The 287,590-nt window shown below is 47.9% G+C and overlaps 4 protein-coding genes and 1 long non-coding RNA gene across 11 annotated transcripts; 3 read left to right on the top strand and 2 right to left on the bottom strand.

Moving 5' to 3' along the window:
- Positions 1–35,674: 35,674 nt before the first annotated feature.
- KIF14 (kinesin family member 14) lies at positions 35,675–85,817 on the bottom strand. 2 transcript variants are annotated; one of them, XM_070384664.1, is made up of 30 exons: positions 85,745–85,817; positions 78,485–79,673; positions 73,993–74,247; positions 73,384–73,471; positions 71,620–71,718; positions 67,478–67,530; positions 66,172–66,202; positions 65,643–65,750; positions 64,344–64,460; positions 63,379–63,494; positions 61,690–61,862; positions 60,820–60,967; positions 60,510–60,573; positions 58,985–59,169; positions 56,840–56,942; positions 55,116–55,276; positions 54,718–54,865; positions 53,934–54,086; positions 52,462–52,588; positions 50,693–50,786; positions 50,047–50,179; positions 48,790–48,890; positions 46,864–46,958; positions 43,768–43,992; positions 43,416–43,597; positions 41,482–41,640; positions 40,691–40,813; positions 39,705–39,779; positions 38,828–38,966; positions 35,675–38,482 (listed from the first exon to the last, which is right to left on the bottom strand). In XM_070384664.1, exons 2-30 carry the CDS (start codon positions 79,558–79,560, stop codon positions 38,091–38,093), a joined length of 4,923 nt encoding a protein of 1,640 aa, XP_070240765.1. In that variant the 5' UTR covers positions 79,561–79,673; positions 85,745–85,817; the 3' UTR covers positions 35,675–38,090. The 2 variants fall into 2 exon arrangements, with proteins under 2 accessions (XP_070240765.1, XP_070240766.1); XM_070384665.1 differs by having other exon boundaries at positions 78,485–79,670; positions 85,745–85,800.
- A 15,515-nt stretch (positions 85,818–101,332) lies between these two features.
- Positions 101,333–117,694, bottom strand: DDX59 (DEAD-box helicase 59). Of its 4 annotated transcripts, none has more exons than XM_070384661.1 (8): positions 117,558–117,694; positions 115,648–116,465; positions 114,332–114,499; positions 110,394–110,483; positions 106,969–107,220; positions 105,907–106,059; positions 105,228–105,356; positions 101,333–101,827 (listed from the first exon to the last, which is right to left on the bottom strand). In XM_070384661.1, the coding sequence occupies exons 2-8, from the start codon at positions 116,452–116,454 to the stop codon at positions 101,564–101,566; spliced, it is 1,863 nt and encodes a 620-aa protein (XP_070240762.1). In that variant the 5' UTR covers positions 116,455–116,465; positions 117,558–117,694; the 3' UTR covers positions 101,333–101,563. The 4 variants fall into 4 exon arrangements, with proteins under 4 accessions (XP_070240762.1, XP_005909327.1, XP_070240763.1 ...); XM_005909265.3 differs by lacking the exon at positions 117,558–117,694 and adding an exon at positions 117,177–117,319; XM_070384662.1 differs by having other exon boundaries at positions 101,654–101,827; positions 105,241–105,356.
- Positions 117,695–117,825: 131 nt separating this feature from the next.
- Positions 117,826–132,898, top strand: LOC138991165 (uncharacterized). Of its 3 annotated transcripts, none has more exons than XR_011467126.1 (4): positions 117,826–117,908; positions 128,818–129,049; positions 129,441–129,525; positions 129,627–130,215. It is a non-coding gene; the product is annotated as an uncharacterized lncRNA (long non-coding RNA). The 3 variants fall into 3 exon arrangements; XR_011467128.1 differs by lacking the exon at positions 117,826–117,908 and adding an exon at positions 127,249–127,679; XR_011467127.1 differs by lacking the exons at positions 129,441–129,525; positions 129,627–130,215 and adding an exon at positions 132,130–132,898.
- Positions 132,899–171,715: 38,817 nt separating this feature from the next.
- Positions 171,716–270,143, top strand: CAMSAP2 (calmodulin regulated spectrin associated protein family member 2). Its single transcript, XM_070384660.1, is given in 19 exon segments — positions 171,716–171,864; positions 195,094–195,353; positions 233,375–233,536; positions 236,475–236,558; positions 245,872–246,013; positions 246,343–246,482; positions 252,036–252,129; positions 253,761–253,845; positions 256,620–256,702; positions 256,952–257,021; positions 257,267–258,650; positions 258,652–258,796; positions 258,799–259,394; positions 261,985–262,121; positions 262,744–262,964; positions 265,273–265,345; positions 266,069–266,184; positions 267,355–267,473; positions 268,078–270,143. Coding segments are annotated over 19 exon segments (4,356 nt in total). The 5' UTR covers positions 171,716–171,725; the 3' UTR covers positions 268,384–270,143.
- A 7,781-nt stretch (positions 270,144–277,924) lies between these two features.
- GPR25 (G protein-coupled receptor 25) lies at positions 277,925–280,091 on the top strand. The gene has a single exon (XM_070384434.1). It carries the CDS (start codon positions 277,982–277,984, stop codon positions 279,104–279,106), a length of 1,125 nt encoding a protein of 374 aa, XP_070240535.1. The 5' UTR covers positions 277,925–277,981; the 3' UTR covers positions 279,107–280,091.
- Positions 280,092–287,590: the final 7,499 nt, after the last annotated feature.

The raw sequence follows: 287,590 nt of genomic DNA, 5'->3' as shown, positions 1-287,590 counted from the left end.
CTTGGTGTTGATAGAGGTGTGATCACGGTGCAGGCTGAGACTGCCGCTGGCGTTCAAGCTTGACAAAATCAGATAATTAGATTTGAAGGAGAGTTGGGTTTTCTGAACCACGGCGACGTGTCACGTACATTAGGAAGTGTTCTCCTTTATGTCAACACGATTCTGGTTTCCTCTAATGGGCTTTATAAGAGGAGAGAGACCATCTTACTATGGTGACTCTTCTTTTAAAAAAATCAATACTCTCAAGAGATTTTAAGTAAGTCTAGTGTAGTACAGCAGTACGCTCCTAAGAAGATAAACATATGTACAAGATTTTTTAAAGTGAATTAAGGCATGCCATGCCGAGACCAGATCTTATCCCAAATCCACAGTGCTGCTCTGCGTCTAAAGCAAAGAGCAGCTGCAGAGTGTTTTCTCTGGTATTTCTCTGCAGAGTATTTTCACTTCATTTTGTATTGGTGGGTTTTAATCTGGTACATTTTGGGGGTCACCGAATTCATATTTGCTTTAGAATGCTCAATTATATCATCCCACAAAGGAGAAAAGGGCTTGAGCTGTCATTCTGGGCTGAAATTTATTGAAGATATTTGTGAAGAAGGGTGATCTTGAGGAATGCAAGCTTTTAACATCTAAGAACAGCAGCAAAAGTAAATTAATCAGGAATCCACCCCTAATTTACACAGGAACCACTTAAAACGTGGGGTAAAACGGTTCAGTAAATTATGGATTTACAAATAAACTTGGTTCTGGAGCCTTGGAAAAATACCTTCATTGGAATATAGATCCATTTTTCCTAAAAACAATTTTTTTCTTCAACTTTAGAGAGACAGGACATAAAACCGACCCCCACCCCATATTGAAACCCCACTCCTGTGTGCCATCAGGGGTCTGTGCGGTGGTTCACGAGGCTCACCTGCTGGCCACAGACTCAGGGCTGGGGCTTGGCGAGTGTTTCTCTAAGTCGTTCCCATGAATTCTACGCTTTCAGCACCTAAGGTTGATGATCCCTGTCTTCTCGACGTCATAAACAGTTAGGGCGGTTTAGCAAGAGGTAAATCACCCTCACCCTGGGCCGAGCTATTGTTCTGTTCAAACAAAGGACAAAGCTTATTTCTACATCAATTTTAGACATTGTCTGTTGGAAGAGAATAAACTTCGCTTTTCTTTTGGGCTCAGGCAAAATGAGTCTGCAACCTATTTTCTTCATTTGAAACACCATTTTTTTTAAAGTTTGTGGAGTAATAATGGAGAATTTCTATGCATGATGGGTCACTCTAATCTCAAAACATGCACCGATTTTTAAGGATCGCACAGTAGAAAAAGTCAACTATTCTTTTGATGGTTAGACCCAGCTCCTGGATCTGAAACGTCCTGCCCTGAGTTGAGGAGGATATTTTTTTGCTCCTAAATAAGCACAGTGATTTGGAGAAGGAAATGGCAACCCACTCCAGTGTTCTTGCCTGGAAAATCCCAGGGACGGGGGAGCCCGGTAGGCTGTCATCTCTGGGGTCACACAGGGTCGGACACGACTGCAGCAACCTAGCAGCAGCAGCAGCAGCAGCAGGCACAGTGATAATACGGTAGAGAGGCAGTGAGACCATTACAAGTTCATCCCGCAATACCTACATCCAAACAAAACTGTCTTCTCCTGAAAAATATTTTATTAAAGAAAATAAAATTACTTTTTTGTCCCACCCATCCAAATCTCAGTTTGGTTCTTTCCTGAATATATTCCTTTTGAGATTCAAGAAGCAGGCGCCTCATTTTCGAATACAGGGCCATTGATGCTGAAAGCTAAAGTTGGAGATATTTGATACTCTGCGCCTATACCCATGAGGCACACCTTAAACACAGTGTCAGTGTAACACTGACATATATTGGCTGCTTTGTTAGGTCCTTTGAAAATGGAATAAGGCCAAGAGTCTAGCAACAAAATAACAAAGTGCTTAGAGATGATTTTACAGTTTTAATACAGAATGTCTGGGGCCTAGGAACAATTGCGGGAGTTGGGGGCCAGCCATCAGCCAAGTAATACAAATATGTGGCGATGGGGAATACGTTGCATCCTAAGAAAATTACCAAAAATAGCAAAGGAAAATTACCTGTGATTCAATAAACGGCTCTAACCTTCCCAGACCTCCACTGGGCTCCCCCAGCCGCCCCCCACCCACACGCACACCGACTTTCTGCTGTTCTGTTTAGCATTAGCATGCCTCAAGGGCACAACCAGCTCCATGAACAGGGTGGGGTGCAGCCCCACCGCCCCGCCCCGCCCCACCCCGTCCCGCCCCGGTCCCCAGCCCCCAGCCCCCAGCCCCGACCACATAGACTCAGCCAGGCACACGGCCCAAATCCCGCCTTTTCACACCTTTGATTTAAGCGTCTCTATTCTTGTCAAATTGCCAACATCCGCTGGATCATGGAAAAAGCAAGAGAGTTCCAGAAAAATATCTATTTCTGCTTTATTGACTATGCCAAAGCCTTTGTGTGGGATCACAATAAACTATGGAAAACTCTTCAAGAGATGGGAATACCACACCACCTGATCTGCCTCTTGAGAAATTTGTATGCAGGTCAGGAAGCAACAGTTAGAACTGGACATGGAACAACAGACTGGTTCCAAATAGGAAAAGGAGTTCGTCAAGGCTGTATATTGTCACCCTGTTTATTTAACTTCTATGCAGAGTACATCATGAGAAACGCTGGGCTGGAAGAAGCACAAGCTGGAATCAAGATTGCCGGGAGAAATATCAATAACCTCAGATATGCAGATGACACCACCCTTATGGCAGAAAGTGATGAGGAACTCAAAAGCCTCTTGATGAAAGTGAAAGTGGAGAGTGAAAGAGTTGGCTTAAAGCTCAACATTCAGAAAACAAAGATCATGGCATCCGGTCCCACCACTTCATGGGAAATAGATGGGGAAACAGTGTCAGACTTTATTTTTCTGGGCTCCAAAATCACTACAGATGGTGACTGCAGCCATGAAATTAGAAGAAGCTTACTCCTTGGAAGGAAAGTTATGACCAACCTAGATAGCATATTCAAAAGCAGAGACATTACTTTGCCAACAAAAGTTCGTCTAGTCAAGGCTATGGTTTTTCCTGTGGTCATGTATGGATATAAGAGTTGGACTGTGAAGAAGGCTGAGCGCCGAAGAATTGATGCTTTTGAACTGTGGTGTTGGAGAAGACTCTTGAGAGTCCCTTGGACTGCAAGGAGATCCAACCAGTCCATTCTGAAGGAGATCAGCCCTGGGATTTCTTTGGAAGGAATGATGCTAAAGCTGAAACTCCAGTACTTTGGCCACTTCATGGGAAGAGTTGACTCACTGGAGAAGACTCTGATGCTGGGAGGGATTGGGGGCAGGAGGAGAAGGGGGCGACAGAGGATGAGATGGCTGGATGGCATCACTGACTCGATGGACGTGCGTCTGAGTGAACTCCGGGAGTTGGTGATGGACAGGGAGGCCTGGCGTGCTGCGATTCATGGGGTCGCAAAGAGTCAGACACAACTGAGCGACTGATCTGGTCTGATTCTTGTCAGACAGCGAGGCAGAAGGGCGTTCGCAGCCGAACCCGCCATCTCTCTGGGCGCTGCCCACACCTGTATCCCTGGAGCCATGTGTCGTGGGCGTCACCCTGCAGGGCAGCGAGCCGCGTGCCCAGCCCGCTCACTCGGGGCCGGGACACTGCACGCCCCGCGCCTCCTCCCCAGCCTGCTATCCTCAAGGAGCCGGCGTGGCGGGGAGAGTAGCAGCAGCGCTCTGTCCTGGGGCCGCTTCCAGCCGAAGTGGGCGCGTCTGCCTTGCAAACACGCCCGGAGTGGCCCGAGCCTCCTGGTTCTGCTGTTCCTCTCAGTCTCGGTTTCCTCGAATAAAAAGCAAACGAGAGACTGTTGCATTACACCCTGCAAGGACTCAGTAGCAACACGTGCTCACTCGTGCAGCCGTCATGGATTGACTGCGTCCCCAGTAGCGCTAGGAAGCCCGCCAGGTGCAGGACGAGGGTGCAGGGAGCCGCCAGCCCCGGTCACCGGCTCAGCCAGAGACGCCAATTGACCGCTCATCAGCTGCCACTGGAGTCACCTCACCCCGACTGGGGGTCCCAGCGGCTTCTGGAGGGGGTGCTACCCTAACAGATCCAAGGGGGAGCGGCCGCAGGATATCACAGTTAGTAACAGTGATTGTCTCTCCTGTTCACCACTGCATTTTGTTCTTGTAATTCTCCAGAGAGGTAAGCAAGGCAGGCATTGATTTCTCTTGAAAATAAAACAAAAAGCAGCATGAACAGAACAGGCTGGCCACTGGGGCGGTCGTGAGCCTCTAGAGTGTGCCTCCCACGGGAGCCAAGTCTGGGAGGCCTGGCCCTCCAGTTACCCTGGCCGAGTCTCCCCGGCTAGATGGTGCCCCAGCTGGAGCACGGGAGCTGTGACCTGTGACCAAGACAACCCCGCCAGAGAAGGCCACCTGCTTCTGAGGGGGTCTGGGGCGGACTAGGACGTCCCTAGGACCCGAGGGCCACCTCTGTAGCCTCCACCGCCCACCTTTCCCCGCCCCTCGGCCTTCCCCACCCTGAGTGCGTGTGCAGGCAAGCCCTTCTCCTTCCCCATCTCCTCCACGAGTATGCACACACACACACACGTATGCACACAGGCACACACACGCACACACGCGCACACACGTGCACACACACGCATGCATGCACACAGGCACACACATGCACACACATGCGCACACGTGCACACACGCACATACACGCACACACGCACACGGGCACACACGCACCCACACGCACTGCTGCCGTTCACCCTTCTCCCTGCCTCTGGAGGTGACTCTCAGCCCCTTGCCGTCACCCCCCCAGCCTCCCAGCAGTGGTTCCTGAGAGCTGTAATGTGGCCCAGAATCCCAGCCGCCAGGCCTCCAGGGAACTCCCCTAGAGAGACATTTCTATCTTGTGTTTTTTTCTTTAGAGTTTCTCAACCGCTCTGACGTTTTTGTTTCCATGTATGTCGTGGTGAAATACTCTTCATCAACAAATCTTTCTATATTATGACCTACTTCCTCTCTGCTTCTTTATGGTTCTCTGCCTTTCCCAAAGTTTCTGTGATGAAGATGTCTGGCTTTCATAACCGTAAGCACAAGTTTAAAAATTTCCAAGTATTCCCACTCAGGAAGATTAAAAAACCCTGACTCTTCTCTGAGTAGTAGAACTACGGGTGACTTTTTCTTTAGTCAATCTATTTCCAAATTATCTAGAGTTCGATATAAATCTCTTTGAAAATATACGAAGGTATAATAAAGATATAAAAATGGGAAACAAAGGCTGTAATACGTCAAAACGTGTCTGTCTGCATGACCACCGGTTTACTTCACACCCTGTAGACCTACCACGAGGCATGTTCCAGAGTTGAAAGGGAAGAGACAGACAGACAGACAGAAGTTATGGTCGAATCGTGGCCCCACACCATTAACCGACAGAGATTGGAACTGCTCTCGTGCGATTAGAACTTCCCAGACGCTCCTCACTTTTCATCTTCTTGTAAAAGCCTGGGAATTTACTGCTGAGCCTGTGTCCTGCGGAGAAAATTACTTCTCCGGGAGGACCTGCTTGCACAAGCGTAAAATCCCCAGTGCTCCCTGGACAGTGAGGCGGCCAGCGCAGACTCAGAGGTGCTGATCTGGCCCTTTCGAGTTATCTGCTCCAGACAACTTCGGGCACAAACCTCCCAGCACGCCACTGGCTTGAAATCTGTGTCCCTTACCAGCCTCCAGTGTGTTACCCAGGACCCCATCCACGAAGCAGGCCTCCCTGGGGGCCGCGGGGACGCAATGATGGCCAGCACGGGCTCCCCGGGGGCGTGTCATCTCTTGGGGGGCCGCACAGAGAGGCTCCCACCCGTGGTCTGGGGGAAGGCCCGTCCGGCAGAGGGAACAGCAGGTCCAGAGCTCAGAGGAAGAGGGGAGCCCGGGGCTCGGGGCTGGGGGGTCCAGGTGAGCCATGGAGGGCTGGAGAGGCTGAAATTCAATTCTGAGTCTGATGAGAAGCCGTTTGGAAGCTGTCAGAGAGGGAATGATGGCATCTGATTTTTTTAATCAAAAAAAATTTTTTTCATTTCTTTTTTTTTAGTGATCCCTCTCACTAAGAGGCCTAAGTCAAGGTGGTCCCAGGTAGGTTACGGAGGCTAGGGAGACTGAGGTGCAGAGCTCAGAGCAACAGGCCCTGGTCCTCATGAGACACTGCAAAGGGTGCCTGCCAAGTTGCTTCAGTGTCCAACTCTGTGTGACCCCATGGACTGTAACCCTTCAAGACCCTCTGTCCTTAGGATTCTCCAGGCAAGAATGCTGGAGCGGGTTGCCATTTCCTCCTCCAGGGGATCTTCCCCACCCAGGAATCGAACCCGCATCTTATGTCTCCTGCATTGGCAGGTGGATTCTGTACCACAAGCACCACCTGGGGAGCCCGTATAAAGTCCCTGGGGAGCCTTTAAAGTACGCTTGCACGCAGGCCCCAGCCCAGATGGGGGTATCCTGGCTTGAGGCACCGGCATCGTATTTAAAAGCTTCCCAGTGACTCTTGTGTGAGTCCAGGTGGAGAGGGCGGCCAGAAGTGAGCAGAGTCACGCTGCTCCCCGCCACCCCCCACAAACGTGAGTCATCCTGTGAACAGGAGGCAGCTCAGCACAGGATGTCCAGTCTTCCACACGGAGCCCAGACACACGCCCCTCTTAATCAAGCACTCAGGAGAATTACTCAGAAACCTTACCATACAAACATACTGATCAGTGTCGGGCTTCGGGAGTGGGCAGCTTCCAGAAGGCAGCCCTGGTCTCTCTCCCCCTGCCTGAGCGCCCCGTCTTCTTTCTCTCTTCCTCCTCCCGTACTTGCCTCCTGGCCCTGATCACCACCCTGCGCCCACTGTCCTCCACGGGCCTCCTGGACACTCACCCCAGGCACTGGGACACCTGGGCAGCCAGCCACCCTGGAGGCTTCGGCTGCAGAGATCAGCTCCGGGGGAAGGTCTGGATAAAGAGTAGGACCTGCTGAAAGGCTGCGGCCTGGCACCACGTCTTGCTCGCTGCAAACGTACGCACTTCACTGCCCTGAGAAGCCGTCTAGCCGTTCCGTAAAGGTTCAGCGTGAGGCTACCGTGCTGTGCTTAATCGCTCAACCATGTCCGACTCTTTGCGACCCCACGGACTGTGGCCCGCCAGGCTCCTCTCTCCATGGGGGTTCTCCAGGCAAGAATACGGAAGTGGGTTGCCCTGCCCTCCTCCAGGGGATCTTCCCAACCGAACAATGGAGGCCATGTCTCCCACATCGCAGGCAGGTTCTTTACTGTCTGAGCCACCAGGGACGCCCTGAAGCTATGGTCCAGGGATTCCACTGCTAGATACATACCCAAGAGACAGAAAAACATATATTCACACAGAAACTTGGACACCAATAGCAGCATTATTCATAATCCTGATGTCCATCAACTGATGTGTGGATAAACAGAATGGAGTGTAATAGGCTTCATCCCTAAGAAGAGTGGAATTCTGATCCAGCGACACCTTGGATGAGCCTTGAAGACATCTGCAAAGTGCAGGAAGTCGGTCACAGAAGCCCACGTGCTGTAGGACCCCGTTTACATGAAATGCACAGAACAGGAAAATGCAGACAGAAAGGAGGAGAGAGACTGTCCTGGGGTTGGGGTAGGGAGGGGCAGAGGGTGACTCCCCGCCGGTACAGTTCTTTGGGGGGAAGTGTGTTCTAAAACTGACCGTTCGTTCTAAAATATAACATCAAAACATAAACGTATGTTCTACAATTGACCACGGTGATTGGTCGCCCAGCTCAGCAGATACACTCAAAACTACTGAATCGTATGGTTTAGACCAGTGAACCGCATGGTGTGTGAATTTTATCTCAATAAAGCTGTTAGAAATAAGATGTGTGCTTCAACAACACAAACCTACAAAGACTGAACAGAACATATATTTTAAAGGTCGTGAGGGCCCTAAGAAAGTGTTACCTGGAAGACTGCAGTCAGGGCAGCCCTATGTTACAGAGAGACAGGACCCGCCCCTCCAAGCACGTCTTCCTTGCTTGCAGGGGGGTCGGAACCACAGCATGCCCTTGGATGGGCACCTTATGAATTCCTCCCCTTTCCCCGTTTAGTCTGACGGCGCCTCTTCCTTCTCAGCATGAGAGTGTTTCTATCCTCGGCTGGCTCATTTCCGTGCCCCCACACCCAGGCACTGGCAGGAGTTCTAGTCCTTTCTGTGGAGAAGATCAGGGCTTTGGGTTTTTTTAAGGCCCTCCTCCAGGGTCCAGAGTCAACTCCAGTCCACTGACAGCCCAGCCACCACCTGCCCCACCCAAGAGGCACCCAGAACTGGGTGAGTCCCCTCTGTCCCAGACGAAACCCCGCAGCTTTGCAGGGTCCCTCCCTCTAAATGTCACTCACCCCTCCACCCCTGCAGGCACTTTTCAAGTCCACGCCCACAGGCAAGTTTTCCCAAATTGCTCCAACAGCTTCCTGGTCTCCATCAGTGCCTCCTCTCCAAGCCCTCCTGGAGCCAAGGGTTTCTGGACCTCCCACAGTATCTTCACAGGTTCTTGACCACCAGGCCCCTCCTCAGTTCAGTTCAGTCATGTCTCAGTCATGTCTGACTCTTTGTGACCCCATGGACCGCAGCACGCCAGGCCTCCCCGTCCAAAAGCAACTCCCGGAGTTTACTAAAACTCATGACCATTGAGTCAGTGATGCCATCCAACCATCTCATCCTCTGTTGTCCCCTTCTCCTGCTTCAATCTTTCCCAGCATCAGGGCCTTTTCAAATGAGTCAACTCTTCGCATCAGGTGGCCAAGTATTGGAGTTTCAGCTTCAGCATCAGTCCTTCCAATGAACACTCAGCGCCCCCCTACGGCCCTTCTGAGAGTTTTGAGGGAGCCAGCGCCCCTTCTCAGGACTTCACATCATGCCCCTGAAGAGGGGGCCGCTCAGATGTTCACCCCCTGCCCTCAAGATCATCGCTGGTCTCAGCCCAGGGATGATGGGTTTGGCCTTATACTCCAGGGCCCATCATGACCCCTGGCCAGGCCGGCCGCCTTGCTCTCGTGTATTCGTGGCCCCTCCTTGGTCCCCGACAAGCGACGGTGCCTCAGTGAGGCCCTTTGACAAGCCTGACCTCCTCATGCTCAGTCTGGGGGTCTGGAAATGCTCATTTACTCCGACAGTGTTCACTCCAGGCCCCGGGCTGTGCATGAGGTGTGGTGGGACAGCCCCCACCCGCTGGGTGAGCTGACCCTGGATGCAGCACCCAGGGTCCCACGCGCCCCTGGGAAGCAAGGGGTCCTGGGTTGGGGGTGGCTGGGGCTGCAGCTTCTGGAAGCACAGGAAGGCGCCCTTGAGAAAGACTGGAGGGGCAACATCAGGGCAAGGGCCCAGTGGGTGCAGAGGTGGGGATGGAGCAGGAGCGGTTGGGAGCCGGGCCTGGGGCGCGGGAGTCTGGAGAGGGCAGGCTGAGGAGTGGTGGGTGGGATGGGGGGGGTGGGATGGGAGGGGGGTCCCCGGGGTCTGCACGCAGCCTCTAGGGGGAGGGTCCCCCAGAGGACTTGACCTCCCCTCCCCATTCACACGTGTCCTCTCTCTGTCCCTGACCACCCCCTGGTGGAGGGAACTGGCTCCTCACCCAGCAGATGGCCAGAGTGGGCGCCTGCGCAGACGAGCTCCCCGCTCTTTCCTCCTGGACCGTCTCTGGGCACCTTAGCCATCCCGCTGAGCAGGTGCAGGGCCGCCATCAGCCGCCAGCCTGTTTAGGTCGAGGGTATTGTCATAGCACGTTCTCTACTTTGGCTGCAGGGCTCTGACCCGGGGAGGTCCAATCAAATCCAGAAAGTTACAGCGTAGGGTCGGCTTCCAACACATAGAACAGCAGAGTTCATGTCTCCATCGTGACCACTGGCTGTTAAATGAATGTAAATGTATTTCTTTTATTGCAGAAATTCAGGGAGCAGTGTTCTTAAATTAAAAATGATCCACTCACACGAGGGTGTGAACTAGCGGTTGACACATTTCTCTGGAGCCGTCACGCACTTTATTTCTATTTAAAGTTAGCAAATGCAAACCAGGGTGGAATGACATATTCGGAAAACTGCAGAAACCCATTTCTAGTACAGCGTCTGTATACCTCTCACACACACTCACCTCCAAACACACAGGGGCCCCTAGGAAATAGAAATGCATTTTGCTTGCAAATTCCTGGTTTGTTTAAAGTTCAAAGTTGATTGACACATGCTTTCAGTTAATGAAGGTAATTACAAAGAATAACAATTCCAAACAGACCTGTTCAGTGTTAACAGTCTCGTCCTGCCACGAAGATTACATCGAGGCCCGTCAGACACACAGGTTTTTTTTGCCACCAATCTTGCGGACACATGTGTGCAAGACAAGAAACAGATTAATAAGCGTCAACACTTTCTTCTAAACACTTGCTGAAAAGAATAAAAGCTGCCGGCTCTGATGGAAATGATACCACGGTAGATGTTTCTCCATCTGGCCTCCAAACGCCAGCCCCGCAGGCCTCTCAGGAAGGACAGAAGCGCGCATCAACCTCTGTGCTGCTCGCCATCAACAGGGTGGAGAAGCCACGCAGACCCACTCTCACCAGGACTGTCTTGCCTGAGACTTTGGACTCGTTGCCCTGGTTTTACTACAAGTCTCTACTGGACCGTTTGGAGAAGAAACAGCCCAAACAGAAGGCTTATTTCTGCTCCAAATGGTTAGTACTTGTTGAATATCTATTATCTGGTAAAGACCCATCCGGATAAAACTCAGGGGGCCTTGGGGAGGACTGACCAGGTATTCAGAGATAAAGCATGACTCCAGCCTTTGGGAAATGTGGATACATATGGAAAAGGTCTGTGGTTACAATCACACCGCCAGGCGGCTGTAGCTCTAACTTCAAACACCAGGATTATAAAAGAAGGTTCCACTACATTTAGTTTTATCCTGCAAACACGCCAGGTAAATGAATATTACCCCTAACACACCACAGAGTGGATTTTCCACTGGACTTTTTCACTGCCTCATATAAATAGCAGGTAAAATGAAAAGGGATGGACGAAGTATTGAAACAATCACATTGTATACAGCATGAACTTTGTTACTATATCATAATTGTGGGGCCTTTTACTCTAAAGCTGGTTAGGATTTAGGGTCATGTTTTTTATAGCAAAGGGGGCATCGAATTGTAGCCAGTCAGCGGTCTGATTTCAGCGCGCTCGTGAGTATACCGGGACTGTTTGCTTTTCTGTGACATGGGGTGTTACGAGGCCTGGCTGACACGCCAGATGATGGCAAAATAAACAAACAGCACACGCGTGACACCGAAGGTCCCCAGTCACGTTGCTCTCAGGAGCCTGCATTTTTACGTTTAAAAACAAAGACCAGCCTCTTGGTCTATATTTAGAAGTCAGAAACGGTCTATTTAAAAATGAATTTTTTCCCAAGGAAAACACATTTCTGTGATCCCGTTTTAATGAGGGAGTGGGTTTACAGGTCTCTCAACGTCTCTTAGGAAAAAAGCACCCTCTGGTTCTGTGCGGGAGAGCCTCAGGGCCATGTGGAGGCTTGAGGTGCCTTCAGAAATGTCCTACTTCAATAGCACAAAACTCAGCTCGCAAGAATTTCTTCCAAAGGGTTTTGATTTCTTGGTTTTGCCCATGTTCTGCAACTGCTCTAGAAGGACTGAAGCTCCACATGTCTCTAAATGATCTGAGTACTGTTTCCATCACTCGGAGATTTCTTATTAAGACATATTTAGATGCTATCATGGACCTAACATTCCAGGTTCCTATGCAATATAGTTTTTCCAGTGGTCATGTATGGATGTGAGAGCTGGACCATAAAGAAGGCTGGGACCGAAGAATTGATGCTTTTGAACCGTAGTGTTGGAGAGGACTCTTGAGAGTCCCTCGGACTGCAAGGAGATCCAACCAGTCAATCCTAAAGGAAATCAACCCTGAATGTTCATTGGAAGGACCGATGCTGAAGTTCCAATACTTTGGCCAACTGATGCAGAGCTGACTCATTGGGAAAGATCCTGAGAAAGATTGAAGGCAGGAGGAGAAGGAGGCAAGAGAGGATAAGGTGGTTGGATGGAATCACCGACTCAATGGACATGAGTTTGCGAAAACTCTGGGAGACAGTGAAGGACAGGGAAGCCTGGCATTCTGCAGTCCACAGAGTCCCAGTGAGTCAGACACGATTTAGCAACTGAACAGCAATAAGATGTGATCATAACAAACATGAAATCATCTCATTCATTTCTGACTTCAAAGTTTCAACTCACTTTCTCATAATGAACCTGTCTGCATGACAGGCTGTAACCCTGAACCCACGCTGACCAGGGAGCTGTATTTTGTATTTCAGAAGCATGATGACCTACTTACATTTGGTATATAATGTCATTTCTGCTGGTAGCAGGCGAAAAGCTAAGTGATCACACAAACCTGTGTTGTATCGATCAGTTATAAGAGGAAAGAAAAAACCTGGGAGAAGTCTTGGTGTGTCTCCTCCACATACTAACAGGACAATGGGAACTAACCCTTTTGAGAAAAGGATTGAAAAATCAGCTCAATGATGTCTCAAAAACACTTGTAATGTTTCACCTTCAGGCCAGCCTTTAGTGCACGCTGATGGTCCTGAGCAGAGAGATTACTAGCTAGTAATTTGTCATTAAAACCTTACAAACACTGTATTTCAACACGTCCAAGATGTCGCGGTAAGATGCCTCACAATTCTGTGATCCACTGAGAAAGAACAAAATCTGGTGGTTAAATTGGGTCGTGCTTCCAACTGTCTTAGACATCTGACCCCACAGATGTGAAAATGTTAAGACCTGTGCATCTTAGAACCTATGAAATGTGACACCTCTAAACTCATCATGCAAAACACGGTCAGGCCTCTGTCTCTGTCTGAAGTGAAATTATCGCCCGTGTGCTCACCTGACTGGCCATCCTTGCCTTGTGAACCTGTCTGTCCTCCGACTTCCTCGTCCTTCCATTCAGACCCTCAGGACTTCTCACCTTCTGCTTCACAGCCGTGTCAAAGTGCTTGCTCTTTCGATCAGTGTAGACCACAAGAAAGGGGAATGCCCCGAAGGGGCCCCAGGGCAGGGTGAGCAGCATTGCAAGGAGGGGAGAGGTCAGGAGAGTCTCTGGGGGACTGGGCCTGGGCAGAGGGTGGGAGGGAGCAGGGAGCCGGGCAGACCCTAGAGTGCGGTTGCAGGAAGCAGGTGGTGGGCAGAGTCAATGACGAACCGTCAGTCTCATGGTGGCGCCAGGGGCTGGGACGCTGGTTGGAGCCGGGCTGTGACGTAGAAACCCCACAGAACTTTGGCTTGGATTCCATGGATGAGAGACAGGGAGACCTAATAGAAGAGGAACTGGAAAATCTGGAAGGAGAACATGTAGGGGCACGAGACCTGCTCCCTGGGGGGCTGGCACATGCCCTCTGGGAGTCCTGGCTCTGCTGTCTGACCAGAGGGCCCCTAGGCGGGCAGGCGCCAGTTATCTGAAAGTTACCTGGAGGAAGTGTGGGTTTATGGGTGACTACCCAGGTCCCAGCACTTGATTCTACAAATACTTCCTTATAATCCGTGTTTTATTTCATTGCATTTAACTTAGTTATTTTCATTTTTTTGGCTGAGCCATGATGTATGCGGCATCTTCCCTGACCGGGAATTGAAGCTGTGCCCCTGCATTGGGAGCACAGAGTCTTAATCACTGGATCGCCAGCGGAGTTCATGCCCAGAATCTTAAACTCAGGATCTTGAGAAAGATAAGTGAAAGCCAAAGTCTCAGTCGTGTCTGACTCTTTGCGACCCCATGGACAGTCCATGGGATTCTCCAGGTCAGAATACTGGAGTGGGTAGCCATTCCCTTCTCCAGGGGATCTTCCCAACCCAGGGATTGAACCAGAGTCTCCCACATTGCAGGTGGATTCTTTACCAGCTGAGCCACCAGGGAAGCCCAGTTTTCTAGAAAACAGTAGAAGTGAGGATCGGTTTTCTGGAAAACAGTGTTAGAGCAAATGAGCACTGGCTGTCACAGGGCTGCCTGCTCCCTGTGGCCTCATGGCTGAAATGAGATTCCATGAGGTCTGAACTTGAACCTTATAGTGATTCAAGTCGATTCAAAATTTTCTAGAGCGACATCTTCATTTTTAGCTGTGCTTAGACTGCTGCTGCTACTGCTGCTAAGTCGCTTCAGTCTTGTCCAACTCTTAGCGACCCCAGGGACTGCAGCCCACCAGGCTCCTCCGTCCATGGGATTTTCCAGGCAAGAGTACTGGAGTGGGTGCCATTGCCTTCTCCACGCTTAGACTGACCCGAGGCAAAATGCGGGAAAGAGAAAGCTGTGGCCACGTCCCCGCCTGCAGCACTGCTTGTGGCGGCTGAGGGTCCCCTTCTGTCTGGTGGGCGGCGTCCTCAGGGCTCGGACCTGGTCCACAGCCCTGCACAGGAACAAGAGGGCTCATCTTTGAAACCAGACGAGTCTCACGACATGCAGCAAAGCTCCTCAACTTCTAGAAGCGTCCATGTCCCCATCCGGCAAGGTTAAATGACATAGCCTGACACTGCCTGGGTGCCTTCCAGCTCCCAAGACTCACAATAGTTAAGAAACAAGAGCTAGATAATAAGAGAACTAGATGGGGACTTCCCTGGCGGCCCAGAGGTTAGGAGTCTGCACTTCTATTGCAGCGGGTATGCAGGTTCTATCCCTGCTGGGGCAACCAAGTTTCCACCGTGTGGCCAAAAAATAAAACTAAAAAAAAAAAAAAAAAAAATGAATCCTGGTTAGCTAATGAAGAATACAATGCTTTGTCCACTTTAAAATGCTTATGTTTCTAAAGGGCTTTTACAAATATTGAATTATTTTATTATTTTTAAATTTTATTTTATTTTTAAACTTTACAATATTGTATTGGTTTTGCCAAATATCGAAATGAATCCGCCACAGGTATACATGTGTTCCCCATCCTGAACCCTCCTCCTCCTCCTCCCCATACCATCCCTCGGGGTCGTCCCATTGCACCAGCCCCAAGCATCCAGTACTGTGCATCGAACCTGGAATACTGAATTATTTTAAAGACTTACCTAAGTGGTCTGCGAAAATTGGAAGCATTTCTGCCCATCTTGAAATGTATAAGATGGAAGGTGAAAACCTTCCCTCACCACCCCCACAGTCCCCGACTCTGCAGCGTAGGAAGAAAATCCATTATTATTTATGCATCATTTCTCATCCGATGTCCCACGGTGTGGTCAGCACAATAGACTCCTGCGGTCCAGTGGGCAGGCTTCCAGGCCTCTTCAGCACAGGGCAGGTGGGCTTGTCTCTCCGTATTCACAGGCTCCCAGTGCCCTTCGCACTCTCGGAGAGCCGCCTCTCCCGCTGTGGACACGAGCAATGCCTTATCCTATTCTGCTCATCCACAGGCTCACTTACTCATTCAACAAATGTGCATCAAGTACTGTGATGTGTATCTAGGTTGTCTGTGATGATTTGCTATTATGATGAATCCTTACCTTGATATGTGTAGTCTTGTATACTGGTGTGTGATTATTTCTAGAGACTAGATTCTCCAAAATGGAACTTCCAGCTTTAAATGTGCATGCCTTCTGAACTTTGAGAGGTACTGACAAATTGCCCCCACAAAAAGGAGACATCAGTTCCTACTCCCACCAGCAGTTTCCTTATCTGATAGGTTAAAAAAAAAATTACCTAATCTGTCTTTCTGTGGTCACTAGTGGAAATGAGATTTTTTTCCCTTCATGCTAATGATTCATTTCTATGAATTTTCAAGTCCTTGACCCATTTTCTAGAAGCTTTTTAAAAAATTTACTTCTATTTATTTATTTTAAAATTTAGTTTTAGTTTAAATTTACATTTATCTATTTCTAAATTTTATTTTACTTTTTTAAATTTTGGCCCCGCTGCGTCTTCCTTGCGTCATGAAGGCTTAGCTGCCCCACAGCATGTGGGATCTTAACCCCCCAACTAGGGGTTGAACCCTTGTCCCCTGTATCGAAAGGCAGATTCTTTAAAAAACAAAAAAAACTTTTTATTTTGTATTGGAAAGTAGCCGATTAACAATCTTATGATAGTTTCAGGTGAACAGTGAAGGGATTCATACATACACATGGATCCACTCTCCCCAAATTCCCCTCCCATCCGGGCTGCCACGTGCCACTGAGCAGAGTTCCCTGTCGGAAGGCGAATCGTTAAGCGCTGGACCACCAGGCAGGTCCTTATAGGAGTTTTAAGGGGCTGCCAGTCTTCTCGACGGCAAGCTGGTGCAGAGGCAGCGAGCCTCTCTGTGTCACCGTGAAGGCACTGCCCATGCTTAAGGCGACCCAGGCACAGCACGCAGCTCCGGAAAAGTGGGGAGTCATTGTACCCACCTCGGCTTCTCTCATTCGGACAGAAGTCACCTCGCAGATGTTCTGAAGTCCCAACCTGTGCACGAGGCTGCCGGCAGTCTTGGAGTCGAGGATGGAAACAGACAAAAGGTCTGGGTACGTGGGTCAGTTTCTTCTCTCGGACCTGCCCAGCGGTCACATCAGGTGGTCGTGACTCCTTATCAATGCCGTCATGATAACTAACAGTCACTGGGTCTCTGAGCCCCCATCTGAAGCATCTTCGCCCCTCTTGAGCACCACCCCCGCCTACCCAGTTTTTCTCCATGGCACTTCCCATCTGGGCGTCTGTTCCCGCTTCCTTGCTTGTTTCTGTCTATCTCACGGCCGCATGAGCCCCATCGAAGATGCTTGGATCAGAATAGAACCCCATGACTGTAAAAGAGCTCCTTTGTAAATTATCTCATCTGATCTCTCCAACAACCCTATGATGGACGTGTTACTATCATCTCCAGTTCAAGAAGAGGAAAACTCATCCAGAGTCGATTCAGGAACCCGGTCGTTCGTGTAGCTGGTACAGGGGAGGGCCTGAGAGTCCCACATGCTGCTGCTTCTAAAGAGAAACGAAACTGAAGCTCCCAAACCCCCCCAACACCCACCACAGCCCAAATGCTAATTAGTAGAAATGCAGCCATTTCCAAAGGGGCTATGAGATGGCTCTAAAGCTAGGATTTACTTGTTAAGAACTTTTTGATTTCCACGTATCTACATACCCAACCCTGCGTATTTAACTAGCTCCCAGAAGTGACGATTTAGACACTAGTCTACTGGGGAAAAGGGGGCCACTCAGTCCAGTGTTGAGAGCTTCCCTGGTGGCTCAGACGGTGAAGAGTCTGCCTGCGATGCAGGAGACCTGGGTTCAATCCCTGGGTCAGGAAGATCCCCTGGAGAAAGAAATGACACCTCACTCCAGTATTCTTGCCTGGTGATTCCCGTGGACAGAGGAGCCTGATGGGCTCCAGTCCATGGGGTTGCTAAAGAGTTGGATACGATTGAGTGACTCAAACACACACACACACACACAGAGTCCAGAGTTGATCTTCTTTGCTAACTCACAGGAAGCAGAGAGCTGTTTCATTCCTTTTTTTTTTTTTAATCATATTGTGCTGGACTCTTTTTTTTCTCTTTTTTTGGCCTCATCGTGTGGCATGTGGGATCTTAGCTCCCTGACCAAGGATCAAACCCTCACCCCCTGCATTGGAAGCATGAGACCTTAACCCCTGGGCCACTGGAGAATTCCTCATCCCTTTCTGACATACAACTTTCAGAGCAATCAGCATTTTGTGGGCATTCAACAAATATGTGTGGAAAGGAATGTTGTTCCTGGTCGAACTGCTCATCACAATGAAAACCTTAATTTCAAAGTAGCACAGGGAGAGTCTCCCTTAGAAAACTGAACTTTCACACTAGAGTCACCTGGGCCTCACGCTCACAGATGCTGATTTCATGGGCCTGGGGTGCCACTCGGCCCCTGGGATTTATAAAATCTCCCAGGGATTCAGAGGACAAACAGGGAGGAGAAGCACTGAATGACAGCTCCTCTGACGAAGACTGTACACCCATCGAAAGGTAATATTTGGGCAAAACTATGCACTGAACAGAATTCTTCCAGAATCACCCAATCTGCAGGCCCCTGGGCAGAAAATAGACCAAACCAGCTCAGAAGGGATCATGCAAGCAGCTCTCCTCAACACGAAGGAACCCCCAGACCTAAGGGGCTTGTGAGCTCAGGAACCCTTCTGTTTTACTCTTTTCATTTTTACTTGGAGGATAACCACTTTGCAACATTGGCTCGATGTCTCGCTCCAGGGAGACCAGCTTGCCTGTTTAGAAGCCCGGGGTCTTCTGCTGTTGTGTAGAAACTGCTCTGTAGGAGCTGTTTCATGTTTTGATGAGTTTTTGATGTGTTTGTGGGAAGGCAAGCGATCTCCCCGTCTTATTCCTCCACCATCTTCTTTCGCTCTCTGCGAAGCATCCTTTTGTTTTTCTAGAGCAGGAATCTGCAGACGTTTTAGGGCCCGAGAGGGACTGTTTTCAGCTTCTCAGCAATGACATACCCACCCCAGGACAGCCCCAAATCTGCCCAGACCGTGTGGACAGGAAAGTGCGGCATGTCCCAGTAGAACACTATCCATGGACATTAAAACGTGAATTCCACGCAACTCTCACAACACAGAATACTATCTTGATTTTTTCCAACCATTTAAAAATGCAAACCCATCCTCAGCAAGGAGGTCAGACAAGAACATGCAGGGAGGCGTCACCTGGCCACCTTTCGGAATCCCCTGCTGTAGAAGAACATAGTCAGAAACGAACATGGGAAGTATCGAAGCTGTAGATCAGTGGATCATCCCGCAGAAGACAATGGGGAACAGGCTGCACCCATCCCTGCCTCCATCCCCGCCCTCCTGGACACCCCAGCTACACTCCTTCCCAAACTGTAGGCAGCTGTGAGACACTGGGGTATCTTGGGTGGGCTTGGTTTTAGTCCTGTTCTTACTGGGGAAATTTCAGGCTGCAGGAGAGGCGGGCCCTCAGGACGGGGTGGCTCAAACTGGAGCTTCAATAACTCAGTCCCAGAGCCCACAGCTGCTCTACCTGGAGGCGGGTTTTACTGTCCTTGGGTCATAAAAATACCAGCTCCAGGTCCCCACGGGAACAGTTTATAGTTGATTTACACAAAAACAGGCCTATTAAACACGAGCCCCAAAGATTTGGGGAGCGCCAAGCATGAAAACTGGAGGCAGATGAAGTGAGTCCCACTCTGGGGGGCCCTCCCCCCAGGGGGACGCCTGGAGGGACGCTGGCCACGGAGGCTGGGAGGGGAGGCTGCCGGCAGAAACTGCGTGCTCACCTGGCTTCAGAAGCAAATCGCTCACACTTATTCATCGGTGTGAGGGGCCAGGCTTCATGCATAACACAGAGCCCTGGGCAAGAGAAACAGTGAAGTGCGAAATAATTCCCTTTGGAGAATTTTCAAAAAAAAAATAGGATTGTGGAGAGGAGAGAGGTGGAGAAGAGAGAGGTGTTGATCGTGGACAAAACAGAGAACCACAGCTGCATGGATGGACCCAGAAATTATCCTACCAAGTGAAGTGAGTCAGACAGAGGAAGGCCAACATCGTGAGATAACACTCTTATGTGGAATCTTGGAATCACACAAACGAACTTATTTACAACAGAGACAGAGAGAAACACAGAAAACAAACTTATGCTTACCAAAGGGGAAGGTGTGGGGAAGGGCAAGTTAGGCGCTGGGGTTAATAGATACACACAACTATTCATAATGGAGAAGGAAATGGCAGCCCACGCCAGTGTTCTTGCCTGGACAGTCCCAGGGACGGGGGAGCCTGGTGGGCTGTCGTCTCTGGGGTCGCACAGGGTCGGACACGACTGAAGCGACTTAGCAACAAGTATATATAAAAGAGATGAGCCACAGGGACCTGCTGTGCAGCACAGGGAGCTCTACTCGATATTCTGTAATAACGTAAACGGGGAAAGAACTTGAAAACCAAGAACAGGTGTACGTACATGTGTGACGCCTGAAATCCACACGCCGCTGTTACTCAGTTGCACTGCACTGTGAGAGAAAGCTCTAAGAAATAATGGTAAGAAGCATTTTCCTTAAAAAGGAAAAAGAGGGAGAGAGAATCCACTTGGATATGGATTCTTCCTGTCTTTGGGGAAGAAAAGAAGATCAAGGAGACAGAGGAGGGCGGGGTAAGGAGCCGTGAAGGAGAAAAACCCAGGAGGCGGCCTTTGCACGGAAGGTCCCTCGGGGCCTGCAGGGGCGCCCCTGGGGTACAGCCCAGCGGCTTCTGCTCCCTGCAACCCCAGGCCCCAGCAGGCTCTGCCGCGTGGCCATCGTAAACATGTTTTATGAGCCACGCTGCTGGCTGCAGCCTCGCCTTCCCCAGAACAAAGACCAGTGTCCAAGGGCCGCAACGGCGAGACAACCGGCCGGACCCTCACCTCGCTGATGGGCTTCGCATACGAAAGCTCGCGGATTGGATAGGCAGGGCCTGGAGTCCGTTTCTGTAGCAACACTGATGCTTTTCCCAGGCTCGTGGGAGAGTTTTCCAATTACACACACAAAAATGAAACCCGCAGACCCAACAGCACTGAAGAGAGGCCCCAGAACACTTGGTGGAACACCAAAAGCTGCTTCTCATTAAAGCAGAGCCTTAGTGGGAACGTTTAACTGGAGAACTTAGGGGAGAAGGTAGATGCTGAAAGCTCCGTAGTAATAATTCTACGTGAGAAAAGGCAGAGCTGTCTGCTGAAGCCCCCTTTGCTGACCTGGTCCAAACCCGGCTTCCCCACTGTCCCGATCACAGTGATTCAAATGTCCTCGATGGCGTTGATTTCTCAATAGTCGTCAAAAAGGTGACTGAATATTTTTAGCATTTCATGAAAGAAAGTGAAAGTGTTAGTCACTCAGCCTCAGCTGACTCTTTGGAACCCCATGGACTGTAGCCCACCAGGCTCCTCTGTCCGTGGGGATTCTCCAGGCAAAAATACTGCAGCGGGGGACAGGTTGCCATGCCCTCCTCCGAGGGATCTTCCCAATCCAGGGATCGAACCCAGGTCTCCTAATTGCAGGCAGATTCTTCACCATCTGAGCCACCAGGGTGAGTCTGATCCCAGGTCAGGGTCTCCACTCCTTGTTTCAGGGGAAGATGGCCCCAATTTCATTGCTTTTCTTTCTTCAGTCTGTGAATCAAGTTGTATTAGTAGTAGTAGCAGTATTGTTATTATTATTACTTTGGCCCCACCCTGCAGCTTGTGGGATCTTAGTTCCCCAATCAGGGACCGAACCCAGGCCCTCAGCAGTGAAAGCACCAAGTCCTAACCACTGGACCACCAGGGAATTCTCTGGATCAAAATTTTTCAAACATTAGCCAGATTCTTGGGTGAATACAGACATCAAGTTTTGTTTGGGGGCGGGGGCAGAAGGTTAACAGTGAGTTATGAGGACGGTTGAGGGGAGTGCCGACGTCCACACGAAGCCCGGAGTTTAACTGGGGGGTCGGATGTGAGGCGCAAGAAAAACAAGAGCTCAAGTTGTTTTTAATCAACTTTGAAGACAGACAGATCCACGTTCAAGTCCTGTTTCTACCACTTGGTGGGCAGCCTGGAGCGAGTTACTCACACTTTCTTTGCCTGTCTCCTCACCTATGAATTCACAGTAAGAGTATCTTTTGTGTGTGAGGGTGAAATGAGACCGTGCACTCGAAGCCCCGAGGACAGCGCCTGACTGTTGCCCAGCTGGTGTTGCTCATTTGCTGAGTCATGTCAGACTCTCCGCGACCCCATGGACTGCAGCACGCCCGGCCTTCCTGTCCTTCACTATCTCCCAGCACGTCCATCGAGTCGGTGATGCCATCCACCATCTCACCCTCTGTCGTCCCCTTCTCCTCCCCACCCATCTCATCCTGTCGTCCCCTTCTCCTCCCCACCCATCTCATCCTCTGTCGTCCCCTTCTCCTCTTGCCTTCAATCTTTCCCAGCATCAGGGTCTTTTCAAATGAGTTGGCTCTTCGCATCAGGTGGCCAAAGGATTGGAGCTTCAGCTTCAGCACCAGTCCTTCCAATGAATATTCAGGGTTGATCTCCTTTAGGAGGGACTGGTTGGCTCTCCTTGCCGTCCAAACAAGTGATGTGCAGTGGCAGGGCATGGTGATGTCTCAATAAACCAAGTGATGTGCAGTGGCAGGGCATGGTGATGTCTCAATAAACAAGAGCTCCTGGGACTGCAGCAGCATCCGGGACATTTTCTTCTCGGACTTCATCCCCATCTGCGTCTCTGCATTCCAACTTATTTACTCAGTTCTCTGGAAAACCCATGCAGATGCTAAACAGCAGGAAAACATTCCCTGGCTTCCATTCCAGCTGAACAGACTCAAGGATAAAAACTTCCTGGAATCCCCCACTGGTTTTAACATCTCTGGATGTCTCTTTCCAACTGTCTCCTTCTACTTTATTTCACCAGGAAAAAGATGAGGCTCTATCAGCATCCTCAGTGGAGACCAGCTCCCACGTGTGCACAGCAATCAGACTCAAAGGGCCCTCGGAAAGGGAGCCAGAACCCCCCACGGGGCGCGTGTGCACACACACGACGTCCATGAAATACAGCACCTGAGTCATTTCTGCTGGCCTCGAGGTATAAAGAATGGATATAAAATGCCACAGGAGAACTTTTTGAGAGTGTTTGGAGATATTTCTTTTTACAATATTAAGAACAAAAAGATGTTGACATTTTTTACTGCTCCTTTCATCTTTAGTTATTTTGAAGTCAGAGCTTCAAGTCCAAGACCAAGGAGCCAGGCGGGCAGGTTCACCTAGGCCTGTGAGATGCTGCCATCTAGTGGCCGCTGTGAGCACTACAGAGGGAGGCGACTGCCCTTTTGTCCATCGGTTCGGTTCAGTTCAGTTGCTCAGTCGTGTCCGACTTTTTGCGACCCCATGGATCGCAGCACGACAGGCTTCCCTGTCCATCACCGACTCCAGCTTACTCAAACTCACGTCCATTGAGTCGGTGATGCCATCCACCCATCTCATCCTCTGTCGTCCCCTCCTCCCGCCTTCAGTCTTTCCCAGCACCAGGGTCTTTTCCGAGAGTCAGTTCCTTTCGTCAGGTGGCCAACGTACTGGAGTTTCAGCTTCAGCATCAGTCCTCCCAATTAATATTCCAATAATATTCAGGACTGATTTCCTTTAGTATGGTCTGCTTTGGTCTCCTTGCTGTCCAAGGGACTCTCAAGAGTCTTCTCCGACACCACGGTGCAAAAGCATCAACTCTTCAGCGCTCAGCTTTCTTTACAGTCCAGCTCTCACAGCCATCACGTTCTAGGGTATTTGGCAAAGCTGTGACCTGCGCTTCACCAGTACTGCCACTGGGCCTCGGGCCTCGAGTGCATCTTCAGTTTCCTCGGTAGGGACAGGACAAAGGAGCCATAATAAAACTCTGAGACTGTTTAGGTTGAGGGTGAAGGGTGAAGGGCTTTTCTAGCGTGTTTGTTTTGGGTGCATGTTTGAGCAGAAAGAAAATCCAGCCTTTATTTATCTATTTATTTGCCCCACCTCATAGCATATGGCTTTTTCTTTTTTTCTTCCTTTCTTTCTTTTTCACGGCATATGGCTATCCCAGTGGCAAACAGTGGTAAAGAGACCACTTGCAATGCAGGAGATGCAGGAAATATGGGTTCGATCCCTGGAGTGGGAAGATCCCCTGGAGGAGAGCATGGCAACCCATTCCAGTATTCTTGCCGGGAAAATCTCATGGACAGAGGAGTCTGGTGGGCCACAGTCCACGGGTCACAAGGAGTCGGACACAACTGAGGTGACTGAGCACCCAGTCACGGCACATGGGGTCCATGTTCCCGGACCAGCTATTGAACCAGTGAGCCCTGCATTGAACCGCTGGACCAGCAGGGAAGTCCCAGAAAACCCAGGTTTTACTCGATAAAAACTGAACATAGAAGCACAGATCCGCTCTTCTGAGATCTGAGAGGCAGGCACGCTCTGTGAGTTCTGTGACTTTGCAGGAAGAGCCACGCAAATCCTGAAGATGCATCTATCTGTGTGATCAACAGGGCACAGGTGACTGGCTCCGCGCCTGGACAGCCCGCCGGGAGTGCTTCACCTGGTTCCCACAGCAGGCCCGCCAGCTCTGCTCCGCCCTCCCAGCGGCTCACGTGGCTGCGGTCACACGCCCACAAGGTGAGGACTCAGAACTAGGGGTCCATCCCCCTAGAGGCAGACACCCCTGCATCCCGTGGGCTGCCGGGTCTCAGCTGCAGAGAGTGCCGTCACGTCACAGCTACACAACACACGTCCGGGAACGGCAGAACGAGTGGGTGAGCGAGCCGTCCAGCAGAAGACGCCCGGCTCACCAGTGTCCGTGTGACCTTTCCTCCCGGGTCGCGCATCGAGATGGCATCTTGGTCTCCTTTGCAGTGAATGCGACCAGCAACCGCCCGGCTCACCAGTGTCCGTGTGACCCTTCCTCCCGGGTCGCGCATCGAGATGGCATCTTGGTCTCCTTTGCAGTGAATGCGACCAGCAACCAAATTCTGGCCAGTGGAAGCACTGTGTCCGGGCCTGGCCAACGAAAACCTCCCCTCCTTTTCTCTCCCCTCTGCAGGCTGAAAGGAGGGGGCTCCGAGAACCTAAAGGAGGGTGGGGTGGGACCCCTGAGTGGCTGCGTGAAGCAGAGTCCTGCCCCCCCACTAGACCGCAAGAGGGTGAGAAATCATGGGGCCTGTAGTGTGGGCCACACAACCCGAGGGCTGTCTGTTAGCACTGAGTCCACCCAGACCAATGAGACTCCACGGCAGTCCTTTTGAAGTCATAAACCCTGCCTTTTCTGTACAAGAAAGACATCCTACGTTGCTGTCGTTTTAAGTTAAACCTCCCATGACTGAATAAAGAACTCAAGCTTTATGCTTATAATTAATTCACACCCTCATGGGAGAGTCTTTATTAAATCAGAGAAACTTAAAGGGAGTTGATTCTCTCTTTCTTCTTCTGAGGTTTTCACTGAATGAACCCAAAGGAGAAAGCGTGTTCTCCGAGGTGGCATGAACGGCTGAAGCTTCCATCCACACTTAAGGCCGCCCAAGAGCTCGGTGTGTTGCATGAACTCACCATCCGAGTCCACCTGCAGACCCAGGCCTCCGACTCTGACTCAGCTGCGTGAGCCACGCTTGACTTCTCTGATGACATGTCAACCCACAGGATGGGGGGTGAGGGGCCAAAGCCCAAGGCTGGGTGGCTGTGCTCACACTGACGGAAGCCCATAAACACACCTGCAGTGGGGGCCCTCTAGGTCACCTTGGAAACGCAGGCACCCACGGGACAGGGCGCTGCGCTTACACCAAAGCCACTCCGGAACACGCCCGCACAGCGGGGCGTGCGCTTCCCCACTCACCTCCCTGGAAGGTTTCAAGGCTTCTACTGATACGTCTTCCCCTTTCTAATTGTTCTGATAAGGAAGCAGCTCCTGCTCAATGCGGGTTACCCGCCTCTAATCTCGGGTCATCTGCCTACAGGGGCCCTCGTCTTGGATTAGAGTCAAAATGCAGCTGAGAGGAGAAACCTCGTGGAGAAAGACTATGTCCATTAATGCACGGGCTCCTGAAATTCAAATGCAATTCCGCCGTTTGACCTTTGACAAGACTATCCTAACAGCTATCTGAGAAAACAGCTGAGGATGGTTCGGCAATTTTGTGCGAAAAGAAAAGTGAAGGCGGATCTGCTGGATTAAAACCAACAGGACGCTCCACTTTTGTTTCCGGTTCTTTGCTTCTCTTTTTCGCCACTGAAGACAGAGCACTGATAGACTGTGGACTCCACGTCTGCGATGTCTGATGCTTTTTCCTGGTTCTTTAAAAACAGGACAGGGACTTTGCTGGTGGTCCAGGATTCGGTGCTTTCACTGCTGGGGCCTGGGTTCCATCCCTGGTGGGGAACTAAGAGCCCACAGGCCAGGAGGAACGGCCAAAGAAATAAGAAAGTAAAACAGGTATACACGAAGATGGGCTGTCAAAGGGAATGTGAAAGAGGAGCTGTGGAGATGCAGCACCTCCAGCCGGCTGCTCCTGAATTCAGCCTCCCCACTACCGCGCATGCCAGACCCCTTCCTGGGCAGCTCCCTGTGTTTGCCCGTGGAAGAAGGTCTGAACCTGCTGGCTTCCTGCTCACCTTATCGGGAAACTACATTCGCCTTCCCTCAGCTAATTCCTTTCCATTTCCAGCCCACTTTGCTGTTGAGTCGCCCAGTCGTGTCTGACTGTTTTCAACCCCATGGGCTGCAGCACGCCAGGCCTCCCTGTCCTTCACCATCTCTCAAAGTTTGTCTCAGTTCATGCTCATTGCATCGGTAATGCCATCAAGTCATCTCAACCTCTAACACCCTCTTCTTCTTCTGCCCTCAATCTTTCCCAGCATCAGGGACTTTTCCAGTGAGTCAGCTATTCACGTCAGATCACCAGTCCACTTAGATTCAAAAGCGTACATGATTCTATCAGACGTACAAAATGACTTGTTCCACCATTATCCTGACGCTTCGTTTGTGATAGCAAAAGATGGAAACAACCCAAATGTCAATTTATGAGGAATTTGTTAGCTCAATTTTGGCTCAAACAGAGGACTTCTATGCAGCCATAAAATGGAATCAGAAAGCTCTTTGCGAACTGATTTTGAGATGATTTCCAGGATCCTGTTACATGAACAAAGTTGAGTGTCAACAGAATGCACCAATTGATTTAAAAGAGAGAAAATTAAAACATGCATGGATTTGCTTGTAAATGCATAACACATCTACAGGAGGACCCGTAAGAAACTGAGAATCTGGGTGACTGGGGTACAGGGTGGGAAGAGGGCTTTTTAACCAGATGTTATTTGGTGCCTTTTGGACTTGGAACCTGGTTGAGTGAGTTGCTTCATCAGAAAATAAATTAGATCTAACACCTTCATTGGTGACAGCGTAAGAGGTTTTGTCCAGGGACTGAACACAGCGATTGCACAGACACGGCCCCCACCCACCAGGAGCCTGAGACAGAATCAACTCTTAGTGACAGGAGGGGTCCCAAGAGCCCCCCACCACCAAGAGGAGGCTCAGGGCAGGTCAGGGGGTGCCCCAGGTCACGTGGCCTCCGGGCCCGGAAAGCTGACCTCTGACCTCTGTCCTGTGGTCCCTCTGGACGCGGGGGTGTCCACGTGCCATGAATTAGTCCAGGTCCATTTTCTTCCCGTGACAACCCGACCTGTTCCGCTTCGTCCTCCTAAAGGAAAGCAGCCCACGGGTGTGCGTGCGAGCAGGAAGCGGGTTCGTCTCCGCGGGAGTGAGAGGAGACGCGGCTTCCCGTCCGAGACGCCGGATCTGCGCCGCCAGAGCTGGAGGCCCCGCAGCCGCGAGAGCCTGCGCGCACGAGGGCGTCCCGGGCGCCTCCCGGGGCCTCGGGGAAGACCTAAACTAATCAGGATTTTTATTCCACCCTGCATCATCGCGGGGAGGAGCTCCTCAGAGCGAGAAATGGGCTATTAACTGTTTACAATGCACGCGGCCGCGCGCTGGGGCTCTCCCGACACGTCAGCCTCGGCCCGCGCCCCTCACATCCCCGGAGAAGACGGGCTTTCCGGCGCCGCCAGGGCCTGCAGGGCCCGAGCCGAAAGACCTGCTGTGTGCTCCGAACGAAGACACTTCGGTGGTGTCTTTAAAAAGTACTTAACAGGAAAGGATTCGTGAAATATAAAATAGTAAATGAGAAAAGCAGCATGCTGCCAAAACCTCGTGTGTGTAAAAAGACCCGCGTTATTATTCACCACGTTTCAGAGCAGTTGTTATTTCTGTGCAGTAAGGGCGACAGGTGATATTTATTTTCTTTACTGCCTCGATTTATCTTACATTTTTACAAAAGACCTTCTTATATTTTCAGACCAGAAAAAACTCGATCCTTAGAAAAATGTAGGCGAGATGTGGGGGCCATAAAGTTTAGCAAGAAGTTCAGCAGCTCCAGGAGGCTAAATCCAAAATACTCCACTTGCTAGAGCCCTGCTCCCCTGCGGGTGAGGGTCCCTGCTCTGTCAGCATTCTCACGAGGACTCGGTCCGCGGCAGGGCTCCTGGGCAGCTGTGGTCAGCGGCTCCCCCACACCCTGTCCCCTGGAGGCAGGTCGGTGGCCAGCCTGGCCCTCTGGACTGACCAAGACCCGCCAGGGGGCCTGTCAGAGGACAACCCTGAAGCGCGGTGAACGGCACGTCGACAGAGCCTCTTATCCTGTCTTTGCTGACCACTGTCCCAACCTGCTTTTTTGTCCTCCTCTTCCTCTCTGCAGATCCCAGCACTGGGGTCGAGGGGCCTCTGCTGGTTCCCGGGACTCTCAGCAAAGCTGGGCAGCCCTGAGCCCCAGTGGCTCCGGGACGTCCCACCCGCACCAGTTGGGACCTGGGAGCAACCACCACAGACCCCAGTGTGGGAGGAACTTGCAAGCTGGCAGCTGGGGGGAGGCCCTGTCTAGGCCCTGTGGAGGGTGGAGTGCGAGGAGGCCGCCAAGAAGCAGCAGGAAGTGTGGGGAGGGAAGAGGCAGGTTGGGACAAAAGTTTGAAAAGCTTAGCCTTTTCTCTGGACATTGGCCTCTGCTTATTTACCCTTCATCCTCTGTTGTCCCCTTCTCCTCCTGCCCTCAATCTTTCCCAGCATCAGGGTCTTTTCCAATGAGTCAGTTATTCGCATCAGGTGGCCAAAGGATTGGAGTTTCTGCTTCAGCATCAGTCCTTCCAGTGAATATTCAGGACTGATTTCCTTTAGGATGGACTGGTTGGATGTCCTTGTAGTCCAAGGGACTCTCAGGAGTCTTCTCCAACACCACAGTTCAAAAGCATCAATTCTTTGGCTATAAAGCATCAATTCTTGGACTATAAAGAAAGCGGAAAGCGGGAGAATTTACCCTTTGATTCTGTACAAAACTTGACAATTATAATTATTGTTGTTCTATTGTTGGGTATATGTTCATGAACTTACAAGTAGAAAACAAAATTGTTGAGACTTGAAGGACTAATCCATAGAAAACTGTGTATCATAAAAATTAAAGTTTTTTTTTTTAATTAAAAAAAAAAAACTCAACAATTTAGAAACACCTGGATTCTATCAAATAAGCTGGAACAAAATGAAGCCCGGTGCTGGCTGTCTTTTCACTCTAGTGCTTCGCCCAGTTTCTGATTTTGGGGGTGTGCCCCACTGTGATCACACTGCCTGGGGACACAGAAGCCAGCAGCAGGGACTTCCCTGGTGCCCAGTGGCTAAGACCCCATTCTCCCGAGGCAGTTGGGATTCAATCCCTGGTCACGGAACTGGATCCTGCAGGCCCCAACCAAGACTGGCGATCCCGAGTGCCGAAAGTAAGACTCAAATTAATCAATCAAAGTATTGATTGAGCGGCCAAATTAATCAATATAAAAAAAAAAGAGCAGCGGCAGCCAGCGACAGCTGAGAGGCTGCCATTTCTGACCCTGGGAAGCTGGAGGGGGCACCTCTTGCAGAACAGCGTCAGAGCCGGGAAGGGTCTGGCGGGCACCCCAGGCCCACCAGGACCAGTGCTGGTTCCCCAAAAGCTGCCTCATGACCTGGGGCCCTGCCTTTTCTCTACACAAATCTGTTCTGAAGTCAGCTCTATAGACCAAGAGGCGAAGGCAAACCCCGGAGTTCTCGGGTTCCCTGGTGCACGCTTTCACGGAAGGCCGTCCCTGCAAAGGCCTCTTCCCCACACGCTTCTGTGATGCTGTGCGCTCAGGGCTCAGGGGACAATCCAAGCGCCAAGTCTCTTTGCATAAACCACTGCAGCTCTAAAGGAGACCATTCCTGCTGGAGGATTTAGAAAATACCCCGGGAGTCAAGCATCCATTACGTCACAGCGTGAGCATGTCCCGACGGCTATTACCGGGATTATGCTTGGGGGCCGGCAGATTAAAGGGTGTCAGCCCCAATACTTCACGTTCCGCTCAAGAGGAAGGCAAGGAAACCAGCCGCTGTGACGGCAGGCTCCTACCTGCTGAGCCAACTGCAGGAGCATTACGGTGCTTAGTCTCCAGCCGTCTGTGATGAGACGCAAAGCAAAACAAAACAAAGGGAACGGAAACACTCGCCGTTTCTGTTACAGACACCAGTGAACTTTCTGATAATTGCCTGTGTACTTTGAAGGCAAAGAGACTAACCCAGAAAACGCTAAGCATGTGTACAATAGGCGTGAACCTTCGGAAGGGCTCATGTGTTTCTGGCCGATCACGCGACCCACAAGGTCCGAGCGTATCCAGGTGTCTCCAGACGCATGGTAACTGTGCTCCCTGACAGTGTTTCTTGGAAATGTCACGTGAACTTTAATTAGACTTGACATTTTGTATGTATTTTCCCGCAGTATTTTCTGAGTCTTGGTATATAAGTATGTGACTCCTCGACCACTCTTCATGCCAAAGGAGCAATGTGTTTGCAAGGGCCATGTGACCAAGCTTTTAGACCAGGTGGGAGTAATTGCTAAAACCTGAAAACGCCCTTATGATGATCTAAAGCAAATGTGTGGGATGGCATTGTTCCTAGCGCTGGGTCACAGGACAAGGAAAAAGGGCCGGGGACACGTTCACACCTCAGCAGACAGTGGGGTGGGGGTTCAGGGCGACTCCTGCAACACACAGGGCGATGGAGGCTCCCCCTGGCCACCCAAAGCAGGGAGCTCGGCTTGTCCCCACCAGCTGAGTGCTGGCCACTCAGTCACCTGCCAGGAGCTAGTGGAAGCCATGCTCATGTGCATCAGCCTGGGAGTGCCACTCGGGAGGCCTGCACCCCCACAGCGCTGGGCCCCAGCACCCCTGCTCTGACCTGGAGTTCCTGAAGCCAGGCCTGGGGCGGTCACGGCCCCCGGGTCTGGTCTGGAACTGGATTCAGAACCGTCCACGGCCCCACAGGCTGGGTCTAGAGACTCACAGGGCAGGCCTTCCACAGCCCATGTTTACAGACATAAATCCCACTCCTCCCTCCATGCACCCATGAGACAGGCTGCTCTAGGAGCCACGGAGGTGGGAATCTGGGGGTGAGGCCGGGCAATGCTGATTCCCCACGGCCCACGGCCCTCGGTGGGAACCCACCTGGAAAGTAGCAACGTGGTGGGGGCTGAAGCCTGGCACCTGCAGTGAAATCTGCGTCTGTGTGTGAGTGTGTGTGTGTGCTCGTGTGTGCACATGTGTGTGCGTGTGCGCTCGTGTGTGTGCCTACATGTGTGCATGCGCAGGATGCGGTGGTAAGACACATCTCCCGGTCTGACGGCCTGGGCCCCAGGGCCTCCCTTCATCCCTGCGCCTCCTTGCAAGCAGACCCGAGGGCTTCTGCACCCCCCAGGGCTGCGTGGTGGGGGTCTCTCCCCAACCCCACGCCCCTCCTTCCTCTGCAGATTGCCCTTCCTCTTACTGACCACACTTTCCTCTCCCACCCACCCTGGGCTCACCCCAACCCCGAGTCCCCAGGCCCCTCGCTGCCCCGGGACTTGCTCAGCCTCAGCACCTCCTGGGCTCTCTGCTCACAGCTCCCCCCAAGCAAGGCCTCCCTTACCCACCCGGCATGGAACACAACCCCACCCTCACCACCCCGGCACCTTCCACCCTCGTCAGTCGACTTGATTTCTCCCCAGCACTGTCATTATCTGACACAACACATACAGGTCTGTGACATTAAATGTACAATCCTTTATACAAAACAGCTGCCTGGGACGGAGTTAAGAGCTCACATACATTTTACATGTATTCAATCATATTTTAAAAAGCTTATCAGTTTCAGCTTCTGAAATTACACATATGTATTTTATAATCCCATTCAGTACTTAAATGTTAATAGGGTCAAAAGTAGAGAGAGCAATGGCACCCCACTCCAGTACTCTTGCCTGGAAAATCCCATGGACAGAGGAGCCTGGTGGGCTGCAGTCCATGGGGTCGCTAAGAGTCGGACATGACTGAGCAACTTCACTTTGACTTTTCACTTTCATGCATTGGAGAAGGAAATGGCAACCTACTCCAGTGTTCTTGCCTGGAGAATCCCAGGGACGGGGGAGCCTGGTGGGCTGCCGTCTATGGGGTCACAGAGTCAGACACGTCTGAAGTGACTTAGCAGCAGTAGCAGTAGGGTCAAAAGCTTTGGGCTAAAATCAAGTGTTATTCAGAATGATCTATGATCTATATTAGCACTGAGAATGGAATGGTCAGTTTCAGATGGTTTCTGGTGCTTCAACTACATTAGAAACATTAATACACTCAAAAGGATGTGCACCGCTGGTGTGCTGATTTATACTCTTGTTCTGCGCTAGTGAAATAGAAAACCCACAAAGGAAAGGGTGCTTCCTGATTCTGTGAACGCCGAGTGGACATGTGAAGGAGCTGATCAGGTGCCACCCCGCATTTGGCCTGTGTGTGCTGACCGGGTGCCATCCTGCATTTGGCCTGCGTGTGGATTTGCGCCCTCAGCCAGGGAGAGCCAAGCTGGGGCGGCATCGAGAGTCCCTGGGCGGGGACCAGAGGGAGGTCCTGGCCAACTTGCTGGAAGAGACCCTGATGCTGGGAAAGACTGAAGGCAGGAGAAGGGGACGACAGAGGATGAGACGGTTGGATGGCATCACTGACTTGATGGACATGAGTTTGAGTAAGCTCTGGGAGTTGGTGATGGACAGGGAAGCCTGGTGTGCTGCAGTTCACGGGGTCGCAGAGAGTCGGACATGACTGAGTGACCGAGAAATGACAATGGACATTCCCACTCCGTGCCTCTGGGCATCAGGGCTCAGGAGTTAATAGTTTCTAAAATCTCCCTGGGTGGTGCTGCCATGTTTCAGCCCCCCTCAGTGGTCCAGAGCAGAATGTCTGGATCCACACCACCTGTGTTCATCATTTACCAGCTCTGTGACTTTGGGCAAGTCACTCAACCTTTCCATGCTTCACTTTTCTCAACTTTGAGAGAGAGATGACAATAGCTAACTTGCAAGGCTGTTGTGAGGATTCAGTGAGATAATGGATGAGGAGTAAGCGCTGAGCATCGCTTTTCCATTTATGAAGTCGGGCGCAACTCTCAAGTCAGCAGAACATCGTGTCCACATCTAGTGGGAGCTGCTCGGGGACATCCATGCCAGAGAACAAAGCGTCTTCTCTCCTGAACAACAAAAATACATGCCCCCCCGACTTGGGTCCTGATTTATTCCAGCCACCTCTTGGCTCTGGGTCATTGGACATCCCTGTTCCTCCTCTGCCCAAACACGATGGGTCTCCTTAAGTCCAAAGTCTTGTGGAAGCTGTTAACACTTTATGCATCGTGACTGCCACTCTGTTATCTAAACATGAGGTCACGAGCAAGGCCGTCGGAGGACACAGCTCCAGCCACTGAAACAGAGGGGGCAGAGCCAGCGCTCAGCTCTCTTGATCTCCCTGGTGGCAGCAGAACCAGCCCATTCTGCTCATGTGCAACACGCTGCTTGGAGGCCAGTTTTGTAGAGCCCCCAATGGCATACTGGGAAATGAAATGGAGGTATCAAGAACAGTAATACATCTTCCGAGAGTTATGGACGTCTACCCTGTCCACCTCTCTCAGCCTGAACCCGAGCTGTCGCCCACATGAAATTCCTTTCTAAATCAGAGGTAAACTTTGTATCATCAAATACCACTCACAGCCACATCAGTCCAACCTGAGCCCACCTTCCTCTCTTGACCCAAGCTCCTGGACCCCCCGGCTCACGGGGACCAGCATGACCCTCCCGTGTTCTCACCCCAGTGGCGTCTCACATGAGAGGTGACGGGGCCGCAGCTCACTCTGCAGATCTGTAGGGGCCATGCTTCAGGGAGGCCCTGCTCCCAGGGTGACAGGGAGCTGGGGGCCGCTGGGGGATGCACAGGTGGCAGATGGTCCCCACGAGCACACCCACCGGGAGCACCAGTCCAGGTGGGCTTGGTGCAGCCTGTAGGGGCAGAGAGAAGCCCCACGCGGATCCCCGGGACCCCACTCCCACCAGCCCCTCCCGTCTGCGGGCAAGTGGGCAGCTGCACAAAGTGCTTAACCAGCGACCTCTGCCCTTAGGGCGGGCTGTCTGCGATTAACATGCATCTTCCTGGAGGTTTGGATGAAACCAAAGGCCTAACTTTTACTTTGGAGAATACAGTATATTTTTATAATAAAATTATTAAAGGAAATTGCATTCTCTTTCTTCTATTCAACGTTAAAATGTTGGGCCATTTGGGGAGCTGTAGATATGTGCACCAGCAAACAGGTTCAGGAAAGTCCGTGTCGTCATTATGATAATAACCAAAGCTGGGGATAAGCCGCCTGCCCGGGGCACGGGCTGTGGGGCGCGGTGGGACACGGAGCCAGCTGTGCACAGGCTCTGCAGCAGCGGGCACTTGTTTTAGGTCATGAATTGGTAATATTCCGCCAGGTGGTCTGGACTGGCGGGGTCAGAGCCTCTGTCAAGCCCCTCTCATCCTCCTCCTACAAGCAGCCTGTACGTGCGGGTCCCCGGGCGATGGTGGCGGTACGAGCTAACCAGCCCACCTTCATAGCACTTTCCCAAGGCTGTACATCACTTCTGCCATTGTCCTCTTGGCCAAAGTCAGCCAGACGACCACAGCTGTGGTAGGGAATGCACCCGGCCTCAGGGGGAGGCATTGAAAGGTTACAGGCCCAAGGGTATGGGACCCAGGGTGGGAGTGGTCAATTCACCCACACACGTAGAAGCTGTGATATGGGCACAGGGTGGAGTACTATACAGCAGTGAAAAGAAGTGACCAGCTGCCGGTCACAAACGTAACAGCGAGCAGAAGCCAGACTCTAAAGAGCTCACAGGTGCAGCTCCATCCGCATGAGGTCAAACCATCGCAATGAAGGGCAGTGTCACAAGTCGGGTGGTGCTCGCCTCTTGGGGGCAATGACAGGAGGTCTCTGGTATTCTGTTTATCTAGGTCATGGCTACACTGATGTCTTCACAAGGTGAAAATCCTTGCAGGACACATGACCTGGGCATTTTATGTATTTGTCATGCTTCAATTAAAAAGTCCATTTGAAGAAAACTGAGCTTGCCAGGGAGTATGTCTCACCAAGTACAGATAGAAAATGAGAAGACATTTAAACCCTGAGTGCCTTACAGCTGATGCTCTCCTGACGGTACCCAGAGTGGCCTGAGACCGGGAGACGCTAACTGCCCTCTGTTTCAGCCGTGAGGTGTGGGGAACCTGTCACGGCAGCCAGGACGAGCAAGCCCACCTCCCTTCACTGTCTCCTACTCCAGGAAGCAGTACCCACCCCACCTGCCACCTGGGCCCAACACCTGGACTCCAGTCTTCTCCCTCCGTTCCCTACTCCTCCCTTCACGAGGTCACCACATCCGGTCCATTTGCCCCCCTGACCATTTCTAGGACTCATTCACTGTCCAGCTGGACAGTGAGTGACCCTGGCCCAGGCGTTCTGCCGACCACCCCTCGGCCATCCCACCCCACGCCCTGTCCCCCACATGGAGGGATGCTCCTAGAGCCCACGTTTGAGAGCCTTTCCCGGCTTAACCGCCCAAGGGCCAGGCTGTGGAGCCAGGTCTCTCCTGATGTCCTGATGGCCCGTGAGCCGCCAGCCCCAGGCCCCGCCCCCCGGCCTGCCAGGCCCCGCCCCCCGGCCTGCCTGGCCACGCCCCCAGGCCCCGCCTTCCGCAGTCAAGCTCACGCAGTTCCTGCAGCGGCTTTCGCTCCGCCCAGACCGGGCCAACAGCCCGCCGTGTCCCAGGTCAGACCTCACACGTCTCAACCTGTGGGTGGGCGGCCTGCGGCCCAGCCCGTCCGGGCACCGGCCACTGCACCTCACCGCTGCAATGACCCACCGTCCCCTCCCGAAGGCCCAAGGCCGCTGTCTCCCGGCGTCTCGAGGCCCGGCCTGCCCATCACCAGCGCTCAGGGAACAAGATGGAGAGACTTCCAGATCTGAGGGCCGGGCAGGACCGGACAAGCTGCAGAGGAGGAGGGAGGTTCCTGTCACCAACCCCAGGCCAGGCGCACGGGCCCCGCGCGGCCTGCTCAGACTGAGCTCTGTGAGGCTGACGGCAGGAGTGAGCCACGTGTGACTGGGCGTCATTCTGGAGGCAGTTCTTCAGTGGAGGAGCCAGGAGATAAGCTCAGAGATTAGGAGAGTCTCTTGGAGGCTGGTGCGGGGCAGAGCGGGCAGGAGCCTGGGAGTGATGGGGACCCGGGAGTGACACAGACCCGGGAGTGACGGGGGCCCGGGAGTGACACGGACCTGGGAGTGACGGGGACCCGGGAGTGATGAGGGCCGGGGAGTGATGGGGACTGACGGGGGGCCCCGAGGGAGCGCAGCGGAGGGGCAGGTGGGGTCTCTGTGGAGGACGGGCGGCAGGGCTAGTGTCTGGCTCGTGGGCCAGGATGAGCAGGGCGGTGGAGCGGGGCTGGCTCTGACACTTGACAGTGACTGTCCACACGAGGCGGGGCCTTCCCGAGGGCAACCTGGTGGGCACAGGACGGGGTCTCATGACTGGCAACGGGAAAGCTGGACACCGACATTACGGACAGGAGCAAGACCACAGACCCAGAAGCGACTTTTCACAGGCATCCAATTATTATAACACATCTCATCAGCGTACATGATTCCAACAGAAAATATACTTACCAAAGTTGGTTTAAATATTGTGTAACAATCCAGAGTATAAATATATGTACATACAAAATTTTACGAAGACACTAAAAGGTTTCTGACCAATGAAGTTCTGAGTTTAGAAAACAGAAAGTAAGGATTAAATACTGAACATCAAGATTAAAAACTACCACACTAATACTGTAGGATGTTCCTCCAAGAGGAACAACCTTCAGGAGAGGTCCTTGCCTGTACACCTGCTCTTCCTAAAACCTGACAGCAAAGAGCCACTTGGCAGAGCACTATGACAAACGCATATGGACCCTCAGAGCGAAAACAAGCTCAAATGCCAGAAAGAAAAGAAAAAAGAAAACAAAAGCACACTTTTTACACTGCACCGTTTTAAAGCACCTGAAAACACATGGTTCATTGGCATCATAAATAAGAACCAGTCACTGTGAGTAAGTCTGCCCCTGGCACCAACTCCCACAGCCGTGCAGGGCACACAGCGCATCTGCACACGCAGGGGACAAGGGGGAATCTGGTTACTCAAAATAATTCTTGCCCAAGACCTGCTCGACCTCACTCCCGCCAGGTCACTGGGTACCTCTTCAATTTACACACATTTCTGCAGCCGAAAATGTCAAACGATCTCCTTGAGGGACGAGCCCCAAAGTGCAATATTACCTCTATTTCCTGATTGTAAATAAAGAGTTTAAGTTCAGAGATATAATAAAGGTCTTAAATTTTCATCAAATCATGTACAAACTCCCTATGCCTTCATCAGACAAGAGTTATCAAGGGAAGACCTGGCCTCTGATTCCCCAACCCCATCCAATAGTTGAATTAATATTCAGTGGGTTTGAAGTTACATTCACACAGCCCCTAACACGAAACCCCTGGCAGATAGAAGTGAGCTGGCATGCCAGCAAACCAGGTTATTAATATAAATTATACTATATTAGGAAGCTGCTCATAATTTGCAAAGAAACAGGAAACTGTGTCCTGAACACACCATTCAAAATGGCAACCAGTTAATCTTCCAAGAAAAGGGCTGTCGATTCAACAAGGCAGGTTAAGCTGCCCTGGTTAGACTTGCTATGGCAGCTTCACCATAAAACTCATGGTAGTTATCTATTTGCAAGGGAGTGAAGATACAGGCATGAAGGTGTCCACTTACAGGAAATAACTTCTCTGTCACCACAGTCCCCATAAGAACCATTACACATAGACTATTGAGCCAGCCCGAGGCCGCACACTCCTGTTAAAGATGAACATCGACATTTCCAGGCAACGGACAAGGACCACGCACTTGGTCTTGAATTCCAATTCTATCCGATTGCCACAGAACTCTGACATGGTCAGTACCTGTCTTACATCGTCTGCAGGGAATTGCGGCTGCACACTCAGGCATCTGAAATCAGCGTCCACACCCAACAGGAGGCCGCCCACAGACTGGACGGCTCTGGAGCAGGCTTACTGCTCTCTGGCGGGAGGAGATCCCTCCCCGGCACCCTCCCAGGTGGGCAACACATCCTGCTCTGAGCCCCCCGGGGCCAGGCCCGGGAGCTCGTACACCCGCTTGGGCACTCCTCGGGTCCTCTGGGGGCCGGGCCTGTCCGACCCGGGCTGCTCTTGTCCTGCTGCTCTGGGACCCTGATCGCAAGTTTCCCAGGGCCCCCACAAACCAGGTCCTTCTTCAAATTCAAAACCCAAGAGCAGTGAGGTAGCACAGGACTCCAGCTCCCGGTGGCCGGCTTGGGCTCTGCTGTCCTCAGGGCACCCGCCCCAGTCGCCATGGAGACCCCGGGCAGAGCTGCAGAGACGCTGCACACAGTCCTGGAGGAGGGCCACGTCCCCACGGTGCCCTGTGCAAGGAGAGGGGAGAGATGGTCACCTCGCCATCCCTCTCCAGGGGCTGTGACCCGAGACATCTACGCCAAAGTGACCCCTTGGGACACTCCAGACAACGTAAGGGCATTCAGTGCATCTGTCAGATAAGCAGCTTGTTCTTCAGGATCTAGTAGTTTAGGCAGAGGAACTCACAGATGGTAAGTAGGAATTCAATCATACTAGTTCCTACAGGTCATTAATGCCAACAAGGGGCACTGATGAGGCCTCAGTGAGTGAATCAAACCAGAAATGAGAAGATGCCTGAGATTCCTCAAACTGTCAAGTCCTAATTAACTGCATATTCCATTTGTACTACATACCTCTCAGTGCAGAAATAATAATTTGAATAGTTTGCTCTAAGCCACATTTTAACTTGAAGAATTCTTGGGCAAGATTGATCATCTTCCTCAAATCTTCATATTCAGAATTTTCTTCTTGTACTTGAGTTCTGAAGCTTTTCTGCGTAAAAAAGTTCATAGTTTAAAAAATATATAATAGGTTACATGGAGGAAAGGCTCAGTCAAAATAATTTTAATTGCCAGAATTTTACCTTCAAAATGACAGTGAGTTTAAATTTCGAGACCAAAATATGATATGAACAATTACTATATTCAAAAGAAACAAAAAGTTTTAAATAATTTAAACATAAAGTCCAATTTCCTATTTTATGAAAATGAAATAAAACAACAGTACCTTCCGTTTACTACCCAATATCATAAAAGATAAATTTGTTTAATTTTTAAGAGCTCAACTTTATATCTCCTGCTTATTTTAACAGACATTTTCAAGCTATAGAAATTTTGATTCCATACTTAGTTCATATTTTTCTATTTACCTGTGACATGAGTAAAATAATTTGTCTAATTTGCCTGTATCTTAAAATCTTTGTGCATACTGATTATTAAACATAATTTTTTAGCCTATGGTGATTATTCAAGCAAAAGCTGACAGCAACAGAAAGAAACAGGCACGACACATTAATACGCTCAGCTTCTGCACACGATTTCATCCATCACTAAGCCTAACAAGTTAGACACCAAGAGGCAGATGCCTGAGAGCTCCTGCCCCTGCTTCCAGTAAACAGGCAGAGAGGAGTCACCGGCGAGCAACAGAAACCAAAGCACATCCGCGCCAGAGCCCAGTGAGATGAAAAATACACTCCACAAAACCAAACACCAAGACAAGAGCTTCTCTTACTGTTTTCCATTCAGCGAAGAGGTTTCCGAGGGATTCGATCAGTCCCAGGGCATTAGCTTTCATCTGTTTGGTAACCTACAGAGAATGGTAAAATATTTTATTATACAAATAACTGTTTAGAAGTATAAAAATCCTGGCATTCTATGGGATCTGCCAGGGAGAAGAGTTTTTGTCCAGTAGTCACGAGCTTGGGGCTCAGTTACTGAGACTACAAGTAAGTAGCCAGTGTCCAAGTCACAGAAGTGGATTTTCTTTCTAAATAAGTTGCACACTGGTCCCACATTAAATGTGGATACCTGAGTCTTCCTGGTCCAGTGGTTAAGCGTCCACCTTGCAATGCAGGGGACACCGGTTCGATCCCTGGTCCGGGAGGATCCCACATGCTGCGGAGCAACTAGGCTCGTGTGCTGCAGCTGCTGAGCCCCGGCTCCAGCACCTGGGAGCCGCAGCTGCTGAAGCCCACTCACCCAGACCCTGTGCTCTGCAACCAGAAGCCATGCGTGGCAACGAAGAGTAGCCCCCATTCTTTGCAACTAGAGAAAGCCCACGCAGCAACAAAGACCCAAAAATAAATAAAACTATATAAAAAAAAGAAATTATAAGAACAAAACTAAATAAACAGTAGTTCCCATTCTCAAGTGGAAAAGCAGAGCCCTAATTGAAGGAGGAAAAAGAGAGGCGGCAAGTGGCCACTAGGGGTCACTGACACACTCCGTCCTCTCGGATTCATCTGCAGGCTGAATCTCTCTGGCAACCACCGGCCCGGGCAGGACCCACAATGTTACCCTCGAGAGGGGCTGCCATGACTCAGGTGTAAAATTGAGAAAATCACCAGGAGAGATGATGCCAACAGCCTTTTCAATAAAAAATAACCCAACTAAAATACATAAATTTATAAAGACCTCATTCACTGAGCTAAACTATTTTTAGAAACCAACTTGACCTACCCTCTGGTTCTATCCAGGACGCTCCTCTTTTTGTCTTACCTCAGCCTGGGGACTCTGTCTTAGGAGTTCATGCTCGAGCTCTTTTGCTTTTTCTATCCCAGAATTGAGAAGACTCTTTATTCCCAGGTCCACACCATCACAAACGGCACCCACAAAATCATCCTAGAAAAAGTTTTTAAGCATTAACTGGCAAATTCAATTTCTATATATATTTTAAGTTACCAAATAATTAAGTTAAATATTCTGCTTATTTTAGGACTGTAGACAGGGAGGCCTGGCGTGCTGCAATTCACGGGGTTGCAAAGAGTTGGACATGACTGAGCGACTGAACTGAACACATTCCTAGTTTATTAATTCAACTAAAGCTAGAATAAGACCTAACAGTATGTAAAGAAAAAAAAAACACTTTTGTATTCTACATATACTGCAGAGGGTGTTTGTCATCTTAAATAGGATACCATGTGGCTAGAACAAACATCTTAATATAACACTGTGTTTTCAGTAGCATGAATAATTAAAGCAAACACACATTTTCTAGAATCACACGCCAATGTAGTTATGAATACACTCTCCGTGTTGGCTGGCTGAGCACCCACCCTTCAGAGCAGACGGGTACCATCAAGCCAAAGACCCAGAAGGTACGGGCAGGATCCCAAATCAACGGGTACATTTATCCACTCAGACTGTAACAGCTTTCATCTTCTGCTAAACTAGTAAGGTAAGAGCAGCTCTGAAAAGTAAACATTTCTCCTGCTTCGTGGCCCCTTGACAGGAAACGCTGCTGCTCCCTGAGATGAAGGCTGTCAGCATGAGCGAGCACGGCCCATTACCTGCAGGCCAGCGGCCCCGTGAGCACTGCTCTCCAGGAAGTGCAGCCGGTCCCCGCTAAGAGCCACTGACCGCCCCACGCACGCAACGGCTCGGTGTACGGTTTGGATCACTTGCTTTTGAGCCTCTTTGACCATCGGTGAAATATCTGAAGAGCATCCCTGTAAGACAAAAATGGCCCAAGGTGTCAGGTACCTGAGATGACCAGGGGAGGGAAGAACAAGAAGATGTGGTTCTGCGCCCACTCCTACAGCAGCCGTGCTTCACAAGAGTCCGATCAGAGCCAGACAGCGTGCAGCCCAGCAGCCTCTGACAGTGAGGGCATGAGGAGGACACAGGGACACAGGAGGACACCAACAGACGAGCAGGCCGCAGCGAGGTGTGCGGATTCCAGATCAGTGAAGGAAAGTTACATGGCTCAAAACAGCCTGGAGTTAAAACTCCCCTCCAGGTCCTCCCCACCATTCTATGGAAAACAAAGAACTCTGTCACCCAAAGAAAAAAAAAAATGGACATTAAGGTTGATTACGCCCAGCTCCCAGCTGGTCCAGCCTCTGGCCGATCTCCAAAATTCCTTGCCCCAGCCGTTTAAGAGGTAACTACTCCAAACAACCTTGGAGAGGAACAAGCCTCCTTAAGACGGTAGCTTTCCACATATACGCCTATATGTACCTACTCTCCTTGGGTTAGTGCAACAGCTCACTAATCTGACTGCTGCCCCTTCTCGCTTCATTAAAGGTCATCTGTTCCTGTAAAGTGCGGGTCTCGTTCTTTTTCTGAATCTTGCCGTCTCTAACTCCATACCCTACAGTCAGTGTGGTAGAGTCCCTCGCAGGAGGCACCTGACATGACAAAGTGTCCACTAGATGAGAGGACTGGGGAGACCTGGGAGGCACCAGAGGGTCTGGCCAACATCCAGAAGCTTCACTGTCTCTCGAGGTTTCCGCTTTGGCCCCTGGGATGTGCAGGCCTCTCTCGGCAGAGGTCTGGGCATCGGCAGACTCAGGGCCTCTGCTCCCACTTGCCCTCCTCCATCCTCACTGGGAACATGGCTGCTGGAATAAAAACGCAGGTCCCAGGGACCCCGGCCCTACATGTGATGACGCTCTGGCCAAAGATGTGTGAAAAGAAATGTCACATGACCATTTCCAGAAACCTCCTTGAATGAAGACCCCCAAGGCCCCGACCTTCTTTGTTCCGTCTCCCATCCCATGCACTGACCTCCCCTGGGGCCCTGCCATGGGGTGGACACAGAGCCCGGGGCCCTGCCACAGGGTGGACATGGAGCTCAGGCCAGCCACAGGCTGCACTGAAGGAAGTGGGGCAGCCAAGCCCACCTCCAGATGTTATGAGAGAAAAGAAGCTTCTATCTTACATCTTCCTACAGCCAAACCTCATCTAAGGGAAGAGGCAACAGAAATACTCTTTGCCCTGGATCAGGTCAGCAGGCTTGTGACCAACTCACCACCTTTGACCAGAGGGAGGCCCCACCCCTCCCCCAGCGCCAGAGTGAGGCCCCGCCCCTCCCCAGTCCCAGAGCGAGGCCCCACCCCCTTTCCCAGCCCCGCTGCGGCCTGGGGGTCAGGAGCACTCTGCACTCAAGGCTATGGCCTACCAGTGGTGAACAGTGGACTCATCCTCCCTGGCCTTCCCTTCCTTATAGAGGAGACAAACCAGTGCGCACGTCTGGGGCTGCAGCGAAAACTAGAGGAGTTAATATTCATAAACTACACAGCACTGCCACAGCCTGGCCCACAGAAACCCCTGGAAGTCCTGGTTCATTAAGTCCATTATTAAACACCCAGTCTCGTGATCTCACACAGAAAGCGCTTCTGAAAACCCTAGAGGTCTGGGTCTGGGCGAAGCACAAACAGGAGGAAGTCGACAAACACCTGCTGAGCAGAGGAGTCCTAAGGGGGACCCACGGCCCCGTTACCTGCAGAAACAGCTGCAAGCGGCCCCCCAGCGTCCTCACTTCCCGCCGCAGCTCGGCCAGCAGGGCCGCCCGGCCAGCCTCCAGGAGGACACCGCTCACCCAGGGTGCCGTCAGCACCGTGAGCTGCTGGAACGCGCTTGCCACCTGGACTGTGAGCGACTGGTTTGCTCGGTCAGCGAACACTTGGAAAGAAGAAGAAAAGTGATGAGCAGAAACGACCTCCCAGTAAAAGAGCTCACAGACGCTCGCCACGCAAACACGAGCGTCAGACAATACACGGCAGAGGTGACCATGCCACCGAGGATGCACAGGACACAGCGGTCCCCGCGGGCGGGTCGGTGCGGACGCTTACGGTTACACTGACTGTCCTCGTCCTGCTCTTCGTGGGCTCTGGACACGGCCAGTACCCCGTCGTGGATTCTGAGGAAATTACTCATCAGGCTGTCTGCCACGGTGCCTTCTTCATCATCACTCTGTCCAAGAAGCTCTAACGACGAGCTGATCAACTCTTTGCAAATGCCAGGAAGGAAGGGTTCCGCTGAGTCCAGGTAAACAGGGCTGGATTTCCCCACTAAGCCTGTGTCGACAGAAAACAGCCATCATAAGGCTCGTTTCCAGGGACAACGCTTGCAAACACACACAGCATCAGTGCAGCCACTGCACGCCAGGCACACATTCCAAGCAGGCCACTCCCATTTCAAGACACCCTCCTTCCTCTACGCAAGGGGAAAACAGCCCCGCAGAGAGACTCCACCAGCTTCTCAACAGCATCCACCCACCCACAGCCCAGCAGCTACGGAACCAGATAACAGGGAAACCAGAGATCCCACGTAACCACTGATTGCATCTCCTTCTTAATTTACTTATTGGCAACACCTAAGGAAGTGTGAATTGGTGAAAACAATGGTAGCTGCATAAGGCAAAATAACATGAACACAATAAACATAAGGAATAAACCACACGCTGGAAAAGCAGGCAGTCGTAGAGCAAACAACGGAAGGAGGGTCCCGGTAGCTCCTCCTATAACACCTCCTGCTTCAGCTGTCCTACGACCGGAAGAGGAGAAAGCCCAACAAGTGTCCACAGTCAGTGTGTCACGTTCTAGGGAGCCAGCCTCTCAGAACAACGTTCTAAGCACCGTCCAAGCCAGAGGCAGACAGAAAGTGTGAAAGAGCCCATCGGCACCTCTGGAAATAACTGCACCCAGAACACCGGCCCCTGAGCAGGGCTCTCATTTAACGTACACAGTTGGTCTTCTGGTCCAATCCACAGGCGACTAGAAACAGCAAACTACAAAAGAAAGTACATGCAAGCCCTGGGCGGGGACTACTGAGTGGAGAGGCAAAACAAGAGCTCGATGTGGGCGGAGAAAACAGAAGCACGGCCGTGCCTGAAGCTGTCACTGCGGGTGACGACAATCAACTTCGCAACGACAGTGACCTCCCACCACCTGCTTCATGAGACGCCTGTCTGAATGCATCAAGTCCAGCTGCAGCCTGTCACAAAGATCTGTGCAAGTCTAGTTTCAGAACACAGCCCCTCAGGTGAGAAGTTCAGACACGTGCTGACTCTCTACAGTCAGGAGGTGCCGCCCCCACTAGCCCCCGGCAGGCCTGGTCCTGCTCCCACCGCGCGACCACCCAGGCGGGGTCACACTAAACACACAGGTGGGCTTCTATCTCCCTCTCGGAAAACTGCAAATAGGCAAAGACCTCTTACGTCTGACTTCCCCTTACATCTTAATTTTTTTAAAGGGCACTTCAAAATGACCCTTGAGTGGCTGAAACTAACGCAACACTGTAAATCAACTATTCTTCAATTTAAAAAAAAGATCCAAGAAGAGATATGTTCAGTTATCTGGAAAAGGTACGCTTATAAAACATCTTACTCTTAAGTAGTACTGGATAAATAAGTTGCTACCACAGATACACAGCCTTTTATTTTGCTGGTAAACAAAAAGTCTATGGCCTATTTTGCTTTGACTTACATTAAACAAGCAGTAGGATAATAAATGTCTTCCTAAAAGATAAGTTTATGATTAAAAAAAACCTCTAGTGTCTTTTATAGTCAAGATGAGATAATTTCTTTCATGGCTAATCATATCCCACTGATATCGTTATAGATTATTACATTACGTAGCAATTTTTAAACTCAGTTTACTAGGGTACAGGTAACACTCTGTAGCGTTCGCATCTTGAGTGTACAGCGTTTTTACACACGTGCACACCACGTAACTGCCACTGGGGGGCGCACACCGCCAGCGCATCGCCCCTCTGACTGCCACTGGGGGGCGCACACCGCCAGCCCATCGCTCCCCTGACTGCCACTGGGGGGCGCACACCGCCAGCCCATCGCTCCCCTGACTGCCACTGGGGGGCGCACACCGCCAGCCCATCACTCCTCTGACTGCCACTGGGGGGCGCACACCGCCAGCCCGTCGCCCCTCTGACAGGCGCCCTTGTGACCCACTCCTCTGTCTTGTCACTGCAGCTCAATTTCCCCTATCTTTGAACTTCCCATAAACAGAATCATATGGGATGTACTCTTTATTATATAGTTTCTGATACTTCACATGGAGCATGGCTCAGCTGGTGAAGAATCTGCCTGCAACGCGGGAGACCTGGCTGGGATCCCTGGGTTGGGAAGATTCCCCTGGAGAAGGGAAAGGCTACCCACTCCAGTACTGTGGCCTGCACACGACCGAGCGACTTTCGCGCCCACACCTCACGTGGCGCTTTCGGGCTCACCCGGGTGGGGTTCTTTTCTGTCTCCACGTAGTAGTTTGTTGCTACCAAGTAGTGACTTTAATTATTAGAGGTACTTACACATATAAAGTGTATCCCCCCCTTCTTATGAAAACTAATATTATAGTCAATATTGGCATAAAATAATTATTCAGGAGAAAAAGTTCTATAACTTTTTCTTTTAAACCATTAAAACTGGAAGTAATTTTGTGACAGATGATATGTGTGTGTTACACGAAATCCCGAAGGACACGAGGGAGTGTTGTGCCGAGGACACCCTGGCCCTGTCCTGCGTCACGCCAGACGAGCAGTGCTTTCTGGCCGAGGGCAGCTCTCCCGGAGACCTTGTTCACGAGCAAGCACGTGTGTGCAGCTCTCCTCCTCCTCACACAAGTGACATCCTGTAACACACCATCTTCCACACTTGGCCTCTTTCCAGTTGGAAGAAAACAGTATCCTCATACGTTTGTGAACACACACACGTCTTCCCCATCTGATCCAGTCACTCAGTTAACACTTGGAAATACACCACAGAGCGCAGAGCTTCAGAAGCGGGAGGGCCTCCGGCGCGCCCTCCTGTTTACAGAGGCGGCGGGAGCTCCCAGGAGACGAGAGGATTCGCACAAGGACAGGAAGAGGGACGGTGGCAGAGACAAGCCCTGGAGCTGCTCTTGGTAAACGATAGAACCCAATGGAAAAAGGACCTGCGGAGCCTGAAGAACGCAGGTCCTGGCCCGCGTGGGCCTCGATGTCGTGTAGACAGCCGGAAACCCTCCTGTTGTTCATCAGACTCCTGCTCCTGCAACAACAGACCCCAGCAGGTTAGCAGCTACATTCATACGCCACGCGCAATAACACTAGAACGCTTGCTGTCAAATATCCTAAAGAAAACGGATATCCATGAGTGTGCTTCCCGTGGAGACATCTTCACCAAGGGCTAAGTGAAGTTGGTCCACTGAATAAGAATTTGACTATCTCTAGGTAGCATTCTAACCCCCACTTCACTGAGCAGAATAAACATCTATAGAATGCAGCTGACCCTTGAATAAGACAGAGGTCACACCCCCTGGGCACGGTCGAAAGCCCGCGTGTACCTCACAGTCAGCCCTGGTGTGTGAGGTTCCTCCACATCTGTGGGCCCAACCAACGCCAGGCCTGTAGGGTTTCCTATTGGAAACCCGTGTCCTTCAAGGTCAAACATCCCATTAGTCTCAGGCTCTGGACACTGTGGTTGAAGCACATCGGTGAGCTTCTGGGCTCACTGAGCTTAAGGGCCATAGGAAGAGCGAGAAGTTAGGCAAGTAACTACACTCAGCTGTGAAAGTACTGGAGGGGTGGGGGGGCGGCCTACGGAGACTCTGGGGAAGGACGCAGCCCCAGAGCCCGGAGGCCCCCCACCCCCAGAGCGGGGGTCAGCCACACGGGGAGGCAGGCGGGTTGCAGGGAGAGAGGGAGGCTCGCGAGGAGGCTGGGCCCAGATGGATTCTGAGCTGCGGCTGAAGGCAACGAAGTGAAAAAGAATGTTACCCAGAAGGACACTGCTCTCTGCGACAGAGAGGCTGTGATACAGTCACAGTCGGGGGCTCGGGCGTCGCTCAGACCTGGGCTTGAGGACCAGCCCTTCCCTTAGCAGCTGAGGGGCTTTGGATAAGGTTCTCATCTCTTTAAATCCTCAGTGACTTCATCTGTGAACTGGGGCTAAGGAGGGCCTTTGCTGCTCAGCAGACATTCGACACACGCTCCCCGGTGACCATGCTTCCGGTGGATGAACCGCTGTGACCTCCACATCCTGAAAGCTCCCCATCTCCTCCTTGAAGCCTTAGACCGCAGGAGCCCCCCATCCGGGAACCTCAGCCTCACCGCGTCCACACCAGCCCCACCTCAGGGCACCCTGCTCCCCTGCCCGTCCCCTGGCCGCATCCTCGTCACCCATGCCCAGGCCCGGGGTCCGGCCTCTAAGATGTGTGTGAAGCCTGCCCTCCCTCAGGTCCAGGCTGGGCCCTCGTCACCGGCCCTGCCCCTGCTCTCCTCCCGCCGGCCCTGGAGGACAGGGAGCACTGGGCCTTTCTCTGGCACCCCCAGACCCAGCAGCCGCAGTCCTGGTTCCAACCACGCTGGGGGCTGGGCCCCGGGGCGAAGGCCCCGTCCAGGGCACGTTCGCCTCTGTAGCCCAAGGGTCAGGGAAAGAGGGGCAGCCGTGCGTCTTGTCTGCCTCAGTTAATAAGCGGCACTTGTCACGCACGGAGGTCCTCGGTCACCACGACTGAGTGCAGAGGTGCTCACACTAACCTGACTGCATCTCACGCTCCGCAAACCACGATAAAATATCACAGAGTACGCCAGGCTTCTGAGAAAGGGTGACTTAAAGTAATAAACACTGCTCGCTTTTATAGGAAATTGGATTTATGCTAGTCCAAGTTGCTCTTAAAACTTCTATGGTGAAATACTGAGGACTTTTCCTTCATATACTAACTGAACATAAGCAATCTAATGCCCTAACGGCTGTAATCTGATCACTAACACACGGGCTTTCCTCCACAGATACCGCGGTGACAGCACAGTTCTTGTGGACAGGGAGTGGCGCACGTCTACACCCAGGACAAGAGAGCCAGCAGCGCCCGCACCCTCACCTCCTCCTGGAAAAGGAAGAAACAGGAACATTGGTGATGTCGGGTTCCCACTCATCTTCAGGGTCACAAAAGACATCTTCACCCTGGCTACTCCCATGGCTCTAAGGAAATAAATACAGAATTTTCAGTTACAAAGGGGGAAAAGGTTTAAATACTTCACTGCATTTATCAAAGCAAAAATGCAGAGAAGTGGATGCTTTTTCAGTAAGATCTGCAGATTAATAGGTTCAAATGAGCCAAATTAAAAATGCCTGCACAACAAAATGAAACCCTGGAGATGTCAACATAGCCAGGGGGGAAATGTATATGATAAATATAAAATAAAGGTTATTTTTTTTTAAATCAAGGTTTATTATCAAAATATGTCAAGAAAGCTTACAGATGTTAGCTCAGTACTCACACTTCACTTGCCAAAAAATTCAGAGGACACAAACACACCCTTTACCAATAAGCAAACAAATCCTCAGTCACTAGTTATGAAAATGTAAGTTAAACCAGGGACACTGGTAAATGGCAATATTCCTGGCGGGCAATTTGTCGGTGAGAAAAACAGAATAAAAAGTTTGTATTTTTTGGTACAGTGTCAGAAAATGGAAGACAAGGAAATAAGACATTAGAAACCAACGTGCAGAGCTGTGAGTTTTCCAGCAGCAAACCGCCGAAGCCCCCGAGGGCACAGCAGTCAGCTGGGAACACAGGCGTCACCAGCGCCAAGAGGGCCCAGCGCTGCCCTGCGCCACGTCCGTCACACCCTCCTCCCCTTCGACTCACGCCTAAAATTTAAAGATCACGCTGCTATACCTGAACAGATTTAGTACTAAACTTCTCCACACAGCTATGAAAGTGAAAGTGTTAGTCACTACGTCCTGTCTGATTCTTTTTGAGACCCCATGGACTGCAGCCCACCAGGCTCCTCTGTCCATGGGACTTTTCAGCCAAGAATACTGGAGAGGGTTGCCGTTTCCTTCTCCAGGGGATCTTCCCAACCCAGGGGTCAAACCCAGGTCTCCTGAATTGTAGGCAGGTTCTTCATCGTCTTAGCCACCAGGGAAGCGCGCCTCACACAGCTATAAATATATTAAAACCCCCCAAACCCCTTCTACAGGCAAAAGTAAACATACACATTGTTAATACTGGTTGGTTTGGCTAATGTGGATAGCCTTCTATTAATATTTGTCAAATTTTCCTTAATGAGAACATGTCAGTTTTGTATTTTTCATTTCGAAAGTTTATAGAGATTTTGATGATACTGCAAACCTCATACAGTTCCTTCATTGCCGCAAGCTTAGACTCAAACTTTTCCAGACTCCAGACAGTTGAGACCCCAAGCTGCAGATTACGGACCCGAATACAAGTATCAGAACTGCTTCCTTTATCTGACACCACATGTCTGAAAGAGAAACCAAAGGAAAAAATGCTTCTCCTAAAATACACATAACAAATACACATAACCAAGAGATTCTGAAAACAGAACAACTCCCATAAAACTCAGTCCACCAATTAAGTCTCTCCAGAGTTAAGTACTTCTGTTCTAGTTATAATCAGGTCTAGGATATACTACATACTAAAATAACTTCTTACATAATAACTTTTAAATTAAAAATTCAATATTGCACATTTCTTTTAAAATGTGGAATACTAATAAATTCTCAACTCAAAAGAAAATTAATAAATTCCTAAACCAGCTAAAATTAATCTGTTTATAAAATATTTTTAAAAGCCTTATTCACTCCAGAATGACCTCTGAAAGGGGAGTCTGAAGTGCCCCCTGGGGATCCTGACACCTGCTCACTCCTAGCCAGGCACGTAGAGCACTAAAGAAACTCAGCAGCAACAACAAAATCACACAGAGGGCAACTAGTTCAAAACAAAGAATGAGTTTACTAACAAGATAACTGCTCACCTGCCAAAAACATAATTCCTGTTTAGCCTGCTGCTGATGGCATTGGCTTCCTGAATCATGACGGACAGCTTCATGGAGCTCCAACTGGGCTGCACTGGCAGGAGGCAAGAGAGGAGGTTGAGAACAGGGTATGAGCACCGACACAGCCCCGGGCACAGCTCCTGAAACCCGGCTTCGCACGAACGGCGTCAACTGTGCATCAGAGACGGGCAGGGCGCTAACTCGGGGACTTTTCTACAACCCTCACAGCGAGAAAAAACACTCTTCACCCAAAACGAGATCTCTCACCCGCGGACGCAGGGAAGAAAAGTAGAGTTTACAGACAGGAAATGCCAAAGATGCTGCTTTTCCTCCACCATTTCTACAGATCTTCTCTTTTTCCTAATGACTACGTTAAAGCATTAGATGAAGGATACTACAGCTTTAACTTACATAGAACCACAATCCTTTTATATTTTGCCTGAAATTTTAAAAGTATATAGATAGATATAGACAGAGATAGAAATACATCAGGAAACAAAAACAATTTTAGTCCACAATTCCATGTTCCTAATTCAGATTTACGATTTTATCACAGACACTCTCTATGTTGTTCAGTCAAACTTATAACCAGTATTCCATTAGAAGCATTTTTTTCAAAGAATAAAGTTCATTATTCAGGTGAATTAAAAAAAAAATCAAGTATTCGTGGCAAGGCACTATTTTAGGACCTAAGAGCAACAAAAAGATGAATTAACAAAATGTTCTTATCTCTTGCAAGAAACATAAGGAGCATCCCTGCAGAGTAATTTGACATAAACGCTGTGGGGAGTGCCTGGCACCACTACCAGGTCTGCCTCCTGAAAGACAGAGCCTGGCCGACGCCCTGCGCGAACCCGCTGCGCGGCAGCCTGGGGGCCGCCACAGGCCTGGAAGCAAAGCCCTCCAGGAACACCCCCTGGACGCTCCCGGCCACAAGTCACAAGGGGCGGAGCGAGCGGGCAAGGCGTGGACCACGTTTGTACGCGGATCCAAACGACGCAAACAAATGTATCTTAAAAATTACGAAATAACCCAGGAAAGTTGAATATGGACTAGATCTCTAGTGAGTATAAGAAACTAATACTAATGTTTTAGTCGTGAGAACAACGTCAGAGTTAAGCTTCAGAGAGTGACAGAGAAAAGAGGCCTTCTCTCACTTGGAGACACATGGGAACGTATTTGCAGATCAAGTGATAGGCTGTTTGGGTTTTTGCTTCAGAACGCTCCACGGAGGCAGCAGACTGAGCAGGGGCTGGAACAAAACTGCACTTGCGTGGGGAACTGCTGAGGATGGCGAAAAGTATGTAAGGGTTCACTGAAGCAATTTCTGGGCTTTCACAGTTTATTTGAGATTTTCTGTAATTAAAAAAAATCAACTTACATTGAAAACATGCTGTGTTCTACAGAGGAATGTAGAAATGTACAAAAAAAATACTTCCAAGTAAGAAAGAAAGTGATGTGTGCAATGATTACACACAACTTAGATAATTCTTATAAAATAAGAATTCAGAATTAGATTAAGACATTTTATAAAACATGATACACATGAAAATAATACTTAGAATTCTGTTTACTATTTGATCCTATAAGTAAATATTCTAAAAATAATAGCTCATACAAATTTATCTAGACCCAGAGAAGTCCATTAACACATAGAATAAAACATTTGAATATGCAAGGATAGCTAAAGTCTTAGTAGCTGTATGAAACAGTGCACGTTTAGAGTGCCTGCTAAGGTCTCCACTCACCTGTGAAGGCTTTGCCCCTGTGGCTCTGACTCTGCTGTAGACTCTGCACTTCCTGAGCAATCCTCTGCTTCTCTGTTTCTAGAGCTTCCAGAATTTTTGCGTGGCGAATCCTGTGGTCTTCTAAAGCCTGGGTGACATTCATTCACGTGGAGCCACACACGAGAGCATGCAAAGAGAGGAATTGTGAACCAGATTGGTAACGCCAGCACACGACATAATTCTTGTTCCACAGGACGCACTTTATTAAGCAGGAAAGGCTTTAAAAAACGACTTATACAGTATCTTTAGAAAACAATTTTTTTCCTCCACAAAATCAGGAGGAATTTCTGATGACATAACCTTTTTCTTCCCATTGATAGGAGTATAAAAATCTTCAGAGAAAAACTACTCAAAAAAGCCCACACTCAAGAACAACTGTTGACTAAATTAAACAGTTAAATGAAAACAACACCTAAAAACCTCGTTTGACACCAATAAGCTATCTAATAGTCTACTGGTAATTGTTTTCAAGATGTAAACTGTTCTTAAAACTCTCTGCGGTGGTTCACTGGCCACTCCAGTTCTAGATCTGCTAATACACATGTTCTCACCAAGCTCTGGTAGGGGTATTTTTAGGTTACTGACGGTATCCCTCTCTACCCCCACCTCCACTATAAACTCAGAAAGAAAACAAACAAAGCTGCTGCTTGAGAATCAAACTTGAAGGCACAAGAAGTCGAAGCGGAGATGAGAGCAGGGGCTCTCCCTCCAGGATCAGCGGTGCCTGCTCCGGGGCCGCTCACGAGGGATTCAGGGCCCCCCTCGGAGCCCTGACCCAGCAGTGCTGGAGGCACCGGAATCTCACGTCCCCCAGGCGACGCTGGGCCCCTGGTCCAGCACCTGGAGGGCACCGCCCGGAAGATGCCTCCGCCCTGAGAGAGACAAGGGACGCTGGTGCCCCAGGGCTGCCCGCTGCTCCTCCTGTCCTGGTGCCGGGACGCAACCAGTACAGGAGTGAGCCGCGCCTTCTGCCCTGTGCCGTAGCGTCCCTCAGCATCCGTGTGACGGTGTGATGCTGGGGGAAAAGGGACACTTCAAGGGAGACCCCGCTCACCCTCAGACCTGGAGCTGGCCATAGCCCTCAACAGAGCCTAAGTTCTTTAAAACAAAATCCAGGGACTTCCCTGGCGGTCCACGGGTTAGCAATCCACCAGCCAGTGCAGGGGACACGGGTTCCATCCCTGGTCTGGGAAGACCCTACGTACTGAGGGGCAGCTGGGCCCGACGCCACCACTACTGAGCCCGCACCCCTAGATTCCACGCTCTGCAACGAGAAGCCCCTGCAATGAGAAGCCCACACTCCTCACCCAGAGATTAGCCCCTCTCGCTGCAGTGGAGATGCAGCACAGCCAAAAATAAACAAATGGACAAATAAATACTTTTTTAAAAATCCAGCTTTCCCTCCAGTCACACTAGCTGCATGATGAAGTCACCTGCTTTGTCGCCAGGGCCTCCATTTCCAGCCGCTTTCTGTTGACGTGAATTTCCTGCTCAAAGCGCTGCTTCGCTTTTTCCAGTTCCTCAATTTTGTGATTCGCCTTTTGGTTATTTATTTCCTGGATCTTCTTCCTTTGAGATTCTTCTTTCTTTAAGCAACAACAGTAAAAAGTAAATAGGGCAAAAATACAGAGCAATTCTTCAAAAACAAGATCAGTCAGTAAAGAGTCTGCCTGCAATGCAGGAGACCAGGGTTCAATCCCCAGGTCAGGAAGAGCCCCTGGAGAAGGAAATGGAAACCCACTCCAGTATTCTTGCCTGGAGAATTCCACGGACAGAGAAGCCTGGTGGACTAAAGCCCATGGGGTTGCAAAGAGTCGGACACGACTGAGCGACTAACACACAAATAGGGCAAAAATGTAGAACAATTCTTGAAAAACATCAAAAAAGTACAAAAGTTCCATTTTTAAAATCAATGCACAAGAAATTGACTCAGGGATGGAAAAGGGGCCCTGGAGCGTCTCCACCTCGTCTAGGTTGACTGACCGACTGGAAAGAACCACACCACTCGCCCACCCTCCCGACCGCTGGCCCCTGGACGGTTCAGGGAAGCTGATGTCCAGCAGACAGGAGAGCCGAGGCCCGAGGAGGGGATGGAGCCCCTTGGTACCTCCCCTTCCCCGAAAGCCCGCGTTTCCCCCAGGACGCCCCAGGCCCACCTAGAATCCTAAGTTCACTCGGGACGCCCTGACAGGGAAGGAAGACAGCTCGGCCTCCTACCAGCTCCGCCTCCAGCACTTTGATCTTGCTCTCGTACGCAGCTTTTTGAGACGAGAGCTCTTGCTGGGCCATCTCTTTCACGATCTGGATTCCTTGCATCATTTCTTCCTTGGCTCTCACCTGCGCCTCCTTTATTTCTGCCTCAAGCCTGCAAGGCAGCGAACAGTCACAGCGTGTGCCATCAGCCTTCACACCAGAGGAGCTCTCAACTGATTAACATGTTTTCAGTTAAACCAAAGTTCAAACCTCAGAACTTAAATTTCGGACTTTCTCTCAAAAGCATTCTTAAATGTTTATTAGCTCGAGAACTGTTTACACAAAATATAAAAGAGAAAATATAAAAGGATGAAAATTCGCTTATTTCTAGGCCACTCCGCTCTACACACACGAGTACTCACTGTAACCTCTGGGCCGTCAGCAAGTCGTTTTTGGCCGACTCAAAGTCTTCTGGGCGCTTGCTCACAGGATTCTCTCTGCTGGGTGGCTGCTCCCCTTTCTGGACTTCCATTGGGTGATTAAATCTAAAATAATGATCGCCACCAAGAATCACCCGATCACCCTAAGGCACACAAAAAATTGACCACTGGAGGTGAGTCCAAACCAAAAATCACCATGGGACAAATCGCCGTGCTCAACAATTCAATGCAGTCTAGTATCACTAACGATGAACACAAGAATCACAGCAGCTAACGTTTATGCAATACCTGAGAGAGTCAATTCCTAGGCAGGCTGATAAGAAGCCCAGGGTCCCCGAGGAGGAGAAAGGGGTCTGGGGGTCTCGAAGAGGAGATAGGGGTCTGGAATTCTCAAGGAGGAGGAAAGGACAAACATCTGTTTTTCCTCTACATTCCTTACTCTTAGTCACATAAAATGTTTTTTCTTTAAGCCCAGAACTGGGCTCCCCAGGTGGCACTACTGGTAAAGAAGCCGCCTGCCAGTGCAGGAGACACCAGAGACCTGGGTTCAGTCCCTGGGTTGGGAAGACCCCTGGAGGAGGAAACAGCAACCCACTCCAGTATTCTTGCCTGGAGAATCCTATGGACAGAGGCTACAGTCCAAGAGGCTACAAAGAGTCGGAGGAGACTGAACACACAGGATGATACAGAACTGATGATTACACAACAAACAACTCAGTTTAAACTCTATACTGAGGATTATATAACAACAATGTATCCTGCTGAGGACAGTTTCTCCTTCCTGAAAACCTTCTGGCTAATCCTGTTATCTTAAAATGTAAACTATGGGAGCGGGTCTAGTAAGATGTTTACAACCTTGAGACACTCTTTTAATTTACTGTAATAACCAGTTAAAAAAGTATATAACTCCCTTGCTAACACTGGCAAGGGGCGCTCTCCGCCCCCCTTCTGAGTCTGTGTGAGAAGCTTCCTCTGTCCCTTTTTCACTTTAATAAAACTCTGCTTCACAAAAGCTCTTGAGTGATCAAGCCTGGTCCCTGGTCCTGAAGCTCAATCTTCTTCGGAGATCATGAATCCGACATCATTCACCGTAAGCTACCACACAGTCCATAAGCCAAGAACTGGGGCAGACACGCTGCCTACGTGCCTATTATTAACCCGACTCTAGGAATGAGGACGCTAATAGAGCACAGAGGCCGACAGTCACGGCGCTAAGCACCGGCTGAGCTCAGTCTGCAGACACTGCTCTAAGAACCGCGCACAAGCTAATGCTTCCAGCAGCCCCATCTCCACCCTCCCTGGGAGACAGAAAGACAGACACCATGTGGCCACAGGCCTCGCCTCGCCGGCAACAGCGTTTGTGCCTGTTCCCCTAATGTCGTCGTTAAAGTCCTGGGGAGGGTAACACACAGTCACCTGGGCTGAATAACGTCTCAAAGGTCAAACAGCAGCTGGCAGGGCTGAGGCTTTGACCCAAGCCCAGCTCTGCCGCGGACATGTAACGGTGCTGCCCGGGCAGCTCCCGGGGGCTGGTCTCTGCACAAAGGCAGGCGATTTGTGAAACACCAGGAGAGAGAGTGTGAGAGCCAGAGAGTCCTCCCCCTCGCTCTCTGCTGATCTCACAGAGGAGAGAACCAGGCTCAGCAAAACTGAATCCCATGCTCAAAGCGCAACAGCTTCTTGCGTTTCAGCAGCGGCCAACTTACATGGTGCAACACTGCCGGCTCCGAAATCAGTTTTCCGTTTACGTATGTCTTTGCTTCCCCGGCCGGGACGATACTCACTGTCCCACTGGAATTGGTGATGGTGCTGTGAAGACAGGGAGCCCGTGGTTACGGTGATGGACAGACTGACGAGGAAGGAAAAGCAGGACACGTAATGCTCCCTGGGGTGCTCCTTCAGTGAGAAGGTTCCTGTCAATTTATGACAATAGTAACGTACAAGAATCCCCTTATTTTCCTTCCATTAGATTTTGAACCTTTGCTGAAAAAAGCCCGGCTTCTCTAACAATTCTATCCAGCAGTGATAGGAAAATTTTTCACTGTATGTATTATGATTAAAACTACTTAAAAAAACACTAACCCTTCTCCTCCCAAAATGAAAAAAGAATACACAAACATTAAGGGAAAATACATTAAAATACTTACAAGTACTGACCCATGTACTTTAACCAAGGGCCAGGCGAGTCGGGGACTTCCTGGCCCCCTTCTGGACTCTTCACTCTTTGGGGGCATGTTCTGTATCTTTGCCACAAGTGTAAATAATGCTGGACTTATGTGGTACAGAAAACAGTTAAGAGAAGACCAAGAGGAACTAAAGATCAAGGAGCCAAACCACACCACGTACAAAGACATCGTGGAGCTCAGATGACTAAGACCATGCAGTATTAGTGAAAACACGCACTCTGTATCTTTAGAAACTTTTTTAATGTGAACACCACATTAAAAAAAAAAAATCCACATCTTATTTAAGATATGGTACTGGTAGAATTGGTTATTCACAAGGAAAATAAATGAATTTAGATCCCTACTTCACAGCAAACAAAAAATTCCAGACTACTTAAGGATTTAAATGTGAAAGCAAAATTTCAAAACATTTAAAAGAAAATTTGGGAGATTGTCTCTATAACCTCAATACAGAAAGGGTTTTTTTTAACAAGACACAGAAACTGACAACCATAAAGGAAAAGATTCGCTTGTGTGATATACTAGGAACTTTGATCCATTGAAAGGTACCATAAGAGAGAGAGATGAGCCACACGCTGGAAAAGCTATTTACAACGCATGAAACTCACAAAAACCTGCCAACCAAGACACAGAAAGGTCTGCTACAAATTATGAAGGAAAAAACAATACAATACAATTGAAAAATGGACAAAAAACATGACCAAGTTACAAACAAGTTACAAAAGAGCAAGCAAAATTGGCCAAAATATGTGAGGATTACTAGTCAAAGAAATGCAAACAAATGCCCACCGAGTCGCCAGTTTGCATACACCCAGCAGTGCTAAGTGTTGTCAAGGATCTGAGGGTAACAGGAAGTCTGAGTGCCAACTGTGGCAGAACTGACCATCATTCTGGAAAGCAATCTGAAATCACCTCATAAAGGTGAATACGCACATATCCTGCAGGCTGCTCTCTCCCCTCCTAGACACACGCTTAGGGCTGCTTCCCAAACTTGGGAATTATCGTGACACGGTAACTGCAAAGTCGCCACGCTCATACAGCACGCGGGGCAAACAGAAGGGCCCAGGCGCCAGGCTGCCCCAAGGGCCGTCTCGCATGTTGACACTCCAGGGACGCGCTACCCGTTTGTACCAGGAGACGTGTCCATGCGCTCACAGCAGTGCTGTGGGGGTGGAATGTGAGAAACCACCGAACGTCTACCGACAAAATAGACCGGTAACTGCACACCACGTGACACTCTGCAGCCGGGAAAACGCAGGTGTGTCAACAGAGACGAGTCATGAAAACACACTATGGAGCTAACACAGTTCACACGAACCGTCACCCCAGCAACACACGCAGCATCGCTCCACTCACAGGAGCAGAAGTTTAAATTCATCATCCAACCAAAACTCCGGCCTTAATAATGGATAGAAGTGTTATGCCTGAGACTGTAACTCCAGGAAATGACCCCGTGGCCACATCACACGCACAAAACAGAAACGCAGCAACACCACCCCGATGTCACTCCTCATAGGAGAGCAGCGGACCTGCCGTCCTCACGGAACGCCCCCACCGTCAGCTTTCCTGGCCAGCAGAGGCCCTCTCAGAGTTACACACCAGCGCCTCAGCTTGAATGGAGACGTGTGGGAAGGGAGCTGCAGGGGGCAGATCTGAGGGACGCACCAGTGGTCGTCAGCAATCAGCACGCCCGACAACTGAATGTCGTGGCTGGAGCTTGGTCTGTACTTTCCGACCGTGGTTGTCCCCTCTTTTATCATGTATAACAGGATCTCCGACAGCTGAGGGTCTTCGTTGAGGTTGACCAGGTTTGGCAAATGGTTGTCCATTTGAAAGGTAATTCCTGCTTTCTAGTAGAAGTCAGAAAAATAGTTAACCTTGATCAGGAGCATGAAACTGTTAAACCCACCTAAAATGAAAGGTCTGTGTTAAACGTGAAAGTCACAGGACATGTGACTTGGTAATTAACGGTCTCTTAGACCCTCTCCTCCCGACGGCCCCGTAAGTGTGGCTGGCATACTTCTTAGAAGCCTCGCAGGGTGACGCTGACCCTGTGTCCCTCACCACCCTCAGCCCACTCGGGGCTCAGCCTGGTGTCTCCATGCACCTGTCCTCACCCGCAACCGTCCACAGCGGGTCGGGTCCTGCGACCGCGTCTCTGCGGCCACCACCAGGTCCCCGTACCGTGACAATAACCTCCTGATCGCACGATGCAGGATGCACCTTTCAGGCACCATTCCCCACTTCCCTGTCTACACACACCTCAGGAAAACCCTCTTGAGCCTGTCAGCTTCCCTCCTTTCCAGCCCCTGCACCCAGCACCCCCACCAGCCAGCCCACCCACCACCTGCCCCAAGCTCTCGTCACCTCCTCCCGTAACCCCAGCCATAGCTCCGAGATGGGTCCCTTTCCCGGCCTTCCTCTTCCCTCCCTTGAACCCTCTCTCACACCCTCACCAGGAGAACCTGTCCAGACCCAGGAGGATTGTCCCTGTCCTTCCACCTAAAACCCGCCATGGCCCGCCCACCGGTCCTCACTGCATTGTGGCCCAGCTGTGCCCCCCTCTCCAGTCTGACCCATCCCAGCAGCCACGCATCTGTTCCGAACTCTCAGGGCATCAGGCTGCATCTTTGCTTAGACGTTTAGACTTTGGAAACCAACAAGCTCCTGCTCACTGTACAAGATTTTGCTTAGTTGTCCCTTCTGTTTGAAGTCCTCCCAGTGACCGCCCTCATCATGGGGAATTACTGCTGCTCCTCGGCCACTGCATTAGGGTGACTCATACGGCACAGTGTGAGTGCCCACCAGTGCCCACCACTGTGTACCTAATACATGGCACATGCGTGGTTTCACCCTCCAATCACACGACACTTCAGTAAACCTCCCTCTGGGTCACACGTTCTCTGGGTTCACCTCGGCCTCCCCAGGCCTGGCACAGCAGCAACATGTGACATCTGTTGAACCCACTGAACCAACGTGAAAAGAACGAGATTGTTTGTATTTTAACTTTCCAACCAGCTCACAGGCTCTAAGCCATCACAATCCTGATCTTAAAGCTCCTCACAAGATTCCCTCTAAGATTTTGCTCTGTACAGTTGGTATACAATGAGCATTTGAGAAGTTACATCTGCATATTTACTGGCATATCTCTTCGCAAATCTTCAATCAGTTTAGAGAGCTGAAATGATACCTGTAACTCCTTTGTTACTTGAAGTTTTCTTTTTTCAGCTTGTTCAAGTTTTTCTTTCCACATTCTTTTCAAAGAAAAACAAAAGTTTAAAAGGGTTAAAAAATATCTAGATATATAAATGATTAAGAATCAAGAGATAATCAACAAAACTTAGAAAACCACTCAGAAGTATTCAAACATCATGGTCTGGGGATGAGCTGCTCCACTCGTATGGGAGGGAGGGGTGCCTCCCCGCCGGCCCCCACCCACCCCCACCAGCCCAGGGAGCCCGGGCAGCACAGGGTCTGACTGCCTGGGGCCCAGAGCCCACCTCTGCATGTTTGCCATGTCTCTCTCCTGCTGATGCAGCTTCATTCTCAAGGATGCTATTTCTTGCCGGCAGAGCCTGTACCGTTCAGGGTCAATGTTCTGACTGCTTCTTTGGGCAGCTTTTAACTTTTCAATTTCCGCTTTCAGTTCTAAACATTTGTAAAAAAGGGCCTGATTAATAACATTTGATATACAGTCCACTAGACATGAACATCTGCTTTTCCATTTGAAATCTTAAGAACCACTAAGCGAAATTTTACTTTAATTACTTACAAATCCCTACCTAGCCTTAACCTGAAAAACCGCTCCCCTGTTAATGAATCCCTCCCTCTTAGCAGGATGGCCACGAAATGTATTCTCCAACACAGGGCACCTGAGGGGGACCGGGCACCCATCTGGGACGGCAGGTGCGAACCAGCCCTGCCCCGGCACACCGTACCCATAAGGACTGGGGACAGAGATCAAAGGTTTTCCCAGCTGGAATTCAGAAGACCTACGTTTAATGGAAATGGCCCCACTGGTAGAAGAGAGCAGATGCAAAGGGGGAAAGACTGAGCGGGAGCCAGCCCGCACCCGAGGGCGCCATGCACCATCGAGCCGCGGCGGGAGGGACGCAGGGCTGGGGAAGCGCGGCTGCGGGCGCTGAGGGCGGGGCGGCCGCTGCTCCCAGAGCCCCCCGGCCCGCCCCATCCCGGGCCCCGCCTGCCTGCTCCCTGCGCGCTCGGCGCCGGCCTTCCGGGAAGGTGACGAGGCGCTGCTGCAGCCAGCGTGAGAGGAAAACCCTCGACTCTAAAACCGCTTGTTTTCACGACTGAGGTGAGTGAGTGAGACGAAACTCCCGCCCAGCGCCCTTCAAGTCCGAGCCGCTCACCCCGGATGAGGCCGGCGCTCAGGTCCTCGTTGACCCTGGCGGCGGTGACGATGCTGCGGGCCTGCGCCGCGTACCTCAGCGTGCTCAGCGTCTCCTCCACGCTGCTGCCCGCCGGGCTGACCGTGGCGACCATGGCGGTTTTCGAGTTTCCGCTCAGACTCTCCTTCAGCAGCCTGCGCGGAGAACAGCCCCCGTCAGACTTCGCATCCGCGGTGACCTCGCGACACCGGGCGCGGGGCAGGCGCAGCGCCCACCGCGGGACAGCGGGCCCGGCGCCCCCTCACGCAAAGGCCGCGGGGAAGGCTTCTGGACTCGCAGCTCTGCGTAGGTCTCTGAGCACTTGATTTCCTCCCACGCTTTCTATGTTGTTTTGTGAAACAACAGTCTGTGCAGAGATTTTAAAATGTGGGTAACTATCCTATCCTTAGTGAAATTCCTCTCCCCGCACTAGACTGGGAACTGCTTCAGGGAGGGACCGTGCTGGTGGTCTTTGGGTTTCTGGAGCCACCATGAGGGTTCAAAGCACCTGCTTGGAAGTGCAGAAAATGATGGATGAACATTATAAACACAAATTTTGTTCTCTGTTACTAACATACGCAAAACCCTTATTTGAGACGGGAGAAACAAGCATGAGACTAAAAAGCCTATCTTTACGAATACAGAATGAATCAGTCTCAACTTTCAAAAGTTATTCTTAATTTTCAAGAGGCATTAAAGAAAATCAGACTGTTCTCTGACAGGTTTTGAGGTGGCGATTACAATATAATAAAGTATATAAAGATACGCTGCTGTCAAGGAGAGAGACGTCCTTCTCAACACTGAATATTAAATCTACACAGATGTAATCTAAACGGAACATATCTGAAGTTACATACGCACTCATTCATGAATACTTTTTGAACCAGCCAGTGTGTGCTGAGCTTCACTTTACACACACAGTCGTGTGTCTGGTGACACCACACGTGCTCAAACATCAGGCACGAATAACAGCAAACACAGAACAGAGGCCGACATGACACAGCACACACCGCCCATCAAGAGCTTCTGTGTGTGCAAGCTCAGTTACACAGCCATGCCCGACTCTGCAACCCCATGAAGGGACTGCAGCCCCGGTTCCTCAGTCCATGGGATTTTCCAGCAAGAATACTGGAATGGGGTGCCATTTCCTTATCTAGGGGACCTTCTCAGTCCAGGGATCGAACCTGTGCGTCTCCTGTCTCCTGACGGGCAGGGGGGCTCTTTGCCACTGCACTGCCTGGGCAGCCTCCCAGAGCTTTACACCCACCATCGACCCTCACCATCCCAGGGGCTCAGTGCTGAAGCATCTGCTGGCCAACGCAGGAGACTAGGGTTCAGTCCCCGGGTCAGGGAGATACCCTGGAGGAGGAAATGGCAACCCACTCCAGTGTTCTTGCCTGAGAGTCCCATGGACAGAGGAGCCTGGTGGGCTACAGTCCACCAGCAGACTGCAGTCAGGTATGACTGAGCGACTGAGCACACACACACACAAAAAGACAGGTCTGGATATCCCGTTATTACAGGCAAGGAGACAGGTGGGGGGACTAGCAAGGTCAAGTCCAGGTAGCCTGGCTCTTGAATCCACACGAGAGTTACCTGAGTCGGTCTATGCCCCTTCCCCACACTACTCTCTGTATCTTGTACATTCTTTACTCTTCAAGAGCTACTTGCCATGTGAGGACAGACTCGCGGTAAGGAATGAACACGCTCCGCCCGCCAGCCTGCTCGGACAGTGCAGAGATGACCTTGCCCAGGGTCAGCAGCGACTTGTTAATGCTCACGCCTTCCTGGGGACAAGATCAAACATTTTAATCAAACGTAACTGCTCCAGAATAAATTTGTTTCACAAAATATATTTCTTCCCTAATTGCTCCTTGCAAGAAAAGCTATGACCCACCTAGACATCATATTAAAAAGCAGAGACATTACTTTGCCGACAAAGGTCCATCTAGTCAAAGCTGTGGTTTTTCCAGTAGTCATGTATGCATGTGAGAGAAGGACTATAAAGAAAGCTGAGCACAGAAGAATTGATGCTTTTGAACTGTGGTGTTGGAGAAGACTCTTGAGAGTCTTCTTGGACTGCAAGGAGATCCAACCAATCCATCCTAAAGGAAATCAGTCCTGAATATTCATTGGAAAGACTGATGCTGAAACTGAAGCTCCAGTACTTTGGCCAACCTGATGTGAAGAGCTGACTAATTGGAAAAGACCCTGATGCTGGGAAGGATTGATGGCAGGAGGAGAAGGGGAGGACAGAGGATGAGATAGTTGGATGGCACCACCAACTTGATGGACATGAGTTTCAGTAAGCTCCGGGAGTTGGTGAAAGACAGGGAAGCCTGGAATGCTGCAGTCCATGGGGTCACAAAGAGTCGGACCTGACTGAGCTACTGAACTGAACTGATAATCACTGAGTAAATACTTTCTTTCAGAATCTACCAATTTCCTTTGGATTCAAAGTCTACTGTTTCTGAAAGCAATCATAACCAAGAACTATGGGTTCCTTTTTGAGCCTCAGACTGCAGTCTATGAAGTGCAGGTTCAGAGACGGGTTTTTTTGGTTAAGTATGCTGAGCTTGTAATCTCCTAAAAACAAGGCACAGGACTGAGCTTCCCAACACAAGGCGGCACTTTACCTTCAGCCGCTCCCCGCTGGTCCCGGTCGCTGAGCACCGCTCGCTGCCAGCCAGGTCCACGAGGTTTATGCGGCTGCGAATTCTGTGGTCCAGCTCCTCCCCCTCCACAAATTCTGTCTGGAGCAAGAGGGCATTAAAATAATACATCATAAGTTCTATCATGACTTGCCATCACCATAAGTCTGCAAAACAGAAAGTTACACAAGATTGCAAACACAAGGGATAAAGACACTGCTTCCTTGACTCCATGACAGTTTATCAGAACACACCGAGCAGTGCTTAGACCATGCCAGAATAAGAGAGACGACTTTAAAGGGCTAAACCCGTAACTACTCAGTTACATGAAGGAAATAAGAGAGACGACTTTAAAGGGCTAAACCTGTAACTACTCAGTTACATGAAGCAGAATAAGAGAGACGACTTTAAAGGGCTAAACCCGTAACTACTCAGTTACATGAAGCAGAATAAGAGAGATGACTTTAAAGGGCTAAACCTGTAACTACTCAATTACATGAAGCAGAATAAGAGAGATGACTTTAAAGGGCTAAACCTGTAACTACTCAGTTACATGAAAGAAACAACAATAAATAGAGAAGAAGTGTAATTTATAAAAGTGTTGTTTATCCCAGCACTGAAGTAGCAAAATGTTTAAAAGCAACATAAATGTCCAACATCAGAGAAAAACCTGAGGACTTTTGATAGTCAAAGGAATACTATGTAGCTATGAAAAACAATATTTTGCAAATAATTTTAAAGGCATGAAATTGTTACAGATTTTGTAAATTTGTGATGTGTGACTGTAAAACAATTGAAAGATTATATACCAAACTGTTGAGGGGGTTTATCTGAGTAGTGGAACCTATGGCTAAATTTATTTTGGCCCTGCTGGGTCTTCACCGTGGCTCATGGGCTTCTCAAGTTGCAGCATGCAGGCTCTAGAGTGAGACAGCTCAGTAGTTTTGGTGTGCTGGGTCTTAGCTGCAATATATGGAATCAAACCTGGTCCCCTGCATTGGGAACGCAGAGTCTTATCCATTGGAACACCAAGGGAGTCCCTACATTATCTAAAATCCTTTACTTTCTGAGATGTCTTTTCAAATACAAGTATTATGTACTATTGATAATATATTACCATACACTGATATGACAGGAGTCATTGTGTGTATGCGCTAAAACCCAATTATGTTACATACTTATGTGACTATGCTTTTACCTTTGATTTAAAGGAGGAAATAAGGACAACATACAACTTGAATATAGCAGGCATCTTTCCTAAGAAAGCCCTCAGCGACATGGTACCTTGGCCTGTGTCATCACCAGCGTGAGCACGGAGTGAGAGCGTGAGCTCTTGTCGTTCATGCCGGTGGCCGCGGTGGCCTTCTGCTTGTTCCCCAGCTGCAGCCAGACCTGGCGAGGAAGGTGGGCCAGAGCTCAGATGGTGCCAACCAGGGCCAAGTGTGAAGCAAGCACATATACACACACCAATAATCACTTTGCAAAATAAAATTATCAATACATATTTATTTACTCATTTGTATTACCATTTTCTAGCTGTTCATTTTCTCTGTCTCAGAAACTTAAATCAGAAGTTAATACCGTGAAAAGGTTATTTCTACAACTCTAAACTGACATGATTATCAATTTGTTTTTAGTTTAGAAAAGTAATTCTTTTTATTAAAGTTTACACAAACAAAATCAACTGATTAGAAATTAACAAGATTAACCTTTTATTTATGAGAACAGCAAGTAAGGAGAAATATTCTCATAAGTATTTATGACTCTGATCTTTCTATCTAGTGGAGAGAAAACAAAATACAATCAACCTTACCTGGATATCAGAATAAGAACTGACAACATTCCTATTTTAAAAAAGCAAAAAGACAAAATCCATTTTACTGATGATCAATCACACTCCTGCTCTTATAAAACAACCACCTTTCAATTATATAATTATTCCATGGATATCACAATGGAATAGATATTATATTGACAGTCATTTTTTCCATTCTATAAGGAAATAAAATGTAATGCTTTAATTCTATCAAATTTTTAAAAATATGGTTTTTCTTAATATAATGAAGAACCTTAGCATTTGAACATTGGAATATCCAAGTCATGAGACCAAAACATAAACTTTAACCCCCATGTTGGCACAGGTACCCGTATACACACATAGGGTGTGGTTCGGCAAAGGTGTATGTACCAGTACAGGCACGCATGGGTGTGGGTTTGCGGGTGTCGTGGGTCTCAGCACAATTCCAGATTTACTAAATGGAGTTAAATCTTCTCTCACCACTTTTCTGTTCCCTTAAAAAAGCATTTGGAGTTGAAAGCCAAACACATGACTGTCAGCATAGTTCGAACTCTAAGCACTGAACTCGGCACCTCCTCCCCTCCGCGGCTTCCAGAGACACATAAATCAAGAGGCTTGAGAGGCAGGGTGAACTCAGTGGGTAAGCGGGGGAGAGACAGAGAAGTCAGAGAAGGAGACTTCCACTCGGTGTGATCAGTCCTCTATGAGAGCGCTTCACAGGCGCCCTGAGAGAGAAACACGAGAAGCAGCTAACTCTCCATTTAGAAAGAGGAAGGATGTCTAACTGGAGAGCACTGAGGCCACAAGACAACTTTGAGGCACCGCCTCCCGGCTCGGGGGGACACTCAGGAACACAACAGGCCGTGCCCACCAGCGGCACTCACGTGGACAGGCCCCACCCACCCACCGCCCACCGCCCGTGCTCACGTGGACGCCCCCCCCACCCCACCCGCCACGTTGACTCACGTGGACCGCCCGTGCACACGGCCCAGGCCCGCCACCCACCAGCCCCGCTCACGTGGACAGGCCCCGCCCGCCCACCACCCCCAGGCTCACGTGGACAGGACCCGCCCACCCACCACCTGCACTCACGTGGACAGGCCCCGCCCACCCATCGCCCATGCTCTCATGGACAGGCCCCACCCACCAGCCACCCAGGCTCACGTGGACAGGCCCCACCCACCCACTGCCCAGGGTCACATGGACGGGCCCTGCTCACCCACCAGCCATGCTCACGTGGACAGGCCCCGCCTACCCACCACCTGCGCTCACTTGGACAGGCCCTGCCCACCCACCACACCGGCCCGCATGCCGCACTCACGTGGACAGGCCCTCGACGTAGGGACCCGAGGCCGGGTGCTCCCGCACTCGCAGCTGTGGGCAAACACAAGCTGCGTTAGCACAATACAAATATTCTATATAAAATGGACTTCCAATCATCTTTTTTTCTATATTTTGAGTCTACAGTAAAAAGACTTGTCTCCACTTTGCCCAGAAATGAACAAAAGGTTCTCACAGAAACACAGCTAAGCTGCAAGGCACCAGGAAACTGCCTCAGGATCACAAACCAGTCGCATTCGCCGCGTCTGACAGTAGATTTACTATGACACCAAATACCTTACAGGTTTGTTACTCTCAAGTCCTGCCACGGCTACTGCTCATGTGCTTGTAAATGGCTTTCAACAAAACAATTAATTTCAGTTAACATCTTCTTTAGTTTTACATTATACATTTTACACTTTATGAGCAGAAATTTTAAAACACATAGAAGTCTTAGAAGGAAATGCCAAGTTTTGCTTAAGTCTCTGCTGCTGTTGCTGCTGGTGCTAAGTCGCTTCAGTCGTGTCCGACTCTGTGCAACCCCATGAACTGCAGCCTACCAGCCTCCTCCATCCCTGTGATTTTCTGGGCAACAGTACTGGGATGGGGTGCCATTGCCATCTCCCACTTAAGTCTCTAGATGCTGCCAAAGGCAGACTGAGTGACTTAGAGCAAGCGACCTCCTCAGATTATAGTTTCTCAATCTCCACAGTTCTTTTCACAACTAAAAATTTTTTCATTATAATAGGTTTTTAAAAAGTTTATGCCTTGTGAAACTTTCTATTGCATAGAAAATATTATCTATAAGACATCAGCTTGCTAAATAATCCAGTGAAATACATATTCTTCAAAAAAAAACTTTTCTTAAACTTCTACTTTTTTGGCTTCACAGACTTTTAGGCATTTGATATTTGACATGTGTGATCCAACTAAATCTTGGAATATATGATGTTTAATATTGACACAATACTTAAATAAAATGAGGTTACAGTTAATAACTCATTTAATGTCCACTAAGAATAATGTTCATCAGATTATCACGATGGTGTGATCACTGACCTAGAGCCAGACATCCTGGAATGTGAAGTCAAGTGGGCCTTAGAAAGCATCACTATGAACAAAGCTAGTGGAGGTGATGGAATTCCAGTTGAACTATTCCAAATCCTGAAAGATGATGCTGTGAAAGTGCTGCACTCAATATGCCAGCAAATTTGAAAACTCAGCAGTGGCCACAGGACTGGAAAAGGTCCGTTTTCATTCCAATCCCAAAGAAAGGCAATGCCAAAGAATGCTCAAACTACCACACAATTGCACTCATCTCACACGCTAGTAAGATCAGATCAGATCAGTCCCTCAGTCATGTCCTACTCTTTTCGACCCCATGAATCACAGCATGCCAGGCCTCCCTGTCGATCACCAACTCCCGGAGTTCACTGAGACTCACGTCCATCGAGTCAGTGACGCCATCCAGCCATCTCATCCTCTGTCGTCCCCTTCTCCTCCTGCCCCCAATCCCTCCCAGCATCAGAGTCTTTTCCAATGAGTCAACTCTTCGCATGAGGTGGCCAAAGTACTGGAGTTTCACCTTTAGCATCAGTCCTTCCAAAGAAATCCCAGGGCTGATCTCCTTCAGAATGGACTGGTTGGATCTCCTTGCAGTCCAAGGGACTCTCAAGAGTCCTCTCCAACACCACAGTTCAAAAACATCAGTTCTTCGGCACTCAGCCTTCTTCACAGTCCAACTCTCACATCCATACATGACCACTGGAAAAACTATAGCCTTGACTAGACAAACCTTTGTTGGCAAAGTAATGTCTCTGCTTTAGAATATGCTATCTAGGTTGGTCATAACTTTCCTTCCAAGGAGTAAGCGTCTTTTAATTTCATGGCTGCAGTCACCATCTGTAGTGATTTTGGAGCCCAGAAAAATAAAGTCTGACACTGTTTCCACTGTTTCCCCATCTATTTCCCATGAAGTGATGGGACCGGATGCCATGATCTTAGTTTTCTGAATGTTGAGCTTTAAGCCAACTTTTTCACTCTCCACTTTCACTTTCATCAAGAGGCTCTTGAGTTCCTCTTCACTTTCTGCCATAAGGGTGGTGTCATCTGCATATCTGAGGTTATTGATATTTCTCCCGGCAATCTTGATTCCAGCTTGTGTTTCTTCCAGTCCAGCGTTTCTCATGATGTACTCTGCATAGAAGTTAAATAAACAGGTGACAATATACAGCCTTGACGTACTCCTTTTCCTATTTGGAACTAGTCTGTTGTTCCATGTCCAGTTCTAACAGTTGCTTCCTGACCTGCATACAGATTTCTCAAGGGCAGATCAGGTGGTCTGGTATTCCCATCTCTTTCAGGATTTTCCAGTTTATTGTGATCCACACAGTCAAAGGCTTTGGCATAGTCAATAAAGCAGAAATAGATGTTTTTCTGGAACTCTCTTGCTTTTTCCATGATCCAGCGGATGTTAGCAATTTGGTCTCTGGCTCCTCTGCCTTTTCTAAAACCAGCTTGAACATCAGGAAGTTCACGGTTCACATATTGCTGAAGCCTGGCTTGGAGAATTTTGAGCATTACTTTACTAGAGTGTGAGATGAGTGCAATTGTGCAGTAGTTTGAGCATTCTTTGGCATTGCCTTTCTTTGGGATGGGAATGAAAACTGACCTTTTCCAGTAAAGTAGTAAAGTATTTACACACTTACACACTAGTAAAGTAATGCTCAAAATTCTCCAAGCCAGGCTTCAGCAATATGTGAACTGTGAACTTCCTGATGTTCAAGCTGGTTTTAGAAAAGGCAGAGGAACCAGAGATCAAATTGCCAACATCTGCTGGATCATCAAAAAAACAAGAGAGTTCCAGAAAAACATCTATTTCTGCTTTATTGACTATGCCAAAGCCTTTGACTGTGTGGATCACAATAAACTGTGGAAAATCCTGAAAGAGATGGGAATACCACACCACCTGATCTGCCTCTTGAGAAATCTGTATGCAGGTCAGGAAGCAACAGTTAGAACTGGACATGGAACAACAGACTAGTTCCAAATAGGAAAAGGAGTACGTCAAGGCTGTATATTGTCACCCTGTTTATTTAACTTATATGCAGAGTACATCATGAGAAACGCTGGACTGGAAGAAACACAAGCTGGAATCAAGATTGCTGGGAGAAATATCAATAACCTCAGATATGCAGATGACACCACCCTTATGGCAGAAAGTGAAGAGGAACTAAAAAGCCTCTTGATGAAAGTGAAAGCGGAGAGTGAAAAAGTTGGCTTAAAGCTCAACATTCAGAAAACTAAGATCATGGCATCCGGTCCCATCACTTCATGGGAAATAGATGGGGAAACAGTGGAAACAGTGTCAGACTTTATTTTTCTGGGCTCCAAAATCACTACAGATGGTGACTGCAGCCATGAAATTAAAAGACGTTTACTCCTTGGAAGGAAAGTTATGACCAACCTAGACAGCATATTCAAAAGCAGAGACATTACTTTGCCAACAAAGGTCCGTCTAGTCAAGGCTATGGTTTTTCCAGTGGTCATGTATGGATGTGAGAGTTGGACTGTGAAGAAGGCTGAGTGCTGAAGAACTGATGCTTTTGAACTGTGGTGTTGGAGAAGACTCTTGAGAGTCCCTTGGACTGCAAGGAGATCCAACCAGTCCATTCTGAAGGAGATCAGCCCTGGGATTTCTTTGGAAGGAATGATGCTAAAGCTGAAACTCCAGTACTTTGGCCACCTCATGCATAGAGTTGACTCACTGGAAAAGACTCTGATGCTGGGAGGGATTGGGGGCAGGAGGAGAAGGGGACGACAGAGGATGAGATGGCTGGATGGCATCCCTGACTTGATGGACGTGAGTCTGAGTGAACTCCGGGAGTTGGTGTTAGACAGGGAGGCCCGGCATGCTGAGATTCATGGGGTCGCAAAGAGACGGACACGACTGAGCGACTGATCTGATCTGAACAATAATGTTGGGCTTATTCAGTAAGTGGCAACACAGTTAGACCGCACGTGGAAGCATTTGCTATCATGTAAGAGCACTGCAGTAATTAAGCCATGTACCATCTTGAGAACTAATATCATTCTATGCATCAATAAAAACAAATTAAAAACACTTAAGTTTTTAAATCTTACCGTTTGCTTTCTCTGCCCATTTTCACCTTTACAAACAAGAAGGTCATGAATCCTCTCATTGTAGACTTCAAAGAAGCTCATCTCAAGGTGGTAGCTGACCTAGCAGAGACGGAAACAAAGCAAGCAGTTTACCTGAAAGTCCTTGCGCTTCTTACACCTCAGATCTCTTAAGGCTGTAGGATCCCCATACAAGGCCTTCCCAGGTGGCTCAGGGTAAAGAACCCACCTGCCCAGGCAGGAGACAAGAGACCTGGGTTTGATCCCTGGGTGGGGAAGATCCCCTGGAGGAGGAAACGGCAACCCCACTCCAGTATTCTTGCCTGGAGAATCCCTCGGACAGAGGAACCTGGTAGGCTACAGTCCATGGGGTCGCAAAGAGTCGGACACAACTGAGCGACTTAGCAGGCAGCACACACGCACACCTCTCCATATAAAGAACTCTTACAATTCAAAAACAGAAGACAAACAATCAATTAAAAAACAGGCATGTCTCCAAAGCAGATGCAGAGTCAACAGGCACAAGAAAAGGTGCCCAACACTGCAGGTCAGCAGGGAAAGCAGGTCAGAGCCACGGCAAAAAACCACTCACACCCACGAGGACGGCTGCGATCAAGGAAACGGAAAATAGTGAAGCTGCTCAGAGTTGGAATCGGAACCTCTGGGGCTGCGGGTGGGAATGTAAAATGGTCCAGGTGTCGCAGAAAACAGCTGGCAGTTCGTCAAAAGGTTCAGCATAGACTTACTATATATAACCCAGCAATTTCACATCTACCCAAAATAATTACAAATAAATTCAAATAAAAATTAGTCAAGAAAAATTGTTCACCAATATTCATAGCAGCACTAGATAGTGGGTTGGCCAAGAAGTTCCTTTGGGTTTTCCATCAGATGGTATAAATCAACTTTTTGGCCAACCCAATAACCAAAAGATAAAGACAGCTAAGTGTCCATCAGATAAGTGTCCAACAGCTAAGTGTCCAACAGATGAAGTGTCCATCAACAGATGAATGGATAAAGAGCACGCGGTGTATACATACAATGGAATACTACTGAGCCACAAGGAGGAACGAAGAGTCAGTACCTGCTGTACCCTCATGAACCTCAGGCTGCAGATACTCCATTTACAGGAAATGTCCAGAACTATAGGAAAATTACAAACTCCCAGACTACCCTCCCAACCAACCGAATCAGGATCTCCAGCAGCTTTTCAGCAAGTAAACACACACACATGTGCACACATGCACACGACCGCCTCCTGACACATTCCAGGGGGGCTCTTGTCATCAAGCAAACATGGGAAAGACTGGTCCTGCAGGCTGCCTGCAGACAGCTGACGGCAGGCGGGACTGGGTGAGGGCGTGGGCCCCCGGTGCCTGGACAGGGCGGGCGCGAGCAGCTGGGGCCACAACCCTGGGCTGAGTGTGCAGGCTGCTCCCTAACCTCCTGCTGCTGCTGGCATAACACTGACCCTGCTGTCCTCAGGGAGGGCCGTGGCCCCCGACTGCAGACACGCACGACCGGGCGGGGCTACCCGCACAGGTGGTAGAGCCAAGGAAGCGGAGAAGCCCGAGGGGCCCCTCCGTCTCTGCCCACCGGGAGGAACCGCACCGCGTCTGAACCCGCTCCCCACCCCCGTCCCAGGGCCCAGGGGCCAGAGCGCGCGCCGTCTGCGGAGTCGGCCTCAGTGGCCACGGCTCCGACTTTAACTCGGTCTGCCTGTTCTCTACTCAGATACGAAGGCTTACAGAGACCATCAGAACATACCTCTTGGGTTTGTTGTTTGGCTATTTCAGCAAAAAGATCTTCACAAAATCTTGGAATTATTCCTGGTTCTTCACTAAAGCCCATCATCCTAGAAAATACATTTATGAGTTGGGGGGAGTAAAACGAATTAGGTTTTAAAATTCTTTGAGGGAAAGTAAACCTAAATTTCCTCTTCTATAAAGTGGGGTAAGTAAGAACTATCTAATTCAGAGCCTTCTAGCACAGGGCCTGGAAGAGAGTAGGAACTTGATAAATGTTAGCTACTATTAAAACCCAAGTATTTCCTCCCGGACGGGCAGTACAGCCACACCACTGATGAGACGACCTGCTTGTGATTCTCACAACACGGCTTCCAAAGTAACCTCTCTGAGCTTCAGTTTACACAAGAGACAGAATGTACAGTAAAACGGGGCCGACGATACTGACAAGGTAAACAGCATCTCACGCATAAACAGAAGCCCAGAGACAAAGCCTTGCAGAACTGGAGTGTAAAATGGACGAGACTTGAGCCCAGAGCGGTACAGTTTCAAAAAGATATTCTATCAAACTGTGCTCTTCTCACAAAAGACATAAATGCTTCAGGATGGTCAGATTCACAACACAACTTACGTGTATGACTTTCCAGAGCCAGTCTGACCGTACGCGAACAGACAGGTGTTGAAGCCTTGGAAGGCCTGGCGCAGCAGCGGGGCCGCCAGCGCCTGGTACACGGCCATCTGGCTCGCGAAGCGCGGGTGGCGCTCGTCCACGGACCAAAAGGAAAGATCGTAGGCAAAGCTGTACACCTGTCGCGTGCCGGGGTGCTCCACAGCGATTTCCTCCCCGTCCAGGAAGACCGCCTGATGTGCTCCTTCTCTCTTCTCCCTTTCAAAAGAAGCACAGAGACAAATATCGCCCTTGCAATCATTCTGAGTATTATTTCCACAGAATAATAAGGACTTCAGACTACAGCAGAAGGTTCCTCCAGGGCAAGACGGCTCTTTAGTTTTATGTGGAACGTGCAGAGAGCACATATCATAATAGCGGGCTTCCAAAACCTATTTCGGCAGCTCCAATGCCACTGCTCAAAGGAAAAACGGAATTCCAGGTTTCTTGTCTGGAAAATTCCCCTACTTGTATAGGATTTTCCCTCTTCTTCCTTTTCCTCTTAAGTTCTCCCTTTTCTCATCCTGTGCGCTGAAATCTACCTGTACCTATAGTTCTAACTGGAAATGTATTCGAAAACATCATAAAGAATTTCTGGAGGTACGAATCTATACAAAGCTGCCAAGAAACAAAAGCACAGTTTCCACAGACTCCTTCAGATACAAGTCTGAATGGAAGCACAAGGTACATTTCTGTGACTCCAAAGGTCCTTCCTGCTTTAAATCATCTCCCTTAAAACTCTGACGCTTCGCATCCACCCCGCTTCTATCTCAGACTCAGGAGGAAATTTTTTTGACCTACCGCTGCAGAAAAACACAAGTTCTTGTCTGGCCACACAATTCTTTTTGCCCCCAACTCTGCTTAGATGCGGAGAAGGCAATGGCACCCCACTCCAATACTCTTGCCTGGAAAATCCCACAGACGGAGGAGCCTGGTGGGCTGCAGTCCATGGGGTCGCGAAGAGTCCGGCACAACTGAGCGACTTCACTTTCACTTTTCACTTTCATGCACTGGAGAAGGAAATGGCAACCCACTCCAGTGTTCTTGCCTGGAGAATCCCAGGGACAGGGGAGCCTGGTGGGCTGCCGTCTATGGAGTCGCACAGAGTTGGACACAACTGAAATCAGACTGATTATATTCTTTGCAGCCAGAGATGGAGAAGCTCTATACAGTCAGCAAAAACAAGACCAGGAGCTGACTGTGGCTCAGACCATGAACTCCTTATTGCCAAATTCAGACTGAAATTGAAGAAAGTAGGGAAAACCACTAGACCATTCAGGTATGACCTAAATCAAATCCCTTATGATTATACAGTGGAAGTGAGAAATAGATTTAAGGGACTAGATCTGATAGATAGAGTGCCTGATGAACCATGGACGGAGGTTCGTGACATTGCACAGGAGACAGGGATCAAAACCATCTCCATGGAAAAGAAATGCAAAAAAGCAAAATGGCTGTCTGGGGAGGCCTTACAAATAGCTGTGAAAAGAAGACAAGCGAAAAGCAAAGGAGAAAAGGAAAGATATAAACATCTGAATGCAGAGTTCCAAAGAATAGCAAGAAGAGATAAGAAAGCCTTCTTCAGCGATCAATGCAAAGAAATAGAGGAAAACAACAGAATGGGAAAGACTAGAGATCTCTTCAAGAAAATTAGAGATACCAAGGGAATATTTCATGCAAAGATGGGCTCAATAAAGGACAGAAATGGTATGGACCTAACAGAAGCAGAAGATATTAAGAAGAGATGGCAAGAATACACAGAAGAACTGTACAAAAAAGATCTTCACGACCCAGATAATCATGATGGTGTGTTCACTCATCTAGAGCCAGACATCCTGGAATGTGAAGTCAAGCGGGCCTTAGAAAGCATCACTACGAACAAAGCTAGTGGAGGTGATGGAATTCCAGTTGAACTATTCCAAATCCTGAAAGATGATGCTGAGAAAGTGCTGCACTCAATATGCCAGCAAATTTGGAAAACTCAGCAGTGGCCACAGGACTGGAAAAGGTCAGTTTTCATTCCAATCCCAAAGAAAGGCAATACCAAAGAATGCTCAAACTACCACACAATTGCACTCATCTCACACGCTAGTAAAGTAATGCTAAAAATCCTCCAAGCCAGGCTTCAGCAGTACATGAACCGTGAACTTCCTGATGTTCAAGCTGGTTTTAGAAAAGGCAGAGGAACCAGAGATCAAATTGCCAACATCCGCTGGATCATAGAAATAGCAAGAGAGTTCCAGAAAAACATCTATTTCTGCTTTATTGACTATACCAAAGCCTTTGACAGTGTGGATCACAATAAACTGTGGAAAATTCTGAAAGAGATGGGAATACCAGACCACCTGATCTGCCTCTTGAGAAATCTGTATGCAGGTCAGGAATCAACAGTTAGAACTGGACATGGAACAACAGACTGGTTCCAAATAGGAAAAGGAGTACGTCAATGCTGTATATTGTCACCCTGTTTATTTAACTTATATGCAGAGTACATCATGAGAAACGCTCGGCTGGAAGAAACACAAACTGGAATCAAGATTGCTGGGAGAAATATCAATAACCTCAGATATGCAGATGACACCACCCTTATGGCAGAAAGTGAAGAGGAACTCAAGAGCCTCTTGATGAAAGTGAAAGTGGAGAGTGAAAAAGTTGGCTTAAAGCTCAACATTCAGAAAACAAAGATCATGGCATCCGGTACCACCACTTCATGGGAAATAGATGGGGAAACAGTGGAAACAGTGTCAGACTTTATTTTTCTGGGCTCCAAAATCACTGCAGATGGTGATTGCAGCCATGAAATTAAAAGATGCTTACTCCTTGGAAGGAAAGTTATGACCAACCTAGATACCATATTCTAAAGCAGAGACATTACTTTGCCAACAAAGGTCCATCTAGTCAAGCCTATGGTTTTTCCAGTGGTCATGTATGGATGTGAGAGTTGGACTGTGAAGAAGGCTGAGGGCTGAAGAATTGATGCTTTTGAACTGTGGTGTTGGAGAAGACTCTTGAGAGTCCCTTGGACTGCAAGGAGATCCAACCAGTCCATTCTGAAGGAGATCAGTCCTGGGATTTCTTTGGAAGGACTGATGCTAAAGCTGAAACTCCAGTACTTTGGCCACCTCATGGGAAGAGCTGACTCATTGGAAAAGACTCTGATGCTGGGAGGGATTAGGGGCAGGAGGAGAAGGGGACGACAGAGGATGAGATGGCTGGATGGCGTCACTGACTCAATGGATGTGAGTCTGAGTGAACTCTGAGAGTTGGTGAAGGACAGGGAGGCCTGGCATGCTGTGATTCATGGGGTCGCAAAGAGTCGGACACGACTGAGCGAATGATCTGATCTGATCTGAAGCAACTTAGCAGCAGCAGCAGCAGCTGCTTAGATGAGAATTCACTGTGGAATCCACCCTTCTCGCCCTCCCAGTGGCCCTGCTGCAGGCTGCTCTGGGGTCCACGCTCTGTCCCTCTAGGGCCGCCAGCCGTGCGGGCTGTCCTGCTGCTTCTCTGCCCTGAGCAGTCCTGAGGCTCTCCCTGAGTTCTCGTCCCTTATCACTACCCCACATTCTCACTAAAAGGCTCCCAGCCCTATGGAACCTGCCTTAACCGCTGGCCATTCAGTTGACTGCCCACACTGCAGTCACCACGCATGTGTGAAGCGTCGGCTCAGTCACACTGGACTCTTCGCTGCAGCCCGCCAGGCCCCTCCATCCATGGGATTCTCCAGGCAAGAATACTGGAGTGGGTTGCCTCGCCCCTCTCCAGGGGGCCCTTGCCGATCTAGGGTCGAAACTGCTGCTTCTGTGTGTCCTGCGTTGGCAGGTGGATTCTTTACTGCTGAGCCACCTGGGAAGCCGCAGGGTCAGCACACCCTCCTCCAACACACTTAGGTCCACAACAGAGTTAAAAAAAAACTACCGACTCTGTGAAGTCTTCACAGTTGTCCTCAAAGCATTTAAAGATAATCAGATGCTACAGTCACACCAGGAGAGCCCGTCTTTTTCTCTCCCACAGGCACTCATGGGGAGAGATTTTTTTGCCATCAAAGTCAAACCTCACAGATCAGTGTGTGTACAACCGTGACGTGTCACAGACAATAAGGCAATGGCCACCACCCTGGAAAGGGTTTTGGAAGGACCTGTTTGGGGAATGAGTGACCAGCTGTTGCTCTTTTTAAGGGAAAGGTAGAAGACACCACCACATATGACAGATTTGAAAGCAGACTGCCTTAGAGATAGAAGCTAGTCAGACTTTTAAAACACAGATATATCTGGAGAAACTTACATTTGCAAAATATGGTGGTTCCGATTTTTTTGTTTTATAGCCAATCATCGAAAATAACCACATACTACCACTGAACCGGGAAGTTCCGTCTATAAAAAGGCAGTGCCAGCCGGCATGAAGACGTACCAACAAGCTCAGCAGGTTGGCCTCGGATAAAACTGGGGTCACCTACCGGTTGCTGAAAGGCCTGACCCTGACCGCCACGGTCACTTGGCTGCTCTCCACCTTCAGGGGCTCTGTTTCTGCAGAGGTTTTCTGAAGTGCGGTTTCTTCCTTGAGAAGGAATGTATTTTCACACGACCTTTCCCTTTGACTTGCGAGAAGAGAGCTCTGGGGAGTCTGTTTAACTTGCAGGGTGGGCCTCCTGCTTCTCAGAACGAAGGCAGCGGGGCTCCGAGGCTGCAGGACGCCATGCCTGGGTGTCGACCTGGGCTCTGAAATACACTTGGAGGGTGTCCTTTTCTCTAAGCTTTCAAATCTACGTGGAAGTTTCACGGCTTCCTTCTCAGCACCCCTGGGATGCGAGGCCCTTGCTCCTGACACTTTGATCTCTAACCTGCTCTCAGTGGGCCTAACTGCCACGCACCCTACGCGAACCGCTTCAGTCTGACTCTGGGAACCGGCGGGCGTTCGCTCACGCAGGGACTCAAGGGCAACGTTCTCACCTGCCCCACTGAGGGCAGAACGCGTCGCTGCGCATTTTCCATCAGCCTTCATTTCAAGGTCTTTTGGGTCTGGAGTTAAAGGTACTGAAGGCAAGTTTTTATCACTGTTTACAGTTTGTGCATTTATACCAGTTTCTGGGGAAGGCTGACTATTTTCTGTTCTGCCGCCCACATTCTGCGTTCCTTTCCACTTTTCCACGCAACCTGTCTTAGTCCGACGCTGTAACGCAAGGCATGTTCCTGCCGTTCTCGCACCAGCGTCTCCCGACTCACGACCAAGCAAAGAGGGTTCCTTGCTCCTGGTCGCTCTCCTCTGAAGTGTCAGCCTGCCCACAGGGTTAGGAAGGAGGGGTGTGTCTCCTGTTTTCTTACAGGCAGAAATAACGTAAGTGCTGTTGATGTCTCTGACTTTACTCGTAGATCTCAGTAACGGATCGTCATTTTCACACTCTGACGAGTCCGACCTCGGATGCAGCTTCAGCTTGCTGCCCTGGGGGATGACACTCAGGGATGACGTCTTCGTGGAGGAAGGAACGCCAAGGAGATCGCTGTCATTTCTGCTGTGTGCAGTGGAGGCTGACATGGTGGCAGAAAGTTATTTTTAAAAAGAATGTTGCTGAAGAAATGTTAAGCTCTTCTTTAGACATTCATTTGACTTCTGGCCATTTCTTATGCAACAGTTTCCAAAATTATCTGCTAAAATAAAATAAATAAATAAAATTTAGACTGCACAGATTACAAACAGGCTTTAAAAACACGAGGACCTTCCATGGGAAAGTGACTTCTCAGGGGCATACATTAGGTCATGATCTCCACTGAGATATGGTTCTCAAGCAGCTTCAGACAAATCTCTGACCTCAAAGATCATACAGTCATTGCTCAACAAATACGTGCCAAGATCCCATGAGGTGTCAGGCCCTCTGGTGGATACTATGAATTTCAAAGACAAAACTCTATTTTCATTTCCTTCGTCTAGAAAGAAATGTACAGATAAAGACTGTATCAGGTCAAATGTGCGAGGTGACTTAAAAAGATGTAAAAAGCACATGTCAAAGAAGATATAAGAGTAGTTAATAAGCACATAAGATGATGCTCAACATCATGGGTCATTAGGGAAAAGCAAGTCAAAACTATAATGAGATACCACATCATACCCATTAGGATGGAAACTATCCAAAAAAAAGAAAGCAGACAACAAGTATGCACAAGGACGTGAAGAAATCGGTAGGCTTGTTAACTGTTGCTGGGAATGTAAAATGGTACAACCGCTATGAAAAACAGTATCAGTTCAGTTCAGTCGCTCAGTCGTGTCCGACTCTTTGCGACCCCATGAATCGCAGCACGCCAGGCCTCCCTGTCCATCACCAACTCCCGGAGTTCACTCAGACTCACGTCCATCAAGTCAGTGATGCCATCCAGCCATCTCATCCTCTGTCGTCCCCTTCTCCTCCTGCCCCCAATCCCTCCCAGCATCAGTCTTTTCCAATGAGTCAACTCTTCCCATGAGGTGGCCAAAGTACTGGAGTTTCAGCTTTAGCATCATTCCTTCCAAAGAAATCCCTGGGCTGATCTCCTTCAGAATGGACTGGTTGGATCTCCTTGCAGTCCAAGGGACTCTCAAGAGTCTTCTCCAACACCACAGTTCAAAAGCATCAATTCTTTGGCGCTCAGCTTTCTTCACAGTCCAACTCTCACATCCATACATGACCACAGGAAAAACCATAGCCTTGACTAGACGAACCTTTGTTGGCAAAGTAATGTCTCTGCTTTTGAATATGCTATCTAGGTTGGTCATAACTTCTCTTCCAAGGAGTAAGCGTCTTTTAATTTCATGGCTGCAATCACCATCTGCAGTGATTTTGGAGCCCAGAAAAATAAAGTCTGACACTGTTTCCACTGTTTCCGCATCTATTTCCCATGAAGTGATGGGACCGGATGCCATGATCTTTGTTTTCTGAATGCTGAGTTTTAAGCCAACTTTTCCACTCTCCTCTTTCACCTTCATCAAGAAGCTTTTTAGTTCCTCTTCACTTTCTGCCATAAGGGTGGTGTCATCTGCATATCTGAGGTTATTGATATTTCTCCCAGCAACCTTGATTCCAGCTTGTGCATCTTCCAGCCCAGCATTTCTCATGATGTACTCTGCATAGAAGTTAAATAAACAGGGTGACAATATACAGCCTTGACGTACTCCTTTTCCTATTTGGAACCAGTCTGTTGTTTCATGTCCAGTTCTAACTGTTGCTTCCTGACCTGCATACAGATTTCTCACGAGGCAGATCAGGTGGTCTGGTATTCCCATCTCTTTCAGAATTTTCCACAGTTTATTGTGATCCACACAAAGGCTTTGGTATAGTCAATAAAGCAGAAATAGATGTTTTTCTGGAACTCTCTTGCTATTTCTATGATCCAGCGGATGTTGGCAATTTGATCTCTGGTTCCTCTGCCTTTTCTAAAACCAGCTTGAACATCAGGAAGTTCACGGTTCATGTACTGCTGAAGCCTGGCTTGGAGGATTTTGAGCATTACTTTACTAGCGTGTGAGATGAGTGCAATTGTGCGGTAGTTTGAGCATTCTTTGGTATTGCCTTTCTTTGGGATTGGAATGAAAACTGACCTTTTCCAGTCCTGTGGCCACTGCTGAGTTTTCCAAATTTGCTGGCATATTGAGTGCAGCACTTTCACAGCATCATCTTTCAAGATTTGAAATAGCTCAACTGGAATTCCATCACCTCCACTAGCTTTGTTCGTAGTGATGCTTTCTAAGGCCCGCTTGACTTCACATTCCAGGATGTCTGGCTCTAGGTGGGTGATCACATCATCGTGATTATCTGGGTCGTGAAGATCTTTTTTGTACAGTTCTTCTGTGTATTCTTGCCACGTCTTCTTAATATCTTCTGCTTCTGTTAGGTCCATACCATTTCTGTCCTTTATCGAGCCCATTTTTGCATGAAATATTCCCTTGGTATCTCTAATTTTCTTGAAGAGATCTCTAGTCTTTCCCATTCTGTTGTTTTCCTCTATTTCTTTGCATTGATCGCTGAAGAAGGCTTTCTTATCTCTTCTTGCTATTCTTTGGAACTCTGCATTCAGATGCTTATATCTTTCCTTTTCTCCTTTGCTTTTCGCTTGTCTTCTTTTCACAGCTATTTGTAAGGCCTCCCCAGACAGCCATTTTGCTTTTTTGCATTTCTTTTCCATGGGGATGGTCTTGATCCCTGTCTCCTGTACAATGTCACGAACCTCAGTCCATGGTTCATCAGGCACTCTATCTATCAGATCTAGTCCCTTAAATCTATTTCTCACTTCCACTGTATAATCATAAGGGATTTGATTTAGGTCATACCTGAATGGTCTAGTGGTTTTCCCTACTTTCTTCAATTTCAGTCTGAATTTGGCAATAAGGAGTTCATGGTCTGAGCCACAGTCAGCTCCTGGTCTTGTTTTTGCTGACTGTATAGAGCTTCTCCATCTTTGGCTGCAAAGAATATAATCAGTCTGATTTCGGTGTTGGCCATCTGGTGATGTCCATGTATAGAGTCTTCTCTTGTGTTGTTGGAAGAGGGTGTTTGTTATGACCAGTGCATTTTCTTGGCAAAACTCTACTAGTCTTTGCCCTGCTTCATTCCGTATTCACAGGCCAAATTTGCCTGTTACTCCAGGTGTTTCTTGACTTCCTACTTTTGCATTCCATTCCCCTATAATGAAAAGGACATCTTTTTTGGGTGTTAGTTCTAAAAAGTCTTGGAGGTCTTCATAGAACCATTCAACTTAAGCTTCTTCAGCATTACTGGTTGGGGCATAGACTTGGATTACTGTGAAAAACAGTATGGATGGCCTCAAAAAATTAAAATTAGCATATACTAAGTCACTTCAGTTGTGTCCGACTCTTTGCGACCCCAGGGACTGTAGTCCACCAGACTCCGCTGTCTGTGGAATTGTCCAGGCAAGAATACTAGACTGGGTTGCCACGCCGTCTTCCAGGGGATCTTCCCAACCCAAGGATCGAGCCCACCTGTCTTATGTCTCCTGCACTGGCAGGCAGGTTCTTTACTAGTGCCACCAAATTAGCATATGATCTAGCAATTCCACTTCTGGGTATACACCAAAAAGGACTGAGAGCAGGGCCTCAAATGAAGAGATACTGGCATACCCATGTTCACAGCAGCATTATTCATAATAGAGAAAATGGGGAAGCAACTCGAATATCCACTGACAAATGAATGGCTTACCAAAACGTGGTATATTCATACAATGGAAAATTATTCAGCCTTAAAAAGGAAACAAATTCTGTAATATGCTACAATATTGGTGAACCTTGAGGACATTATATTAAGTGAAATAAGCCAGTCCCAAAAAGACAAATAATATATGATACCACTTATATCAAGTACTTATAGTACTTAAAATCATCAGCAGAAAGTATAATGGTGGTGGCTAGGGAAGGGAGAATGGAGAGTTATTATTTAATAGATGTAGAATTTCAGATAAACCAGATAACAAGAGTTATGGGGTGGATGGCAGTGATGACCATATATTTAAGGATGTACATTTAAAATGGTTAAAATGATAAATGCTAGAAAAGAGAACATGTCAGCAGGGATTTTTTTTAAGTGCCCCCCAGTTTGGGGAGCAGCGAGGGGGACTAAGAGACACCCCAGCACCAAAGTTAAAGACTGGAGTGAAGCGTTTCTGCACGTGCTGAGCGCACATGACGTGCAAGAATGCCTCAGGGCAATGAGTCTGAGAGTGTCACAAGGCAGAGCATACCCAAGTAAGTACCAGAGCCAAGAAACACAAGCACTGTCAAGTAATTGCTTGTGCTGAGAAAACTTGTGCAAGATCAGTTAAGTATTCAGCCTGCCCTCTAGCAGTTAGACAACACAGTTGACAGGTATGTAAGCAAATATATGTCAACAATATCTATCCAGTAGTTAAGGAGAAGGCAATGGCAACCCCACTCCAGTACTCTTGCCTGGAAAATCCCATGGACGGAGAAGCCTGGTGGGCTGCAGTCCATGGGGTCTCTAAGAGTCGGACACAACTGAGCAACTTCACTTTCATTTTTCACTTACATCCATTGGAGAAGGAAATGGCAACCCACTCCAGTGTTCTTGCCTGGAGAATCCCAGGGACAGCGGAGCCTGGTGGGCTGCCGTCTACGGGGTCGCACAAGAGTCGGACACGACTGAAGCGACTTAGCAGCAGCAGCAGCAACAGTCATGTTGAGAAGAATAGAGAACAACAGAGACAGCGAAAAGGTCTGGCTTCCCGTCAACGCTGCAACCAACTGGTTATACTGATGTAAATAAGTCTTTAAATTTGCATGTCTGATTCTAACTTGCAAAATGACATCTGATGAAACTATTCCATTGTGAAGGCAAATAAAGGAACCCTCATTTAAAACAGAGCGAGGGGCAGGGGTGGAGGGTATCTGAACAGGAGCTCTCATGTTTTATCCCTTGCTATATTCACAGACTCTACAGGAAGAAGCTACTTCACATCCCAGGGCAAAGAGGAAGAAAGGTTTCGTCCTCACCTAGCAACGGCCCAGTCAATGAAAAACTAGCAGTTCAGCCACTAGGAGGTCATCACCACCCAGGCTGTCCCTCTCCTCCGACGGACTGTCATTGAATTCTCTCCTCTCCACAGGCAGGACTCATCTGGCTTAGGGGCTTCACTTTGTTGCCCCTTCTGCATTTTTTTTTACAAAGTGGATGTCTGTAGCAACCGTGTGTCAACAAGTCAGTGCCATTTTCCCAAGCGAGCATCTGCTCACTTCAGGTCTGTGTCGCACTCTGGAAATTCTCACAACACTTTAAACGTTTCCATTAGATGCTACTGGTCAAGGTGATCTGTGGCCAGAGGTCTTTGATGTTAGTAGGAGGACTCCCTGAAGGTTCTGATGATGGTTACCATTTTTACCAACCAAGTATTCTAAATGAAGGTATATACATTGTTCTTTAGACATAATACTATTGCACACATAACAGGCTACAATATAGCACAGGTATAACTCTTCAATGAAACAAAACATTCAGGAGACTGGCTGCGTGGTCTCCCTGAGCCCACACAATCTGGGAGGCGGGACCAGCTGCCCCTCTCCTGGGCTGGTCCCCACCTGAAGCTCGCCCGGAGCTGCAGCTCTCTGCTGGTCCCACATAGACTCTTCCTGCTAATACAGCAACTAAGCGTCGTATTTTTAAATTCAACCCCAGAGATCATGACTCTGGAGGTACAAAACAACAGAGGTTCATTTTTAAGTAACCTGTGCAAGTTCTAAATCATTAACAATCATGCCAGGATCGAAGCATCTCCCATCACCTTCTAACTAAAAGCAGGCAATCTTTTAGTTAATGATTTCCTGATGCGGAAGTAAATACAGAAGCAAGAAGAGACTGAGGACTTGACCCGCAGCTGAAAACCGGCTGGTATTTACAAGGAGCAGGACAGCTCTGGGTCTGAGGAGGGGCGGGGGTGTGCCCCGGGACACTGGAGGGAAGGGGTGCCCAGACCCCGGAGTGGGTTCCGAGAGGCCACCCCGCCGCCCGGCGGCCACGCGCCCCGAAGACGCCCTCCGAGGAGTCTGCGGCGGGGAGGGCGCGGCCCGATCCCGCCCCCGGCCCTCCCGGGAGAACCCCGGCCCGCCCCACTTGGGGACCCTCGCACCCGTCCCCGGGGACCCTCGGCCCTCCCGGACTCCCGAGCTGTCCACCCACCCCACCCTCGCCCGCACCGACGCGCCGCCCCCAGACCGCAGCCCCCACCTCGCAGGCTCCCGGCCTCTTCGCGCGGCTCACGCCTTCGCAGCCGCTCCGCGTTTGAATGCGCGCCCCGCCCTCCGATTGGCTGCCGGGCGCCGCGCACGCACGTCTTCCAGGAAACGCGCGCGCATCTCCTAGGCAACGGCCCCGCCCCCCCCGGGCTGCGCGCGCCGCGCGGGGCGCTGCCGTCCTGGAGCAGGGACGCGGGCGGCGGGGGCGCGCTCGAGAGGGAGCGGAGGTGCGCACGGGGGGCTTGGCGGAGGACCCGGACGTTGACGCGCTTGTCCAGCCCCGGAGCAAAATGAGCACCGTCCGTCCGCGTCTCCCCAGGACTTCTCTGTGCAGAAATAACTGCTTGCCCCCACGGTAGCCAGAGCCACTCACGGTTTTCTAGGATTTCCTGTGCAAAGCCTAGTGATGGGAAGTGCGCTGAATGTCTTAGATGGAAGTTTTTCATTTAATCCTGAATCCCTTACCAGGTGAATATTAACATGATCCCCCAGTTTACCAAGGATGGGCTGAGGTTTACAGTTAAACTTGTGAAAAATCAGACAACTAGCTGGCGGTGCAACTAGAATTACAAGCCCACCTCGTGAGATATAACTCAGTTTCTAGAAATATCCTAATAAGGTTTTGAAGCACGAAAAAATAAGTATACTTGCTGAAAACTAACCAGGTGAACGAGACGAACTCTAGTCGAAAAGATATTTTTAAGTAACTTTTTTAAATAACGAAAAGTGCAGATAAAGAAATTAGATTCAGTGGGATAGAAAGAGAAATTAGAATGGACTCTGAATGTATAGAAAAATTGAATGTATAATAAAATGCTCATTCTAAAACTCTCTCTAAAAATCATTCTAAAATTTATTGACATTAAGTTATAGAGCAACCATCAGAAAAAAAGAATGTAGTATTTATCAGGTCAATGGGAAAGTAATCAAGTTTAGAGAGCAAAGGAAGATACAGCAAAGGAGAAGACTGACAAACACATACATAAAAATTCTAAACTCATATATAGTTCAAAACAATGAAAATAAAATGTAGTAAGCTAGAAAAACACACTAAATATGACAAGATATAAAGATACCTTTCAATATTACAAGTAAGAGAAGTTTATAAGTAGAAATAGTTCAGTTCAGTCGCTCAGTCATGTCCGACTCTTTGTGACCCATGAACCACAACATGCCAGGCCTCCCTGTCCATCTCCAACTCCTGGAGCTTTCTCAAACTCATGTCCATTGAGTTGGTGATGCCATCCAACCATCTCATCCTCTGTCATCCCCTTCTCCTCCTGCCCTCAAACTTTCCCAGCATCAGGGTCTTTTCCAGTGAGTCAGCTCTTCACATCAGGTGGCCAAAGTATTGGAGTTTCAGCTTCAGCATCAGTCCTTCCAATGAACACCCAGGACTGATTTCCTTTAGGATGGACTGGTTGGATCTCCTTGCAGTCCAAGGGACTCTCAAGAGTCTTCTCCAACACCACAGTTCAAAAGCATCAATTCTTCGGCACTCAGCTTTCTTCACAGTCCAACTCTCACATCCATACATGACCACTGGAAAAACCATAGCCTTGACTAGATGGACCTTTGTTGACTATGTAATGTCTCTGCTTTTGAATATGCTGTCTAGGTTGGTCACAACTTTCCTTCCAAGGAGTAAGCGTCTTTTAATTTCATGGCTGCAATCGCCAGCTGCAGTGATTTTGGAGCCCCGAAAAATAAAGTCAGCCACTGTTTCCCCATCTATTTGCCATGAAGTGACCAGATCGGATCCCATGATCTTAGTTTTCTGAATGTTGAGCTTTAAGCCAACTTTTTCACTCTCCTCTTTCACTATTTACTCAACGAGTATTTATTAAGCTGCTTTTACAGTCAGACCTTAGACTAAGCAGTACGGGTAGACGTGGGTGGCTGTGGACCCTCCTCTCAAGCAGCTCACCAATTTCTGTTGCTAGAAATGTGCACTTTTAATTCTGATGCAAAAACCACTGGTATTGAAATTTTAAAACTTTTTTTTTACACTTATACCTAAACTTTTTTTTTTACAGTTGCATTTAATGGCTGGGTTTTACAGTTTATTTTTATCTGAATCATCTTTGTGTGTACACCCACTCACTCCTATCCCTACTGCTTAGTGTAAGGTCTGACATGTAAAAGAAGCTTAATAAATACTTGCTGAGTAAATACCAGACCCCTCTAGAAAGCAATATGATCATTTATAGAAGGAACATAAAGAGATTCATATTCTTTTCCCTAGTTACTGAACTACAAAAATTTATTCTTAGAAAATGTTTCAGTAGAAACCAAATAGTTTGTGGGCCCCAAACAGAAAAACTCTCCATGGGTTACCATGAGAGCATGCATCAAATGGTTAAAAATAAGGCAGAAAGATAATAAATTCTATTACAACAATTAAAGTCATTACAATTACAATTACAAATTACTAGCAGACAGTGCATGGCCTAAGGACCTGCTTCCGCCCCAGGCTGTGAGCACAGGACGGAGCAGGGCTTTGTCTGTGTCGCCCTGGGCCCCCGTGCCTGGCACAGAGCCCCTTCACAGGACACGCTTCCTGGACACACTTCCCTCTTCTCCTTCTTGCTCTGCATGAAGCTCCTGATTTAATTCCAACTATGGGAACAATCCTCAAAAGAATCAAGGGCCCCCTGTGAGCCGGCTCCAGGTTACGCAAGAGGGATTTCGGTCTTTTATTTATTACACTGAGAAGGTGCTCCTCTCTTCAGATCCTGCCCACAGCTCACCAGCAGGGAAAGTCACTTTGGGGGACCTCCGCTTCTGCATCTGGGAATTGCAGATGCAAATGCCACCTACCTTAGAGAGTCATGTGAGGATTAAATTAGATTATGCATGCAAAGTGCTTAGTGCGGAGCTGGGTACAGGATTATGCTCTACAAATGTAAGCTACTAAATTGCATCACCTAAAAACATTCTCCAAAATGCTGCAAAGCCCTGGCCAGTGCTGACGAGCTGCAATCATGCATGCACAGGCCGTCTGCTACAATGATGACACATTTTACTTTACGAAGGTTAAGGATTATGACTTAATCCCTAGAAATAACCGCAAGATGAAATAGCTCATTCTTTTGTGCTGGACTCGCTGGACCCTATTAAAAATCAGGAGAGAGCAATGAAAAACCATCTTCAAGGGGAAGCAGAACTAATCTCCATTCTGCTCTGATATGATTAACATTTTTTAGAACTTCAGATCTTCTATGCTTTTTGATGGAAGACAAGAAAAAGGACTCTATACGCCTGAAACTAACATGGTATTGTAAATCAACTATACTTCATTTAAAAAAAATAATATTGAACTAAAAATAAAAAGGAGTCTAGAAAATGCAGATGTGACCACAACGGGTTCAAGGGTGAGCAGCCCGCAGGCACTGCACTTCATCTCAAGCCCTGGGGCCTCTAGCCTAGACTCTGGGGACACGTCATCTCCTCCAACATCCATACATGTGGTCTCAGAGCACTGCCCCTCCCACCGGTTCAGGCAGACGGAATATTTCCTCACTATGACACAGCTGCTGGTTAAAACGCCCTGTAGTTCAAACCTGTCTTCAGATTTGACTCATTAAAATAATAGCTCCTCCAGGAATCTAAAGTCATACAATCTGCTTGCCACTCGAATCACTTTACCTCTCTATCCCTTGGCTTCTTAGCCTGTAAAAGGAAGAGATGTCAATAATAACTGGAAAACCCAAACCAGACAATGTAAGAGAAATTATTAGAAACAGACGGCACATGACTGTAAATCTTAATTGATGCATTTTGCTTTATTGACGACGCCAAAGCCTTTGACAGCGTGGATCACAACAGACTGGAAAATTCTTAAAAAATTCTTAAAAAGATGGCAGTACCAGATGATCTGATCTGCCTCCTGAGAAATCTGTATGCAGGTCAAGAAGCAACAGTTAGAACTGGACATGTAACAACAAACTGGTTCCAAATAGGAAAGGAGTACGTCAAGGCTGTATATTGTCACCCTACTTATTTAACTTACATGCAGAGAACATTATGAGAAACGCTGGGCTGGAAGAAGCACAAGCTGGAATCAAGATTGCTGGGAGAAATATCAATAACCTCAGATATGTACATGACACCACCCTTATGGCAGAAAGCGAAGAACTAAAGAGTCTCTTGATGAAAGTGAAAGAGGAGAGTGAAAAAGTTGGCTTAAAACTTGACATTCAGAAAACTAAGATCATAGCATCTGGTCCCATCACTTCATGCCAAATAGATGGGGAAACAGTGGAAAGAGTGGCTGACTTTATTTTTCTGGGCTCCAAAATCACTGCAGATTGTGACTGCAGCCATGAAATTAAAAGACGCTTACTACTTGGAAGAAAAGCTACAACCAACCTAGATAGCATATTAAAAATCAGAGACATTACTTTGCCAACAAAGGTCATAGTTAAAGCTATGGTTTTTCCAGTAGTCATGTGTGGATGTGAGAGAAGGACTATAAAGAAAGCTGAGCGCCAAAGAATTGATGCTTTTGAACTGTGGTGTTGGAGAAGACTCTTGAGAGTCCCCTGGACTGCAAGAAAATCCAACTAATCCATCCTAAAGGAGATTAGTCCTGAATATTCATTGGAAGGACTGATGCTGAAGCTGAAACTCCAGTACTTTGGCCAGATGTGAAGAACTGACTCATTGGAAAAGACCCTGATGCTGACAGGGATTGGGGGCAGGAGGAGAAGGGGACGACAGAGAATGAGATGGTTGGATGGCATCACTGACTCGATGGATGTGAGTCTGAGTGAACTCCTGGAGTTGGTGATGGACAGGGAGGCCTGGCGTGCTGCAGTCCATGGGGTCGCAGTCGGACGTGGCTGAGAGACTGAACTGAACTTCTTTAATCCACCAGAGGGAGACAAACCAAAAGAAAACATGTAGAAAGTGTTCAGAAGTAAAGCGAGCACATTCAAAGACTTCTATCATGTTAAGATAAAGAAAACTGATTAACTTTTTCACTCTCCTCTTACGGTCATAGCACACAAATCTATTGCAATTTATCCAAATTCATGATTTTTAAATTATTAAAATAAGGGTATGTTATCTGGCTGTACAAAAAAGAGAAAAAAACAACATCTACAGATGTTTGTATTTGGTTGCATTTTAGTCTCCGTGATAAAAAAAAAATAAGGAAAAAGTGCAACAGGACTATGGGAATTAGTTTTAAAGCCCAGAATAGCCGTGGAGGAAAAGTGATCAGGGCTGAGCTCCATCACCGCCCCGTGGAGGGACCCGAGGCAGGTCTCCCTGTCTAGTTCCCTCACCTCTGAAACCAATTTCTGGATCAAATTATCCAGTGAGACTGAAAGTTGCTCAGTCATGTCAGACTCTCTGCGACCCCATGGACTGTGGCCCTCCAGGTTCCTCTGTCCATGGAATTCTCCAGGCAAGAGTACTGGAGTGGGTAGCCGTCCCCTTCTCCAGGGAACCTTCCCAACCCAGGGATTGAACCTAGGTCTCCTGTGTTGCAGAGAGATTCTTTACCATCTGAGCCACCAGGGAAGTCTCTAAATTATCCAATAAGCCAGCAATTCTTAAATCCCTTCTTTATTTAAGGTGTGCCCGTTATCTCATTTAATCTCCACAACCTTATACGGGTGGTGTGATGATCATATTACTGCTGTTTTGCACATGAGAAGACTGAGTTTCCAGGCAGTCAGATCATCTGCCTGGTAGTATTGGCCTGTTTAAGTCACAGAGCCAAGTTCAGAACTCAGAGAATGGGGCTTCCTCCCCGGTGCCCTGCAGGGCTGCCCTGAACTGCTGTTTTTACAAAGATTCTTTCTGGGTCTCACATTTCTGTGACACTGTGATAAGCACAGGAGTTAAACGTAAGGGTGGTTTGAATCCCATGGATGGAGGAGCCTGGCAGGTTACAGTCCACAGGGTTGCGAAGAGTCGCACACAACTAAACGATTTCACTTTCAAGGGTGGTTTTAAATCTGTAGTATTTTGTATTTTCTCTCTAAATTCTGATACACGTTAGACCGAGAGTCTTAGAAGCAGGCACATCACAGGCTTGTGTTTGTATGTGGCTGATGAAATCTTTATTATAACTCAGCGACATCAGCGAAATACGTTTAGCAACACTGCCAGGAATTTTAAAAAGAAACAACTACATTAAGCAAGTAATCCTTTTTTTAATAGAAAAAGAAAAGGACTCAGGGATTAGTCAATGTTCCAGACACTCTTTTCTCTTTGAATGGTTTGCTGGTTTCATTCCAGAGAAGATTAGTAAGATTTAGATCCCTCGGCAACCCAAAGCCTACCGGGTAACCTATTTCTACATAAAGGGAGCTCTGGGACGGACTCACGAAGAACGCTTCTGTTTTTTTAAAAAAAGACTGAGCTTGACCTTCAATCAGGTGTCTTCTCCCCACGGTGGTTTGCCAACATGGCCCAAGGTCATTTCTGACATCTTGTTAAAAACGCTGCTGACGCTTCCAAGTAGAAGTGGAGCTGTTTTTCTAAAGTGGGGAATGAGTTGGGTGTCACTTAACTTTCAACAAGTTTAAAAACATGGTCTCGGTAAGAATGTTGAATTGCATAAATATTCAGCTCTCCATCTTAAGCCCCAAGTAGTTTATATTTACATAGCATTTACTGGTAAATTGTAATTTACCAGCATTCACTGGTAAATTGAGGATACAGAACTGTCTAAACTGATATAAAGTTAGTCTGTTCACATTAATCAGTCTTCTCACTTAAAAAACAGCATAAAAAAGATTGTGCCAAGTGACTGCTTGCCTTACTTGTGGCTTTCAGAGGGCAGCTGCCAAATAAGAGGCCACCTGGACAGCAAGAATTATCCATCACAGCCTTGCAGTGGGAGAAGAGCGTGCTCACCAGCCGTGCAGCTTCATGAATGATTCCACACCCGTCCAGAGGCCTTTGCTTGTTTGCAGAAGGCTTAATTTTTTTTTTTCTCTTAGACCACAGTCTGTTCTCTGACTCACTCAGGGCAGGAAAAAAAGAAATCCGGCATCAGAAAGAGTTGTGCGTTTCTTTTTCAGATCCAACGGTCTGGATGCAACAGAGAGTGTAGTGTTCCATTTGGATTAATGTTTCTCAGTTCTGGCAACGCGGGGATGAATAAGGGTGGAGTTCTCTGTTCTCTGTGGTGACAGTGTTTGCCCACGCCGTGATGGGTTTGTGTGCACTTTATGGGTTTAATTCATATGAAATGATATGAAACAATGCCCAAAGAACTAGTCTTCTCCACTGTCCTTTATTTCTCCCAGCTGCGTGTCTCCAATATTATTAATTAAATCACCACCATTCACTGGCCCCAAATGTCCACTCCAGAGGACAACAATATCAGGCCTGAGCAGTCTGACTTTATCTTCCTGAGAAAAGAAAGCGAAAACAGACTTCTGACTGATCGGTTTGCTCCGTCTCCTGAGTTTAACAAGGGGAATGAAGTCTGCGGGCCTAGAAATCTGTCCCCCTGTGTGAATGCTGAAAGCAGCCTGTGCAGTATAATGAGAACTGCGAACCGTAAAGCAGAGACGGGCCTGCTGTCCAGAGGCTAAGACTCTCTGCTGCTAATACAGAGGTCCTGCCTTCGACCCCTGGTGGGGGCACTAAGACTCCCCACGCGACAGGGCATGGCCCAAAGAAATTTAAATCTCAGAGCAGCCATAGGAAGAAAAGGAAAAGAAAAGGGTAATTCTTTTTAATAATATATTTTATTTAACCCAACATATCAGAAATGCCATTTCAATACATAATTAACCTAAAATTTTTAATTGAGGTATCGCCAAGTTACAATGTTATATAATTGTGAACAACGTAATTGCACATACAGTGTGCCACAGTGATCACACTTTTGAAAGACCACACTCCATTTATAACTCCTATAAAACGTTGGTTACACCCCCTGTGTGTAACACATCCTCGGAGCTTATTTATTTTATGCAGAGTAGTCTGACCTCTTACCCCCCACCCCTATTATGTCCCGCCCCCTCCCTCCCTCTACGGCCCCTATTATGTCCCGCCCCCTCCCTCCCTCTAGGGCCCCCATTATGTCCCGCCCCCTCCCTCCCTCTACGGCCCCTACTATGTCCCGCCCCCCCCCCCTCCCCCCTCCCCTCCCCCCCCCCTCGGCCCCCCTATTATGTCCCGCCCCCTCCCTCCCTCTAGGGCCCCTATTATGTCCCGCCCCCTCCCCCCCTCTACGGCTAACCATTGGCTTGTTCCCTGTATCTGTGGGTCTGTTTCTTTTTGTTACATTCGCTAGTCGGTTGTACTGTTCAGACTCTCCGTGCACGTGACCCCGCGCGGCATTTGTCTTTTCCTAACTCAGCGCCTTACAAGTCCGTCTGTGCTGCACGTGGCGGAACTTGGTTCTTCTCCTGGCTGAGTAGTATTCCATTGTGTATGTGCATATATACGCGGTGGGCTTCTTTACCCATTGATCCACTGACAGACAATATCAAAACGATTAGTGAGAGATTCTGGGTTCTCAGACATCCCGGTGTGTATCCTGCACTTACAGGGCCGGCCGCATCCTCAGTGCCCGAGAGCCACCGTATTGGACAGGGCAGGGGATAGAGGCACCCTCTCCCTCACTGCACGTAGAGATAAGAGAGCAGGACCTTATGACGTGGGTTCAGAATCAGTCGTGGGATAACGGCATTCTAGCTGGACGAAGGGGGCACAGTCCTGCAGCTCCGATCTCTGGCCACACACTCAGTGGCCTCTCGTCTCGTGTGTCTGGGCTTTAATTGGTCCTGCTGATGACAGGTCTGTAGTTTGAGGCTGTTTCTGATTTCACGAAGTTGTAGCCTGCTCGCAGCTCATATGTACCTGACTCTGCTCAGTCAATACTAATTTCAAAATTCATTCCATATGCTTTTTCTCGGTTCAAATCCCTGGCTTTCTCCCTGCAATTAATATAGGAACTCTGTTGCAAAAGAAGAACCGAGTCAGCAAAAGAGGGAGGGAACCAGTGGGAGCAATCGCGGGGACCCGTCTTCGAAACTCGCGACACATGAGCCAAAGGGGACAGATTCTCTCTGTGCCCAGCTGGGGAAGAGGGTGGAATGCCTTTGAGAAACACTACACCAGGTTCAGAGCTGCGGCCCAACCGCCCCGCTTATCTCTTCTGTTGCTCTGTGACATGACTCTGTTTCTGAGTAGCTGCAAGCCCAGCATTGTACCCCGGATTCTCAATGAGACGTGAGAGGCGACTGTACTAGAGGACCCAGGACCCCTCTGGCCTGGAGGGAAGCCCTGTGGGCAGCTAGACTCTGGATGACGTTATGATCTTGCCCCCGGGTTCCTTCCTCACCAAGCTCAGCGGTCTCCCTGTTAAAGCTCCATTTAAACGTATTAAGGATTCTGCCCCAACACCTGACCTTCCAGCATTGAGACTGAATTTCATTAGCCTGGTTTCTGTCATTTCCCTGAGCTGGCGGTGTCTTTAGTAATCTGGCCCTCTCCTGGAACATGGCACCTGATATTCCTTCCTCACCTTCCTCCCGAGGGCACAATGGGCTCAGAGCACTGTCTGTGTGCCAGGGTGGGGTCGTCAGGATGGCAAGGGTCCGCCCGCAGGGTGGTGGGAGCGGCTGAGGGCGGTGCTCCTGCCTGCCCCCGACCCTGCTCCCTGGAGGTGCAGGGAGGGGAGGTGGAGTCCACACGGACAGACCAGCGTTCTCTCAACGCCAGGCTTCCATTCCTGCTGTAGCCCTCTGCCCTGCGAAAGTCTCCTTTCTGCTTCCCCTTCTAGGAGGGGAGAGGTCTTCCCTGAGAAATAAGACAGGCAGTGAGGGGGCTTCCCTTTCTCTGCTCCCCACCCCTGCTCTCCGCAGGGGCCTCCCTCACCCCCACCACCGGCCATCCGTCAGTGCAGCTTTGATCCCTGCGGGTCTGGGGCCCTGGGCTGATGCCTGTGTCCTGGGCTCCGCCTTACCGGCTCCTGGCGCCCCCCAACCTTACAAACACACTTACTCCACACTCCCCCTCCACCCCCAAATCTAACAGAATTACAAGGAAATTTAGTCATCATTTATCCATAAATAAATATGAAGTCTGTATTATTTTTTGAACACTATTTTTTTAATTCGATATAATCTACAGCATTATGTTAGTTTCAAGTGTACAACATAGCGATTCAGTATTTTACAGATTATGCTCTATGTAAAGCTATTATAAAATATTGGCTATATTCCATATGCTATAACATTACTTCCTTGTATTAACAAATTTTTTATTTTGTATCTAGTAGTTTGTTTTTCTTTTTCAAATGTTTTATTTGGGGAGTGTAGTTGATCACAGTGCTGTTACTTTTCGCCACGCAGCAAAGCCCATCAGTTACACGTGTACATGCGCTTGTCGGATTCCGCTCCCGTGTTGTGCATTGTTTTAAAAGGGCGTGCAGTGGAAATCTTGCAGCTCTCTCCTTATAGGCTGCATGTTTGCCTTATTACTATTCTTCCAAACATACTTCCTCTTTTTTTACACATCAGTTCAGTTCAGTTCAGTCGCTCAGTCCTGTCCGACTCTTTGCGACCCCATGAATCGCAGCACGCCAGGCCTCCCTTTCCATCACCAGCTCACGGAGTTTACCCAAACTCATGTCTGAGTCGGTTTTGCCATCCAGCCATCTCATCCTCTGTCATGCGTATATGTAAAACGTTATTTTCAGTTAGGAATTTTCTGCATCTTTTATATTTTTGCATTTGTAAAAGTCATAAACTACTCTGTGGGAAACGTCTTAAAAACCCTGACGTCGTAATTTCCTTCCCAAAGCACCACATTTAATTAAATGTACCCCGTTGCCTAACTCACGTGGCAGCAGCTTTGTCAACTCTAAGATGCTGCCTGGTTTCAGAATCACTTTGTCATTATTTCCCAATTCCAACCATTTACCATCCTCTATGATCCCAAAGTAAATATCACCAGGCATTAAAACAGAAAACAAACAAAATGTCAAACTGTCCTTCCGTTAGCAGATTCTTGGCTCTCCTCTAGCTGTGCCGGGCGGTGAGAGCACCACCCACGACACACGCGTTCCTGACGGCTGGCTGCCGTTTGGGGGGCTGAGCCGTGTCCCTGGATGCAACAAGGCACGTCTCCTCTCATAGCAGCGGTGGGCAGTGCGGTCCTGGTCGGGGCTGGGAGCAGTGCGGTGACCGCTGTCCCATGGACTCAGTTGGAGAAGGGATGCCAGACAAGCCTCAGGTCTGCCGTCAGCAGAGAGCTGTGAGTTCCTGTACAAGGAAGTGTCAGGGAAGTCATGCAGTTATCCTCTGAAAACCTCCTCCTGCTCCCGACTGCACAGCTCCAGAGAGACAGGGTTCCTAGAATGAGCTCATCCGGTTCAGAAGCAGCTAGGAGAATTAGACTTGAGGTGATGGCTTCCCCTGGCTTCCAGGCAGCATGTGAATGTAGACATTTCGAATGAAAAAATAGAAGGACTTGGTGACCGAGCTGATTCAGAGACTAGAGAGAGAAAGGAGCTGATGGCGACTCCCTGACTTTTTTAAAATTGAAGTATAGTTGATTTACAATGCCGTATTAATTACTGCTGTGCTGCAAAGTGCCTCAATTATGCACGTGTACAGTCTTTTGCACATGTACACAATACACACGTATGCACTTTTTTCCATTATGCTTTATCACTGGGCGTTGAATATAGTTCCCTGTGCTGTGCAGGAGGACCTTGTTTATCCACTCTCTCTATATATAGGTTAGTTTGCAGCAGCTAATCCCAAACTCCCCTAGGCAGCCACAGGTCTGTTCTGTCTGGATGACTCTCCCTGGACCTGGAGCACAGGAAGCAGCCACACCACAGGCGACAGGCAAATTGGAAAGAGGATTTCATAAGAAAGGTTGTCAGTTTGGCCCTGTGTGTGCTAAGTCGCTTCAGTTGTGTCCGACTCTGTGTGACCCCACGGCCTGTAGCCCATAGGCTCCTCTGTCCATGGGATTCTCTAGGCAAACATGCGGAGTGCACTGCTACTTCCTCCTCCAGGGGATCTTCCCGACCCAGGGATCAAACCCGAATCTTTGCGTTGGCAGGTGGGTTCTTTACCATGAGCACCACCTGGGAAGCCCCAGTTTGGCTCTAGACAAGTCAAATTTGAGCCAAGACTCAGTGGAGAACCACAGATCTATAACTACGACACACATCTCTCCCCAAGAGTCGGACACAACTGGGCGACTGAACAACAAAGGCAGCTACCGCAGAAATCCAAGGGCAGGACCGGAGGGTTTATGCATTCACATAGTTTTACTATAGAATACAGTATTTCAAACTCATGAAATACAGACCAAACCACAGTGGACTTCATGTCCCCAGCACCAGGCTTCAGTAATGATCAACTCCTGGCCAACCGAGTTTCCTCCAGACTCCCCCGCCCTATAGGATTCTGAAGTATATTCCAGGCAAGGGGCGATATAAAAGCAGGAAACACAGAACACATAGGTTTGGTAAGACCTCAAGGAAATTTAAAGTAAAACTTCTCATCTCACAGCTGAGTAAAGCTCAAGATCAGAGTCAGTAATTCATTTTCTCTAATGGAAAAAATATTTGCAAAAGGCTTTGCCAAGTTTTCATCTTTCTAAGACGAAGTATGAAAAAGGATATGCAAATTTTTCAGAAAGCTACATTCCGCTTAAAATCATTGTTTGCAAACATTTTATAAACGACTGTCAACACTCAAGAAGTAAACATCCGCCTGATCCTGACTTTATTAGTAATTCTGTCCAATAACAAACAGCACACGTGCTGTTATAAAATAGGTCCCCACACCCACAGCAGAACAAGAGAGTGTGCTTCCGTAACTGTCGCTGGCGGGGCCCCCAGAGCCTCTGGGGTCACTCTGGGAGAGAAGAGAAGAGGCCCGTCTCTGCGGAGTCAGCTTACCTGCAGCCGCCAGCAGTCACCTCGAATGTCCAGCTGCCTCCGGTTTCACACCTACCCAGATTATGGAGCCACTTTTGTGCTGTTCGTGGGGAGCAGAAAATACAGTAAGGCAATAAGGACTGTTGATATTAACTACACAGAAGGGCACAGCCTGGGTAACATGCAGCCTGCCGACAGAGAACTGTACTGATTGGAAAATACGACAGTTCATGGAGCCGTTAGATTTATTAAACTCATCAGTGTGAGTCATAGTTCAAGTATGTGGTGATGTTCTTCATAAAGATGTTATGAAAACCACACACACACATACAAGCTTGGGTTTTGGGGGAAAGAAATTCTGATTTTAAAAATGTGGTCTATTACTAGAAAAAAGTTTTGATTTAAAAATATTCTTGGTATTAGAAATATGAATAGAATGGCATTGAAAGTATCTTATGAAAAACAGCACCGCATACTGCAGAGTCTAAAAGACACTTAGACTTCATTAGGGTGTCTAAACACAAGAGGTGTTTGCTTCCCATATGGCAACAAAGCAATTGAGAAGTGAATTTGGTATCCCGGTCACAGATCACCATTAGCGGAAGGGCAAAACAAACACCTGAGACCACATATGACCAGTTATCCCAGCTCATTAACATTTCAAGCTGTACAATAATTTGTCACAAACATCTATGACTTAAAGTTTGATCACACGGCTCTGCGGTGTAAGGTTGCCATCCGCCCCTTCTTGGGGGCGCTGGCTCTCATTCAGAGTGTATGCCCTTCCTTCTTCTATAGTTCATCTTCTTTCTTCCATGAAATGAGAGATGGTAGCCTTTTAAGAAAAATAACATCTTAAGTTAGGAAAAATTACAAGCACCCCTGGGACCGTTGAAAACAATGGTCTGGAAGGACTGCCTCGCAGCCGCCTGCCCCCAACAGGAGGGAGGAAGCTGCGAGGAGGGGGTAAGGTGGTATCTCAAGGAGTGAGAGGCTGAGATTCAGGGAATCGGGAGGAACTGAAGGAGGATCAGAGGTGGTGCGGGGGGGGGCGGGAGGCGGCCGGGGCCTCCCTCCGCCCCCTCCTCAGCCCCCTACCCCCAGCTCTGCATAGGCCAGCCTGTGAGTCAGGGCTCCTCCTCTCCGCTGTATCCTCCACCTGCTGCCTTCAAAAAAGGAGTTCCACGTGCCCCATGCGATATGGAAGCTGAACCTGAGAGAGTGGACAGGGCTAGTGGATGCACGAAGCTTAACGGAGGCGTTGACAGAGACACAAGGTCGGGGGACCCGCGGCGGGGGCAGAAGCCACGCGCCCACACGCTAGGCTGCCAAGTGAGGTGGTGGTGTGGCCCAGCGGGCCTCCTGCAGACAAGGTTTGCAAAGCTGCCTTGCTTTTCTGACCACACTGCTTCCATCTGCCAACAAGTCTGAGCCTCGTGAAAAGCTGCCCTTCCTTTTGCGATCATCATTGAAGCGCGGACGTGGCCTCCTAGGAGTGCACTCGTGCTCACTGCCCCTCTGCACGGAGCCTGGAGACGGGCCATACCTGCTCCCTTAGGTGGGCAGACACAGAGGGCCGGGGCGAGGGGGCGTCCTGAGGGCTGGCACACTCTGGGGAGACTGTGACCCCACTGCTCGCCTTGGGTGGAGACGACAGACACTAGGCTTTCTACTCATCACTCTCACGCCCAAGAGGATGCAGAGGATACAAAGCCTAAACGCCAGCCTTTTCGTAACACACCGTGTAACTGACCCAACTATGCAGATATAGCGGTTCTCAAAGCAACGAAGTGCTGATGGATCAGAGCAAAACTCCATCCTTCCTCCTGGAGTTTAAAATCATCAGCTGAGGGATTTGAACGCCTGGCCCTAGACGGGCCAACCCTGGAGGCCTCGTGTTTAAGAGGGTGCCACCAAGAGGTGGAAGTGCTCAGCCCCGGAGGAGGGCTGCCACGCCCCGGCTTCCCTCAGTTACCCAGACTCTAAGGCTGGTTTATGATGCAGCCTGCACACGGAGGGCAGGGACAATGCCACTGTGTCCTGAGCACTGAACACGCATCCAGAACAGAGTGTGAGCTCAGGGAGTGTGTGTGGAGTACACGGATACATTCTTAAATTTTTTAAATAAGCCAACTAAACTAGGAAAACAGCATCAACATAAAACTAAACGTTGCAAAGCAGCATTCACGTAACTCATTATTTCAATCAGCCTTCCAAGTCCCTTCCGTCGTGTCCTACTTGTGACGCCATGGACTGCAGACCTCTATCCACGGATTCTCCAGCCAAGAATACTGGAGTGGGTTGCCGTTTCCTCCTCCAGGGGATCTTTCCAACCCAGGGATCAAACCCACGTGTCCTCTGTCTCCTGCACCGGCAGGTGGGTTCTTTACCACTAGCGCCACCCAGGAAGCCCATTTGCTAAGCAGCCCACGTTAAAGGAGAGTTTGTTTACCCAGCCGAAAGGAAAACGGAGAGAGAAAACAGATATCTTACGTTTCTTTTAAGGAGTGCGGACCAGTTTTCCCATTGTTTTGGCATCTACTTTTCCCTAACATTCATTGATTCAACAATAATCCAGGTGCCAACACGCATGCACACAAGGGATACGAAACAGAAGAGTCACCATCTGAGTCAGGCCGTGCAGGTTTCTGCTTCTGACGATAGCTAGGAGCAATATTGATTGGAAAAAAAAACTTTTCCCAGAGAGAAAAAAATTTTATTTAGCAATTCACTTTCTGATGTTTTTAATTTAGGAAAATTAAAAAGGTAAATAAATACAATATGGCTGTATAAACTTAATTATTAAAACTTTTTACATCGTGTTAATTTTTTGTTTCATGTCCATGTCACATTTATCAACCCACACAGTAACAGTGTACAGAAGTTTCACTGACGATACACAATAAAAATGATTCAAGGTGGCATAACAAGTCACTTCTGAGCATTACTTCTATCGTGCTTTCTAATAATGTCCATAAGATTGGCCCCCGTAACCAGATTGTCCTGTGTCTGTCTGTCTTTTTGCTGTTCCTTTCTCTTCTGGTCGTGAAGGTAAGGGGAATTTAACAGCTGTGGGGGGAGAAGGGACCCTGTGGGTTTCACACGTTTTGCAATGTCCCAGAAGAGTCTTTTCGAGTTGTTATTGATGAAAGTGATCGCTGTTCCATGTTGACCTAATCGCCCCACTCTTCCAATCTGAAATGAAAAGCAAAGGACATTTTCAAAATGCTCACACGAAATCCTCACGTCTCTTGAAAGAAATTGAACAGTAGTATTTAAAGAGGCTTCACTACGATGAGTATTTGTCCAGATGGCATCTGCTGAGTTGGTCCTCCCAATATACCTGTGACATCAATTTAGGGGGCTGCCATTAGCACAGTCCAAATAGAAAACAAAACCAGTAAGAGTACTGTCTGTGAAACTTGTGTTTCGGTCACGCGTGTGTGTGTGTGTGTGTGTTTGTATGTACATGCAGGAGTAACGACACAAAGATGCTTCTTACTGCGAATGAGTTATGGTAAAAACTTTTCGAAAGCTACTACAATTAGGGGTGAAAGGACTACCTTCTTCAGGGCACTTAGATGCCTTGAGGTCTGAGGTTGAAGCAAATCTGCTTTTGCATGAAGTTATTTCTCTTTCTGACAGAACTAAACACACACAAATTTGTGGAGACCTATGATAAGGAAGAAAACTGACATGTCTCCAAATATACTGAGAAACTCTTCAAAAGGGAGAGAAAGACACAATCCTGGTCAATTTCTGCTCCTTAATTGAAAATGAAGTATATTCAGATTATTTAAATGAATCGATTGTTCCTCCCACTAGGAATTTCTCTTACAGATGTATTTGCAGGAGAGGCCCCGGCAGCTGAGTGCCTGGGTGTTTACCACCACCACACTGGAAACATCTGGTCATCCAGCAGCGAGGGATTTGTTAAACAAATGACAGGACATCCATGTAATACACTCCCACGCAACCACAAAAACAGAACGAGCCAGATTCAACAAGAAAAGCCTTTAAAGCGTTCAGAACAGTGCCTGCCCTCGGCTAAGCACTCAGTGCATACTAACACTTAGTGAAGGCACCTTGGGTGAGCCGTGAGAAGGCAAGACGTCAGAGATTCATTCACTAACAAAGGGAGGAGGCCTGGCGCAGACGTGGCACACGCACATGCTGCTGTTCAGCCGCTCAAGTCGTGTCTGACTCTTTGCAGCCCCGTGGACTGCAGCCTGCCAGGCACCTCTGTCCACGGGATTCTCCAGGCAAGAATACTGGAGTGGGTTCCCATGCCCTCCTCCAGGGGATCTTCCCGATCCAGGGATTGAACCCACATCTCTTGCATTGGCAGCTGGATTCTTTACCACTGAGCCACCGGGGAAGCCCCATGGAATACTCCTCAGCCACGAAAGAGAATCAAACAATGCCATCTGTAACAACATGGACCGAACTAGAAATGATCACACTAAGTGAGGAGAGTCAGAGGAAGACAAACACCGTGTGATGTCACTCATGTGTGGAACCTAAAAAAAAGATACAAATGAATTTAAGTCCAAAACAGAAAGAGACTAACAGAAAATGAGCGTGTGGTTACTAAAGGGGAAGGGGAGTGGGATGAGGGATAAATTAGCAGATTGGGATTAACAGATACACACTAATGCCCATAAAACAGGAAAACAAGGACGCACTGCACAGCACAGGGACCGCTACTCAACATCGTGTGATAACCTACGAGGGAGAAGAGCCTGAAAATGCGCGCGCACGCACGCACGCACACACACACACACACACACAGCATCACAGCGGTGCCCACAGTAACTGCCAGCCACAGGGCTGACCTGGACGAGGGAGAGATGAGTACGTAGTTACAACCAGCACACTTGTTTAAGAAGCTTCTTGAGTATTTTAACATTCCAGACAGATTTCTATCCACAAAATTATCAAACTGAAAGTCTGGAAGAACATGAGCTTCAGGCACTTGAACAGTCAGCCCTGTGGAATAACCAAGTCTCTGAGGCACAGGGAAATGAGGCGGTGTGGACAAAACAGGGAGGGAGGGCGGGCAGACGGCCAGATGATCAAGTCTTGGGGGAATAAAGCAGCGGCGCAGTAAAGGCGCTACGGGCGTTTCAGTGGGTGAGCCCCGCAAACGCGACACTCAGAGGTGGTTCTAAGAACAGCAGCGAAAGACTTCACTCCAAGAGGCTGCAAGTGACGCCAGGAAGGAAGGAGGCAGCGGACACGGAGATAACACAGCGCTGAGAGAGGCTCTGTTCCTGCCGGAAAGAGGAGAGGCGCTTATCTCTAGAGCAAAGGGAGGGGACAGACCCCGAGAGGGGAAGGTCTAGAGCAAACAGGGACATGCAGAGGCGACGGAAGACACGATTCCTGAAACACAGACACTCCAACAGACCAACTTTGTTTTGGCCAGATGGAGCAACTTAAAACAACTTTTTAAATAAAGCCCTCTTTTTCTCCTTATAAAGGCCATTTAATACGCTCACTGAAGAAAACAAAAAACACAAAGAAAAAACCAAACCAAAAGCTAACCACTTAAATTTTTCTAACAAACATCGCGGGCTGTTTTTTCCAGCTAATTTTTTTTTTAATTTTATTTATTTATTTCACTGCTGCACCAGCTTTTCTCTAGTTGTGGCGAGCAGGGGCTACTCTAGCTGCAATGGTTTCTCCTGTTGGTGCCCCTCTAGGGCACCAGGGCTCAGCAGCTGCAGCTCCCGGGCTCCAGAGCACAGGCTCAATAGCTGTGGTGCATGGGCTTGGTTGCTCCGAGGTGGGTGGGACCTCCCCACACCAGGGACCAAGCCCATGTCTCCTGCATTGGCAGGCAGATTCTTAACCACTGAGCCACCAGGGGAGCCCCCAACTAAATTTTAATGCATTCCAGGCATCCACATAGTTCTTCTGAAAAAACATACTTAGTTTATACACATTTATCGTTTTACCCTTTGGCCGCACGGTAAAGCAGGTGGGATCTCGGTTCCGCACACCAGGCAGGGATCAGACCGGAGTCCCCTGCAGTGGAAGCATGGAGTCTTAACTACTAGACCACCAGGGAAGTCCTTAAATACATGTATTTTAAAAGCAAAAATATATGCAGTTTTATGTTCTGCTTAAAAAAAAACTCACGACTATATCGACAATACCTTGCATAAGAAAATGCATGAGTAGGGTCTTCCCTGGTGATTTGGTGGTAAAGAATCTGCTGCCACTGCAGGAGACACGGGTTCGATCCCTGCTCCGAGAAGCTTCTATGCACCACGGAGCAGCTAAGCCCCTGCACCCCAACTACTGAGCCTGTGCTCTGAGCCTGGGCTCCGCAACGAGACAAGCCACTGCGACGAGGAGGCTGCACGCTGCAACTAGGGAGCAGTCCCCACTCCCCACGACTAGAGAGGAGCCCCCGCTCCCCACGACTAGAGAGGAGCCCCAACTCACCACAGCTAGGGAGAGGTCCCCGCTCCCCACAATATGCAAGAAGCCCGAACAGCAACGAAGACCCAGCACAGCCGAAAATAAACATCTTTTTTAAAAAAACAAAATTCATGAGCAAAACGGTGGTGCTGAGTAAACCTTTTACCTGATGCACGTACTCGTCCATGCTGGAGGGCATGTCGAAATTGACGACCAGCTTGACGCCGACCAAGTCCAGGCCTCTTCCCAGGACCCCTGTGCTCACCACAACATCATAGTCTCCTTCGAGCAGCCCCTTTCCAAAACAGCAGGAAAACTCGTCATGCAGAGCTTATCGTGAGTGGTTTTCTGTCATTCAGGCCCTTTCTCTCCGCAACACCTTCTTCAGTACTGTGGCTGCACCACCTGTGCAGGGTGTAAAGCTCTTGGAACACAAGGTGATACAGGCAGCCTCCATCCCTTCCGACCCCACCCCAAACCTTTTCTATTAATTGATTCAGGCAAACCTTTTCCAAAAGTGAACCACTCTCTGCCCCAGTCCAAAGTGACCTGATTTCACAGACGGCCGATTCTGAATGATTAATCTGTTTAGGGGACAATTCCAAGCGAACAGGTTTACTGCTCCCAAAACACAGAAGCCTTAGCAAGAGGGACAACTACCATCACACCACTGCTTGCCTGAAATTCTCAGAGTCATTAAAAAAAAGGATCAGCTTTAAAAACAGCTGGAAAAAAATTTTAGTAAGTAAATAAAAATAAAAAAACAGCTGATACTATGGTACCTCTTGAAAATGAGGCAAAGCAGATTTAGGGGCAAGAGAACAAAGCAGAATGCTGGGTGTCACCTTCAGTATGTTCTTCCTTTCCATCTGAGTCTTATCCGAGTGTACAGAGGTGCTCTTCAGACCCGTGATTTTCTGCACGGCCTCGCTCAACAGATCTGCTCCCAGCTTGCAGTCCACAAAAACTAACACTGGAGGCTTAAAGAGTTTCTTATCCTAAAATAGTAACAGCACATATTGAAGGTTATTCCTATAATTTACAACGGGATGCTTTTCTGAAAGCACTCGTGTGAGCTGGTTATCCACTGGTTTATCAACACTGTCAAGGAGGGAAAAGGACATTCTGTTCAAATGACTGCTTTCTTTAAAATATGCACAAACAGAAGCCGAACAGTGTATGTCCTTCAGATTTCTCCATCACCGCGTTAATACTACGAAAATAGTTTTACGACTTAAAGTGCAATTTAAAGTTTCCAATACTGTTCAGAAGTCAGTACAAACCATATTTAACACTGTATCTTTAGGTAACTAGGCTAGTACACACCACTCCCTTAAGCTGCTGGTGCTGCTGCTAAGTCGCTTCAGTTGTGTCCGACTCTGTGCGACCCCACAGACGGCAGCCCACCAGGTTCCCCTGTCCCTGGGATTCTCCAGGCAAGAACACTGGAGCGGGCTGCCATTTTCTTCTCCCTTAAGCTAGTTACTGTCAAAAATTTCTATTTCTCAAAGACAGAACAAGAACAGCCAAAAAAGCACTTGTCTTTGTTTTTTTTTAGCCACTCAGTGTGGCACGTGGATCCTACGTCCCCAGGCAGGGCCTGAACTCAGGTCCCCCGCATTAGGAGTGACGAGTCCTAAGCCCTGGACTGCCAGGGAAGCACTGCAATGACCTTGATCTTTAAATACTGTTCTATAAAACAGAAAAGAAAACCAACCTTGTGTCTACACTGCATGTTTTCACAAAAATGTATCTGAACCCCACAGAATTCTGAAGGAAGCAAAGCAGTTTATGATGAGATTCCCAGAGCAGGTTCCCCCAGAGCCACGTCCAAACAGCACCGTCTCCAGAGCCGTGGAGGGTGCCAACACCGCGCACAACGCGGGGCTGACCGCTCTCCCACTCACGTTCAAGATTTCAAACAGTTTTTTCTTTTTGGCTGGCTCTTCCACCCACAGGACGATCTGGCGCACGCTGGGGCAGGGCAGGTTCCTCTCTCCGGCGGTGATCGCCACGGGGTCTCGCAGGAGCTGGCAGGCGAGCTGCTCTACACTGGCCGGGATCGTGGCCGACGCCAGGACGGTCTGACAGTCATGAGGCAGCTGCTCCAGAACGTCAAGCACTTGCTGCTGAAAGCCCATCTTCAACATGGTGTCAGCCTGGAATGAGACCACTGCAAGTCAGTCTTACACGGAACCCAGAGCACCCTGGAGGTAAACGGACACAGTTAAGAACCTAAAACGTTAAATGCTCTCTACACGGAAAAATACACCACGACGTCAAAAGACACGGGATTAACTGGGGAAAACACACGTTTATTTCAAGCTTGTATAACTGTTTACAGTGATATACAAAGATTTCCAAAATTTGCTTATTTTTGGCTGCATCAGGTTTTAATTGTGACCCTTGGGTTCTCTAGTTGAGACACGAGGGCTCAGCTCCCTCAGCGGGTGGGATCTTATCTCCCTGACCTGGGATGGGAGCTGCGACCCCACAGTGGGAGGCAGACTCCCAGCCACTCGACTCCCAGAGAAATCCCAGCGAGATTTTATCACGGTGTCGTTAACAGTGGCCAAAAAAGGCACAGACTTCAGATGTACATCGGTAGAGGATTTGTTAAATAAATTATGGTAAATCCACACAATACAATGCTATGCTACCATGAAAAATGACCAGGAGCTCTTTATTAAATGATAATGAGTCACTGCTAGAAGGAAAGAAGGAAAATACAGACAGAACACTGTATACCATGAGCCCATTTGTAATATATACTCGGGAAACTTAACTGCTAACTCTGGGGAGAAGATTTATGAGTTGGGGTGTGAAAGTGAAAGTCACTCAGTCGTGTCCGACTCTTTGTGACCCCATGGAATACAGTCTATGGAATTCTCCAGGCTTGAATACTGCAGTGGGTGGCCTTTCCCTTCTCCAGGGCATCTTCCCAACTTGGAGATTGAACCCAGGTCTCCCACATTGCAGGCAAATTCTTTACCAGCTGAGCCACAAGGAAAGCCCAAGAATACTGGAGTGGGTAGCCTATCCCTTCTCCAGCGGATCTTCCTGACCCAAGAATCAAACCAGGGTCTCCTGCATTGCAGGTAGATTCTTTACCAACTGAGCTATCAGGGAAGCCTAAGCAGGGGTTAGGGATACAATTTAATTCATTTTATGGCTTTTTTTTTTTTTTTTTGCAAAGTTTGACTTTTTTTTTTTTTTTACCACGAACATGTATTTATAATAAAGCATGATTTTAAATAAATTAAAACATGTAATTTGGAGGTTTTCACTTCTGTATAAACCTTTGCATTGCTGGTTTTTCTTTTTTTTTTGCTGCTGGTTTTTCAATAACAATGAATGTACTGCTGAAAAAATAGAAAAAAATGTTTAGGTTTTTAATTTTAAAATAACAAAAGATTAAAGCTACCTTGATTTTCAAATATAACCTTGGTGTCTGTAACTTTGGAAAATAAGATATTTAATCATTTTGGTGTCCACTAATGTGCTGTCAGTTAGACTGAAGTTTGATGACCTGTTTTAATATCTCTCACTCTGTAACATTTAAAAAATCTTAAGTAATCATGATGGTCTGGGTTTGATCCTGGCTCTGCATGACCTCAAGCAAGTTAATTAACAGCTTTAAGCTTCAGTTTTTCCTCTTACAGGTGAAATTATAGCAGTAACGACCTCCAAGAAATGTGATGAGAATCAATGAGTTAAAGTATATAGCGTGTGTGTGTGCACTCAGTCATGTCCGACTCTTTTGTGACCCTACGGACTGCAGCCCGGCAGACTCCTCTGTCCATGGGATCTCCCAGGCAAGAATATGGAGTGGGCTGCCATTTCCTACTGCAGGGGATCTTCCCGACCCACGGATCGAACTCAGGTCTCTTGCGTCTCCTGCACTGGCAGGCAGACTCTTTACCTGCGCCTCCTGGGAAGCCCGTGTAAAGCACCAGCATGGTCCTTCTCGGTTCTATTAACTGTGAGAGGAGAAAACGCACCCGCAGGGCGTGTGTAAACATCCCCCCGCTCCTCAGCGACCCCGCAGAGCCCCACGCATCTCAGCATCTGCCTTGCTTCTCCTGGTGCAGAAAAAATTACGAGCACAAGAAACAGACCCCTTCCATTTCTCTTCTGGCCTGAGCTCCCTGGAGGGGTTGCCCAGCCCCGTCACCTTTCCTCTGCCTCCTCCCCTCCCACCGCTGTCCAGTCCAGCGCTCACCTCCCTAAGCTCCCTGGAGGGGCTGCCCAGCCCTGTCACCTTTCCTTGCCTCCTCCCCTCCCACCGCTGTCCAGTCCAGCGCTCACTTCCCTCCCCCTCACCAGCTCCTCTGGGTCATCAATCACTCCCTGGGGGAGACAGAACTCGGGTCCGGATAAGTGGGGGGCGCAGATCGAGGAAGAGGTGGACGCGGCGTCCCTGAATCAAGACCAAACCTGGCCTCATCTTCTGGGAGCCGTCCTTGGCGTCACCCGCATGGACGCCCTCACTCCCAGACAATCTGACTTCACTCCTGAGAGTGCCCGGGCGAAACGCTCACCCACCCACTCAGTGAGCCTTAACTCGTCGCCAAGGGTGACCGACTGTCCCTGTGTGCTGGGCATTCCCTAGACGCCAGGCGTGTCTCAGGGGACACTCTAGGGAGACGGGCACTGGCAGGCCCTGTTTTATAGATGTAAAACCCGAGGCGGGTGACGCAGGGCCCCACAGTGCTGAGGAGCTGGGGGCTGACCGGGGACACGGGCTCCAAACCCACGTCTGCTGGTCTAATTACTGGGGCCACGGAGGCAGGCAGGCTGCTGTCACGGGTCAGCACCCAGCACCCCACATTTTCTGATCACGTAGAAAAAATTTAAAAAGCTCCTCCTACTAAACATCATTAACTACTTCCAAAATTCCTGCTAATCATGACTTGCACCAATTCTTTTTTTGCAGATAAATGACAGACAGCATGTTTTAAAAACTTATCACTGAGAATACAGTAGACCTCATCAGTTTATGAGCAAGCCCAATTAAGAAAAGACAGCTGTGGTTTAATTTCAGCTTAGCTGCAGTCTATGCAAGAACTCCGGGAGTTGGTGGTAGACACGGAAGCCTGGCGTGCTGCAGTCCATGGGGTCAAAGAGAGTCAGACACGACCGAGTGACTGAACCGAACCGACACGAGAACTAGCTTAAGAACCACTACCGCCAATTTAAAAAAAAAACAAAAAAAATCCCTGAATTGTTTTCCTTTGGGGGAGAAATTGGTTGAATACACAATACAATTACATAACTATAATGTGCTTTTCATAACTTCTATAAAATTATGTTTTTAAACACCACCACTTACTTCATCCACTACTACAATGTTTATACTGCCGAGTTCTACAGATCTCTGCTTTATTATATCCAGAAGTCGCCCAGGAGTTGCTATGATAACCTGAATAAAAGAAAAAAGGCAAATTAGAGAGTCGGCTGACATCCGTTCATTCATTTACTCCTTCATTCTACACTTAAGAGTGGCTGAGGCATGCCAGATCCTGTGCAAGTACTCAGAACTCAACGATGAGTGAATCAGACTTCGCCCCTGCTCTCATCAGAGCCGCAACACAAAGGGAGAGACAGCACACACACATGCTCACGTGATCAGGACAGGCTGCACGCGGAGGGACGTACCGGCCCCAGCTCAGACATTAAGCTGACGCCCACGGGCGTAGCAGGCATGAGCACGCCGGGACGACCAGGGAGAGGGGAGGGCGTCGTGGTGGTGAGGCTGGGGGGCAGGGAGGTGACGGCAGAGGGGAGAACACGTGGCTGAGGCCAAGGTGTGGCAGGGGCCAGACTGGGGGCGACCTCAGACACGCTGACCCTGATCTGGCTCCATGAACAAGGGCACCCTCCTTGCCCTCTCTGGGCCTGCCACTTCACTTCCAAGTTACCAGGCTGTGGATAGTGAATTCAAGGTCGCTCAACGCTCTTGCTGCTGCTGCTGCTAAGTCGCTTCAGTCGTGTCCCAGTCTGTGCAACCCCACAGACGGAAGCCCACCAGGCTCCCCCGTCCCTGGGATTCTCCAGGCAAGAACACTGGAGTGGGTTGCCATTTCCTTCTCCAATGCCTGAAAGTGAAAAGTGAAAGGGAAGTCGCTCAGTCGTGTCCAACTCTTAGCGATGGACTGCAGCCTGCCGGGCTCCTCCGTCCATGGGATTTTCCAGGCAAGAGTACTGGAGTGGGGTGCCATTGCCTTCTCCATCAAGGCTCTTAGCAGTTTAGTATTATATTAGCTGAAGTTGTGGTCCACGTAGGGGCTTTCTGGAATTCCCTGATGGTCTGGTGGCTAAGACTCCATGCTCCCAAGTGCAGGGAACCCAAGTTCAATCTGTCGTCAGGAAGCCAGACCCCACATGGTGAACTAAGGGTCCACGTGCTGCGACTCAAGAGCCACGTGTCACAACTAATGCCCAGCACAGCCAAATACGCAAACAAAGGCTACACATAAACATAAAGGAAGCAGGGGCTCCTCAGCCAAACTTGGGCAGGCATGGTGGCTCAGGCACACAATCACGGCCTGAGTCTGTCCTCCCATCCATCCTAAGGCGCAAACACGAACAGCCACAGTAAGGATTAAACGAGGAGGGCTGGTGACCCTGGTGGACTTGCAAATAAGCCCACACACTCAGCTGCACCCACTTTTCCGGTCCACACCGCCCAGTGCTAACCCTGCTGTGCGTGATAAAAGGCCTGGAACCCTAGCGCACAGGGCTTAGCTTGGCTTGCGTGTCCTTCACACACCCACAAACATCAAGCTGGTTTTAATTATGCTGACGTGACTTCACTCCTTTTCTTCCATCTTCCCCTCTGATGATTTGGAAGTTATGAACTTTTTTTCACTCTTTTGAGTGCTGCCCCTGGAATGCCACTACATCTATCAGTTCAGTTTATTTCAGTTCAGTCGCTTAGTCGTGTCCGACTCTTTGCGACACCCATGAATCGCAGCACGCCAGGCCTCCCTGTCCATCACCAACTCCTGGAGTTCACTCAAACTCTTGTCCATTGACTTGGTAATACCATCCAGCCATCTCATCCTCTGTCGTCCCCTTCTCCTCCTGTCCCCAATCCCTCCCAGCATCAGAGTCTTTTCCAATGAGTCAACTCTTCGCATGAGGTGGCCAAAGTACTGGAGTTTCAGCTTCAGCATCATTCCTTCCAAAGAAATCCCAGGACTGATCTCCTTCAGAATGGATTGGTTGGATCTCCTTGCAGTCCAAGGGACTCTCAAGAGTCTTCTCCAACACCACAGTTCAAAAGCATCAATTCTTCAGTGCTCAGCCTTCTTCACAGTCCAACACTCACATCCATACATGACTACTGGAAAAACCATAGCCTTGACTGGACGAACCTTTGTTGGCAAAGTAATGTCTCTGCTTTTGAATATGCTATCTAGGTTGGTCATAACTTTTCTTCCAAGGAGTAAGCGTCTTAACATAAAGTTAATGGACACTTTCAGCTTGTTCTCGAGGCGTGGAGGGTGATGCTTTGACCGCGACCCCATCTCACCTGCACTACACCTGCTGCTGGACAGTGTCCACCCTGGTTTCCAGACACCGCACTTGCTCCTGGTCACTGATCATCAGCCTGTCCATTTACTTTGCCCACACGCCCACTGCCGCCTCTACACCAGCTTCCTTCTGCCCCCACCTTCCTCTCTGGAATCTTCTTTATCTGCAGGATGGCTTCCTCTGCAAGTTCCTGCAGACGGTCCCCTGGCAATACCCTCCCAGTTTTGTTTATCTGAGTAGGTCTTCGCCTCGTCCTTCCTCTTGAAAGAGCTTTGCTGAGCAGACAGACAGTTGTCAGTTTTCCTTCCAGAGGGTGCGTGTCCACGAGGCCTGACACGCTGTGGGCGGGAGGAGGAGGCAGGATGGAGGCAGTGGAGAGGCTGTGCAGCGCCCAGGGAGGAAGGCCCTGCTCGGGGGAGGGGGGGCGCTGGGGACATAAAGGGGGGCCAGGCAGAGGGATAACACGTAATGGATAAGGGCAGCAGGTTTCTCATGGTCAGAGCGATGAACATGGAAACACAGAGCATAAAAGGAACCTGGTGACGAACGAGAACTCTAACTATTAACAGGAACTCATGGTCTCGAGGTTCCCGAGCAGTGACGGCTCAAGAGCAAGGAGCCCAAGGGGAGCCCAGGTCTCAGTTTCCGAACACTGCTCTCTACACAAAGGAGCCAGGGCTCCATGAGGAGTTCGGGGCAGAGGCAAAGAAAGGATGAGCTCAGTGCACACCACGCTTTTCAGACAGAAAAGAAAGAAAGGACTCAAACAAGGACAGGGATATGATCAAAGGACACAGAAACCGACCTGAAGGTGCCTCCATGAGCCACCCCAGTAATAATCCTATAAATAAAAAGGAACCATCAGTCCACGTAAAAAAATAAATAAGCGGGGAGTCTGGTGAAGCTTAAAAAATTTACCAACTGAAAGTACTCCTCCTAAAGCACTTACTCAATATGAAAGGTACACACTTTACTGTGACTTGACAGACGAAAGCATCGGTGAAAAGGACAAACTGAAGCTGTGTGCCACGTAAAAGGATGTAATGAGAAGAACACAGCACCTCTCCCGTGATGTTCCCATCAAAGACACAAAACACCAATCTCAGCAGTTGAGGGCTGTTCTTCAAAAGCCTTGTAATCCTTAAAAATGTCAAGATCAGAAGAAAAAAAGAATGGTAGTTTCCAAACTGAAGATGCTGAGAGAGGCACGACAGCTACGGGCAACAAACGGCTGAACCTGATGAAAAGAAGCCGGTGGGACGGCCACCGAGACCTGGGGCGGGGGGGGGTTCAGGCACTGACAGCAACATTCACGCCCGATGCATTCCAGCCAGGAGGCGGGGATCTCCCGAGTCTGTCACCGGACTGTGATTATGAAGCATGATGTCCTTGTTCGTAGGATTCACTCTCTGATATGTACCAGCCACGATCGTGAGACGAAGCCCACCTTTCAGAGACGCATCTTCACAACTGGGAGAGAGGGGATACGCCCACCCACATCCAAGAGCAAGTTCAGGGACTGAAGGACATAAATGGATGTGAGACCATCGGACAGCGGTCAACTGTGCTCCTGTCCTTTGTCACACACAGCCCAACCTGAAAATTAAGGCTCACGGAACAGGAGTTTCAAGGCTACCTAAAGCCACACTCTAAAGCTCCTCCTGGGGAGAAAAGCCTTGGTTCCTGCACTGTTTCGGTCCTCTGCAAAGGCGCCCTGTCCAGCAGGCCCACCTGAATGCGCTGGCGCAGGCGGTGCCGCTGGGGGGGCGCGGGCAGGCCTCCCACCAGGAGCGCGGTCCTCAGGCAGGGCAGGCCACTCATCAGCTCCTTGGCCTGCCGCTCGATCTGGATGGCCAGCTCCCTCGTGGGCGTGAGAACCAGCCCCGACGGCGATTTGCTCTGCAAAGATGGAAACACACCCGCGATGAGCTGCCGCTGCTGCGGACTCCAGTCTGCGAGGCAATCCCAGGAGCACCTCCCCTCGGAAACAGATCCCACCAGCCCAACTGCCTCCTGCTCCCTGCAGAGTGCTCCTCCAAAACCCTCAGAAACTACACCCATCTCCCACGAACACGGGTGCACAAAGAAACATCAAAACGGGGACCAGCAGGAGGCGCCCGCGAAAACCGAGGCAGCAACCTGGACGCTTGGCTCCCGTCAGCAGGACTGTGTGATCTCGGGCCATCCTCCTCCAAGGAAGAGGCCCGCTGGTCTCCATGAAGAGCCAGGTCAGGCCCGGCATCGCCCGCCGGTTTCCCCTTAGTGCCTTGTAGATTCACTTCTGTCTCTGTCCAAAAACCTCATAGTGTACAAATATTCTATCAGGTTGGCCAAAAAATTCATCTGTTTTTCCATAAGATTACAGAAAAACTCAAACTTTTTGGCCAACCCAAAGTTCTGGGTTGATTTTCATCTATATCTTGACCATCTAGTCCTTCCTTTTATTTTTTTCTCACATTATCTTCTACTACAGTTTAGTTTTCTGAAATTCCCTTTCTCTCTTCTTCCTTCACCTGTTATTTCTCACTCCTTTCCCTCTTGCCATACTTCAAACCTCACAAACTCACCAGTACTTGGTGAATAATCACTCAGAATGTCTTTTAGTCTCATTATGTGAGGGAATGCTTATAAATGAGCAAGAAAGGCAAAATGCTATCATTTTTAAGATGAAACAGAGATCACCCTTAAGGATACATGCTGAAACTCCACAATAGACTTGTGACTTTAGTATTAGGTATTTCAAGACACAAACTCAAAGGACTCTAGACTGACACCAAAATCACAGCCCATCTGGTCAGCAGGACTTTCCCCCCAAAGCCAAAGCATGAAAGCTCCTTAAATAGAAAATTCATTAAGAGGAAACCATTTTGGAAGTGATTTTTTTTTTCAGACCTTCAGTGAAGACATTGGTTCAACATAATACAGTTGAGTCCCAGTTACTAACGACCTAGGTATTCAGTTCCAGTTCCAGTTTTTTAACAAGCTTGAGGCTGATGCTGGATAAACCCTTCGCCTGTTTGAGCTCACACAGGTGAGCTCTAACTCACCTGAGACAGAGCTCGCAGGATGACTGGAAGCAGGAAGGCGGCCGTTTTTCCAGAGCCGGTGTCCGCGCTGGCCAGCACGTCTCTGCCCAGAAGGCCCACCGGAATCATCTGCATCTGGATGGGGGTGGGCACCTCGTAACCGGAGGCCTTGAGGTTGCGGTTTAGGGCCTCGGGGAAGCCGCAGTGCTCAAAGTCAACGATGGGCCTGGGGACGCCTCGGCCTCGGACCGTGATCCCCAGCTGCCGCCTGAGGTTGTCAATCTGGTCCTCCCGAAGGTGCGAGATGAAAGCATGCTCGGTGTAGACGTAGGGGGCAGGGCCCGGCGCTGCCGGCTCGGAGCCCGCTTTCTGGGGGCGGCTCGGCTCGGACGCTGCCTCCACGCCCCTCACCTGCAGCAGGTGCTTGGCTTTACACTCCAGGCTGCACACGTCTTCATCCGTGTCGTCGCACACGTACTCGCCGTACCGCCCGCACACCACGCATATGGGCTCCCCGGGCTCGGCCTGCCGCTGGGTTTTGGAGAAGGACTTCACCGGCTCTTCGGCGAGATCGCCAGCCTGTGTCCCTGGCTCGGAGTCAGGCAGAGTCCCTTCAGACACCGGGCCAGTAGGCCGGGGGAGAGGGTGCGGCTGGGCCCCTTGGTGGGCCGCTGCGGCAGCCCCTTCGGTACCCGAGGCATTGGCAAGACCGTCCCCACCTGCATCCAGCCCCCGGTCTTCTGCCTCGGCTTTGACTTTCTTGGCTACACAATTTCCACTGTCATCATTAGCGTTCCGCTTGATTTTCAGGGATCTTGGAACGAACATCCTTCAATACTCTGCGGAGGAAATTATACCCTGATTTATTTTACCCTCATTAAAGTCACGGATAAAGTACCCTAAAGTCATCATGTCCCTGGGCTATGCCTCCAAAGAACAGAAAAGACAGTGCTGACCTCAGGCTTCCCTCCCACCCTCCAAGTCCCCCTGGTGAAGACAGTCCTGGCTCCACGCTGCACACGGATTCGCACCACTGACCTGTCTGTGGACTGCCTTGCACTCTGACATAACCAGACATCACAGAAATTCTGGGGTAGACCTTTCTGTTACACGCCCACACAGAAAATACAAGAAGAGGGCTACTTCGCAACTGGAATCTTTACAACCAAAGTGCAAGCATCAACAGTAACACGTGCCCAGAGGTCACTAGGTCCCAGGGTCGCCCCAAGGGCACACGCACGTCCTTCTGTTGTGACCTGTGCTACAAGCTCAGGTCTCAGCGGGGACTCAGCACTTGGGGGCCGAGGGACTCGGAGCGCACACCTTCTCGGTGCGTGCAAGCTCCCAACCACAGCTTTTCCTATTTACAACAGAAACTGGGTTTTACAAAATGACAGAAATTGGGAACAGGCATTTAACTTAATTTGGGGGCTGTTAAATATGCTGAGAAACAATTTTCAAGAGAAAAAAAAAATTCTTAGGATACATTGCCAGGTTCCATTTTTCCGGAAAAATTCCAACAGAAAAGCAAGTGACGGTCTAGTTACAACCTCAAGTCTCCGAAAAGGTCGAGGGGGCGGGTGAGGAAGGCGCGGCTTCACGCGAGCGGGGAGAGCTCGGAACTGCCGTCCTGCAGGCGGAACCGATGCGGCGCGTGCGCGGCCGCTAAACCGCGGCCCAGGTCCGCGCCCCTCTCCTCCCCCCACCGACGTCGCCGCTCTCCTCCTCCGACGTCGGCCCCCAGCGGCCACGCACGCAAAGGCGCGTGACGTCACGGCGCCGGCCGCACGCGGGGTTGGGGTAGGGACGGCGGCGCAGGGGAAAGGGACCGCGCAAGGCCCAGCCCGCCGCCGCGGCCCGGCGCCCGCGGTCCGCACGAAAGGAGTAGGACGGGAGGCAGGCCGAAGCCGCGGGGCCGGGGCCACGCTCACCCGCATGGACTGCGGCCGTGTCAGCTCCGGCTCGGGGAGGTTCCCCTTGAGGCACTGGGCCGGGCTTCCGGCCGACGAGCCCGCAGCGTGCGGCCACCCTGCTGCGTGGGGACGGCGTGGAAGGCGGGATCTACGTCTCCGGGTTTTGGGAGGCGCCGCGGCGCGCGGGGGGCGGGGCCAACGCGGGGGGGCGGGGCCCAGCTGGGAGGGGCGGGGCCCGGCTGGGAGCGGCAGGGGAGGGGCGGGGCCGGCAGTTTGCCGGCCGGCGGTAAGTCCCTGAGCCTCTCTGGAACGGGCAGGTTCCGAGGAGAAGGGCAGGCACGGGCATCGTGGAAGAATTAGCGTCATCAGGTGGGCGGAGCGGGAGGGAAAGAGTCCGGGCGCCAGGAGTGGGGCGGGGACGGGGAGCCCGCACTCTGGGAGGCGGGGTGGGAGGGTGCCGGGGAGGGCGGCGCCCGGCGGGCCCAGAGCTTCGATCTGATTCCAGCCGGCGAATAACGGGAATTAACGGAGCAGCTTTAGTCTGCGTGTGGATACGCTGGGCCTTTCCACACACGCCTCCGCCCCCGACGCCGAGGACAGGCGCGCTGTCCGGTGCTGGGTTGGTCCCCGGGGGTCGCACTTCTCTGCAGCTGGTCCCCGAGACGCTGGCATTAAATTAAGGGCAAAGGTAGGGGTCAGGGAGGAGGGCGCAGAACTCCAGGATTTGAGCTCTTGCGAGCTGATACCCGATGCAGTGAAATCACACTAAGTCTGAAAGCACACCAACGAAACAGAAGTCCGTTACTCCGTGAGGTTATCCGTACTAAGTACTTAAGCCTGTACCTCCCGAATCCTACCCCTGCTTCTTCGCTCGACCACCACTGCCCTGAACTTGGTCTCCGCCATTCTTAGTCGGTTTATCATGGTTGGAGGCGTTCCCAAACGCTCTGTTTTCATTTTTCTCTTTTTGAGCTTAATAAAGATAACACGTAGCCTTGTGGGATTTGCTTTTATCATGGAACGTTTCTCTGATTCTTGCAAGTTGTTAAGTGTAAGGAAGCAGATCATTTATTTTCGCTGCTGTAATGTTGACCCTGTGAAGTAGTTTATGTCCTGTTTATGCATTTTTCTGTGGACACTTCGCTTGTCTTCACTATTTTGTTACTGGAGGCAGACTGACCATGAAGCTAATGAAATTTGCGTGTAAGGGCCCCTCACTCCCATGGGTCTCTTCCATAGTCCTAAGGGAAGCATTGGTAATGTGTTCCCATGGTCATGTTGTTCAGTAGCTAAGTCTGACTCTTTGTGACCCCATGGACTGTATAGCATGCTAGGCTTTCCTGCCCTTCACTATCTCCCAGAGTTTGCTCAAACTCATGTCCATGGAGTTGGTGATGCCATCCAACCACCTTATCCTCTGTCACCCCCTTCTCCTGCCCTCAGTCTTTCCCAGCATCAGGGTCTTTCCCAAAGAGTTGGCCCTTCGCATCAGCTTCAGCATCAGCATTAGTCCTTCCAGTGAACATTCATGGTTGATTTCCTTTAGGACTGAGATGGTTTGATCTCCTTACTGTCCAAGGGGCTCTCAAGAGTCTTCTCCAACACCACGGTTCAAAAGCATCAATTCTTTGGTGCTCAGCTTTCCTTATGGTCCAATTCTCACATCCATACATGACTACTGGAAAAACCATAGCTTTGACTAGATGGATCTTGGTTGGCAAACTGATGTCTCTGCTTTTTACTATACTGTCTAGGTTTGTCATAGCTATTCTTCCAAGAAGCAAGTGTCTTTAAATTTTGTGACTGCAGCCACCATCCACATTGATTTTGGAGCCCAAGGAAATGCAGTCTGACACTGTTTTCCGCATTTTCCCCGTCTATTTGCCATGAAGTGATGGGACCGGATGCCATGATCTTATTTTTCTGAATGTTGAGTTTTAAGCCAGCTTTTTCACTCTCCTCTTTCACCTTCATCAAGAGGCTCTTTAGTTCCTCTTCACTTTCTACCATTAAAGTGGTATTACCTGTATATCTGAGGTTGTTGGTGTTTCTTCTGGCAATCTTGATTCCAGCTTGTGATTCATCCCTGCATTTCACATGATGTACTCTGCATATAAGTTAAACAGAGTTTTCTGTTTAGAGGGTCACGTTTTTTAAGCTTTTATTTTGTATTGGAGTATAGCCCAATACAACGTCAACACTGACGGTTTCAGGCAGAGGCGCAGGGACGCAGCCGTGTGTGTGTGCACATACCCATTCTCCTCAAGCCCCGCCCCGTCCAGGCTGCCCGTGACACTGAGCAGAGCTCCCTGTGCTGTGCAGGAGGTAGAGGGTCCCATGTTAAGTGACGACGGCTTTGTATTTCATCTGCTTTTCTTTCTCTTACCTTATCACGGTGGCTACAGTCTCCAGTACAGAGTTGAATGTTTGTGATGATAGCAGACATTCTTGTCCAGTTCCTGATTTAAAAATACCTTAGTTTACATGTTGCCCTGTTAGGAATCATGTATTTTTCAGGCTTTTTCAAATACCCTTTACCAAGTTAAGAAAGTTCTCTTTCATTCTGAATTTGCTAAAAATGTACTCATGAGTGAGTATTAGATTTTATCACATGCTTTGTTTTCTCTCTTAATCTGTTGAAGTCAGCAAAAACACTGCCCCCCCTTATCTGTCAGTATTAAGAATATAGGTTTTTCCAATGTTAAATACCTTTGGGTTTTTGTAATAAACCTAATTTGGCCATAATACACATAGTATCTTTTAGCTGATATCTTATTTAGGATGTTTATGTTTATGAGTGAGATTGATTTATAATTTTTCTTTCTTACACTATCCCTGGTTTTACAGGCACCAAAGAATAAGTTGGGGAATATTTCCTTTTTTCCCTTCTTTTTTCTCTGGAATAATGTATACAGTTCTGAGATAACCTGTCTCCGCAAAGTTTGGCAAAACTCCCTATAAAACTGTCTGGTGTGGAGTTTCTTTGTATGAGTAAAAGATTTTTACCTTTAGTTTATTGTTTTTAATAGTCACAGATGTTTTCAACATTTCTTAGGAATTCTTGAGTCAGTTTTTCTGTTATATATTTTTTTAAATTTTATTTTATTTTTTAAACTTTACAATATTGTATTAGTTTTGCCAAATATCGAAATGAATCCGCCACAGGTATACCTGTGTTCCCCATCCTGAACCCTCCTCCCTCCTCCCTCCCCATACCCTCCCTCTGGGTCGTCCCAGTGCACCAGCCCCAGGCATCCAGTATCGTGCATCGAACCTGGACTGGCGACTTGTTTCATACATGATATTATACATGTTTCAATGCCATTCTCCCAAATCTCCCCACCCTCTCCCTCTCCCATAGAGTCCATAAGACTGTTCTATACATCAGTGTCTCTTTTGCTGTCTCGTACACAGGGTTATTGTTACCATCTTTCTAAATTCCATATATATGCGTTAGTATACTGTATTGGTGTTTTTCTTTCTGGCTTACTTGACTCTTATAATAGGTTCCAGTTTCATCCATCTCATTAGAACGGATTCAAATGTATTCTTTTTAATGGCTGAGTGATACTCCATTGTGTATATGTACCACAGCTTTCTTATCCATTCATCTGCTGATGGGCATCTAGGTTGCTTCCATGTCCTGGCTATTATAAACAGTGCTGCGATGAACATTGGGGTACACGTGTCTCTTTCCCTTCTGGTTTCCTCAGTGTGTATGCCCAGCAGTGGGATTGCTGGATCATAAGGCAGTTCTATTTCCAGTTTTTTAAGGAATCTCCACACTGTTCTCCATAGTGGCTGTACTAGTTTGTATTCCCACCAACAGTGTAAGAGGGTTCCCTTTTCTCCACACCCTCTCCAGCATTTATTGCTTGTAGACTTTTGGATCGCAGCCATTCTGACTGGCGTGAAATGGTACCTCATAGTGGTTTTGATTTGCATTTCTCTGATAATGAGTGGTGTTGAGCATCTTTTCATGTGTTTGTTAGCCATCTGTATGTCTTCTTTGGAGAAATGTCTATTTAGTTCTTTGGCCCATTTTTTGATTGGGTAACTATTAGCAAGGTGAAAAGGCAGCCTTCAGAATGGGAGAAAATAATAGCAAATGAAGCAACTGACAAACAACTAATCTCAAAAATGTACAAGCAACTCCTACAGCTCAACTCCAGAAAAATATTTTTTTTTTTAATGTTCTTTTCAACTGTTTAATTTTTACTTTTAAAAAGTTTTTCATTTTATCTTTTTAAAATGTTTTATATATAATATTATGTCTCTTTTTTATTGATACTATATCTTTCATTTTTTTTCCTACTAGATCTCACTAGAAAGTTTGTTTCATTATATGCTTTTCAAGAATCAACTTTTGACCTTGTTAATACATGTTGCAAATTTGTTTTCTGTTTCATTGATATATGTAATTTCTCTCTCTTACTACTGTCTTCAGATTATTCTGTTTTTCAGTTAAATGAGTTTAGTATATTCATCTTTAATCTTTCTGTTTTTCTAATATAAGCATCTAAGGTTATAAGTTTTCCTCAAATTACTACTTTTTCTGCATCCCACAAGTTTTGATACACAGTGTTTTTACTCAGTTCTGGTATTTTTTAGTATGCAATATTATTTCTTCTTTAAACTGTCAGTTATTTAAAGACTTTTTAATTGAAAAGGTAGTTATGTGTTTTATGCATATATTTGTTACACTATGGATGGAGTCAAGGAACCTTGAGACGTGCTCTATTAGGTAGTCCATGGTCAGTTTCTAGAACTATTCTAAGCCAAAGAAGAGTCCTGATCTCACCAATAGGTAGATAGGTGCACTGATGTATATCAAGCAAATCAAGCTTGGTAGTTCAGATGTTCTAGATTTTTACTAACCTCATGTTGAGATTTACCTTATCAGTATGCCTCTCATCCACTAACACATAATAAAGTAGATCAGTCACTCGTCAATGATGAATTTGTCCATTTCTCCCTATAGTTCCAGCAGTTTTAGTTTTGTGTATTTGGGAGCCATTTTACTTTAGAATCAGTATGTGCAAAGCAATTGCAGCATTGCTGTGTCCTAGAGCCTTAGATCTGGATGCATTCGCCAGAGGCCAGTCTTGGCCCCTGCCACTCCCCATGCCCAGGCAGGAGGAACTCTTCCACAGCACACGGCCAGTTGACTCTAAAGGACTTTCAGAGGCAGTGAACTCCTTCCCTCACAAGAAAGTCCAGTTCTTCATTGGCAATCTCCGCTTGATTATACTTGCCATTTGGTTAGACTCTAAAGCCAGCCTTATGCAAAGTGCTTTACAAACATTATCATGTTTAATTCTCAGCTGTTGTTTTGTCTCTCAGTTGTGTCTGACTCTTTGCGACCCCGTGGACTACAGCCCACCAGGCTCCTCAGTCCATGGGATTCTCCAGGTAAGAACACTGGAGTGGGTTGTCATGCCCTCCTCCAGGGGATCTTCCCGACCCAGGAATCGAACCCGCATCTCTTGCACTGGCAGGCAGGTACTTTACCATTTGCACTACCTGATCTTTATGTTGAGTCTAAAACCATGCCCCTTTCACTTCCAACCATGGGACCTGGCTCTAACCATCATTTCAAGCATTCTCAGCACTGTAGTCCCTTGGAAACCTCAGAAGTAGTTGAAGCTAATATGTGTTACGTAGCTCTGCCCAACTCTCATCAGTTTCCGCACAGAAGCTTGGACCCTTGCCATAGACATGCCTGTCCTTACCATGACTTTTGGAAAAGTAGTCAGTCTTGTTTTTTCTTTTCTAAAAACAAGTCAATCTTTACATGCTTCATTCTTAATGTGCAGCCTGGTGAGTTAAACCATTTCTGCATGTGAGTCGGCATGGTAGAGGAAGCGCAGTATTTCAACATGAAGTTCTTCATCTCAGGGTTAAAAAGTCAACCTCAGGACCACTCAGGTCTCACATGTGGCTCTCCCCCACCGCACACTCTTCGATAGAGCTCAGATTCAGATTTCATCTCTGGTGTCACCAGAGCACAATCTAATCAACCTAAACTGAGACTCCTCTTTCTGAGTCGGCACCAGCATGGCTCTGGGGTGGTCTTTTCATTGTGGGGCTGTGGAAAGCCTTACCTGTGGTAGTTCACGAGGGAATCAGAGGGCATGACGCACGCAGGGCTGTTACGCATTATGCTTTATGGCAGGGAGGGGCAGGAAAATATCCAGGGTGACTCGGTTAGACCGGAGTTGTGGAATGCGCACACCCTGCACAGCCATGCCCAGAGCTTGTCTGAGAACCGGAAATGCTTCAAGACTCTGAGCTGACCCGTATGGCATTCTTGTGCACTGTCGAGACACGTACCAGAGTAAGAGTGCCTATCATTCTCTCCTGCCAAGGAGCTTCAGTCTCACTCCTATTGTTTATAACTACTCCTCACTCTCTTAATGTGGGAGGCTTGGAAAACCCGTAGAACTTACATCAAGGTGAAGACAGGGAAGCATTTGGCAGCCATGGATATTTTTCTTTGCTTGTGTCATCGTGATGAGTCAGACCACAGCTTGGACTGAACTACTTTCTGCCTTCAGTGACTTCCCCTGAGATGTAGTGTGACAAAGTTTTCAAGTTCTAAAGATTGATTCACTCACACGGATTTATGGCATCTACCACATAGCCAGCCTGGGCATCTGATGGTGAACAAGGAAGTTGTAGTGTCTGTCTCGCAGTAGACGAGGGGGATGATTCTGTGCTGTGATGGGGGAAGTACAGACTGTCCGAGGAGTGTGTAAGATGGACACACAAACCAGTTGGGAGAAAGAGAAGGCCTTGCAGAGAAAATGACATCTAAACTGAGACCTGAAGGCCAGGAGAAGTTGGGTCAGCTCAAACAGGGGAAGGAAGGAGAGGCCCAAAGTCAGAGTATGGCACATCCAAGGAGCTGAAAGAAGTTATGTGTCATCTACTTAGGCCAAGTTATGCTGCAGTAACAAGTGACCCCAAGTCTCCGTGGCACTTGACAACCATACAGCAGTAGTTTATTTCCCACTCCTGCTGTAATGTGGAGAGAAGATTGGGAGGGATGAAACTGAGGGAGGAAGCAAGGCAGTAATTCAGACTGGAGAAGATGGTGGCCTGAACTCAGGCAGTGGCCACGGGGGCACAGAACCGTGGATGGGATCACGGTGCATAGAGGGGCTGCCCTGGTGGCCCAGTGGTTAAGACTCCAAGCTCCCAACACAGGGGCCAATTCCTGGCTGGGGAACTAAGATTCTGCATGCTGCAGGGCATGGCCAAAAAAAATAGAAATGCATAGAAAGTAGAGTTGCTAGCTCTTTTTGGTTGATGAGACTTGGAGGGTGGAAGAAAGGAGCCATGGTCGACACCCAAGTTGCTTTATTCTAACCACAGAAAAGGGCAGAAAGATTAAAGCTTCTATAGAGATTAATTTAATATGCACAACAGCATGATAAATATTTTATTGTTAATAATTTTAGAACCATTTTCCTACCAATCTTGAACACGTCATAGAGTTGATGGTCTCATTGATCTATATTATTTCTTCTGCCCAAACTCCTGGCACAAGTATAGTCACAGAACTACATAATTCTTGGCAGGGAAGTTTCTGGGACACCAAATGAGGAGGTGTCTACTTAAAACTAGGTCTGTATTGCAAATCTAAAATTTCATCCTAAAACTTGAACTTATGAAGATGCCACTAGATGGTTAGAAGAATCAGACTGATACTGAGCTGTTGTCACGGATAAAGAAAATTTTTCTCTGCCCTTCTAAGTCCTCTGGGTGGTCTGAGAATTAAATCGACGTGACCCTGGGGCCTGTGGCTAAAGCTCCGCACTCCCAATGCAGGGATCGCAGGTTTGACCCCTGGTGGAGGACCTAAGATCCCACGTGCCACACAATTCGGCCAAAAGTGTATTTAAAAAATAGTAAGTGTTCTTGTTGCTCAGGTGGTAAAGAATCTGCTTGCGATGCAGGAGACCTGGGTTCGATCCCTGGGTTGGGAAGATTCCCCTGGAGAGGGGAAAGGCTACCCACTCCAGTATTTATTGGGCTTCCCTGGTGGCTCAGACGGTAAAGCGGAGACCCGGGTTCGATCCCTGGGTCAGGAAGATCCCCTGGCGAAGGAAATGGCAACCCACTCCAGTACTCTTGCCTGGAAAATCCCATGGATGGAGGAGCCTGGTAGGCTACAGTCCATGGGGTCGCAAAGAGTCGGACACGACTGAGCGACTTCACTTTCACTATAGAGAAACTGGAACCTTCACAGATTGCCGGTGGGAATGTAAAGTGGTGCACGCCATTCTGGAAAATAATCTGGCGGTTCCTCAAAATGTTAAGCACAGAGTTACCGTGTAACCCAGAATCCCCACTCCTGGATACCAAGAGACTCCACAACAGGTGTTCAAACAAAAACTTGCACCGAAATATTCAGAGGAGCAGTATTTCCAACAGAACACGGAGACCAGTGTCCGTTATAAATGGACAAATAAAATGTGGCCTATCCTTACAGTGGAATATTATTCAGCAATAAAAAAACTAAGTACTGATACGGGCTACAATTTGGAAGAGCCTGGGAAACACTGAGCTAAGTGAAAGACGTCAATCAGAGAAGTCCCCAGATTATGACTCCGCTTATCTGAGAGGTCTGGACTAAGCAAATGCTCAGAGACAGGAAGCCGGTCTGTGGTTGCCCAGGACCGAGGAGCGGGGGATGTGTGGTGGGAAGAAATGGGAAGTGACTGCTAGTGGTTTCTTTCTGGGGTAATGGAATGTTCTAACATTAGACTGTGGCGATGGTGATGTACAGCCGAGTGCATATATCTTAAAATACTAAATTATACACTTAAAATGGGTGCGTCGTACGGTATGTGAATCTCCAGAAGGGTTTTTAAAGTGAGCTAGCGGCTCTCCCTGGATGCTGAGCTTTTTTGCTTTTTATCTTTTTGCTCATCTGTGTCTTCTACAGTGAGCAAGTGTTTCTAGTTGTCAGAAAAAGGGAAGTTATTTGTTTAAATGGCTTGTCACTGCGAGGTAACTTCTTAGAATTAAGGAGAGAAATTCATGGGTTTAAGACCAGTAACTGCAGAGGAAACTGCTCCTTTCTCCCAGACCATTTCCCGCATCTCATTGTCCTCTACTGGAGAGGATGGTTTTTCTTTTTATCCATCAAATAATGAAACCTGGTGGGTGTTCTTACTTTTTTCATGTTGTGTGGTGATTCATTCCGGCTGAACGCCTTTCCATTTTTGACTTTTCATTGTTTGCTGCTCCGAGAACCTCGAGCTTTAAGATCTTAGTGTGGATGGTAATGCATTCAGTGTGCTTTCACAAATTGGGTTTAAGACTTTAATCCACTTCAGCACATCCTCCCCTCACTCCATGACCAGCTAGCCTTTGGGGTGAATCCTTCCCTCACTCCATGACCAGCTAGCCTTTGGGGTGAATCCTTCCCTCACTCTATGACCAGCTAGCCTTTGGGGTGAATCCTTCCCTCACTCTATGACCAGCTAGCCTTTGGGGTGAATCCTTCCCTCACTCCATGACCAGTTAGCATTTGGGGTGAATCCTTCCCTCACTCCATGACCAGCTAGCCTTTGGGGTGAATCCTTCCCTCACTCTATGACCAGCTAGCCTTTGGGGTGAATCCTTCCCTCACTCCATGACCAGCTAGCATTTGGGGTGAATCCTTCCCTCACTCCATGACCAGTTAGCATTTGGGGTGAATCCTTCCCTCACTCCATGACCAGCTAGCCTTTGGGGTGAATCCTTCCCTCACTCCATGACCAGCTAGCCTTTGGGGTGAATCCTTCCCTCACTCCATGACCAGCTAGCCTTTGGGGTAGTCCCTTCACAGTGATAAATACAAGCAACAGTGAATGTGTTTTGCCAAAAAAAAAAAAATCTTAAGTTTAAATTTGACAGTATAATAATATACTGTGGGAATTAAAATGACTGTGTTAAAATAGATTATAAATAGTCTGAAAGATTATATAAAAGTATTTTGAAGAATTGGAGATTTTCTCTTTATTGTAGCATAAGTTAATATGTTGATTAATTCTTTTTGGCAGGTGGGTGAATCAGTCAGTATCACTGGGCTTAAGGAAAATAACTGTGGAGTCATACTTGCTTAAAAGAGATATACTTAGTCGAAAGGTAACATTGCTTAAACAGAAAAATCCATGAAGAAGTAATAATATCAGATTTTCTTCTTAGAAACCATGAAATTAGAAATGACTACATTAATACTGGTGGCGGGGGGACACACATCACAAAATCTGATACAGTTCATTGAAAGGTAATTCCAAAAGCTGAAAGCATTATAAAATATAATTACTAAAGCATTATAAAATGGTATTATTATGTGAAGCACAAAGATATATTTGCATGAAATTTTGCAAAAAACTTCAAGTCTGAGGTTTTTGCTCATGTTTGAATTTGTATCCTTGAAGTCAATGTTGTGAAAAACAGCAGGAGTTCTGCAGAGGCTCCTGGAAATGGGGAATGTGGGTGGCAGCCTTCAATTTTCTACCAAGGGGTAATTTCATTTCAGTCCCGGGTCAGGAGTTTAAAAAAAAAGTGGGAAAAAAACTTAGAAACCAGTGCTGGTTTTCAGTGGCCACTTATGTAAACGTCTACATCTTTGCAGTATTAATTGGTCAGTGGCGACCCCCGCCCTGAATTCTGAGGTGGAGAAGGGAAGGCCCTTATATGGCGAAGGAAATGACAACCCACTCCAGTACTCTTGCCTGGAGAATCCCATGGACGGAGGAGCCTGGTGGGCTACAGTCCACGGGGTCGCAAAGAGTCGGACACGACTGAGCGACTTCACTTTCGCTTTCACTTCAGTTTATATGGCGATGCAGGCAGACCACGGCTGGGCTCGAACCCGGGGTCAGAAGTGTTCGAGACAGGACAGCCCAGACACGTGTGGAGAGCCCAGACTGAGGCCGTGTGTGGGCCCTGGAGACTTGGCTTAAGCCAGGACCAGAGGACAGGGCGTGGGGGAGATGCCATCAGAGCCAACACATGTCACACGTTTCCACTCAGGACTGCTAGGTAATAGTTACATCGGAGGAGAAAATGACACAGGCTTTATCAGAGCCCTTTGCTAAGATTGCCCGCCTGTGTCCCGTCTGCCTCACCTGTTCTGCTCAGATTCCTTGAGGGCAAAGACCCTGGAGTTTTCCCTTCATGTCACCAGTACCTTTGCAGTCCAAAAACATTTGAATGATTTGCAAGGGTTTAATCATCTACCAAGGTACTGCCTAAAGCATAGGAATCTGTTTTCCAGTTGCAGGTGGTCGTTGGGCCTCAGTAGAGAGAGCTGCTCACAGGAGCCATTTGCAGATCCTCTCTGGGGAAGAAAACCACCAAGTGGGGCTCCTGGCCCCTGATATTCTCCGCCTTCACGCTCTTGTCCCTGTGCTGAGAGTTGCTGTTGTTCAGTCCCTCAGTCGTGTCCGACTCTTTGCGACCCGGTGGCCTGCAGCCTGCCAGGATCCTCTGTCCATGGAATTTCCCAGGTAGGAATACTGGAGTAGGTTGCCTTTCCCTTCTCCAGTGTCTGTGCTTTTTGCGAGAGTGGGTCTTACAAAAGATGGCACAAGTCTGGGCAACCTGTTTCTCTGGAAGGCACTAGATTTAGATCAATGTGGATTTATGGGATTATTCCCCAAAAAAGCATTACAGATATTTGTGGATTAGGATTGAATTTTGAGAACTGTGAAGATGCTACTAATACATTTCCTAAGTCAAATAAAATTTTAGTATGAATATGGCCGATGCATCTTAGCTCACTTGCTTTTTATAAATAGGCAAGTATCAGTTTGTATGTCTATAATCTCTTTAATTACAGTTTTCGTCTTGTTAGTGAAAAATCAGTATTTAGTTTATCTTTCTATTACTTTTAAAAAGTTACCATATGCTGGCATCTGAATGTTTGTGTCCTCCCCAAATTCATCTGTTGAAGTCTTAACACTCAACATGACAATACTAGGAGGTAAGACTCTGGGGAGGCGCTGGGGTCATGAGGGGGGCCCTCGTGGGTGGGATTAGAGCCCTCGTCGAAGAGAGCCCACAGAGCTGCCTCACCCCTTCCAGCCTGTGAGGACACGGTGAGGAGGCACCATCTGTGATCCAGGAACGCGACCTCCCCAGACACCGGATTGCAGCCCTGTGACGGTCTTAGGCTTGCCGGCCTCCAGAACCATGAGATCTGAATTTCTGTTTGCAGAACAACAGTCTGTGGATTTTGTTAGAGCACCCAGAGATGGCTAAGATGCAGTAGTAGCTGAAATGTGTCCTGCCTAGGATGTAGACTCGATCCCCTTTTATGATGTAAAAAAATGAAAACTGAGTATGATAACTAATCTTACTTAGCCTCTCTTGTGTTTATCTTTTATGTAGATAGGTCTCATGATGACAAAAAAGAAAAGAAGAAAGACTCGTGGGTCAACCACGGAGGATGCTATGACATAGTTAGAAATGGGTATTTGGTCCCTGCCCCGGCATCTGGGCACAGAGCTCCTAAAACACTTGGAATTTCTGGAGTGTTAGGGTAAAACAAGGTATCTCTGCTTGTTTATAACTAGCCTCTTTCAGCCACATCTGAGTTTATGTCAATGCAATGACTTAGAAAAGACCCTAAGGGTGGGACTGAATGGGCTGGTTGTCAGGGAAACCAGCCTTGGATGGAATGAGAGGGTCAGAGCTCTCAGCCCCAGCCACTGACTTAAGGGGAGGGGCGAGGGGCTGGAGCTGGACTTCATCACCAACAGGCGGTGATTTAATCAGTTGTGCCCAAGGAAGGAAGCCTCCGTAAAGCCCCCCACAGCAGGTTTCTGAGGGTGTCTGAGCTCTCTGTGCGGTGGCATGGATGCCCCGCCCCGCCCCCACGCCTGGCCTGGGCGCCTTCTTCCTGTCGGCTTTTCCCAAGTTGTGTCCTTTATGACAAACAACTCGCGCGCTCAGTCGTGTCCAACTGTGACCCTATTCACTGTAGCTCTCCAAGCTCCTCTGTCCACAGGATTCTCCAGGCAAGAATATTGCAGTGGGTTGCCATTTCCTTCTCCAGGGGATTGTCCTGATCCAGGGATCAAACCTGAGTCTCCTGCATTGTTAGGTGAAGTCTTTAGCACTGCACTGCCTGGGAAGCCCCTCATAATAAAGGGGTGATAGTAAGTGGTCCCGAGTTCTGAGAGCAAATGATCAAGCTGAGGAAAGGGTTGTAGGGTCCCCGATTTATAGCTGGCTCCTCAGATGTACAGGCAGCTGGGATTTGCAGCTAGCATCTCAGATTGGGCACCGTCTTCTGGGACTGAGCCCCTAACCAGTCTGCACTAACTCTGGGCGGTTACGGTCAGAATTGCATAATAAGACAGAAAATCCCATACATCTGGCCTCAGAAGTATTGTGAGCAGAGAGAAATAGGCATACTTTCCTTTTAGGAACCAACTCATCATTCTGTCAATGATAAATAAAAAGAAAGAATTGAACACTCTTTGTATTTCCTGTACAAACTGTCCCTGAGGGGAACCACTCGTTGAAGGGCTGGTTTCTCTTTGCAGAGACAGCCCAGCTGAGAGTGAAGGGGCCCTGCAGCCTCAGAGCATCACAGGGCTGCAGCCTCCAGTGAAGTCGTGGGTGTGAGCGAAGATCATCAATCGCTGCAAAAGGCATCAGGTGAAGACACGGACAGCACTTCCTCACACATGAGTCAGCCTGGCAGGGCCTGAAGCCTCTGAACAATCCCAGGGTCGCAGAGTCGTCTGTCCCGTGCTTCCCAGCGGAAGTACAGGAGACCACTGACTGACACGGTGTCCGTGCCGGATAAAGGAGCCTAAAGGACTGAGCCTCTGGATGTATCATTTCCAGAAGATATAAGAGACAGAGGAGGAGGCTTTTAAACAGCCCCAGCCGGTGGTGTACAATTACCAAAATTCAGACTGTGGAAAAACTTACAGGGAAAAAATGACAAATACATTTCGGGGGAAAGAAAGTGAGATCGACAGAAACAGAGGAGGAAGCCATGCTCTAGAAGAGGCGAATAAGTTAAATGTAAAGTGTGACCCTTTCTTGACTCTTGACTTAAACAAACTGGTCTTAAAAAAAAATTCAAGAACTGCCAAGAAGACTCTCTTCTACAGGCAAAAACAGGCTCACAAGCCCCACCCACTCTCTGACTTTTTTTTTGCATAAATCATGTAATTAAAGAGCTGCACCTTTTAGTTAAACCTTCTTGCCCAAAGTTAACACCCTTGAAACCTCATCAATCACTGATTTTCAGATGGCTGGGATTATGAGCTTGTTTCCCAAGGGCGGGTATCAGTGAGGCATTTAAAGCTTGAAGATGATTTTTTAAAAGTCCCTGGAAAGGGGGCAATAATACCAAAACAAAAGGAGAGAGAAAACTCGGAAATCAAGTATCACTGATCTCAGGAGTGTCCTGAGCTCCCTGGTCTTCTCCCTCTAGGCTCTTCAGAGCAGATAGCAGAAGACTCGATAGGGGAGGGGGATGGAGCCGGCCTGGTGAAGATGCTGAGGTTCTGGGTTTTGGTTTTGTCCTTAGAATTTTTTTTTTTTTTTTTTCTGTTTGTCTCAATAGGAATGAACACAAATTCAAAAGACCAAACATTTCAAACCAAACAGCGAAGCCGTTTGAAGGCAGCCTCCTGGTGGCCAGCGCCTTGTGCCCTGGGGTCACTTCTCAAATTAAGGTGAAAGTTGAAGTCTAAGTGGAGAGGGAAGGAAGGAGAAAGGCCCTTCGCCAGCATCCCCGGTAGGTGACCATCCGCTCCCTCTCTGTGGGAGCTCGTCCAGTAGCTGGAAATCTCTGACGCATCCCACACTCGGCACGTGGGTATGAAGTTTCCCTGTGGCGTCTCCCAGGACAGTGTTCTCAGCCTCCAGAGGACCTGACTCCTACCTGGGGTCCGGGGGGGGTGAGGGGACAGCCCTCCGGTCAGACCATATCAGCAGCTGGGGGCAGGCAAGGCGAGTAGTTGGGGCTTTTCCCGAGATGCCGTGGTGCCTTGTTGAGCAAAAATGTGATTTCAGTGGTTAGAGAGTGAGAGCATATGCTAATATATTTAAAAATGGTTCTGAAACCACTCTCTTAAGGATGAACTTAAGCTTGCTGGGGGGAAGGGATAGTTAGGGAGTTTGGGATGAGCATGTACACACTGCCATATTTAAAGTGGATAACCAATAAGGACCTAGTGTACAGCACAGGGAACTCAGTGTTATGTGGCAGCCTGGATGGGAGGGGAGTCTGGGGGAGAATGGGTACTTGTATACGTACAGCTGAATGCCTTCACTGTTCAGCTGAAGCTATTGCAACATTGTTAATCAGCTATGACCCAATACAAAATAAAAAGGGCTTTAAAAAAAAATAAAATCACTCTCTTAAGTTTTGTCTTCCTCAGGGTAAAGGAAATAATGATAATACATGCTTATCTATATAAATATAATAAATAATAAGTATAGATGTTTAAAAATATATGTATATTATTAGTGAAGAGTATCTAACCCACGCTCACATATGGTGAAACTATACACATCACTTCTACTCACATCTCATGGGCTGGAACATTGCCACGTGGCCGCCCCTGCCAGCAGGGGGCTGGGAGAGATAGTGTCCGGGGACCCAGGGGGTCAAACCTGCCCTGCTCTGGAATGAGGGGCGGCAGGGTGGGCCTGGGCATCTCTGCTGCGACAGCTCTGAACGGAAGCTGTGTGACCCCATAGCACAGCGACAGTGTGTCCTGGTATTGTCCCCAGGCCCAGCGGCCCGGCCCAGGAAGGGCACAGGGTTGGAGACACACGGGACGGAGCCAGTCCTGACTCCAGGGTTCAGTGCCCATGGTGAGCGCCCAGCACAGTTCAGTCAGAGCAGCGAGAACAGAAGGGGCCCCGTCTGTGCCAAGAAGGAGGCATCTCAGCCCCGGCCGGGTCCCTGGTAGGTGATGGTCTCAGGACATTTGTGAGCTCAGACAGGGCCTCAGGCCGCATCTGGACCACTCAGCAACGGGGGCACGGGTCCTCCAGCCGTGAGCCCTCGGTGTCCGACTCGGGCGTCTGCCCGGGGCGGGGCTGGGGCTGCCCCGAGACCTCACGTCTCCATCAGCTCCTCTGTGCCGGTGAAGGTTTCCGTGATGTTACAAAACCAAGTCCTGAAGCTCGTTCTTTAAGTCTGTGAGTCTGTTTTGTAGATCAGTTTTTCTGCATCACTTTTTTTAGATTCCACACGTATCAGCAATATCATATGATATTTGTCTTACACTGTAATGTCATATGATCCAATATAAAATAAAAATTTTAAGAATAAATAAAAATTTAAAAATCAAAATGAAAACAAAACAAAAACCAAAGTCCTCCTGTGAAGGGATACTCTTAGTTCAGCACACAGAGGCCCTCACAGGCGTGACTGGACTTTTCAGAACAACTAGCCTGGTGGTTGACATCGGTGGTCACTGTGACTCCACGCTGACGGCTGAACAAAGCTTGAATCCGAGGAGCTGCACACCAGGTGTGTAGGAACCAGAGTGCACACCCCAGCGCAACCTGCCTCAACCCCAAGTTTCGCTGAAACACTCAAATGCACGCCCCGGGTGTGGAGGACGCGTGTTCCTGCGGCCTGACGCCCTTCGAGGCACCTGCAGTCAGTTCTGTTTGTTTGTTTTTGAATCTAGTCTTCCTCTCTGTGTGGCTGGGGACCGGGGTGGCTCCGGTCTCCAGGGGTGACTCGTGACCCGTGGAGCCTCTCAGAGCCCCGTCGTCCCTGGACAGCAGGCCCTGGATCAGGACTGGTGCCTGACTCATCCCGGGTGCTGGGAAAGCAGGTTCCTTTCATTGTCCTGCCATCTTGGCACGTGGAGCATGACAATAAAAGAATTTATTTCTTTAGCCCAGGATCCAGCCACATTTGGTGTCTGCCGTACACTGGGGCTTCTTAGCCAAGAAACCTGGCAAATCCTCTTTCCCATCCCTGTCTTGTTCTTCTCCTTATACCGGCTCGTAGTGGGTTTTCTGTAATGTGCAATAGAAAAAAATCCTAACCAATACATTTGAAATTATTCCTGAGTCTCCTGAATGGAAAATTACACAATAAACAGTTAAATAATTAAATAAGATAATTAAAAGCCAAGTAAAATATCTGACTAGTTCATATAATTAAATGAATGAGCTACTATCATATAGCAGAACAGACAAGGCACCATTGTTCTCTACCGTACTGCCAGAATTTGAAGCCCCGGTCTGATCACAGGCTGGAAGAATTCTTTGTCACACATTGCTGTGTGACGATCTGTATTACTGCAGATTTGAGAGCTTAAAAATTAGGTCATTATCAAGAATTCAGCCTTAAATCTTTCTGGAATGAGGTGGGAATATAAATAAGTTTTAAAAGGCATCACGCCATCCCTTCCTCTTTCTAACAGCTTCTTTTCTAAGAAGTCAGAGTCCTTTTACACAGACTCCTTGTCCTCATCCTGTGGTTCTTAAAAAGCACCAACAATAGTTCTTCTTACCACTTAGAGTGAATAAATAATTCAGAGTAAGATAATACCCAGTGGAACTTCAAACTGATAAACCTCTCCCAAGTCCTTGAAGACAGATCTTCAAAAGAGAACACTGAAGGGCAATTTTTTGGATTCCTGTGTTGTTTCTAAGTGATATCAAAATAACACAGAACAGTCTTCACAGTGTCTGCCTGGCAAAGTCCCGTTTGATCGACGGGGTGGTACTGGTGGGTGCACACGAGCCCTGATTGGCGCCTGACTTGAGCTGGGTGTCAGGACGACAGCGGAGGGGAGCTGAAAGTTCTCTGTCCCAGCTTCTCTGCTCATGCACGACCACGACAGAGTTACTGTAGAAACACGGGGCTTGCCTCCTCTCACAGACGGGGCGGAACTCTATTCCTCGTTAGTAACCCATGGAGGTACATAACCCACCTCACAAGAAATTAATCAACCACATTTTATCCAAATCCTTCGGGTTGAAATTCCACTGTCCTCAGTGGAAAGGGAAAGCTATTGACAGTCATCAGTGTGAGGGTCCTTCATGTATTTGGACCCTACAATTAAATGCTCTGCTTTGGGCTAAATATCTCTTTTTAATGATTAAAAAAAAATTTTTTTGTATATATTTTGATGTGAGCTATTTTTAAAGTCTTTATTGAATTTGTTACAATATCGCTTCTGTTTAATGTTTTGTTTTTTTTTGGCCACAAGGCATAGGGGATCTCAGCTCCCCCACCAGGGATCAGACCCGCAGCCCCTTAATTGGAAGGCGATGTCTTAACCACTGGACCTCCAGGGAAGGCCCTAAATCCATTTTTTAAATGGAAGTATGTGACTCAGATGGTAAAGGATCGGCCTGCAATGCAGGAGACCTGGGTTGGGAAGATCCTCTGGAGGAGGGCATGGCAACCTACTCCAGTAGTCTTGCCTGGAAAATCCCATGGACAGAGGAGCCTGGCGGGCTACAGTCCATGAGATCGCAAAGAGTTGGGCACGACTGAGTGACTGAGCACAGCATATAGTTAATTTACAGCTTGTGTTGGCTTCAAGTGTGCAGCACAGTGACTCAATATATACAATTGTATATATACACATATATCGAATCTTTTTCAGATTCTTCTCCATTATTGATTATCACAGGGTATTGAATATAGTTCCTTGTGCTATATACCAGGTCCTTGTTTATCTCTCCTGTATGCACATGTTAATCCCAGAGAGACTAATTGGTCTCTTCCCCCGAGGGGACTATCTTAACCCCTCTCATCTAGTCATTCTCAACCGGGTGATGGGACATTTGGCAAAGTCTGCAGATTTTTTTTGGTTGTCACAGCTGGAGGGCAAATGCAACAGCATCCAGGGGGTAGAGGCCCGGGGTGCTGTTGCAGCGCACAGATGGTGCGCGCACGCACACGCACATGCACAGCCCCCTACAATGAATCACCCCCACGGTCACCAATGCCCATGTTGAGGAACTCTGCTGCCTCTCTTATTATACTCTTATTTTCCAGACCTTTAGTAATCCTCTGAATTTGCTTTGCGCCTCTTCTCCAACTGACACTGCCCCAGTTGGATTTGGAGCTGTGACTTCACACGTGAGCCTGATTGTTACTGAAAACTAAGGACACTTCCTAATTCCCTCCGTCTGTGATACTTGTTAGGGAATAAGCTAAAGTGACGGGTCCTGCATGAAGGTTACAGACACAGAACTTCTCTGGGGATATAAATGACCCGCTTCAAATGCATGTGGGCATTTGGGTGAATTACTAGGGGGGCCCAAATTCTGCTCCAATAAGATCATCAGGATATCAGAGCCTGATAGCAAAGAGGAGAGGCTTGGGGTGGGGGCAGGAAAGGAAGTCTCCCGGAGCTGTAGCCGGGGGACTAGGGTGACAGAAGCAGGAGGGGGAGCCCCCAAGGCTAGTGCTGATGACGTTCTACATGACAGCCAGAGAAAGGCGCTGTGAGAGGCCACCCAGCCTCAGCTGCATTTCACTGCAGCCTAGGGACACGTGTTTAAGATAAATTTGGGCAAGTTCTTAAAGTTTTGTAACTTTTCCAACATTTGTTTACTTTTGGTTCCCTGTTTCTCAATAACACAGACCACTGAAACCTTTAAAATGAAAAGACTTGTGTCTGCCTTCAAAAATGGCAGGAGTAAGGCCCTTTGAGGGTAATCTCGGAAAAAAAAGATTTCTGGAAGAAGAGGCAGACTGGTCATGGCCAAGAAGGGGAGCCACCTGGGGAGACCCCCGGGCCAGCAAGAGGAGGCCTGGGATGGACAGAGTGCTTCGAGTCTTCAAGACGGAGCCGTTTTCCCTCCACACAATGCTTCACTCGTGAGAGGCTGTAATGCACCAGTTTCTGACTTGATTAGCATTTTGCTCCTAACTACTGCTCTTAAAGTCAAATTATAGCTTTCTAGAGGATAAAAAGAGAGAGAGAGAGAGAGAGAAATATGCTGAGGTTTGCACAGAGATCAAATAACCATTCTGTTCTAAAAACCATACATTCTGCCGCTTGTGCCGATTCTGTGCCAGGTCCGACGTTTCTCATGATCGCTGTCTGCGTAGAAACCTCGGCCTCGGGGAGCCTGAACACAAGTTGTCCGGTTGGCTGGGCCTCTCTACGAAGTCGATAGCACGTTCCTTGGGGTTTGAGTTCCAAGTATGTTTTTATATGTGGATGACTCATGGAGACCTTATTTGCACACTATCCATCTGGCATGAAAGAATATCTGGATGAATGTGAAAAAAACCATCAGTTTCACATTTATGCAAGGGGAAGGTGGCAGCTTAGTGTCTGTCACATTCCCTCCACTTCCAGCTCCAGATGAATTCTGACTCCGCCTGCCAGGGCCCCTCAGTCGGCAGGAGGGGTGGGACCGAAGGCCTCCGTGAGCCCTTCTTCACTGGGGGCAGGGCCGGGCCGGGAAGCGGCTTTATGGTCATAAGGCTGACAGCTTAAGAGAAATGGATCCATTTCTTTAAAATCTCCAGTTACCAAAATTCAATCAAGATGAAGCAGACCACCTAAGTCATTCTACGTGTGCATGTGCTGAGTCGCTTCAGTTGTGTTCAACTCTGTGCGACCCCATAGACGGTAGCCCACCGGGCTCCTCTGTCCACGGGATTCTCCAGGCAAGAATACTGGAGTCGGCTGTCGTTTCCTTCTCCAGGGGATCTTCCTGACCCAGGGACTGAACCTACTTCTTTCACGCCTCCTGCACCGGCAGGCGGCTCTTTACCACTAGAGCCACCTGCAAGCCCCTAAATCATTCTATAGCCGTTAAAAAATGAATTTCTGATTTAAAAGTCCCCTAAAAGAAATCATCAGTCTCAGATAGCTTCTCTGGGAGTTTCATCAAACATTTAAAAGGAATTAATACCACGGTCTTTTCCAGAAGATAGAAGCAGAAGGAATACTTCCTAACTCATGTGTTATGAAGCCAGTATTACTTTAATATGAAGTCAGACAAAGACAGTAAAACAAGCGAAAACCGCAAATATCTCTCATGAACTTGGATACAAAAATCCCAACAAAATATCCGCAAATTGCTTGCAGCATAGTATTTTAAAAAATGATCCACCATGACCAAGTGGGATTTACTCTGGGTCTGCAAGACTGGTTCAGCATTTGAAAATCCACAATGTAATCAGCACAGCAACAGACTAAAGAAGAAAAATCATATAATCATAATTATCAATTAACAAATAAGAGGCATTTGACAACATCCAACACCCATTCATGATTAAAAAACAAAGAAACAAACAAAAAGACAAAAAAAAAAAAATCTCATCAAGATAGGAATGACCTCAACTTCACAAAGACTCTGCAAACGCCTACCGCTGCAATGATACCGATGGTCAAAGACCAAATGCTTTTTCCTCAAGACTGGGAACCAGACAAGGATGTCCACTTATTATTATATCATTATTTAACGTAGTGCTGGAAAGTCTAATCGCTGCTCTATGGCAAGAATAAAATCAAAGCATACCATCTAGAAAATAAGAAATAAAATTATCCCTGTTTGCGGATAGGGCTTCCCCAGTGACTCAGTGGTGAGGAATCTGCCTGCCAGTGCAGGAGCCTCAGATTTGATCCCTGGATCAGGAAGATCCCCTGGAGGAGAAAATGGCACCCACTCCAGTATTCTTGCCTGGAGAATCCCAAGGACAGGGAGCCTGGTGGGCTACAGTCCATGGGGTCGCAAAGAGTCAGACGTGAGTGAGTACACACACCACTTGCAACAATGTGATTGTCTACATAGAAAATCCCAAGGACACTACAACAAACAAACCCTAGAACTAATTTCAGCAGAGTCATAAGAAGCAAGACCAACACATGGAACCCTGGGTATCTTTATATACTAACAATGAACACGTGGAAAAGAAATTCAAAGTGAAATACCATTTACAATCACCGCAAGGAAAATGGAATACCTAGGAATATATTTAACAAAATGTGTTCATGATCTCTACACTGAAAATTATAAAATGTTGATGAAATAAATCAAAGACCTAAACAAATGTGTGACATCCTGTGTTCATGGGCTGGAGGATCCAACAGTAAAGACATCAATTCTCCCCAATTCATCTATAGCTTCAATGCAGTTCCTGTTAAAATCCAGCAATTTTGTCAGACATCAGTTCAGTTCAGTTCAGTTCAGTCGCTCAGTCGTGTCCGACTCTTCGAGACCTCATGAATCGCAGCACGTCAGGCCTCCCTGTCCATCACCAACTCCCAGAGTTCACTGAGACTCACGCCCATTGAGTCAATGATGCCATCCAGCCATCTCATCCTCTGTCATCCCCTTCTCCTCTTGCCCCCAATCCCTCCCAGCATCAGAGTCTTTTCCAATGAGTCAACTCTTCACATGAGGTGGCCAAAGTACTAGAGTGTCAGCTTTAGCATCATTTCTTCCAAAGAAATCCCAGGGCTGATCTCCTTCAGAATGGACTGGTTAGATCTCCTTGCAGTCCAAGGGACTCTCAAGAGTCTTCTCCAACACCACAGTTCAAAAGCATCAGTTCTTCGGCACTCAGCCTTCTTCACAGTCCAACTCTCACATCCATACATGACCACAGGAAAAACCATAGCCTTGACTAGCCAGACCTTTGTTGACAAAGTAATGTCTCTGCTTTTGAATATGCTATCAGGTTGGGCATAACTTTCCTTCCAAGGAGTAAGCGTCTTTTAATTTCATGGCTGCAGTCATATCTGCAGTGATTTTGGAGCCCCCAAAATAAAGTCTGACACTGTTTCCACTGTCTCCCCATCTATTTCCCATGAAGTGATGGGACTGGTTGCCATGATCTTAGTTTTCTGAATGTTGAGCTTTAAGCCAACTTTTTCACTCTCCTCTTTCACTTTCATCAAGAGGCTTTTTAGTTCCTCTTCACTTTCTGCCATAAGGGTGGTGTCATCTGCATATCTGAGGTTATTGATCTTTCTCCCGGCAATCTTGATTCCAGCTTGTGTTTCTTCCAGCCCAGCGTTTCTCATGATGTATTCTGCATATAAGTTAAATAAGCAGGGTGACAATATACAGCCTTGACGTACTCCTTTTCCTATTTGGAACCAGTCTGTTGTTCCATGTCCAGTTCTAACTGTTGCTTCCTGACCTGCATACAGATTTCTCAAGAGGCAGGTCAGGTAGACATAGACAAGCTTATTCTAAAATTTATATGGAACAGGTTCTAGGATAGCTAAACAATATTGACAAAGAAGAATAAAAGGGGAGGAATTACCCTGCCTGATGGGAAGGCCTGTAATCTAGCTACAGTGACCAAGAGACTGTGGGACTTGTAGAGGGAAATATACGTAGCTGGGTGAGTTAGAATGGAGAGCCCAGAAACAGGCCCATACACATATGCCCACGTAGGCTTGACAAAAATGCAAAGGCAGGTCCACGGAGGAAGAATAGTCTTTTCAGTGAATGCTGCTAGGACAAGTGGACAAGTATAAAAAAAATAATGGGACCTAAATTCACATCTTACACAAAAATTACTACAAGCGGGCATCAGGCATAAACGTAAAGTGTAAAATTATGACACATTTTGGAAGAAAACAGAAAAAAAAATCCTTGCGACTTAGGGCTAGGCAGGATGTATGACAACTAAAATGTGGTAAAATCATAAAAGGAAAACTGAATAACCAGATTGCAACAAAATTTAAAGACTTTTACTCTCCAAAGCCCATTGCAACTAAAGTGTGGTATAAATCATAAAAGGAAAACTGAATAACCGGATGCAACAAAATTTAACGACTTTTACTCTCCAAAGCCCATGTGAAGAGGATGAAAAGATAAACTATCCGCCAGGGGAAACTATTTTAAAACCACATATCTAACAAAGGACTAGCAGCTAGAGTGTATAAAGATCCTCTTGAACTCAACAGTTAGAAAAAAAATGAAACAAACCAATTAGAAAATGAGCAGACATGAACAAGCATTTTACTAAAGAGGACATATTTGTATCAAACAAGCTCGTGAAAAGGTGTTCAATGTCATTAGTCCTCAGGGAAATGCAGATTAAAGCTGTGATGACATTTCACTGCACACCCAACGTCTCTGTGAAAGTAAGTATCGGTGACGACAGCAGATGCTGATGGGGATGCAGAGAAGCTGGGCCACTCCTGCACTGCTGGTGGGAATGTAAGAGGTACACCCACTTTGGAAAACAGGCTGGCAGTGTCTTAGAAAATTAAACATGCAATTACCATACAACCCAGCAATTGCATTCTGGAGCATCGATCCCAGCAAAACAAAAACACAAAAGTCTAAGTATGAATGTCCATAGCAACCTTATCCCAGACAGCCAAAACCTGTAAGTAGCCCAGATGCCCTTCAACAGGTGAGTGACTGAACAAACTGGTGTGTGCGTGCTGTGGAATACCACTCAGCCACGAAAATGAATCAGCTGTTGATACGTGCGAAGCAACTTGGATTGATCTCCAGGGAATTATGCTGAGGGCAAAAAAATCAATCCCCAAATATTACAAACTATATAATTCCATTTATATATCACTTTGAAATGACAAAATTGTAGTTCTGCTCTTGCCAGGGCTTAAGAATGAGAGAGATGGGTGGGGAAGGTTGCAAAAGAACAAAACGAACGTTCCTTGTGGTGATGAATTATTCAGTATCTCCCCCCACAGTCTTGACCATGATGGTGGATACATGGATTTACTCATGTAATAACATTGTATAGAACTAAACACACAAATACAAGGACAACTGGGGACGTCTATGTCGTACAATGTCAATGCCCTGCTTTTGATCCTGTGCTACAGTTTTCCGTAATCCAGTGTTCTTGCCTGGAAAATCCCAGGGACAGGGGAGCCTGGTGGGCTGCCATCTATGGGGTCGCACAGAGTCGGACATGACTGAAGCGACTTAGCAGCAGCAGCAGCAGCAGCCATTGAGGAAACTGAGTAAAAGTCTATGGGATCTCTGTGTATTATCGCTTTAAGATTGCGTGCTAAGCTATCATTATCTCAATTAAATTTTCAATAAAAAAGAATCACTTCTAATATTTTTCAGTATTTCAAAGGCCACTAAAAATGAGAGAAATAGATGCCATTTGTTATTGGCGACATGGAGCTATATTTTTAAAGGCAAAGGACCTATATGAAGAAGAGTAAAACCTTATTGAAGGGCTTGGCTCACCATCTGAACAAAACGGAACAATTTATCACGCCCTTGAGTGGGAAGACATGTTAAAAACGACAAATCTCTCAAAATTAAGACAGAAATTCAGTGCAATTCCAGTTAGAATTCTCGCCAAGATTTGTGGTTGTTGTTTTAAGCGGGGGTGGATGTAGGATCAAAATATCTTAGAGCTCACAGGGAAGAATACAGCTCCAGAACGTGGAAAGCGTGTAAAGATGAGAGCTAGTGATGGAGAGCTTGCCTCCCCCAGCGTCAGAACGCAGCCAGAAGACCACTGCAGTCCGGTCGCTGCGGCTCTGGTCTGGGACCAGTCAGGCCAGCAGAACACATCTGAGCCCAGGAACAGTGCCCGAGGCACGGGTGCACTTGACATGAGCAGAGGTGGCATTTCCACTTGGAGGGAAAGAAGTGTTTGTTGCCATATGATGCCGGCGGGACTGGTTCTCCATCTGGAAAGAATACCATCATACTCTACGCCATGGCGTGTAAAGTTGTAAAACAACAAAAATTCCATGAGAATAGTTAGGTTACAATATGTGGACTTAGAGTGAGAGGCCTTCTCAGCTAAGATAGGAAATCCAGATGTTGGTTTTCAAAAAGACATTTCCAGCAGTACAAAGATTGGAAACATTTGAATGGCAGGCTGTGCCACATACAAATCTACAAATAAACAATGGAGCAGAGAACACACTCACTGTGCTTCTGACAGGGAAAGGGCCAATGTCCGTAATATGCAAAGAGCTATAACAAACTGTGGAGGAAACCCCACACCACACACACAACCCCTCAGCGGGCAGGTTATGTTCCCTCGTCAAAGAGCAAATACAAGAAGCCAAAAACGCGTGCAAAGACACTCAGGCTTTCTAGTGGTCAGGGAAATACTGATTAAAAGAACTAACACGTTCTAGTCATTAGACTGTCAAATGTTAAAAGGTATAATAACACCTATTTCTGGTTGGGACTGGGGAAAACTATTTCTGGTGGAAATGTAAAGTCTTTTGGAAAGGTATCTGGTAATATCTCTTAAAATGGAAACTACACACATCTTCAACCCTGCAATCCTTCTGGGAATCTATTTCCTAAAAGCAAAAGTCCCCAACATAAATCTGAAAAAGAATATATATATATATATATATTTATTTACACTCTGTGCTGTACATTGGAAACTAACACAACATTGTAAGTCAACTGTACTTCAGTTTTTAAAAGTCTCCAGGGTATATGTACAATGATGTTCATTGCAGCATCATTTACAGTGAAAAAGATTTGAAACAAAGTGCATGTCAACTGAGAGAGTGATGGCTACATATATTACATTCATCTACACTGTGGAATATTATGCAGCCATGAAGAAAAATGAATTCACATTCTGCTAGTCAGCATAAAGGAATTTGGATGAGACATTATTGCATGAGAAAACTAAGATGTGAGAGCAGAGTATACAACAATCTCATTTTTGTAAAGCAAATAATGATTTTCAATCTACCTATCTTAGTATGGTTATATGAATCTGGAGAAAAACCCAGAAAAATATGTATCATCTTATTTGCACAAATTCCCTGGAGGAGAAACGGGTGGGCAGAAGGATCAGGGAAGAGGAGAGGAGAAGAGGAGAGGATGTAAATAAATAAGATGGAAAGACTGAGCAAACTGAACATATTCTAGACTATATGGAACATACTCTGGTATAACTTTTTCTCTTCTATGTAAAATAATGCATATGAGAAATAATTATGTATGAAGAAATTAACATTATTATAGATCTACTAACTTGCAGAAAAATCTATGATAAACTGTCTAATGAAAAAAGTAAGTTGGGGGACGTCCCTGGCGGTCCCATGGTTAAGACTCCATCTGCCAGTGCAGGAGGTGTGCGTTCGATACCTGGTTGGGGAGCTAAGATCCCGTATGCATCACGGCCAAAAAATCAAAAAACATTAAACAGAAGCAGTGTTGTAACAAATTCAGTGTGGTGGTGGTGACGGTCACTAAGTCGTGTCCGACTCTTATGACCCCATGAACTGTAGCCCGCCAGGCTCCTCTGTCCACAGGATTTCCCAGGCAAGAATGCTGGAGTGGGTTGCCGTTTCCTTCTCCAGGGGATCTTCCCAACCCAGGGATCAAATCCATGCCTCCTACATTGGCAGGTGGATTCTTTTACTGACTAAGCCATTAAAAATGATCCACATCAAAAATGTTTTTTAAAAAAGTAGGTCGGGACGCAAGGGCTGGGAGTCTTCAAGTGGCATCTAGTCCTGTGAACATCTGGAGCTGCAGGAAGTATGATAAGAGATAGCCCCTCGAGTATATATTTGACTGTGTATTAACAAAACACTGACACCAGTTATCTCAGGGGAGGATCAGTGAATGGACAGCACTGGGGCAGAGGTGGAAAAGAGGAGATAACTAGCTTTGTTTGCTCCACATTATTTTATCTGCTAGAAGCATGGGCTACTGCTCTAATGCTCAAAACATTTAGAAAAAAATTAAAAACACAAAGCCCAAGTTTTCCCACATGACACCTCAAATGTCTGCCATGAACTTGACAGAGAACACACATCAACACACATCAAATACTCATCTTGGAGATGGGATGCAAGCACTCGTGGCTGAAAACGGATTTACTTTGAGGACCACAAATTAGGAGAGAAATCAATACCCAACTTTAGGTGATAAATATTTATTTAAGCTCATCTTGGAAGAATATTAGACAGCGACCGCCAGAAGATAAAGCATCAGAACAATCCCCAGGGCGAAGTCGGAGCGAGGGAGATGGAGTCCAACCGACACAGAAACGCGGTACCCACGACGCAAGGAGACGGAACTGCAGTCCTCAGGGCCTGTGAGCGCCCGCTTGAGTTCAGGCAGCCGCAGCCCAACAAGCCAGCAAGCCAAAGGACAGCAAGCCACTTAGGACAGCGGGCAGAGGCTCACAGACAGACCACTAGGCTCCCAGGCAAAGTGCAGTGCAGAACACTTGTCTGTTCCCCATTCCTCAAGTCTTCCTCTTCCTCGGACTCCCAGTGCCCGTGTCACAGGATGTGAAAGGAGAGTTTTCAGCCAAAGCCTCAAGGCAGGGACAACGGATGATAAACGCACTCACGTTTAAGAAAGAGACTAGATCCATCATTTTAGGACTAACTAGGAGGTGACCAAATGGATCCATCAATAATCAATACCATCCCCTGTGTCCAGCCTTTACAGAGGCTCATTAGTGAGATTCTTGGTAGTTGGGGAACTCCTGTGAGTAGAAAGTCTCGCCGCGTTCCTTCCCCGCCCACCTCCAAACCAAAGGTATGTCAGTCCACCTATTTGCAGGGACTGGCGCTGTCTGCAGGGGGGCACTTTGCATCTCACACTCCAGCTGGAGGTTTTGCTGCAACAACGGAACATAGCTCTGGGGGGAAATGTCCCCGCAAACTGGATCAGACAGGATGAAGGTGAGCAGGTGAGCTAAGTGCCCGTGGAGTCGGGGCAGGGAAAAAAGGCAGCTTGCTGTTCTGGGGAGCAGCCATCCATTTTCTGGAACAAAGACGTGCAGTGTTCCCTGTGGATCACTGGGTACCTCGGGGAGTAGCTGGGAAGGACGGCCTTGGAGGATCCCATCCGAGAGAGCTGCCGGCCTGGATCCTAACAGAGGGAGGCAGTGGGCGGCCAGCCAGGAACAGTGCTGTGTCAGGACAGCCAGCGGGACGTTGGCTGCCGTGCCATGCCGTGGGGAGGAGCCAGCCTTTGGATGCCAGCCTTTGGATGCCAGCCACGTGTTAGGTGGCCAAATGAGAACTACAAACATCCTGGCGGTGGATGCCTCCTCCCCTCTAAGCCTGTCTCTGCCCTCGTCTCCAACCCTAAAGCAACCCAAAGCCGCGGTGGGGAGGGGCCGGAGCAAGAGCAGACTAGCCCCCCACCCAGTGCTGGCTCCCAAACCTCGGGTCTGCCCGAGCTGAGGGCAAGAGACGAGCTCTGACTTCATGAGGGACTGGCATGTTTATTTAGGTTTAGTCAAAGCCCTAAGTTTGCCCAGAAAGCTGCTCAAAAAGTCACTCAAGGGGTGAAGAAGGGAAATCCTATTTGGATTGTGTTTTCAGGAGGTGCTGGTGAGTAAAATCACTTCCTAATTGCATCCACCCAAGTTCAGCCCATTTGGTGCCCATGAAGTCGTCTGTCCTCAGCTGGCATTCAAGGACCTCTACCACCTGGCCCTTGCATGCTCTTTAAGTTGATTTTTTTAATAACTGATTCCCTCTATTCCAACGTACATCACAAGGATGCCCCACACCCGTGCCATCTCCTGTTCTGCCGTCACACCTTCCTTGCATCCTTCCTGCTTGTCTACACACCAGTGTTCTTTGAAGGCTTCCCCCAAGCCACACCTCCTCCACCAGGTCTGACCAACCAGCCCAGATGCTTCAGAATCCCTCCTTTCTCTGAGCTCCGTGCTGCTGATCAGCAATAGAATAAGAAATTCCACTCCCTTAGTTCACACGACCCGCATTTCATTTGACAAATGTGTTTCCCATACACGCTGTCTTGTTGCTTTACTTTGTCAGTTTCTTTCATTTCACGCCCTGCATCTCATCAGAAGCTCCTGGTTTATGTGGTGATCATTTGCTCATTTGTTTTGGTCTTGTGTCTCCAGACTGTAGAAGATTCTTGGGACTGTTTGTTGGTGGTGGTGATGTTGCTATTCAGGGCTTTCCCACCTCCTAGGAGCGGGAAGGTGCTCATTGCCCCGAAGTTATCATCTGGACCGCCCAGCTCTGAGATATACCAACACAAACCGAACCACGAGGACCGGTCATTTCACAACTGCTTCCAAAAGGCCAGACTAGCTAACTGTGTTTCCAGTGGAGGAATTTCCTGGCTGAAGGCGCGAAGCGTTTCAACACAGAAGAGCCAGGAAATAGGAAAGAGGGCAGAGCTTCAAACCATGGGAGGCAGGGCAGAGCGCCACTGGCTCACTTCCTGTTTGGCCAGCGATCTGTGGGCAAGGATTCTAAAGGGCTTTGTGCCACTTTCTCTATTTTTGAAATGGGAACAATAACATATTTTTGTCCGCATAATCACTAAGCTTATTAGTAGAACCAAATGGGATAATGTGAACTGCTTTGCTCTGTAACTTAATGTCATTAGCTTTTTAAAACATCATTTCTGGAGAGAGACAGAAATGACTTAAAAGAACATCAGTTTTTCAAAGAAAAACTTTGACTTTTCACTGCTGTCAATTTAAAAATCAAGATGTCGGGAACTTTCCCAGCAGTCCAGTGGTTAAGACTCTGCAGTTCCAATTCAGGGAGCTCGAGTTCAACCCCTGATTGGGGAACAAGGATCCCACATACCTCTGGGTATGACCAAAAAAATATATATATAGTCCTGATAAGTTTTATAATAAAGAAACCTATAAAAAAAATCAAGAAGTCAGTCCTTTAGAAATCAAATAGCTGGGCCATGAATCAGTAATGACTCATTTCAAAGATTTAAATAAACGTAGAGAAACCTTAACCCAAAGGCTCCGCTTCCTTTAAAGGCTGAGACTTGTATACTAACTTCCGTTTTCCAATTCTCTCTCTGGTAGTACCAGGAGTCTTCTGTGCCCTATGCCAGCCCAGGCAGGTTAAGTACAAGATCAACATTCTTCCCCAAAGAAGCAAATAGCCATACTTTGTCTCTAGAAACTGCCAAATGAAAGGTGTTGAGATTATCTAGCGGGTCTTAATCCTGGTGGGTTTTGATTGCCATGCTAATTCTCTGGCTACTTTAGGTCCAACATGTGACCCTTGTTTCCAGTGGTGAAAAGCCCAGGTTCTGACCTCAGCGAGGAACACGGGAGGGACCAGGCGTGCCGAGCAGGCATAGCTGCCTGGGATGTAGGTGAAGAGCAGTTGGGGCCAGAGGCTGGGGACCAATGAGGGGTCCTGGGGAGAAGGGATGGACAGCCAGGCAGGGTCAATGCATGTATGATGACAAGTATTTAATTTTCCCAGTGAAAGATTTCTTTGTAAAATTGGAGCCTGTCTTATATTTCCAGATATGGTGGTTTGGAAAAAGAACCCATCATATCCCTCAGACTTGCATTTAATCTCATGAAGCTCCAGCAATAAATCAACTCAAAAATTAATAGTTTCTCTCCTAAGAGCTTGGTGAGTGAAAATGATTCTAAGCTTTTCAGATAATTGTTGGAAAAAAAATCACCTAATCTAGAGCCTTGGGCCTAGTTTTTAGATGTGAATACAAAATTAAAGAGTTTCCTTACATGCATGTTCAGGTTTACGCTGAAATTAAGCTGGAGATGTAGAAACGTAACCACTGGAGGGAGACGGGCAGCTGTTTAGGCCCCACAGACTGAGGACTTCCTACATTCAAGTCTCATTTCTGAAACTCCCAACAGCACTGCGTGATCTACACACAAAATCTGAGCGAGTGTGCCTTTTCCAAATGATACCAACCCCAAAGCCCCCTTTTATTCCTGGAAGTCAGCGTGTCCACTTGTGGGGACTGCCCTGACCTTCACAGCCAATGAGAGTCTCCCCCTTAGAGATTTGAAGTTAAGCTGCTGGTCAACCTCTGTGAGATGCATGCAATGAGGCGCATTGCATGCGCCTGCCGGTCTGAAGGCAGGATTGGCAGCAAATGTTTGACCATGAACACAAGGAAAGAGGTCTGGGGATAGAGAGATGTGATGAACACAGGAAGCTGCAGAGTCCCCGAGTACGAATGTAGACACTTATTTTTCAGTTTTCTTGTTTAGTTGTCTAATTCTTCATGTTGCTGCATTCTTGAGGTTCCTTGTGATAAACCTAATTACATATAATAAACCCTTTATACAGCATATTTTCAAGATAGCTTGAGTAGATTTCTATTGCTCAAAACCAAAACATCTGATTAAGAAATTCTGCCATGTCATTGCAGCTGAACATTTAGAAGTTGATTTCACCCAAGCATCACTAAAGGACTTATGACAGTTTTTATTGCTAGTGTAAATGTTTTGTAGGTAAAGTTACACCTAAATGCAAGTATTGGAAATTGGTTATTAACAGAATGATTCTCATTTCATTTATCTTATTTAAAACACTTTTTATAAAATATTTAAAGCACTATGTTATTGATTTGTCTATCAAAATTTTCCTCTCTGAATATTGAATGAGTTCTAATTTCACATTTCCTTTAAGAGATACTTAGAATTTAGCAAAACAATTATAATTGATATTCAATTTTTAAGAATGAGTTACAGAATGCATTAAGATGATTTCCTCATCTGCTTTATACTACAGATGTTATACAAGATGGAAACCTTCTTGCCTGACATTAGAGCAATAACAGAATGATACGGCTTTGTGTGGGCTTCCCTGGTGGCTCAGACAGTCAAGAATCTGCCTGCAGTGCAGGAGAACCGAGTTCAGTCCCTGGGGCGGAAGCTCCCCTGGAGGAGGGCGTGGCCACCCACTCCAGTGTTCTTGCCCGGAGAAGCCCATGGACAGGGGAGCCTGGCAGGCCGCAGCCCCTGAGGTCGCACAGTCAGACACGCCTGGGCACACATGCCCTCGCAGTGCTGTGTGTAGCGGTTGTCTTGGCTCACTATCAGATCTTCATACCAAATTTATTAGGAGATGTTTGACTAAATGTTTCTGATAAATTCTCTAAATTTATTAATAACCTTGCATCATTTACCTTACCTCTCACTGCTTATATTGCAGTTTTTCCTCCAGCCTTTTTTATGGCTTATTTGAAGATGGGGTCTTTAGGGAAAAGTTAAGGTTAAATGAGGTCATAAGGGTGGGGCCCTGACCTGATAGAATTAGTTTCTTTTTAAGAAGAGACATCAGGGGGCTTGTGTGTGTGTGTGTGTGTGTGTGTGTTGTGTATGTGTTCTGTGTGTTGTTTGTGTTGTGTATGTGTTCTGTGTGTTGTCTGTGTGTGCGTGTGTGTTGTGTGTACGCATGTGTTCTGTGTGTTGTCTGTGTGTGTGTGTGTTGTGTGTGTGTGTGTGTTGTGTGTGTGTTGTGTGTGTGCGTGTGTTCTGTGTGTTGTTTGTGTTGTGTGTGTTGTGTGTGTGTTGTGTGTGTGCGTGTGTGTGTGTGTGTGTGTGTGTGTGTTGTGTGTGTGTGTTGTATGTGTGTTGTCTATGTGTGTGTGCGTGTGTGTTGTGTGCGTGTTGTGTGTGTTGTGCGTGTGTGTTGTGTGTGTGTGTATGTGTGTGCATGCACGTGTTTGGGCACCAAGGGAGAGCACATGTGAAGATACAGCAAGAAAACATCTGTCTGCAGGCCAGGTAACTATGTAAATGCTCACCAGAAACCAAGTCATCTGGAGCCTCGATCATGGACGTTTATCCTCCAGAGCTAGGAGAAAATACAATTCTGTTGTTTAAGCCAGCCAGTCTACGGTGTTTGTTCTGGCAGCCAGAGCAGACTACTCCGTGCTACACACGATGGAGAATGAATGCTGTTACTGAGGAAACGTAGGGGCCAAGAACGACAGAGGCCATGACCATCCACTGCTCATATCCTATTGCATTAGAAATTTAAGCCTCAGCAGTCAGAGATGAAAAAAGAAAAGTGAAAAGATGGAAAAACAAAAAGAAACAAACTGCATAACTCCCCACAGTCATCACAGAAAGTCCAGAGAATCAACAAATATGGAGCTAATGAGAGAGTTTTTAAAAACTGAATTTATTTCTTCTTTCATGAAACATGTTCAGTCACATCTGACTCTTTGCAACCCCATGGACTGTAGCCCACCAGGCTCCTCTATCCATGCGATTTCCCAGGCAAGACTGCTGAAGTGAGTTGCCATTTCCTTCTCCAGGGGATCTTTCCGACCCAGGGACTGAACCCATGGCTCCTGCATCTCCTGCATTGGCAGGGGGATTCTTTACCACTGAGCCACTTGAGAAGGCCTAGTACCCAAACCCATAAGATTCTTAGTCGTAAATCTAACAAAACATGTTGGGGACCTTTTAAAACAATCTGAAACTAGTTAAAATAAATAAAAAAGTCATAAAAGTAGAGCTATATCTTATTTATTGGAGGATTCAATATTGTAAAAACATCTCATTCTCTCCCAATTAATATCTGAACTCACTATATTTCCAACCAAAATCTCTACAGAGTTTTTGCAAATTAAGTCTAAAATTTACATGAAAAAATGCTTTCAAAGAATAAAGAACAAGGTAAAGGAATTTCCTCTGCCATGTAAGAAAGCTTGTTATAAGCTATGATAATTAAGTGCGGCTATTACAATCAATATTGGTTCAGTAATAGGAAAATAGACCAGTAACAGCAAACAAAGGTTTACAAAATGAAACCATTCCTACATGGAAACTGTATATGACATTACAAATTTGGTGGGGAGGTGGAAGGGACAAATGCTTCAATAAATGATGGTGTAAAGTCTGATTAATCATGTGGGGAAAAAATTACATACCTACCTCATGCAAGGCACAAAGGAAAAATCTAAGCAAAGACAACTCAAAAGCCAAATGGGCAGAGGATACAAATAGGTCACAGAAGAAATTCAATTAACATGAAACAAAAGCACTCCAACTCACTTGCAATCAGAGAAACACAAATTATAATGAAAATGAAGTAGCATTTACATAGTTGGATCAGAAAAAATGTGAACATCAGATGATGTCAAGTGCTGGTAAGGATGGGAAGCAGAGAAACCCACACTTTGGAGAACATTGAGAAATACGTATTTAGGTTGAAAAGGTGCATCTTCATCTCAGCAACTCTCACACAGGTGCCCGAGTAAATAAGCATGAGAACATTGTGTTAATAACACTGTTTGCAACGGCAAGCAATTAGAAACCATTTAAATATCCACTAATAGTAAAATGGATTCATAAACTGAGATTGTTTTTGTTCAGTAGCTCAGTCGTGTCCGACTCTTTTCCATCCCATGGATTGCAGCACCCCAGGCTTCCCTGTCTTTCACTATATCCAGGAGTTTGGTCAAACTCATGTCCATTGAATCAGTGATGCCATCCAACCATCTCACCCTCTATCGTCCCCTTCTCCTCCTGCCCTTAATCTTTTCCAGGATCAGGGGCTTTTCCAGTGAGTCGGCTCTTCACATCAGGTGGCCAAAGTATTAGAACTTCAGCTTCAGCATCAGTCCTTCCAATGAATATTCAGGGTTGATTTCCTTTAGGGTGGACTGGTTTGATCTAGGTTTGTTCTAGCTTTCCTTCCAAGGAACAAGCATCTTTTAATTTCATGGCTGCAGTCACCATCTACAGTAATTTTGGAGTCCAAGAAAATAAAGTCTGTCACTGTTTCCATTTTTTTCCCATCTATTTGCCATGAGGTGATGAGACTGGATGCCACGATCTTAAGTTTTTCAATGTTGAGTTTTAAGTCAGCTTTTCCACTCTCCTCTCTCATCTCTATCAAGAGGCTCTTTAGTTTCTCTTCACTTTCTGCCATTAGGTACATAAACTGAAGTACACGCACATAAAAGAATGCTGCACAACAATCAGAATGCATGAACGTAAGTGGGCTACCACGGGTAAAGGTCAACACTGAAAGATGGTCTGGTATCATCTACATAAAGTTTACAAGTATGTGTCAGTAATGTTCTTTATTTGTTATATATTCACATGTATTACAATTACAAAAATATGCAAAGGAGAAAACATTCGTTGCATAATAATTCATACGTGGGAGGCAGAGGTGAGGAACAAGATGGGGAAAGTAGATAGAAGGCTTTAACTGCACCTGTAACATTTTATTTTAAAAAACTTGAAGCAAATACAGCCAAATATTCAGATTTGACAAAGATCAGAGGTCTGTACCTTATGTTATTTTCTGTAATGTTCTGTAAAGTTATTGAAATATTCTAAGTTTCCTAGGTGGTTTAGTCACTCAGTCATGTCTGACTTTCTGTGACCCCATGGACTGTAGCCCACCAGGCTCCTCTGTCCATGGGATTCTCCAGGCAAGAATACTGGAGTGGGTTGCTCTATCCTTCTCCAGGGGATATTTTGGACCCAGGTATCAAACCAGCATCTCCCGCATTGCAGGTAGATTCTTTAGTGCTGAGCCACCAGACAAGCAATATTTTAAACCAAAGTAAAACCAGTCCTGCCTGATTTACACCCGCAAATATTTGCAGTGGTTGCTGAAGACAAGTCCTGTTATTCTAACATTTTGAACTTGAGCAGGAGTGTCTTATGATACATTGATTTAGTACCAGCATTTTCTGCTAACAACACGGCCCATGAATAAATCATTTAAAAGCAAGCAGTGTTTTCTGAAATTACTTCACTAGGTTGAAAGACTGAAGACACAGTAGTATTTCATAAAACTGGGGGAACGATGAAGCAAAAAAGTGAGCCATTGAAGTATGGTTGATTTACAATGTCGTGTTAATTTCTGCTGGGCAGCTGAGTGGTTCAGTTGTGTGTCTGTACATGTTCTTTTTAAAAATATCCTTTTCCATTTTGCTTTATCACAGGCTATGGAATACAGTTCCCTGGGCTGTACAGCGGGACCTTGTTCTAATTCTACATGTAATATCCTGGGCCTGCTAACCCCAAATCTCCATCCCACCTGTCTTCCAATGCCTCCCCCTTGGCACCCACAAGTCTGCTCTCTATGTCCAGGGATCTGTTTTACAGAATAGGCTCATTTTAAATTCCACATACATGTGACAGCATGTATTTGTCTCTCTCTCTGATTTGTTTACCTAATATGGTAACCGCTAGTTGCATGCATGTTGCTGCAAATGGCATTATTTCACTCTTTTTGTAGCTGGGTAGTATTCCATTGTCTATATAGACTGGGGAAATCTTTATGGAATTATAGAGACCGTGTTAGAAGGCAGACTTAGGTGCCAAATGTGATTTAATTTAGTGTAGGCCATTCCTAACGCCTTCTTCAACACCCTACTTCAAAATGGGGAAACCGAGTCCCAGAGAGGTGAGTCGCCCTGCAGGTAAGTGCAGAGCTGGAAGGACTCGAAGCCCAGGGCCCCTGGATGTGGTGATTCTGCCTCTGCACTGTCTCACACACCCCGGTCCGCACCCACCACCAAGGGTTGCCAGGGCAGGGCAGCACGAGGGGTACACCCAGGCTGAGAAAGACCCGCAAATGACAGCAGAGTGGCGCAGAGTAAGACTTTATACCCGTGTGGTCTTCGTCTTGTATTATTAAGCCTTTTTTTTTAATAAGCTAATTAGGCATGCTTCTTCTGTATTGGGTACTATTTAAATGACAACTGATATAGGGAATTAAAAACGGGCAATTGAGGATAAAAGATGTTGAGAACTGTTACATTAGTCCATTCTTAACGCTATTTTTATTTCTGCCTTCCCAGGAGAACATGCTCTGTAACTCATTCCCTGAAATCCAGTGAAGTGTCAACGAGGAATCGTGTCTAACTAGGCCCTGAGAGAAGACCGCAGATTGCAGGGAGACGCTGGTCTCCGCACAGCTCCAAGGTGAGCGATGACGGCCCTTTTTATCTTTAAAGTGAATTATATTAAATTTAAACAGTAAACCATGATTTTTGGTGACTGTTTGATTTTGATGGTTAGGAAGTGTTTCTGTACAGAACGCGAAGTTAAAGGGGAAATGCAAACAAAAACCACGTTGGGAGCATAATATGCTGAGCTTGAAGTGTCTTAGCTCTGCTGAACGGCAAACGCTCGTTATCAGCTAATGAAAGGCGTGTGCCTAAATAATATTTGGCCTCTCAGAAGCCCAGTGAACTTCTTCCCATGCCCTTGAGTTTCCTGGGCAAACTCCCCTGAGAGCCCCAGCGGCCTCCTGTCCAGCAGGCGACCGGCTGGGGCGGGCGGGCCGGCCCGGAGCCTCCTCAAGGCCCGTTTGGTCTCCGGCGGCGCTGCGCTCAGGGTCCGTCCTGCCCAGCACTTGCCAGTCAAACCTCTCTCTGCTGAGATTTATGACTTGGCTGGAACACTTTATTCATCACTCAACTTTTCTCCAAAGGATTGTTGTTATGGTGCTTTTTTTTGCTTGTTTTTTTAACAAGTTCCGAAAACACACACACCCAGGAGAACAAATCAAACATGTTATGCGCAGCCGGACTCTCCCTTCACGAGCTGTGTTCTTGCTTTTCATTTTAAGATGTTTTGGAAAAGGATGCTGTTAGGAAAGTGTGTGTTTCAATAAGGCCTTTGATCAAAAACCAATGGCAGTCTTGGCAAGCATCTGTTACATAATGTCGTTTTAGTTCCATTTGGAATTTAGAAAGAACTAGGATATTTGTCTGGAAAAACTGTGCTAATTTATTTTCTTTTAGAGAATTTCCTCTGCAAAAAAGTACCTGGGACTCTACTGAATCAGGTAAAAAACACCTTGTAATAAAGTCCATGTAATGTTGTTCTAAATTACAATAATTAATTTATACTTTAATTATTTAATTAAGAATCTTTTATTTTTATTTTTATTTATTTATTTATTTTTTTGCCGGGCCTTGGTGCCCAAAGCCTGCGGCTGTGGACGTTGCATGGATCCCCAGACCCCGCCGCCAGCCACCCGAGGCCTGACCCAAAACCCGACAGCCACCCATCTTCCAAGAATTTTTTAGAGAGCACAATAAAACAATTTTAGGTTTCATTTTTTTAAGTTGGGCTTTTTTTTTTTTTAGTTTTTTAAAAGGTGTCTGAGCAGCCCGTGAAGTGTCGCCGAAGTCCAGGGTCGTTTTATTCAGCACTTTCACTAGGGCCCCTTGGCCTGTCCAGAGCAACACAACACGACCCTTGGAATTACCGTCGTTATTCCAGCATTTCATCAACGGAAGCCGTGCTGAGTGATTTTTCTAACTGAATCTTTGTTGGCTTTAAAATGAAAGCAGTGACCCTGTTTCTCTGATGTTGAAATTCTAAGTGCGGGGGCTGGGCTGGTACGCAACTTACAGACCGGCACAGCCCACACATTCACTGCACTTGGCCGTTACGTCTCTGACAGCTGTGCGTGACGTCACGCCACAACAAGGTCCTGCTAAAACCCACCGCTACTTCGAGTTTCTATCGCCTCGTCACGTACAATCATTCTTCAAAACGACTGTCGTTGTGGATGTTTAGTTGGAAGTGATTGAAAGAAACAAATTACCTCAAGACACAACACATGTTGTAGCTGATGGACCCCAGGAAGTATTTGTCAAGAGACCTATTTAAAAAAGGGGAAAGTGTGAAAGTGAAAGTCGCTCAGTTGTGTCCAACTCTCTGCGACCCCATGGACTACACAGCTCATGGAATTCTCCAGGCCAGAATACGGGAGTGGGTAGCCATTCCCTTCTCCAGGGGATCTTCCCAACCCAGGGACTGCACCCAGGTCTCCCGCCTTGCAGGTGGGTTCTTCACCAGCTGAGGCACCAGGGAAGCCCCCCACAAGGGGAAGAGGCAATTGAATGGTTTACTCGTGTGAGTGACGAGAGCAAACGCTGGCACTTTGACTGTCACGCATCCGGCGCTGTCTCGGATCACGTGCTCCAGCGACTCCCGCTGCCTCGAGGGGAGGACACACAGGCAGCCCCCACGCGAAGGGTCCAGACCGAGCGAGCCCCAGGAGAACGGACGGTTCCATGAGCCATCTCACCAGGCCCAAGGCAATCTGAAAGGCAGTACAAACAGGCTTCACTTCTGAGGTTTCAGCTGTTCACCCCATCTCCATCAGCAAATTTTCTTCTTGGCAAAAGGCATTTTAGGGCTTCTGGCTATACTCTCTTCCTTCTGTTCATCAATAAAAACCAGGTATCTAAACTGACTAAGACCCCTAATTTGTTTTTAACATAATCTCTAGCGACCACTGTATTTTATCTTATTTACTGATTTGTCTTTTGGCCCATGGCACACAGAATCTTAGTTCTCTGCCCAGGGATAGAACCCGTGCCCCCTGCAATGAGAGTGCAGAAGCTTTACCACAGGACCACCAGGAAGTCCCAGTCACGACTTTTGTATTATGGTTACTTTTAAACATCCCCTGGACTTTAAATAAAACACCTATTTCCCAAGGGTTTCTTTGAAATCCTGTGCTGCCTGCCCACAGTGGGCACAAAGTGCTGCCCATCTTGGAAGGATGGAGGGCACCTCTGCATCCCACAGGCACCTGTGCCATGGAAGTGAACACCTTCAGCAGGGTAGTGCATAATCACCAAAGCTGCATTCTCCCTCCCGAACATCCAGAAGCCTTCCCATTGCTGTGCAATTGGGAAGAAAAAAGGGTGGGGGGCAGTGACAGGGGAGGGGAAGGGAGGTCAGGACCGGAAGGTAGGTGGTGAGGCTGAAAGAGAGGCGTGCCGAGGGGAGGAGGGGTAGTTAGCAGAGAATCCCTGAGGGAGAGCAAGCCGAGGACCCCGGGGCCACCTCCCCTGGGCTCACCGTCTCCAGAACAAACCGACCCAAAGCGATCTCACAGTCTCAGGGGGTCAAGACTCAGGCGCAGTTTGGCTGAGTCTCTGTGGCTCAGCCCCCGAGGAGGGGACCCGGGACCCGAGGATCCGCTCCCCAGGTGGTGCCCCCACAGGGCTGTCACCGAGCGGGCCCCCCAGAAACCTCGGGGGTGTCCCCACCACCGGACAGCAGGGCTCCCAGGAGCGGGAGATGAAAGCGGGCAGAGGCCGCCTGCCTCTCAGGCCGTCTCCACGGGCTGGCCCACGGGCGCTGCCCCCATGCTTCCTCCTGGTCTTTGCAGCTGAGTCCCTTGCTCCAGCCCGCGCTCTGTGGAAAGGGCGTCATGCTGCATGTTCTGAAGGGAGTATCACCTGGAGAAGAAGTCGTGGGCGTATTTTAAGCCACCACCTCACTCACCGCCCCTGGGCTGGCCAAGGGGACCCACTGCATTCTCTCGTGCGCCATAGGGTGAAGCACTGCAAGTAAACCCGTTGTCCCCCATCAGCCCTTCACCCAGCTCATGATGAAACTCATGAAAAGAACTAAGCTACACAAAGCTTCAAAGACAACAAGCCAGACTACATACAGTAAAAATTGCAATAAACAGCTGTTTGGAGAATCCCATTTTTAAACAAAATTAGAAGTATTAAAACATGATTCAGGTAAGTTGAACTTGTTAAAAATGTAGGCCATGAAAGAAAACTTAAAATTGCAGGCTGCTGTTAGAATTTGATTTGGCCAAAAATGTCTTACCAAAACACAAAAGCTTGGTTGTAAATTTACATGGAAAAGAACTAATCTCAATAAAAATAACCTCAGTGAGATCAAAATGAAAGTGAAAAAAGATGAGAATGGTTTAACTGCAAAGTGGGGAAAATTGGTCAAAGATGTAGATTAGCTTAATGGCACTCACTGTGAAAGTACCTTCATGATCAACATTGTTGGTATAATTCAGACCAAAATGCTTGTGTTTCTACATAGAATAAAAATGTTCTTAATAAAAATGATCAAAACAGGAAGTACAGTCTCAGCATCTCTGCAGACAACATACCGGCAACGATCCACGTGTTCATTCATGGGTGTGTATTCATTTAACCTTCAGTGGGGAGGCAGAGGAGGAAGGGCCTTTTAAAGTTTAACATTTAAGGCAGAAACTGGAAAAGATTGACAGAGCTGACTACAGAAACACGATACATCAAAAAATACTCTCATGTTAAAGGGAAAAGGGAAACTTGGAAAAATGACCATGTTTGACAGACAAAGAGCCAATATATTTAATATATGTCTCTCAGAAAGCAATACAAGAAGATGAACATCGTAATAGATAAATGGGAAACTAGTCTTATAAGAGGAAAAAAAGGCAAACAAAATTAAGGAGAAATGTATAACATGAGTGTTGTTGTTCGTGTCCGACTCTTGGTGACCCCATTAACTGCCGCACGCCAGGCTTCCCTGTCCTTCACCATCTCCCGGAGTTTACCCAGACTCATGTCCATTGAGTCAGTGATGCCATCCAGCCATCTCATCCTCTGTCGCCCCTTCTCCTCTTGCCCTCAATCTTTCCCAGCATCAGTACACTCTACATATTGCTGGTATATACGAAAATTTGTACTTCTCAGAAGAGCAGTATAGCATATGTATCAAAAGACTTAAAATTAAACTGACAATGCACATTCAAGAACTTATCCATATTTAAAAATAATCAGGGAAGTAAGCAAAGATTTGTGTTCAAGCTCACTGCTTAAAGCATTATCATAAGAGCCAAAATTATCGAAATAACAAAAACATCCTATAACAGGAGTTTGGTTAAAAACAAACAAAAATGATACATCCAAACAACGAAATTCTACTATGCATTAAATTGATGTTTTGGATGAATATTTATTTATATCAATATATATTAATAATACTCAAGTGAAAGAAACAAGTTAAAATGGAACATGCAGTAGAATCTCACTTCAGCACAAAATAAGTGGAAGGATAGACAAAGGATACCTCCGGGTGGTGAAATTCCAGGTGTCTATTGCTCCATTTGTTTTTCTGTATTTTCTAAATTAAACAAATAAACATGGATTGCTCTTACCATATGAAAAAAATATTGAGTTTTAAGTACCAAAAGTATACTCAGTTGCAATGAGGATGTATTCTAATTTGTTTCTAGTATTAGCCTAGGGTTCCTTGAGCTATCTGTACTGTTTTCCCTTTTCCTAATGAAAAAAATAACATACTTTCCAAAGTGCTGCCAAGATCTGGGAACAGGCTGAACCTCCCACCATCTAGTCCTGACCCCACTCCCACATCCCTGCTCCTACCCCCACCCTCAGTCCAAACAGTTAACCAAACTAGCTAAGTGGCCCATGAAAGGTAAACCACATTCATTTCAAATGAAATAAAAACTTAAATGAGGTACAGGTGTCAGACCTGCTTGAACAAGCCCCGATATGTGAATATTAACATGGATCCACAGGATCCGTGGCAAAAAAAATGGTTTACCATCTGCTTGAGTCCAGGTGGTTCTGAGCATTTCCAGCCTTATTTACCTTCAAATAAAAATCTCCTGATTTCCTTTACAAACAGTTGTTATTGTTCAGAATTGTGTTCACTATCATAACAAAAACATTTTAAAATGCAACAAGAACTAGGTTTAAGTAGAATTGGGATGGATTAGCTAAAGCACCCGGAGAAGGTGATGGCACCCACTCCAGTACTCTTGCCTGGAAAATCCCATGGATGGAGGAGCCTAGCGGGCTACAGTCCATGGGATCACTAAGAGTTGGACTTGACTGAGCAACTTCACTTTCATTTTTCACTTGCATGCATTGGAGAAGGAAATGGCAACCCACTCCAGTGTTCTTGCCTGGAGAATCCCAGGGACGGGGGAGCCTGGTGGGCTGCGGTCTATGGGGTCTCACAGAGTTGGATACGACTGACGAGACTTAGCAGCAGCAGCAGCTAAAGCACCAAGTCTCCTGTTTCCAGGACACCTCCTTCGTGTGGGAATCGTGGAGGACAAGTTCTGCACCTTTTTAACACCCTGGGCCGTTTTTCACTTTTCCTTCCTTTTCAACTCCAGGTTTCATTTTGAAGACCCTAATCATAAAGCGTTTCTCATGTGGGATAAATAATGTTGAGCTATCCAAGTTTCATAAAGAACATCATTTTGGATGTCACGAGCGTTTGCCTTTTCAAATGCTCAAGCTGTAATTGCCTTCTTCCAGTTTTATCCAGAATCTTTAAATCAAAACAGAAGAAAGTAAACAGGAAGCTGTGTTTCTCTGATCTAGAAAGTGAGGAGGAAGATGGGGAGCAGATGAGAAAATTAAATCTGGAGAAGGAAGCCACCATATTTTGTTCTAGTTAATCAGAATCATATCTTCAGCAGGCTCCCGGTAGGCTGACCCCGAAGACCAAACACCAGAGAGAGGTGCAGTACATTTTTCTAACTGTCTGATTGTCTGCAGGGCACCATCAAGAATGTCTAACTGTCTGATTGTCTGCAGGGTGCCATCAAGAATGACCATTGCCTGCACTCATCGGTAGTTCAACATCCATTTAAGAGAAGTCCGCAAAAGTCCAAGCATAGCTCCTAACTAGCACTTTAACCGAAGGTTTGATTTATATTTTTAGTGACCGAAAAAAAAAAGGAAAATTTAGCCCATATGCCAAAACTTGTTCAAATACCAACATATTTGAAATGAGAGTAATAGCTGTTCCCATAGCAAATATGATACACAAAAATAACACATTCATGCTTTGCTTTTCTGAATGCTATTTGGAGCCAGTTTCGTTTAAGGAGCGAGTCAGGACTAATTCACTTAGTTGATTAGAGCGGTGGTCTCCCACTGGGATGTCACAGGGCAGGGATGGTTCCCAAATGAATGAACAAGTAAATAAACTGGAGAGGAGCAGATGCTGGGTTATCAACTTCTCATTTCTCTAAACGAAGATTCAAAAAGCTCACCCACCACCAGTAATCATGACTATTTAATAAGAGAAAGGACATTTTAACAGGAAAAAATCAGGAAGGGAATAACCTCACAATAAAAATAGTCCTTCAGAGGAAGAAAATTTGTTTACCAAAAAAACCCCACTACATTTTATCAGTATAAATCCTAATAAAACATGATAAGTTAGTATTTAGGAACCAGTGGAAATGACTTAGTATAGTACTAAAGAGATCAACTTTCCATTTTTAATTCCCATATAAGCTAGTTAAGTTACATGGGTGTGTTTCATGGCCCTGGAGTGTGTGTTAAGGTGGATTTTTTTGTTAACTGTTAATTCACGGATTCTGTCTTCTATACAACAAATACCTCCTGTTGTCTATTACATATTAGGCAGTGATGGTGGTTATGAAGCAGTATACAGAAAGAATTTTAATTCAAGAAAAAACATTCCATAAAAGGACACAGATGGATCAGGGAAGCCAAGGGTGGGGCAGGGAAGGGTTCATGGAGGAGGTGGCGTTTGAGTCAGATATGAAAAGATGAGAGGATTTGATAGCTCCTGTTGGTCTGGTAGAGGGTGCTATGGTGGGAGGTTAAAAAAAATTATCCAGACCAATAAACCTGCGAAAGGATTAAATAAGCTCAGTGTCTTGAAAGTAATTTGACTTGATATGGACTGTAGAGAAGTGGAGAAATACAAAACCATGAAGGCCATTGCAGGGGATCCTCAGGGTCAAGGTGAATGTTGAGACCACATCCAGGAAGCCAGGCAAAGGCAGCAAGCGGGCGTGGGGACGGACAGATTCCTGACCTTGAAACCAGGAGCTCAGACCTCTGAGTGTCAGCTCCGTTCTCCCCACAAAACCTCGAGCAGTTCTCTTATGGGTCTCCATTTTCCAACTGTAAAATGTGATTAATATCTCGATGACATCTATCCTACTATTAAATTCAGTAAGATGCCATCTGTGAAAGGCCTAGGACAGTCTGACACACAGTCTGAAATCATGAAAGTTCACTGGTTGTGGATATCTACTGACTCATCAAAATTCAGGTTAGGTAGATTCTCACATTCACCTTCAGGCTCAGAGTGAGAAATAACGGGAGTAGATGAGAGGGGTCCGTAGTGAGGGGCATTTGGGTTGTTCAGATGCGGGGCTTGAGAACGATGACACCGGTTAGCAGAACCTGGGAGTCAGAAGCTGAGATCCAGACTGGGAACCATCCGGTCCAGGGATGAGAGGTAAAGCCATAAAGAGATCCTTGTGTTGCCGAGGGCAGGAGTGTAGAGCAAGCAGGGGCCCGAGGATGAGTTTGACCATCTCCTCTGCTAGGCTTGGAAAGACAGCAGGGAAAACAGAGCCCGGAGCCGCTGGAACCTGAGAGACAAGACTGTCTTAGGAACAGGGGCAGTCGCAAGTGCCACGTGCCATGGGTACCAGAGAAACAGGAGCAAGGCGGTCGCGGCAGGAGCTCGAAGGACTTCGTGAGCGCAGTGCCAGTGGTTCCGGGTGGGTGGGGGGCCGAAGCTGCCTTGCAGGAAAAAGTGAAGAGGTGAGGTTAGAATAGATCACATTATATTTAAACTATTAATTTACAAATGCATTTATATTTAAATTATATTGAAAATGGATTAAGTTATATTCGGAATAGTAAATATGCATATGAATCAGAAGCTACCAAAGCGTACAAAGAGAAACCTAGCTCTCTCACGTACTCCTCCAATCTCTTGGTCAAACTTTCAGGAATATCCAGGCAGAGTCAATGAATATGTATTTTGTTTGTTTGTTTGTTTTAGACTGAGAGTTTTATTATTACTTTATGATAGTTTCACACATTTTAATAGATACTTGATTATTCATAACATAAATTTATAGTAATACATCAGGTATGTTGGCAACCCAGTCCAGTATTCTTGTCTGGAGAATTCCATGGACAGAGGAGCCTGGCAGGCTATAGTCCACGGGGTCACAAAGAGTTGGACACGACTGAGCGGCTAACACTTTCACTTTCATGTTTTTTAAACACCACCTGACACCTACTACTCTGTACCTTTTTTAAAAAAATGATTTTTTGATGTGGACCATTTTTTAAGTCTTTATTGCATTTGCTACAGTATTGCCTCTGTTTTATCTTTTGGTTTTTTGGCCCTGAGGCATGTGGGATCTTAGCTTCCCACCAGGGATCAAACACCCATTCCCTGCACTGGAAGGCGAGGTCTTAGCCACTGGACCATCAGGGAAATCTCTACACCTCTCTTTTTACTTGGCCATATGATGTCCTGGTGGCTCCCCAGGTGGCTCAGTGATAAAGAGTCCGCTTGCAATGCGGGAGACATGGGTTCAATCCTTGGGTCAGGAAGGTCCTTTTGAGAAGGATATGGCAACCCACTCCAGTATTCTTGCCTGGAGAATCCCATGGATAGAGAAGCCTGGTGGGCTACAGTCCATGGGGTCACAGAGAGTTGAACACGACTGACTAAGCACACACCTGATGTCTTATAGGTCTCTCTATACGATCCCGAGGTACGTCATAATTTTTTTGATCAGCCTTCTCCTCTACTGGTAGACGTGTGGGTTGTTTCTATCAAGAACCTGATACAAAGAACAAAAACTTCATGAGTGACTTGGTAAAGTTCTAAAACTCTCGACTTTGATGACTCAAGAGGCAGAACTACTGGATTTAACCACAAACAACTGCGTCCATCCGCCTCCGGCCAGATTCTGGGACCCCATTTCCTGCTCTGCAGCCTCCCCTAGCTTTTCTGCACAACCCCATCGGAGTGCTTTCTGGAAATAAAACAGTGACTTCTGCTTTAAAGATTACAGTCCCGAATGCTAGCTCAGACTGATTAAGCCTTCAGTTACAATCTGGTAAAGTACAGAGATGTCGCCCTCCCACTGTGACAGATGGCACTGGAAGTACCTTAGAGGTTGCCTACCCCCACCTCCTCTGTTTCACAGAAGTGGAAATCCAAGAGTAGAGACGTGACCCGTATTCCTCCAACGGTCCTGGACCCCGGGGTCCCCGCTCCCAGACCATGTTCTTTCTGTTTCCTCCAGCATCCTTACCTGCCTTCAGTGATTCTAAAAGTAATGGAGGCCCTGCCTGTTCAGGAGACTCAGGTTTGACTAGGAAACACAGGACACATGTCTTAGGGATCTGGGAAACAGGAGTGCCATCCCTGAGATGCCAAGGGCCAGGCTTCACAGTTGGGTTTAGGCTCTGACGCACAGCAACACGCTGGGAGGTTCTGTGGCCTCCCTGAGTCTCAGCTGCTCCAGCTCCACACTTGGCATCAGACCACACAGGCCTTGCTGGAGTCGTTGTGAAGGTTGATGTAATCCTTATAAAACTCTGTTAGCTATGCAGAAGAAAGCCACAACTGTGTCTAGAAATGACGGAGTGCCAGCCACTCAGCCACACTCCTCCGCCCAACTTGGTTTATCAGATGCTGCTGTGCTTCAGCCAGTTCAGCAATTACTGTCATCAGTTAGCTAAGCATTCTGTCTTACCACCCCCTGGTCATCCTTAACTCGGTTGATTCAAAGGACTTAGTCTAGTCTCTCGTGTTTCAAAATAAGATCTTTACCACTTAAGGTCTTTGTACCTTGGTTACTCCGTTTGCCGAATGAAGGAAATAGGACTATGGTGAGGATTAAGTAAGTTAATATAGGCAGAACAGGGTCTGATACACAGAAAATACTCAATAAGCATTAGTAATATTAGTGTAACTGATTGAAGGTGGATGATAGTATGTGAATACAGGCGCTCAGTTAATGAAATAACTTGCGTTCTTACCATAGTGCTCTACAGTTTCGTGTTTGTTTCCGAGGGACACGCTGATGATTTCCGGGATGAAGTAACAAGGCTTCAAGCCTACAGAGCTACAGTCACGACCACAGGAAGAGAACTGGTCCGTCCAGGCTCCGAGATCTCTCAGTTTCCCATTCGAAATTTGCTTTCTGGGCTGTCCTGTTCGACGTTACAGCCTCAGCACCCACGTACTCAGTCAATACTGGCTTATGAATGAATGAAAACATTTATGCATCTAGTCAAAGACAGAGAAACGGAGGATGGCGCCAAGGAAGGAAGTCTGGCTGTCACTGTAGATTTTCCAGGAAAAAGGAGATCAAGTGTAATTGCTTTACAATGTGGTATGGATTTCTGCTGTACAAGGAAGCGAATCAGCTATAAGGATACATTTATCCCCTCCCCCGTGGACCTCCCTCCCACCTCCATGCCCACCAGTCACACCCGTCATCACGGAGCATGGAGCTCCCTGTGCTCTACAGCAGTTTCCACCATCTATCTTACACATGGCAGTGTACACACGTCAATCCCAGTCTCCCAGGTCTCCCCCAGGCCCCGTGTCCACAGGTCCCTTCTCTATGTCTGCGACTCTATTCCTGCCCTGCAAATAGGTTTATCTGTATCAATTTTCTAGATTCCACATATATGCACTAGGTTTATCTGTATCATTTTTTTAGATTCCACATATATGCGCTAATATACAATATTTGTTTTTCTCTTTCTGACTTATTTCACTCCATGTTCATCCGCGGCTCTGCAAATGACTATTTCGTTCTGTTTAGTGGTTGAGTAACACCCGTTGTAAATATGTGCCACGTCTTCCTCATCCATTCAGCTGTCTCTGGACAATTAGGCTGTCTCCATGTCCTCCTGGCTATTGCAAATGGTGCTGCAGTGAACACTGGGGTATGTGTGTTCTTTTGAATCGTGGTTTCCTCAAGGTAGCAGGTCAGCTTTTAAAAGAGAGAGGAGGAGGAAGAGACACGTAGGAAGAGTGGCACTGCTGCTCGATGGATAGATCCCAAGCCTGGAGAGAAGACATAGAGGGCTAGCTGTGCAGCGGGACAAGCTGGCCCAAAGAATCTCTGGGTTTTGTTTCTGTTTTTAATGAAGTCAGATACCTCAAGAAGGCAGCGGAGAGCATTTCTTTTTGACCGGGATACTCTGCAGAGATTTCTAGTCGTTAAAAGGGGTTATTCTACAGCTATCACAAAGAGCACCTATCACGTGTCTGTCTCCCTGAAAGCGAATCCTTCTTCTTTGTACTCAGAGTGTTTCTCTGTTAATGACAGCCTCCTCCGATGACCCCAGGTTTCACAGCCCCTGGAAGTAAAAGCTGCTCTTCGTGCAGGCATTTTATTCCCTTTCCTATGCACACTCCTCCCCAGCTGGGCTCAGAGTTGGGCCACCGCTACTAAATGCATCACCACTGAGTCAAAGGACAAGTCAGCGCAACTGTCTGTGCTGCCTTCTCTTCCTCGTCGTGTTTATTTAGGTTGACATCACTATCAATAAAATTCAGTGAGCATTTGCACAGAGCCCCCTCGTGCTCAGTCACACAGGCAGCGTCGAGCTGGTTGGGCGTGGTTTCCGGCCTGAAGCCTCTTGCATGGGCTTGCAGATGGTTTTGGAGATTGGTGAAGCGCTTTGGCATTCCTTCAACATTTGCAGGCTATGGTGGTAGTAGGTTAGTCGCTCAGTTGTGTCCAACTCTTGTGACCCCGTGCACTGATTGTAGCCCACCAAGCCCCTCTGTCCATGGGATTTCCGGGCTGTAAGTTTCTCTTAATTTGACTTGTCACTTTATGATTTGGCTAAAGGTGAACTTGAGCATATTCAATCAAACAGAAGTCTCTATGAAACCGATTCCCCTACCTGCATGTTCCTTCTGTACTTTATGCGCACTTACCTCTTTTATCACGTCATGTTATATTTATTTATGAACATGTCAGCCTCCATAATCTGGGGAGGGAGGAAAGGGGCCCAGGGAGTGGAGCCAGAAAGCTTGTGCTTGTTTTTGAAGCCAGACTCAGGTGTGAATCAACCAGGAAAATCTTGCCCATGCAAGTTAATCTCTCTGACCCTCAGTCCCTATCTAGAGTTGAAAGATAATAATAATGCCTATGTCACAGCATGGATGTGAGAATGAAGGCATTTATTATATGAATGTGCTTTGTTAACTATTACCCATGTGCTGATTTTATTATCCCCCCCAAGTGATCTAGCAAAAGGCCTTGCCTATGAGAAATACCTTATTAATATTCATTAAATTATTGAAAAATGACACCAAGCACCCTGTGATGTATTGTTCTTGTCGTTCACATTCCTTTTGCAGCCCACATCCTTAGCTAGGCCTATCTGTAACACCGTCTATGTTTGGGGAGAGTATTTGTAGGAATCAAACAGGATCAAAGGGGCCTGCTTGCCAGTGAAGCTATCCTTTTGGATAGTCGGGGCCAAAGCACTCTTCCCTACCCCCTACTTCATATGTCCTGCTTCTGTCTTAAAGGGCAGAAAGTACCAGAGAAGCCCTGCTAGTTAAAACGTTGTCTGTAAGGACTTTCCTGGAGGTCCAGTGGTTAAGACTCCATGCTTCCACTGCAGGGGGTGTGGGTTCCAGCCTTGATGGGGAAAGTAAGATCCTACATGCCACAAGGCCAAGAAAAAAAAAGGACCTGGAGTAAGACAGTCCTGGGATCAAATCTTTACTTGTTGTGTGACGTGGGGTAATTTTCAAGTTTTTCTTGGCTTTCCATTTTGTGTGTGTGTGAAACAAAGATAACAAGGATTGGACAATGACTAAAATTAGATTATGCCAGCATTCCTGTCCCAAACAAAGGCAATGCCAAAGAATGTTCAAACTACTGCACAATTGCACTCATCTCACACATTAGCAAAGTAATGCTGAAAATTCTCCAAGCTAGGCTTCAACAGTATGTGAACCAAGAATTTCCAGATGTTCAAGCTGGATTTAGAAAAGGCAGAGGAACCAGAGATCAAATTGCCAACATCTGTCACATCATAGGAAAAGCAAGAGAATTCCAGAAAAACATCTACTTATGCTTTATTGCGGAGAAGGCAATGGCACCCCACTCCAGTACTTTTGCCTGGAAAATCCCATGGACGGAGGAGCCTAATAGGCTGGAGTCCACGGGGTCGCTAAGAGTCAGACACGACTGAGCAACTTCACTTTCACTTTTCTCTTTAATGCATTGGAGAAGGAAATGGCAACCCACTCCAGTATTCTTGCTTGGAGAATCCCAGGGACGGGGAAGCCTGGTGGGCTGCTGTCTATGGGGTCGAACAGAGTTGAACACGACTGAAGCGACTTAGCAGCAGCATGCTTTATTGACTACGCTAAAGCCTTTGACTGTGTGGATCACCACAAATTGTGGAAAATTCTTCAAGAGATGGGAATACCAGACCACCTTACCTGCCTCCTGAGAAATCTGTATGCACGTCAAAAAGCAACAGTTAGAACCGGACATGGACCAATGGACTGGGTCAAAATTGGGAAAGGAGTACGTCAAGGCTGTATATTGTCACCCTGCTTATTTAACATATACAGAGTATATAATGTGAAGTGCTGGACTGGATGAAGTCCAAGCTGGAATCAAGATTGCTGGGAGAAGTATCAATAATCTTGATATGCAGATGACACCACCCTTATGGCAGAAAGTGAAGAGGAACTAAAGAGCCTCTTGATGAAGGTGAAAGAGGAGAGTGAAAAAGCCGTCTTAAAACTCAACATTCAAAAAACAAAGACCATGGCATCCAGTCCCATCACTTCATGGCTGATAGAGGGGGAAACAATGGAAACAGGGACAGACTTTATTTTCTTGGGCTCCAAAATCACTGCAGATGGTGACTGTAGCCATGAAATTAAAAGACACTTGCTCCTTGGAAGAAAAGCTATGACCAACCTAGACAGCATATTAAAAAGCAGAGAGTTGACTTTGCTGTTAAAGATCTATCTAGTCAAAGCTATGGTCTTTCCAGTAGTCATGTATGGATGTGAGGGTCGGACCATAAAGAAATTTGAGCCCGGAAGCTCGGAAGAATTGATGTTTTTGAACTGTGTGGTGCTGGAGAAGACTCTTGAGAGAGTCCCCTGGACTGCAAGATCAAACCAGTCCATCCTTAAGGAAATCTGTCCTGAGTATTCATTGGACGGACTGATGCTGAAGCTGAAGCTCCAATACTTTGGCCTGAGACAAAGAACCGACTCATTAGAGAAGACCCTGATGCTGGGAAAGATTGAAGGCGGGAGAAGAAGGGGACGACAGAGGATGAGATGGTAGGATGGCATCACCGACTCAATGGACATGAGTTTGAGTAAACTCTGGGAGTTGGTGATGGACAGGGAGGCCTGGGGTGTGGCAGCCCATGGGGTCGCAAAGAGTCAGCCACCACTGAGCAACTGAATTGAACTGAAAATTAAATAACGTTCTGAAAGGAGATATTGCGAGAAATGAAGAATTAAAGCAGACCAACAAGCGTGAACATTACTTGAGCAACTCCTATGGGCTGGGCCCCACGCGCGTGGAGAGACAGACGCTGTCACCGGCGGGAAAGAGACGACTGTGTGTAGGGGCCGGTGCGGAGACGACAAGAACACGGCGCTGGGTGTGTGTCGGGGGAGCCAGGGGAGCGCCCGCCTGACGGCCCCGTCCGGGAGGGCTTCCAGCAGGAGGTGATTCCCGTGAGAGACGGGCGGGTCGTGTGGGTGTGAGCCGAGGCGCCGGAAGGAGCAGAGAGCCGGGAGGCAGACCTCTGACAGGAGCCCGTTCTTCTCTGACAAGATGGAGCCACGAGGGTTTGCGGACGCCAGCCTCGCGCTCGCAGGAACTGACACGCCGGGTCCTGACGCGCCGAGGCTGCGCCCCTCCGAGGGAGGCCGCTGAAGCGGAGAGACCCGAGGCCTCGACCCGGGTCAAGCGCCCAGTCACCCCACTTGAGCTCTGTACCTTTGCGGCCCGCCAGCGATGACACCCACCCCCAGGGTCACCTCGAGGACGAGACGGGACGCAAAGTGTGCGTCCCCGAACAAGTACTTCAATAAACATCAGCTCTCTGTGCCTCAGCACCGGCTCGCGAAAGCCCGAAAGCCCCAGCCAGGCCCGCATCCCCGCTTCCCCCCTCCCGCGCCAGCAGGGCCAGCGGCCGCCGCGCGCCGGGCCCGGACGCCTGGACGCGCACTGGCGAAGCCCGCCGCGCGGCCGCGCCCACCGCGCATGCTCCGCGGGTCGCCGGGACCCGGCCGGGCGGCGGGCGGGGCGGGCCGCGCGAGGGCGCATGCGCAGACGGCGCCGCCGCGCGGTCTCAGTGCGGCAGCCGGAAAAAACCGCAGCGGCGGCGGCTGAGGCGGCGAGCGCGCGGGCGGCCGCAGGCGGAGCGCGGGCCGGGGCTGGCCGGGCGGGGCCCGAGCGGCGGGCTGACGGCGTCCGCGCGGCGGCGGAGGGCGAGCGCGACGAGGGGCGACTGCCGGCGCCGCAGGGACTTTGACGTTCTCGGCTCCGTCAGCGCCGGGCGGCGGCCGCCCGACTCCCCCGATCGCGTCGCTCCGGCGAGGCCCCGGGGCTCCGACCGGCGGGGCGCCCCTCGGCGGGCCGTGCGCGGAGGGCGGCGCGATGGCTGGACGGCCCCCGCGACGTGACCGCTGAGGACGCCCCCGCCGCGCCCGGGCCCCGCCGCGCCGAGACAAAGGGGAGGCGCCCGCACGCGCGTTCGCGGGAGGGTCGCGGGGCGGCCGGACGCGGCGTCGCCTCGCCCCGGGCCGGGCGCGGGGCCTGCCCGATGCTCTGAGGGGCCCGGGGACTTCGGCCGGGACCCCGACCCCCCGGCCCCGCGGCCGGCCGCGCCATGTGAAGGGTGGGCCGGCGCCCGGAGCGCGTGAGGATGGGGGATGCCGCGGACCCCCGGGACGGGAGGAGGACGTTCATTGTTCCGGCCATCAAGCCCTTCGACCACTACGACTTCTCCAGAGCCAAAATCGCCTGCAATCTGGCCTGGCTGGTGGCCAAGGCCTTCGGGACAGGTAGGCGGTGGCCGCCCCATGCCTCCCTCCCCCGCAGCTGCGCGCATCCAGGTTTTGTTTCCGTCCTCTGGTCCCCCCCTCCCCGCCTGGCTCGGCGCACAGGCTCGGGGACGCGATGGGCGATGCGAGGAGGAGAAAGGGGGGGTAGCGCGGGCTTGCTCTTCAGTCAAGAGCCTCCGGTTTGGGCAGGTGGGATGCGCCAGATTTCTTTTATTGGATAGCAGAAGTGGGTGTTTGTTGTGCCCCCCCCCCCTCGCCAGTGACCAATTTTGTCACGTTTTTACACGAGGTGGTTTTAATTTGTGGTATTTTCCTCATTGTGCTGCATTCATTTCCCCCGCAGTCATAGCTGTGATTACAGCGCCGAGAAATCTGAGTTGGTTTCGTTATTATTGGAAGGAGGTGGCTTGGCGCACAGACTACATTGATTCTGACATTTGTAACCATGGCTGCGAGTCAGGCTCCGTGGGCTGTACGGCGGGCCCGGCCGAGTGCAGGTTTTTAGTTTTTGTGGTCCTTCTTTAAGCCTGTGTCCTCCGTACACGGTCCAGGCTCTGTTAGACCAGTTATTTAAACCCAGTATTTAGCTTGCTGACTGTCACGTACTGTTTTCATTTCGTGTTCAGACACATTCCTTTTCCCAAACATTTTGGTTTCATAAATTAAAAGAAACAACAACTCCCTACTGTGGGATTTAAAAAGAATTTTTTTTTAATAGAGTTTTTTGAGGGCATGTGCTGTTGACACAAACTGTATAGCGCAGTGGAAGTCAGACACTCCCGCCTTAACCCAGTCTTTGCAAAATAACAGGAAAAGGGCCTCCTGTGTAATTCCTTGGCTGGTGCTTTAGGAGCCCCTGTTGTGGAGCTCTGAAAGATATAGCTTTTCACTCGGAGATTTTTCCATGAAGGTGGTGTCGTCTGATAGCTTTGAGTCATTCTGTAAGATTTCTGTGCCCTAGTTAATAAATTTTGGATATGTAAAATATCTTTTGAAAAGTTTCTTAATATACAGACTTTTCTCCAGATGTTAAATACAGGTTTTTGTTTTTTTGTTTTTTTTGAGGGGAAGAGGATGGCTTATTTCCAGTTTTAGGATCATGAAAATATGTGGGTAAATGGTTTAATTCATTCTTAACTGTTCAAACATACACAGCTGAATACATACACAGGCGACTAGCAGGACTGCATATTTAGTTAACTAGCGAATGAATCTCAGCGTTTAGAAAATTATTTAAATTACTTTTGAGGGAAACTTCATCTTACCGGGATTTGATGTTTATGACAGCTTTTGTTTTATTTGAATTCTAATGCTTTGTATTGAAGTAGAAAGACTTTAAAGGTTTTAAAACTGGCATCAGGAGTAAATATAATAAAAAATTTACTTTGAAATAATTTAGATCTTAGAGATTTTGTTGAAACTGAATGTGTAGAGTAACACCTGGGAGGAAACACAAAGTGTTAGAGTATTTTTGTTTCCTGAAGCTAATACCCATTTAGAGGAGAAATGGAAGCTATCTAAGTGTTTAGAAAAGATGGAGAAAGAGAAATTTATATTTCCACCGCTGTGGAAAAGCGGTGTGTACAAAATGGAATGCAGAGGGGATAGCAAAAATATTTTCTTTCCTCCTGAAACTGGGAAGAATCTTGTAGAACAGCTGTCCATGTTGCCCTGGATTCATGAGGATTCCTGACCAGAAAAAGGCCTGCTCTCTGGGTGCATGTCAGGCAGGTTTACTAGATCCTGGACCTCTTGAGGAGCAGGCGTTGAACCTGCTTGGAGGAGAAGAGAAGAGGAAGAAGCAGAGCACCCGTGGAATGTGTTGTGTGCAGGAGGTGTGTGAGATGCTGTGCGTTCTGTTGTACACTCAGGGCCCACAGCAGCTCTGTGATGTAGGTAGCCTGCTCCTCATCTAAAAATGCAAGGTCCCCAGTGGAGAGAGAGGTTAAACAGCTTCCCCATGGTCACACTTTGAGTAAGGGCAGGCATAAGCTTTGACTTGAGTGTCTGACTCTAAAGGGTTGGGTGTGGGTCGAGCAGGCACACCTCTTCTGTGTCTGATGCTTCAAACACACTGCTCTGTAAGTCCCACAGCATCCCTCTAGAAGGATAGTGTTCTCGTTTCACAGATGAGGGAACGAGCTCAGACCCGTTCGCTCAAGATTAAACATCTGGCAGGTCCTGCAAGCCTTTCCTCCTTCCGCCACTTTGCAGAGTAAGCCTCTTATCTGCCAGGTGTGCAAAATGTCCATATAGTACACGTTGAAAGTCTTATTTACTTATTTGTTTTCTTTAAATAACGGCAGATATTACTCTCAGATGGTTTAGATGAATGACGTTGGCACTTATATTTGTCTTGGCAGCGATTGGCATGGATAAAAGTCATATTCAAAATGGAATGAAAAACAAGCTTAAAAACACCATGAGAAAGTCCCTTAGTGAGGAGAAATCAGTGTATTATTATGAGGGTTATGTATGTACGTTTTGTTTATTCTTATTCAACAGTCTTTCAAAGTATAAATTTATATGGGGTGAGTAGAAAAAAGGTAAGGTTTCATTTCTTTGGATATAATTTTCTGCATTTGCTGCAGACACTGTTTTATGACAGGTGTTAGTAGACAGCATATTTCAGAGGTATTGCCTAGTGGTATTCAGTGAATCATTCAAAACACTAGGTCCCTTTTAAGTTATGACTTATGAACATTCCTTCTTTAATGATAGCATGTAGGATTCTCAGGTCCTGATTTAGTCTTTTTCTGTGAGAAACTTTCTAACTTTTGACATATTAAATTTTAGAGCTATATATCAGAAAACTCATTTAAGATGATAGCTGGAAATCAATTGTGGGCATAGAATGAAGTTATTGAACTTTAAAAATAAATAAAGCACTGGCATTGTAATACCTAGAAAGCAGATGGAGTATTTACTTAATTTGAGATTGAAATCATACTCTTTTTCTTTACACTGAAAATGTTCCAAATAACCCAAATCTTAATAGTTTATTTTGTGGGAGGAGGCAGATACAACTTCGATCAAATGAAGAACAAGTTTGTTTAGGTGAATTTTAGTAAACAGGTAAGATGCTCTAATTACTTTAAGCAAATTGCAGAAGGGAAAGTTGAACTGTGCTGTGTCTGGTGTATTTGAATAGCTTCACCCATTTATGCAATGGTATAATTTTGCTTTAAGTTCGCAAAGTTCTCACATTTGGAGTTCTTTTTTCTTGATCGTGTAACCTGGGCAATGGCAGTGAAAATGCCTCTTCTTTACCCTAACACTAGAGTCCTAACCACTGGACCACCCGGGAATTGCCAGCATTTGTTCTTCACTTAGCACTTGAGACCCACTTCCTGGTGTTGCTTTATCGTTTCAACCTCATCAACTGTCTTCCTCCCTTTCGTACCATGTAGTGTGTGGTATGAACTACAGAATATATATATAGCAGAGTATAAAATCATCTGCTCTTATGTGTGTGTGCTAAGTCACTTCAGTCATGTCCAACTCTTTGTGACCCCATGGACTGTAGCCCACCAGGCTCCTCTGTCTATGGGATTCTCCAGGCAAGAATACCGGAATGGGTTGCCATGCCCTCTTCCTGACCCAGGGGTCGAACCTGCATCTCTTAGGTCTCTTTCATTGACAGCCAGGTTCTTTACCACTAATGCCACCTGGGAAGCCCCTCTGCTATTATCAGTTTAGTTCAGTTGCTTATTCACGTCCAACTCTTTGTGACCCCATGGACTGCAGCAACGCCAGGCCTCACCAACTCCCGGAGCTTGCCCAAACTCATGTCCATTGAGTTGGTGATGCCATCCAACCATCTCATCCTGTCGTCCCCTTCTCCTCCTGCCTTCAATCTTTCCCAGCATCAGGGTCTTTTCTAATGAGTCAGTTCTTTGCATCAGGTGGCCAAAGTATTGTAGATTCAGCATCAGTCCTTCCAGTGAAAATTCAGGGCTGATTTCCTTTAGGATTGACTGGTTGGATCTCCTTGCAGTCGAAGGGACTCTCAAGAGTCTTCTCCAACATCACAGTTCAAACACATCAATTCTTTTGCGCTCAGCTTTCTTTATGGTCCAAATCTCACATCCATACGTTACTACTGGAAAAATCATAGATGGTCCATTGACTAGATGGACCTTTGTTGGCAAAGTAATGTCTCTGCTTTTATTTTATTTTTTTTTTTTTTTTTGGTAATTTATATATTTTATTTTATTATTTTTTTTTTTTTTTTTTTTTTTTTTAAGATGGACAAAATGTTTACAATCACTGAAACTTGGTAATGATATATGGGGTTCATTATACTATCTCTACTTTTGTGTATGCTGATTTTTTTTTTTTTGTCTCTGCTGTGGTTTCTTTTTTTTTTTTTTTTTTTTGCATTTTTAATTTTTAATGTCAAGCAACAATACAAATAATATCCATATAACCTCTGCCCAGATTTTTCACTTGTTCTTATCATTTCACCCCATTTCTTTATTATTTGTCTGCTCCCCACCCAAAAAGTTTTTTCTAAACTCTTGGAAGGCCTGCTGCAGATATCATGGTTTTTATTCCCATGAAGTATCCCACATACTTCAGTACATATTTCTGAATTTCCTAAGAATAGGGATATTCGGTTAATAACTGTAATAGTACAGTTGTCAACTTCAGTAATTTAACATGGATAAAATACTTTTATTAAATCTACTGTCTGTATTCTAATACTGTTAACTGACCCTCAGTGTCCTTTTTTAGCACTTTTTCCTTCTAGTACAAGATCTAGTCCAGGATCAGATATTGCATTTCATTGTCATGTTGATAAAGTCTCTTTTAATCTGGAACACTTTTACAGCCTTTCTTTGTTTTTTTATGATATTGTCATTGTTAAAGAATACTGCCCCTACTTTGTTGTTTTTTTTTTGACAGCTTTAATTTTTCAGCACTTTATTATTTTTTTTTATTTGATAAATTTAACGCCTTTTATTGCCATACCTCATTTTACTGTGCTTTGCTTTAGTGAGTTTTATAGATACATGTTTTTTTTTTTTTTCCCTTGTTAATTTTCTGTTTAGTTGATCTATCCATAAGTGTGAGTGGGGTATTAAAGTCTCCCACTATTATTGTGTTATTGTTAATTTCTCCTTTCATACTTGTTAGGATTTGTCTTACATACTGCAGTGCTCCCATGTTGGGTGGATATATATTTATAATTGTTATATCTTCTTCTTGGATTGATCCTTTGATCATTATGTGGTGACCTTCTTTGTCTCTTTTCACAGCCTTTGTTTTAAAGTCTAATTTATCTGATACGAGTATTGTGACTCCTGCTTTCTTTTGGTCCCAATTTGCATGGAAAATCTTTTTCCAGCCCTTCACTTTCAGTCTGTATGTGTCCCTGTTTTGAGGTGGGTCTCTTGTAGACAACATATGTAATGGTCTTGTTTTTGTATCCATTCAGCCAGTCTTTGTCTTTTTGTTGGGGCATTCAACCCATTTACGTTTAAGGTAATTACTAATAAGTATGATCCGTTGCCATTTACTTTATTGTTTTGGGTTTGAGTTTATACACCATTTTTGTGTTTCCTGTCTAGAGAATATCCTTTAGTATTTGTTGGAGAGCTGGTTTGGTGGTGCAGAATTCTCTCAGCTTTTGCTTGTCTGAAAAGCTTTTGATTTCTCCTTCATACTTGAATGAGATCCTTGCTGGGTACAATAATCTGGGCTGTAGGTTATTTTCTTTCATCATTTTAAGTATGTCTTGCCATTCCCTCCTGGCTTGAAGAGTTTCTATTGAAAGATCAGCTGTTATCCTTATGGGAATTCTCTTGTGTGTTATTTGTTGTTTTTCCTTGCTGCTTTTAATATTTGTTCTTGGTGTTTGATCTTTGTTAATTTGATTAATATGTGTCTTGGGGTGTTTCTCCTTGGGTTTATCCTGTTTGGGACGGTGTCTCTGCTTTTTAATATGCTATTTATCTGCTATTTTTATTTAATATGCTTTTTTTATCTGATACTATAAATACTCCTTATTATGCTTCTTTGTATATCCCAATACATTTTGTCAAAATCCTGCATGAGACCCGACTCTCATGCATGTGTGAAGTTGTGCTCTCAGTGGCCAGCACTGTGGTGAAGGGAGCCTGGAGCAGAGAGGCCGGTTTGGGAAGTTCTCACAGGAGTCTGGGCATGAGGTCGTGAGAGCTGAGGTGGCAGCATGGAAACGCCGGTAATGTTTATTGAGTTCTTCCTGTGTGTCAGTCTCTTTCTGTGTTCCATCTCATTTTGGTCCTCATAACAGCCTTGAGAGGTGGAGCTGTGCAGGGTCGCTGATGAGGAAATGAGGCCCAGGGGTTCAGGGCCTCGCCCCACACCACCCCGCATACGACCGTGTGTTCTGTGCCTGTTTTCAGCTGCCCTCTCTACCACTGTCCTGTATGGGTAGGAGTCGGATTAATGGAAAAGAGGCAAAGGTAGCAAAAACACTGCTGAGACCTAGTCCCTGGTGTTTCTAAAGGGCTGAATTTGGAATGCCTGGGAAGGGGGCGAGGTCACTTGAGGTTGTAAGGAGAACCGGGTTACTTGAGCTTTGCTGTCGGAGACTGAGAGGGTGAGTCAGGTGCCATTGGCTGAGCGGGGAGCGGCCAGTGGGAAGGGGAAGTCAGCTTTGTTCTGGGGAACCTTGAACTGAATGTGTTGGCCAACATGTTATCTGAGAAATCCAATAAGGTAGGCAGCTGTAAATGTGGGTATGGAGGAGGGTTGACCAGGCGAGGCTACAAAATAGCAATTTGGGAATCTTCTGTGTATGAAGTGTCATTGAACTGGGAAGGAGATGAAACATAGAGGGAGGGAAGATTTGAGACAGAATCTAGGGTAGTGAACACTGAGAATAGTTTGGGGAGGAGGCTGAGGAAGAGAAGTCGGAATTAGAGCAATCCAAGTTAGGGGGAGAATTAAGAAAGTGTGAAAACACTGAGGCCCTGGAAGGGGAAATTTTCCAGTGGTGGTCTTCTTAGCTGGGTCAGAGGCTGCAGGTGTATAAACTGGGCCTGTCTTCTGAGAGCTTGTGCTCTAGTACAGAGGTATGGTCAGTGTGTAACCGTAGCAGAGTTCAGGCGAAATCCTGGAGCTGCGTAACTGGCCAGTGCCCTGGAGAACGGAAGGAGCTGGGGGCGCTGTGGAGGGCACTGGCATTCCCAGCGGTCTGTGAAGAAAGCCGGGGCAGTGGAGATGGTGGGGACCAGGGAGGGGGGCCGGCCAAGTGGAGAGTAGGCGTGGCAGGCGGAGCCCACCGTGCATGTGCAGGCAGGGAGCCCAGAGCCGGGGGTGTCAGTGCAGCAACAGAGACCTGAGCTTGCAGGGGGCTTCTGTGCTGAGTGCAGGAGATCCAGCTTGAAAGGTAAGGTGGGATTGCTCGAGAGGCCACATTAAGGACTTTGGTATTTATTTAGTAGATAAGTAAATTATCCTAGGCATGTTAGATTTTTTAAGAAAGCCACTATAGTTTATTGAACACATACTTTGTGTCAGGTATAGTTCTGAGCATTTTATACGCATTATTTTTTTAATTCTGAGAACGACCCTATTAAGTAGATACTGTGTTTCTTCATTTACAACTGTGAGGCAGGGGTCCCTGCTGCAGCACAGCTGGATGGATCCTTCCTTGTTGTGGGCAGCAGCCTGTGCCTCATAGGAGTTCAGCAGACCCACTCCCAGCTCACTCCTTCAAACTACTTTCTAGCTCTAAAATGGGGAGTACGAACAATTTTTAAGTACTTTAGGCTCTTGAAATAAAATATATCTGAAATGGCATTTGTCCTCAGCAAAGGAAAGCTTCAAAGTAGACGATTTCACTTTTTTTCTGCTGGCATTTTACCACTTCTTTCAAGATTCTCTCTCAACTTCTTGTTTTCCATTCTCTCTCATTTTTTTTTTAAAATGACATTCAAATTACGAGATTGCTGACTTGTACATTTTTCCCTGATTGGTGCATTTTGTAGAATTTTGTATTTTAACAGGTTCTGAATAGCAGAACTGTCCTTTTTTTTTTTTTTTTTTTTTAAAGCTATCTCCACTTTCTTTTATGGGTTTTAGAGGGCTTGACTGTAAGTCCTTGAAATTTTACTTTTGATACCTCATATTTTTTGAAGAGGTGAGACAGGCATAGATTCACGAGTCCAGAGGTACAGAAGGCAGATTTAGTGGGAAGTCAGCTGGACACAGGGAAGGAAAGATGATATTGTGGGGAGTGTTAAGAGAGATTTTTCTTTTTTTTTTACTTAGGAATGGCCCCTACTCCAGGGTCCTCTCATGTCCTACACAGGCCGGGGCTCTTCCCAGCATCACAGAAAGTGCTCTGCTCTTCTCTTACACCCTTCTTTCTCTTTAAACAGACAAAGCTGCTCAATGAGAGGAGATCTCAGGTATATACATCAGCAGGAAACTTCCATGTACTCTTTACCCAACCTCCACAGTCAACAGCTCATGGCCAACCTTGATTTATCTGTCCCCTTGCCCGTCTTTTGAAGCAAATCCCTGCCATCCAGTCATTTCATCAATAAATGTACGAGTGTCTCCAGAAGTCAGGGCTCCCTTTCTTTTTTTATTGGCGTTGAGTTGCTTGGCAGTGCTGCGTTGGTTCCTGCTATGCACAGAGCACTGAGCAGAGCTCCCCGTGCTCACAGCAGGCCTCAGTGGTTACCTGTTTCATGCGTGGTACCCACAGTGTGTGTGTGTCCACCCCAGTCTCCCCGTTCGTCCACCCCTCCCCTCCCGTCAGTGCCCTTGTTTTGTCTCTATGTCTGTGTGTCTGTTTCTCTTTGCAAATAGGTTCACCTGTACCGTTTTTCTGGATTCCATATATGTGCGTTACAGTACAATATTTTTCTCTTTCTGACTTACTTCACTCTGTGTGATGGTCTCTAGGTCCATCCATGTCTCTGCAAAGACACAATTTCATTCCTTTCTATGGATGAGTCATACTCCCTGGGATATATTTGCCACATCTTCTTAATCCGTTCCTCTGTCAGCGGACACCTAGGCTGCTTCCACGTCTTGGCCGTTGTGAGTAGTGCAGCCATGAGCATTGGGGTGCGCGAGTCCCCCGTTATCGAGGGGCTCCCTTTTTAAGTGTGACTGAAGTCCCGCCATCATCACACCGCTCTACCTCGCCCTCATGTTTTCACTCTTTGTCTTCCAGTTCATTTGCTCCAGTCAGTATCGAATTAGGGCCATCTTTACAATTTTGTCTCTCTCTCTCTTCCCTTTTTTTTTTTGGCCCCCTGTATTTCTTATATACTGACAGCTAAATTTAGAGAATTAAATGGATTCATGTTTGATTTTTTTTTTTTTTTTGGCATGCTTCATAGATTTTGTACTTCCACCAGGAGGCACTTAATGTCTCGTTATTTCTCTTTCTGCCATGACTTCTTCATTTGTTACTTGGAATATTCTTCCCTGAATTAAGTGTCTGGGTACCCTGGGGGAAATGTCCTCGATGAACCCTAGCCTCCAAGTGCACTGCCAGGCACCCACCCCAAAGGTCATGGAGCAGAAAAGCTCACAAACCAGGTCAGAGTGCTTATGTCACATGGTTTGTTAAATCAGTCGACAGAAGTGAGGGGAGAGGTGGGGTGGGTTGACACGTGTAGGACAAAGTGAACCCCCTGTGCTTCGTCCTGAGCTTCGTCCACCACTTTCTGCTATAGCAGCCTCACCTACAGATGGTGTGCTCACACCAGTCGGAGCCGAGGTTGGAACACGGAGGCCCACAGTGACGCAGGCCACACGCTCGCTCCGTCAGGGAGGCAAGGGACAGCATGCCTGCCACAGCTTCCCCACGCGTCAGGCATGTCGGGAAGCCTGCTGAATCGGAGTGGGTCTCATGCCTCTAGGGCAGAGGATGCATAGGCCAGAGTGAGTATCACCAATGGGTGGCTCACTTAAGCATTCAGACTATGAAGTGTTCGTGTATATGTAGTGTTCACTGCCTGTTGTTTGTTTAGTCTCATGCATATTTAATTATCATAAATATTTATGGAATTCCAGCTGAGCTATTTAAAATCCTAAAAGATGATGCTGTTAAAGTACTGCACTGAGTATGCCAGCAAATTTGGAAAACTCATCAGTGGCCACAGGACTGGAGAAGGTCACTTTTCATTTTAGGCCCGAAGAAGGGCGAGGCCAAAGAGCGTTCACACGATGGTACGGTTGCACACATTTCACATGCTAGAGCACTCAGAATCCCTCACACTAGGCTTCAGCAGTGCCTGAGCCAAGAACTTCGAAATGGACAAGCTGGGTTTAGAAGAGACAGAGGAACCAGAAATCAAATTGGCAACATCCGTTGGATCACAGAGAAAGCAAGGGAGTTCCAGAAAAACATCTGCTTCATTGAAAATTCTTAAAAAGTTGGGAATACCAGACCACCTTACCTGCCTCCTGAGAAACCTGTATGTGGCTCAAGAAGCAACAGATAGAACCAGACATGGAACAACTGACTGGTTCCAAATTGGGAAAGGAGTACGTCAAGGCTGTATATTGTCACCCTGCTTATTTAACTTATATGCAGAATACATCATGCAAAATGCCAGGCTGGGTGAATCATGAGCTGAAATCAAGATTTCTGGGAGAAATATCAAAAACGTCAGATACACAGATGATACTACCTTAATGGCAAAAAGTGAAGAGGAACTAAATACCCTCTTGATGAGGGTGAAAGAGGAAAGTGAGAAAGCTGGCTTAAAACTCAACATTTAAAAAACTAAGATCATGGCATATGGTCCCATCACTTCATGGCAAATAGAAGAGGAAAAAGTGGAAACAGTGACAGACTTTATTTTCTTGGACTTCAGAATCACTGTGGATGGTGACTGCAGCTATGAAATTAAAAAAGACACTTGCTGCTTGGAAGGGAAGCTATGACAAACCTAGACAGCGTATTAAAAAGCAGAGACATCACTTTGCTGACCAAAATACATATACTTCAAAGCTATAATTTTTGCAGTAGTCATGTACGGATGTGAGAGTTGGACCATAAAGAAGGCTCAGCACTGAACAATTGATGCTTTTGAACTGTGGTGTTGGAGAAGACTCTTGACAGTCCCTTCGACAGTAAGGAGATCAAACCAGTCAATCCTAAAGCAAATCAGTCCTGAATATTCATTGGAAGGACTGATGCTAAAGCTTAAGATGAAATACTCTGGCCACCCGATGCAAAGACCTGACTCATTGGAAAAGACCCTCATGCTGAGAAAAAGTGAAGGCAGAAGAGGGCGGCAGAGGGATGAGATGGTTGGATGGCATCACTGACTCGATGGGCATGAGTTTGAGCAAACTCAGGGAGGCAGTGAAGGACAGGGAAGCCTAGTGTGCTGTAGTCCACAGGGTCGGAAAGCATCGGACACGACTGAGCGACTGAACAACAGCATTGCCTTTCTGTGTGCATATGCTGCTCACCACTTACCTTTACGCGATACATTCCTTGAGTTCTGTCTATGGCTAACAGACTTTTTATTTCCTAGTAGTTACCTATACTTCAAATATCTTTAAAGTTTTCGCATCTATCTTACAAACCTATGCATTTTTTTTAGTAGAACCGAATAGTCTTTGAAGTAAAAGTGCATTTTCTAAGGTAAAGGAGAGACAGGAAAACTGCTCTGTTTTTGCCGCTTACTGAGGGGAAATTGGACCAAAGTGATGGGTCAGTGGCCCCTGAGAATCTGGAAGGGAGTGAAGAGTAGGGAGAAAGAGCACTTTGAGCTGTGGTGACCAGGGTGTCAGAGGCTGTGCAGGGGACAGGAGCGTGGTCCCGAGGCTGCGTGGCCAGCAGAGGCACTGTGTGATCCAGGGATGCAGGCAAGCCTAGGCCACTTTCCTGGGGGTCAGAGGAAGGCACTGAGTCCTTGAAGAAATTGGACATCATCGAAAGCCCTGAGGCTTGGTGTGGTGTGTCACCTGATCAAGTTTGCCCACGGGAAAGAAGCAGACTCTGGCTACAGTAGAGAATGGCTTGGAGCAGGGCAAGAGTGAACATTGCAGAGACAAATGTCGGAGAGAACTGATGCTGAGTACCAAAAAATTGACGCTTTCGAACTGTGACTACAACTGTGTTGTAGTTCAGATGCAGAGTCCTGAGAGCGGGACTGGGAGGTGTGCGTTGAGACTGTGAGAAGGGAGGGCTTTGGGTTGGGCGTGGTGATGGGTCTGATCTGGGGCTTGAGGGACTGGGAGGCGGCAGTGATGACGCCCAGGCCCCAGGCTTGTGCACTTGGAAGGTGCTGTGGGTCTGTGATGTGAGGACACTGGGAGAAGACTGATTGGGGCGTTTGGAGGTTTCATGACTTTTCTCAGCATAATGTCAAATGTCTAAAAATAGTAGGAGTTCCCCAATACCCGTCACCCAGAGTTATCAGTTGTTGACCTTCTGTCCCGTTTGTTCTATGATTCTTTCCCTTTCCCTGACACAAGTACACGTGTATGTATGTATATATACATCAGATCAGATCAGTCGCTCAGTCATGTCCGACTCTTTTCGACCCCATGAATCGCAGCACACCAGGCCTCCCTGTCCATCACCAACTCCCGGAGTTCACTGAGACTCACGTCCATCGAGTCAGTGATGCCATCCAGCCATCTCATCCTCTGTCGTCCCCTTCTCCTCCTTCCCCCAATCCCTCCCAGCATCTGAGTCTTTTCCAGTGAGTCAACTCTTCGCATGAGGTGGCCAAAGTACTGGAGTTTCAGCTTTTGCATCATTCCTTCCAAAGAAATCCCAGGGCTGATCTCCTTCAGAATGGACTTGTTGGATCTCCTTGCAGTCCATGGGACTCTCAAGAGTCTTCTCCAACACCACAGTTCAAAAGCATCAATTCTTTGGCACTCAGCCTTCTTCACAGTCCAACTCTCACATCCATACATGACCAAGGGAAAAACCATAGCCTTGACTAGACGGACCTTTGTTGGCAAGGTAATGTCTCTGCTTTTGAATATGCTATCTAGGTTGGTCATAACTTTCCTTCCAAGGAGTAAGCATCTAATGAATTAGAGACACTGTATCCTCTACCCCTAAATGCTTCAGGCTGTCTCCTAAGATGAACAGTAAGTCTCAGATAATCTGAAAATCTTAAGAATCGGGAAATTTAGCTTGCCGTTACATCATCTAATCCGGAGTTCAACTTTACCATTGTCTTCGTGTCCTTTGTTGCCACTCTCTTCTCTTCGCAGAGCCGCCCGGGATCATGCGCCGAGTTTAACTGGCTTGTCTCCGTCAGCTCTGTAACCTGGGTGGCTTGTTGTCTGTCCTCGTCTTCACGGTGCTGGCGTGGTGAAGCCTGCACACCCTGCTGCGTGCGGGGCTGGGCGCCAGGTCCCTGCCTCAGGTGCTGTATCTTTGCACGAGGAGGCTGGTCCCTGCAGGGCCACCCCCTGCCCCCTGGTCCTCTGCCGCCCATGACGGGGTCTGGCCGCTGGCAGTGTCCCAGCAGGAGCCCCAGGCAGTAAGAAGGACCAGTGCACAGAACCTTGCCCCGGACAAGAGGCGATGGAAACCCGGGAGCTGAGACGCTTCCCTGCACCCCTCCCGGCACCTGCTGCCAGCCCGTTGTCTTTGGCTTTCTTCCCTCTTGTCCTCTGATGTCTCCTCTCTTTCCCCTCCCTCCTTCCCTGCACCCCCTCCACCGCCCCTTCTCTATTCCCTGTCTCTCCGGTGGCAGGTGCACTTTGGTGCCCCCTGCCTGGCACCTGCCCTACCTTCCTGGGGTCCTGGGCCAAGACACCCAGGAGGCACCTGAGGGAAACCGCTGGGCAGCCCCGCACTCTGGTCCCCCACCCTCTGTGCTCCCAGGATAAGACGGCTGGGGGCGGGGTAGACGTGGGAAGTCCCAGCTCTCAGCACCCCCGGACTGTCTGAGCCTGCAGTGCCCATTTGTTTCCTTTATTAAAATGTGTTTTTATCTTAGAAAAACTGTAGGCCACTTATTTTACAGAAGGTCCCTCGATTTGGATCTGTCAGCGTGTCTTCGTGATAGAGTCAAGTTAAGCAGGTCGGGCAGGATGCCCACAGGAGGGTGCTGTGTCTCCAGTGGTCGTGTCATAGGCACACGGTGTGCATTCGGTTGGTGAGGTGGACTTTAATCTCTTTCTTTTAAAAAAATTGTTTCTTTTTGATCACGCTGGGTCTTTGTTGCTGCATGTGGGCACTCTAGTCACAGTGCTTCTCTCGTTGTGGAGCACGGGCTCTCGCTGCACGAGCTTCAGTAGCTGTAGTACGTGGGCTCAGTGGTTGTGTCTCGAGGGCCCTGGAGCGTGCAGGCTTCAGGAGTTGTGGTGCAGGGCTTAGTGATTCCTCCTCAGTGTGTGGAATCTTCCCAGACCAGGGATCGAACCCGTGTCCCCTGCATTGGCAAGTGGGTTCTTATCCACTGTGCCACCAGGCAACTCCAGACTTTGATCTCTTGCTTCAGGTGGTATCTGCTACTTTTCTCCACTGTGAAATTATTGTTTTCCATTTTTAATTAAGAAGCAATTTGCGGGGAGATAATTTGAAACATCCTGTTCATCAAACTTTGGCCCACTGACTTAGCACCCACAGTGATTCTTGCTTGAGTCAGTTATTACCCTATTTACTGTATCCCATTTTTAGTTGGTATTCTGCTACAAGGAAGAGTTTTCCCTTCTTTTTCTTTCACACACTTACTCATTTATTTGCTTACAACAGGATGGACATTCTTGTTTATTCAAGTGGGTTATAGTCGTCTGTTGTCATTATTTATTTGATGTTCAGATTGTCTTAGGTTTGGCTGATTGGAATCTCCTTCCAGCGGAGTCCTGCGAGCTGACACAGTCCCCTCATTTGTTGGCTCTGATACTTCTTGGCATGCGCGCGCATGCATTCTTAGCTGAGCGTGTACTTTGCTGTTCCAGCTCGGGAGGAAGCAGCCATTTCTTGAGGAGTCCTGGTTGCTTTCGTGGGAGGGTCTTAGAGACCAGGATGAAGGCGCGCTCTTGCTGCTTCTGGGGTTCGGCAGACGTGACCTGAGGCTCGGGCGCTCTGTCGCCGTCACAGGTGCGTGTCATGCATGTGCTCATGCTGACACTTCCCATCTGAGGCCAGCTCCACGGAGCTTGCCCTCACATTCCCCTCGCCATGTGCGTTACTTCCCCTGTTGCCCAGGAACCTGGCTCTGGTCTTGGGGTTGAGGTTCCCTGCGTCCTGGAGGCTGGTGAGGATCTGCAGCTTGGAAGAGGCCCTTGTGTCTCTCAGGGCAGTGGGAGGGGTGGGTGGGGACTTCACACCTGGGGTGCTGCGTGGAGAGACGGGGAGCCCCCTGCCCGTGCTGTGCTCCAAGCACCCTTCTGGGTGCTGATGCCAAGGATGGGGAAGGGCCTGCTCTCCTAGAGGCTGCGGTGTGGAGGGAATAGCAGACCCGATATCATGGGACAGCAGTCATGAGAACAGGTTGACCGATGGGAAGGGGGGTCTGGGGATGATGGCTCACAGCTCCCGTGGGAGGATGAGGGCCAACTGGGTGGCGTGAAGCCCAAAGACTCAGTGTCTGTGGCCCGCCAGCCGGCCCGGAGGGGCAGAGGTTGAGGTCCAGAGCCGGGGAGGCAGACACCTGACACATGTGGGCAGCGGGAGGCGGCCTCAACTCGGGGAGGGGATGACCGCACTCAGGGGCCCCCGTCAAGTAAGACAGGGCTCCAGAGCGCCAGCCTTCCCCACTCTGCCATTCTGCCTCCTGCTGCTGGTGAATTAGGATAACTGAAAACGACTCAGGTTTTAAGAGGGAATGCCGCTGCAGAAGTCAGGTGGCCTAGAGGGAATTCTCAGGGCTTTCAAAGCAGAGGCAAGGAGTAAATTGGGATTGCTAGTGCAGAATCTGGGGCTTGAGGGGAAATTTGAAATCTGCGCGTATCTTTAGAACAAGGCCAATGACTAAAATTTTACAAAGTAACGTTTTGAACCATCAGACGTCCATTGCATGCTCCAGGTGCATCCGGCACTGAGCTGCTGCGGTGTGAGTTGTGGGAGTAAGAGACCTGGGCCTGGGTGAGTCCCTCCTTGGCAATAGTGGGTTTAGCAACGATTCGTCATTTTGATAGGCGGACTCTTTGTAACTTAATCTTTGATTACTGATACTAGGGATTTTTTTTTTTAATATTACTGATCATTTTTTTGTCTTTTGGTTAATTTAGAGTTCAGGGTCTAGGGTTTACTTTCACTTGGAGTTTTTGATACTCACAAATTCTGTCTTAGTAATTGTCTTAGACACAGTTTTTAGATTTGGAAATTAAGGCAGCATTCCCCTGGCTAAGTAGTGACATTTCTGAAATGCACTCCCCTAGGGAGAAGGCAATGGCACCCTACTCCAGTCCTCTTGCCTGGAGAATCCCAGGGATGGCGGGGCCTGGTGGGCTGAGAGTCGCACAGAGTCGGACACGACTGAAGCGACTCGGCAGCAGCAGCAGCAGCATACCACCCAAGCAGCCACTGTTTAAGGAGATCTGAGTCGCTTGCTGGTGTGTGGGTGCAGCGGTTACTAGTGCTGACTCAGCTCTGTGGGGAAGGGCCCTGAGCAAGACCCTTGCTGTGCTCTCTGCCGGTGCCCAGGCCTCTCAGGTGGTGGTGAGTTTCAAAGCCCTGCTCTAGCCAGAATTTATTTATAGTAACATGAGCGTGGTAGGTTTTCGCTTAAGTCCTGGTACTCAAGAAAAACTTGTCTCTTCCCCTTTGCAATTCTGGGAGTGGAGTTTCAGTTTTCTCAAGTATTAATTTCTTATCTTCTTGGACTCTGGAGATGAGGGGGAGGGTGAAACTTCTTATCTTTGATTTTGCCTATTTATTTTCTAATACGCAGTTTCAGTTCATTTGTTTTAAAATGTGATACAACTCCAAACTGTTGTTTTAAGGAACGACAGTTTTGTACTGTTTGCAAAATGATAGACATTTTCGACGTTGTCTTTTCAGCATATGCAGTTCTTGAAGTCTTGTTCTTGAAAGTGACCTACTTTACAGTACTCGGTGTGCAGTTCTACGTCCTTTAGGGATGGAACGATCGGTTTTGTCATGTTCTTAAAACAGTCTGAGGCTTGCTATTGCTCCTTTCCCTTTTCCTTGCATTGAAGTTTTTTGAAACTTGCACTTTCATAACTTAGATTTGTGGGTACATCATAGCACAATGAAAATAACCCCTAAGCTGTCCTCTTCTACCTTCCAGTTTGGTGATCCTGGCAGACGTCGTTATTTTTGAATCTGTGTAGCTACATAGTTTAGAGTTAAGACTGCATTTATCAGCTGTGTGCCTGTGGCACAGTGCCTTTCTTGAGTTACTTATGTGTAAAATAGGGACGAGGATTGTTCGTATTGAAAGACAGAATGCATGTTTATGACAGGGCTTGCATATAAAAGCCCTTATTGAGTATTCAGTTCAGTACAGTTCAGTCACTCAGTTGTGTCTGACTCTTTTCGACCCCATGAGTTGCAGCACGCCAGGCCTCCTTGTCCATCACGAACTCCTAGAGTTCACTCAAACTCACGTCCATCCAGTCAGTGATGCCATCCAGCCATCTCATCCTCTGTCATCCCCTTCTCCTCCTGCCTCCATTCCCTCCCAGCGAGTCAACTCTTCGCATGAGGTGGCCAAAGTACTAGAGTTTCAGGTTTAGCATCATTCCTTCCAAAGAACACCCAGGACTGATCTCCATCAGAATGGACTGGTTGGATCTCCTTGCAGTCCAAGGGACTCTAAAGAGTCTTCTCCAAAACCACAGTTCAAAAGCATCAATTCTTCGGTGCTCAGCTTTCTTCACAGTCCACCTCTCACATCCATACATGACCACCGGAAAAACCATAGCCTTGACCACATGGACCTTTGTTGGCAAAGTAATGTCTCTGCTTTTGAATATGCTATCTAGGTTGGTCATAACTTTCCTTTCAAGGAGTAAGCGTCTTTTAATTTCATGGCTGCAGTAACCATCTGCAGTGATTTTGGAGCCCCCCAAAATAAAGTCTGACACTGTTTCCACTGTTTCCCCATCTGTTTCCCATGAAGTCATGGGACCAGATGCCATGATCTTAGTTTCCTGAATGTTGAGATTTAAGCCAACTTTTTCACTCTCCTCTTTCACTTTCATCAAGAGGCTTTTTAGTTCCTCTTCACTTTCTGCCATAAGGGTGGTGTCATCTGCATATCTGAGGTTATTGATATTTCTCCCGGCAATCTTGATTCCAGCTTGTGTTTCTTCCAGCCCAGCGTTTCTCATGATGTACTCTGCATAGAAGTTAAATAAGCAGGGTGACAATATACAGCCTTGACGTACTCCTTTTCCTATTTGGAACCAGTCTGTTGTTCCATGTCCAGTTCTAACTGGTGCTTCCTGACCTGCATATAGGTTTCTCAAGAGGCAGGTCAGGTGGTCTGGTATTCCCATCTCTTTCAGAATTTTCCACGGTTTATTGTGATCCACACAGTCAAAGGCTTTGGCATAGTCAATAAAGCAGAAATAGATGTTTCTCTGGAACTCTCTTGCTTTTTTGATGATCCAGCGGATGTTGGCAATTTGATCTCTGGTTCCTCTGCCTTTTCTAAAACCAGCTTGAACATCAGGAAGTTCACGGTTCACGTACTGCTGAAGCCTGGCTTGGAGAATTTTGAGCATTACTTTACTAGCGTGTGAGATGAGTGCAATTGTGCGGTAGTTTGAGCATTCTTTAGCATTGCCTTTCTTTGGGATTGGAATGAAAACTGACCTTTTCCAGTCCTGTGGCCACTGCTGAGTTTTCCAAATTTGCTGGCATATTGAGTGCAGCACTTTCACAGCATCATCTTTCAGGATTTGAAATAGCTCAACTGGAATTCCATCACCTCCACTAGCTTTGTTCATAGTGATGCTTTCTAAGGCCTACTTGACTTCACATTCCAGGATGTCTGGCTCTAGTTGAGTGATCACATCATCGTGAATATCTTGGTCATGAAGATCTTTTTTGTACAGTTCTTCTGTGTATTCTTGCCACCTCTTCTTAATATCTTCTGCTTCTGTTAGGTCCCTACCATTTCTGTCCTTTATCGAGCCCATTTTTGCATGAAATGTTCCTTTGGTATCTCTAATTTTCTTGACGAGATCTCTAATCTTTCCCATTCTTTTGTTGTTAACACGGTCCTAATATTTATCTGTATATTGTCTGGTTTGACAGTTTCACCAGGTTGTAATAAAGCTCATGGGTGGGGAAGGATGTGAATGCAGTATGTAAATGTAATTGGATGTACAGTGTGGTGAAGTTTGTAAACTGATGGCAAGCAGTCAGTTTGCACAACTGGTGTTTAGGTAGCAAGTCACCTGTAATGGTCAGTTTTCATTGTTGTAGAAAAAAAATCTATCATGTATACATTTTATAATAATCTTAAATGATTTCACTTTTAAATTTGTTCTACTAGTAGCTTCCGTTTAGTTCCTGGGATACAGGAATTGAAATGAACACTGACCCTGCATCCTGTAGTTTATGACAGAGCTTACCATCGCCCTGCAGAGTCTGTCAGGTTTAAGGCTGGCTCACAGCTGGTTAATGCGGCTCTGAAGGAAGGGAAGAGTTTTCAATTATTAAATGAGGATGATATTTTTAGATGTCTCCAAAATCCCAAATTGGTCCAGCTACTCTTGACCTCTTTCCACAGTCCAGTATCCCCAGTTGCCTTTCCCATATTTCCACTTGGGTATTTTTGCTGTTGTTCCAAACTCAGCATGTCTGGAGCTAAGGTCACGGTCCTGCTTCTGGAGCAGATGCTACCTCTGGTTTCCCTTCCTCTGTTAGTGATGTGCCTCTTGCCTTGATCACCTCTGGGTGCCGTCTGGCCCCTTCTCTCTGCTCTGTGCCTGGGCCCTCAGGCTTTGTCCCTGTCCTTCCCTTCCTGTTGGCGTTGCTGCCCTGCCTCCTTCCCGTGTCATTTCCTAGTGTCTGCAGACTTCTGTCTCTGATTTTTATCACCATCAGTATTGAATACTAGATTAACTGTCCCCAGACATCAGTCATAATGGGTCACTTTCCTCTATAAAACTGTTTGCAGTTCCTTGTTCAGTTCAGTAGCTCAGTCGTGTCTGACTCTTTGCGACCCCATAGACTGCAGCACACCAGGCCTCCCTGTCCATCACCAACTCCCGGAGTTTACCCAAACTCATGTTCATTGAGTCAATGATGCCATCCAGCCATCTCATCCTCTCTCGTCCCCTTCTCCTCCCGCCTTCAGTTTTTCCCAGCATCAGGGTCTTTTCCAGTGAGTCAGCTCTTCACATCAGGTGGCCAAAATATTGGAGTTTCAGCTTCAGCATCAGTCCTTCCAATGAATATTCAAGGCTAATGTCCTTCAGGATGGACTGGTTGGATCTCCTTGCAGTCCAAGGGACTCTCAAGAGTCTTCTCCAACACCACAGTTCAAAAGCATCAATTCTTTGGCACTCAGCTTTCTTTATAGTCCAACTCTCACATCCATATATGACTACTGGAAAAACCATAGCTTTGACTAGACGGACCTGTGTTGGCAAAGTAATGTCTGTGCTTTTTAATATGCATTGGAGAAGGAAATAGCAACCCACTCCAGTGTTCTTGCCTGGAGAATCCCAGGGATGGGGGAGCCTGGTGGGCTGCCGTCTATGGGGTCTCACAGGGTTGGACACGACTGAAGTGACTTAGCAGCAGCAGCAGCTAGGTTGATCATAACTTTTCTTCTAAGGAGCAAGCATCTTTTAATTTCATGGCTGCAATCACCATCTGTACTGATTTTGGAGCCCCCAAAAATAAAGTCTGTCACTGTTTCCACTGTTTCTCCATCTATTTGCCATGAAATGATGGGACTGGATGCCACGATCTTAGTTTTCTGAATGTTGAGTTTTAAGCCAACTTTTTCACTCTCCTCTTTCACTTTCATCAAGAGGGTTTTTAGTTCCTCTTCACTTTCTGCCATAAGGGTGATGTCATCTGCATATCTGAGGTTATTGATATTTCTTCCGGCAATCTTGATTCCAGCTTGTGCTTCTTCCAGCCCAGCGTTTCTCATGATGTACTCTGCATAGAAGTTAAATAAGCAGGGTGACAATATACAGCCTTGACGTGCTCCTTTTCCTATTTGGAACCAGTCTGTTGTTCTATGTCCAGTTCTAAGTGGTGCTTCCTGACCTGCATACAGATTTCTCAGGAGGCAGGTCAGGTGGTCTGGTATTCCCATCTCTTTCAGAATTCTCCTCAGTTTGTTATGATCCACACAGAGGCTTTGCAATAGTCATTAAAGCAGAAAAAGATGTTTTTTCTGAAACTCCTCTTGCTTTTTCGATGATCCAGTAGATGTTGGCAATTTGATCTCTGGTTACTCTGCCTTTTCTAAAACCAGCTTGAACATCTGGAAGTTCACGGTTCACATAACTGTTGAAGCCTGGCTTGGAGCATTTTGAGCATTACTTTACTAGCGTGTGAGATGAGTGCAATTGTGCGGTAGTTGAGTTCTTTAGCATTGCCTTTCTTTGGGATTGGAATGAAAACTGACCTTTTCCAGTCCTGTGGCCACTGCTGAGTTTTCCAAATTTGCTGGCATATTGAGTGCAGCACTTTCACAGCATCATCTTTCAGGATTTGAAATAGCTCAACTGGAATTCCATCACCTCCACTAGCTTTGTTCATAGTGATGCTTTCTAAGGCCTACTTGACTTCACATTCCAGGATGTCTGGCTCTAGTTGAGTGATCACATCATCGTGAATATCTTGGTCATGAAGATCTTCTTTGTACAGTTCTTCTGTGTATTCTTGCCACCTCTTCTTAATATCCTCTGCTTCTGTTAGGTCTGTACCATTTCTGTCCTCCTACTGGAACCCTTTCTCTGCCGAGTTGTTCGGTCTTCTGTCTTCCTCTTCCCCCTCCTGTTTAGAGACCCTCTTTACCCTGTGATTGCAGTTTCTGCTTGCTCTTCCCCTCCTGTTTTTCTGGATGCAGGTGGCTCAGCCTGCCGTGGTGCTTACTGCTTTGAACTTGAAGCGCACACTTGGTCTCTCTCATTTTGTGCTGGGTCGTTTGTTGCTTACTGTTGTCTCCAGTTTCGGAATTGACAAACTTGATCTGTCTAGACTATTTGTAGATTATTATGTCCTTGGGTGTAGAGATTATTTCTAAATCCTTGAATTCCCCAGAACCCATACTGGTATGTAAAATAAATGTGCAGTAATTATAATACTGTTATTTGATGAAAATAGTTTTCTAAATGATTGGACTTTTCAAAAGCTTTAAGGTAAAATTGCTACGGAGTATATTAATACTTGTGAATACGCTCTTTGGACTTCTGTTCATGCTGTGACATTCCTGAGCTTACACTAAAGCTGCCTCTTCAGGAAGCTCCTGAAGTCGGCAGTGGGTGGCAGTGAACCCTGACTCTCCAGAGAAGGCGGACGAGGCCTGGCTGGTGGCTGCCTGTGTCCTGTGACTGCGGCTGCACGTGAGCCTGCTGCTCAGATGCCCGCCTTTCCTCGGGGCGGGGGTCGACGCTCGTTCTCGCCGGGCCTTCTTCCTGGGGAGTGGCCTGGCCTCCAGAGAGACACTCAGAGACTGGTCCCGTTGCTCAGCTGCCCGTCTGTCTCCCTGGGGCAGATCGGTCAGGCACCCAGGAGGGCTTCAGTGGGGTCGGACGGAGGTGGTCATGGGGGTAGTGTAGTAACAGGGTTTTCTGGCGTTCGGGACATTTGAGGGTGGTTGTCCTTGAACCTCAGCTCTAACTGCCCCTGACAGGCCAAGCAGGGCGGGAGAGGCCAGCGGTGGGAGGCAAGGGGACAGCAGACGGTGGGCAGACGATGTTACACTCTCGGGTGTCGAGGCCTGGGGTCCCTGAAACGGCTGTTAGCTGCCTTTCCTGGTTGGCTGCTTGGATGGGAGGGGATTCACTGGCACAGGCTTTTGGGAATCTTGCCCTCGTCCTGCGTGTCCGAGTGCACATGTGGGAGCGCTTTCTCCTGAGTTGCTGGGCTCAGGAGGCGTTTCTCCTTGATGCTTGGCGGTGGCTTTCGTGATGTACTCGGACAGTATCTTCAGTAAAGGAAGGTTCTGTCTCTTTCTCATTCCAGACTGTCTGCCATGGTCAAATAAATCATCTGTTCAGTTAAAGGGTTATTGTTGTTTCTAGCAGAAATCTTTTACGACATAAGTGATGCTATTAAATAAACTGTGTTTCTTTTATACAAATCTTGTAAGAACGTTTCCCCCTTAATCTTTGTAGAGAATGTGCCAGAGGAGCTCCGAGAGCCGTTCTACACGGACCAGTATGACCAGGAGCACATCAAGCCGCCCGTGGTCGGCCTGCTGCTCTCCGCCGAGCTGTACTGCCGCGCCGGGAGCCTCATCCTCAGGAGCGATGCTGCGAAGCCCCTGTTGGGCCATGACGCCGTCATCCAGGCCTTAGCTCAGAAGGGCCTCTATGTCACCGACCAAGAGAAGCTGGTGACAGAGCGAGACTTGCACAAGAAGCCCATCCAGATGGTGAGTCTTCGCGGCCACGCCGATGGTGTTTGACGTGTGTGCTTCTGAGCGTGACGTGTGTCACACAGCAGAGGGACCTAGGCTTTACAGTTGCACTGCTGTCTCTGCCTGGAGTCTAATAGTTATCTTTTTCCTCATAAACCTCATTTTCAAACTGAAGATTTGTCTTTTTAAGAACTGAAGTGTGGTCGATTTACAGTGCTGTGTTTCAGGAGTATAGCAGAGAGATCCGACGAAGGAAGAGTGTAATGAACTATTTTGGAATGTTTGGTCCCATTCTAATACTCGGGAGAAACAATCACATAATTTCCAACTAAAGTGATTTTTTTTTCCCCCAGTTTAAAAGCTTACTTTTTTCCATCCCAGAGACTTTAAGAGATGTAAAGGGCATCCTTGTCTTCTTGGGAAAGAGGTGGGAGTGGTGAGTGCTGGTTTATATGCGTGAATGACCTCTTGGTAGGTTTCTGTGTGCTCAGTATTTGAGTTTATTTAGCAACCAAGAACGCATTCTTGTGGAGAACACACAGTGCAGGGCTGTGTGCTGGCCTGGGTCGAGCAGGCGTGCCCTTCCTCCCCGCAGCTCCGGAGACACGCAAGTGCTGGAGTTCGGTGTGTCCTGCGTCAGTCTGTGGTACTGCTTGAACTCGCGTTTACAAAATCCTGGGCGTCGAGAATGGTATGGAACAGTGACTCATTCGCATGTTGGATTAGATCAGGCTCTCGTATGAGGCTGGTTGTCTTCCTTGGAGGAGAGAAGAGAGGTATATGTAGAAGACTATATGAAATTATGAGACTGAAGAAAGATGAGGGAAAGTTAGTTTACCAAGTATAGCACTAGAAGAGCTGATTGACCTACCTTTGCTTTCTGCCTGTTTTCCTTCTTTAAAACAACCTCTTTTTATTACTTTCAAGAAATGGAGAATAATGTCTCGAGAAAACTTTAGTTAATGAATTTAGTAATAGATTTATTAAACTGCAGAATCATTGAGGAAAACTAAGAATGTTTCTTGTCAGATGGGAGGTTGTGGCCTTCTGTTGACGGCTGCAGGTTCACCTCACGGTTCCGTCCGAGGTTTGCACACCTGCATGGTGCCCGTGAGCAGCTTGCAGGCCCCAGGGCTGAGCAGAACTCTGCTCAGGGGGCCCTGCAGTAGCTCACTGGCCGCTCTCTGGAGTCACTGCACTGGGTGGACACTCCTACTCTGACTGCTTTTGCTTCCTGCTCAGGCCAAGGGGGTGGTTACGAGCGTGTCCCTGTGCCGAGTCTGCATCAGGGTCTGCCCAGTGCCAGTTCTCTGAGGTGCCGGCGGTGCACGTCACAGGACCTGCTCCTCCTCAGAGGAGGTTGTCTGTTCTAGGTCCTCTCTAATAAGAGTGGAGCAGACTCTCCACGCTTCCTTCATTACTTTTCCTAGTGCAGCTTGAGTGTGTGGCGGTGCAGGTTTGGTAGACTGCTCTTGCATTCCCATCAGGTTACTTTCACTCTGCATTGATCTTGCTGTTAAATCTGACTCCAGGAATTGAGGGCTTCCCTGATAGCTCAGTTGGTAAAGAATCCGCCTGCACTGCAGGAGACCCCAGTTTGGTTCCTGGGTCGGGAAGATCCGCTGGAGAGGGATAGGCTACCCACTCCAGTATTCTTGGGATTCCCTTGTGGCTCAGCTGGTAAAGAATCCACCTGCAATGTGGAAGACCTGGGTTCGATCTCTGGAGAAGGGAAAGGCTACCCAGTCCAGTATGCTGGCCTGGAGAGTGCCATGGACTGTATAGTCCATGGGGTCAAAAAGAGTCGGACAGGACTGAGCGACTTTCGCTTCACTTTCACTTTCCAGGAGCTGAGGTTTCAGGAGCGTGATGTAAAGGGTAAGGCCGCTGCTTCTCCGGGTCTGGCTTCTGTTTGGGGGCCTCAGACGCTCGTGCTGGACCACATCGTCTTCCCCTTGCTGTGCTGCACCGACTGATCTGTGTTTTCATTGTATACTTTCAGTTTTTCTTACAACTTGATTTAAGGTTTTCCAGTTGCTATGAAGTTTTGATTGATGATATTGTGCTATTACTATTTTTCTAAGACCTGTGTGAGAAACTTTCCTAAGAGTACTAGTAAAAACTTCGTTTCTTAAGAAACCATTCTTTTTGGTTTTAGAGTAATAAGAATCAATATCCTTCCTGGTCCTGCATTTTGAGAAGTGTAGTGAAAACTAGTATGTTTAATTGCACTGCTACACTGGCCCCCACCACGCCTCCCACCTCTACACTGTCTTGGTCGGAGCCTTATTTCTGCGTGCCACCTCACAGCCTCTTGGGGAATATGTGGTGGCGGCACAAACGCCACTGTGCGTGTGAGGCGGGCTTGCTGAACAGAGGTGGTCAGCTTGGGCTGGGTGGGGTTGAAGGAAATGCCTTTTTTTTAAAGCAAAAGTGAGAGCACCGGTTGGGGAGTATCTCTCTCCATCTGAGTGGACTTAAAGACAGACAGTGAGAGTGCAGCCTGTAAACACGCTCTTCTATATTTACGTCAGAGGAAAGCATTGTCAGGAAGTGTGTTTTTCAGTAGTTAGGATGTGTATCAGCCATTATTCCGAGCATCGTTGTAGTCTGTAAGGTTGGCGGAAGGACTGAACCGTGGCGTGCGCGTGCCTGGCCCACATCCGTGAGCAGAGCCCAGATGCAGTGCGTGCACAGTCGCTGGGCGGGAGGCACAGGCTCCGAGACCTGATGTCAGTGCTCCAGTCGGCGACTTGTGTGCCCTGGAACCACAGCACGTCCTAACCCGAGTCAGGTCATCTCTCAGGTTATCTGTCCGCACAAGTACTAGTACGTAGGAGGACTTGGAAGTTGAGGGACTTGTAGCAAGTGGAGCCAGATGGGACTTGTAGCTTTTGAACTTTCCTCTGCAACAAAATGAAGTTGCATGTGTACTGTGTTTGATATCATCAGATTGGGCTGATGGATTTGATCTGTGTCATAAAATCTTAAATTCTATGAATTTCATAGCTGTAAAGAGCCTTAGAGATCAGAGCTGACCTGTGTGTAGTAGAAAACTTGCCAGTCACGACCAGCCTGGGGAACACAGTCCAGGGCAACTTTGAACACAGACTTCCTGGCCCTCCATGTAGAGCTGCTAGCATGGGGCCTTAGAAGAGGGGTGGAGGCACCTTGAGGCATGCAGGGTCCCCAAGCAGGGATCAAACTCATGTCCCTGTAGTGGGAGCATGGAGTCTTAACCTCTGAACCACCTGGGAAGTCCCTGGGACGTGTATTTTTAACAAGTGTTCAGAGTGACTTCTGTGATCAAGAATGTGATCTGAGAAATTTGAAATTTGATCTACTCCAGTCATTTCAAATATGTAATACTTAGAATTTAGAGGTTAAGCAGTTTGGCTAGGGTAGCGCTGTTATTTAGTAGCAAGACTAGAATTAGAATCTGAATGAGCTAAAACTCTTGACTTTCTAATTTATAATGCTGTAATCCAAAGCAAATTTGAGCACTTAAATATTTGGTTTCATGCTATGTAAACTGTAGACTGGTTATGAATCAAACTCTTGGTTATAAATCAGCTTTCCAGTCATGTTTGCATATATAGGAAAAAGAGTTGATATTCATAAAGCTCTATTAAAGTAAATGTATATAGTATGTGTGATGTGAAATAATGAGATTGATTTTCATGTTTGATTTATAAAATAACCTTTATTAATCAGATCTTGTTTTGAAGCAGTCATATAAAGAAAAATTTTATTTTGAAGTGCTTTGTTTTAATGAGTACCAGAAAGAGCTTTAGTACTCTGTCTGCCTAATGGGAACTAAAGTGTGCTGATCGATCATTTGGTAAGGAAGGCACGGAATGTTCTCTCGGTAAACTGTCAGCATTGTTTCAATGGATGTTTGGGGTATTCACACAATATAAGCTAAAAAATTATAGTGCATCTCTGGTACTATCCATTAGGGCTTCCCTGGTGGCTCAGGTGATAAAGCATCCACCTGCAGTGTAGACCAGGGTTCGTTCCCTGGGTCAGGAAGGTCCCCTGGAGGAGGGCATGGCAACCCACTCCAGTACTCTTGTCTGGAGAATCGCATGGACAGAGGAGCCTGGCGGGCTACAGCCATGGGGTCACAAACAGTTGAACACGACTGAGCGACTCACACACACACACTCACACTGTCCATTACTCTGCCTTGTTGTGGTGTAAGACCAGTGAAGCTGTGTTTAAAACAGAGGGATGATGGAAACATCTGTTTACCCTCAGGAAGGCTATTCCTGCAAGTAAAGGAGTGTTACTTTATCGTGTTTTGTCATCCACATTCTCCTGACCACGGATGCCTGCACTTGGATGATGTGGACCTTAGAATCCAGAGAGAAAGAAGACTGGAAAAATGCTTGTTAGCATGAAATGGGTGCTCCCCATGGGAGTGTAAGCCGTAGCATTGGGATCATACAGGCGGGTGTGGTGATTGCTGCCGGCGGGTGAGGAAAGGCGTCGGGGCTGAGTGATTCACGGGGTTTCCGTGGGTGGGAAGGGATCGGTGAGGGGCGGCAGGCTGAAGAAGTTCCCAGCGCAGTTTGGGCTGTGCAGGCATGCTGTGCGTCACGAGTGACGTCGCCCCTGCACGGGGGACGCGTGTGAGACGAGTCTGGATAATCGGCCAGTTGCAGAGGCTATGAGCCCTAGTTGGGATTTTTAACTCTTGTGCATTACAGGATCATGGAAGAAGTTTTCGTGCTATTTTCCTGGGGGTTTGCTGTGCCAGTAGTGGTGCATGGACTTGTTTTTATCCTGCCTGCGTCAAACAAACAAAAGAGCAAAAACCCCGCCCGCCCATCCTCCTCACTGCTGTCCCCCTCCAGCACACTGGCCCCCCACTGCTGTTCTGGGGTCCCCATGGCGCCACCGTCGCTGGAACTCAGTCACTTACCCATGTAGAAGTTTGGAAAACCTTTCCCCATGTAAGAAGTTTAAAAATTGCCCTTTAGAGAAAGAGGATTATATAAATGTAAGATTTATTACAGTAGTGGTTGAGGAAGGACTTATTTCTAGTCACCCGTGTAGAATAATGTCTTGCAAACTATGAGCAGAGCTTATCTGTGAAAAATTATGCTAAATTCTCCTGGCATTTGTTGAACAGGATTTTCTTCACGTGTAGCGCTTGGTATTTCTGCTGCGTGGATCGTGGACCTGGTTTGGATTCCATTCGTATTTCAAGGCTCAAAGTCACGTTATCTTTGGATATAACCATTTTTTTACATTTGACTTAGCGTTTATTTTGTTTAGAACTCCAGATTCCTCTCTCCTAGAAATAACTTGTTGAATGTGTGTTCATTGTACCAGATGACCTCACAAACCTCTGTTTATAATAACCCTGAAGTCAGGCCATCTGTTAATTTTTTTCAGTTTACTGGCAGCACTTCTGCCACATACTCTGTATCACATGCTGTGACTGGGAGGAGCTTCTGTCCTCCAGGGGCTCGCATTCTCCTGGAGGTTAGAGAAACAAGCAGCTTACAATACGTGTGTTTCAGGAGTGTAGGGGCTCCAGACTCACTTCTGCTCTTGGGCTGAGTCTTGACAGCTGTGAAGGGGCTTCCGGGCAGGCACAGAGGTGCAGCTGGTGTGTGGGAGCGCGCTGTTGGAGTGCAGCTTCAGCACGGGAACGTGTCCAGAGACGACGAGCACTGAGGCCGGAGCACTGGATGAGGATGGGCACGATGACTCTGCGTGTCCTTCATCCTGGAGGTGATGGCTCTGCACCAGGCAGGGCAGCATCGGGCTTGCGCTGGGGAGCGAGCATGGAGGCTCTGGGCGTGCCGGAGGAGCGTTGCTGAGGTGGAGTCGAGGGGACTCTGTGTGTGTGTCTCCCTGCACCCTCCCGCCTTGGTGACCGTAAACTCATTCTTTAAGTCTGTTTCTGTTCTGTCAGTGAGTCCATCTGGATCAGTTTTTTAGGTTCTACGTACAAGTGATGTCAGATGATACTTGTCTTTCTCTGTCTGACTCCCCTTGGCACGATGATCCCCGGGTTCATGCACATTGCGGCCGGTGGCATCACGTCGTTCTCTTCAGTGGCTAACGTTCCGTCGTCGTGCGCCCCACATCTTCATTATCCATTTGTCTGTCAGAGGACCTGCAGGTTGCTTCTGTGTCTTAACGGTTGTGTGTAGCGCTCCTGTGAATGTTGGGGTGCATGGATCCTTTCGAGCCAAGTTTTTCCCCGGGTATTTCTATGCCCGGGAGTGGAACTGCCGGGTCACGTGGTGGTTCTGTGTTTAGCTTTTGGAGGAGCCTCCACGGTGCCGTCCATAGCAGCTGCACTGGTTTACATTCCCACCAGCAAGGTGGGAGGGTTCCCTTCTCTCCAGCCTTTGTTGTTTGTGTATTTTTTGATAATGGCCATTCTGACCCATGTGGGGTAATACCTCATTGTAGTTTTGATTTGCATTTCTCTAATAATTAGTGCGGTTAAGCATCTTTTCATCTGCCTCTTGGCCATCTGTGTGTCTTCCTTGGAGAAATGTCTGTGTAGGCCGTCTGCCCGCTTTTGCCTGGGTGCTTGTTCCTTCGGGATTGAGCTGCATCGTGAGCTGGTATAGACTGGAGACTAGCTCCTTGCGGTGCAGCGGCCGCCCTGACCCTCCCCGACCCCTGACCTGGTGCGTGTTCTTCCTGCACACACTGTGCTGCCACCCCTATTCTCGTCCTTGTGGATTTTGCTCTGCATCAATTCTGGGGAGCCTGGCAGAAACTGTCAGCATGAAGCAGGGTGCCCCTCCATGAGAAGGGTGTGTGGCCGCCAAGAGGAACGTGGTGAGAGGAGCACCTGGCAAACTGAGCGCCGGGGAGGCTGGCTGCACGGGGCCAGGTATCTGGGCTGCAGCAGAGTCCCACAGGCTCTGCTTATAAACAACCAGAGCTTATCCCCCGGCCCTGATTTGGAGGCTAGGGGGCCAAGGCCAGGGAGTCGTCATGGCCGGGTGTTGCTGAGGCTGCTTCTGGGTTGTAGGCTGCCAGTCTCCTGCTGTGACCTCCTGGGGGAAGGGACGGAGCCTCCTGGGGCCCCTACCTATCCCCTCCCAGGGGCCCCCCCTCACACCATCAACTGGTGCTTTCTAGTTGCCACATTTGAGCTTTCAGCTCAGTTCAGTTCAGTTGCTCAGTCGTGTCTGACTCTTTTCGACCCCATGAGTTGCAGCACGCCAGGCCTCCTTGTCCATCACGAACTCCTGGAGTTCACTCAAACTCACGCCCATCGAGTCGGTGATGCCATCCAGCCATCTCATCCTCTGTCATCCCCTTCTCCTCCTTCCCCCAATCCCTCCCAGCATCAGAGTCTTTTCCAGTGAGTCAACTCTTAGCATGAGGTGGCCAAAGTACTGGAGTTTCAGCTTTAGCATCAGTCCTTCCAAAGAAATCCCAGGGCTGATGTCCTTCAGAATGGACTGGTTGGATCTCCTTGCAGTCCAAGGGACTCTCAAGAGTCTTCTCCAACACCACAGTTCAAAAGCATCAATTCTTCAGTGCTCAGCCTTCTTCACAGTCCAACTCTCCCATCCATACATGACCACAGGAAAAACCATAGCCTTGACTAGACGAACCTTTGTTGGCAAGGTAATGTCTCTGCTTTTGAATATGCTATCTAGGTTGGTCATAACTTTCCTTCCAAGGAGTAAGCGTCTTTTAATTTCATGGCTGCAGTCACCATCTGTAGTGATTTTGGAGCCCCCCAAAATAAAGTCTGACACTGTTTCCACTGTTTCTCCATCTTTTCCCATGAAGTGATAGGACCAGATGCCATGATCTTAGTTTTCTGAATGTTGAGATTTAAGCCAACTTTTTCACTCTCCACTTTCACTTTTATCAAGAGGCTTTTTAGTTCCTCTTCACTTTCTGCCATAAGAGTGGTGTCATCTGCATATCTGAGGTTATTGATATTTCTCCCGGCAATCTTGATTCCAGCTTGTGCTTCTTCCAGCCCAGCGTTTCTCATGATGTACTCTGCATATAAGTTAAATAAGCAGGGTGACAATATACAGCCTTGACGTGCTCCTTTTCCTATTTGGAACCAGTCTGTTGTTCCATGTCCAGTTCTAACTGTTGCTTCCTGACCTGCATACAGGTTTCTCAAGAGGCAGGTCAGGTGGTCTGGTATTCCCATCTCTTTCAGAATTTTCCACGGTTTATTGTGATCCACACAGTCAAAGGCTTTGGCATAGTCAATAAAGCAGAAATAGATGTTTTTCTGGAACTCTCTTGTTTTTTTGATGATCCAGTAGATGTTGGCAATTTGATCTCTGGTTCCTCTGCCTTTTCTAAAACCAGCTTGAACATCTGGAAGTTCACGGTTCACGTATTACTGAAGCCTAGCTTGGAGAATTTTGAGCATTTCTTTACTAGTGTGTGAGATGAGTGCAATTGTGCGGTAGTATGAGCATTCTTTGGAGAAGGCAGTGGCACCCCATTCCAATACTCCTGCCTGGAAAATCCCATGGATGGAGGAGCCTGGAAGGCTGCAGTCCATGGGGTCGCTGAGGGTCGGACACGACTGAGTGACTTCACTTTCACTTTTCACTTTTGTGCTTTGGAGAAGGAAATGGCAACCCACTCCAGTGTTCTTGCCTGGAGAATCCCAGGGACGGGGGAGCCTGGTGGGCTGCCGTCTATGGGGTTGCACAGAGTCAGACACGACTGAAGTGACTTAGAAGCAGTAGCAGTAGCATGAACATTCTTTGTCATTGCCTTTCTTTGGGATTGGAATGAAAACTGACATTTTCCAGTCCCGTGGCCACTGCTGAGTTTTCCAAATTTGCTGGCATATCGAGTGCAGCACTTTCACAGCATCATCTTTCAGGATTTGAAATAGCTCAACTGGAATTCCATCACCTCCACTAGCTTTGTTTGTAGTGATGCTTTCTAAAGCCTGCTTGACTTCACATTCCAGGGTGTCTGGCTCTAGGTCAGTGATCACACCATCATGATTATCTTGGTCGTGAAGATCTTTTTTGTACAGTTCTTCTGTGTATTCTTGCCACGTCTTCTTAATATCTTCTGCTTCTGTTCGGTCCATACCGTTTCTGTCCTTTATCTAGCCCATCTTTGTATGAAATGTTCCCTTGGTATCTCTAATTTTCTTGAAGAGATCTCTAGTCTTTCCCATTCTGTTGTTTTCCTCTATTTCTTTGCATTGATCGCTGAGGAAGGCTTTCTTATCTCTTCATGCTATTCTTTGGAACTCTGCATTCAGATGCTGATATCTTTCCTTTTCTCCTTTGCTTTTCTCTTGTCTTCTTTTCACAGCTATTTGTAAGGCCTCCCCAGACAGCCATTTTGCTTTTTTGCATTTCTTTTCCATGGGGATGGTCTTGATCCCTGTCTCCTGTACAATGTCACGAACCTCAGTCCATGGTTCATCAGGCACTCTATCTATCAGATCTAGGCCCTTAAATCTATTTCTCACTTCCACTGTATAATCATAAGGGATTTGATTTAGGTCATACCTGAATGGTCTAGTGGTTTTCCCTACTTTCTTCAATTTCAGTCTGAATTTGGCAATAAGGAGTTCATGATCTGAGCCACAGTCAGCTCCCGGTCTTGTTTTTGTTGACTGTATAGAGCTTCTCCATCTTTGGCTGCATAGAATATAATCAGTCTGATTTTGGTGTTGACCATCTGGTGATGTCCATGTGTAGAGGAGGACACAAACATTCAGCCATGAAATTAAAAGATGCTTACTCCTTGGAAGGAAAGTTATGACCAACCTAGACAGCGTATTAAAAAGCAAAGACATTACTTTGTTAACAAATGTCTGTCTAGGGCTATGGTTTTTCCAGTGGTCATGTATGGATGTGAGAGTTGGACTGTGAAGAAAGCTGAGCGCCGAAGAATTGATGCTTTTGAACTGTGGTATTGGAGAAGACTCTTGAGAGTCCCTTGGACTGCAAGGAGATCCAGCCAGTCCATCCTAAAGGAGATCAGTCCTGGGTGTTCATTGGTAGGACTGATTTTGAAGCTGAAACTCCAATACTTTGGCCACCTGATGTAAAGAGCTGACTCATTGGAAAAGACCCTGATGCTGAGAAAGACTGAGGGCAGGAGGAGAAGGGAACAACAGAGGAAGGGCTGGCTGGAGGGCATCACCGACTCGATGGACATGGGTTTGGGTGGACTCCAGGAGTTGGTGATGGACAGGGAGGCCTGGTGTGCTGTGGTTCATGGGGTCGCAAAGAGTTGGACACAACTGAGCGACTGAACTGAACTGAAACATTCAGATCTCAGCAGGTACTCTTCTTGCATAGGGACGTCTCATTTAGTGACAACTGATTTAAAAAGATACAGATTTTTTAAAAACAGAGTGTTTGACTTTGCAAAATAATTTTTAAATTTTAAAAGTGTTTTATACCAGGATTCATTTTCACAACACTGATTTAGAAAAGAACGACTTTTAATAACCTACGTTTTCAAGAATACATTATGTGAAGTGAAAAATGTCATGTTTAGTGCAGTGCTCAGTGTAATGTTCATTATTTTAAAAGACTTGCTCTTAATGCCGTCTCCTTTAGCTGTTGAAAACATATTTTATATATCTCATTTTCCCCCAGTTTTACTGATAAAAACTGCATATATTTAAGCAGTACAATTTAATGTTTTAATATGCACATGTATTGTGTATATTTATCATATTGAACCAAGTATTATGCCCAGTACATAGTGCTTACAAAGTGAAATGTTGACTTCTGGCCATAGAAATCAGATGTTTCCGATTGATTGGGACGGTGGAGCGCTTATCCCTAGAGGCCACGTCTGTGCTCCGTGCCCTGCCGCTGCTGGTTTACCTGGGGGTTTGGCCGCCTGCTGGCAGAGGCTGCTTGCCTTGTGCAGGCAGCACGGGGATGGAGGTGGAGGCTGAGCTCGCGAGCGCCCTGCCAGGCCTGGAGGCGCTGCGCGTCTGTCTGTCCTGAGTTGGCCCATCTTCCAGGGTCTGTGCCCTGCCTCAGTGTCCCCTCAGTAAGTCCCAGGTGTTTAAATTAGCACAACTCATTCAACAGACCTCTGCCTGCTGTTAAAAGAAACGCAGTGAAACACTGTGTGAAGAACGAGCCGACCAGCCCCCTTGTGCCCAGTTTACCTGCGTCCCAGTTAACTCCGCGGACAGCTTTAAGCGTAGCAGTGAAGTCTGGAGTGGAGAGAGGCCTTCGCCGCCGTCTGGTCTGGAGTTCTGGAATCCTCTTGACCGAGGCTGACATGGATGCGTTGTGCTGCAGGACCCGCAGCTGCTCTAGCTGCTGCACACACGTGACAGTTACCCTTGTGACCTGACTTTTTTCCTGTTCTGTTTGCAAAAAATGACGACTGTGGTTGATGGAACCTACTTCATGCTTGACCCACAAATGGGTTATAAACACACATTTAAAGTCACTCGTTTAGTTGTTTTTATAGGGAAGAGTGGTAAGGTGACAGCGTTGGTACTGAAAACTAAATGCCATACTTATATTTTTCTTAAAAATGTATTTTAGTCTATAAGTTACCAACTTGTATCTGTTTTAATGAAAAAAAAAAAGGAAACTGTGGGACTAGAGTCTGTGTGTGGGCTTGCCACCTTAAGGGTTATTTATCTAGGGCCTTTCCTGGTTTTCCAGTGGTTAGGACTTGGCGCTTTCTGTGCTGTGGGTCTAGATTCAATCCCTGGTCTGGGAACTAAGATCCCACAAGTTGCACAGCATGGCCAAAAAATAAAAAGGTTTATTTTCTCTAATTTCAATGTCATACTTCTAGCAGATTAATTTTCCTAAAATAATACTTTGATACCTGTCTTACTTTCCAATTAAAAAATGTTAGTCATTTGATTTGATTTGAAATTTAGTATATATTGCAGATTCATATGCATATTCTTTTATAAAAAATTTGACTTTTCAGAGCTAGCTTCTAAAGTACGATATAATGAGTTACTTCATACTTTGTAAAATAAATTTCACTTGTAAATAGTGAAAGTTTTATTGTCTGTTGGTAATCTCACCTTCGTAACATATTCAAAGTAGCAAAAGCTAAATATTTAGAGAGTTGTCTGATAGTATAGACCTGCCAGCAGTAATTTTTGATGATTTTTGAAGGTGCAGTAAATGTGTATTAACCAAGACTTTTCATCTTTTAAAAAGAGAAAAAAGTAAGTATTCGTTGTAGATTACTAAATTTAAAGACATAGTACTGTTGAAGATACTTTTTCTTTAAATAATATACAGCATTAGCATCAGTTCAGTCACTCAGTCGCGTCCAACTCTGCGACACCAGGCCTCCCTGTCCATCACCAACTCCCAGAGTTCACCCAAACCCATGTCCATCAAGTCGGTGATGCCATCCGACCGTCTCATCCTCTGTCGTCCCCTTCTCCTCCCGCCTTCAGTCTTTCCCAGCATCAGGGTCTTTTCCAATGAGTCATTTCCTCGCAAGCATTAGTTTACATAACTGTATATAAACATATATGAAAAGGAGCACTGAGTTTGAGCTGCTTTTGCAGGTTTGGTGCAGAGATCAGGTTTTCCCGTCTGCACAGCTCCGGCCAGCACTGTTGAGCAGTGCACAGGCCCGCGGTGGTCTGCAGCCATCCACACCCCAGTCTGTGTTGAACAAACTGACCCCGCATCCCGTCCACATGATACCGAGCTGTTTTTATTACAGCTTGGCAGACTGTAATAGTTTAGCAAATTGTTTTTAATTAATGTCAGTGATGAGAGTTAAGGAGAATAGATGATTACTTAAAAACTACAAACCGTTCCATTTGGATGCTTGCCTGTGTTTAGACACCTGGATCAATGAGCTTCTGTGATAGAAAAGAAGATCTTTGTAATACTCAGACTCCTTCTGAGCTTGCCCTGTTCTGTGTTGAAAAGAGGGTTATAATGAGCTGTGGCACGAAGTGACTGCTGCAAAGCTGTCCCAGGGGCCTGTCTTTCAGGAAGTCCTCTTGCTCTGCTTGCAGGGATCTGAGAATGCTGATCATGAGTTTTGAGCTGATTCTGAGTTTTCCTGAAGCTCAAATCTTTAGTTTGCGGTAAATAGTCCACCTATGGCACCCACTCCAGTCCTCGTGCCTGGAGAATCCCAGGACGGAGGAGCCTGGGGGGCTGCAGTCCCTGGGGTCCTAAGAGTCGGACACGACTGAGCGACTTCACTTGCACTTTTCACTTTCATGCACTGGAGAAGGAAATGGCAACCCACTCCAGTGTTCTTGCCTGGAGAATCCCATGGATGGGGGAGCCTGGTGCTGCAGTCCATGGGGTCCTAAGAGTCGGACACGACTGAGCGACTTCACTTGCACTTTTCACTTTCATGCATTGGAGGAGGAAATGGCACCCCACTCCAGTGTTCTTGCCTGGAGAATCCCAGGGACAGGGGAGCCAGGTGGGCTGCCGTCTGTGGGGTCGCACAGAGTCGAACACGACTGAAGTGACTTAGCAGCAGCAGCAGCAGTAAACATTAAAAGGGCAACTTTAGAGAGAGAGTGAAAGTGAGGAAAATGAAAGCGGGAGGATGTGACGGAGCAAGGTGAGGGGACCGTGTGCATCCCTCGTGGGTGGAAGGGTTGGGGCAGCCTTGCCCAGGAGGGTGGCCGTGAGCAGAGCTCTCCACCAGGGGCCACTTAGGCCGAGATGGGGTGGCCAGCATCCCCGACAGCGAATGAGACAGGCCACCAAGTAAGTCAGCCTCACGTCTGGATGATCAGTTCCCAGCAAGAGTTTCCTGGAGGGAACATGTTCTGGAATTTGAGGTTTCCGGCTACATTTGTTACTTTGTGCTTTGTGAGATGTGAGCCACTTGATTCAGTAAGTGCTTGTTGAGAACCACTGGGGCCTTGGTGACAGGACAGTGATGGGAAGACAGGGAGCCTTGCTTTCACACAGCTAACACTGTAGCAAAGATGAGCAGTAGAAAGCTAAACAGACTGTAACAGTTTTCGATAGTCGTGAACTCTCTGAAGAAAAGACATCAAGAAGAAAGAGGCAGAGGGCGTGAAGTGTGCTGTCTTCCCCCGTGGCGTCAGGGAAGGCTGGTCCCGAGGACTGACACCTGAACTGAGGCCTGAATACTGGAAGGACTCCTGGGAAAGAACATTCCAGGCAGCAGAGACAGCAGGCATAGTGCCTGCAGGTGTGTCTCAGGAACTGGAAAGAGCCACCAGATTGGCCGTGAGCAAGGTGGTTAGTGATGTTCAGCATCTTTCCTTGCTGCCTGTTGGCCATCCATGTGTCTTCTTTGGAAAAAATATCTATTCAGGTCCTCTGCCCATTTTTTAATATATATATATTTTTGGGGGGTTGAGTTTGTTTTGTTTTTGATTTGAGTTCTATGGGTTCTTTGTTTATGGATATTAGCCCCTTGTATGTTAGTAACTCAGTCGTGTCCAACCCTTTGCGACCCCATGGACTGTAGCCCACGAGGCTCCTCTGTCCATGGGATTCTCTAGGCCACAATACTGGAGTGGATTGAACATTCTCTTCTCCAGGGGATCTTCCCAACCCAGGGATTGAACTTGGGTCTCCCACACTGCAGGTAGATTTTTTTTTACCGTTTGAGCCACCAGGGAAGCCATCATTCAGTTGTGTCTGACTCTTTGCGACCTCATGTACAGTAGCCCCTACTAGGCTCCTCTGTGCATGGAATTCTCCAGCAAAAATACTGGAATAGGTTGCCATTCCCTTCTCCAGGGGGTCTTCCTGACCCAGGGATCGAACCCAGATCTCCTGCATTACAGGCCAATTCTCTACCATCTGAGCCAGTGCCTATATTTTCTTCTGGGAGCTTTGTGGTTTCAGGTCTTACATTTAGGCCTTTGACCGATTTTAGGGTCATTTTTGTGCGTGGGCTAAGAACGTGCTCTAATTCTTCATGTCTGGCCGTTTAGTGCTCCTAGTGCCACTTCAGAGAGACTCCCCTCCGTTGGTCTCCTCGCCTCCTGCGCTGTAGGTTGATTGGCCGTAGGTGTGTGGGGTTATTTCTGGGCTCTGTTCTGTTCAGTTGATCTTCGAGTGTGTTTTTTTGCCAGCACCATGCTGTTTTGATGACTGTGGCTTTGTAGTAAAGTCTCAAGTCAAAGGTCACGACACCTCCAGTTTTGTTCTTTTTTCTCGTAAAGTTTCATTTAAAATAATGGTAAGGCACGTGGGTTCTGAAGTGCTTTGGCTACTTTGGCATCTGACTGACCACAGTGCTCTGCGCGGCACCACTGTTCATACTCAGCCTTCCCGCTCCTGCAGAGCTTGTGCCGCACTCCTGGTTCCCGTGTGGCAATGAGAGTGTCACCGAAGACGGCCTGAAAATGCAAGGGAAACTGATGTTTTTAAAAAACTTTTTTTTGTTGTTATACAGCATTGTTATTGATAAATTATTATTTCTTAGTATTTTTCATGATCTAAATTAGAATTTGGATTTGAATAATGTCAGTATTTAATGATTCATTAAAAATCAGTGTTTTAAAGGAGTTACATATGTTATGGTCTACCAAAATTATAGTGGGAGCGTTTTATGTGGACATTACTTCTCAACTGTTTGAGAAATCAGTGTTCCTTAAGGTATTACCAGCTCAGAAGGTTAATAAAAAAAACTTGATAGTCTTTTGATCCCTTCACACATTTGTTCAGCTTGGTTAGAATGGACAGAGAGGAGATGTGTGTGTCACTGTTGGTAGGAGCGTCTCTTGCGGGCTGTGTCACCAGGCTGTGTGGGGGGTTGGGGGGCTGACAGCGCCCGTGCTGCGTGCACGGACCCCTGTACAAGCTCAGACTCCTTCCTCGTGAGTATTCGTTTTCCAGCCAGTTAGCTGGTGAGCTGCCTTGCAGATCTACAGCTCTTCACCTCTGGCCGGCATCTGTGTGAAGAGGCCTTGATACTGGCCTCAGCAACTTCGGATTCTGAGTTCTGCCACTGTGCCATGTTCCTTCTGGCACTGCTTGCCCACAGGCCTTCAGCCAGGAAGGAACATGACCTCTGGGTGCTTGGCAGGTGGGAGAAACTTTGCTGATGGAGTTTCTGCCATAGCTGTGTTCAAACCTTGTGAAATTTTGCCTGTTGTTATACAGATTTAACTCGTCTTTGTAGTTTCCAGAAACCTGGGTGGTGACCTCCCATGTCACCAAGGAGACCTTGCAACCTTCCTCTCTCTCTTTCCCACAGACAGTGCTTGGCAGACGAACTCTGACTGCGTTGGAACAGCTATGATTATGCCATAACCTTGTGTGGTTCCATTTCTTTCCTTTTTTTTCTGGTAAAGCTAGTACTGTCAGGCGCATTTTTCATACATACCCAGCTGAAGAAATTTGCTGACAAACTTCCTTTCAGGCAGTTTTTCGAGTGTTAACTGGAGCTTTTCCTGACGGTTATTTTTACATGATAAAGCGTATTTCAGTGTGTTTTGTGCAACTCGTTTTAGATTTTGAGATTTGAAGCACAGTTTTTGGCTCAGCATCCATATGCCTGGAAGACTTTAGAATCTGGAAAGCTATGAAACACAAACACACTTTGAAGTACACCATATGTGACTGGTTCAACTATATGAGGAATGTCATACTGGTTAGCAAATGAAAGAGCATAGCTGTCCTTTTAGGTCTCTGGCATGAGGTGGCAGCAATTATGTTGAGTGCTGGTGATGAGCCTGAGCTGCCATATATAAACTGTCTTATAAATAAAACTTGCCCAGGTCACCACGGTTAGGACATTTGAAAGCCACAGATGTTCCGTACTTAAATCTTGATTAGCTGGATATTATCACCTGCTTCCGGGAATTTCCATGAAGTAGCCCAGGCTTCGTGGTCCCGGTGGTGGTGGCCGTCTTGCCTGCTTACAGTCTCTGCTTGCTCCTTGCAGGTCCACTGTTAGTCAGCCAGGCACACTCCTGATTTAATGCCTTAAACTGTTGATTGATGTAGCATTTGTTTGGGGAAACATAAAAATAAGTGATTACAGTGAAATTCGAAGATTATCTTCAGATGATAGACTGCTCTGCAGGCTAATCCCAGAGTCATACGCTGACTGATGCCTGAAGTAACAAACCACTGTAACTCACTATGTCACTTAACATTTAGGGCACTTTGATGTACTTCCATCTCATTTGACCATTCAGGTATGACCTAAATCAAATCCCATACAATTACACAGTGGAAGTAAGAAATAGATTCAAGGGATGAGATCTGATAGACAGAGTGCCTGAAGAACTATGGATGGAGGTTCATGACACTGTACAGGAGACAGGGATCAAGACATTCCCAAGAGAAAGAAATGCAAAAAAGCAAAATGGCTGTCTGAGGAGGCCTTACAAATATCTGTGAAAAGAAGAGAAGGGAAAAGCAAAGGAGAAAAGGAAAGATACACCCATTTGAATGCAGAGTTCCAAAGAATAGCAGGGAGAGATAACAAAGCCCTCTTCAGTGATCAGTGCAAAGAAATGGAGGAAAACAATAGAATGGGAAAGATTAGAGATCTCTTCAAGAAAATTAGAGATACCAAGGGAATATTTCATGCAAAGATGGGCTCGATAAAGGACAGAAATGGTATGGACCTAACAGAAGCAGAAGATATTAAGAAGACATGGCAAGAATACACAGAACTGTACAAAAAAGATCTTTACGACGCAGATAACCACAATGGTGTGATCACTCACCTAGAGCTAGACATCCTGGAATGTGAACTCAAGTGGGCCTTAGAAAGCATCACTATGAACAAAGCTAGTGGAGGTGATGGAATTCCAGTTGAGCTATTTCAAATCCTGAAAGATGATGCTGTGAAAGTGCTGCGCTCGATATGCCAGCAAATTTGGAAAACTCAGCAGTGGCCACGGGACTGGAAAAGGTCAGTTTTCATTCCAATCCCAAAGAAAGGCAATGCCAAAGAATGCTTAAACTACTGCACAATTGTACTCATCTCACACGTTAGTAAAGTAATGCTCAAAATCCTCCAAGCCAGGCTTCAGCAATACATGAATCATGAACCTCCAGATGTTCAAGCTGGTTTTAGAAAAGGCAGAGGAACCGGACATCAAATTGCCAACATCTGTTGGATCATCAAAAAAGCAAAAGAGTTCAAGAAAAACATCTTTTTCTGCTATAATGACTATGCCAAAGTCTCTGACTGTGTGGATCACAATAAACTGTGGAAAATTCTGAGAGATGGGAATACCAGACCATCTGACCTGCATCTTGAGAAATCTGTAGGCAGGTGAGGAAGCAACAGTTAGAACCAGACATGGAACAACAGACTGGTTCCAAACTGGGAAAGGAGTATGTCAAGGCTGTATATTGTCACCCTGCTTATTTAACTTCTGTGCAGAGTACATCATGAGAAACGCCAGGCTGGATGAAGCCCAAGCTGGAATCAAGATTGCCGGGAGAAATATCAATAACCTCAGATATGCAGATGACACCACCCTTATGGCAGAAAGTGAAAAATTAAAGAGCCTCCTGATGAAAGTGAAAGAAGAGAGTGAAAAAGTTGGCTTAAAACTCAACATTCAGGAAACTAAGATCATGGCATCTGGTCCCATCACTTCATGGGAAATAGATGGGGAAACAGTGGAAACAGTGTCAGACTTTATTTTTGGGGGCTCCAAAATCACTGCAGATGGTGACTGCAGCCATGAAATTAAAAGACGCTTACTCCTTGGAAGAAAAGTTATGACCAACCTAGACAGCATATTCAAAAGCAGAGACATTACTTTGCCAACAAAGGTCCGTCTGCTGCTACTGCTAAGTCACTTCAGTCGTGTCCAACTCTGTGCGACCCCATAGACGGCAGCCCACCAGGCTCCCCCGTCCCTGGGATTCTCCAGGCAAGAACACTGGAGTGGGTTGCCATTTCCTTCTCCAATGCATGAAAGTGAAAAGTGAAAGTCAAGTCTCTCAGTCGTATCCGACTCTTATCGACCCCATGGACTGCAGCCTACCAGGCTTCTTCATCCATAGGATTTTCCAGGCAAAAGTACTGGAGTGGGGTGCCATTGCCTTCTCCAAGGTCCGTCTAGTCAAAACTGTAATTTTTCCAGTAGTCACGTGTGGATGTGAGAGTTGGACTATAAAGAAAGCTGAGTGGCAAAGAATTGATACTTTTGAACTGTAGTGTTGGAGAAGACTCTTGAGAGTCCCTTGAACTGCAAGAAGATCCAACTAGTCCATCCTAAAGGACATCAGTCCTGAATATTCATTGGAAGGACTGATGCTGAAGCTGAAACTCCAATACTTTGGCCACCTGATGCAAAGAAGTGACTCATTTGAAAAGACCCTGATGCTGGGAAAGATTGAAGGCAGGAGGGGAAGGGGAGGACAGAGGATGAGACAGTTGGATGGCATCACCGACTCAGTGGACCTGAGTTTGGATAAACTCCAGGAGTTGGTGATGGACAGGGAGGCCTGGCGTGCTGCGATTCATGGGGTCCTAAAGAATCGGACACAACTGAGCGACTGAACTGACTGACTGACTGATCTCATTTGATGTCTTGTGGGGTGAGAAGGTAAGTATTATCCAGATTTAATAGATGAAGAAAAGGACGTTCAATGAAGTCTGAGTGACTTTCGGGTCAGAGTTTGGTTTTTTGTTTTTGTCTTTTCAAGTAACTTTGTTAAGGTATTATTTAAATAAAATGTACCTATTTAAAGTACATAGTTGTCTTGTCAGACCTGACTGAGGAACTGAACTGACTGATACTAATGTAAATACTACTCCAGTTAAAATGTAGAGTTTCTCTGTGGCTCCTTTACTCTGCATAGTACTTTTAAGGTTCTTCTGTGTTGCGGCCTGTGGCCACACTGTGCTCCTGTTTATCGCCAGCAAGCCTTCTGTTGCAGGGCTAGGACACATTTTACATATCCACTTGTCAGTTGGCAGACATTTCCACTTTCTGCTTACTGTGAATAATGGCTGCTACAAATATTCATCTACAAGCTTTTACTCGAGTATCTGTTTTCACTTCTTTAGGGTATGTACCTAGCTGGAGAAGTACTAGGTCAGAGTGGTGATTCTATGTCTAACTCACTGAGGAGCCTGCAAACAGTTTTCTATAGGAATTGCACCGTTTTACACTGCACCAGCAGTGTCTGAGGGCTGGAAACTCTCCACATCCTCACCAACACTTGTTATTTCTCATTTTAAAAACTGTAGCCCCCAAAAAAAAAAAAACTGTAGCCATCCTAAGTGGTGGTGAAGTGGCAATCTCGTTGTAATTTTGTTTTCCATTTCACTAATGACCTCGTGCATCTTTTCATGTGGTTGTTGGCCACTTGTGTGGCTCCTTCAGAAAAATGTCTGTTGAATTCTTTGCCCATTTTTAAATTGAGTGGTTTGTCTTTTTGTTGTTTAGTATTGGTTTCAAATTTTAAGAGAATTTTTTTTGTTTTAAAAGTCAGTTTTTTAAGTTAAAAGAAATGAAAAGACGAAGTCCCTCATAGTCACGCATGTGTATGCTTCTAGGTGCCCTTCATTCCTTTGATCCAACTTGAGTTTACATGTGACAGTACCTTCCTTCAGCCTGAAGAACTTCTTTCAACATTTTTTTGTGTGACAACTTCTCTCAATATTTGTTTGTCTAAAGATATTTTTATTTCATCTCCAGTTTTTTTGAAGAACATTTTGTTGGTTATAGAACTCTAGGTTGACAGCTTTTTCTTTCAGAGTAATAAAGGAAGTTCTTCAGGCCATATTTCTTTTCCTGTTCCTCCCCCCGCCACCCCGTGTCTGGGCTCCGCTCACAGAACTGCCTGCTGTTTCCCACAGGCCACGGGCTCCGTCTGCTGTTTGCTGTTGGTGGCGGTGCTGCTCGTCTCTTGTGCTTTACTTTCTCTTGCTGTGTCTTCAGGTTCACTTTCTGCTTCATCTGCTGTTAAGCTCATCCAGTGAATCTTTCAGATCCAATACTGCATTTTTAAGCTCTACAAATTCCTTTAAAAAAAATAAACAACATATTTCTTTCCTCAATATGTTCATGTTTTATATTGTTTGTTTTAGAGTCTGTGTGATAATTCCATCATCTCTGTTAAATCTGTCTGGTTCTTCTCCTAATTATGAGACATATTCCTGCTGCTATGTCTTGTAATTTTTAATTTAATGCTGGACATTGTAACTGTCATATTTTTCAGTGTCTGAATCTTTCCCACCTTTAAAAAGTTTTGAATTTTGGTAAGCTTCTTGTGAACCCGTAATTATTTTAAAATAATTTTTAAGTTTTGAATTTTTTTGGTAGGCAGTTAAGTTACTCGCAGATCGTCTTGGTCCTTGTGAGCTTGTATTTGGCCTTTGTTAGGGCCGGTCTGGAGTGACCTTTGCTATTTTAAGCCAGTTGTTGTTGTTCAGTGACCTTCTGGAGTCTTGTCTGAGTGACCTGGACACTCAGTGTGGTCTCTCCATCTTGCTGTCTGGAAGTTGAGTGTTTGCAAGCTTAAGTGAACCGAGGGAATTAACTCCACCTACAGGGCCTTCGTAGCTGTCCTTTCCCTGGCAGCGGGTTTTTGTCCAGCCTCTTCAAGTCTCAGCTTGTTCGCGTGCAGGTTAGTAGTCTGCCAAAAGGAGCCCCGTGCAGATTGCTCTGAGTGGCTTCCCCCTCCTTGGTCCTCTGGTCCACAGGTGTCTGCTGCCTCAGCCTTTCTGTTCCCAGACTCCAGTCTTTGTGTCTTCAGCTCAGCAAGCCGAGCACACACAGGGTGGGTTCCATCTCCTGCTCTGGTGTTCCAGAAGTGCCTTTGTGTGTGCTGTGAAGGGACTGTGGGGCTTGTGTTTGTTCTGCTTTCAGGATCACACCCCTATGTCATCTGTAGGCCAGTGTCTGAAAGTAGTTTTGTGTGTTTTTCCAGTTTTGCAGTTGTTTCTGGCAGGGAGCGAGTCTTGAGCCAGTTGCCCTTCGTGGCCGAGAGCCGCCTCTTGCCGCCAGCAGGCCCCGTCTGGACACCAGGCGCCAGCGCTGCTCTGCGCCCTCGAAGTTATTGACGCGTGTTGTCCTCAGCACTTCATCTGAGGTCTGTAGTGTTTCATCCCTGATTTTATACATGAGGAAACTGAGCCGAAGAGGCTTGGAGTGCCCTATCGTGAGTGACAGCACATCGCTGTGGAGCCTTAGTGCCCAGGCAGTCTGACCCAGGGCCTCCTCCTGAACCAGGGCTCGCGGTGCCTCTGTGCTGTGGAGCCCGGGAGGGTCCACCTAGGGCTGGAGTTCCAGGAGCTCACTGGCAGGGGGCGGGGGGAGCCTCATGGAAGCCAGTCAGAGAGACGCGATTTCAGGAGATGCACGTGGGCAGTAATTGAGAAGCGGAACCGAGTGTTCAAGGCGTTCAGATACAGGGCTTGAGAGGATAGGGAGAAACTAATAGTGGAGACTAAGCGAGGTGGTGTTTACAGTACAAAAGTATCAGTTATGGGACTTGTCTGGTTGTCCACTGGCTAAGACTCTCACTCCCAGTGCAGAGGGCCCAAATTCGATCCCTGGTCAAGGAACTAGATCCCCCATGCTGCAACTAACACCTGGAGCAGCCAAATAATTAAATTAAAAAATTGATTATCATAATACCAAGTAATCAGTATCTTAAGAGCTTTATTGGAACACTACTCAGCAATAAAAAGGAATAACTGATAAATATAGCCCCTTGGATGAATCTCCACAGAAGATGCTGACTAAAAAATGCTAATCCCCCAAAGCTTTGTAGTGTATGATCATGAGAGAGTTAATTCTTAGGTTGGTTGATAAGGAGTCCGGAACTCTCACGGAAGGGAAGGGGTCCAGGGACTTGCAGAGGAGAAAGGGACAAACTATTTTTTCTACACTGCTTTGTCTTGGTCACATAAGACGTTTTTTCTTAAACTCTGAGTTGTTATGACAGTCTTTAAGACTAGCTTTCTTTAAGCCCAGAGCTAATGATTATACAACAAAACAACTCATCTTTCTCAAGGGTATGTTTTTCCTTAAGCTCTATGCTAATGATTCTATAACATATCTGAACTGAATGATTATAAAACAACAATGTATCTTTCTCAAGGACATGCTTCTCCTTCTTAACAAGAACTTTTCCGACTGCTCTTGTTATTTTAAGAGGTATGTTGTGGGAGTGGGTCTGGTTCAGTTCAGTTCAGCTCAGTCATGTCCGACTCTTTGTGACCCCGTGGACTGCGGCACTCCAGGCCTCCCTGTCCATCACCAACTCCCGGAGGTTGCTCACACTTATGTCCATTGGAATAGGTGATGCCATCCAACCATCTCATCCTCTCTCATCCCCTTCTCCTCCCATCTTCAATCTTTCCCAGCATCAGGATCTTTTCCAGTGAGTCAGTTCTTTGCATCAGGTGGTGAAAGTTTTGGAGCTTCAGCTTCAGTATCAGTCCTTCCAATGAACACTCAGGACTGATCTCCTTTAGGATGGACTGGTTTGATCTCCTTGCTGTCCAAGGGACTCTCAAGAGTCTTCTCCAACACCACAGTTCAAAAGCATCAATTCTTTGGTGCTCTGCTTTCTTTATGCTCCAACTCTCAATTCCATACATCACTACTGGAAAACCATAGCTTTGACTAAACGGACCTTTGTTGGCAAAGTAATGTCTCTGCTTTTGAATATGCTATCTAGGTTGGTCATAGCTTTTCTTCCAAAAAGCAATCGTCTTTTAATTTCATGGCTGCAGTTACCATCTGCAGTGACTTTGGAGCCCAAGGAAATAAAGTCTGTCGCTGTTTCCACTGTTTCCACATCTATTTGCCATGGAGTGATGGGACCAGATGCCATGATCTTAGTTTTTTGAATGTTGAGTTTTAAGCCAACTTTTTCACTCTCTTTCACTTTCATCAAAGGCTCTTTAGTTCCTCTTTGCTTTCTGCCATAAGGGTGGTGTCATCTGCATATCTGAGGTTATTGATATTTCTCCCGACAATCTTGATTCCAGCTTGGGCTTCATCCAGCCTGGCATTTCTCATGATATACTCTGCATATAAGATAAATCAGCAGGAAGACAGTATACAGCCTTGACGTACTCCTTTCCCAGTTTGGAACCAGTCTGTTGTTCCATGTCTGGTTCTAACTGTTGCTTCTTGACGTGCATGCAGATTTCTCAGGAGGCAGGTAAGGTGGTCTGGTATTCCCATCTCTTGAAGAATTGTCCACTGTTGTGATCCACACAGTCAAAGACTTTGGCCTAGTCAATAAAGCAGAAGTAGATGTTTTTCTGGTATTCTCTTGCTTTTTCTGTGATCCAGCAGAGGCTGGCAATTTGATCTCTGTTTCCTCTGCCTTTTCTAAATCCACCTTGAACATCTGGAAGTTCATGGTTCATGTACTGCTGAAGCCTGGCTTGGAGGATAATTTTGAGCATCACTTTGCTAGCATGCGAGATGAGTGTGGGTCTGATAAGACCTTTCTATATATATTGTTAGTTCTCATCTCGTTAGTTGAAGATGTATGTTGTGGGAGTGGGTCTGGTAAAAGTATATATGGCCTTGATAAGGCTAGCGAGGGGGCACTCTCCGTCCCCCTTCTGTCTATGTCAGAAGCTTTCTTTGTCCTTGTTCACTATAATACAGTTTTCCCCACACAAAAGCTCTGAGTGATGAAGCCTGGTCCCGGAGATAAATTTTCTTCTTCGAAGATCACGAATCCAACATCATTCACCGTAAGCTATCAGTGACATCTGTGTAACATTCTTGAAAGCACAAAATTATAAAAACAGAGACCAGATCAGGGTCTGAGGAGACAGAGGGGCTGGAGGGAAGTAGACATCGCTGTGAGAGGCTCTTGTGATGATTTGACTGCATCAGTGTCGATCTCTTGGGGTGACTTTACGGTTGGGAGAGGACGTCGTGGCATCTCTGTTACTCCTTAGAATTGCATGTGAACTTGTAATTATTACTTAATAAAAAGCTTAATTTACAAAAGCTTGTGATGAATGGGTATTTAAGATTGAAAGGTGCAGAGAAGCTCTGTGAGGCAGCCTCGTGGCGGTGGAGCCCTGCGTCTGCAGAGCAGGACAGGCTCGGCCGGCAGCACACCGCTGTCTGACTTGGGGCTTCTTCTGAGACTCTGGCTCCAGTCTCTCAGCTGTGTCAGGAAGGACCCTGCCGTCCGCCCTGCACACCGTGAGGACTCTCTGGATTCGGCCGGGGAGCATCTCATGCAGCACCTGACCTGTGGTGAGGGGTCAGTGAACTTTAGCAAGTGTGATCAGTTTCTGTTGTCCCGTTTCTCTTCCTGAGTCTTTCCTAAACTAAATATTAGTGTATGAGTTAATTCAAAATAATATATTCAAGTATGTATTGTTCTAAAATTGTTTATTGAATGTGTGGTAAAGCAGAATAATGACTACAAAAATAAAATTTATTGTCACTTCAGATCGTAACATTTCTGCGGCATGACTTGCTTCTTCGAGGGGTGCTGCAGAGAGGCCTGCCTGCTCTGGACGGCGTCCTGACTGGAGAGCACTTATGCCCCTGTGCTCCGTGTACCCGTGGATCGTTACAGGGCTGCTGTGTTTGCTCTGAAACCTCAGCTGAAGGCATTTCATTCTTTAAGATTTTGATGTTGATTTTTGGGGGCTTCCCTGGTAGCTCTGCTGGTAAAGAATCTGCTTGCAATGCAAGAGACCCCAATGCAAGAGTTCCTGGGTTGGGAAGATCCGCTGGAGAAGGGATAGGCTACCCACTCCAGTATTCATGGGCTTCCCTGGTGGCTCAGCTAGCTGATAAAAAATTCTCCTGTAATGTGGGAGACCTGGGTTCCGTCCCTGGGTTGGGACGATCCCCTGGAGAAGAGAACAGCTACCCACTCCAGTATTCTGGCCTGGAGGATTCCATGGACTCTACAGGTCGAAAAGAGTCGGACACAACAGAGCGACTTTCACTTTCACTTGATTTTATTTTTTTCTTTTTGGCTTATTGAAACCTCCATTTCTGTATCTAATTGCAGCAATAGGACTGGTAAGCACTGCTTAATTAGAGCTCCATGAAGGCCGTGCACGCCCCTATTCCCATCTGATGACTTGCTTAATGGACAGACAAATATTTGGAATGCTTTCTTTATGAGGTATGGTTTGAGAAAAAAGCCACAACAATTACTTAGGTGTTAAAAAGGTAAACGGGAACAGCTTATTTTGTGTGTGTATAAGCAGTTCCAGTTTAGGCTGAGTATCACGTAAAGTTTACTCTGCACATAGTATTTCGTGAGATAAAGATATCAATATAAGATCTGTATGTTTATCTTTAGACCTCAGTTGAGTTAGGTGTAGCCGGTACAAAGCTGCGTGTGTAAGTGTACTTCCTCAGGTCTGTGGAAAAGGAATATGGTTTTGTTTGCTTTTAAACTGCCTTTTCTTCAACTTTCCATTCTTCTGGACTTAAAGAATAATTGACACTCAGATTTTCCCATATTTGCTTCTCTCCTCCCTCTTCCTTTCCTATCTTTCTGTCTACACACACACACAGACCACACAGACCCAGAAACAGACACACACACACTCCTTTCAGTATCTTATGAAAAGAAGGACATTTTTCTGCATAACCAAAATACCATGGTCACACTGAGAATTTAAATGTTGCTACACTATTATTTAATACGTGATCTATTGTCAGGAAGCATTTAACAGGAGGCTTCCTGTGTGCTGTTTTGGATCTGTCAGGAATTCTCTGCTCCTTATTAATTCCTGAATATTCAGGAATTAGGAGGAGAGGCAAGCCTCTCCTGGGACTGAGGAATCCAGGCATTTCCTTCATTAGCGTTTCTATATGGTGATAAGTACCCTTTTCCTTCTTGTGAACCATATGGTAAAAGTGATTGTTTACAAATCTCACTCTTTAATATGGATTGCCTATGTTTTGTAAGTCTGGAATTTTAATCTTTATCTTTACTGAGAATAACTACTTTGTAAGACAGTATATATGCCCACACTATGTTGATTAAAACACCTTTGCTCCATCAGAGCTCTGGTCCCTGTGTCTTTCTCTCTCTCTCTTTCAGGCTGATCCCCTGGAGCTCAGAGGCCCTCTGAGTTCACTTTCCTGCCCAGGCTTCTAAGACCCTCTCGAGAAGGTGCTCTACGCCTTCACCCCATCGAGAGGGCACCTGAGGCCTCCGTGAACAGAGCAAGCCCCGTGCCAGGGGCTTTATTGGCTTTCTGCATAAACCGAGGAATACCAGCCTCTTTCTCTCCTTTACTTTCTTATCATCGAGTCCGGACCACCAGGTTCCGGTCCATTAAAGGACCTCAACAATCTGTAGTCTTATTTCTCCAATTATGTGCCCAAAATGTTCTTTATAGCTTTTCTCTAACCCTTTTCAGATCAGAAGCCAGTCAGAGATCATATGCTTCTATTGTTGTCCTGCCATTTTTGCTCTTCTCCGTTTAGAACAGTTGCCTCTCCCACCCCTTATTTTATTATTAAATCATGACATTAACATTTTTGAGGAATGCAAGCAAGTTGGCTTCTAGAATATACCCTAATCCTGATTTATCTGATTTGTTTCCTCATGATGAGGTTCAGATTGCAGTCTTGACACATGAATGCCATGACATGAATAGGTGTGTGAGTTACATACATGAATAGGTGGTGTGTATTACATACATGAGTGCTATGACATGAGTAGGTGTGTATTACATACATGAGTGCTATGACATGAGTAGGTGTGTGTTACATACATGAGTGCTATGACATGAGTAGGTGTGTGTTACATACATGAGTGCTATGACATGAGTAGGTGTGTGTTACATACATGAGTGCTATGACATGAGTAGGTGTGTATTACATACATGAGTGCTATGACATGAGTAGGTGTGTGTTACATACATGAGTGCTATGACATGAGTAGGTGATCTGTGTTATATACGTGAATGCCATGACATGAATAGGTATGTGTGTTATATACATGAATAGGTGTGTGTGTTATATACGTGAATTCTATGACATGAATAGGTGTGTGTGTGTGTGTTATATACATGAGTGCTATGACATGAATAGGTGTGTGTGTGTTATATGACATGAACGCTATAACGTGAATAGGGGTGTGTGTGTGTGTGTGTGTGTGTGTGTGTGTGTTATTATACATGAAAGCCATGACATGAATAGGTGATGTGTTATATGACATGAATTCCATGACATGGGTAGGTGGTGTGTGTTATACACAGGGGTAGTGTTGAATCAGTCTCATCGTGTCCCATTATGGAGACTGTGAGGGTGACCACTTTTCCTCTGAAGCACGGAGGCATCATGTGGGCTGATGCTTTGACATTTACTGACATGTTGTGCTCCCCAGTGATGCTCCCCTAGTGGTTCCAGCATCTCTGGGGTGGTCTCTGCCTGAATCAGTGACTGTGTTGGTGGTTGTGATATTGTGATTTAAGAATTCTCTCATTCCTTGTCCATTTGTGATTGGACAAATGGATTGTGTTGTGTTGTAATTCATTCTTATCATTAATCTTTTTTATACTCATATAGGCATGTGTTTGGAGAAGGCAATGGCATCCCACTCCAGTACTCTTGCCTGGAGAATCCCAGGGACGGCAGAGCCTGGTGGGCTGCTGTCCATGGGGTCGAGCAGAGTCGGACACGACTGAAGCGACTTAGCAGCAGCAGCATGTGTTTGGCCAGTGGGTGCCCCCTTTAGGCCGATTCCTATATCCATTTGACAGTTTTTAAATCCTTTTTTCTTTCTGACACAACTAGATACTCCAAGCTTCTTTTGTGCTTTTCTTGTCTCTGACTTGGAATCAGCCGTTTTCTAAAGAGGCTTGGGTTTATTTTAATGAGGAGATGTTATTTAGAAACCAGAATCTGGGTACAGGTGCATTTATCATGTTCTTGCTTCTAGGCCCTTTCTTCAAGATCCCAAGGGGGCTGCTGAACCCCGATCATGTATGAACACACTGGCTGTCCACAGCCGTACCACCCTGGACGCACCCTATCTCCTCCGAACACACTGCTGTAGAGACAGGGCTTCCCAGGTGGCTCAGCGGTGAGGATTCTGCCTGCCAAGCCCTGGGTTTGATCCCTGGGTCGGGAAGATGCCCTAGAGTAGGAGATGGCAACCCACTGTCATCTGGAGAATCCACTGGACAGAGGAGCTCGGAGGGCTACAGTCCATGGGCTCACACAGAGTCGGACACGACCGAGGAACCGAGGGCTGGAAGAACATCCACGTATAAGCAGGAGTCCTCAGTCACCTGGAACTGACACGCGGCTTCATTCTTCCGACGAGCGCCTGCCCAGGGCCCCGTCCGAGGGCAGTGCCAGCCGCACGCAGCTCTCGGCGAGGGGGGCAGTCGCACCACCCCCAGTGCCCCCTCCGCGGGCCCATGTTCGCACGCCTCCGTGTCCCCTCAGCGCCAGGCGGCGGCCAGACCCTGAGTCTGCGCGCTGGGGCTGAAGCCCGAGCCGCCACCATCTGCGCACTGCGGCCGCTCCCGGGCCCGCCTCCTGATCATCACCCAGGGGAGAACTGTTTCTCCGTCTCGCGTTGTTGCCCTCAGCCACTTGTACACAAGGACGCCGCGGGCCCTGTCCGGGATGCCGTCGTGGTGTGGAGTCGCAGTTGAACTCCGGAGCTCTAATTGCCGTCACTGGCGGTGCTGGACCGGAGGAGGTGCAGGCCCAGGAAGGGGGTGGGCTCTGGGAAGCCCACGCTGGCCTTGCTTGTGGGGTGATGGCACGGTCAGTCTGCTGTGATGAAGGGCTGTGGAGGCGAGATTCCTGCTAGGAGGCTGGCCTGGGCTCTCTGAAGTTCGGGACCAGGAGATGCGTGATTTTCAATGACCGCCACACTGAGAACCTCAGCTGTAGACTGCTTCCTTTGTTTACCGTGTTTGTTTGCTGCTGGCGTGCAGTTCCTGTCCGTGTCCACCTGAGAGAGCCCTAGTTAACATCTGTAACTTGCCGTGTGAGGTTGGTTGGTTGTTTTGAATGATGTTGTTTTTTTAAGATTTTTTTTTTTTTTTGATGTGGACCATTTTAAAGTCTCCATTGAACTTGTTACAGTACTGCTTCTGTTTTCCCACATGAAGGATGTGGGGTCTTTGCTCCTCAACCAGGGATCAGACTCTCCCCCTGCATTGGATGAAGGAATGAGCCACTGGGCTGCCGGGGAGGTCCCGCTTGAGGTTAAGTGTGGCCCAGAGGAAGTGCTGGAGCCGCTCCGGAAACACTGTGTCTCTCGTTGGCCCGGGACTTGGTTTTGGAAGACAGCTGGGCTGGGCTGCGTCTTGCATACCTCCCTTTGCAGTAAAGCTTCATCTCAGTTTGGTTCAACATTGTCTTGGAAACAGTTCTCCCCTGGGTGATGATCAGAGTCACCACATGGGCATGACTGAGTGGAACTGGGAGCTCACGTGCCCTTTCAGACATGGGTTCAGGAGAGCCCCCGGCTGCTTGGGTGTCATGGGTGTTTGTTCAGTTGAGGCAGAATGACATGGCCGCTAAGCGGTGTCATTGTGCTGAGTTACCAGCTGGTGACCCTGCTGTGTACCTTTCGCTCACTCTTCACATGTCTGACCAGGTGGGTCTGGGTGAAATAGCAGTGTCAGTTCAGTGTGGTCACAAGCAAATGTCCCATGAAGGGTTTGGCTCTCTCGGACGGCGCCTCCCTCGCCAGGGCCCCAGGTGTAGCCTGTGTTCCCCGAGGTGTAGCAGAGCGACCGCCCCGTCCGAGTCTTGTACAGGTTGGAGGTTGGAGGCAGCATCACTGTTCTGGGACAGCCCGGATCCTGCTGCAGTTAGAGCTCAGCCCTTTGCCGCTCGGTGGTCCTCTCCCTCCCTCCGGGGGCCGCCCGGCGGTGACCTTTCCCTCTGTCTGAGGGCCACCCAGCGGTGCCCTGCCATTGTTTGAAGGCCAGTGCTCTTTGCCCCTAGGACTAGCCTAGTTTGGATAGGCCAGTTGTTTTTTGTTTCATTTTAAACCTGTGAGATCTTAGTTCCCCGACCAGGAATTGAACCAGGGCCGTAGAAGTGACAGTGCCGAGCCCTACCTGCTGGCTGCTTGGGGATTCCCACGACAGGCTGAACTTTTGGTGTGCTAGGATCTTGTCATACAAGAGGACAGACACTATGATTGGAAATAAATTTTTTCTGGAAAATTTCTATTCTCATACCAACTATAGCAACCTATCTCTCATTCTAGCTATTAAAATAATTAAGGTTATCTAAGAAAAATCATAAATGATAATCTTTTCAAGTAAACTGTGTATACCTTTTATCCAATTAGCTAGTGCCTTAAGAAAGTGAACGTAAATGTCTGTGGGAGGAAACTAGAATTAATTTAGCATATTTATTTTTATCATCAGTTCATACATAAATATTTCCTACTTAAAGTTATACAGAAAGCAAACTCATGGTAATAAATGTTTAATTCCATTTTTAACAATGTCTAAAATATGAGGCTGTCTAGAAAAATGTGTCACTTCACCTTGAAGTCCTTTTAAGGACAGTTTGCAAACACATGGATGTGGCTAACGGCCTGCCTCAGAGCTGAGGTGATTTATGAGGTGTTTACATTGGAAAGGAGGCAGGGAAGCATCAGAAGTTAATTTGATTAGGGGGTAGCAGCTGAGATTAACGCAGTGTGTGCAGTGCATGCGTTCCAGGCGTACGTGCACTGGCTTGGTGTACTCAGTGGTGGAGGCATGACCACAGTCCCTGTTAGAACAGTTCATCAGAAAGAAACACTGTCTCCCCACCCCCAGCACTGAGCAACCCCTGACCTGCTCTGTGTCTCTCTGTAGTGGTTCGTTCTGGACATTGTATATAAATGGAGTAAGAGAATGTGTGTGTGTGTGCACGCGTGCTGCGTGTACCTGGCACATTTCACTCAGCATTGTTTACCAGGCTCCCATGTTTGTTGGTCTTTACCAAGGCACACTCCATTCAGAAGATCATGGGTGTATCATTTTTGCTTACCCAGTCATCCCTTGATGGCCATTGGCTACTACAAACAATGCTGCTGCTGCTGCTGCTGTGTCGCATCAGTCGTGTACGACTCTGTGCGACCGCATAGACAGCAGCCCAACCAGGCTTCCCCGTCCCTGGGATTCTCAAGGCAAGAACACTGGAGTGGGTCGCCATTTCCTTCTCCAACAAACAGTGCTAATGTGGATCTTTGTGTAGAGCTTTTGCGTGGACGCGTCTTCATTCCTTTCGGCGTTCTGCTAAGGGCGGGGTTGCCGGGCCCGCGAGAGCCCTGTGCTGCCCTCTCCTGGCCCGCCACTCTCAGGGCGGCTGCGCGTGTGGCGTCCTGGCAGCCCCACGTCCTTGCCGGCGGCTGCTATTATCTGACTTTTTAATTACAGCCTTCCTGGTGGGAAGTGGTATCTCAGTAGGGTTTTAAGTACTGTTTTCCTTGTGTCTCTGTAAGTTAAGGATAAATGAAAATTATGGTAAAGTTGTTTATATAAATAAATGTGTAAAATTTCATTTTCTGAATGGGAGTTAACTTTGACACCCTGGTGTAGTGTGTGGATGCTGCTGTGTGCCATCTCGAGAGCGGCATCGTTCCAGGTCTCCGTGTGCCTGTGAGTCTGTTAAGTCTGCCCCCTCCCCCTTGTCCCTGCAGGGTACGTGGACACCAGGCCCTGGCTACTGCGCCACAGGGCGGGAGTTCAGTTCAGGAAATATCTTCTTAGTCCTGTATCTGTACCTGATAAAAGAATATCAAAAGCCATGAAGTAGTAGAACTTGGGTCTCAATAATCTTGAGGCTCATTAATAACCATCTCAGCAGCAGCACTTCTGTGCTCTTGATTTAGCAGCCTTAACCTTCATTTCTGATATATGCATGTGAGTGATTTTTGTCCAGACTCCACTGGTCGGAGGTAACATGACCCTGTAACCCAGCTCTGGAAGCTGGTAGCGGCTCCGTGAGCTCCGGGCCTCCTGTCCTCCCTCGCCTTTCACTAAGATGCAGGAAGCGCCTGCTTTTCCTTCCGTAACCAGCCTTTCTGCCGCTGCTCCTGGGCGGGCTCTGTGCTGCCACCTGGTGGCCCCCTCCTCCAGCCGCGCCCAGAGGTCCGCAGGCTGCGGGCAGGCGCCTGGGCGCTGAGCCAGACTGCAGGGCGCCCCCTGGCGCTCTCACCGCGCACCGGCGGTTCCCTACTCTGACCTGTGCCGGTTCGGGGACAGTGCGTCTCACAGCGCCGCAGGAAACGCTGTCTGGAGTGCCACTCAGTGCTGGCTGCTGCTGTTGCTATTTGACCTTAATTCTTGGGGTAAAAAATGGAATTTGTGTATTTAATTTAGAGACATAAATCAGTCCAGATGGATTGATTGATTGTAGCCTACCGTTTATTTTTCACTGTTGATCTTTTCTAGATTGATCGTGTATACAGTTTCTGTTACACATAATTTTTAAATTCTCCACATATTATAAAGTTAAGGGGTAAAAAAAATCATGCTCAAATTTGAAGATTCTTAGTTTAAAAGTGGGTGAACCTCTTATGGAAATATCTGTAAACAAAGTAGTGGAATATTTTTTAATTTGTTCTTGAATTTAGGAGTAGTTTGAAGTAATCAGTGAGATGAAGTTTGTTCTGAAAATACATTACTGATTATCCTTCTATGTAATGATCTGCATATTATTACAAGGTCATTTCTAAGAAGTTTTACTTTTATTCTTTTCCTTTCTCTTCCTGTCTCATGTATATTACGGGCGTATTCAAGATGTGTATGCACACACGTGTGTCTGCCCGTGTGCGTGCATGTCCTGTGGACATCATTACAGTATGGTGTTGCTCTTCCACTCAGTATTGTGTTGAGCACATTTTCTCTTGTTGTTAAATAGCTTAGGAGAGCGTGCATTCTACATTGTGGCTGTACCATTGCTTCCTTTCTTGTTCCTATAATTGATTAACAGTCAGTTTCATTCATGCAGCTCTTTTTTTCTCTCTTAAACTCTTATCTGTGGAATAAATTGCCAAGAGAAACAGTCTTAGTGAAGAGGACGTGAATGGTTTTACAGCTCTCAAGATGTTTTCCAGATTTTGGTCAGGAGAGTTACGCTTTAGAATGCTGTTAACCCTCCTACTCAGGCTTTCCTCTTGACCCTTGTGCTGGGAGCAGAGGTGGGGAAGACAGGCCCTGCTCCCTGGGGCTCAGGTGAGTGGAGAGGACACGCAAATCCCTGCATGAAGGGCTCACGGGGTGGACACCGAGTCCCCCTGAGTCTAAGGGAAGACCCAGGGTCCCTGGACAGTAGCAGCCTGAAAGGGAGGCAGAGTGTGTGAAAATAGGACTTGAAGTTCAAACAGTTATGCTTGCGTTTCTTTCTTGCATTTGATGTCTGTTTATCATTTCCAGAACATTTTTCTTGCCTAACTAGCTGACTTAGTTTCTGCCAACTGCGTGACACAGTAGAAGGAGCGCACGGATTGGGACAGACCATTTACTTTTCGGAGCTTCAGCTTCCTCACGTTAAGAGCATGAGTGATGCTTCCTTCTGAGCTTTAAGGTTTATAAAAGGTGTATGTTATCTCCAGTCTTATTTCAGAACAGATTTGAAGTGGAAGAACTGATATGTTAGTAAAGCACTCAGCACAGCCTCTGAGTCACCACTGGTTTTCTGATGGCCGTTATCAAGCATGCAGCTTTGGACAGGCCTCTGCCCTCCTGTCAACACTGCTGAGTTTTCAGTGCCCTGGTCCCCACCTCTGAGTCAAAGCTACGTCCTAACGTCCAGAGTCGAGCTCACGCTTCCCTCTTTACGTGAGCGGTAGACGAGCTCCTTTCCTTCCTTCAGCCCCTGTTTGTTGCCAGGCGCTGTGTCTGGTGCAGGGGATGCGAAGGTACCTCCGAAGATGCCATTGCCCTCGGGGTCTCACTGTCTCACCAGGGAGCCAGTGCCCATCCTGCAGCCAGCCAGTCTGTGGTCCTCAGGCAGCTGCTCACTAGCCTCGTCCAAGGAGCTGTGTAAAGATGCCGTGGCCTGTGGCCACTTCGGGTATTAGGTCAGGATACAGTGCACGTGTCACTGAATCTGTTGTGCTCATCGTTTCACAGGGTCGTGTGTCCAGTCTTAAACTCACGCAATGCGCTGTGTCGGTAACATCTCAGTCAAACTGAAAGAGAAGCAGGATTTCATGCAAGTGTGAGCGGCACTCTACGGGGAGGTATCCTCCCTCTGTAGGAAGAACCAGCTGGAAAGGGAGTCAGAGAGGGTGGCGCTCAGACCAGGAGCAGGACGTGCCTGCACGTGGTGGGGGGCGGGAAGCCGGGCAACAGGCGTGGGGACAGCGGACCTCTGCCACGGCTGCTCTGAAGGGAGTGCAGACGGGGGAAGGAAATGCAGGTTATGAAGCTGGACTGATAGGTGGGGCCAGCTAATAAACCGTGCTCCCCTTTTTAAGGAGTTTAAACTTTACGGTGCAGAAGATGAGGTCGACTTTATGGGAGCATGAGATGGCATCTCTGATTTGGAAACATAACTAGTCCCCAGTTTATAACATCTTCAGAAGTCATTCCACACGGATTTAAGGTAATATTAAAAAAAGTATAGTATTCTTATATTCTTGGGGGGTGTGGAGCCTTTTGTAAACATGGGAGAAATTGCAGTCATCGAGGAGAACATTAAGATAAACAGGTTTTACCAAGTAAATATTCAATATTTAGACCTTCTCTGCAATATAATATTTAATTCAGTCAGTTTAGTTGCTCAGTCATGTCCAGTTCTTTGCAACTCCATGGACGGCAGCATGCCAGGCTTCCCTGTCCTTTACCAACTCCCGGAGCTTGCTCAAACTCATGTCCATTGAGTCAGTGATGCCATCCAACCATCTCATCCTCTGTCGTCCCCTTCTCCTCCTGCCTTCAATCTTTCCCAGCATCAGAGTCTTTTCCAGTGAGTCACTTCTTCACATCAGATGGTCAAAGTATTGGAGCTTCAGGATCAGTCTTTCCAATGAATATTCAGGATTGATTTCCTTTAGGATTGACTGGTTTGATTTCCCTGCAGTCCAAGAGACTCTCAAGAGTCTTCTCCAACACCACAGTTCAAAAAGCATCAATTCTTTGGTGCTCTGCTTTCTTTATGGTCCAGCTCTCACACCCATACATGACTACTGGAAAAACCATAGCTTAGACTAGACCTTTGTCAGCACAGTCATGTCTCTGCTTTTTAATATGCTGTGTAGGCTGGTCATGGCATTCCTTCCAAGGAGCGATTGCCTTTTAATTTCATGGCTGCAGTCGCCACCTGCGGTGATTCTGAGCCCAAGGAAGTAAAGTCCAGCACTGCTTCCATGTTTCCCCATCTGTTTGCCGTGAAGTGATGGGACCAGATGCCATGGTCTTAGTTTTCTGAATGTTGAGTCTTAACCCACCTTCTTCACTCTCCTCTTTCACTTTCTTCAAGAGGCCCTTTAGTTCCTCTTTGCTCTCTGCCATAAAGGTGGTGTCATCTGAATATCTGAGATTCTTGATATTTCTCCCAGCAATCTTGATTCCAGCTATGCTTCATCCAGTCAAGCGTTTCTCATGATGTACTCTGCATAGAAGTTAAATAAGCAGAGTGATAATACTCATCTTTGACATAACTCTTCCCAGTTTGAAACCAGTCTGTTGTTCCATGTCTGGTTCTAACTGTTGCTTCTGGATGTGCATACAGATTTCTCAGGAAGCAGATAAGGTGGTCTGGTATTCTCATCTCTTGAAGAATTTTCCACAGTTTGTTGTGATCCACACAGTCAAAGGCTTTAGCGTACTCAGTGTAGCAGAAGTAGATGTTTTTCTGGAATTCTCTTGCTTTTTCTGTGATGCAACGGATGTTGGCAATTTGATCTCTGGTTCCTAATATAATATTACATTCCAAATAAAGTAGAAAGTCCAAAGATAAGCTGGAAAAAGGTATTTGATGATGAAATGACACCTAATAAATAATGAGCTCTTATGAATCAAGAAATAAAGAAGGAAAGGTGACCATCTCACAGAGAAATGTAAGCCAGAGATATGAGCGGGCAGTTTTCTGAGGGAAAAATACAAATATTTGCTAAACGTATGAAAATATGCCCATCCTCATTAATCAGAGAAATGTGCAGTCTGAACAAGGGAAGGTTTTTAACTTCCAGACTGGATAACAGATGATAAAAAGTGCATGATGTCTAATATTGACCAAAAATGTGGGGAAACAGGCACCCTTGGCAACACTCTGGGGAGGGGAGGAAGCTGCCCCACCCTTCCAGCAAGCAGATCCGTGGTTGTTTCTCAGATCACACACACGGTTGCCCTTGGGCCCAGCAGCCCCGCAGTGACCGTCATCCCTGGAGAAATGCAGGGTGGTGGTGTGTTTACAGCGCCACAGGGCAGAAGGCAGCGCGAGTGTCTACCCCGGAGCTGGGGGGAGTACAGTGTTTGGTGAGAATACGTTCCAAACCATGGACACTGCTTGGGGAACAGGAGGGCAACAGGGTGCTTTCAACTTTAGGAACTTCCTAATGTTGGGAAATTTTAAGAACCGACCCCCACCCCCACCGCGCTCCCCGCCATGGTGTAACATTTCTGTATGAAACTACCTCTCATGGGAAACAGCAGTAAAGGAAAGACTAGCAGTCCTATGGTGGATGCAGAGGGTGGGGAAGAAGCGGCAGCCAGGAAAAGCAGAGGGTTATTGGCCTTGTTCAGGGGTGAGAAGTGGTGGTGTCTGAGCTGGAATGGAGGTGAGCAGACAAGGAGGCTAGACTCGAGGGACAGTTCAGGAGTGGAGTCTGTACACGGCTCCCTGTGGATGAGAGGAGAGAGCTTGCTCAGAGATGACGCTGAAGTCGGCAGTCGTTCTGTTGAGTAACTGATCGTGACCTTCTCAAAACCAGGAAAAGCGGGACAAGGAGCCTCCTCTGAGTGGGAGAAGATGAGCACCTTGAGTGGAGACCCTCAGCGAGCGTCTGAGTGATAAAGGGGCTGGGTTGCCTGAGTTCACCCCTGGCCCGTGTGCACCATTTATGCTCTTAGCAAGGCTTATTGTTCCTAACCTTTAGTTCCGCTCCTGTCTGTTGGGCAATGTTAGTAACATTTAACAGTGTAAAAGCAGCCGTCCCTCAGTGTGATTCTAAAGGTCGTTCTCGGTCTGTCTCCAGAGTGCTCACCTGGCCATGATCGACACCCTCATGATGGCTTACACCGTGGAGATGGTCAGCGTGGAGAAGGTGGCCGCCTGCGCGCAGCAGTACTCGGCCTTCTTCCAGGCCACAGACCTGCCCTACGACATCGAGGACGCCGTCATGTACTGGATCAACAAGGTGGGTGCTCCCCTGGGTGGCAGCGGTCTTAGAACCGTGGACGCTGTGCCTCCCCGCTTTGTGCTGAAAGTCTGTGCTCCCACAGAGCTGTCCGCTGACATCGTGACCCGCAGTGTGCTGGTGTTCGGAGGTCCTGAAGGCTGGCCCTCATGTGGGAACAGGGTTGCTCTCTTCATGAGAGACCCAAGAGCGCCCCTCACCCCTTCTGAGGAAGCGGGGCCAGACTTGCCAGGCCCAGTCTGCTGGCGCTTTGGACTTCCCAGCCTCCAGAACCCGAGAAATACATTTCCGTTGCTCACAGGCCACCTGCCTCTGGTGTTCTTGTTGTAGCAGACTGATCAGACTAAGACAGACTCCATTATTCTTTTGTTTTAAGTCAAAGTGAAAATTAAAGTCATGCAGTCTTACTTAATAGTTCCCATTCCCTTTAGACTTAAAAAAAAAAAAAAACGGTTTAAAATGGTGGAAAGCGATTTTATGTATTCTGCAACATCTGTCACTACATTTTATGATAAACCTAGTTGATATCAGATTAGTACAAAATTCACAGCACTCCTGAGTAGGGATTATACTCTGTGGGTGCTCCGTAAACATTTTTTGCATCCAGGAATGAAATAAGTTTTTCATATTGCCAATTAGATGATTTTTAGGTTTGCTGGAGTGACATGTGTAAGACCATAAATAAATAATGTAGTTAGAAAGGCTTGTGCCACAAAGCTGAGCCTTAGAGAAGGAAAAGGAAGCTGTGAGGTTGCAGACCCGAGTCGGCCTGCAGGCCTCGCTGGCCTCTCGTTGGCTTCCGGGGCTCGAGGCAGTTGGATGAGGCCGTGGCTCTGCCGGTCCTGGGAAGCTGGGACCCTGACCTCTGTGCAGACAACAGTGAGCTCATGCCCTTGGTGGAAGCGAGCACGTCGCCCATGGTGGGTCTGAAGCAAATTTTCAGCCCTGCCCACACTCACCAGGATCGCTGGGGACCGTCTCAGAGCCGTCATCCCCCAGACCACGCATGGAGTAGGTTTCCATCAAACTGGCAACCAAGACTCACAGATACCAACAAATTACTAAGGTCCTAGCTTGTGAATGGGGGATTCTGAGTCAGAGCCAGCTCATTTCTGCTTCTGCTGTCTCTCAGGAAGAGTATTGTACACAGCTGAGTGAGTCGATGCTCTGAGATCTGGCATGCAGCAGCCTCACACACCAAAACAAGTCTGTGTGTTGTTAATTCCTTGTAATGCCTCGGGTAGAGTCACGGGTAGAAAAGACTGTTAGTAACTGTTAACTAAGTTTCAGTTCAGTTCAGTCGCTCAATCATGTCCAACTCTTTGTGACCCCGTGAATCACAGCACGCCAGGCCTCCCTGTCCATCACCAACTCCCAGAGTTCACTCAGACTCATGTCCATTGAGTCAGTGATGCCATCCAGCCATCTCATCCTGTCGTCCCCTTCTCCTCCTGCCCCCAATCCGTCCCAGCATCAGGGTCTTTTCCAACGAGTTAGCTCTTTGCATGAGGTGGCCAAAGTACTAGAGTTTCAGCTTCAGAATCAGTCCTACCAATGAACACCCAGGATTGATCTCCTTTAGGATGGACTGGTTGGATCTCCTTGCAGTCCAAGGGACTCTCAAGAGTGTTCTCCAACACCACAGTTCAAAAGCATCAATTCTTCGGCGCTCAGCTTTCTTCACAGTCCAACTCTCACATCCGTACATGACCACTGGAAAAACCATAGCCTTGACTAGATAGACCTTTGTTGACAAAGTAATATCTCTGCTTTTCATTATACTATCTAGGTTGTTCATGACTTTCCTTCCAAGGAGTAAGCGTCTTTTAATTTCATGGCTGCAGTCACCATCTGCAGTGATTTTGGAGCCCCAAAAAATAAAGTCTGACACTGTTTCCACTGTTTCCCCTTCTATTTCCCATGAAGTGATGGGACCAAGTTACCATAAATTAAAATGATTCAGTCCTTTTTTTTAAGCACAGAACTGAATTTTCAAGCAATAGAATTTTAAAAATTATTGATTTAGTTTACAATGGTTGATAACGGCATTCATATTTTCTAGATTGCCATTATTAGTTAATTTGAGCATTTATTTATTGTTGTTGGAATGACCGTAACATGAGTAACTCAAAATCCAAAATTATCTATTCTCAAGAAATACTTTATGCACTCAACAGATTGTTTCTTAGTCATCTTGAATTATAGGCTGTTTGAACAATCTGATAAGTTAGACCTTCTCCCTGAGAAGTTCCTGTATACAAAGCTTTTCATGTATTTTAACTGTGACCTGTGACCACACTAAACCCCACTCATGATCCAGGGACATGCCTAGGAAATCACAGGTTAAGAATTCAATCCAAACAAAGTGTTTTCTACTGATAATGAAAACATTAATTTTAAGGAAAATAGTTTTCACTTATTAGTCCTAAGAGAGACTGTGAACATTTTTACAGAAAAATAGCTGTCTTGTTTCCTAAGCAAAAGAAGAAGAGGGCAGCAGAGGATGAGATGGTTGGATGGCATCATCAATTCAGTGGACATGAGTCTGAGCAAACCCCAGGAGCTAGTGAAGGACAGGGAAGGCTGGTGCGCTGCATTCCGTGGGGTCTCGGAGAGTCAGGCACGACCGAGCGACCAAACAACGGCGTCAAAACTGGGGTCGTCAAGCACCTTTCTTCCCGAGCACTCCAGCTGGCCCCTGACGTGTAGCAGGTGCTCAACAAGTATTTGGTAAAGTAATGAATGAATTTTAGGATTTCAAACAAAACACCTGTGAATACTGTAAAATACTTTTTTCTGGTTGGGAAAATGAGGTTCTGTTCATTTGAGTGGCACTGGTATTTGACATCAGAGACCTGAACACAGGCATTTTAAGGTACGTGTTATTTTTTTTATTATATTTGACTATAAATTAAAATTAATGTTTTTATATTTTAAGGTAAATGAACATTTGAAGGATATAATGGAACAAGAACAGAAATTGAAAGACCATCACGCAGTGGAAACGCTAGGAGGTCAAAAGGTACGTACATGTTCCTAAGGGGAAAAAAGTGCCTTTATGAGAGCCTGTGTTCACAGGTGTGTGCTGTTTGGGGAAATGTTCGTAGGTATGTTCATCAGACTATTTGTGGTGATCTTAACTGTACCCTAGGAAGCCTTGCCGTAAATGCCAGGTAAGTAGAAGTGCAGAATGGAGGTTAACCAGATGATGGTGTTTAGGAAAGATTGTTAATGATTAGAGCTCAATTTCTGAGGTTCTTTTGGCAAAAATAATGGTTCTGCCTTTGTTTGGTAGAGTTATGAAATAAGAAAACAGTTTCCAATGTATCAGCCTTATAATGACTTGTAATAAGACCAGCCTCTAAAATTATTCCGGGAATTGTAAGCTGTAACATGGTTATTCTGTGAAGGAAAAAGAAACACTGATGTGGATTTATTCTTTAAAAATTCTTAAACAGGCTCTTAGAGGTTTCTTCTCTGAAGACTTGTGTGTTTGTTGTGTACTGAAACCTAAAGTGTATTTCCTGCAATATAGTATATCTTACACTTCCTAAAATGTGTTACAGGGAGAGCCCTTGAAACTTACTGTCCAGCATTTCAGTTGAGGTATAAGAAGTTCTGTTATTCAGAGACTTTATTTTCCATGTGGGTTGTTTTGAGTCTCTTCATTATTATGCTGCACTTGTCTTCATTTTGGACAAAGGCTGCTGGCCACTGATGCTCTGTAACAGGAGGGGAAGGGAGAGCTGGTTTGTGTGTAACCAGCCTTGCTAGGAAGGTTCTGCCGAAGACCAGCAGCTTTGCCTGAATTTGGTGTTGGGATCACGCTGGCCCGCTCTCGCGCTCTTGCTCCCGTGGCTGACCTTTCCCCCGTGGAGGTGGACCCACTCGCTGCCTTCCCCAGCCCGGCCCCCACCGGGTCCCCAGCCCTTTCCCTTACCGCCCTCCTCGATGTCTTCTTCCCTCAGGAGTAGAAACCCTTGCCTTGGAGACAGATCTCCTCCTGTCTGCTGTTTTGCTTCTGGCTGTGATCAGAAATCAGGTTCAGCACCATCCTGAGTCACAGAGCTTCGTGGAGACCTGTTTATCACATACAATGGCTCGGTGCTGTAGTGTTGCACACACGTTATGAGCTACATGGGTTTATATGATCACAGAGGATGCAGTAAATGTTGTTTCAATGGAAAAAAATGCTGTCTGTGTTCCAGTCAGCTGTAGATGGAGTTGTTCGGTCGCTAAGTCCTGTCTGACTCTGTGACCCCATGAACTGCAGCACGCCGAGCTTTCCTGCCCTTCACTAACCTTTAAGAAAGGCAAACTGTATGGAATCCATACACAGCTGATCCACCACTCTGACTTCCCATGGAATTGCACATACACACTTCACAACCAGATTTGTTGAGCAAGTGAACGAATGAACCAGTGCGGTTCACTTAAGCGTCTGGCTTACTGCTCATTTTCATTCAGCACGAACAGAGCGTTTGTGCCTTCATTTCCTTTTCTTCCCTTTTATTTTGTATGTTTAATTTTTTACTGAAGTATAGTTGATTTATAGTGTTGTGTTAAATTTTGCTGTACAGCAAAGTGACTCAGTCATACACATGTACATGCTTTTTCTATTATTTTCTGTTATGGTTTATCACAGGGTCTTGCATCTTCAGCCCCCTGTGCTGTGCAGGAGGACCTCGTTCCTCCCCGTCCTGCGTGTGATAGTCCGCATCTGCTAACCCCAGGCCCCTAGTCCACCCCTCCGCCCCCCGTCCCCTTGGCAGCCTCAGGTCAGTTCTCTGTGTCTGAGAGTCTGTTTCTGCTTCGTAGATTGATTTGTGCCGTGTGTTAGGTTCAACACCTTCATTTTCAAATGAGTTTTACCCTTGTTCTCATTGTTAAGATGTGTGGGAAGCTGTTCATTTCACGCGTCTTACTGCACAGGTGTCATGAAGAAACACATGGCCAAGCACAGACATGGTTAGGGAGTCTTGCTCTCTTAACCTAGCAGTGGGAGTTTCAGCATTTGAACTGTATGGCTAGAAAGAGAATCACTTTATTCTTGATTTTCATTCTTGCAAAGCAAAATCTTCACCCTTTTCTCCTTTTAGGGAAGAGAGGTCGAGTGGTTTGCTCTTTCTCCTTGCTGTACCGTTGGTAAGAGGCCGCTGTGCCCTTTGCCCCCTCAGCTCGTGCTCGCAAGGCAGAAGCCCAGGTGCCCAACCCTGGGATCTGTCGCTTCCCCCCATGGACGGAGCCTGGGCTGCTGGATGGGGACTGTCTGATCTCCTGTCCTGTCCAGCGATTCTCTGCTCAGATGTTCAGTAGCGTTAATTTTATGAAGCTTCTTTCTATAGCTATCTTCTGGGTAAAATACATGCTCTGTTGAGGGATACTTGTACTGTATATTATTAGTGTTGGACCAGAATTTTAATTCCACAGCCATTTCAGTAGATTATTAGACCATCATCTGACCATCTATTTCTGATGGTTGGACTGGGTGGTGCTTTAAGAGGGAGGCGTTTTAAATAGTGTCCTAGGAAAATATTTTGATTAAACAGGTTGCTGATGTTATTTTCTTTATTTTCTTTCAAGTTTCTCTTTTGGCTTCTGCTACTCCTTTTGATTCTAAAGTGTGAATTAGATAAGCAATTTTTGGTGTAAGTTGCATGAGCAGCTTGTATTTTTCTTTGCAAAATCTGGCAGCCCTATTTCAACAATCTCTAAGGGTTAGGACCAGCGACGTGAAGTCCAGTGTTCATTCTCTTAAGGAGCTTGTCCCGAGTGCTGTGGGAAGTGGGCCTGGTCTTGGTCAGGAGAGTCCTGCCACTGCCCTTCCCGGGCCCTCCACTATCCTGGGCCTTCTCTCCTGTGTCTGCAAAACTGAAAGTTTGGGTGAGTGGCTCCTAAATTCTGTTACGAAAGCGATGCTCAGTTTGCATGTAGTAAATGTAAGGGACTTGAAAGGTTGGTGAAAATAGTAAGTAGTTGGCGCTCATAAACTTCCACATGTACGTGTATATTTAAACATTTTAAAAATTCAGAGATGGTACCATGAATTTTTTTTCTCCAAGGAATATTTTATAAAGATGATTTGGTCTGAAGTAACTTATATATGAGTTAGATAACCTAATACCGTGATTTTAATCTTTGTCTAAGAGGACTGTAAAAATCAGATTTAACAGCTTTGTAAATCAGTCTTGTGCATTTGGACACAAGACCCTACAAAGATTTGGATTGGTGTGGACTTAATATAACTTGCTAAGTTAAGGACATTTATTTTGAAATATTTCAGACTTAGAAACAGTTGCAAGGATTGTCTGCAGGAACCCTGGGCCCTTGTGGTAACATTTTATAACATTTCATGTGCTTGCATGTGTGCCCTTGTGTTACATGTTGCACACACAAATACATATGTGTATACATTTTTCTGAAACATTTGAAACAAGGCTGCACACATCATGGCCCTTCACCCCTGAATATTGCTGTGTACGTTTCCTAAGAACAAAGCTACCCACTGACACAGGACAGGCGACTTAATGTCAGCACTGTGCTTGATCGGACTTGGATCTGTGTTCAGTTTTGTCAGTCACCCCAATTGTATCGATACTTTATGCTGTTTCCTGAACTGGGATCTAGTCTGAGATCATATAATAGATTTAATTGTGTATCTTTTTCGTTTTGAATCTGGAACAGTCCCTCGGCTTTTCTTTTTTGTGACCTTAACATTTTTGAAGAACACAGGGCATTTTCATAGAATATCCTTCAATTTGATATTTTTACTGGCATTTCCTTGCAGATAGGTTAAGCTATGCTTTTTAAGACTGAAATACGACGTAAGGTGTATACTTCTTACAAGACTGTATCCAGAGGCACATGATAGCCATTTGCCCCTATTAGATGAAAATAATTTTGATCAGTTGGTTAAGATATTGTTTGATTTTTTTGACTGCGTGGTTATTATTTTTCCTTTTGTAGTAATTTGAGAGGAGACACTTTGAGACTGTAAATACCCTGTTCCTCTTCAGCGTTTCCCTGCATCCTAGATTTAGCATTTATGGATGACACCTACTTTAGTTACTATTACTATGGTGGCTACAAAATGGTAATTCTCTAGCTCCATCAATTTCTTCCACGTTTGTTAGTTAAGGTACTGTAAGCAAATCTGAGCTCATCTGTTTATCAGTCTGTCATCTGTATTATCTGTACGAATTGATAGATTCTTATTTTAAATGCATGTATTTCTGTCCACAGTTATTCACCTATTCATTTGCTCATTCCCAGTTTTACTGAGCTCTAACTGACACAAAGCATGGAGTAAGGTTAGGGTGCGCAACATCACAGTCCGGCTTACACACGGCACGGAAGGATCGCAGTAGGCCTAGCGAGCCTCCGTCACCTCATAGAGATGCGGCGTTGAGGGAGTAGAAGAAGCATTTTCCCTTGCGATGAGAACTCTTAGGATTTACCTTGACAGCTTTCATATGTACCATGCAGCCGTGTTAATTACCATGTTGTATGTTTCATCTCTACTACTTATTATCTTATGACTAACTGGAAGTTTGTACCCTCATCTAATTTTGTGTGTATTCATTTTTGAAATAAACTGTATTGTGGAATAATCTTAGTTTACAGAGCAATCCCAAAGATAGCACAACTTTGTCCAGTTTCCCCCAGTGTTAACATCTTATTGTCATAATTATGGCCCTTTTGTCAACAACAGGAAAGTGACGTTGGTGGATTATTAATATTGACTAAACCACAGGCTTTCTTTACAGTCTCCCAGTTTGTGTTCTGCCCAGGTGTTCTATCCAGCATCCCTGAATTGGGGTTTGTCTCCTGTGTCTCGTGATGAGATTTGGTATGTGGGCTTTCAGAGAAGAACGTCACAGAGGTGGTTTCACGCCTCATCACTTCACATCAGGGAGCGCGGGACATGAACACGGCTCGTCACTGATGGTGTCCACGTGATCACTTGGTTCATTAAAGTCACGTCCCTCCTTGTCAAGTTTCCATTTCCACCGTCAGCACTGTTTTCTTTGTAAGTGGGTCACTCAGTCCAGCCCACGCTGCAAGAGAGAAGTTAGCTCCCTCCCTGAAGGGTCGAGCCCCTATATCATTTGGAATTTTCCTCTAAGGGAGACTGTGTCCTGTCCACTTCCTTACATCCTTCAGTCAGTTATTTGTAGCAGTCTGGACTCGTGTGTGTTTGTGTGTGTGTGTGTGTGTGTGTGTGTGTACACTGGGGTTACAACCAGTCTGTGGTGTTAACTTGTTCAGATTTCCCAGCTCCAGTCATTGGGAGCTGTGTCAGAGTTTTCTGAGTTGGTAAAAAATTCAAGTACTGAATATTTTACAATACAGACTAACTCCTTTGCTCATCACCTGTTTTGAATAATCCCTAGTAATTTCTATGTAATGGATTCTTCTAGTATCAAAAACAGGAAGACTCCCGTTTTGACACTGCGTTCGTCTCTGGGAACCCAGACACATTCCCGGGCCTCCTGCCCTGCTTGTGCCTTTCAGGACTCCCGCAGAGGCAGCTGCAGAGGCTTTGGTTAAATGAGCAGTTACAGTACATGTGACAGAACTGTTAAGGTTCCTCTTCCTGATGCGGCAAGAAAACTTTATTGGAAATGTTATCTCTGTGGGAAGCTGGTATTTTTCTGATTCTTGAGTTTTCTGATTCTTGAGATGACTTTTTCAGGTTTTTTAAGTTCTTGAATGTATGTTATTTATGTTATTTTTCCAAAATAGTCTTATTTTTACTGTTAATTTCTGTAAGAAAAACTTTCTACATAAAAGTTTAGTACAAATTTTAACTCAGACCCCATTTAGTTTGGTTCACTTTAACAAACATTTATTTAGGGCTGCCCGCCCCCCCCCGCCCCCGAAAACAAACAACGGTGCTAGGAAATATGAACAATCGTGAATGGTTCAGGATCTGAGACTGTGAGCTTATTAATCTTCTTGAAGACATAAAATTACATTCTTTGAGACACCCCTGGATAGTAAAAATAATAACATGTATATTCTCTTTGTGTTAGTGGCTACTTGCTTTAGAGACTCTATAAAAATATTAATTGATAGGAATTGCCAACTGTTCTTCTTTCCTATTAATTGAAAGAAATTCTCTGTATCATTAAGGGACATTACCATCATGTTCAATTCTGCATTACTGTGTGCTCTTACTCATATACTTATGGAACAGCCTTCTTTTCCTTTTGGGACAAAGACTTGGCTTCCTAATGTCTTAAGAATTTCAGTGGTTGCAAGTCCAGCCCTGGAATCTTTCTATTCCCTCTCATGTTATGTATTTTATTTTTTAATATGATGTGTGGTTCCAGAGCCGCGAAATAAAATTCTTTGCTGCCAAAGTATGCAGCAGGTCCAGGGTATCCTAAAAACACATATCCATGTTGGGAGAGGAGTTGCGGGGAGAAGGTGGTGGTCTTTATCATGAGGAAACTCTATATTTTAAGCTAACTTTTCAAGCATTAACAGTTTAAAAGTGTTTTGAGAACTGTAAACTTGGAGCTGCACTAACAGAAACTTTACTATAACTTGTTAATTTTAAAAAATGCTGATGCACTTTCCCTTTCACTTTCCCTTTTCTCCTGCTGCCTCCTCTGAAGTCTCCTTCCAAATGGTTTTGGAAACTGGTTCCTGTAAGTTTACCCAGCTCCTTCAGCTCACCCTCCAGACATCATTGCAGAGTGTCATTGTATTGTTGATGTCGTGCTGATACGGTCATTTCATATAACTCCATTAGTCACGAGTGGAGATTGGATTGTAAGGTCTTTGATCATAGTGCAGAATAGAAAGACCTAAAAAAAATCTAGCCAAAATTTGGATTAGACGCTTTAAAGATAATTAAAAGTGTAAACTAGTCTGTCATTACTTGGCAGACCATAAGTAACTAGTAAGAAGAAAGTGTGGGTATAGATTTGTACTGGTTTTAATAATGTCAGTAAAAGTGAGTATGAATTGCACATGTAAATTATTTGTATTATCAAGTCATCTTTTTGAAAGAATCATTTCCTTTTGGCCTGACCTATAGAGGATACTGTTTGTGTAATTTAAAAAAGTGACAGGTTCTGTGTCCCTCTCATTACTGAATCTAAACTATTAACAGATTCAGTTCTGGTTTGACTACAAGGTTGATCTTTCAGTGTGAACTCTGGGGGTTCAACCACTTAAATGTTTTTCACCCTCAGAAACAGACATGTAACTTAGAAGTCCACCACAATGTTGAAAGATCGAAAACACATCCCTCTTAAATGCCAGATGTCTCCGTTTGTAGAAAGAGCAGTGTGTTTGTAAAGCGCCGAGCACACTCCAGAAGTTCTGGGAGACCCACAGGACTTCAAGATTGAAAGTTGGTTTCCCTGGTAGGCCTTCTAGGATGTAATCTTCAGGAAGATGTTGCGGCCGGCCACTTGCAAACTGTGGATTGTCTGGTCCAGACCGCAGGCCTCGTGGCCGCAGCCTCGGGGAGCTGTGTGCGTGTGTGCGCGTGTTGCCATGCCCCTCGGTGGAACGCTGCAGAGCACAGCACACAGCTCAGTCCTTTGTTCCGTGACCCTGGGCGCTCGGCTCAGTCCACTTCCGGCCGTGGGCCCTGGAGGTCCTAGAAGTCTGGCATGGAGCCAGCCACTGTAGAGCATTTCCAGAGATAGTATTCTGTTTCTTACCGGCCCAAGGAAGTGGGGCTGGAGGGGACTGGAAGCCACAGGGGCATTGGAAGGCTGGCGAGGCCCCGGCTGCCACTCCCCCTCAGTCCTGATTTTCATGCTTGAGTTTTAAACTGTCCGCCAGCAGCTCACTGAGGATGCTTACTAACGATTACGTAAAAACACAAAATCAACTGAAGAATTTCTCTAGTGCACTGATGCGATTTTTCCTGAATATAGGTGCGCTCTACCATTAAATACAGATTATAGTCCCTACTGATTCATAAGAACAATCTCCTCTGAAATTCTTCACAAGGGAAAATGTTCCATGAATCTTGTTCTTGAGTAGCCAGTGAGGGGTATATAGGAATAAATATTTCCCCTTGAATGTGTGTGCTTTTCTGGGGAAAGTCATTTAAAGGAAATCTGACTTCACCACCAAATAGTAAATCTCTTTCAGTAAGTAATTTTTTGTTTTTATTCTCACCAGAGTATTATATTTCATAATTATACTTTAATTATGAAATAGAGATGATCAGTTTAGATATAAGAAAAATTAATTTTGATTTCTTAAAAAAAAACACCTTGTATTTAAATATCAGTGACCGCTGTAATTATAAATTTTGCTAATAGTTCAGTGTGCAATTTTCATTAAGTCTTCAGCATGATTTTTCTTGGCTTGAGGAGAGCTAGTAGCTAAAGACAGCTGACCTCTGGTGACACTCGCTGTGTGCCCGTGTGTATGTCGCGCATGACGTCATCATCTTTCTTAGTCCTCCGTGTCCTGTGAAGCAGGCACTGTGACTGCCCCGGTTCACAGATAAGGAACCGAGAGATGAGCGTTCAGGTAACTCGTCCAAGATCCCAGAGCTGAGAAGTGGCAGGAGCAGGATCTGAGCCCAGGTATTTAGTCTGACTTAAGAAGCTCCTTCTCGTAAACTCTCAGTTTTACAGCAGGTCTCATTTTTAGGGAACTGTCTTACAAATTTGTATCACTCGCACCAGCCAGTCTTTAAAAAACAAGAGCTTCTTCTTTTCTGAGAGGGAGCGGAAACCCTTATACTTGCTCTGCTTTGGGTTAGGGTAGAAACCTCATCCAGGAGGGTTTTCTCAGTTTCATAGTGGTTACACTTTATTTGCATTGTCTCAGCATTCAGATGAGAAGCCAGGATTTCTTTGTGGTCTGATTCCAGCTCCTTAGAGTGATAGTTCTTATTGCAAGGCCTCCTTTAGGAGCAGTTTTACATCCTCTGGCCGTCCCTTGACGCTGATGACTCCTCAGTCTTTAAGCTCCGGTCTTAATCTTTTTACACAAGAGCGTGCTGTCTAAGTTAAGTCTAATGTTAAAGCAAATTTTATCATCTTCAGAGCCACAGAACTGATAATTTGGACATTTCAAATGTCGAAAATCCATTCTGTGATGCTTTTATATTTAAATTCTTGGGCTAAGTGAATTCACATAAATGAGCCCTGTGGCGTTCTGTTAAGCACTTAGCTTCAGAACTGTAGTGCTGTTGGCAAAGACAGGTCTAGTAGTGCTGTTCAGGAGAGAAGGATGTGGCTGCGTGGCTGTTGTCTCTGCTGACTTACACGTTATTACTGACACGGGGCCTACGGTGCTGTGTCTTTCCTGTACGTTGAAGTACTTACTTTGATCTCTTTTTTATATTGTAGGCTCGTTATAGGAAGGAGCAGACCTTGCTCAAGCAACTGCCTTGCATTCCGTTGGTAGAAAATCTGTTGAAAGACGGCTCAGATGGCTGTGCGTTAGCTGCCCTCATTCATTTTTACTGTCCTGGTGTTGTCAGGTTAGAGGGTAAGTGTTCCATTGAAATATTTCTCAACTGTGGATAGATGTAACAGATATTTAAGATGGTAATATCTAATAAGTAATGAAGGCTTTTTTTTTTAAGAAAAACATTTATATGTCATTCTAGGAGGGCAGTTAGTTGAGTGAAGGAGTGCTTGGTTTCTAAGTCTGTGTAGTGACTGCTACGTGTATAGATGTGTGTGTGTGTGTGTGTGTGAGAGAGAGAGAGATGACCAGATTCTACGTAGTTGTGTGCTGGTATTAAGTTACTAATTATAAAGTGAGTCCAAAGTGTGTATTATCAAAATTAATCCTTGTTCTTTTCTTATTTGAAGACATTTGCTTGAAAGAAACCATGTCTCTGGCTGATAGCCTCTATAACCTGCAGCTGATCCAAGAATTTTGCCAAGAATATTTGAACCAGTGTTGCCATTTCACCCTGGAAGACATGCTCTACGCAGCTTCCTCCATAAAGGTACTCCCTGGTCCCTGCGCTTGAAGGTTGTGGGGAAAGCACACAGCCAGGTGCAGAGACAGTCTAGCTGTGTTAAGCGTACAAAGTTAACTGTAATTTCAGTCAAAATAGTTGGTTAGATTTTTCTGCTGATTGTGTTCTGTTGTAACGCACACTGTCAGCTACAGGTGGCTTTTGCGACACAAAGAGTGAGTCTGTGGTCCTGCAGTTGTTAGTGCAGTGGAGAAGGAGCCGGCAAGTGCTTCTGGGCCCTCAGCAGGGCAGTGGGCTCCAGGAAGAAAGGGTCCTTCTGTGCCAGAACTTGAGACACAACCTCGGGAAAGAAAGGGGGAAGGAAATACCAAGGTTGTCTAGAAATGAACCTTTTAAGAAGTAACTCCTGGCAATATCCTGGTGGCCCAGTGGTTAGGATTCTGCACTCCCACTGCAGGGGGTGTGGGTTCAACCCCTGGTCAGGGAGCTAGGGTCCTGCGTGCCGCACAGTGCAGCCAGTATATATATATATAATTTTTAGTAGGTAAATAAAAGTACTTGCTTTTATCAGCCGTGCGTGAGTCCCTTGCTTCAGGACGATGTCACAGGGCCTCCTAGCTTCGCTCAGTTGCTCAGTGCGCTTCTTCCAAGAGCTGTTTATTGAGCACCTTGCACTGTTTCGGGCTTTTTGGGTGAATCAGCAGACAATCAGAGATCCATGTCCTTTCAGAGCTTACTTTGTAGTGAAGACAGACACGTGTCTCAAGCGTGATGGCTTCTGAGCTGCAGGTTCCAGAGCTCCGTGGTAGGAGTGATGCCTTTCTGTTCCTGGCAGCTGCGGAATTCCTTCCCGCCCCCTGTGCCCTTGCCTGAAGTTCGCCACTTCTGTGTAACGTTAGAGAGGAACAGCCTTGTGTCAGGCTTGACGCCTGGCCGTATTCACGGTGCCCACCTCCCTGAAGGCTGCCATGGGCCTCCTGGAGCCATGCTGCCGCTCGTGTGCTTGCGCTCCTTGCTCTCTGCCCTCTTTACCCTGAGCCCCTTCCTTCTTTACACACAAGGCGGGGGACACAGCCAGCCAGCCATGCAGCTGCTCCCAGAGCAACCACTGCCCACTGCCCAGCCATGACCAGCCATGCAGCTGCTCCCAGAGCAACCACTGCCCACTGCCCAGCCATGACCAGCCACGCAGCTGCTCCCAGAGCAACCACTGCCCACTGCCCAGCCATGACCAGCCATGCAGCTGCTCCCAGAACAAACCACTGCCCACTGATCAGAACAGCACCCACTCCCCACTGTCCGACACGTCGGAAGAAAGACCTTGATTGATTTTGAATGGTTACACCATTTTTACCAAAATGGGAGATATTTTCATATTTATCTTGTTAATGCTTTTTCTGATTATTGCCTGTTAAAAATTCTAAATGCCACTACTATAATCTCAGGGAAAAAAATCGTCTCATTAAGTACATTAAACTGTAAGAGTACATTTGCTTAAGTCATATACTTTGGACTTCCCATAAATAAAATGTAACCTTGATGTTTAGATGAACTTACTCTGGGCATAATCCAGATATAAAGATATTTTCTTAAATGAGGCGTTCAAAAAATAGATAATTGTCTGCAGAGAACACTGTCACTTTATCTATTTTGGTTCTCTGCTAAATTATTAGAACCACATTTTGTCTTCAAATGAGTATCTTAAGATTCTGCATCCTCGAGAAGTTGCTTGGTCCATGGTGCTGGGCATCCCATCGTGTGTTGACGTGAGCAACAAGTATTTGTGGGGGCGTGGGGATGAGCCCTCTTTCCCCCACGCTGGGTGTATACACTGGTGTGCCCTTTTTAGAGGGCACTTTGGCGGCAGTCCATTCTGAAGGAGATCAGCCCTGGGATTTCTTTGGAAGGAATGATGCTAAAGCTGAAACTCCAGTACTTTGGCCACCTCACGCGAAGAGTTGACTCATTGGAAAAGACCCTGATGCTGGGAGGGATTGGGGGCAGGAGGAGAAGGGGACGACAGAGGATGAGATGGCTGGATGGCATCACTGACTCGATGGATGTGAGTTTGAGTGAACTCCAGGAGTTGGTGATGGACAGGGAGGCCTGGCGTGCTGCGGTTCATGGGGTCGCAAAGAGTCGGACACGACTGAGCGCCTGAACTGAACTTGGTGGCATCTGACCGGATTGAAAGTGCACAGGAGGCTGTGCTAGTGTTGTCCCTGGGGTGACAGGGGGGAGCAGCTCGTCTTAGAAGGGGCGCGATGGGGGTGTCCTGGAACGTGGTTGAGCTGTGTAAGAGGAGGAGGCAGAAAGCTCACAAGAGTTACCAAGAGAAGCACCCGGTCGCACACATTATATATAACGTGATGTGATTTATCTCTCTTTTTAAAACGCTGTTTCCATCTGTATGCACATCTGCACATATATATAGACGCACAGGAAAAGGTCTGCAGAGAGAGACACAAAACTGTTAGCAGGGGTTTCTTCTGACTGTGGTGTTAGGATGTGGACAAGAGGAGTTTGTGCACTTGTTATTCTGTTTATTTGTATTCTTTGATATTGTTTACATTGTTCAAGAATGTTAATTTATAGCTGCATGACCTTCTTAACTAAAAGAAGAGCTTTTAAATGAAATTAATTTGGTATCATTCCTAGAATATGGTGACAGATTTGTTGCTGTTTAATCTTCGCAGATCCAGAAAGGAATTCTCTTCATAAACTTCAGTTACTGGGGAAATCATTTCTTCCTGTGCTGACACCTTGTGGCCAAGCACAGTACAGTTCTGTTACTAGGACGGTTGTCTGACCAGGGAGCCTAGAGCAAATCTCCCAGCTTCTCTGAGGTGTAATTGACGCGTTGTTGTTGTTCACTCGCTCAGTCACGTCCAACTCTTGTGACCTCATGGACAGCGTCTATGGGATTTCCTAGGCAAAAATACTGGAGTGGATTGCTATTTCCTTCTCGAGCGGATCTTTCCAACCCAGGGATCAAATCCGTGTCCCCTGCATCAGCAGGCGGATTCGTCACCACTGAGCCCCCAGGGAAGGCGTGACTGTAGAAGTCTAAGGTGCTCAGTGTGTGGATCTGATACGCACATACTGCAGAGTGATTGCTACACCCTCATCACATCACGTCATCACCATTTCTCTGATGTGAGCATTTAGGATCTACTTTCAGCAGCTTTCAAATCTGTGATGCAGTGTCATTAGCCACACTCATTAGACCCCAGGACCTATTCACTTTATAGGCGGGGGCTGGCACAGCGGAGCAGCACGTGCCCCACCCCAGTCCCTGTATCCCCCACTCTGCTCTCTGCTGGCTCCTTAGACTCCACGTGCAGCATACCACACACTGTGTGTCTCTGACTTATGTCACTCACTACAGTGCCCTCAGGAGCCATCTGTGTTTTTGCAAATGGCAGGATCGCCTTCTCTCCTGAGGGCTAAGTAGTGTTCCATTGTGTATATATACCACATCTTTATCCACCCACCCGCCGTGGACACTCAGCTTGCTTCCTTGTCTTAGCTGCAGTGAGCATGGACGTGCAGATCTCTGTCCAGGATCCTGTTTTCGTTTCCTTTGGGTGTGTACCCAGATAGGCCTGCTGGATTCTGTGGCAGCTCTGTTTTAATTTTTGAGGAGCCTCCGTACTGCCCCATACTGCCTTCCATAGAGCCTGCACCATTTTGCATCCCCGCCAGTAATGCTCAAGGCTTCCCTTTTCTCCACACCCTCATCAGCACTCGCTACTGCTTACCTTTTTGAGGATGGCGATTCTGACAGGTGCCAGGTGGTATCTCATTGTGGTTTTGATTTGCATTTTCCTGATGATGAGTAGTTTTGTTGAGCACCAAGGTCCTTAAATATTGATTAATTTCCTATAACAGTTACGGAGCACTTAACAAGTGTTTTTTCAAAACATACACACAGCTTTCAGTCCATCGCACTAGCAGAGCGGAATCTAGCACTAGTACTTAAAATGTGATTTTACACCTTGGCTTCAGAAAGTGTACTGTGAGGTAAGTGTGAAGAGTAAATGTGAATCACAGTCATCTCACTGCCCAGAGGTACTCCCTATCAATGTTTTGCCTATGACTGGCCTTTTTTATTATGTGTTTACTTATTCATTTATACATTCATTCAGTAAATATTTATTGGGCATCTGTCACGTACCAGGCACTGCCTTGAACACTGAAGACAGAGTGCTGAGCATGGCTTTGTCCTTTTACCATAGAGCTGGCTGGGTAAGAGGAGGAAGCCTGGAGAATATGGTATTTGATGAAGCTGGGGAAATTGCGGAGGGCCCTGATCAGGTACCACTTGTAACCTGTAGTCAGTCTTTCCCTAAGGCTGGGGAAGGTGGGGGAAAGAGTGCTGCATTTTGAGAAGTTTGACTTAATAAGTCACAGAAAAGGGGATTGTATTCTAACCAAGCGGTGAAAACATTTGCATCAGAGTAATTATGGTGAAGATGGGGAGAAGTGGGTGGGCTCTGAGATGTTTAGCGTGCAGACTCTGCAGCCCTGAGGATGACTTGGTGTGGGAAGGGAGAAAGAAGGGGGCATGGGGCGACTCCTAGGTTTCTGGTTTGTTCCCTGTGATGGCAGTTGTCATTCAGGGAGATAAGGCTGGAACTGGATCAGGGTTGTGGGGAGGATGATTGGTGCAGGTAGAGAAACACACGAGGAAATGCTCGAAGGCCACTGCATGTCTCAGGACAGTCACACGTTCCGGAGTCACCTGATAGGGGCGGGTGGCAGTCTTCACAGAGGAGACAGATCGAGAGTATTGGTGCCACTGAGAGGTCAGGTTCAAGGGAGACTACAGAATCTGTTTGATTTAGTACATAGTCGTTGGTGACTTGAGCAGATGCAGTTCCGTGGCTGCGTGCAGTGCGGGAGTGGACTGGGAGTGGAGGGCTGGGACCGGGTGGGTGGGTGGGGGAGGCCGCCTGACAGAAGCCTGTGCGGAGGTGAGGGCGGGGCGGGGTGGGGGCGGGGCCGAGGGTGAGGGTGCGGCCGGGGGCGGGCCGAGGGGCAGCCGGAGGAGGGGAGTCGGATGAAGCTTGTGCCTTGTGCTCAGTAGGAGAGACTCGAGCGGGCTTACTTATTTTTTAAATGTTTTTAGTTTTTTGGCCATGCTGCGTGGCATGCAGGATTTTAGTTCCCCAACCAGGGATCAAACCCAAGCCCCCTGCATTGAAAGCACAGAGTCATAACCACTGGACCAGCAGGGAAGTCCCTGAGCTTGTTTAAAAGCCAAGTAGGTCGGACACGATTGAAGCGACTTAGCAGCAGCAGCAGCAGCAGCAGGACGGGTTCAGCCTAGGGGGAGAATGAATGTATGGGAGAAAGAAATACAGTTGAGGATGAAAGCTGCTGAGAAGGTAACGCACAACACAGCCAATAGAGATTATAAGCGTTCTCATTGCTTTCTTTTTTTAATCACAAATTTCGATGAGTGACTGATATTTAAAGGTGTATTTCAATAGGTAACACAGAATAAAATTCTCCTTATCATTGCTTGTTGGTCAAGCTTTACCTGATTTTCCTCCTGACTTTCTTGCCTCTTTTCAGAGTAACTACCTGGTGTTCATGGCCGAGCTCTTCTGGTGGTTCGAGGTCGTGAAGCCCTCCTTCGTCCAGCCCCGTGTCGCTCACCCACAAGGAGGTGATCAGTGTTCCTGTTAACAGACAGAATGGAGAGTTAAAACAACCTCACCTGATGTTCTTGTACAGGAAGGCCTGTGACTGTTTCATGTTCTAGCTGTTAGCCTGGATAAATTCTGAATATTTTAATATTTAAAGCCATTCAGTTCTCTGTTGAGTGAGCCATACCTTAGGGGAGGAAAAGGAGGTAGCGAGAATAGCCCTGAATTCGGAGGCTTATGTTGTGGAACTTTTAGCTTTAACTGTTTTCCCTCTTTCTTCCCTTTGCATCTTTTACTCCCATCCTTAGCTTTTGTTCCCTGTTTTTTAATGTTGTTGGCCAGAAGCCATTCAAATTATGGCTTGGTTCTCATCTGTAATCCGAATTTGCCATTAAGCCATGAGAAGGCTTGGGTATATTATATATATTTAAACCAAGTAATTTCTGTGATTGTTACAGTATCACAGTCTATTGATTGCTCATGATAAGGACGCGAACAAGAAATAAAGGGCTAAGTTACCATAAAGATCTCTGGAAATAACAGAAAAAAAGGAAAAACTTATTACTTTCTGTAAAGCAAACCAGATTTTCCCCTGGCTTCCATGATAAAACCAGAGGTTTCTTTCTGTGGGGAAAGAACAAGTCCACCTTCAGCCTGACCCCGGGAGGACTTCGCTCAGCGTGGCGGGGCGCCCTCTGCTGCCGGCGCTCCGCCCCGCGCGCAGCGTGACTGCTCTGCCTCCCGCTACCGGCCTGCTCCCCTTGCCGCCACAGTTTTGTATTTTCCCTTATTTCTCCGCATCCCCACCCGCTTCCCCCCTAAAAAAATCAAAGGAAAAAGGAAAGAGAAGAAGGAAGAAGTCTGTACTCGGGCAGGGGTAGGGGGCGAACTCGGCACTCACTCCAGTGAGGAGAAGCGGCGTCCTCAGCGCGACCTCTGCGCCCAGGCCGCGTGCTGTGGCACACGCAGGGACGGCTGCGAAGCTGCCCAGGGCGGAGGCGGCACGTAACGGGGCAGGCCTGTGGACGCGCCGAGCCCCTGCGAAGGCCGGTCGGGAAAGCCAGGCTCTTCTGCGGTGATCACAACCAGAGTGCTACACCTCTTCCTGTTAGCACAGTTTTCACGTGCGGTGCTTTGTGTGATCTCGTCTGTGAAGCCCACTATTCAAAATCTTCGACAGCTGTTATATTAGGTCTCAAAAGCAAAAAGCTAAATGAGAGTTATTCGCAAAAACGTAAACTGTAGCTAGCTGTGTTTTAGTTATTAACCAACAAAATTCTGTCTCTTTAATTGATTACCAAAACACCAACTATATCGTAGACGTAAAAGTGACCATGTGTAACAAGCTCTGTGAAAGCTTTTGCAAAGTTGAATACTCGTTTATTTTTAATTATCTGTATTTATTTTATATTAAGCCTTTTCCCCCCCTATTTAGCCTTAATCAAGTGAATTTTATAGGTCAGAACACTTCCAAGAAGTGTTTAAAGAAGATTTGTCCTTTTGAAAAATTTAAGGAGAAAACTAAATGCACTATGATTCTCTATAAGGAGTAAGGAAAGCTGAGAGTAAACACTTACTTGCAGTTCAGGATCCTTGAAGTGGTGGCAGAAACGTGCTGATGTTAATTCTGAGGTTTTCGTCTTTCCTGTAGCTGAGCCTGTGGAGGATCTGCCGTCACTTCCTGTCTCGAATGCTGCCCCCCGAGATGCCCTGGACAGCTCTGACCTCACGCCAGGGTGAGTCCGGACGGCCATGCCAGTCACTTAGGAGATCAAGATTATTGATTACTACATTACATGAGCGTTTTTACAGTTTCAGTTGAACTTTGAACTGAATAAGTTACAATTAACTTACCCTGTTAAAGCCTGTTTTTCTGTCAGTGTCATTGAAATTTACATGAACTGAATGTTTCATAAATAGGCTTTTATGAGTCACACTGAAAAGCGGGAGAATATTATCCTAAGGTCCAAATAATCAGCCTAAAACTAAACTCTTGCTGCACACCTTGTTTATAATTGAGATCATATGAGGCTCAAATGATAGGTAATTCTTAGGCCTCAGGGGAGATTTTTAAATCTATGAGACAGTTTTCCCTGTTTGGTTTGCTAGTTCCTGCAGCTATGGAGAGGTCATGATGGAATATTGATTGTACCGTTGAATAGTTAATGCTTTAGTTCTTAATATCAGGAATTGAATTCAAAGCCAGGTAAACATTTACTATCAGGATAATCCTGACTTCTGACCCAAGTATGTGATAGAGACATTAATTTGTTTCAAAGTGTTTTTTAGCATATCCTGTAAGCACTTTTAATGCATATTTTTTAGAAACTAAAATGTGTATTGACTTTGGACTCCCTAATTTATTAATATATGATTTTTTTATTTAAAACCAAGTACTTTGTGATTTTTTTTTTTTTAGACATTCAAGCCAATATATTTAAAATACATTTTTAAAATTATAAGTAAGAAATTAAAAATAGTTTCTGCATGAACTCTTGGTTTAACCTGAAAGTGTGAACACGTACCGAAGCTGTCACTCCTCACACCTGAGCAGTTTCTCTCCACTGTGTCCTGACCAGTGTGGACAGAACCCTCACCACCCTCTCACTGCTCAGAGGGCTTCTCATCACTGTGAGCTTCAGAGCCCTGTGAATTAGGAAAGCACTTTCCTCCCCCTGCCCTCGGATTTACCCCCATGGATTTTCTTACTTCCGTTAAGTTCCCTGTTTCGTACCCTCGTCACTCAGGTAAAACTCGTCACTGAGGTTTACCATGAAGGAAGAGGTGAAGCTGGAATACGACTGGTTCAGGAGCTGCTCTATGGCGTCCCATGGGAGATTGTTTTCTACACGCTACTTCCTCAGTGCTTTCCTGGGTTGGTTATGTAGTAACATTCCCTGCCTTGAAATTTAGAAAACACTCAATATCCTAGGTCATATCTCTTGTCCTGTTAAATCTTTAAAACCTTCTAAACTTTCCACTTAAACACTAGGTTATTCCACAGTTACTATGTCTAGAAACTTGGACAGACAGTCCTCTACATTTCCGACACTGGTAAATGTCTTACCCTCGGGAGGGCTCATCTGTCTGTCTCTCAGGTGTCTGAGTGGCCACCTTTCTCCTCTTTCCCAGCAGAGCTTCCTATAACCAGCTGGCTGTCTGACTTCTTTTCCTCAGTGGGTCACTGTGTAGCCGTCTCGTGTCTCTGAGTTTCTGTGTGGCCCGTGTGAGTTCTCCCACTGTAGAACTTTTGAGGAGGGATTCAGGAATGCTGTTCTTCCTGGGAATGATGCAGCCGCATGTACAAGTGTTCTCGCGCCTGAAGAGTGATCTCACAAGGAAAGAGTCGAAGACGGCAAGCAAGACATTTGTAGCAGCTACTGCACACACATGGCCACTAGCGTGTCCAGGAGTTACCCCACACCAAAACCCTCCATGCAGACGTGAAGTGAGGGAGTTACAGGAACGTACAACAGTTTAGCCAGCACTTGGGGAAGAAGAAAAGAGTGAACATATTTAATAACTGAACGTGCCTCTGTTGAGGACACACTTGGTAGTCAGTGTAAGAAGAGCAGAGGCTTGGGAAGGCCACTGGAGGGGACGAGACACACCCGTGATGGGGAGCAGCGTGGTTGTGTCCCTCGGCTTCCCCACGAGCGAGGACACGGGTGAGGGGACACGTGATGTGCACGGTGGGGGCGGGGTGCGAGGGAGCTGATGAGACAGCAGAGGCGTGCGCCTGCTGCAGGCTTCTGGAAAGCTCTGTGCAGCAGGCGCTCGCTGAGCAGTAGGATGCACATTGAGGTTTGCCTCTGAATCCTTCGGTGCTTGCTCATCTTCGGTTTGCCTTAGCTGAAAGGCAGCGTGGTCACAGAGAGCTAGGTCACTGTGCCCTGCCCCCGGCTCGTTCTCAGCCCTTCTCAGGGCGTGCTGAGTTTCACCTACTAAGGTAAGCCATGGCGGACTGAAAACATAGGAAGAAAAAGATTAAATTTTGGCCAAATGTCATCATAAACTGAGAAATAGACTGTCTAATCCCCTGCATTGACTGGAATAGAGTGGAATTAAATAAGGAGAAATGTAAATATGTTAGAGACATACACACAGGTCTGCATGCAAGCAGGTGTCAGGCTCTTTTATAAGAAGTGATCATACTTGCACTTTTAGAAATTTAGATTCGACCAAAGTACTTCAAGCTGATGATTTTCATTTAGCTTCTTTCTTAGTTTTTCTACTTATAAAATGAAAATAATGTGCCATATCTTATCTCACAAGGACATTGAGTTGTACTTGAAAGTAGTATTTCAAGCTCCTGGGCTAAAAAATATAAAATGCATAAAGGTTCATATAATCACAGCCATTCTTTGGTTTAAACGGTGTGTTTCCTTAATTTTTTTCCACTTAGGATGGAGAGTCAGAGGTGGCGATGGTGTCTGTGACTTCAGCTGCGTATGTTAGATTCGTCTGAAAGAGCTAGGCTGTGACATTTTGCGTGTCTTTTCTGTTGCAGTGGGGAAGGAGCTGCGTTCACACACTCTCGTCCCCATTTGCCTTCCAGGCACTTACAGCCCCAGCCTCATCCTTCAGCCTCAGGTAATGTGTCAGAAAGCCCGAGAGTGCCGTGTGAGTGGTTAACAGGAAAGCGATTGAGAATAAACGCAAATAAAAAGTGTTCCATATACACACCGAAGACTCTTTCTGTTTCTCTGTGCTCGCTTTTCTCAGTAAGACGGTCTTCATTTCTCCGTGTGCATCTCCTTACCTTGTGTGAAGTCTGTAAAATGCTGTAAGTTAAAATTGTTTTACACAGTGCCAGTGACTTTTCTTCTCGTGCATTTGAAGGAGGAATAAGAAGGTCTTCGTCTATGTCCTATGTCGATGGCTTCATAGGGACATGGCCCAAGGAGAAAAGGTAAACAGGAGGCTCACTCTCCGGCACTCGCCTTAGCGAGAGGCACTCCTTCCCCACCCCACCACCCCTGTTGCTAGCCAGAGGATGGAGTGACCTTGGTGACAGGTGTCCTGACAGCCTTACCCCGCCTCCACCCCCAGGAGGATGTGATTGTGAGAAATGAGGGAGAGAAGAAATCACATCTCTCAGTGATACCAGATCCTGTCTTTTCTGGGGTTATTTAAGAGCCTTCTCTTTTTTTTCAGATCGTCAGTGCATGGAGTCTCATTTGATATTTCTTTTGATAAAGAAAACGCTGTGCAGAGATCCACCTCCAACCGAGGAATCACTCGCTCCCTTAGCAATGACGGGCTCGCCCTGAGCAACCACCGCGCAGCCAGGAACAGCCGGAAGAACCTGGCCTTCAAGCCGGTGGACGGGGAGGAGCACGCGGCGGGCATCACGGAGGAGCGCACGGTGGGCTCTCACGGTGACCTGACCACCTACGCGCCCCGGAGCACAGGCGAGCTGAACTCCAACGAGGGCACGCACTACAGGTTCCCCAATGGAGCGCTGCACAACAGCGTGCTTCTCGACGAGCTCGGCAACCAGGTGGGGACCCCGAGCATCGAAGAGGCCTTGCAGATAATCCACGACACGGAGAAGCCCGCCCACACCCCGAGGCCGGGCCAGCTTGCCAACGGCTTCTTCCTCCACAGCCAGGAGCTGAGCTTCCTGAACGCCGGCGTCCCGCGCAGCCAGTCCAGTCCCGAGAATGTGGGGGACACGCGAGGGGCCTTGAGTCCTGTCACAGACACCACGGAGGTGGACACGGGCATCCACGTGCCCTCAGAAGACATTCCGGAAACCATGGACGAGGACTCGTCCCTGAGAGACTACACCGTGAGCTTGGACTCCGACATGGATGACGCGTCCAAATTCCTGCAGGACTATGACGTGCGGCCCGGCAGCACCAGAGAGGCCTTGAGCCCCTGTCCCAGCACGGTCAGCACCAAGTCCCAGCCCGGGAGCAGCGCCTCCTCCAGCTCCGGGGTGAAGATGACCAGCTTTGCCGAGCAGAAGTTCAGGAAGCTGAACCACACGGACGGAAAGAGCAGCGGCAGCAGCTCTCAGAAGACCACGCCCGAGGGCTCGGAGCTCAACATTCCCCACGTGGTGGCCTGGGCCCCGGCCCCTGAGGACGCGGGCCTCCCGCACGGCCGGGACACCACGCAGCTGCTGGCCTCCGAGGTGGTGCACCTGAGGATGAAGCTGGAGGAGAAGCGGCGGGCCATCGAGGCCCAGAAGAAGAAGATGGAGGCCGCGTTCACCAGGCAGAGGCAGAAGATGGGGAGGACGGCCTTCCTCACCGTGGTGAAGAAGAAAGGCGACGGGGTCTCCCCGCTGCGGGAGGAGGCGGCGGGCGCGGAGGACGAGAAGGTGTACACGGAGCGGCCGCGCGAGAAGGAGCCGCAGAAGGCGAACGGGCCGAGGAGCAAGTCTCCGGCGGACCCCAAGGAGGGCGCGGAGAGCCCTGCGGGCAGGTGGCCGCCGGCCCCTAGCGCGCCCGGGGACCCCGAGGGGCGGTGGAGCCCGGCTGGGCCCGCGGAGGAGCCGCCGCAGGACGGCGAGCTGCTGGAGCACACGCGCCTCCATCGAGAGGCTCAACGCGTCCCTGCACGCGCTGCAGCGGGAGATGCGGCGCCTGGCGCTGCAGCAGGAAGCACTGATGCACATGCGCGAGCAGCAGGCCTGGGTCATCTCCCCACCGCCGCCCTCCCCGCACCGGCCTGCGCGCGCGACCCGCCCCGCCCGGCCCACCCGTCCCCGCAGGCCGCGCCCAGGAAGAGCGCGTCCTTCTCTGTCAAAAATCAAAGGACTCCCAGGCCCAGCGAACTCAAGATCACGCCCCTGCACCGCACGCTGACGCCCCCGCGGTCTGTGGACAGCCTCCCGCGGCTCCGGAGGTTCTCCCCGAGTCAGGTTCCCATCCAGACGCGGTCCTTCGTGTGTCTGGGCGACGACGGAGAGCCTCGGGCCCAGGAGTCTGGGCGCAAGGACGGAGTGAAGGAAGAGGAGGAGGGGTCGGCGGGGCCTCCGGAGCACGGGGAGGCCCGGCCCCCACCCTCTGCGGCCCCCGAGGGCCCGGCCGCCCCGGCCTCCGAGGTTGCGCACCCCGCACCCAGTGAAGACCCCCCGAGTCAGCCCGCACAGCTGCCTTCCAAACCCAGTGTCCCGCCTGCTGCGCCTAAGAGCGTTAATCTGATTGAAGTCTCCCTCTCAGATTTGAAACCCCCTGAAAAGGCTGATGTATCTGTTGAAAAGTATGATGGAGAAAGTGATAAAGAACAAGTTGATGAGGACCAGAAAGTATGCTGTGGATTCTTTTTTAAGGTAAAAGTGCCAGCTCGGCCGTAGGCCTCTCCTCTCGATGCTTGCGCGCGCATGCTCTGAACAGCAGGACCTCTGTTAGTGTCTGCCCTTAATCCTGGGCTATGTTCTGGCCTGACTCTTGTGGACTGCGGTTTCGGCAGGCACTCTGGTTTCTGAAGCAGTCTTTCATCACGTCGTTGAACTTGGGGAGACCTGTTCACCCCCCCCCACCCCACCTCCCACCCCCCCCTACCCTGCTTGTCTCTCTCTCTCTCTTTCAGCAAAGCCTTTTGAGAACCAAGTGATTCACTCTTGGAAAAGATACTCTGTTGCCAGTTGGTTAAAAAAAGGTTATAACTTGGCATTGCAGGCAAATCTGTTTCTGTTCTTAGTATTGACCATCTTCCCATACACTTTTTTTATATATATATTTTAAAAACTGACCAGACGGAATCCTTCAAGATGAAACATTAAAAATATAGTTTGAAAAATATATATATAGTTGGAGCAGTTGTCATTGGACTAGCTCCTCTGGAAGCACTGATGAGAGTGTAGCTTATGACCCCAATCTCCAGTTTGGTGTTTGATGTAACCTATGTTTATAGGCTACTGCAGCCAGCTAACCCAAGTCCTGCACAGTTTCACCTTGTGATGGTAACATCTGGACACTTACCATAGGTACTAGACCAAGGAAGGCCTAGTATTAAAGTTTTTCTCCTGTCATCCTTTTCTTCATCTTTATATTTTTCTGTGTTTTCCAGACTCTTAGAGGGAAGAATGGTTTTTTATCATCAGAAACGTGTGTGTGTGCTACTCCTGTTTCTGTTTTTAAAAAGTTAAGAGACCAAGGTATATCATTTCTAATCCTCTGCAGCTTAGAATAGAGACAGCCTTCAGTGGCAAAAGTCTGTACTTGCAGATTTTCTGGAGAATTCGGAAGTGATTACAATCACTTGCTTTGGATCATTAAATATTGGGAATGGGTAACTTACTTTGAAGTTGGTCAGAGACAGATGGCCCTCTCGGCCCTTTTTAACATTTAGAGACTTAAATGTGAGTTGTGTTTTTTGCTTCCCAACTGTGTGAGACTGCTGTCAATGTGTTGAATGGCCTGCTGCTGTGTGAGACTGCTGTCAATGTGTTGAATGGACTGCTGCTGTAGACTGTAACTGGTGTGTAGAGACCTTGCTACTTCTGCTCCCTCCAAGAGGAGAGCAGAGGGGTCCTCGGGTGTCCACCCGTGTGCTCCTTTCCTCACTTCTGTCTTCATCACCCGGTACTCGGCCCTCAGACCGTGGTCGCAGCTCATCACGGGCTCCCCGCGTCTGCCTGGTCCCTTCTTCACACTGCCTCTCAGGAGCGGAAGTCCACGGGGTCTCTTAGAGATGCCTGTTGGATAAAGTGCAGCCCCTCAGTGTGTGATCGGGGCCTTTTGCAAACAAATCCGCTGATTCGCGGGTCCACCCTCTCCCGTAGCTCCCATCGGGATGTCCTGTCGGGCTCGCCTCGGGCCGCCTCTGTGTGCCGCAGCCTTGTGTGGTTCTGGGGGTGGACGGAGTGTCTTCTCCTCGCATCTCTTGCGCCCTCAGCGCTCTCATAGTGACGCTGCTGACCTGGGCTTCCCAGCCACCTCGTGGCTTGCTTCCGTCACAGTTTCTCTTAGACGGTGAAGTCCTGCAGGCACTGTGTCCTCTCATCCGCAGAGTGTGTGCAGCGTGTGTGGCGCGGACGTGTGTATGTTCAACCTGGCTGTCTTCTGATTCTCTCCGTTCTGAGCGCAGCTGTGGCTGAGTTGCTGTGCCAGTGCCTTGCTGTGCCCCTTCCTCCCCCCGGCTGGTAGGGGTCTAGAAGCTCCTTCGCCTAAGGAGCCCCATCTTTTTCACTCTTCGTGTCTTTTGGGTTAGGGTTAGCACCGCGCTGGGAGTGTGTCAGAACCACTTCTCCAGCTGGTTCCTCCTGACTTCTGAGAACTTGGGCCCTGAGAGTCTGCTTAGGAGCCAGGCAGGCCCAGAAGGCCAAGGGCCCACCTTCTAGCTAGCCCTGGGGTCAGGAGTGTAATTACACCCGTCTCCTCTTCCGTGGGAGAGCCCGCAGTGCAGTGCAGAACCCAGCGAGCAAACTGTCAGAGCCTCCACTTAAAAAAATTGTGCAGCAGGAATTTCGTTTATGTGATACAACTTTGGGTAGCTATTTTTTTGGTGCTTTTCCTTGACTTTTCTACATTAAGCGTGTATTCTAAATACAACTTAAATGGAATTTTAAAATGTGTGGAGAAACTCTCCACTCTGTAAATTATTTATTAGGGCCCAGAAAACTTTTTCTTTTTTTTCCCCCCATTTTATGTTGTTCTTTGCTAACTTCCTAAGTTTTGAAAACATGTAATCAAAGAAGTTTGTGTCTTTTGTTATTTGATAAAAGTATTGCCTCTTTAATTCATTTCTTCCTTCATCATTTTGGAACATGTCCATCTGTGGTGGGGTTGGAATAGGATTCAGTGGGTGATTTGGATTCTCAGTTCCAAGAGTAACCACTACCTGTGGCCTCAGCCATTGAAAATGCAGATATTGGTGCCTTAAATGTTTCCTCCTCCTCAATGAAACTCATTCCCTAGGATGATCAAAAGGCAGAAAATGATATGGCCATGAAACGAGCAGCTTTGTTGGAGAAAAGATTAAGAAGGGAGAAGGAGACACAGCTTCGGAAGCAGCAGCTGGAAGCCGAGATGGAGCACAAGAAAGAGGAGACCAGGTGCGGCCGCCGAGCGGGAGGGGTCCTGCTGGCTCCTTAGTGGGCATCGGGAAGCCTTCGCGGAGTCAGTGCTGATTTGGGTGCTTCTTAGGAGTTTATTTATTTAAGTATTGGTTGCATGTTTTTATCCCAAGCTTGAAACATTAATTTAAAATAATTTTCCTGGGTTTTTCTCACACACACACATTTTTTAAAGTAGTTATTTATTAATGATATAGTTAATGACCGCGGTTGCCCCAGGTACACTTTAAATGGAGCGTTTTCCAGGTGTTGACTCGCTCGCGCCCCCCACGCACGCTCACCACCCCCCACCAACCACGCTCACTGCCCCTCACCACCTGTCACGCATGCTCAGCCCCCCCATGCACGCTTACCGCCCCTCACCTCTCCTCACGCACGCTCCCCACTCCTCACGCACGCTCCCCTCCTCCTCACGCCGCGCTGCTGCCCCCGTGCGCTCACTGTCCCCCCCCACCTGTCATGCACTCTCACCCCCCCCCCCGCCATGCACGCTCACTGCCCCTCACCTCTCTTCACGCATGCTCACCCCACCTCACACGCACTCGCCGCCCCTGGCCGCCCCCGTACGTGCACAGTAAGCGGCCCGCCCGCTCCTCTCCAGGCGCAGGACGGAGGAGGAGCGGCAGAAGAAGGAGGACGAGCGGGCGCGCCGTGAGTTCATCCGGCAGGAGTACCTGCGGCGCAAGCAGCTGAAGCTCATGGAGGACATGGACAGCGTCCTCAAGCCCCGGCCTCAGGTGGCCCGGCAGAAGAAGCAGCGGCCCAAGTCCATCCACAGGGACCACCTCGAGTCCCCCAAGACGCCCGTGAAAGGTCCCCCAGGTAACGGGCGCATGGTGAGGTGGCTTAGAACAGACCCCAGCTCGGCAGTGGCACAGAGGCGCGGGGGGCTCTGAACTGGGCAGGAAAGCTTCCTTCGAGTGGAGCCTGTTACGCGTGCGTGCATATGGCCAACAGCACTCTCGAGTGCTCACATCCAGCCTGAACACGAGCCCAGTGCGCGCTCGCCCTCACATACCATCTCCCTGGGTTGTCACTATAGTTATTCTGAAACTGAAGGAAAATAATGTAACACTGACTATTTAAAGAGAACTGTTAAAAAAAATAAAATAGACATAGAAAACAGATGCCAGAGGGTAATGGGGTAAGTGTTAGGATGTTGGGGTTAACATATATACATGACTATATATGAGTCAGATAACAAGAACTTAGTGTACAACACAGGGAACTATAATGGGAAAGAATATGGAAAAGAGGTGTGTGTGTGTGTGTGTAACTGAATCACTTTCCTTATACCAGAAGCTAACACAGCATTGTAAATTAACTATACTTCAATTTAAAAAGTAAAGAGAACTCCACCTTTTGTAGTCAGTGAAAATTTTTGATACCTAGTATTGGCCAAAATTAACAAATTGATTTGCTACCTGGGAATTCAGTTCACTTGCTCAGTTGTGTCCGACTCTTTGTGACCCCGTGGACTTCCCTGGCCATTACCAACTCCTGTAGCTTGCTCAAACTCATGTCCATTGAGCCGGTGATGCCATCCAACCATCTCATCCTCTGTCATCCCCTTCTCCCTCCTTCAGTCTTTTCCAGCATCAGGGTCTTTTCCAGTGAGTCAGTTCTTCGCATCAGGTGGCCAAAGTATTGGACTTTCAGCATCAGTCCTTCCAGTGAATATTCAGGAGTGATTTCCTTTAGGATGGACTGGTTGGATCTCCTTGATGTCCAAGAGACTCTCAGGAGTCTTCTCCAATACCACAGTTCAAAAGTATCAGTTTTCTTTATAGTCCAACTCTCACATCCACACATGACTACTGGAAAAACTATAGCTTTGACTAGACGGACCTTTGTCAGCAAAGTAATGTCTCTGCTTTTTAATATGCTGTCTAGGTTGGTCATAACTTTTCTTCCAGGGAGCAAGCATCTTATAATTTTCATGGCTGCAGTCACCATTTGCAGTGATTTTGAAGCCCAAAAAAATAAAGTCTGTCACTGTTCCCATTGTTTCCCCACCTATTTGCCATGAAGTGATGCCATGATCTTAGTTTTCTGAATGTTGAGTTTTAAGCCAACTTTTTCACTGTCTTCTTTGACTTTCATCAAGAGGCTCTTTAGTTCTTTTTCACTTTCTGCCATGGGGTTGTGTCATCTGCATATCTGAGGTTATTGATATTTCTCCTGGCAATCTTGATTCCAGCTTGTGCTTCATCCAATCCAGCATTACCTGGGAATTAGATATTCCTAAAATATATTTTACTATTATTGTTAGTTTCTTTGTTACTTTTTCTTTTTTTGAGTTTTTTTTCTTATAGGCACTCACTTATTACCACTCCACTGTTTAGGAGTAATTAATTTTATCCTTTTTCTTCTCTCGATTTTGTTGAGATGTGATTGGCGTTTAGCACTTTGTGAGTTTAAGGTGCATAGTCTAGTGATTTGATCTACATGTATCATGAAGTGGTGCCCACAGTAAATCTGCTGAGCATCTGTCATCTTGAATAGATAAAACATCTCAGAAAAAGAAAGACACGTTTTCTCCTTGTGCTGAGAACTCCTAGGGCCCGTCTCCCGGCAGCTTTCGTGTGGAGTGTCACACAGCGGTGTCAGGGAAGTTATAGACGAGCATCTGCTGTCCCGCGGCCTGCGCGCCAGAGGACGTTGCCCCTTCACCCAGGCGCCCTCCCCCCGACTCTGGCATGAGTTTGTGTGTTGTTGAAGTACAGTTGACCTACAACACTGCGTTAGTTCCTGTTATACAACAGAGTGATTCACAGTGGTCACCAGGCTTGATCTAGTTAATCTGTCACCGCACGAAGAGTTTATCTAGTGACTGACTGCACTCCCCACGCCAGACACGCCAGCTGCCTGACTCATCATCTCATAACTGGAGGTGTGTACCTCTCAGTCTCCCTCACTTATTGCATTAGTTCTCAAAAGTAGGCTCCTTGCCCATTTTAAGTAAGTTGTGCGTATATGCGTGCAAGCATATTATGTATCTAAAACGGAAAAGAAACTGTACCAGCTAAATTTTCATACACTGGTATTACCTAATGAACACTCTTCTCTAGTTGCCCCTTTTAAATTTCTAATTTTTGTTCAGGATCACAAATCTGTCGTGTCTTTTCAGTCTCGAGCCTTTCTCTGGCATCACTGAACACGGGCGATAACGAAAGCTTGCAGTCAGGGAAGAGGACCCCGAGGTGAGTCACAGCGCAGACGTCTCCTGAGAACAACGTTCTCAGTAAATGCACCATAATCGTGGATGGTCGTAAGTTTTGCTGACTTGGACAGTTTGGGTGTCTATAAAAAATACTCATATAAAATCTTTCAGTTTTTTCCTTTGGATTTTAGATTAATGACATCAGTAGGATAGTGCCTGTATCTGTTGGCCAGCCACTGCTGACTGTTGGTACAGTCGAGCTTGAAGCGGAACATCCTTGTGTGCAGCGCGCCAGCCGCTCTAGTCTCCCCCTCTTGTGACTTAGGAAAGCTCCTTTGTACGCTCCCTCTTTCTCAAGGATGTGTTGGGTTGGCCAAAAAGTTAGAGGTTTCAAACCACCTTATGGGAAAAAACAGAATGAACTTTTTGACCAACCCAGTATATGTATTAGAAGCTAAAAATCAGTATTTCCTGGTCTTGCGAAGCATGTTATAACATAGCACCCATATAAGAGAAGATTCCTAGTGAAGGTCGTAAGGTACTGTCAGTTGTCCTGTGGGAACGTCCATCTGTCCTCCACAGGTATTCAGGGGGGTGCCCACTGAGGTCTCGGTTCTGCAGCTCTAAATGAGACAGAATGACCACCGTCTTCTTCTTTTTAAACCTCTGAGTTGAGTTTGGTTGGCACTCACCTTCACCCTCCTGAGCCCCAAATGCTTTTCCTCTGTATGGGACGTTACAGTGCACGTCTTGTATTACTCAGGTCAGAGTCTGTAGAAGGCTTCTTATCTCCAAGCCGGTGTGGCAGCCGGAACGGTGAGAAGGACTGGGAGAACGCATCCACCACGTCGTCCGTGGCCTCAGGGACGGAGTACACAGGTGAGTGCCTGCCCATCCTTGGGAAGCATTTGGCCAGGGGCTGAGACGCGATGCAGGGTGCGCTGCATGCAGAAGACAGATTGGAAACAGTGGCTGAGGCGGCGGTCACTTTCAGGTAAGTCAGTGTCTGTGATTTGGTTCCAGTCAGAGTGGTGGCAGCTTGTCCCAGATGAATTCAGCTTCAGAAAAATAGCAATATCCCTCAGCCCTCAGCCCCCGGCTTCTCCCTTAAAAACCCTGCTTGTCTCTGTGTTGTAGTCTGGGTCTGAGGCTGTCTCAGTTTGGTCTCCAGAGGCCCCTCCGCCCTACATCAGTCAGGAGTGAGGGGAACCGCTCAGCTCCGCCAGGTCCTTCCCTCATGCTGGGCCTTCAAGGTCTGGGCCTAGAGCAAGTGTCGAGAGGCTCTGAAAGATAAAGGAAGGCCTTAGGGCCAGGAGGGCACCTGGTCTGGCTCTGTTGGGGGAGACGTTGTTGAAGGAGAAGCACGCAGAATAACGTGTGGGTGAGAACTAAAGCAATGAAGCAGGAGAGAAAGTGGGAGCAGCCGTGGAGAGTAGGTGGGAGAGTGACGGGGACCACCCGCGTCCCGCTGGCATCCGCTGACCCCCAAGTGGTCCCCGAAGGCCCAGGGGGCAGAGCTTGCTGACTCCCCCAGAGTTGTTTCCTCCCTACCCTGTGGCTCCAGCTGGCCCAGCAGCCTGTAAGGTCAGTGCAGCAGCTGTGTCTGCCGGCCCCGGGGGAGCCCAGACCTGCAGGGCTGTCAGACACACAGTGAACCTTCCAGGAATTACATGGCTACAGAACCACTGGTAGCTCTGAGTCAGCCATGCTGGGAGTAATTTATTCCAGATATAGATAAACATGACAAATCAGGGCTAATTTTTTTCTCTTCCAAAGAACTGGTTTCTCTGCATACTTAACTGAAGGCCTCCTGGAGGAGTTCCAGGAAAGTGGCAGAAAGTACTGCCCTCCAGGCCACCTCGGGAGGCCATAGGGGACCCGCGAGTGTAGCCCTGTGGATAAAACTGGGTCCTGACTGGAACAGGGCAGTCAGGGGCCTTCATGTTAGAGTTAAATCAGTGTAGGAACAATTGTGTCATTTAAACATAAGTAGTATTTCTGACTTAGGAAAGTTATTTTACTGTTATTGTTATTAAATTCTTATCATAGGACCAAAGCTCTTCAAAGAACCCAGTGCAAAATCCAATAAGCACATAATACAAAATGCTTTAGCTCATTGCTGTTTGGCTGGAAAAGTAAATGAAGGTCAGAAGAAAAAAATACTGGAGGTAAGCATGTTTGCATGAAAGTTAGGTCGGGCAATGTCTTAAAATTGTAGGAATCTTCTCTTTCAATTCAAGAAAAAACACTCCTTAGGGACTCCTAGAATTTCAGCCACATATGAAGGGTCTGTAACTATGTTTTCATTATTAGACGGACTTAACTCTCAGATGGGATTCTGGAAGACTGCACATTTCATTCAAGACTAGGCATAGACTTAAGATGAAAATACAAAATCATAAAATGTTTTCTTCCCCAGAGTCGCTTGGTCACATTTCATAAGCGTAGATTGCGTGCTTTGCCTTTTTTAAATGGAGCTGTGTCGCAAAGGAGGCGGCCAGTGCTGGTTGTCAGTGGTAGAGATCTAGCAGATCCTGCAGACCTTGAAGTTCCTCCGGGGTCTTGATTTGGGCACAGCCAGCAGGCCTCGGCCGTAAGGGGCCTGCACACAGTTCAGCCCAGCGTGCTGGGCATGCATTACACGCACTGCATTTTAGCTGCTGGAGAGTTTCTGTTTTAAATTACGTGTCAAGAAATGTAACATATGAATTGTGTTCAGCAAAACGTTTAAGGGTTTTTATTGTTGTTTTGTTTTTGTTTGTAATCCTGAAGGAAATGGAGAAGTCAGATGCCAACAACTTCCTGATCTTATTTCGGGACTCAGGCTGCCAGTTCCGGTCTCTGTACGCCTACTGCCCAGAGACTGAAGAGATCAGTAAGCTGACTGGGATAGGCCCTAAGTCTGTCACTAAAAAGATGATCGAGGGCCTTTACAAATACAATTCTGACAGGAAACAGTTCAGCCACATCCCTGCTAAAACTTTATCTGCCAGTGTTGATGCCATTACCATTCACAGCCATTTGTGGCAGGCCAAGAGGCCAGTGACGCCCAAAAAACTGTTACCCACTAAAGCATAGGAACTGGGAGATCCCTGCTTCTGAACGTTCATGGTAAGTTTGCACTTCATCCCTCCTGCCTATAGAAATCCTTTCTAATTGCCAACAGACTTTTATTCATTGAAACTGGACGTTCAGCCCTGTTGTCATGACAACTGGAATGTAGACCACAGTGCTGGAGACGCACCGAGGTGCCGGGCCAGGTGATGGCGGTGTCTGGCTCGCTGGGGGAGGTGTGCCTGCTGGGCTTTCGATACAGCGAAGCACTGAGTTCTTGCGGACGCTAGTTGACGTAAGGCTAGGATCATCAGCTGTGTGTTTTGTTTGTTGCTTTTTTTTTTTTTTTAACTTTTTAACGTATATGAGTGTCTTCAGATGGTTTATTTTGCTATTTTCCTCCCCTGGAGTTTGTTCCAGGATAACGTTTGTATTTGGGTTCATGTGGAGATCACGAGAGTGGGAAATAGGCCTGCGGAGATAGCTCGCGCGGTTCTTAGGACGCAGAGAGAAAACTAGTGTCAGCTCCCCAGTAACCCTCGTGCTTTAGTGGCGTCAGAGCGCTGGCGAACTACCCTGCGAAGTATTTACACTTCTGTGTTTATTACTCACTCAAGTATTAACATTTTCCTATGAAACAAGAGGAGGAGTTGTAAAGAGCTGCTATAGTTCACTTAAAACCACGTGAGCTTAACCGAGAAATGTTATAAGAAATTGCTGATTAAATCAGTGCTGTTTTTACACCACTTCTGGCCGTCTCAGAATAATTTAGATTGTTCTTTTAACAAAAAGGCTTTCTGTCTCTTTTGAAGCACGTCACTTTATAAGCTGGCAGAAATGAACGGCACTTTGAGAGTAGTCTGAAGATGGAAGACTTCCTGCCACAGGCTCTTGAGAGGTCTTTCCGTTGTATTTATAGCTGATACAAAAGGTATATTTAGAGTTTTTAAACATGTACAAAGGGCTACGTTTTAATTTTAAAATAGCTTCACATTCTTTCACTGATTCTGAGTTTTTCTTTTTCATCCTTCTCAAGTGGGACACCTTAGATTAAATACACACTTGAACTCTTCCCTACGTGATCTTTGTTCCTTTAACAGTGCATACCAGAGGGTTAGTTGGGGAAAAACTTCATTCTCAGGAAAAGACTTGAACGATTCTGTGATCCTGTTATGTTTCAGTGTTGTGACAACATGTAGCCTTAGAGGGAAGACAGTATTGTGGCATATGTGAGATGCATAGTCTGTTTTCTTTCATGGGAAGTAGAGACAAAAATATATACATTTCTCTAATTGAGTTGTTCAGAGAAATAACTAATATCTCATATGATGATGTATTCACTTATTTTTTAAAGAGAGTAGGAGTGAGGTGTCCCTGGACTGTGCTTCTCTCTTATTATAAGGCCTTCGGCGTCAGTGCGTCTGGGCTATCAGCATCTTCTCAAATGCTGTCAATATTTTACTGTAATTTATGTTCTTATATTTATGTATATTTGTTTAAACTGTAAAAAAGAAAATTTCACAGATTTTTTTCCAATACCTGTGCAAGATATGTGTGTAGCTCAGAACTATTTGTGATCTGCTGTTTGCATGTAAAAGACCAGGATATATGTAACTCTTATATTTTAAGTGTATACATATTGTGTATATAATATATGAAGATTAAAACTGATGGATTGCACATTTTACCTTTCAGACAACCATTTCGGTCACAATTAGAAGGAAATGATTGTCAAATAGATTGACTAGTTTAAAAAAATAGTGAACCTAATCAAAATGTGGTAATAGTCAAAAGGAGAGTTAACAAACCTTCAACATTACTAAATTTGTTCTTTTTAATCAATGAAATTTCCCTTATCAAAGCAATCTTTTTGGTGATACTACTTGGCCATTAAATTTTTTTAAACTGAATGCAAGACAGTGGAGGAAGTGACTATGTGAGACCAGACAGGCCCACCCTTTGTTCTCAGGCAGGCCTGCCTGTGCCCAGTGGTGTCTGTGAGGTCTGAAGGTAGAATGTGAATATTGCCACAAAAGTTCCTTGCTCTCAGTATGACGGTTTACTTTATTCATGCAGAAGGAATATGGATATATTTAAGTCTGTGGATTTTTTTAAATTATGTTTTTAAAATTATACAAATGAGAATTATGCTATTTCATAAAGTCTGGAGATAGTCATCAACTTATTGAAACACATTGGTGCTTCTCATCATCGGAGGTCACGTTGTTGGATAATTACTTGGTTGAGTTTGCCAGACCCTTGTCGCGGTCCCCCGCGCGGCCTGTCAGGTTCTGCCGTGCGACAGGCACTGGAAAGCTTTTCATTCCCCTCAGCTGCTCAGTTGTGTTATGACTGTTACAGTTCAGTTGGCTGTTTTTAAAGCCAAATCCAGCTTTTTAATTGTGGTTCCATGGACACTTGGGGCGATGTACAGCGTCTGGTGTGCTGCCTGTCCACTCGGGAGCGTCGCTTACAGGTTTTTTTTACGATGCTGTGCTGTAAAATACTGTCCTATTTGCTACTTCCTGGTACAGTGTAGTTTTTCCCCTTTCATTTGAATAAAAGCATGGCACCAAATGTCCCTTTCTGTTTCTCGATTAAAATACGGGGTCTAGGGGCTAATATTTGAACCTGGGCAAACACATCACATGGTTTTCCTGTCTCTTAACCTCAGTTTAAAGGTATCCATGAGAGGTGACTGTACTGGAAGGCGTTTGAAGCCTGACTTAGGTGCTGTTGAAAGCCTGTCGCTGTCTGTGCGGCTCAGACGGTCTACACAGTGATGCAGGAATGTTTGTGCTCATCTTGCATTAATTTTGCCTGATTTCTTCCTTTTTTTTTTTTTTTTTGGTGAATTGATCATTAAAAATGCCAGAATTAACCCTCTGCGCCTCTACAAGTGAATGTCTGCTGAGCTCACCCAGCTCCGGCAGCAGTGGGAGCCAGGTCTGGACAGTTATTCCATAAGCTTCACTTTGATTTTGCGGATTCTCCTCATTCAGACCAGGGCAGTTAAAGAAAAACCTAAAAACCGCATGAAGGGAAAGCGTTAGCTGCTCAGTTGTGTCCAACCCTGTGACCTCTGGACTGTAGCCCACCAGGCTCCTCTGTCCATGGGATTCTCCAGGGAAAAATACTGGAGAGGGGAACCATTCCCTTCTCCAGGGGGTCTTCCATGGATTGAAAACCCACATCTCAGATTTTTTACCACCTGAGCCACCAGGGAAGCCCACCCCTACTTTCCAACTAAAGATAGTTTTGCCCTCAAAATAAGAGCCCTGCAGTGGCTTTCCTGGTCCGACACCCTCCGGTTGACCTACACTGTCCCTGGGGCCTGGGGGCAGCTTGAAATTGCAAACTGCTGTCGTCTGAGGGTGGGCTGCTCCCCTCCTGTCTGTCCCCAGCTCTCCTGCACGCAGTCTCAGGGCTCCGCCCCAGGCCCTGCCCACCCCTGCGCTTTCTGCCAGGCCTGCAGCCTCCGCCTCCATACAACCTGGCCTCCCCGCCACCCCCGTGCGTCTCACCCCTCACCCAGAAGTTCATGGCCTTCCGCAGCTCACCCAGCTCAGAAACCAGTCCTCGGCCTTCTGGGTAGGTCCGCGACCCCAGCAGCTGCCAGCCACCGAGGCCGAGCCTTTGAGGGCCTCCCTTCCTCTTCTCCAGTCCACCATGGAGGCGCCCGGGCCAGGAGTCCGCACACACTGCACCCCCCAGCCTCCATCACCCCAGCTCCCTGCCCACGCCGCCAGGCTGTCTCTTCTGCAGGGGGGACCGGGATCCCGATGCCCCCACACCCCTGCACCAGCCCAGCCGTCACTGAAGTCCTCCTGGGCCTGCCTGGCCCGGTCACAGCAGCCGGCAGGGAAATCCCCAGTAGACACTGTGAAACTCAGGCAAGTGTGGCATGTCGAGATAAGTCACAAAGTCACTGTGAGAAAGATCCAACCGTCAGGACCTTCTCAGGCTCCTTGGCTCCTCACGTTTGTGCCAAGTTAGGAGGGTGACTCCAGACGTCACCCGTTCACCGCGGTGCCCAGACACAGCCTCAAGGCCAACCTGGCCACACTGGAGACAGGGTGCCGGGTCTGCCCGCCTCCCGGCCATTCTGCGCTAAAACTTGCTCCCCAGTACGGCAGGGGCGGCTGGAGAGGGAGCACCCTGTCGTTGTCTTCTTGTCTTTTGTTCGCTGACAGGTGGGGCGTCCACCCTGTTAGGACGGGCAGCATGGCGTGGGAAGGGCAGGGTCGGGCAGAGGGCCCAGGCGGGAAGGGCAGGCTCACGGCAGCGAAAGGGCTGACCCGCGCCCCTCGCCCCCTCCCAGCCACCAGTCCTGCTTCGGTGACCAGAGACGGGCTGAGATCACTGGGAAGTGCTGGCGAGCAACCCTTGTGGGCTGAGTAATCACCACCCAGACCTGCAACTTCCTCTCCAAACCCTTGGGGCCCTGTCCTGCCAGGGGACTTCCCTGCCGCTCTCCTCCTCTCGGGTTCCTGCTACCTCAGTCTGCAGCCCTGAAGCAGGAGATGGAATCTCGCTTTCCTTGAAAGCCGCCCTCTTCCTCTCACCCCTGACCCACCGCCCCCAGGCCAGCAGTGAGGTTGCGGCCCTGAGACACTTTCACTCTGAGTCACCAAAGCACTTCCCCCAGGGACGCTGAGATGTTCCTGCCCCTTCCCAGCCGCCTGGTCTCGTCCCTGAGAGTTTCTGAAACCCCGCTCCACCCCTGGCGCCCAGGGTGGGGCCGGCCCTGGGCTGGGGAGCCCGCGGTGGCAGGGGTAGGGGGGACCACTGCCGGCCTTCCCCTGACACCCCTCCCCGCTCCACACGCCGGCACAGCCGCACACACACACGTGCATGCATATACACACGGAGGGCTCGGGAGCGTGGTGTGTGAGGAGGCACCCCGCAGCCGGTGGAGGACTGAGTGAAGGCAGGGCCCCCGTTTCTAGCACCCTCGCCATCCAGAGGCTGGGGACACGCCTGCCCTGCCCACCACGGGCCGCAGACCGACGCTGCCCCCAGTCCATGCCTCGGCCCGCTCAGCTCTGCAGCAGAAGCCACCTCACCTGTGCCCCAGGGACCTGCGCTGGCCCGGCCTGAAAGCCCCCAGGTGGGGATGACCTCACAGGAGGTGTCCAGGGCAATCTCAGACCGTGACCCTCCACCCGCTGTGTGCACAGACATCCGGGGTGGGAGGGGGCAGGGCGGCCGAGCCCGAAGCTCCCCAGGAGGGCTGGGCTGGACTGCAGAGCTGCTGTGGGGGTGTCCCCCCCGCTGTCCATGGGATCCTGCCCCGTCACACAGGCCCTCTCCCACCTGCTCTGAGACGGGAACTGGAGCCCAGCTGCACACGGCGGTCAAGTTATAAAGCGGACGTGGACGCCAGCCTCTCCCACCAACAGCCCCACCTGTTTGTTCACTAGACATGCAGACACGGACAGCGTGGTGGGTGTGGACACAGTTCGACATTGCAGTACAGCGGGGTTCTTACAAATAGTTTTAATGTAATGGCGTTGGGAAAGTTAGAAATCTAAAAAGAAATTTATGTGGATTTAAAAAGATGATACAAAATTTTAACAAGAAGATTGAAGGGGCCTCCCTGGTGGTTCAGTGGCTGACTCTGCACTCGCAACGCAGGGCACTCAGGCTCCACCCCTGGTCAGGGAACTAGGTCCCACGTGCCATGTCTTAAGACCCAGTGCCGCCCAATGAATACATTTAAAAAGTAAAAGTGAACGTTTTTAGATCATCAAAGAGAAAGTAACATTCTAAACTCTGAAATTGCTTAGAGCAACGAATTCCACTATGAAAATGTAAAACAAAAATTGTAAATAACTAAGAAAAAAAGCCTGGAAAGGCACTTGAACCAAGTGGAATAATGATTTATTCTAAATAAATAGTTGATACAAATTATCAGACACACAAAAGATTGTAATAGATAAATGTGTGAAGGACACAGTTAGTTCACATGAGAGGAATTACATCTGGAAACATTTTCAATCTTACTTTTTCAAAGAAATGTAAATTGAAGTGAGTTACCACTTTACCTGATTACCTGTTAAAGTGGAAAGATACATTTTACCAATGAGTGTCTCTAAAAGATTGTTGAAGCTGTGCTCGCCTACGATGCCCATTAGTGGTCACTGCAGGCAGGTGTGTCAAGCCACAAAGAATCTCATAGCCTTTGTCTTCACAAAGGCGTTTATACTCAGAGGACAGTGTGAAAGGAGAAAAAAGTGGTAAGTGCTGTTATTTATTCCAAATTTGTATAAATACAAATACTGCAGAAAACACTACAGACAACCTAAATGACCAAAGCAAAGGGGTCAGAAGATTCAGCAACACAGGAAAATGTGGATTTGCATTACTCGAGAAAAGCAGACTGAAACTGTGCACCTTCTGGCTACAAACACGTCTCTGAAACAGGCGTGTGAGAAATACGTACGTGGGGAACATCTGAAATGCAGTGTTGACAAGACGGAAAACCCGAGAGCTACGGGCTCACAGTCGAATTCCTTTTTGAAAATGCCCTTCGCTGGCCGGAAAGTTCACTGGTGTGTCATGCTGCCAGAGGGGCCAGAACGCCTTTTCTTACTCCACACTCTGCGATGTGACCAAGGCTTTCACGATGAAAAAGACAAGAGAACTTTCAGAATTTTCCCCAAAGAGTTAAAGATGATCGGACAGAAAAATTAAGGGGGACAGTGGTTAAGAGCTTAAATATACAGCTCATAAAGGGACTGGAAAAAAAAAAAAACCCTCCTCCTAGAGGCCATCCAGTTCAAAGCCCTGGATATTTCTGTATTTATACTCCCCTGATCTTACACAGGCCTGTGCCAAGCACGGTGACGGGGACCCTGTTCACCCCAGGAGCTGACAAGCCTGTGGTCGGTGTATGGCTGACCCGGCTCCCCCAGCCACTCTCCCTCTGGAAGGCTGGAGCCCTGGGGGCCTGAGAGGGCCCTGGGGTGCGAATGGAGAGAGGCAGGCCTTCTCCCTGCAGGCTCCATGCCCGTCTGCAGGGGCCTGGACTCTCAGCTCACTAGGAAGAGATGCCATGAGGGGACTGGTTCCAGCCCTGAGGGGGAGGAGAGGCTGGCATCATGGATTTGGCCTTGATCACTGAAGCCAGGCTGGGCACGTGGCAGGCCAGACCCCTGTGGCTTCCTGCCACCCAGGCCCCAGCAGAGAGAATACGCCACGCACTCAGGACCACAAGGCCACGGCCCCGGAAGCGCAAGGCCCGATGTTTCTAATAAACAGCCCAGGTCTGCCCCCCTCCAGCCCTGCTTCCACGGCCCTCTTGGTGCCTGGCCTACTCTTCTCGTCCACCTGCGGCAGCTGGGCGTTCATCTCGAGCTTTCAGAACCACACACGCCCCGGGCCTGGGCTGCCGTGCGCCCAGAAGGCATGGGGCCTGTCCCCAGCTGCCCCTATCGGCCCCCACGTGTCCCTGCTCACGCGAGGCAGCGCAGCCTGGGCTGGCCTTCCGGAGCGGAGGCTGCAGGGCCTCCCAGGACGAGAGTGTCCTTCGCCAGCAGCCTGACCAAACCTGAGAAGGCAGCCCACCCGGTCTCCACACTGTGGGTGGGGGTCTTCGGGGGAGACCCAGGCCTGGGGGCAGGGGTGGGGAGGGCGGGCCAAAGGCCACCCGCCCCCGGCCTCGGCCCTCGCCTGCCTTTCCGATTGTGCAGTAACCCTTGCTGGGGACAGTGTGCACACACCCCACCTGCCCCTTGGCATTTTCTTCCCCCGGGTGTCTCCGCAGACAGAGGGGCCATAGCTAGGGAGACCTGATGTCCCCGTTGGCTCGGCACAGGCCAGCCTGACGGCCCAGGTCAACGGTCATAACACTGCTTTTGCCCTCAGAAGGGCCTGGTGTGTGTGGATTGCGAATTATTCCGTCACCCCACTCCAATCAACACAGAACAGAACACACACGCCTCTCCACAGCCCCGGCCTCAGTGGACCGATGGGCGGACAGCACCTGAGTCGTTTCCCGCCAGCTGCCCAGGCCCACCCGCCTGCTCGGCTACGAGAGCCCCGCGCCCCTGGCCTCTTGGATGGGTCTGCTCCCCTCAGTCCCCACTGCCGGTCCCCTGACACTCCCCGTCCCCTGCACACGCGACAGCAGCCTACCGCAGGGCTCCCTGCGGCCTCTGCGTGTCCGTCCACGGGTCGGCACTGCCCTGCCCTGGGGGCCCAGGTGGGCTCTGCCCCCTCCGCGTGTCCAGGGGCCTCTCAGTCCCCACCTCGGGTGCCGGGCAAGACTCGGGACATACTCTTCAATCAGAGGGGCTGCCCCCTCCTCCAAGCTCCAGGGGGACTGCGTGAACCTGCACACCGGGACGTGTGACCTCTGGCACGCCGGCCCCTGCATGCGGGACGCGTGGACCTGTCTCTGGGGCCTGACTAGTGACCCTCCAAGGTCAAAAGCGGCATCTCCTGTGACACCCGCAACGGGGCCTGCCACACAGAGGCGCTTGCTGTAACAGGGCTAAACGGAGTGAAATGGAAGAATAACCCGCCTTGAGTTTTTAATGCCAGATGACCCAACGGCTCATCCACTCCTGGTGACAACGAGGCGTGGCTCTGTGGAGGACTCACTGTCACAGCTCACCGCAGCAGCTCACGGGAGGACGTGCTAAAAGAAGCTGGGGCCTGACTGGATGCCCAGCATCCTCGGGAACCCTGCCCCCATCCTCTCCCTGGCCCACCGCCTCCTCCAAGGCCAGGCTACATGCCCACCCTTCTCTCTGAATCCTTCCTGCCTCTCAGTCCACAAGGGATCCCGTCCTCCTCTGAAACTCCCGACTCCTGGTTGAGGACAGCGCCTCTGCCACTGAGTCCCACTCCATCTTGCGCTCCGAGCCTAACACCCGTAGGCTCCATAGGTAGGTTCTGCCCAGGAAGGAAGGTGGGGAAGGGCTGGGGTCTGGATTCCGGGCTCTGCTGCCTCATCTGGACAGGCTGACCCTCCCTCTCCAGGTTCAAACCCTCCCCATGGCTCCCTGAGAACCTGAGCTGGTCAGAAACGCCACCCTGGGCTAAGACACCGGACCGGGCAGCTCAGGGAGCTAACACCATCCGAGTGTCTGGTGTTCAGTCCCTGATTGTAGGGAGGCCCCCAAGGGCAGGCTCCCTCCACCCGCCGGCTCTGCAAAGAGGCCAGGGGAATCTTGGCAGCTGGCACCTCCCTGGGGAAAATCCTGAGAGAGAGACAGACAGTAGCCGGGAGCCAAGAGGGGGTGAGAGGGACTGAGGCTCTGAGCGCCTGTTCTACCGGCCCTCTGGGCCCTGAGACCTTTGACGCTCTTAGTTCAGTCAAACCAGTGACTGATGAGGGACAGGCCAGGCTCCCACGGCAGGCAGGGCGGAGATCCAGCCCGGGCACTTTTCTTCCAAAGACCCAGCTAGGAAGCCACGTCCCCCGCCCTCCGCCCCACCCCGAATCTCGCCCCCTTCTCGGCCCAGGCGCCTGCCCCTCCCCCGCCCCCACCCCTTCCTGCCGCCCGGGGCCGAGGCGACTGGGTGGGCAGGAAGGGAGGTGCTGGGCTGGGCACGGGCCGTGAAGAGCCACCCTCCCTCTTGGCCCCGCGTCCGCCACCGGGCGTCTCCGGCCATGCGCCCCACGGAGCCCTGGAGCCCCAGCGCGGGGACGGCGCCCTGGGACTACTACTCGGGGTCGGGCGCGCCGGACGAGCTGGAGCCGGAGGAGCTGTGCGCGGCACGGGACCTGCCCTACAGCCACGCCTACATCCCCGCGCTCTACCTGGCGGCCTTCGCCGTGGGCCTGCCGGGCAACGCCTTCGTGCTGTGGCTGCTGTCCGGGGCGCGCGGCCGGCGGCGGCTCGTGGACACCTTCGTGCAGCACCTGGCGGCCGCCGACCTGGGCTTCGTGCTCACGCTGCCGCTGTGGGCCGCGGCGGCGGCGCGGGGCGGCCGCTGGCCCTTCGGCGAGGGCCTGTGCAAGCTCAGCAGCTTCGCGCTGGCCGGCACGCGCTGCGCGGGCGCCCTGCTGCTGGCCGGCCTCAGCGTGGACCGCTACCTGGCCGTGGGCCGCCCGCTGGCCGCGCGCTCCCCGCGCTCCCGGCGCTGCGCGCTGGCGGCCTGCGCGGGCGTGTGGGCCGCAGCGCTGGCCGCCGGCCTGCCGTCGCTGGCCTTCCGCCGCCTGCGGCCAATGCCCGGCCAGGACCGCGGCAGCCAGTGCGGGGAGGAGCCGTCGGACGCCTTCCAGGGCCTGAGCCTGCTGCTGCTGCTTCTGACCCTGGTGCTGCCCCTGGCCGTCACCGTCGTCTGCTACTGCCGCGTGTCGCGCCGCCTGCGCGGGCCGCCGCACCTGGGCCGCGCCCGGAGCCGCTCGCTGCGCATCATCTTGGCCGTCGAGGGCGCCTTCGTGGGCTCCTGGCTGCCCTTCTGCGCCCTGCGCGCCGTCTTCCACCTGGCGAGCCTGGGCGCGCTGCCGCTGCCCTGCCGCTTGCTGCTGGCGCTGCGCTGGGGCCTCACCGTCGCCACCTGCCTGGCCTTCGTCAACAGCTGCGCCAACCCACTCATCTACCTGCTACTCGACCGCTCGTTCCGCGCGCAGCTGCGGCAGCGCGGGGCCTGCGGGCGCGCCGAGCGCCCGGCGCGCGGGAGCAGCTCTGCGTCATCACTCTCCGGCGAAGACGGCTCCCCGTTCCGGAGCCCGGCCCGCGCGGGCGGCCGAGCCCAGACGGCGAGCGCCCCCTCGGCTGCTGGCCCGTAGCTGCTCGACCCGCGGGCTGCGGGCGGCGGAGGGAAGCGAAGCGGGCCGTCCCCCACCGCCACCCGTCTCCCCGACTTCCCCGAGCGCAGCGGGCTGCTCCGCCGGGTCCGCGGGGTCTCCCTCACGAGCTTTCCCAAAATCTCAGCTTTTCCAGCGTCTCCCCCAACCCCAGCCCGGCTCCTGAGACCCGCTCTCCTCCCGCTCCGCCCATTGGACACCTGGGCGCTTTGTCTCCAGCGCAGTAAACGTCCTGCGAGATGGACCGGGCGAGATGGACCTGCGACACCGACCCGGGCTCGGAAAGGGAAGTGGCCTCCCTGCTCTGCCCCCTGGGAGAGACCCCCTAGAGGCCACTCTTGTCTCGGGCGGCTCTGTTACCTTTGGCTCCTACAATCGCGTTGCCTGCTGAGAAATACCTTCTCCAAGCCAAACTCTCTGGCCCCTCTCCAAAGAATCCTGGACCTTTACGCTCTGCCGTCTTGGTGGCTGTGCTGAATCACGCGTCAGCATCTTCATGTTCAACACTCACCAAAGCGTGGGAAGCGCGGTGCTGTCGCGCTAACCCCTTCCTGCTGCCAGCGACCCCAGGAGGCCCATCCTTTATTTCCCCCAACTCCCAAGAAGCCACAGGACTCACCCTGGACTTGGGCGGGCTCCTCCCTGCAGACAGAGGGTTCCAGCATCTGTCCCCCGGCACTCAGATGCTCTGACCGGCTGGGACACTGGGCCCCGCGGCGAGTTCCCCTTTCTCAATAAACAGTCTTGCTGCCCTCACCCGACAGCTGTGTCTGCCTTTACTTGAGTGGAAGGGACTGAAATGAGTGTGAGGGGGCGACTCGATCCCTGGGTCAGACAAAACTCAATCCAATAGTTGAGGCTGACCTCAAAGCGCTCGAGATTTGGTGTCAAGTCGGGCCAAGAGCAGCAGCCCTGCCGTGGGCCCCCGGGAGGGCAGCCTGTTTTCTCGTCTTCCTATTTTAAAGGACGTTTCCCATTTTGGAGGTTTCAGAGAAAGAGGAGGGGAAAAAGATTTAAGCGCAGCTGCCAGCCAGGCGTCACTTCCGAGTGGAAGTGTGGCATTGTGGCTGGCGGAACCTTATCCTCACTCCCTTTGGGTCCATCCAGGACAAATGCTGAAGGGCATCTGTGTTCTGAGTCTGTGACAGCCTTGGAGGTTTCTGGAGGGGCTGGGAATTCAGTCTTTATATTTTTAAGCAGATTTGGCCTAAAGAAACATCAGTCAGTGCAGGAAAGAACTCAGAAATTCTCCTGGAGAGCCGGTCTCACCAGGCCCGCTCCAGGCATGGAGTGCAGCCTTTGGGGCTGTTGGGTTAGAGCAGACACACCGTTCATCTGCTGCCCGAGGAGGTCACACTGGGAAGAAACACACCCAGGCCTGTCCCACCACACCCCAAGGGAGGCGGGCCTTGCAGCCCGTGGGCGTCACCGGGCTGGCAGGACTGATTCCAGACGCTTCAGTCTTGGAGAGGTCAGTGCACCATGGCCCTTCGGACCCTCCCCGTAGCTCTCTGAGACAAGAAATGACCGAGTCACATGCCGAGGTCCCAGCTCACAGCAGAGGAGCTCTCCTGGCCTGTTCCAACGAAGCCCCCATCTTAAGGCCTGCCACTTGCTTCTCCCGATTTGCTGGTACACCAACCTCCCCAAAGACAGGCAGAAAGGAAGCTTCTCCAACTCCAAACCCCTACCTCACCAGAAGTTATCAAAACTCAGCATTTCCCTCCCACTGCTGGGACACTGGAAAATGCTGGTAAGCGAAACAGAAAAGGGGGTAACAACTGCTCGTGTTAAATACACACCCACACACTTCAAGCCTGGATGATATAAAATCAATGTTAGCATTGGTGTTGTTGGCGCAGAACACTAGGAACCGCAGAGTCCTCTGGGTAAAACCCACCTTTTGTTCTTTTCTTTCTCTGGCACGAGTTAGGCGCCATGGTGTCTCTCTTCTCAGCTAACGGGAAGCCGTCTGCTTTCTGTCTGCTTTCTGTCTGTCTCTCCCATCAGAACCTGAGCTCCATAAGTCAGGCGGGGTGTCTGGTCCCCTGCTGTGGCCCCTGTGCCTGGTGGGGAAGGGGACACGCGTGACGCACCTGTGGGGGGAGTGACCGTCGCGATCCCATCATAACGTGAAATCGTAAGAAACAGTGGGAAGGGGAAGGCGGGGGGGGGTGTTGCACTGTCTGTATGATCTGTCAAAGGGCAACAGCAAAGGAAGGCCCCGCCACTTCTCTGTCTGGAAATTTTCTATAAGCTTTTTAAACAGTTTTATTGATTATTTATTGGCTAAGCTGGGTCTTTGTTGCTGCGCGGGCTATCTCTAGTTGCGGAGGGCAGGGGCCGTTCTGCAGGTGCGGTGTGGGCTTCTGTGGTGGAGCTCATTCCCCCCGGCTCAGTCGTCAGGACACACGGGCCCCGCTGCCCCGAGGCACATGGGGCTTCCGGACCAGGGGTCAAATCCATGTCCCCTGCAGCAGCAGGCACACTCTCAGCCACTGGACCCCTGGAGAAGCCCCCTGGGAACCTTCTTTAAGGGCAGTGAACAAAGCAGTCATGGGGCCCCAAGGCTGAGGCTAAAGGCGGACCCAGGCCTGAGCTGGCATGATCCCAGCAGGGCCTGCCTGGGGCACTCCGGCCAGACGCCCCCAACCCCCCTTCTTCACGTGGAGGACGACGCTTCTGTCTGCTCTGCTCAGGCTCCTCACGGGTCAGGCGAAGCCGAGTCCTTGAACATGCTTTGTAAGCTGCGGTGTTAGACCACAGGCGCCCTGCCCTCGGGGTGAGCTGGTCCCGGCCCACTGCCCCGCCCTTTGCCCACCGGCTGTGGCCTGCAGCGGAGATGGGGTGGAGCATCTCTGGGTTTTTTTAAGGTCAACCTCTGGGCAAAGGCCGGGCACGTTGGCCTGTGTGATTCTGATTTGAGCTGGTGACTAATTCTGGGCTTTCTTGGGCCCTTTCTCAGGGCACCGTGTGGTCGCCGGGCCCCAGGGTGAGTGATCTGGGGAGTTCACGGGAATGGCAGGGCAGGCGAAGCCCCGCTCGGTGATATGACTCAGCCCCACACCACTTTGGACCTTGTGGGGACATCCCGCTTGTCAGAGCCGCAGGGTCTAGATCCAGCCCTGCCTCGGCTGGGGTACCTGAAAGAAGTTACTGACCACCCACCGCCCCCACCAAGACCCCCAGGTCCATCCAACGGGGCAAAGGATGGAAAGACCCCCGGGAGCCAAGAGCAGAGGCGCTGGTGGGCGGGACGAGGAGGAGGTGAGGAGGTGAGACCCTCTTCCTCCTGCCGTCACCGGAGGGCTCACTGAAGGCGCCCCCGCATCTCAGGAGAAGAGTGGGCGCTGCGTGAGACCCCTGTGTGCGTCCATCACGGCCCAGCAGGGCAGGAGGTCCATCTTGCTCCTTCCGAGAGGGGGACGGGGAGACCCAGGCCCAGGAAGGCGACCCCGCATCCTGCAGCACAGCAGATGTTTGTCAAAGGCGCACAGAGGGGGCTTCCTTGGTCCTCCTGACCTGGGGGCAGGCAGGAGTGATCAGTTCATTTTACCCTCGTTGGGACCGGCTTTGAAGCGGCTCGGTCAGCGTCACAGAGAAGCAGAGGGCAACTCAAGCCTGTGTGCTCTCTCTCCTCCCGGCTTGCCCGGCCCTGCCACCCCTCCCGTGCGACACCCAGCTCACACCGCTGGTCACCTAGGCCCGGCCTTTCCCTTAAAAAGTGTAAGCTTCCCCCTGATTTTTGAAGTAATGCAGGTTCTTTGTTTTTTGAAAAAAGAAATCATAAGAAAATATAAAGGAAAAATATAGAAAACAGTCATTATTCCACCGTGAAAATGTACCTTCTTTTTGTATGTATTTTAATAATACACACAGACAAAGGAGCCTGGCAGGCTACAGCCCACTGGGCCACAGAGTCAGACACGACTGAGCACCTTACATTACATTACAATAAAACACATGTAAGTTTTTTCCAGGCTAAATTGTGATCAACCTATGTGGGACCCCACACTGGGTCTACTGTGTGCCCAAGAGTGATGGGCACAAAATGGGCATTCAGTAATGCTTTGTTGAATGCATCTTCTTTAAATATTTATGTTTATTTATTTATATGGCCTTAGTTGCTGCCTGTGGGATTCAGCTCCCTGACCTGGACCTCCTGCATTGGGAGCGCTGGGTCTTAGCCGCCAGGGAAGTCTTGTTGAATGTATGTTGTATATATATTACTTTGTGCCCGGCAGTCGGCAACATGCCATATTTTATCAGCTCATTGAATATTATTCTAAACATCTTTTTTAACATTACATTACATCATTATATGAAATGTAAACCACCTTTATTCAACAAGCCCTTAAAGTTTTTTTCAATTTTTCACTCTGTTAAGTAATTCTGTGATGAACATTCTTGTACAAAAATCTTTATTTTCATTTCTGATTCTTTCTTCAGGACAAACTCCTAGAAGTGAAATTATTCATCAGATATTATGAACAATTTGAGACTTTGGTGCATTGTGCCAAATTGTGAAAAAAATTACATTCTCTCTGGAGGCTTGTGGGTGCCTGCTCACCACACCCTTAACAAACAACAGGCATTATTATCCTAAAAAAAGTATTTGTCAATTTGGTGTCTTCCCAAGTTTAAAAAAATATACAATATGACGATCTTATTATATTGTTTCAAAGACCTTTGTTATACAATGTATCATTACAATATTGCTCTGAAGTAGGTATTAAAATAATGGCTGTTTCCTGAGAACACACCACAGGAGAGGTGCTGAGGGCTTTAGGTCTCCTAATCACCCTCCCAGCAACTTTATGGCGGGTGCAGTAGCATTCTCCCTGTTCACCAGATGAAAAAACAGGCTCGGAAAGCTCGGGGAACTTGCCTTGTGGACTTGTATCATTACTCCCATTTTACAGATGGGAACTCAGAGGCCAAGGTTTGCTGACTCGCCAAAGCAACGCACAGGGTGGGACTTCAAAGCCCCACGTCCTGGGCCACAGCCAGCGCCCACGTCCACCTCCTCTGACTTGCTAGCTTGGCCTGCCTGCTGCTCACCCGTTAGCGCTGAAGCAGAGGGTGCCCCGGGGGGAAGGCCACCCCGCTGGATCTGCTGCTGTTCTCAGAAGGTCAGTGGGACGGTTAACTTCCCGCCTCAGCTTGACTGGGCCACCAGGCGCCTGGTCACAGGCTGTTGGGGTGTTTCGGGTGAGAGTTGAATCGAAAACCGAGGAGCGCGGACGACCCTCCACCAGGTGGGCTCTCGACCGGCGGCAGAGCTGGGACACCAGGCCTCTCCTGCTTCCAGCCGGATGGGAGAGGCAGCCTCCAGCCAGATGGGGGAGGCGGCCTCCAGCCGCCTCGTGCAGACCCCAGGGCCTCCCGGCCTCCGTGACCGCGTGGCCAGTTTCTTATAATAAGCGTTCTGTGTGTATATCCTGTTTCTCTGAGCAACGCAAACCAATACAACCTGCTCCCTGCCCCCCGCCAGGAGATACTGCTTGGGCAGCTGACTGAGGGGGAGTGGGCCTCGTCCCAGGTGTGCTGAGGGCAGGGTCAGGCCTGGGAGAGGCAGGTGCCAAAGCCCACCCCCCCAGCCCCCCACCCCGCCCCTGGCTGCCCGGGTCTCTCCTGCTGGGCTCTGGGGGGGAGGTTGGGGCGGTGCTCGGCTTTGCCTGCAGAGCAGCTGCAAATCTGCGAGGCTGTGGTTTGCCCCAGGAAGAGGTGCCAGACAGTGGGGGGTGGGGGGGGGTGATTAATCTAGCCACCCTGCTCTGAGAATGACTGTCTTTGGGTGTACACACTGCTGTCTCTCCTCTGATCTCCCAGTGCCCAGACACCCTAAAGCAAGTTGCTTGCGCCCAGGCTGTCCCCACGTCCCGTGCTGTGCCCACAGGCTCACAGGGCCGGGATTGTCACAGCTGGAGGGCAGGCTCAATTGTTTTCAAAGTTTCGGTTTTTACAGGAGCTGTTGCCTCAAACCTTCCCAGGCCTGTGATCCCCTAAAGAGAGACAAGGGCCCATGCAGGGTGAAAGCCATCCCAGGTCCCTGTAGCCTGATTGCGCTGCGTTCACGGTCTCACTGAACCCCGGCTCTCCTCCCTTATGGTCCCGGGCCACGCTGCTGCCATTGGGAGGGGCTCTGCCTTCCCTTCTCCAGGAGGTGTCATGAGCCCTGTTCTTAGCTGCCACGTGGACATCCCCGCGGCGTTTGGACCAGGCTGCCCTGTGTAACGAGCAGGCTCCGCAGTCAGATGGCCGCGGCCGTGCCCGCTCTGCGGTGTGTGCTGCCCGCGGGCATCCCCTCCTCCCACTTCAGGGCTGGTTTGGGTGGGGGTCCCGAAGCCACCCCAGCTGGCCCTCCTCGGGGCTTCCCGCCCTCGGGCCACGGGTGACCCATCTCACCCTCCTGCTCCTTCTAATGGGAAACCCCCCCACCTCCTCCGGCAGCAGCAGTTTCAACAGCAAAGCGCTTTGAAAAGGACAACAGCCACATAACCAAGCGCCCGTCAGAGTTGTCATCAGTGTTTTATTATTTGTTTTCCAAAATTTAAACTCATTTCAAATTTTATTCATATAAAATGATGAGCAAAATTAAGTATAATTTTGTGTTCTAGGACGTGAATTTGAAAAAGAAGTTTTATACAACTACAGCTAGATAGCTGCTAACCAAGGAAAGTTCAAGAAAAGATAGTTGAGACTTAATATGCCTTCATCTGCTTCACTTCCTATTTTCAAACAGTTTGTTGTTTTAGGAAACTTATCTGTTGTAGCCAGGAAAAAAAAAAAACATAAAAACGCTGTTAACTGGCAGGTCCTCCTCCTCTCTACTATCACAGGAGTAGAAATAAGTCATCCATTAAGGGTAGGAGCATAGAAGCTGATGAATCTGCCCTGTCTCATTTATTGCACAAGAAAATCAATTTCCTTTTCTTAAGGCATGTAGGTGGTAGATTGTCAGAAAATCAAATAGACTGTGAATCTGAATGATTATTATTTGAGACCCAAGGTGCTGACTGTGAAACACACCAGCTGCTCCGTGGGTTCCAGACTCAGTCTCCTCCTCATCGCCTTTGTCATCCATCTCTTTTCACCTCCAGTGCTTTTTATCACAAGGGAGTGTGAGAGCTAGACGTGTTCATCTGTGAAGGGCAGTATGACCCAACGTAAGCACTGTACGCTTGCTGTAATTATTGGGAGCGAAAAAACCAAGAAAGACATTCATTAGATAGAACTGAGTCATACCACGGTTTGGGATTTCTCTTCTCAAAATCACTGATTCAACGCGTTTTTATTTCGCTTTTACCATGTGCCGACCTGTGTGCAAGACCACGGGACCACAGAAATTAAAGACTGCCACCCCTCCTCAGGACAAACTGATCCCTGGAGTCTCCACCCCACACACAGAAAGATCAGAGCTGTAAACTCACGGCATCACAGAGGGACGTGAGCCCCGCGGACCTGTAACTTGGCAAAAGCTCTGTTTTTCTTTTTTCTTGAAACTGAAAATCATACGAGGCAGATTGAGTCACTTTTGTACATCACTGATTTCTCAGTCAGTCACAGGGACCCTCCGGGGCAAGCCTGTGAGCAGACCCAGGACATGTGGTCCCTGGGACCTGGAGTGTCCTGCGGAGGCCAGAGCGGCCCCTGTGGTGCGACAGACAGACAGAGGGCCTCCCTGTGGCCACCGCTCTGCCGAGGCGCTGCGTCCACTGCTGGACAGCCGGGCAGCTGTGGGCAGGACCCCGGCCTGGGGGGGGTTGGGTGAGGGGACCCCTCTGCTCCCTGTCAGCCCACAGAGCCCACAATCCCATGATGGGAGCCCAGCATGTTCTTCAGAGATTTACCTAGTTTTTGCTCTTAAAAATAAATATTTAAATATATATTTATTATATGTATGATATATATTTACTTATAAATATTTTAACATATAAACTTTTATAAAATGCACCCAGCAAAGGGTAGAACCATGTATCCATCCATTAAAAATTAATGTCAAGGCAAAACTATCCAGATACACACAAACTCAACCATACCAGCCACTGCTACGAACAAGCCCACTTACAGGAGCCCAAAGAAAGACAAACAACTTACGCGGGGTCTGCAAGGAAAGTTCATGCCTCAGCTGCTTCACAAATGCTGACATTCAAGAAGCTGCTTCTCTGGGTCCCACACCGGGAGATCACATGCACCCCATGTTCTCAGACTTGTGCCAGGAAAGACACGTCAGCAGAGCCTGCCAAGGGCGCCCCACTGTGTGGTGCAAACAGGGAGGTTATTGTGAAACATAACAAACCAGTGTGGACGTCCTCTGGGGGTTTTCCTGTGTCACAGTCTGCACGGGGAATGGGTCACTAAGAAGGCAATTGCTCACATCATATGAAGTTTATCACTTTTTAAGAGAAAAAAATTATTTTAAATAGACATAGAAAATCTCCTTTTGCAGGCGCTAATGAAATG

The sequence above is a fragment of the Bos mutus genome, chromosome 16 (assembly GCF_027580195.1).
Source record: "Bos mutus isolate GX-2022 chromosome 16, NWIPB_WYAK_1.1, whole genome shotgun sequence".
Lineage (NCBI taxonomy): Eukaryota > Metazoa > Chordata > Mammalia > Artiodactyla > Bovidae > Bos > Bos mutus.
The sequence above is the reverse complement of the archived record's forward strand: the minus strand, read 5'-3'. Positions and strand labels throughout refer to the sequence as shown.

Coding starts and splice junctions, on each gene's coding strand:
- KIF14 (XM_070384664.1), bottom strand. CDS start 79,560: ATGTCAGCCTCCACTGCACACAGCAGAAATGACAGCGATCTCCTTGGC. Junction 73,472..73,992: donor GGCTCTGGAAAGTCATACAC/GTAAGTTGTGTT, acceptor TGTATTTTCTAG/GATGATGGGCTTTAGTGAAG. Junction 60,574..60,819: donor GACATGGCAAACATGCAGAG/GTGGGCTCTGGG, acceptor TTCTTTGAAAAG/AATGTGGAAAGAAAAACTTG.
- DDX59 (XM_070384661.1), bottom strand. CDS start 116,454: ATGTTCGTTCCAAGATCCCTGAAAATCAAGCGGAACGCTAATGATGAC. Junction 110,484..114,331: donor GCCTGCGCCAGCGCATTCAG/GTGGGCCTGCTG, acceptor TCTTTTATTCAG/GTTATCATAGCAACTCCTGG. Junction 106,060..106,968: donor AACTGTTTGAAATCTTGAAC/GTGAGTGGGAGA, acceptor TTACTATTTTAG/GATAAGAAACTCTTTAAGCC.
- GPR25 (XM_070384434.1), top strand. CDS start 277,982: ATGCGCCCCACGGAGCCCTGGAGCCCCAGCGCGGGGACGGCGCCCTGG.